Below are 288,358 nucleotides of genomic sequence, written 5' to 3' on the forward strand. Positions count from 1 at the left end.
CAGCCAGGGTAGCCCTCCTCAGGGACACTGCTACCTGTGTGCACAGAAGAACTAACTGCATGAAAATCTTCACGGCAACATTTTTTGAAATAGCAGAAAAACTGAGAAATTAAAGATCCAATGGTATGAGAATGGACAAGTAAATCATGATGTATTCCACTGAATTTATGCAGCAGTAAAAATAATGAGGAACAAATACTAACATGCAAAACTCTCATAAAAATAATATTAAGCAACAAAAGCAAATTGCAATATGATGCAAGTAGCACAACACCTCACTAATATGTAGAAGACCCGTAAAACAGTGGTGTACATTATTATGGTTATATGATGCCTAGAAATGGAACACACTGTAATCGGAATTGCTGTTACACCTGGGACAAGAGGGAAGGTTGGAGAGTCAGCTCATAGATAAAGGGGGTTTCAATACGATCTGTAAGATTTTATAAAACATATAAATCCAAAGTAAATATGGCAAAACAATATTTTCCAAAGCTGGGTGTAACATTTGTTATGTTGAATTATTTTAAAAATCGTTGAAACATTTAAAATAAAAAAAATCCTAATATATAAAAAGCCAGGTGCCGTCACAACTGAAACAACCGGATGGACAACCAAACAGTAGGCTGTGTGGGGCAACCAGGCCAGCAGGGGGGTTAGCAAGGGATGACCAAACGACTGAATAGCAGGCTGCATGGGGCAACCAGGCTGGCAGGGGGGGCAGTTGGGGGCGACCAGGCTGGCAGGGGAGCAGTTGAGGTCAACCAGGCCAGTGAGGGGGGCAGTTGGGGGCAACCAGGCCAGTGGGGAGGGGGGCAGTTGGGGGTGACCAGGCCGGCAGGCAGAGGCAGTTAGGGGTAATCAGGCTGGCCGCAGGGCAGTGGGGGGGGGGCAGTTAGGGGCGATCAGGCAGGCAGGCAAGTGAACAGTTAGGAGCCAGCGGTCCCGGATTGTGAGAGGGATGTCCCCAATTGGAGAGGGTGCAGGCTGGGCTGAGGGGACACCCCTCCCCCCGTGCACAAATTTCGTGCACTGGGCCTCTAGTTAGATATATATAAAAACATGAACTCCACCCCAGAGAACATTACAAAATAAGTTAGTGAAAAAGTTTTAAATGATATAAACAGCTTGACTTCAATATTGTGTTATAAATATACATGGAAATATGATAAAGTGGTAGTTGATCATAATGAGTCAATTTAATAACTGCCCTTTATTTTTCCAAATTGTCTACAATACACCCATATTATTTCAATAACCAGAAAGAACATTTCAAACTTGAATTTCCAACCCATGCTTTAAATTCTAAAAGGATTCCTATCATGAGCAGTCCCAAAGGCTCCAGATGACAGCTGGATTTCACTAGAATATTTTGTCGTTATTGTTTGCACATAGTATATGAAGCATAATAATGGCTGCCCCGTCTCAGGCTATCTCCCTAGACAACAAGGTTTCAAGCTGATTCTTTGGTGGTGGAGTCCCAGGCTGAGGGAAGTTAGGACTGGAAGGGGCAAGTCAATACAAAGCAGTTCATTAGAGAGCTGGTCATGTTCCACAAGAGCACAGGTAGCTGTTCAGAGCGGGGGATGTCTCTGGACAGACTCTCCACTCCACCACATGGGGAAAGTCCATCTATGCGGGATGGCCGAGGTCCATCTATTATTCTCTGGCCACATCCTTGATCAGAGTTTGTCCAGGAGACATGAACTTCCTGGAACCTCCAAGTTCTGTCACCGGAAGGAGCCACATTCCACAGCCCAGCGCTCCGTCAGAGTCCAGAAAGGATGGGAGGAACTGAAGCTTTGATGAGCCCAGTGCGATGGCTCTGAGTGCCAGGGTGCTTGTGGTGGCCTCCATGGTAGGCATGAGCTGGTGTGCAGGAGCCAACCCTCACCTTGGGGGAGGCAAGACAGAGGGGGCGATGGGAGATGAAGTAGCAGCCACGGTGGCTGGGCTGTCCACAAAGCAGCTGCACAGCGGGGAGGCCAAGGATGCTGAGCCAATCTGGGGACGTGCGTTCAGCGACTCAACACTGAGTCCCTGTGCCACTCAGATGCACTCACTCTCTGTGACATCCCATCCTCACACGCTGAGAACAGATGCCTCACCTTTTTACCCAAGAGGGGAAGGAAGCACAAGTCAATGTCCCTGCAAACTGCATTCTAGGGGAGAAAAAGCAGCCCTGATTTACATATGTATCCATTACATTTCCAACCGTCTGACTTCTTCAATACTAGGACAAGGGCGTTCTGGAATTCCCGCCTTGTTCACTGTAAGCCAACATCAGAGAACCATCCCAGGTAATCCGTAGACTGGCTCCAAGTTGTCCATACAAAAATATTGAATCCCAAGTCATGGGTAAATGCCCAACTTCTCGAATTTCCCACATCGTCTTATATACTGTCCGCTTGGTCTAACAGCCTCAGCTACTCCCATGTAAGTTCCCCAGCATCTGCAGGGGACATTAGCCACATCCTGTAATTCCCTCAGTGTGTGGACTGTCCTACCAAGATGGGGGTTTGTAATTCCCAGCCCAGGTGGTGCTGAGACCAGTCTGGATGTCGTGGAAGCAATGAGGGGTGGGGACACACCTTGAGAATAATGAATTTTGCAAAGCACCTGCATCTGGTGAAGTGGTTCTATGGTGTTCAGTCAAGGAAAGTTCTGGAAAAGTGTTTCACTGTTGTTATTTTGCTTTATTATACAGCCTTTTCAATTTCTTTGTTATCAAAGATCTTCATTACAAATAGAAATACAATAGTCATACGTACTCATGCATATAACCCTTGCCTGATTTGCTTCTAATATTTTTTGAGAAAATGAATATGCTTCCCATTTTTGTCTGTTCTCTGAGGCTTTCTTTTTATTATTAAGGTTTTACTAAGAGAAATAGCTTCCATGATTAAAAATGAAACAAAGATTTCTATATGCAGAACTTGTCAGCAGGGTCAAAGTATATTAAGAGGCTTGAGCATGTCTGCAGTCGGGAGGAGAAATTGTGCAGGATCCTGCTGCCTCCTTTCCCTAAATGCCTCCTGCCCCCGTTCACCTTCCCTCTGTCTCTAGGCAGTTACCTGAGTCAGTATGGCAGAGGGGGCAGAGGGGGCAGAGGGGGCAGAGGGGACAGGAGCACGATCGGCCTCTGAGGCCCCCGTGACAGGGCAATGACAAAGGGACCTCTTCCTCTTCCAAGGGAGACACCTGAGACTCACTCGTGACATCTAAGGGCAATGATCAGTACAAATGTGGCTACTATCGTTCTCACAGACATAAAGTAGTGCTTGTACTAATGCACCAGGTAATCACAGAGCAACTGCAATCACTGAAAATGGGGAAGCTAGAGGTGAGCATGCGAGGAGATAGGATAATGTTTCAATGAAAAGAGCACACACAGGCTCTTTGAGAAAAACGCTGCAGAGCGAGCACGTGACCCTGAGAGTTAACATAGGATTTTGAGAGCCACGGTTATTAAAACTCCGTAACGTCTGTTTTAGCACATGGCAAAACAAAGAATTCTAACACAAACCTTAAAAATAACTAATAACCTTCAACACAAAGACACAAACACCACCATAGAATTTATTTTTACTTTATTTAACAATGTGGCTTACATTTTTTCAAGTAAAAAGGGTTTTTGTCATTAAGAATAAAAATTAAAATATAACTCTGATATAGATTTTCATTTATTTACATGAAAACATATATACAGAATACAATCTTACAACAAACCCACAACATGCTCTTGTGTCCTGCAAATCTCAAAAGTAAAAACCCCAATTTTCCCTTTTATGCACTGAAACATACACAAGATAGATGACTCAAATTTCAACACAAACTCTTCAAACTGGAATGCAAAACAGGAAAAGGGCTTTCGACATTCACGACTAGGGACAGTTTACGCTTCCAGATATCATGCTAGCTTCCATTTTGAACAACAAATGAGATCATTATTTTTTTCTGTCATTTAAAAAATTTTGCCTCCAATTTCCCATCATAAGGTGGTTTTCAGCCTGCCCCAAACTTCACTTTCTCCTCTCTGCTGCTCTTTGGCGCATAGGAAGCACCACTCTGCTTGGTTATGTGACGAGATCTACGTATTCACTGGTACCAAATCCTGGCCATTTAAAACAAAAGCAGTAAGATGGAGAGTCTGCAGCTCAGGACACTGTTACTATTTATCATCTAAACTAGAGGTGCTTTTAACCAAACCCCAGGTGTCAGCAATTACAATTTTTATGTAAACGAAGTGGGAGAAAATAACCCAATTCGATTTTATCACATCATGTTTTGGATACTTGTAAATCAACTCTAGTGATAAAAGCTACAAAAATCAATCAACTTGAAGATTCAACCAAGTTAAAGGGAGTCTAGAAATCCCTTGAACAGAAAAGGACAGTGAATAAATAAGAGAATCATTAAATGGTAACAGTTGCTAGTTGGTTATTGCACCAAAGAGACATGGGCAGTATGCATCTCTCTCCAACAAGTTCATCCTTAAAAACAACAGATACCTTAAGTTACTATTTTTCCCTTCAAATCATTGCACACGCGATCACAGCTTTCTAAAGACAGAATAGAGTACTTGGAGCCTAGGTTTACCATCTTAACCAAAAAGCAACAACAATGTTCAAACCACAACAAAGATTTTACACTACTGTTTCTATAGTTCTATATACAGAAATAAATATAAACGGGTGTTCTACAAAAGAAGTATGAAAACACCTAGCACTTCCAAAACGAAGAGAGAACAGCTCTTAGAAAGGGGTGTTTGGTCTGAGATAAAAGGAAAAGCTCAGAACTTGCCCGATACAACACTCAAAATCCTATGAGACAAATTAGGAAACTGAGACCAGTCTTCAAAGGCTGATCAACATCAACCTTCTGGAGATTGTAGTAAGGGTCAGAGGTGGCAGTGTTCAACGTCTGAGTCGCTTTAATTTATCGAGAAACAAATCAAACACAGGAAATCATCTTTCAAATATGATCAAATAAGGTAAAGCAACCTAATAGCTGTACTGCTCAACCACCGTGAGTCAAACTTTGATCCAATGAACCTAATTTTAAAAGGAATGGATGAGTTCTTCATGCTACACAACTCCATGGTGAAGGAAATGGTCTTTGCCTGTTTTTTTGTGTGTTTTTTTTTAAAAGCACATTAAGTTCTGTTATGCCAGTCATACCCTGCTCTTCTTAGGTTTTTATGCTTATATTTTTGTGGAGAGTATTTTCCCAACACAGTACAAATAAAGTCAAGAAGTTAGAGGCTGAAACAAGCTCCATTCGATTTTGAGTGGGATCGAGTGATGATGGACCTTTATCATTAAAGATGAGGTGGCATTTCTGCTTCCCAAGGTATACACATGTCCAGATTGTCAGTGTCTGCTGGCCCAGGGGACGGAAAACATGTGTCCCAGCCATTCCAAGAGGTAATGAGCGGCATGGTGTGTGCGGGGTCCGGGTACACAAAGGACAGGACTTTGGTCCCAAGGTATTACCAGAGAGAGAGAGAGGCGAGATCACAGTATCTGGAATGGGAAAGGGAAGGGCATCGCTTGTAGGAGTGTTTCAACTTAGGGGCTGTGGTGGTTATTTGGGGGCGGGGGTGGTAACAGGTGTAACGTCAGTATTTCCTGCCCTAAGAGACACAGTAACAGCACAGTAGAATGTTCCTGGGAGTTGGCCCTATTTCTAAGACAGACGCTGGTGAGAGGTGGCTCGTACAGAGAAAGGAACACCACCGTACAGTTTTGTAGCCCAGTTGCTACCGACGTGAAGTTATACCCATGATCATGGAACTCCCCGAAGAATTCAAGTTCAGGAGGCCATAGGCAACCTTGGAGCAAAAGCATCTTCTTGATCCTAAAACATTAATTATCTTGGCTCCCAGAAGAGCCAGGAGATGGCATGAGATCACTTCAGGGTGACCACTCAGGCTGGCCTTCTGCCTGTGGTGACAGGTGTGTCCTCCTCACACACAAAGCAGAGCACAGAGAGAGACAGGAAGAGGAGAGTCTTGGGCACCTGGCCCTGCAGGGAGCAGGAAGCGTGCCCAGCAATGGTGACCAGCTCTTGTCCAGGCTGCCTGGCGGGAGCCTTCCAGCTCCTCTGGGTGGGCGGCTCCAGATACTCCCCCAGGAAATCTGCTTCAGTGCCGCGCCTCCTCCTGTGTGTCATCTTTGAGAGGGCATGAGGTGACGTTCGTGCTGCAAGCACATTGCTAGGTTTCGGCTGCCACATTCCTTCCTTCCTTCCAGTTTCAAATGCAACAGAAAGAGCTGAGCTTGAAAAGGCCACAGTGAGAGATCATAAATGAGTCAGCACAGGGAGAATGCCAAGATCTTGAAATGGATACCCTTTCCAATTGTTGGACAGAGTTTAACTCCACAAGACCGAGCATTTAAGGCCAAAAGCATGTGGCTGAGAAGGCAAGGGTGGGAAACCGAGAGGGGGTCGGAACTTTCGCTTAGAAGAGAGAATGGACTGCAAGTCAAGCAAAAATCACCGCAGACATTTCCATCCTCACAACGGTGCTTAAGACAAGGGTCCTTCCGTCAGTGGTCCCCAGGCAAATGCATTTGCCACAAGTTTAAAACTGGACTGTAGAAATCAGCTACAGGGAGATGAAAATGTCTCAACCGCAAAATATTTGTTTTCCATTTTCATCTGGAACAGTGACAGAATGTTAGTACAGTTTAGCATTAGTAATCAAACTTTTCCAAATCTGACAGTCCCGCCTTAAAATGTAGCAGAAGTATGAGCAGCTAATAAGCCCCCCACCCCCCTACCCCCATCCCCTGCCATGGTATTAGTGGAATTGTTGAGACTCTGATCAAAGCAAAAAGATCAAGGTGATTATAGTGAAAAAGTAACTGAAGGGTGTGCAGCTTCTGCCTTTGGTGTTCACTCCTGAACAACTTGACATTTAAAAAGGTATTTGGGCAACTACCATAACAGAATAGAATATAGTCCATTTGGGTTTGAATATATATATTGGATCACTCAGGGGCATACACACATGAAGTGTTTGGTACACACAACCAGCCCGTTCTCAGAGCTGTAGATCTTTCTTTACCAATTTAATAAAAATTGCCCAAGAAATGTCATAAGAACCTAAAGCCAGAGTGAGCTGAAGGACTCACAGAGTTAAAAGCTATGGGGACACCCCTTTTTCCCATTTACTCTTTTTCTCAATTTGGCCAATCTAGACTCTTCCCTTAGCAGGAACAGAATGGAGACAGGAAAACGTGTGCTCACTGCTCCAGTCATAAGTGTCCCAACCTGTCACTTGGCAGGAATGAGGTGCAGAGTGATCGCCACCCAAGATCACAGTTAGTAATTAGCCACGCCAGGTAAAGACCAGGCCCGACTCCAGGTCAGTGCTCGCTCCGCGGCAGGCGTTGGCCTACTGTAAACGAGTGGCCAGGGCCGAGCCATGAGAATGGCCTCCAAAGGGAATCTGCTAAGGGCATGTAGCTGGTATATAAGAAGCTTCTCTCAAATCTCTTCCCACTCCTGCGGTCTGAAATTAATCTCTACCTTCAATATACAACTGAGCATTTCCCAAGAGACTAAAGGAGTCCCTCCCAGATACAGTCACACTTCAATTAGAACGTGAGAGATATATGAGATCCCATAAAAGAACCTGCAAATAGAGGTGTCCATTACTCAAGGAAAATGGCCTCATCGCCACGACACACCGCCTTCCTTCACCCCCCGAACTTCCTAAAAGGCACCTCTGACGGGCGATGCAGGTTTAGCCCACCTCTTTATAGCTGTGTCCTGAAACATCGCCTACAGCTGTGTTTGAGAAATTAGTTGCCACCAAGATCACACTGCGGTGACAGTCACATGTGTATCGGTACGAAGAAGCATCTATGAATGCGCCTGAGAATGATCAGAGCAAAAACTACCAGCCAGGCAACCTCCTCGGTCACATTGAAAAGACATCACCTGCACCTTCAGGTGTTTTCAAAGAAACATGGGCCCCGGTTTAGGACCTTGTTCAAAGGAAGCCGCCTGGTTTTGGGTGGGAGAAAGGCGAGATGTGGCTATACAAAGAAGCTCCTCATGTCCCGCAGGGTCTGACACAGAACTTTAATGTACACCCTCCAGAGGCCACTGCTGTGGTCCTGGTGTGTGCTTTGAACACATGGAACTCTGAAACAGGCTGGGGGGTGAAGGAGGTCCTTCGTGCCTCGTGCTTTCCGGTGACTGAATGCACCATCTCACGTATCCAGGGGAAAATAAAAGTTCCAGTCCTGGACACCTTCCCCAGACACCGTATCGCCAAGACAGTGGGCCACCTCCCCAGAGGGTAGAGTCAGTTGGCATACTGGGCGTAGAAAGCCACTTTAACTCTCTCGATCTGATGGCACAGCTTGATGGCGGGCCCCAGCTTCAGCTCCATGCACTCCTGCACGGTCGGGAGAGTCAGCAGCAGGAGCGCCTGACCGTCAATGTCCTGTTGGGAAATAAAGCCAGGTTAGAGCCCAGACAGTGAGCACCGAGGGGACGCCTCGTTCCCAGCAGCCTTCGCCCCTGGGTCAAGGGCGCGAGGGGCTGCTCTCCTCTCCTCCCTTTCTGGAGAGCGAGGGCAGACAGCAACTTGGCTGGATGGCCGTCTCATCTCTTGGTTGACACATTCTTTTGGCTAAAAGATAATTTGGCTATTCTGAAATCCACATCTGGGCGGGTGGGGATGAGGGGCTGTAGCAGGTGAGCTGCTGCAGGAATTCTTCCTCCCAAGCTCACTGCCCCTTGCAGGGAGAGCACCCTGCGCCCCGAGGCCCCGTCCTTCCTAAGCTCCGCTGTGATGTAATCTGAGCACTGGAAAAGGGTTCTGTACTAAAAGAAAAGGTCTCCCATTTCACCCTCAGAATGGGTGAGAAGATGCTAGTTAGAAAAACACACCAGCTACACAGTACAATTTTCCATAGAGGAAAACACAGGTGTTCAGACACACAGGCACGCACACACCTACACCCACATACCTACATCACCCAGAAGGAAGGGCTACCTGTATTTTTATCTTAATTAGTCCTTCTCCGTCTACACACAGGGGCCCCACAGTGACGATATTCATTAAATGTCTGTGATACTGCACGGCTGCAGAAGGAAGGCTCACTACAAAGCTTTAGGATCACACCACTGGGTATTTCTGCCCCTTCACCCGATTGGTTCTATAGTAATGGGGTTCATTTATGTAGATGTTGTTTGACTGAGTAACTGAGTTTAACTATGATCCCTCTTTCCATTCACCAGGACACTCTTCATACTCCAGAGGGAATACCGAGGCTCCAGGAGACTGTGGGCCCAAGGTCACGACAAAGGTCAGGGAAGGAACAAGAGCATAAACCGACACTCAGCACACCAGACTTTCTGCCACAGGGGGAGCAGTGTGCCCAGGGCTGCCATAGCCACGGAGACTTAAGTGTCATGCAACTAACTGCATGCGTGATCTCAGACATCACCTGAATGGAAAAGTCCATTCCCTGTGGCCTGAATTTCAAAGGTAGGCAACCTGGGTGGGTGGAATCAAGTCCATGTCTTTGAACTTCCCTCTTCAGAGCAGTTAAACGCTTCTCGTGGGTCTCACGGTGCCCACATGGCAGCCCCTGCACATCTGGGACTAACAGAACTGGGAGAAATACAGCTGAATTTTGTCTGCAGAGACATTCCTATTTGCAGGAAGATGAAGATTACGGGGCAGGGGGTGGATTAAGGCTAAACTATCTGATTCATTACAGCGATCCTGCACACCAGCTTTTTATCTGGGCAAAACTGACAACAACTGGGACGATATTTCAAGTGGGAGCAGTGGTGAAAGTGCAGGCTGTCTGCACTGAGCCCCCTCAGGGCCTCTGCTGTCCTCTGGATTCTCACCTCATTCGCCATCTTCCATGATGATGTAAAACAGAACTCCAGAATGTTCTTATTTTGAGAAGAATACGCTACCAAGAATAAAATCGGACCTCTGATTTCCAACACCGAAGTGCCGTGCTGCCTGTTGAAAGCACTAGATTTAGCGGCCTGACCATCGGATTGTCATTGGTATGGGAGAGCAATGGTGGTGGCCACTGTTATCACATGTGGTTGACCAACATGTCTATCTCATGCTGCAGGCTGCGCATCACCAACAACCACTGCAGGGTCCCCACAGAGGAGGGGCGGGGGGAGGGGAATGGAGGAAAAACTGGGCAAAACACACATGTGATCCTGCAAGGAGTCAAGGAATGCCGGAGGAACCCCTCCTGGCAGTTCCTCTCATGAGCAGCTGTTGCTCTGGTTTGAAAAAAGGTTTTTTCTTTCCATTGATTTTGTAGTAACAGACCTCACAGTTAACTTAATTTTTACAAGTGTGCTTTCATATAATTCAGAACTGCTGGCAAATCACTTGTCATGTTCAACATAGAATTAGCACGAATGGACTACTAATTTTTAGAAAATGAAATGTAATAAAATACACAACGTGAAAGTTATGCTTAGCACATGGCAAAATTAACTTTATTTTTGTTTGATATAGAGGTCAGTATAAGAAGTGGCAGTTTCTCAATGGGAACATTCAAGTCTATTGAAGTAGAAAGAAGAGGGAATAGTCTAAAAGTAAACTTGTAAACTATCCTGAAAATTTTTTATTAAAATAAATCACTAGCCGAAACCGGTTTGGCTCAGTGGATAGAGCGTCGGCCTGCAGACTGAAGGGTCCCAGGTTCGATTCCGGTCAAGGGCATGTGCATTGGTTGCGGGCACATCCCCAGTGGGGGGTGTGCAGGAGGCAGCTGGTCGATGTCTCTCTCTCATCGATGTTTCTAGCTCTCTATTCCTCTCCCTTCCTCTCTGTAAAAAATCAATAAAATATATTTAAAAAAAATAAATAAATCACTAATCTGGTTCTTTGATTATTCTATGTCTCTCATTCATAAACGGTAAATGAATAGGCAAAATTTTTTTGAGAGTTTGGTGTTTGTTTAGTTATGGATGTATGGGGTTTTACTGGTTAATATGCATGTGTACAGCATAAAATTACAGAGTATAGATTTTTTAAGCAGTTGCCATAATGTTTAAGAATTATAAGGCATGTATTCCAGTAATGGGAAGTTTATAATTTCTACAAATACTCCTGGTGATTATGATAGTCTCTGAATTTACAACATCCAGAGGAGCTCTCTCACATAGCGATTACCATTCCACGCCCTGTGATTTTTTCACATGCTGGTGCATAAAGACCCTGGGCTCCTTCCAGTTCATCTAAAAATTCACACAGTGCCTGGGGTGTTCCACTGGAGACCTCACCAGTCACAGCCGTGGCCTTCGGGCTCAAAGATGATAGAACAAATTAGTAAAAATTAGTAATTAAAGGTCTGATTGAACAGGAAAGGACTCAAGTGCCCCTGTGCTTCAGATAGCACAGCGGGGTAACAGCCTTTTATTGCGACAGGCAAAATGGCCTATCGTGAAATTTAAAATTAATAGGAATGAGGCTATTATCAATTAAAGTCCACCTATTTTTCTCTTTACAGGAGAAATAAGTAGGTATGCAGGATCAAGCTTCTAACTGATGTGAGAAGAGCAACTGAAGGGAGGGCTCTGCCCATTGCATGGCTCTAGAAGTGGCAACCTGCCGGGAATACTTCACGTCTTAGAAGCCTTAGCCTGGGAAGGCATGGAGCTTTCTGAGATGCTGTTATAAACAGGCCTTAGAAGCATTAAAGTAAAAAAGACTCGGCATACGTAGTACTTGAGCCTTTTTCCCAAATCAGTTTTGTTTTCATTTGCTTATTTCTTTTAAAAAATATATTTTGTTGATTTTTTACAGAGAGGAAGGGAGAGGGATAGAGAGTAGAAACATCGATGAGAGAGAAACATCGATCAGCTGCCTCCTGCACACCCTCCTACTGGGGATGTGCCCACAACCAAGGTACATGCCCTTGACCGGAATCGAACCTGGGACCCTTGAGTCTGCAGGCCGATGCTCTATCCACTGAGCCAAACCGGTTAGGGCTTCACTTGCTTATTACTAGGAACTTGTAAAAGGAATCAACGCAGGAGCCTGTTAACCTTTCACAGTGCAAATGGTCTCGAGCTCCACGGATAACCTGGCATCCTGGTGGGAGGGGCTCTGCCCTCTGTCCTGTGTTAGGACCAATTGAAAAACATTTATCAGTTAAAGGCTGGAGAGACATACACTGAGTGACCAGATTATTATGATCTCTGAACGCATAATAATCTGGCCACTCAGTGTATATCCTATATAATAAAAGGCTAATATGCAAATTGTCCCCTCGACCAGAAGTTCGACCAGCAGGCGGGCCGGCCAACCACCCATGTCCCCTCCCCCTGGCCAGGCTGGCCGGACCCCACCCATGCACAAATTCATGCACCGGGCCTCTAATATATATACATATATACACACACACACACACATACACACACACACACACACACACACTGAGTGGAAAGATTACTATGCATTCAGAGATCATAATAATCTGGCCACTCAGTGTATTTTTCATTTATGAGTTACAGTCATCTCATCTGCTAGATTTGGGCCTAAAATAAAACAAAAAGAAAACTTTAGACTAATAGAGAATGCTACCTTCCCCATCTGCCTTTTGACTATGGAGGCTCCATCAGTGTATGTGGAGTGTACACATATGTATGAGTAGATACACATTACACCGTCATGTGTTATACCTGCACTTGTCATGTATTCAAATGCAATGCTTTTAGCAAGATTTCAAAATTCTGCTGTATTTTCATTCTCAAGACAGAGACATAGCTGATCAGCATGCTCCAAGTCATTAAAGTCCTCACATTTCTTGTAATTCTCTCTCTTTTCTGTGTGTTTTAATGAAGAGAGATGCTCATTACCCAGGTTCCTTGTGTCTAAGGAAGAAGCTTTTTCCTACCTGTCTGCTTTTAAGTGTCACCCAGAGAGGAAATGCAGTCAGACAGCTGGGAGGCAACCGTGCCCTCTCACCGCCATTCATTCATTCATTCATTCATTCAGGGTGCACTTATGGTTGTCTACACAAGATTCTTGTGGTCAATCGGAGACCTTTGAACATTAAGAACTCCTCTCCCCTGGGAGGAGCTGGGAAACACAGTTATTTGCTTTTCATAATTCATTACAGCATTATGGTGAACTTGGGAGAAAAGCTGAGAAATTCACTGGGAGCATGGGAAATCAGAGGCCTTTCTTTTTTCTCCCTGATTTATTGCTCGAATTGCCCCTTTTCTAGACTATTGGTTTGTGTGATCTAAAAAAAGACTGGATAGACATATTTTTAATTTATTTTATGGGAAACTTTAAGAAAAATAGACAGGGTCTTGAGAGACAGATATTTACATTGTGACACAATGCAAGAAATTTTAGCAAATTAAGCAAACCCAGCAGAGCATGTACCACAGGCTTAAACTTGAACTTTTTCTATGAGGCCAGTGAGAAGTCTGCAAGGAGGCATGGGTTTAGAGAGTACCAATTTGTTTACATATTAATTTGAGGGAAAATATAAATAAAAACCATCCTTTCCTATGGGTCATCTTACATTTTAGCGCGTTACAGTCATCTCATCTGCTAAATCTAAAATTCCTGTAAGGTATAGATTGCATCAATTGTTTTTGTGTTTATCCATCATTAGCAAATACCCACCTAACATACTATGGACTTTAAAATATTTTCCCAAGCCAAAGGGAAGCAAGAAAGAAAACAGTGTTGAAAGCAGCATGAAGAAAAACAAAATGTATAGAAAATGACTTCTGGGAAAACTGACTTGGCATACTTTTCCCTATTTCTCCCACTAAACATAAAGAAAAGCCCTGGATGTTATAAATACACAAACGTAAGAGGAATTTGAAGGTGGAGAGAGGCAGATCAGCTAGGACTGTGGGACCCAAGATATGACATGGTGGTGAGTGCTCTGGGTTTTCTTTGTTTGGCTCCTGAACCCAAGGCTTATTGCTAAAGAAGCTGGGAACCCAGAAATGCCAATGGGCATAGATGACCAGAGGCCCAGCAGAGACCTGCTCCCTCTAGCCAGAGGACTAGGGAAGGGGTAGCCTGGGGAGACAAAACCTTTCAGACAACGACTGCTCCCCTGCAGGACACAGCGGCCCAGCCACCATCACCAGCAGAGGTGGCACCAGGTCCCCACCCCCAGATGTGGGGTATCTAAGAAGGTCAAGTGGAGAGCCGAGACTCCCGTCTCCACTTGGCCACAAAGAGTCCTCCAAAGAGGTGTTGGTGAAGACCATACGTGGATCTCAGACTTCTGCCCCCCGACCCACAGAAGTAATGAAGAAGTGCCCATTCTCCTACCAAAGCTGTGTCTCAGGAAGCCAGTTAAAACAGAGAGTTAATTGAGAGCCAGAGTCTCATAATAAAAACAGCAAGTACTCCACAGAACCACCGTACCTGTTCCTGAAAAATTTTGGCCAAGGGGGCGCAGTCTGTCAGCTTAATGAACCTCACCACGTCAGTCACTGTCCACTCCAACGGGTTGCTCTCCAGAATGAGCCTCTCCTCCTCCTCTTGCTTTGTTTCCTGCAGAGATGAGGGAAGCAGGAGGTCATCGTATCACTGCATGGTGGGGGGGGTCCTCTTTAACCCTTCCTGGACCCTGAGGGGACTCCCCATAAAGTCTCTCATAACTCGCCAGGACAAGCCACAAAGACTTTCTAGGGACCTTCTTAGCAACTCATCTGGGTTATGACTGCCTCCAATGATGTGTGTGCCTTTAGAGGGCAAATATTTTTTGAAGGGAGTGATAATAGCTGTTGAATCTCACCTTCAGGAAAACTTGGGACAGCTGATTGAATAGGAGAAATGAATGACAAGGGGCATCTGCAAATGTACACAAGACAGTGAGCTATTCCCCCATTTGTGTGGGGGACAATGGTGTCAGTGACCTGTTGGCTGATCATCTGGCACCCGTGGGCTTAGGGGAGACCCCTCAGGCTGATTTACTATTTTATGGCATCACAGAGCACCCTGTAAAGGGAAAGTCTAGTGTTCAATGGGACCTTGAGGACTTCCGTCTGTTCTCCTGAAAGAATTCTTGGTGGTTTTAAAGCCTTCCTTCAGAACTCCAATCTGAGGTTCACTGACCCACTCGGTCAAGATATGAAATCACCAAGCCTCTTGCCCTTGACTTAGAATTAGGCTGGAGCAGTGCTAGTGTCTTTAGTATTTTAAACAGGTGTCCCAAAATCTAGGCCAGGAACTATAATGCATTTTCTTCTTCAACACTCTGCCCAGACAGTCCAGTTCCAGGGCCCATGTGCTTTACCTGTGCTGTGTCCTTGTCCTGGCCGGCTGCCGGGCCCTTGTCGCCGCCCTCGGCACAGGAGGGGGCCTGCACTCTTCGGCCCCGTCTCGTCCTTTCCACGGGCAGCCGGCGCTCGGGCTCGGAGCTGCTCCTCAGGGTGACGGCCCTCCGGGGCCTGGCAGAGGGGACCTCGGCCGACGAGGTGTCTGTCTGGTCATCCCGCATCTCAGAGCCGGTTTCCTCGCTCCCTGTGTCATCGTCCACGGCATCGGCATCCGCATCCTCCTCCTCGCTTTCCTGGGAAGGAGGGAAACATGGGAATGGTGTTACGTGAGAGGAGCCTTCGTGAACACGCAAGGCTGGGCTCTGACCCGAGATCTTCCCGCCCAGGCGGCCCTGTGAAAGGCACCTGGCGAAGCCTCTGAGGGCCGATCCGCTGGTCCCAGCCAGGGTCCCAGCGGCAGCCCTTCCCCAGCTGGAGCAGCTGACAATCTAAATCCACAAATGAGGAGGAGGGTGCTGGTATCTCACGTTTCCAACCGTTCAGATCAGACTTCACTGAGGCCATCGCACTTGCCCGCCAGGCCCTGCGTCCCGGTGCAGGGCGGGGAGGTGCTTCGGGGGAACGTACCTCCCCTGAGCCTGCCGCAAAGTCCACCGCAGAAGACCTCCGTTTTTTCTGCACAAAAATGGATTTTCGCCGTTTCCTACGCCGGGCTGGCTTAGGGCGTCCACTTTCAATGCTGCTTTCCCCAATTGGGGGCTTAATGATCTTCTTTCTCTTTCCGTAATAATAGGCTACAAGGAGAGAGGAAAGAGAGGGAATTTAAAGTTGTTTTTTTTAAAGGCTACACACACGTACATACATGGACATAAAGTGCAGGGGCAAGAGGGGGGTGGGGAGAGGATTCCTGCGATTCGTCCATGAGTGACCGTGTAGGCAGAATGAAATGGGGAGATATAGATCATATAGGAAATGCACACTCTGAATAGTGTTTCAAGCATGTTCAGGTTCCTGACACACAAGGTGACAAATCCCATCGGGGTGGGGCCCCCGGAGCACCGACAGTGCTTGTGGGTCCTGGAACATGGGCTGGCAGAACAAACTTCCAGGTCACTGCGACGAGGGTGTAGACACCCCTTGGATTAGACATAACTGAGGCAGACACAGAAAGAGCAGAAGCCAGGATCAGAGAGTCCTCAGAGCTCGCGCTGTCCGCGATGCAGAGGTGAGACCAGAGCAGAGGCAGGACAGGCCCAGGGAGGCCAACTCGAGAAGGCAGAGGTCACCAGTTGACGGGGAGATGGAAGAGGCAAGTGCCGAGGGAGGAAACATCCTGCCGGGAAGAGGTCAAAGCAAAGGCGTGGGCCTTGGTAGCAACTCTCCCAGGCCAGGTGGAGAAGCAGAGTCAGGAGCAAGGAAAGCGAAGAGCGCTCGGCACCCTCAAACTGCTCCACTCGAGAGTCTGAAGAAAGTAGTATCAACAGGGGAGAAACAGACTGTGACAAGGACGTTGCCCGTGTCAAAAAGGGCAACGAAAGACTCGTCATAATTGCTTAGTGTTAAAAACCAAGAAGTAATTCTGGTGACTAGCCATTACCAATAACCTGTTTTATTGTGCCCTTCTTTCAGCCATATAGTTTTCCAAATCAACCAAAGCCCTGACATGCATGACAGCGTATACACCCTCGACTCTTCATCGCCAATGTCAACCAGTGACATGCATCCTGATTTTAATCACCCACCCCCTCCTTAGACCAGGCTGGGAAACACAGAACCATTGGCCACAGCAGATCATAGAGAATTCTTCCACAGCCGTTCCTATGAAAAACAACTCAAAAGGTTATTTAAGCACGGCCGGTGTGACTCAATTGTTGAATGTTGACCTATGAACCAGGAAATCACGGTTCAATTCCAAGTCAGGACGCATGCCCGGGTTATGGGTTCGATCCCCAGTGTGGGGTGTGCAGGAGGCAGCTGATCAATGATTCTCTCTCATCGTTGATGTTTCTATCTCTCTCTCCCTCCCCCTTTCTCTCGGAAATCAATAAAAATATATGTTTTTTAAAAAGGTTAAAAAACCACAAACACCAACTACTTGACCCCGCAGTTCAGGCCCAGGGACCAATGTTCTGTTCATTATTTGTACTCACTGTATTTGGTTTTGGTATGAATGGAGCAGTTTTCTGGGCAGTTTTCAGAAACCAGCACAGGACTGAACAAATTTGGACAGCACTCCAGCTTGGCACAGACCCGTCTGCAGAAGTCCGCTACTTGGTCAGAAGTTCGTACAATCTTGGCCACGGCCCTGTATGTTTTGCCTCTGTACCTAGAAGGAAGGAAGGAAAAGTTTTGGCAAGACGCAGAATTACTCAGACCTAGTTTGTACAGCATCTCCTAAAGTACCCTTTTATTTTGTGACAATAAAGCGGGTTCTCTGTGATTTCCATGTCATTTGTTTTTATCATTCTTTATGTTCTCACACAAATATTTTTAAGAAATGCCAGTGCTGATAGTGCTAAGAGAACCACCGCAGTAAAGATTTCCACTTAGCATGTTCTCACTGGGGCATACGTAGTTCACACCAATTCCAGATGCTTCCAGAATCTAGATACTGCAATTTGTTGCTCATCAATTTTGAGAAGAAAACGTTCTCCTGCCCAAGAAAAACCATATGCAGTGAAATTACCAACATAAAATAGGAACCAGATCTTCTGGAAAGCAGGGTGGGTTCTGCTTTAAAATAAGTCCTGCAGGCCTCCTCCAAATATAGGGTGCCCCAAAAAATGTATACACACACTTTGAATAATTATAAAGGCAGTGTTTATTAAAATACATTTCATTTTCAAAATTGAGCTATCAGCTGTTTTGGGGGACACATTGTTTTTTATGGTTTATACATAATGCCTGCTTGAAAGGATGAGCATTTGGAAATAGGTCTGAATCAGCTTTCAATATATATATTTTAAACTATCATTGGTATAAAATAATTATAAACTCTTCAGTTGGTCCTTACTTTTAGTCCACATTCACTGAACTTGTAGTTCTTACTACTTTCTGGGTAGTAAGAACTACTAGTACAAAGCAATTCTTTGTAGACAAGATCGTGCTTTAAGACCACAGCCTTGTCTGACTGCTGACTTTTCTAGGACCTCTATGGACCCTAGATATAGAAGCAAGCGTGCCCCGCCCCGAGGAGGGGCTTCCTGACTCACTCTGGGTGGTTCTTGCTACTGCTTCCTTTGTGTTTCATTAACACAGCACAACTCTGAACACAGCATATCCTTAATGGTGGTGGAAACAAAGAATTAAAATACAGTTTTACTCTACATTTTCTCTTGTGATTTTTTTCCACCACAATTTTCGTGTTCCTGGGGCTCTCTCTTCTAAAGAGCTCAATATCAAGATTCTTTAAGTCCCTATAAAATAGTAAAATAACAGAAGGTAAAATAGCAGAGCTGTAAAAATCAGGTCAAAATTCAAACTGTGGAAGCAGGGGCCACAGACAGCTATTTCTGTCCCCAGACCTCAGATTCGCAAGCAGACACCTCCAAAAGCACAGGAGAGGGCGCAGGAGAAAGGGAACAAGCGCCGGAGACGTGCACAAAGGGTGGCCTTTTCTTCCTCCTGAAGGAGGAGGACTCAGTGGAAGAGTGCTTCAGTACAGCCCTTCACAATTAGGGAAAACCAATCTAAACTTATGAAAATAAAATTAGTCATTTTTAAACTATATTTTTATTTTTATTTTTGACACTATTGCAGATGTCCCCATTTGGCCCCCCTTTACCCACTTCCTTCCCCACCTTTCCCCTCACCCCCCTTCACTCTGGCCATCACCACACAGTTGTCTGTGTCTATGGGTTATACATATATGTTCTTTGGCTAATCCCTCCACCTTATGTCATCCTGTCCACCCCTCCCACTTCCCCTCTGACAGCTGTCAGTCTGTTCTATGTATCCATGCCTCGCTTTCTATTTTGCTCATCAGCTTATTTTGTCCATTAGATTCCACATATAAGTGAGATCATAAGGTATTTGTTTTTCACCTCCTAGCTTATTTCACTTAGTGTGGTTTAAAGGGAAGGGACTCTTCTCCTCTTTCCTGCCCTTTGGGAACAATTCTGTCTAAAAGCCATGGCAGTGGTGGTAAGGGTCGGCGGGGACTGGGCAAGGAAAGTGCCAGCTGGGGAAGGCAGGGTGGGCCCCGCAGCGTCCCGACTGGGGTGAGGACACTCGAGTGCTGCTGGGACCTCCCTTCCCTGAAGGATGTGCTGTCCTGGTTCGAGCAGTGCTGCTGGCCGGGAACCTCCAGATGTCACCCCTTTCAGTTTGCCCCAGGTGCAGAAGTTGCCTTGCCCTCCGCCTTCCCCCGGACAGCCCCATGCAATGACTAACTGTGGCAGGGGCAAAAAGGCCTGGCCACCTGGGCCAACTCTGGACAACCATGGAAGGCCATAACGCCACAGCTGCCCACAGGCTACAGATGGTCCCTCCCTCTGCCCAATCTGGTTTTTCTTCCTCTGTCTTCCACAGATGTCGGTCCCCAGGGTCCTCCTTAATTAAATCCCAGCTGGAAGGATCCACACCTGAGGCGGGTGAGAAGAGGGTATAAGGCAGCATTCTGTGCAGGCTGCCGTGTTCTGAGCAGGGTGAGGACATTTGCATCTGGGGGATAGCTGGCGTGGGTTGGTGTGAAGGCCTGGCATTGAGAGTTGGCCCCCGAGTGGGGTGAGGGAAGAACAAAGTGACAAGAGACTGGCACTACATTGGAGCCTGACCAAATAAACATACTGAAGGCGGTGTGAGCCAGGTTGCCCATGTATATTGGGGAGGTTGGGGCATCAGACCAACAATTTACTACCAAACCGATCTGGAGAGAGAATACTCCGTTTTTATTTTGTAGCTGCAATATTTCTGTAATTCTGCGGTTTTTCAAAATAAACATTAAAAAAATCATAAAAATAAAATTTATCTTATACAATGATTCAAACAACATTAAGCTTAATGCATATTTCCCACCAAATGCATATTTTCGAGCGCTATTTGTACTGGGATCATTTTCAGTTATTGTCACAAATGTGGAAGAAAAACTGTTTGAAACATCCGAATCCAGACTGAAGCAATGATCGGGTTTGTTTTGGAGTTGGTCAACAAATCAGGGCAACTGTTCAAACATCTGTTTTAACAAAGCCTGTGAAACTTAGAGAGGTGCTGGCCTACCAAGACACACAAGCATAAAGCAGCTCCAAGATTCTGCCCAGTGGTGGGGTTTAAGGAGACAACTGCGTTTTATGTAATACTATCATTTCTATTTTCTCAAGGACATTACACCACGTGATCATTATACAACCTTCCAGACAGAATGAATGGACAGGTGTCCGCAGCCCCACCTGAGGGACGCAGATATGGGAGGGCAGCTGGCACCTTCGGCAGCACCCAAGGCATCCAGGTGAAGCTGGAAGCCACAGTCCTCATCCCTGCACTGCCTTTACGTTACCACAGGTGAAAATCAGAATCTGTTTTGTAGCTTTCTGTTCCACTAAAGCAGTGGGCGACAAACTCATTAGTCAACAGAGCCAAATATCAACAGTACAACGATTGAAATTTCCTTTGAGAGGCAATTTTTTAAAACTTAAACTTCTTCTAACTCCACTTCTTCAAAATAGACTCGCCCAGGCCGTGGTATTTTGTGGAAGAGCCACACTCAAGGGGCCAAAGAGCCGCATGTGGCTCGCGAGCCGCAGTTTGCCTACCACTGCACTAAAGGTTTAAAAGCGGTATCCCAAAGACATACTCTTGTAGGCAGGAAATGTGAGAACAGCTCAAAAGCCTGGGATAATGCCTTTCCCTTTAGCCTCTCATTATGAACTTGGAGAGAAAAACACTGAGCCATGTAATTTATTAAATGGCCCAGCCAGGCTATTGTAAACAGGTGAAGGTAAGATTTTCTTCAAGTATTACAAGTTTGTTTTTTTTTTTTTAGGGGGGTGGTGGGATATTGAAAGAGACAAACAAGCTAGGACACAGCAGAAAACTCCCCGGCATTGTAAACAATCTCTGAGAGAAGGAGGGGAGGAAAGAAGTAACAGGCTGCTGGGCTGGAGCACAGAAGGAGATGCTGAGACGACACCCGTCTCAGACGCACACACTCTGAAACAGTCCAGGGAGCAGAGAACCACAGCCGGACAGAGGAGGGATAGCTTCCCTGGCTGCCAATGTGGGGACCCACTCAGAACCCCAGGGCTGATATAAAGATCATTGTAAGACAAAGGCATTTGAGATTCCACAGATGTAGAGAAGCTTTTTCAGAGCTTCCATTATCTGACTGAAAGCAGAAACTTTCGGGCAGTGAGGACTGCCATAAATTCCCTCTGTGAGGCAGCTTCTAATCGCAGGAGAGAGACCAAGAGTAAACGTACCATAAATCCCCTCGTGGGAGTTTCATGGCCAAGACAGAAAGAAGCCTCGCACTGCATAAACAAACATTATCACAAACTTCCTTATCTCCCATTTGTTCTCCTAAAAAACATTTGTCTTTGCTAAAGAAACCCACCTCTTCTTCCCCTAGAGGCCTCTTCTCCATCCTCCCTTCCCCAGACTAAGTTAGGTCCCATGCAAATATATGTTGTTCCAAATCCTAAGTGCCCCCTGGGTTACTCAGCAAGGGGCACTCCTGCCTGCATACACGCTGCACCTGTAAGTAAACTGTCTTTTCTCTTGCTAACCTGTCTTCTGTCAGTTTAATTTGCAAACTCCCAAGTACTGAACGTAAGAGGTAGAGAAAAGGTTTCTCCTCCATGGCATCAATAAGGAAGCGTGAGTGGCCTTCCAATACCTTCCCACCAACCAAAGTAGGGACTAATTTCCACGGGTGCATGCACATGGCAGGGTGGAGGAAGACAGTGAAGATGGAGGAACAAGAGTGCTGGAAAAAATGGTCTCTTCCCCTCCAGTGAAGAGCTGAGAAAAGCCACAATGGATTTTGAGCCAAAAGAAATAGAGCAAAAAGACTGACACTGGCCTGACAATCCCCAGAACCATCAGCATGGCCCTTGTGGGATGCCCTCAATTTGGCCAAAGTCACGTCATTCATCTTCAAATCACTCACATCAGGACCTTCTCACAAAATTTGGGTAGGCGGAGAGAGGGCGGAATCCACATCCTTGTTTATTAAAGGAAGAACTAAAGGGGGGTAAGGGGTAACCCCAATAACTCTGCAGAAATAAGGAAGCTTCACAAGCTGTCATCAACGAGATTGGGCTCTGATTTCCTTCCAAACTTCACGGGGCACACCACCCACACCAGGGTCAATACGCTGGCTCCCTCACTGGTTCTCAGACTTCTGATACTCAGCTCCTCAAAAACGTCTCTCTTCCTTCTTGATCCCTGCATTGCAAGTGCTGAGAGCTCTGCGCAATACATGGTGGGGGGTCGGGGGGGAGGGGTTTATTTTAGGAAGACCACATCTGTGTTTGAACCAGCAACACCACGCCCGTAATCTGATGAACTGAAGCCCACACACAGAAATTCAGTCTCCTTTCCACGTGCTAGTTCACCTGCCTGCTGCATGTAATGTGTACAGTATACATTTTTCAGGAGAGCAAGTTACTTACATCTAAGCAAGGTAAAAATTAAAAATTAGGAAACAAAATGTTTTTCAGCAAAAAGTCTCTGTTTGGGAATCCTTTTTCACATAATCTCCTTATAGCCAAATGTTACATTTTACTGGCTCATAAAATATGGGCATGAATAAAAGGCCCCGAAAAGTAAAATAAAAACACATACAAAATTAGTCACTGCTTATGAAAAACAAGAAACCAAAATCTTTTCCATGAATCCTAGAATGACTCACCTAAAAGTACAGATTTGACTAACTCCTCGCTTCTGCCTAGCTGATAATGAAGACTAATTCTCTTGAAATTATTTCAGGATATCGCCTCATTAAGTTCTGAATAACTGAAAGAAATAACTGGGGAAACCTACTAAGCCTCCACCTGGCTTTTGTAAAGATGATCACAAAAGCCATTCAAAGAAAAGCCCCCCGCCCCCAAGATTCTGTAACATATTGGAAAAAATATTTAAAAGTCTCTAGATGCATAGAGTTGGACTTTTTTTTATTCCCACTAAGGTAGAGCCTAAATTCCTCCTCCTGAAATTCAAAATAATGTAGGTCAATTTAGTACACTTCAATATCACCCGAAAGAATTTTCTCTGACAGAACAGCTGGAACAAACTGCATCAGAGTCCACTTTTCCCTTGGCACTACCGCATAATGTCATAGACTCCTTACACAGTGATCAAATATTACCTTGATTTGTTTTACCATAAGGGTGTGGTTATTGGACAAACAGAAAAATAAACACTGAGGAACAACCGCAGGTGACAGTGTTAGCTTTCCTTCTATGTACAAGTCAAACCTTTTCAATGGCACCTCCACCCTCTCAAGTAAATGGGTCTTTATTTACTCTTTAGAACAGGGGTGAGGGGTGTCCGGCCCACGGGCTGTAGAAGGCCTGAGAAGTCATTTGGTCTGGCCCTGCCAAGGCATTAGGTGAGCTAATTAAATGTTTGGCCAAATATAACAGGCTAATTTTTAGGTTGATAATTTGGTACGGCCCGAGAATGATGTTATAGATACCTAAATGGCACTGGCAGAACAAAGGTTCCCCACCCCTGCTTTAGAAGTAAAACCCATTAGAAGCCCAGATGCTCAGTGACAGCATGCAGAGAGTCCTGTGGAGGGTCTGATGCTCTTTCTTCCCCAAAACATTCTTAGTGATGTTATAGTTTCCCGGACCACAGCCAAGGTGGCTGGATGCCCTAAATGCAGGTCTCCGTGCTGGGTTAATTTATTCGTGACAGCAACCACATCAGCCTTTCAGCTCCCAGGGCAGAAGCCAGCTCTCTCTCTCTCTTCCCATTTGAGCCAAAGAAATAGCAAAGTTGTCAGGATCTAAAAAGTTGTCATTTTACATCAGGAGGAAAGAAGTGACTCAATACCCAGTGTGAGAAAAAAATGCTCCCGCTCACTGGAAGTCTGTCATCATTAGCAGCCGCTGGGAGAGGCCACTGTGATCCGCACACTCGAACCCAGTTCACAGCCCCATTCCCCAGCGCTGCTGTGTGCTATCTCGCTGAGGAACTCCCTGTCACATTTGATATAACAGGCACTTCGCCGCCTTTACAATATAGCTGTGCCGTGTCGGTATTGATTGAATCAGGCTGGATTTAATAAAGGCTCTGATAGACGTGGAGATGGGAAAATGAGTGCAAATACTGCAAAATGAGTGCTCCTTTGTCACTTTGGTATCTAGAGCAAGTTTCTGGCTTCTGTAGGAGCAGGGGGAGATTTTAATAGAATGTAAGGGGTTGGTGTGTTTTTTTACTTCTATTTCCATATCCATTAAGTGCATTTTGGATATATTGAATGTTATAGAAAATTTTTAAAATAAGAATTAACAAGGGTTTCTGTATAAATACTTACTCACTACTATAATGAACTGCCCTTGATTTTACTATTGCTGATGGGTCATCCCCTTAAGTAAATTAGGAATATATGGAATATTACATTGGGAAAAAAACTTGTTTTAGTTTTTCCTTGGTTACATGTGAAGCTCATTTAAATATTTCTTGGGAAAGAAATGAAGGAAGAGCTATGGTGCCACCTTCCATTCACATGCCACTTCATAGAAATAGTCTCCTATTTGCATATATTCCCTTTAACTTTTGTGACTTGGCAGAATATCTGTAGACCATAAGTGACTTTTACTGAATCTAAAATTACAGAGATTCAAAATAGACACTAGAAAGTACTGAGTGGGTAAATGACAAAAAGTGTTGAAGAATAACGCAGTATGTCAACATCTCTACTTAGTACCAGTGTAGGATAACTACAGGGTAAATAATTACTGCTCATACACGTTATTTAATATTCCTCAACTTTCACTTTGAATAAGGTATGTACTTTCTTTAAAGAAGGGCTTATATACATCCTGGCCTTTGAAAAGTGGTTCACTCTTTCAAACAGCATCATTTCCCAAATGTTACATCTAAACAATGTTAGTTCACTTAAACAAGAAGCTGACCAGAAGATCTATTCTATTTTAAAAGTATAACTGAATATTAAAAGGCATCCCAGGACACCAAAGCAATTACTAAACATAAGTGTATCTGGAGAAAGGGATCTAAACAATTGAGTTCAACCCTGTTGATCCAGTAGGTGCTCTCAGCTTCGGAACTCAAGAAACTGAAAGCAAAAACAGCACCTTTCCAATGAGCCTATTTCCAAATAAAGGAACAAACTGAGCAACTACATGTCAACCCGCAGCGCATTCACCAACACCAAACAGAGGTACTGTTTCATTTTATCCTTTAGAACTATCAACTCTCAGCGCAAAGAATGTTTGGATCTGGCTTAATTAAACTTTTTACAGTACCAAGTATTAAGAACTGCTAATGAATAATGCATATTGATAAGGGATATTCTCGCTTTTATAAAAGTTTCCCCTTTTGGTCAAGTGATCTATTCGATCTGAACACAGCATGTTTTAATTGTGATTGTTTAGCACACTACGTATTAGTTAAGCAACTCTCTAGTTCAGCGGTCGCCAACAGGTGGTCCATGAGGTCCGAAAGGTTGGTGATCACTGCTCTAGTTCACTCCAGGAATCCTAAGGCTCAAGACAACTCCGTGCAGCAAATGCCAACAATCAGTGTCCCGCACGCAGAACTGCAGAGCAACAGTCCTTCTGCGGCCATTTCCCTGGGCTGTGTCCAAAAGAGGGAAGACAAGTTTCTGGCCCTGGCTGGGTGGTTCCGTTGGTGAGAGAGTAGTCCCAATACACCACGTTGGCGGGTTTAATCGCTGGTCAGGGCACATACAAGAAGCAACCAATGAATGCATAAATAAGTGGAACAAAAAATCAATGTCTCTCTCTCCTTTCCTTTCCCTCTCTATAAATCAATAAATTTTTTTTAAAAAAATTTAAAGAGAGGAACAAGTTTCAAAGGAGAAGGCCAAGTATTATTACAAGAACCCTTGTTTCCCAGAATTAAAAACACTTACTTTGCCTTCAGCGTCTCCTCCTGAAAATTCCAGTGTGGATCTTCCACCAGTTGTAATTCCCTCAATACCCTCCCAGGCTTGTAAGCTGCATTGATTATCATGCTAAGAACCTGTTGGGGGGAAAATAAAACACAAAATGAACTTCAATTGTAGCCATTCTCGCTAACGCCAGGAGGCTCTGAAAAACCCCTGTTGACACAAGAAGCATTTGCTCTGCATCTCCATTCAGTGAAAGGCTGGGGAGAAGTTCCATAGGGCATTCTGCAGGCTCATCAGCGGGAGAAAAGGGTGGTACATTCTAATCTCTCTGCTGACCAGAGGGGGTGGCCCACTCTCACTAACATTCCTGATTGCAGAAAAATTGAACTATTTCTTCCAATGTGTGTGTGTTCATGGTGTTGAGGTGGCTCTGACTCCTGGTGGCCCTATGAATGAGTGATGGCCACAATGTCCTGTCTCAGCTCCTGCAGACCCACGCCTACAGCTTCCAAAGAGCCAATGGTTGTTCTTCAACAGTCACTCTTCGGTAGGACTGGCTACTGGCATTTCATTTTATTCTTAAAAGTAAATTTCAAAAGGCATCAATAAGAGGGAGACAACTGGTTCACGCCAACACTTCTGGATAGACTTCAGATACAACAATTATGTGAAACTCACCTGATGCTGCCCCAATTTATGGATAGTTCATACTAGGCTAATTCTCTCAGAGAGGGCAGTGTTTCAAAAGGAAGTTTGGAACACCCAACACCATCCAACATCTTATTTCCTCAAATGACCCCTTCACTTCCAAGTCCCAAGTCCAACAAAATGAGCATGTTCTCACTGCCTACTATGACACCCCAGACAGACCATGCCCATCCCTTCTAAAGTCTCAACTGCATGCTCTGGGGAGATGGCATATCCCTGTTCATCTTGATGTGTTTTTCAAATGAAAACACAAGGAATTTAGGTCCTGTGGGGCCCTCACCTTTCCATAAGCAAATCTTCATTAACAATGAACATTTATAAGTTCTGGCATGTTGCTGCTGTGTGGATAGAGAACTGAAAGAATGTGAAGGTGCAACGCTGCGTACAAAGAGACATGAGACCTATGGTTCAGTTCCATGCAGTGCCCACCGTCAGGATCTGCCACGGACCAGGCCTGGGAGCACACGCAGGAGCAGGCCACAGCTCCTGCCGCTCCTGGAGTCTCCCCGAGTCCAGAAGAGCATAAGCCAGGCACTGAGCTCATTCTTCATGTTTCAGAGCAAAACAACATCCAAAGAGTAATAAACATATCTTATCGAGATGGGACATTGGCATCACTGACGAAGCACCTACTATGTGTTGGAGGAGACCAGCACACTATCAACGGGAAGGAAGGAGATGCAAGTATGTTAAGAAGAATTTTCATGTTTCAGTTTTCATGTATCTGATGTGTTCCAGAATGTAACTGGCATGGTTTGTACCCTGATTTAATTCCAAAAGACAATAAAGCTTTCTCCTATTAAAACTGGGGATTTGACCTTAAAACATTTACACTGTGCAGTCAGCATGGCAACCGTCTTTTCTTTCCTGGAGTAGCATTTCCCAGGGCCCTGTGACTCCCCATAAAGAAAATGGGGTTCAGCCAAGGCACTCAGAGGCCAGGACAAGGCAGAACAAGCAGCTCTGGTGTATTTATGTTTTCTGTATTAGAATAATCATCTGGTTTTATTGTTTACTGTCAGTGCAATTTACAGAGACTTGGTTTAAAAATAAATCCAATTAGAACTGGCTGAAATAATGTGCAAAGTGTTTATCAACGGACAAGAAAATTTCAACTGATTCTTTTCATCGTGTTTTACTGAGGAACCCCCGCAGCTACATGTTATTTGTTGCATATCAAAATGCATTTTGTGGCTGTGAAAAAGAAAATGCCGTCCAGAGTTCAATTCAGCCTGGAGACAGGCAGCAATTAAATTGTAAAAAGCATCTGATATTGAATAATTTTCCCATGACTTTTCTCAAATGCCACATCATTCTTCTCCGAATTCAACCAGCTCCCTATAAAACTTTGGAATTATGAGCTGAGCAACTTCTGTGTATGTGGCATCTTGGTGTATTGTTGTTACATCCATGACAATGACCAAGTTGACAGCTGTTACCATTACCCATAGTTAGACTGCATGAGTGCACCTCGCAAGACGTCGGAATGCAGCTCATGATGAGGCACTTGACCAGAAAGGGGAGCATGGAGCCTGTCTCCAATGAACTAGCAGGACATAATTCATGCTGGAGCAATGCCTCGCTCGACTTCTTGGAGTCCACGAATTGTTTGTTGAGAACATACTTCTATGCAGAAGCCCCCACATTGTGTTATACAGCAGAAAGGCAATAACCTTCGTATTAGATAGATCCCAGATCAAATCCCAGTTCCATCCCTTAGAAGCTGTGAGTCTTTAGGCAAGATGCTTGGTTACATTTCCTCCTGTGTATAATGGGGGCACTGCCCTTTACCTGGTTCATAATGAAGGGGGTCAGAGTACGCCACCTCAAAATATGCCACTGGGACATTGCATTATTTTGCAGTGAAGGCAAGTGAGAAACAGCAGACGCTGCCCTCCGCTTTCAGCCAGGAGCAGGGCTTAAACTTCCCCTTGTGAAGGCGTCCGTCTCCTCTCTCCCATACCAGAACGAGAGCAACCCTCCTCACTGGGGAAAGAAAGATGGCACAGAGAGGACTCTGCACAAACAAACCTTAGGAAAAGAGCCCTTATCTTCCAATTGTTTACCCTGCAAACCTACCTCCCCGCAATACCACCCCTAGAAGTCCCCACCCTTTTCCTTTGCTTATCACCTCTCCATAATTTATTGCCGTTTGTTAAAATGGTATGGAAAAATCTTTCACTTCTTTTCTGTGAGGCCTGGGTGCATTCAAAATAAACCCATTCTCCAGTTAACCTGTCTTTTGCCAGTTTCATCTGCAGGCCCCAGCTACTGAATTTAAGAGGAAAATATTTTCCTTTTCTTCCAACAGGGGTTTTTTAAGAAATAAAGGAGGTAGCAATTTTGCATAGTAAAATATTTAAAGGTAGCCCTCTTCCTAATAGCAATGCAGCCCTCTCATCAACCCATAAAATAAACTATCCTGTGCTCTTGGCCTCTCTCCCCACATTGGCCCATACTGATATTTGTTTTGCATCTTTGCAAAATAACTTTCCTTAGAAGCTCCTTGACTTTATTACTGCTTCCTTTTCAGAACCAAACATCTCATAAAAATAATTTATACTTTCAAATTATTCATCTTCTATTCAATTCTCAACCTACCCAAATATAGTTTCCTCTTGAGCCACTAATGCTTTGCGAAAGGGCCCCATGACCTAATGTTAAATCCAGTGAGCGCTTCTGTCTTTCTGGAACCGGCAGCAGGCTGACAGTGCACCCCACTCTTGGTCCTGCAAGGCCACTTTGCTCTCCTCCCTCTGCTCCACTTTTTTGTTCAGAAAATAGTGAGTGGGTCAGGGTATGGGGAAGAGGCGAGGAATAACCGGAGGGAGGGAGGAACAGAGAAAAGAGCGTAAATGCTCTTAGCAGGGGAAGGAGCAAACTCTGCAGCTGTGTTTGGTACACAGGCCCTACTCAGTGAGTGTCAGCTTCCTTCTCCCACTCCTCCCCTTTCAAGTACAATGTCAGCGCTCAAAATATTGTGAAAATCGATGGGATTTTTTTTCCTGTTCACTCATGAAATTACGCTAAACCATGATTTCCTTTCATATTCGCTCTCGTGAAAACTTCTGCCCCAAAAAACAAAAATTACTTAGATAATTCCAAACCTCAACTGTATCCTGTGCTTAAATTATAACTATGTTGAAAGTGCAGGGAATCCCTTAATATAGACAAATTAAATCTTTAAGTGTCAAAATTAGAAAATACTTCAGAAAGCAAATATGGCTCCCACAACCTGGGTGCAGCTGGTTTAGTGGGAAGATGACAGATTGAAGGTTGCAATGTGTTGAATTCTAGTGGCCAGGGGGACAGGTGTACCTGGGGTAGGCTTTTGGAGACAGACGGTCCACAGGACACAGGAAGGAAACTATCTGCTCTGATGACAAGGAGCTCAGCCCCCCTCATGCGTTCACCGTTCCAACAGACCTTTCTGCTTTGCAGTCTGTCCGAGGACCCTGGTTATAATAGCTACCTGTTTACAAACTCAGGACCATCAAAAGCCCTCAAGGCCTAAAAGGTTTCTTCTTTTCAACCTCAAAATCAGATGGAATGGAGCTAACTTTATGAATATTTTTTTTAAAGTCAAATTATTATTGTCATTTTTTTTTTTTTACTTAATAAGCACTTTATCAATAGGGTTTCGCTCATGAATGGGATCTTATGTGGAAAATTCAAAAGGAGTAAAATGAGTTAAGATTCAGACTTCAACAGCTGGCCTTGTCCATACACTGGGAGGCCCAGTGAGTGCAGGGCAGACAGGCTGAGTTGTTAGTGTTGGGACCAGGATGTTATTTAAGACCTGCCTCCTTGGCTAAGGAGTTCGGGGTTCAGAATTCCAGCAGTTGTACTTCTTTTCACAGAATTCTGTCCAGCCTACCCTCCGTTCCAGAGATCTACACCGCATCCACCACGAGTAAAGGCCACCAAACTGGAAATCAGGAAGACGTGCTCTGAGAGAAGACAGGATCCAGACAGTCTTCTCTTTCCTTTAGTACAAACGTAACCGTCTAACGAAGCCAGAGAAAAGCAGGAAACCAGAGCTTCGGCAAGAAGACAAGGCAAGGAACTTTTTCAAGTTATTGACCCTTGGAAGTGGGTGTTTTCATTCTGTCTCCACTACATCTACTATACTCATAAAAAATTACGTAACGATAACTGTTATGTTCATCTCTCCTTTTGTTATTAGTTGCAAAAACTCTAATAATAACAGTAATAATCTGACATGTTACCAGGTGGAGAACTGCTTTGGCCAACACCAGCCTCCACCTTTATTTAGATGCTTACACACTTGTGCTTTGCCAGCCTTCCCAGACACTCTCTAGTGCCTGCTGGTGCCTGCTAGTGTCCGATGAGCTGGGTACGTGGTTTTTAATGGGTTAGTGTCCAGCATACACTTAAAACAGCAGCAACAAAAACACAGAATTCAAGAGGCACGCCCACATCTTTGATTTTGTTGACTGACTTAACCAGATGTCACCTGGGCGAGATGTTTCCTCCGTCCATCATGACCTGGAAAGTGTAAGTCCTTTCTCTGAGGCCGTATTTCCTGCTGCCTCAACACCACCTTCTCTCAGTTATACCAATAAATACACGGATGCTTTGAAAAATAAAAGCTATCTTCATTTTCAGGACATTATCATTTACACACAGTTAAGGTGACTTTGGATTTCTTACTTTCTGGGTTCCCACACAAAGCTCTAGTTTTTAAAAGCCGTGACAGGTAGCCCAGGACAAATGCTCACAGATACATAATAAAGGAGAAAGTCAAACAAGTCATGGCAAACTCCCAAATGTGGGAAATAAACACTTTAATCAAAACCAAGAGGTTGAGGGAAATAGCTTAATGAGCTGGAAAAGGTAGCTACTGAAGCCAAACTTCAAACTGCCAGGTCCCAGTGAAAACTTCCAAGTCCGGGGCTTTGGGGGTGGGCGGTGGTAACTTCCCCTCTCTGGGGCGCTCCCTCACTATGTGCAGCATCTCTGGCTGAGGGTCGGGAGGGAAGGGAGGCCATGAGTTCCAAGGGTTCTGGGCAAATAGGGCCCCAGGCTTGTGCAACCGCAGGGTTTCTTTGGAACCTCCTGCTCCAAACACCTGGTTCGCACGTCAGTAGAGCAGAGCAGTCAGTACAGGGCCTGGAACGCTCACTTAACGGTGGGTCTGTACCCTCACTTTCTGCTTCAGATTCGTTCAGTCTCTGTGATGAAATCATACTTCATCTGACTGGCTTCTATTTAGTCAGACTTCATGGAAGAATCCCAGAGTCAGAGATTAGCAGATGCCTGTGTTAGGTAAATTTCCTCCATCCCTGTGAGCCAGTAAAAAAAAAAAAAAAAAAAAGGCTCTGGGTCCTGAGCCATACAGAGCATATGAAACCCACTGACACAGCAACTGGAAATGAGACTGAGGGTACACAGAGAGGGGGACCCCTGTAAGAGTCATCTCTTCTATCTTCCATCTTATTGTCAAGGCAACAAATAGCACTGGGCTCCAGATTTAAAAGCCACCGCATCTACTGCTCCCACTGACCCGAGATAACACAGAACTGGGTGTTATTCTAATATAACTGGGTTAGGTTCTGCTGGTATATTGGTATTCATGTGGGCTTGTCACCAGGAGGCAGGCCTAGAGGCAAGGAGAGAAGACAAGGCCCCCTCCTGTCTGCAGGGGTTCTGTCCACTCTCTGAGGAAGGGCCCACACCTCTTGCTCACACAACCCCTCAGCTTCTAGCATAGTGCCTGCCTGGTACATGGTTGTGACTCACGAATTTCTCAGGACACAAAGGGATGGATGGATGGATGGAGGATGTTTGATTCACTGCTGTGTTCCCAAAGCTCAGGGAACCTGAGATGGCTGAGGCTGAACACCTTGGTATTCAAAAGATTCTACAAAGATTGCAGGTAGCCAAAAAGAAATATACATGGACCACAGTGGCACCGTACAATCCCCACCTCATTATTCCTGCACTTTCCGAAGCCACAGAAGCAGATTGAGGAGACCAGTGCTCATGGCTCTCATTATTTCTGCTGCCACTTTCTGCCAAGTTAGACTTATCACAACCTGTCCTCTTAATCAATCATGTCTAAACCATTGCATCCCTTAACTAGGCTGTGATGAAGAGTACCAAAGTGACTTCTAGATACAACAGCTAGATAGAAAGATAGAATAAATGATACCTAGATGATGGATGGATGGACATATGATAGAATAAAAGAACGATAGATAGATCAACAGATATGGATGGGTGGGTGGATGGATGGTAGAAAGATAGCTGGATGGATAGGGAGGCGGGTTAACTGAGTTGGGATTGTGTGGGTGCACATGTTACCTGCATTTTACTCATCAGGAACAACATTCCCACCTTGGCAGAGCAGAAGCTCTGTCTATCTCACTTACTTCATCGTGTCGCTCTATACCATCATATGCGGACTGACCCTGATGTTAGGTGGGGTGCACAGGTCTCCAGTCAGCGTCTCTGGCACTCTCAACCAGGGGGTGGAAGTTATATTGGAGGAAGAATAAGCCACGGAGGGTCAGCCCTTCAGAAGTTTCCCTGAGTGTTTGGGACTCGAGTCGCTTTCTCCGAGGCCTTCTTTTAAGCATCAGGTGCTCTATTTTTATCTTTTCATGGAGTGCACAACTTGTCGATTTTCCTACGATAAAAGTTCATGCCTTGCATGACCGACCCACGCTGCCAAAAAGCAGCGCGTAGAACACAGGCCATTTCTGCTGCTGAGCTAGCACGTCCCACAGCAACAGCCAGCTTCACACATCGAAGGGTGATGGGCAAAATGTGACAGAGGACCCTCAGAGATTCCCCTCTGGAAATGACAGGTTCCTTGTTTTTGCTAAAAACAGAGGTGACACACTGGCTTTAAATAACTTAAACCAAGTAACGTTTAAGAAAACCACGCACGTTCCCCAATCCCTGTAACCCACCAGGGACCTTTTCCGGCTGTGCCGCCTTTACATCCATGGCCTTTAGAGACCCTACAATCCTTCCCAAACGGGTGTTTTCAGTCATTTCTGCCAGTAGGACTGGGTCGCTGTTCTCCCGTTTCATCACGTGTCTACCAAAAGATGGCTTTTTCATGGCGGGACACAGTGACATGAGTAAACACATCACTACATGTTCCACTCTCCCCTGTCCTGCCGCACTCAGGCTGGCTCGCTCACATAATGCTCTTTCACACACGGACACGGCACCTGCCTCATCTCTCTGTACATGAAGTAAGGACCACAGACCTGGTGCCTGCATAGAAAGCAGAAAGCAAATTCCCTAACACCTTTGTGAATGGCCACAAGAATGAGGCTAATGATCTCTGAGTGGGGGCAGGCTTGGGACACTAAAACCTCGTGAGTCTGCCCAGGGCCGCATAGATCTGTAGTCTACGTGTATATTTGGGAGACCCTGGTATCCCTGGGGACAGGACAGTCCTGGCTGGTGATGATGAGGCTGAGCATACAGGTTTGATTTATGACAATGACCACCATTTACTGTCTGTACTCACAGGTCCCACCCTCCATGCAACAAGGTCCAGGGTCCCATAAAAACGCCCCAGCCTCTGAGGGGGCATCAACAGACTCATCCCCTGTCTCGGGCCCCAGGCCTGCTTGTTCCGAGTCTCCTCATGTGGGATGACCGAACGTGACGGGGCCACCTGCCGGCTCTGGCACCAGCTCCTTAGAGTCACCTTCCTGCCTGGGCAGCCCCCTTGCTGGAACTGAGCCAGACACAGCTCTTAGCCCCTCAAAACCTCATCAAGTAGAATGCTCTGCATGCTCACTGACCAGAGGTGAACAGAGACATGCATTAATAATCACTTTTGCCAGAAACATCCTCCTCTCTGGGATACTGCCCTCGGAGTTCAGGACCCCTCTTCACAGTTCTCCACAGGCCGGCTCTGCATCTAGACCCACAGACATTATCTGCTTCTCGCAGACCAGACGGAGGGAAGGCACTATCACTTCACGTTTGCAAAGATCTGAAAGAAGCCTGTAGCTGCTAATACCACCAATGACCTGAAAAAAGCAAATGTACTCTGTCTTTCTCCAATTACCTCATTCTCTGGAAGTAAAATGAAATTTGAAACCACACAGAGGTTCTGGTGCTGAAGGGAGAGCATTAGCATAAATATTGGCTTGGCGGAACTTACATTTTTCTTGCGCTCCCAGAACTGAAGTGCTGGCTTTTTTTGTTTTTTTTTTTCTTCCCTTCCTGCCTCATGCATTTTTCTGAACATCAGCAGAAAACTAGTTTTGTCATCAGAAAACTGCTCTGGCCTGGCTTTTAAATCTGGCTGCTGGCACCTATCAGAGAATTGATCAGGGATAACTACTTTTGACTTAAAAAATCATGTAGTAAAAGTAAAATAACCAACTGGTAAGGAGAGATGGAACCTGAGGTCATCTTGTTTGCTAACAGAGCCGGCAGGTGCCCCACGAGCTCATTTTAATACCTGGGATGTGTGGTGTAAAGGGTGTTGCACCTGTCAGTTCACTGCATCATCATCTGCTTCCGTGTTCCGTTCTGATCACTCACAATGGAAACAGGCACGAAGTCGGGCAGACAAAACCGCTGTAGCAAAATTGCACTCAGCCCCAAAGCATGGCAAACTGAAGAGTCAATTCTCGGTCCCGGGCTCTTACTTTATATCATGACAGAAATTCTTACAGGTAATCCTGGTTTGAGCTCTTTGATCGAATCTAACATCTGTAGGGATCTATCGTCTGGGCCAATTGGAGTAGACCAGTGGTCCTACCTACCATTTACCCACATACCTTTCAGAGGTATCCCTGAAAGATGAGATGTTTTTTTTTTCTTTTCTAAATATATCACTCTTTTAAACCTATGAATTATCCCCAGTCTAAAGACCTATCCTATTCTCCAGCAATACATGACCACCTTCATTACCCAGACACCGCCTTGAACTTCTACCTTGAACTTCTTCCATGCTGTGCGTTCAAGGTTCTATTTACTTCACCTAAGCCGGAGCAAGTGTCCCTTGGCAAGCATTTGTCACTTCCTCACTATGCTCCTGGAGTCTCTGTACTCTGTTGTGTACATCAAGCTCAGAGTCATGTCATCTCCTCAACGGGAGCTTGAGACCCAAACAGGCAGAGGGCAGATGATTTTCTGACCGACTACGTCATGCAGGGCCTGGCTCCTCAGAGTTGCCTAACCAACATTTGTTCAATGGATAAGGAATTGTTGTGCCCAAGGGATTAAAACACATTCATTATGGTATAGTAGCAATAAAGAAGATATATGTGGTGTCCTTTTTCTTCAGAGAAAGTACTGATGTGTGTGAAAAATGCAGACAGTGCAAGAGCAGTTTAGAAATGGTTCCCAACACCAGTCTGTGTCCAAACAGTGTCTGGGGCTAAGCTATAAAAATGTAACAGAGGGAAACCTCCATCGGCGTAATGAGGCTTCACCTCCACCTGCAGGTTGTTTCCCAGAGGCAGGAAGAGAAACGGGAAACAATACCATGTAACGTGATGCGCACCTGGGCTCTGTCTGGATGTAGCCACAGCACAAACCTGATGCAAGTGCCCGGAGCCCATGGAAGCTTTCTTCATGCACCTCCTCCTCCGTGTACTGTGAGGGAGGGGAAAAGCCGCCACTCCCGACCCGGCTGAGGAGGGTCCATTCTTTTTTTTTTTTTTAATATATTTTATTGATTTTTTACAGAGAGGAATAGAGAGTTAGAAACATCGATCAGCTGCCTCCTGCACACCCCACACTGGGGATGCGCCCGCAACCAAGGCACATGCCCTGACCGGAATCGAACCTGGTACCCTTGAATCTGCAGGCCAACGCTCTGTCCACTGAGCCAAGCCAGTTTCAGCAGAGGAGGGTCCATTCTTAACCATACCCTCCACCACCACAGGAAGCCCTTTCTTTCGCTCTTCCAGGCTACTTGCCTCTTCAGGGAAACCTTCACTCTCCTGCTCTGAACCCTCACTCCACACACAACTGATCTTTCCTCTGTCTTCCCGAAGCTCTATTCAGACCTAGTGCAATGTCCCCCTGACTCAGAGGATGGTATGTACACCCCGCCCCCTAGACTGTGGGTCTTTCATGGGCAGAAACACTGTTTTCCATCTTCGTATGACCAGCTTCCAGCCCGCAGGATTGAGAAAGGAGGTGCTTGGTAAAGGTCACCCGAATTGATCCACATTTCCATTATCTCCTTCAGAAACTGCACCTACACCTTAAACACCCTGTGGAAATAAGCCAAATGCAGCGTGAAAGCACTTTACCTCTTTCAGAACCAGCACGCATTTGCCTGGTCCCACCGACTGAGGTAGCTCTGCGATCCTCCCCTTGTTTAGGTAAGGGCCTGAGAAACACCTGTGATTGATGAAGAGCTGAGGACAGCAGTATTTCCCGTTGACAGGACCTATGGGAAGAGCAAGCCAGCTGAGACTTTAGGAAGCAACGAAAAGCTTGCTTAGTCAATTTGGTGGGCAAAATTATCCAGAGGCACAACGTGTCTTAATAACAGAACGTTTTATAGACACAATACTATCTTAGAAATCCTGATTATTTTTCTACCATGTAAAATAAATTTTATGTTTATTATGCAGTATTCAAAACACACACAAAATGCAAAAACAAAGACAATGATAACTAACGGGGGGGGGAGGGGGGGGCAGAAATCACATTGCACAGCTAAGTTGCCCTGTGTGTCCTACCCCAGAAACTCCTCCCAGAGGTAGCCACTACCCTGCATTGGTACTGATCATTCCCATTCAAGTCTATAAATTTGACCACACACATATATGTATGTGTGTAACAACAAGCAATATATATATTTAAAATATTCCATCAATGGTTTTCAGCAACATTTGGTGGTTCAACCTGAAGTTTCTGAGATCCACCCAAGTTGGTAAATAATTACCCAGAACATTTATTCATTTTTTCACTTCATTTTTCATTATTCCATTGTAAGAATATATTACAATTGAGTTTTCCATTCTTTGATTGATGGACACTGTGTTGCTTCTACTTTCTCAATGTTACCAACAGTGCTTTAATGAATACCACTATAAAAATCTACTTCTGTTATGGACCAGAGTCTTCCAAGTACACAACAAGGAGTGGAATTGCTCAGCCGTGGGATCTGTGTATCTTTAGTTTTACTAGATATGGCCAAACTGTTTTCCTAGTGACTACCCAGACGGATCCTCGAGTAAGCACTGTGTAGGAGTGTCTGGTTTTCCACCCAGGCCAACAGAGGTATTGTAGGGCTTCTTCATTTTGCCAATCTGATGGATGTGAAATGTTCCTTACAGGGGCTTAGATTTGCATTTCCCTCACTATTCTTTCAACTTAGAAAGTGAACCGAGCAAGTAGTTGGTCTAGTTGTATCTGGAGCTGCCACGGGGAAAAGGAGAATTACTACACAGTAAGGTGTCACTCCAAACTTCTTCATGCCTAAAAACACAGACTGAGACTTCACTTTCAGCCCAGGACTCAGGCTCTGCCACCACAGCTCCAAGCTAAGCTACACTCACGGTGGCATTTCTGTTGAACAACAGTTATAATTAAGATGGTAATTTAACAATCTGGAAAGTTTTGTTCTCATGGGACTTCAACTAAAAACCAACAGGTAACAAGAGGGAGTAAAATAACAATTACAGACTCTGAATGAGTAGCAGAAACGGTACTTTTAAAACCATTCTAAGTTTGAATTCTATAAAACAGGCTAAAAAATTTAGTCTACAACTGCATTTACATGGAAATTTTTGGTAGGATTACTCTTCCCAGACCTTTAGGAAAAAACCATTTTAATAAGTCTACTCATAAAACTGCTCTCTTTATGATAAAGATAACTTTAACTAATAGGGTTTTTCCACAGCATTAAGCTTTTAAACCTGGAATTCAGAGCAGATTTCACTTTGACTAGAAAATAGAATTCTTAATCAAATATATTACTGAATGTACCAACGTGTCTATAATCAGATTTGTGGTCAAAGGCTAATTCACATTTGTGTTTCCAAAGATCACTGTAAGATGTAGGACTTTACATATTAAAAAACATATTATTCACAACCAGTTATTCAAACACAGGGGGTTTTGAAGAATGATTCAAAAGCCTGCAGGGATTTAAGTATTAACCACTACTGTAAAAATGCAAGTGGAACTGACATAAAATGTAAAAAAGAATGTCCAATAATTATTACTTTCAACTTAATAATTGGGCTCATAGTTCCTAATTAGCACGTGGACCCTTTTCCTACAGACCAAGAGAACTGTCTAGAGCTACTGACCAAAAAGCAGAAAAGAAGAGACACAAAGAATTTAACTTAGAAAAAAAAACAAAACACGTTTTTAAAACGTTATCCGTTAATAAGTAGCAACAGAGTACAAGAGAATAGGCTCAAAGCTAAAATATTCATATATTGATCTAAAATATATATATTCATGTCTCCACTCCTAACAACAAATTGGGAAGTGACAGAGAGCCCTAAACGGGTTCATTTACCTGTGGTTTCCAGGTGAGGGAATAGACAATGGTCATGAGGTATTTTCTCAACAGGCACTGTGGATGTCAATCTGTTGATAAAGAAAACAAAACTCTCATGGGTCCACACTGTAGAAGAAACCATTGCACTCCAAAGTCTTTTTACAACTTAAAGCGACTATTAGAGAAATCCAAGCTAAGAGCCTAGTAAGATAGGATGTGTGCATCTAGAAGAAACCTCACTAAGAATATATAAAAAGATCATTTAGATTGTTCTCAAATTCTTATAATAACCCTAAGACACCTGACCCTTGAGCGGTCATCACTGATTAATGAGGTTCTTCTAGGTCACTCCTGGGCTGGTCTTTTGTTATAGAATTATAATAATGTTCTTAATGATATTTTAGACGTGAAGAAACATCAACTTACATTGACTTTAATTAAAGCCAGATTTCTCTCTAATGTCTAATTGAAAACCACTTTCTGCTGACCTTTGGTTTTGGGTGACTGTGCTTGTGTGGGTCATGGCCACACTGAGAACAAGACCTTCAAAGAAAACCTATCAATGATGGTTCTTAAAATGTGCAGCAGGCTTATTCTAAGACAAACGTATACATTCTGGTTCAGTAAAAAGTTGCTGAATAAGTATAAAGCGATGTGGCCTTAGGGAAAAAAAGAATGGGTTTCACAGGGCGTCTAGGCTGGCTGGGTAGAAAACACACTTGAAAAGCTACATAAAGTTGAAGTAAACCAATATGAGAGATACAAGTTGGGTCGTCCATGGCACTGGTTCTCAAAGTGGGGGCCTCTGCACTGGCAGATCAGTGTCACCTGGGAGCTTGTTAGACATGCGGAGTTGGGTGTTTTGGAGATGGCAGCCTAGCTGCCTGTGTTTGATGAACAGTCTGGTGACTGATGCAAAGAAAGGGTGAAACCTGCTGATCCACGGACTGCACATTTAGGAGTTAGGTATTCAAATATGGATTCAAGGATGAAACCATTATTTTATTATTTGTTCTCTATTTCAGTGTTGGAGTCACATTATTAACCTGATACACTGTTTAGAAATGAATGTGCAAGAAATTCTGTTATCCACATTTCAATAACAATGCAGTTATTATTCAATTTCATTTTATTTAAATTTAAACATGAAAAATGTGGTTTTTAATTTCATTTCCATCAGTATATTAAGAAAACAGAAAGGCTTGGCAAGGGATATGTATTTTAATATATTTTAGGTATTTTCCAGTATGTAAAAATGTTACCCCCAGTTACAAGTTTCTAAAAAAATACTGCTGGCATCTACACAGGATTCCCAAATACCCTTTTTCCTCATAAAATTACAACTGAAATGTGAGATAATCTATACTTATTCAATAATATAGGGCCTACAAATTTTACACACAGAATCTAATTTAACTGTCCTAAAAACCCCGAGGAATAGGTATTTTACAATTGAGATGCAAAAAAAATTAAAGCAACTTGCAAAAGTTCACCCAGCTGGGAGGTGGCCACGCTGGGCAGCAACCCTGAAGTGTCTCTCAGCAGGCCCAGCCATGACTAGTGGCAGGGAGCATGCTGGGTGGGGCTTCGCGGCCTCTAGGGCATTAAGAACCACTATCACAGAGAGCCATCACTAATAGTGAGTGAGACTGGGGTGTCCTTCCGGTATGCTGAGGTGGAATCAAAGTGGGGCGTTACAATTTGGAGTAGAAGTTCCTTTAGAAGCACGCCCTGTGCCCTGCACAAAATAGGTGCACAGTAAACCACAGATATATTTTACTGTCATCTTTACTACTGTGCTATGTGTTAGACTAACTCTAATAACACCAGCCATGCTTCCCAACCTCTATAAAGACACTCCATAGTTTATCAGTTCATTTTTGAAAACTAAACAAACAAACAAAAGAAAAAGAAAAACTTACTGTTTTTCTGGTTGCACAACTGCAATCTTCCTCTTCTGTTGTGCTGTAAAACAGGCCAATAAAAAAAAAAATCAGCTTGGTTAGCTAGTTGGGTAAAAGCATTTTAAAAAACGGCTTAGTGTAAAGCTGTTAGTTTTAAAGTAACAATTTAAATACTGAAAAGTTATTTCATTCATGCCACAATTTTATCTTAATTGCTTCAAGCATAAAATAGACTTTGACTTATCAGAAATGAGGTCTAAATAGAATTTAGTATATTTAATCTTATCACTACACACTGTCTACTTCATTTTAAAATGTGATTTAATAAGAAAGGAAAATAGCACACCTATCATACCTCACATGAACACACCTGGTAAGATGAATTGTTGCAAGTATGATTATCCAGATGAGTTTTTCCCCCAAAGAAAGTGTGATAAGTCAAATAATGTTACCATAACAGCTACTCCCAAATTAGGATTAGAGACATGTTCTTAAACTAAAACATTTTATTATTGAAAGGAGGATTGCTATCTACCAAATGTGTCTATGAAACAGTAACATAAAGCAGTCAATAACAATTTTTTTGAAAAGAACATTTACATTTCATATTTATAATTGATTAGAACCACCTTAATAAAGAAAGACCAGAGCTTCTGGCATCTATTTTGGTACAAATATTCCTGAAATTTCCAACACAAGCATAAATTGATCCCAACAAAACTTCTAAAGTTGTCGAGAGTTGGTGGGTTTAGACTTAGATGGAAAAATAAAAAAACAATGACTTGAGATTGAAATAATTATCCTGGGCTGAAAATTTTAGACATATTTTAAAGTGAAGGGAAGATATTACTCTCATTAGATCAGTCTCACTGAACAGTATGGTATCTGAGAGAGAAGAATCCTTTAAAATCCACTTTGCCTACAATCAGAGCTACCTTCTGTATTTCACACAGTGTCCTACCCTACTCTTGATGACTATCAAATAGGAGGACTCTAACTAAGTTCCCTTCGAAATCTGTTGACATCAGGAAACATCAGGAAATAAAAGGCCAACTGTGAGATGGAACTTTCTCTATAGCAATGCTTTGAGATTCTATATAAGTGATCCACATAGTACATTTAGTGTACATGTAATATACACTCAAGTATACTGCTAGAAAGTAAAGTTAGCATATAAATTACATTTAAAATATAAGAAATATAATTTGTGTCATAAAAATTAAAATCCCTTATCTTTAAGGAACCAAAATTTTAAATAATATTTTTATAAACCTATGGTAGAATATTTAATGCCAAGATTTATTAGGTTTGAAGATTTTCAAAAGGTATCTTTTCAAGATAATGACCTATTATTATAAAAATGTACCTTAAAACACACTGCTGTAATACAGGGTGTCCCCAAAGAAAGTAAACACACTTCAGCAGGTGATAGCTCAATTTTCAAAATGAAATGTATTTTAATAAACACTGCCTTTATAATTATTCAAAATGTGTATATACATTTTTTTGGACACCCTATATTTAAGTGTGTGTATTGTGGGATTGGTTAACCACTAATATTGTTTTTTCCCCACTAATATTGTTTTAAGTTGGTACTAGATGTGATGTAATGCTCTTTTCAAAGTACAGTTGACATTTCACTGGTCAATTAGTGCTAATAGTAATTTAGTGTTTATATCTATGTCACTAAATTATTGGGGCCAATTATGACTCCTTTAGGGTAAACCTCATGAGAAAAAGTAGTCTTTTTTCAGATATGATAATACAAAAATATAGTAGTCTAAATTTTTAATAAAAATAATGAGTTGTATACAAAACAGAGAGAAGATTCCACATATTTATTTTTGCCTCTCTGTGACTTTCAGTTGTCTCGTCATTGTGACTTTATTTGTCAGCCTGTGAAATGTTCATCTCATGAACTTAATGAATGAGATTTAAAAAGCTGGTGCACTGTGGGAAATTTAAAACCTTTTCTATGCTTACAACTTGGCTATACTATCTTAACGAAATTGCCTATTTATTCATGCCAACCCTGGAGGTTATCCATCTGGGCTCCAAACTAGGCGATACTTACGGACTATTTTGTGAGGTGTGGTCAAAGGGTAAGAATTCGCTTCACACCAGCCCACTGGGAAGATGTCCATGGATTCAACGTCAACAATAAACTCTGGAGCAGGAGTCTGCAGGCCTGCATTGAAAAGTTAAGACAATAGGTACAAACAGGTTTTACCAAAAAAGACACCGAGGAAGAAGGAAAATACCGAGCATCCCTGAGACTAAGGAAAACATACTCCTGGATATTAAACACAAAACTGACAATAGCCTTATCACAGGCACAAATGCCTGAAATATAAAACAGCAAGAGTACAAGGGGCTCAAATAGAGTGGGGGGTTTGGAAAGGAGAGATCTTCTGACTGAAAATGGGAGGAGGAAGTAACCCAGAAACAATGGCATTGCCAGAAAAGCTAGCAGAGGGAACGAGTCTCTTCCTTTCCTAAGAATAGCTTTGAAATTAAAGAAGTGTGGCTGAGCTTCGGGTGGGGACCACAGGGCTCACGTTTAAGCCACCAAGGCATTCTTCACCCAGCACCAAGCAAAGATCAGCCTTTAGCTAATGAAAGTTAAACATGACTTTCTCTACAACACCAATTACGAGCAGTGAAAACAGATGACACAATTTCTCTAGGGAACATGTTCCTTTATAAGTTTGATTGGAGTTGATTATTTTGAACTCAGTTTGTGGCTTGCAGACTTTGGCCATATCACACCAAAGTCATGTATGTAGTATTGTCTTTTTAGTGGGGATCTGCCTACTTTCTGTTTCATAATCGTAATAATGCCCTGTGATAAATCAGCATCGTAGCGGAGCCTCTGAAAAGGAGGAGAGATCTGGGTGCAATACCTGTATTAGCTAAAGTTTCAAGGAGCTCTAGCTACTGAGAGTATAAAATTAGAACCCAGAAAACTAGTAAAAAGAAGAAAATTCTACTCTGAATCAATAGTCCTTTAAAAAAAAAAAACACTCTGAGAGAAGATACTCTTGAACCAAGAATCGAAAGATAAGGGCTCTATTAACAGAGAGTGACTAATGGGCTCTGACCACTTAAATCTTACTTTGCTTTGGTTTCTTCACTGAGAACCAAGGTGAAAATAACACAGTAGAGCCTCGCACACATCCAGGTCATCACACGACATCTGATGAATTTTTAATCATATCACCTCAAAAAGTTAACTTCCTGAAGCTAAATACCAGCAAACACAAAATGTTAGCTACAGTTACATTGACTCCCAACTTCTTAAATCTCATTCTATAGTAGACATTGTGAAAACAGAGTATGTTATTTGATCAGTGGAGGTTCCTAATTTAGTGTCAAACCAAGATATTGGTGCATATAGTGCAATCTGAATGCAGATTCTGGTATATGTGAGCACTGAAAACAGATTCTTAGACACACATATCATCATCGCTATTAGTCACTTTAAACTTTTGTTCTCAAAGAAAGCATTACTGTTATTATCAATCTTAACTTACTTTTTGCTTAATTCTCCTATAATTTAAACGATATATGTTAAATAAATGCAACCATGTTTATAGGGATTGCTTTTGAATAGAAATCATTTGTCTCATACAACTCAACTGTGAAAATTAATAAACAGAAACCTCATTTAAATTTTGTAATTAATTTGAGAGAGAGAGAGAGAGAGAGAGAGAAAAGAGAGAGAGAAACATGGATTTGTTGTTCTACTTGTTTATGCGTTCGTTGGTTGATTCTCATACGTGCCCTGATCAGGACGAACCTGAAAACTTGGCATATCCAGATGATGCTCTAGCCAACTAAGCTACCCAGCGAGGGTAAACAGAAACCTCCTTTAGAATGGAGGTGAGAAGAGAGAACTCTCACCCAGCTGTCACTCAATATGCACTCACTGCTGATCCCAAGGGAAGAGAAGTACCTGCATCTGAGAGGAAGTGGTACTACTGCACCGCCTCACAGGAGGAAGAGTCTTCCTTGCCCAGTAACAGCTCAGCCCGTGAGAGACCACCACAACTCAGTCAGTGAGAAGTCACTGTACTTGAAATTTCAGTTGCCTCCAATGGACTCTTCTTTTACAACAACCCCTCCCAACTCCATAAAAGACTGCTTCTCTCCTTTGTTTCTGAACTTCCGTGGTGTGCCATTACACCACATACCCAGAATTATAATTCTTTGTTGTTCCCAAATAAGCTCACTTTGATGGAGAAATATCTGTCTATTTGTTTAAGGTCAACACAATCAATATGTAACCTATTTGTCAAATAAGTAAAAAGACATCCCAAACAAACAAAAGGTAAAGAAACTCTCCAAGTAGCTTCAAAGATGGAAGTAATTTTTCTTGTCCCCAAGGGCACATAATTCTCCAGAGGTTGCAATGAAGAGGGTTGTTGGGTTATTTCCCCATTACACAGGGGATGAAGATGTTCTTAGTCTTCAAACTCACAAAAATAGTGTGTTTCCCAGTTACTCAACAATTTTGCTCACAAATTGAATTCAGCTACTAGATATGTTCCTATTTCCATATTTATGTTTAGCTACAAGTAACATTTTCAAGGTCAAAGTAGCATAAACTGAACTTTATAGCTTATTCCTTCATGAATTATGACTTTTGTCTTCCAATGTTCTGCTAGTTCAAACATCACATCATATAAATGCTTTAATATATACACTCTGTAACAATGTATACATTAATACATTTCTAAGGCTGTCTTTACAGTACTTTAAAATTCTTTGATCATGTTTTCCATTCAATTAAGCAAATATTTATGAGCTGCAATGTGTCAGCTACCATATCCTCAAGAAAGTTATACTCCTGCCTTCCTTCCACCCCCAAATTTAGCCCATTAAGGCAAAAACTAATGGAAAAGTGGGTTCTTTGTCATCCAGGAAAGATTTCCAATCCTGTTCTGAATGAAGGTTCTAATTCTTTATTTATCTTTATCAACCTTATGAATCTGGATACATCTGGCTGGACTCGGAAGAGTTTTTTAGAACATAACCTCTTATAATTCATTAAAAATGTATACAATGCTCTTTTATTGATTATTCTAGGATTGCCAAAACCATGTATGCAAAGCTAGATGCTCCAATAAGGACTGCTGTAATATATTTATCATTTCACAGGAAAAACTCTTATAAATGACACAAGACCATGGCTTAATCTCTGACTTTATTTTTGCTGCATCAAGTCAATACGGACTCTACTTATTTGTTCTTATCCAGATCCTTCATTTAAAAAACCATCAGGAAGCCTAAACCTCCATCTATGGAGAAGAAATTAAATAACTATTACACATCCATAAGATGGAATATCCTGCTGCTATGAAAAAAGTATAAGAAACCTCTTTATATACTTATATGTAAAAACATGTATATGTAGTTGAATGCACAATGATCAGCAGGGTGCAGAATACTCTGTATATACAGTAGGCTACCATCTATTTAAAAAAGGAAAATAACATATTTTTATATGTGCATGAAATAAATCTGGAAGGAAAAGCAAAATACTAATCCAGTGGGTGTCTGCTCAGAAAAGAACTGAGTGGCTGTAGGCTGAGGAGACAGGAGAGGTAGGGAGAATCTGACTAAAAGATACTTTCATTTATTTTGGGCCTTTGTGAATGAATTACTGATTTTACAATGGCAACCTCACTATCATCACAATAACAGCAACACAACACAGGATATTCAGAGAAGGAGGAGTCTGGATACACACTATCGTGCATGAATACAGTATTGCCACAGGGGTCAGATTAATGAAGGACAAGTTACCTTAAAAGGGAGCAAAGCTAAACTAGGAATTATTTCACTGCTAAGAGAAGAAGGCCTTTCCATATTCACAAAGCAAATGTACAAGCACCTAAATTTGTAAGAATCACTTTGGAACCTTAAAATAATTGCAATTTGCTGTATCCAGAGATTGTGTCCTCAGACCAGCGGCTACCCTCCACTTCTACAAAATGCCACTTGCCCTTCTAATTACAGGGTTTAATCCAGCAGATGACTCAGGGCCCTGCCATTGAGTGTGACCTGTTCTACTCAGAACATCAGGATCAAAGAAAGAGAAGGCTTGTGATGATGCTGAAATCTTGGAAACACAGCCCTGTCACATTACATAATTGCTTCATTCCCAGCAAACCATGGGAGAGAACAAACATGGGCGAGCACAGGAGTAGTGGATGCTACTGGGGGACTGGAGACAAGAGGGATGTGAGGGAAGAGACTAAGAGCCAACTGTGAGAAAGATGATTTATTTTCATTGACTCCAGTATTAGAACTGGAACGACCCCTCCAACTCAGTTAAAAGCTGGAGTGGGAAGAAAGGCAAAGGTATTTAAGGAAACAGGTTAACCTTGTTCAGTGCCCTCATTAATAGTTACAGGTCGCACCAAATTGTGCTGGGCTCAGTATGTGACTAAGAGGTAAAGCACTAGAAGGATGAAGAGCTGGTTGATTATGGTGAGCAAGTAAGAACTGGGTGCTGGAAACCCCACGGGCCCTCTGTCATGCTTCTTCCATTGTCAGATGCCCATCCAGGAATAGGATTTTAGAGTATCCCTTTGTCAGCTACGGAACTAAATTCCCTAGGAATAAAGAGAGGAGCAAAGCTGTGACTGGCAAGATCCAGATATGACAGAATGCAGACAACCTAAAGGAAAACCGCAGAAACGGAATTCAATGTGTGTGTGGCAAGAGAGACATATACACTCACAGGATTGCAAATACTTACAGCGCTTTCCCAAGTGTTTAATCCTCACCACAACCCTAAAAGATAGGGACAGTTTTCATCCCCATTTTATAGATCAGTAAACCGAGGTACAGAAAAAAAATCAGACAGCCAGCAAGTGGCGCACCCAGGTTTCCAATCCAAGTAGCCTAGTCCAGAGCCTCAGACATCATATAAAGTAGGCAGCTTCCTCCCCCTCCCGTCCACCCCCCTTCCCTCCCTTCCTATCGCCTCTCCCCCACCCCTCCCTTGCTTGTTGTTTCTGGTCTATCTAGCATGTCTTATTCCTCTTAGGGACCCATATCCCTTCTGCAGAATTCCATTATGAGGTAGCCATTGCCGCCTACCACAAAGGGGAACAGCCAGATCTACCCTCTCTCTGCAGGCAGATGATGTCGGGCTCAGACCTTTTGAACCAAAATGTGGTCAGTCAGAAGTCACATTTATCACAACGGCAGCTTGAAAGCCCAAACTTTATTTTGGTTCCTGCTGCAAAGCCTCCTGGAGCCTCCATCGAAAGGCCTTCCTCCCAGATTCCCATTTTGCTGCGACAGCCAGAGCCAGTTCTGTCGCTGGCCACCAAGAACCTGTCTAACTGCACGACAGTCTGGGGGACAAAGCAGATTTGGAGTGATGAAGGCCTGCTCCCAGGGACAGCTCCCACTGTGGGGCCACCCTCTCTGATGCAGGAAATTCTGCTGCACACCCTGATCTGCTGAAGCAGCTTCCCCCAACAGTGCCTTCTGCAGGCCGTACCCCTTTAAAGGCTTTAACCCACACTGACTAGAAATGTAATTCTTTTCACATCTGCATTTCCCTTTGTTTCATTTTTGCAAGTCTAGCGAAATGCTTATGAACCACCTGACTTTTTCACAAATCATGGGGCAGTTTTCTGCCCCTGGTCTCCTAAAGGGAAGAGGTTGACTCACAAAGGTTTCTTTGAAACCTGCCGCACTCGCACTCTGCTTATCTGACCCTCTTAGAGTCCATTACAAACTCCAGTGTGCGTGTGAATCACCTGGGGAGGGGACTTTAAAAGGCAGACCCCCAGGAATCTACATTTTAGTAGGACTGCCGTTGATTGTTGATTATAATATGGAAGGTAGTTTCCTGGTACTGAATCAAGCATATGAAAAAACTGACCAGGTTTTTAGATTTTAGCTTATAAGTACAAAATGCCTCTCATCATTTCAAAATTTGGTTCGCAAAACAACAGTTCTTAAGGGGCTGCTGTATCCTAAATCACTTTCTCATTAGGGACTACAGATTCCATTTATTCCTCATGTCAATTCAGCAAACACTGAGTGAGCACATGAACTCCAGTACGAACACCGTGCTATGCGATAGGCCAGTGGTCGGCAAACCGCGGCTCGCGAGCCACATGCGGCTCTTTGGCCCCTTGAGTGTGGCTCTTCCACAAAATACCACGGCCTGGGCGAGTCTATTTTGAAGAACTGGCCTTAGAAGAAGTTTAAGTTTAAAAAATTTGGCTCTCAAAAGAAATTTCAATCGTTGCACTGTTGATATTTGGCTCTGTTGACTAATGAGTTTGCTGACCACTGAGCTAGGCTAGAGGCAAGGACGGGAGTACAGCTGTGTGCAGTGTTTTGCAGCACCAATCACAGTATCAGGATGTTAACAGACACCTGAGTGGTCTCTCCGGAAGGAGCACAGACTCTATGCAGGGAGGTAAAGCTGCAAGGAAGAACACTGCCTTTCTTTTCGCTCCTCACCACCTCCACTTACTGGGCTCTGACTATTAGGGGCCAAACACAACTCTGAGCACTTTATAGACACTAATTCTCACAGCCAATCTCCACAGCATCCTCCAAGGTAGAACCCGTTATTACGTACATTTTATAGTGATGTACAAATAAGAACAGGGATTTTAAACTAAATGTCCTCATAATCACACGTCTAGGAAGCAGGTGTGTATGTCAGGAGGCCTTGCTGAAAACCAGAATTTGAGTCTTAGCTCCGCGAGAAATACAGACTCCACATGTGTTAGAACAGTGGTTCACAACCTTCCTTCCTAATGCCGCGACCCTTTAACACAGTTCCTCATGTGGTGGTGACCCCCAACCATAACATTATTTTCGTTGCTACTTCATAACTGTAATTTTGCTACTGTTAATGAATCGTAATGTAAATATCTGTGTTTTCCGATGGTCTTAGGCGACCACTGCTGTAGAGCCTAAGACCATCGGAAAACACAGATATTTACATTATGATTCATAACAGTAGCAAAATTACAGTTATGAAGTAGCAACGAAAATAATTTTATGGTTGGGGGTCACCACCACATGAGGAACTGTGTTAAAGGGCCGCGGCATTAGGAAGGTTGAGGACCACTGTGTTAGAAGAAAGGCAATGACTGTATTTTACAAACCCAGCTCTGAGAGCCCACAAAGACGATAGGGAAGGCAGTTAGGGGACTACTGAAATCCTAAGAGGAAGGGATGAAGACCTAACCTGGGGCGTGGCAGCGAGAAGAGACAGAGCTGCCGAGGGGCACTGGGCTATCTAAGTGACTACCTGGTCACAGGAGCTGGGGGGATGCAAACAATGAGAGTTATCCTAGACTTTCTAAGTTGGATGACTGTGGTTTTTAACTTGGCTGAAATAAAGGTGCCACCAGGTCAGACTGAAAACTCCGAGAGAAGAGCAAACACAGGGGCAACACAGTGACGTCTGTACCAAGCTGATGTGCACACGGAGGTGCTCCGCAGGTGGGCGAAAATGGGGCCCTGCCTGTGACTGCTGAGAGTGGTGGGCACACCGGTTTGTCAGCACAGCACTGCTATTTGACGCAGAGAAAGATGAGATTGTATGGGCACCATCTGAAGAATTCTGACCTTTACATGTGAGGAAAGCAGAACAAAGGTGAGAACAAGAACCTCATCTAAGGAAACCTCAGTGGGGAAGAGAAAGCTGCCCAGCTGGTATTCCGGAAAAGATGGAAGGAAGACTTTGGAAAAAAAGATCAAGGTAGGTCAAATGCTGCAAAGGACATTTTTAAGGTCTCTGAAAGGTGAGGAATTGCACATGACTGCGGAGGAACTTACATAAAAAGAAAACATCTTCATTAAAACAAAAACAACCAAAGCAAGGGATGGAAATGTATATTACACTTCTTCGCAAGAGGAAGACTGAAGGTGAGGGGGAAATGGAGATAGGAAAGGAAATTACTAAGGGAAAGGGGCATGACACCTGCCATGTCAGGCGTGTGAGTCGTTACAGAAAATGCCTCCCGTTTATCCATTGACATGCCCAACACGTGAGCAGAGCTAACAACGCATGTCTTGCTTTGTTACTTAATGTTAAAAATGAAACTTGTTTATCGACTAACTTGCTGAAAAGAATAAGCCTCCAACATTTCATTATGTAACCTAAGATTTGTATGTTTCAAAATATTTATTGATGTCTACCCTGGTTTTGGCCTTCATCCCTATGTCTGACATAGAATCAAATTGTGTCACAAGGGACTCAGGCACAAAACTCCATTAACCATACTTAGTATATTACCTCATTTATTTATTCACCAAGTAGCTGAGAGTCTTCAAAGTACAGAGGACAAGGAGGGCAAGAAGCAAGCCAATTCAGGCTGCCAGCCCGCAGAAAGACAGCGGAGTGGAGGCAAGGGGTGGGTGGGGCTGAACTGAGAAAAGACCGGTTGAAAGTCTTCAAGAAGCAGTTAGACCTCTCAACACACTGACGACTCTGCACAGCAGGTCACACCTCCACCCAGGCTGGTGGCTAGAGGTTTACTCTCTAGAGTTGGAAGCACCAGGAGACGGCTGAGAATAGGAAAAAGACAAGGGCAAAAACAGGATTATGTGAAGGTCCATGCTCCAGAAGTAAAAGGCCTGCACCTGCCGCCATCATCCTAATAGCACAGATGTAAGCCGGGTTAGGACACTGCTAGTTGCAGGTGAAGAGGGCGAGGATATGGCCCTGCAAGCCTGGCCTGGTCAGGGAACTGTCCTGAAAAGTGCTGAGCTGCATTCCCATCTTAAATGACGCCTAAAACGTAAAGCAAGTGGACAAAAGGACACCAGCAGAACATCACGTGCCAAGGTCTATCTCACCGCAGCCAAGAAACTGAGAAAAAAAAATCAGATAAATAAAAAACTGGCACTGGACAATTCCACAGAGTATGCATTTCTTAAGAGGGAAAAAAGGAGAGAGCAAATCCTGTGTTTAAATACCTACACTGAAATTCTACATGAGGCACACAGGCTTAAAGAGTCCACACGCTGCTCACTTTGGCTGTCACCTGCGGAAACCCAGGGCAACATGTAAACTGGGCTCTGCATGTTCTGTGCTTGTCAATGTGGAATGTGAAGTTCACAAGGAAGGATGCAATCCCGGACTCTAAAAAGCTACTGTCCAAAACTATACATCACACAGATTCACAGATTGAAGTTTATATACTACTAGAGGCCCAGTGCATGAAATTCGTGCATAGGGGTGTGTGTCCCTCAGCCCAGCCTGCACCCTCTCCAATCTGGGACCCCTCAAGGGATGTCCGACTGCCCGTTTAGGCCCGATCCCAGTAGGGTTGGGCCTAAACAGGCAGTTGGATATCCCTCTCACAATCCAGGACTGCTGGCTCCCAATTGCTCACCTGCCTGCCTTCCTGATTGCCCCTAAATGCTTTTGCCTGCCAGCCTGATCACCACCTAACCACTCCCCTGCCAGCTTGATTGATGCCTAACTGCTCCCATGCCAACCTGATTGCCCCTAACTGCCCTCCCCTGCAGGCCTGGACACCCCTAACTGCCCTCCCCTGCAGGCTTGATCACCCCCAACTGCCCTCCCTTGTAGGCCTGGTCCCTCCCAACTGCCCTCCCCTGCTGGCCTGATTGCCCCCAACTGCCCTCTCCTGCTGGCCTGATCCCTCCCAACTGCCCTCTCCTGCTGGCCACCTTGTGGCGGCTATCTTGTGTCCACATGGGGGCAGCCATCTTGTGTGTTGGAATGATGATCAATTTGCATATTACTCTTTTATTAGATAGGATAGAGGCCTGGTGCACGGGTGGGGGCCAGCTGGTTTGCCCTGAAGGGTGTCCTGGATCAGGGTGGGGGTTCCCTTAGGGTGTGGGGCGGCCTGGGCGAGGGGCCTGTGGTGGTTTGCAGGCTGGCCACGCCCCCCAGTGACCCAAACGGAGGCCCTGGTATCTGGAATTTATTTATCTTCTTCTATAATTGAAACTTTGTAGCCTTGAGCGGAGGCCTGGGCTGGCAGGAAGCTTGGCTTCCTCCATCGCCGGGGAAACACAAGCCTCCTGTTTGCTCCGTGGCTGCAGCCATTTTTGTTGGGATTTATTTATCTTCTATAATTGAAATTTTGTAGCCTTGAGCAGAGGCCTGGGTCGGCCAGGGTGTGCAGGAAGCTTGGCTTCCTCCATTGCCAGGGAAACCCAAGCCTCCTGTTCGCTCCATGGCCGCAGCCATCTTGGTTGGGTTAATTTGCATACTCGCTCCTGATTGGCTGGTGGGCGTGGCTTGTGGGTGTAGCAGAGGTACAGTCAATTTGCATATTACTCTTTTATTAGATAGGATGTTTTACACATAGAACTGAAAGCCCTGGGTAACAAACCTTACAGGACACCATTCTCTCTCAATGTTCCCAGTGCACAAACACTCATCAGGAATACCCTGTCTGTTTTCATTCATAACAGTGCTCCAAATTTCAAAGCCAGGTTTTGGTGCTCATGTTCTAAAGCTCTCCACAAAAATTACTGTAGTGGCAACAAGTATAAGAGCTAAATAACTTAGCAAAAATGAAGCCTCTTAGTTGTCATACATTTTATGACATAAAAGGCATTTCTGCCTCAGCTAAAAATCTAAAATACTTCATATTCAGGAATGTGGAGCCCATTGCATCTCTTCTAAATGAGAATATATATATATATATAAATATATATATATATATATATATATATATATATATAAAGAGCCAGGGTCTGCAATGTTCAAATGACCAAATGGACCACCGAATACTGGAAGTCAGTCCTGCAGTCAGTGCTGGGTCACCGCAGCAACTCAGCACTGACTGCTACCACTGCAGGCGTGGCGACCCAGCACTGACTGCTGAGGTGGCTGCGGATAAGGCCCAAAGAGAGGCCCAGAGAGAGAAGCAGGGTCTGATCCACAGCCTCCATGGCAGCTGTTAATCAGCCCTTGCCTCTCTTTCTCTCTGGGTCTCGCCAGCAGCCGTGGGGGCTGCTGATCAGCTCTGCCTCTCTGATCAGGCCCAGAGATAGGCCCAGAGATGCTGACTGGCATAGAAACGGGCCAATCAGAACCAAATCTGGATGAACTGCAAGGAGCCAATGGCTGCCTAGGAGGTGGAGCTTTTGATGCTGACTGGCATAGAAACCAGCCAATCAGAACCTAATCTGGGTGAACTGCGAAGGCAGAACCTAAGGTAGGGGTTGAGGAGGGGTTTTAAGGGCAACAGTGTGTAAGAAAGCGGTTCAATTTTTTAATGACTGGTTTGGCAGTATAGTGCATATGGCTGGCTATCAGTCCAGATATTGGGATTATGTATTTTTGTCTGCCAAGAGCATATCCTCCTGCTGAAAAAGGCCCCCACCCAATTTAAGCAATCCTATCCTATAATTTATCTATACTAATAAAAGGGTAATATACTAATTAGACCAGGTCGACCAGACATCCGACTTCCTTCTGGACAAAGCCATGGTGGTGGGGGCCGAGGCAGAGGCAGTTAGGAGCGATCAGGCCGGCAGTGGAGGGCAGTTGGGGGCGAGATCAGGCCGGCAGGGAGTTAGGGGCAATCAGGCCGGTAGGGGAGGGCAGTTGGGGGTGTGATAAGGCCAGCAGGAGAGGGCAGTTGGGAGTGAGATCAGGCCGGCAGGGGAGGGCAGTTGGGGGTGATCAGGCAGACAGAGGCAGTTAAGGGCAATCAGGCTGGCAGGGGAGAGCAGTTAGGGGTGAGATCAGGCCAGCAGGGGAGGACAGTTGGGGGCAAGATCAGGCCAGCAGAGGAGGGCAGTTAGGGTTGATCAGGCAGGCAGGCAGAGGGGTTAGGGGCAATCAGGCAGGCAGACAGAGGCAGTTAGGGGCGATCAGGCAGGCATGTGAGTGGTTAGGAGCCAGTGGTCCCAGATTGTGAGAGGAATGTCCAATTGGAGAGTGTGCAGGCTGGGCTGAGGGAACCACCCCGACTCCCACCCGCCCCCCCTCCCCCCAGCCCTTCCACTAGAGGCCATTTTATTTGAAATTCATGCACGGGACCACTAGCATTAATAATAATGGGATAAGGGAAACCAAGAAAGCAATGCAAAGATGTAAACCCTCTTAGAGAGTGAACATGCTATGAGGATGAACAGAATGCCCACACCCTTTTGTCCCAGTAGAAAATGACCTGAACTGTATGTGAAGTGACTTGGATTTTGAGAACGCAGACAGAAAAACAAGTGTGTGAGGTAGTGTGTATAGCTGCAATACTAGATGTGTTAACATTTCTACTATATAGATAATGCTCAGGATGGTACGCATGGTTACCTAGAGCAGAGTATTACCATAGAGAAAGCACAACAATGTCCTTCCCAAAACACAAAGCCTCTTCATCAGAAACTGCCCTTGCTCACTATCAGTGGCTTTGTGAGAACTTGAGATTCTTTCTAAATATGCACCTAAAATAATATTACACAAATCTCATGTAATTTATTCACTGCTCCCCCTTCAACATCGGCTCCTTTATAGACACTTAAAGAACTATCTGACTTCAAGAGAAGTGAAATATTAAATAAAAATCACCCTTTTAATGACCTACAAGTGGTCAATTAGGCATGTGTTGAAATACTTCAAATCAATTTAATGCACAAATATAACTGATAAATTGTTATGAAGTACTTTATAAATTCAAAGTGTCGAATAAATGGTCTATAATCAGCATCCCCATCATAATAAAAGTACTCTAACAGGCACAAAGTGACCGTAGTGAATCTCTAACATTTTGTCCCCAGGACTGAGGAAAGAAAACACTATTACAAAAAACTGAAATAATGAGAAATAAGTACCAGCAAGCTTGCTATTATATGAAATGGCAAATGTTCAGTAAGGGCCCAAACCAAAACCAAATCAAAACACAAAATTTAAGACCGTTTAAGGAGATTGAGTGGAATTTACTTTATTTGATGAGACAAATGCATAATTTTGACCAATAATTCCAGGTAGATGACAGTCAACAGATTGTTTAAATTTTTTTCTTTAAATGTGCACGGCCTGCAAAAATGGATAATTTACTTTCTGACCTGCTTCAGAAGCCTAACTAACTCATTACTACAGAATGAAAGCACTCTGAAGAATAAGCAAAAGAGTTGCCAGGAACTGACTTGTATTTAGTTTGCTATAAATCCACAAATTTATATCCAAAGAAAAACAGCAATCTGGATATAAATAAATTATGACTGCCAAATAATTTTAACCACAATGTGCTAAATAATAATGGTAATACATGGGCTCTGCCATTTCCATTTTTGTTTTCAAATTAACAATGCAAACAAGACTCCAATCTCATGATATAGCTTAGCATAGTATTAGTTAGTAGCATGTTTGATTAAGGGATTCAAAATCATCCAAGAGCTCCTATTTTTCCAAGAGCAATTGAATCAACTTTACATGTAGTAATGCATGTAAGGTTGCACAATTACTGTGGCTGCAGAAATATCACTATTATGCCTGTGTCTACCTTTTGGCTACTTCCACTAGAGGCCATTTTATTTGAAAAACAAAGCAATCAACTTTTTGAGAATTTCCTCTTATTTCAAACTCGAGACCCGGTGCACGAATGCTTGTTAGACCTGATTACTGATGAAATAAGGATGAAGATATTAGCAGCAATTCTATGACCTTCCAAACTTTCTAGTCCAATGGTAATACAAGCATGTTAAAAGATCTAAAATATACTGCCGAAACCGGTTTGGCTCAGTGGACAGAGCGTTGGCCTGCGGACTGAGGGGTCCCGGGTTCGATTCCAGTCAAGGGCATGTACCTTGGTTGCGGGCACATCCCCAGTGGGGAGTGTGCAGAAGGCAGCTGAATCAGTGTTTCTCTCTCATCAATGTTTCTAACTATCCCTCTTCCTCTCCCTTCCTCTCTGTAAACAATCAATAAAATATATTTAAAAAAAAAAAAAGATCTAAAATATAGACCATCAAAGCTAACATAACTTTATTATTCATATCTAGTCTTACTGTTTTTTCATAAACACTTGAAATAACTATTGAGTGCTGTAAAACTGAAAAACAAACAATCAAAAAAACAAACAAAAAAAAACCACTCAGTATTTTAAATCACAGAAAGATGTGAAAACATTGGATATCAAATTCATTTCAATTCTTATTGAAAATACTAGAGGCCAAATGCACGAAGATTCGTGCAAGAACGAGCCTTCCTTCCCCTGGCTGCCAGCATCACCTTTGCTCCGGCCCAGAGCCACCTTTCGGCCTTCCCCCGCTGCCCAGAAGCCGGGAGCTGGGGCAGTGTGGAACGCCTGTGCTGTTGCCATGGCAATGATGCAAGTGTCCCGCCCCGCCCCCGGCTGCTAGGCGCCTGCATATGCAAATTAACCCACCAGCTTCGTTGGGTTAATTTGCATACTCACTCCTGATTGGCTGGTGGGCATCGCGAAGGTACGGTCAATTTACATCTTTCTCTTTTATTAGTGTAGATAACATCTAGAAAATATAGTCTTCTATCTAAATTCAAAATCTGATCAAGGTTTGTTTACAAAGTACATTATTCTGTGAATTATCTGTATAATTGTAAGTAAAATATAGCTATAAAGAACAGTTTAAACACCAACAAACAAGCCTAAATCCTGTTTATTATACAGGGGTGGGCAAAAGTAGGTTTATAGTTGTGAATATGCAAAACAGTTTATTCTTGTATTATTATTTATTAATAATTGTATTATTTATTTGTATTACAAGTATAAACCTATTTTTGCCCACGCCTGTATATTTGGGGAGAAAGTCGTCTTCATTTACTATTTTAAGGAAAAATTAAACAACTATGGAAGAAACCAAAGTAAGGGTATTATTCACATTAAAATATACAATTCTATCCTCATAATTACCAAGACTTCATAATACCCAAGACCTCAAATACCAGTTTTAGTGACTCATATTAATTTAATTGTGACATTAGCTTTTATAATCATAGATGTAAAAAACCCACTGTGTTCCAAACATAATTATCACTACAGCATCTCATTTCATGAAATTATTAAATTAAAATGAGAGCCTCTGTACAAATTTGTATTTGATTAATTTCACTTACTTGAGAACACTGAATAATTTAAGAGCTGTTTAAGTAAATGGAACACAAAAGGACACTTCTGAGACGTGCTGGATGGATCCTAAACTCTCCAGAATGGTTACAAAGCGGGCATACCTTCCAGGTGAAGCCACAGCAACCGCCCCTTCACCCTCACGACAGAGGCCACACAGAGCTCTCCTGGATTCCTGGGGTTTACGGCTTCAAGCTTCATGTTCTTTGTGAAACCCCGGCTGAATGATGTCTGAAAGAGAGAAATGATACTGGTACCACAGCAAGACAGCGTGCAGCAACAAAGCTGGCCAACTGAGGAAGCAGACATGCGCACACACGCACACGTGCACGCACAGCCCTTCTTTATAAGACGAGCAGGCTGTTCCCATGTTTGTCTTTCCCGCCACTTATGAAGAAAGAACCATGCCTTCTTCATTTGTATCCTAGAAACTGAGCTCCGCTTGGCCCATAGCAGGTGCCTAATAATATGTGTTGAATGAGTGAGAGGATGAATACATGAATACAACCACAATGGAGATACAGAGCAGTGGCTTCACCTCCAAAACCCCTTGCACTGGCCTTTCGGTAATCATCTCCTCCCAGGCTCCCGACTCCTGGAGCACTGATGTTTTCTGCTCCTATAATTCCACCTTTTCCATAATGTCATGTAAGTGAAATCATATACTATGTTGCCTTTGAGTCTGTCTTCTTTCACTAAGCAAACAGCATTTGAGCATCATTCACGCTATTGCACAATTCAGTAATTTATTCTGTGCTATGTAGATGTACCACAGTTTGTCCATCATTTACCAGTTGCGAGACATTTGAGTGGTTTACAATTTTTGGTGCTTGTGAGTAAAACCACTATAAACATTTAAGCACATGTTGTTGTGTGAACATTAATATATTAGTCAGCTCCAGCTGCCATAAAATACCACAGACCTGGTAGCTTAAATAACAGAAATCTATTTTCTCACAGTTCTGGAGACTGATAGTCTGAGAACAGAGTGTCAGTCGAGTCGTTTTTTTTCTGAGGTCCATCTCCTCGGCATGCAAATGGCAGTCTTCTCCCTGTGTCTCTACATGTTCCTTCCTCCAAGCTTGTGGTGTGTGCTCTTCTTATCAGGACACTGGTTGTATCGGATTAAGGCCCACCATATGACCTAATTTTACCTTAATTACCTCTTTAAAGACTCTAACTCCAAATACAGTCACATTCTGAGGTCCTGAGGTTAGGACTTTAAAGCATGTATTTTGGAGGAACATAATGCAGCCTATAACACTGTTTTCATTTCTCTAGAAACAGGATTGCTGGACCATATGGTAAATCTATAATAATAAAAGCATAATATGCTAATTAGATCGGACAGCCGGACAACCTTCCAGACGAAGCCAGGGCTGCGAGGGTCGAGCCCCTTGCACAAATTTCATGCATAGGGCCTCTAGTGTATATATATTTCTAAAAATCTGCCCAATTATTTTCTAACATATCATCTTGCATTCCTATCAGCAGTTTATACAGTTCCAGTTGTTAAACATCTTCTCAACTGATACTGCCAGTTTTTCAAATTTTAGCCATTCTTATAGTTAAGTCTAGTGGCATCTCACTATGGTTTTAACTTGTGTTTTCTCTATGACTAATGACATTGAGCAGTTTTCACTTTTGGCATTAGTATATCTTCTTTGTTGAAGTGTATTATTATTTTTTTAAATATATTTTTATTGACTTCAGAGAGGAAGGGAGAAGGAGAGAGAGAAACATCAATGATGAGAGAGAATCACCGATCAGCTGCACGCCCCCTACTGGGGATGAAGCCTGCAGCCCAGGCATGTGCCCTTAACCAGAATTGAACCCTTCAGTCAGCAGGCCAATGCTCTATCCACTGAGCCAAACTGGCTAGGGCAAAGTGTATTATTTTTACCTTTATTCTTGAAATATATTTTTACTGGATATAGAATTGTAATTTTTTTTTTTTCTTATAGCACTCTAAAGAAGTTGGTTCACACTCTTTTGGCCTCTGTTGTTTCTGATGAAAAGTTTGTTATTATTCAAACTGTATTCCTCTATTTTAAATGTATTATTTTTCTCTGGACACTTCCAAGAGTTTTCTCTCAATGTTTATTGGTTATCAGCAATTTGACTATGTAGAGTTTCTTTGTATTTATGCTGCTTGAGGCTCACTGAGATTCCTGAACCTGTAAATTTAGATCTTTTAGCTGCTTTGCTTAATTAGGAATCATTATTTCTTCATATATTTTTTCCTTCCACTTCTGTGTCCACTTCTGGGTCTCCAGTTACACATGAGATTGTCCCTCAGATCCTTGAGATTCTCTTCACCTTCCTCCCAACCCCATGCCATTTTTTTCCTGTTCTTCAGATAGAATAATTTGTCTTCAATATCATAAACTCTTTCCTTGCTCATATCTGTTCTGCTATTAAGCCCTTTCAATGAATTTGCTTATTTCAGATATTGTATTTATCAGTTTTAGAATTTCCCTTTTTTATACTTCTACTTCTGTTCTGGCAATTCCTATCTTTTCATTCATTAGAAGAATATTTTTCTTAACATCAATGCTTCAAAAACTTTAGAGGATATCAAAATGACTTGGAAAACCTTTAAAAACATAGGACTGCTGGGCCTCATCCCAAAGTTTTTGATTCAGTTTAAGTAAGATAATTTGTATTTCCAGCAAGGTGATGCTGAAGGAGCTGACCTACGGACCACACTTTGGGATCCAGTGCTTTCCACTACTGATCTTAGTTATAATAGGGACTTTAAAATACTTGAATGCTACCAACATCTGGGTCATTTTGGATTTGGTCTCTTTTCATTGTCTTTTCTACTGAGAATGAGTCAGATTTTCCTATTTCTTCATGTGTTGAGCAACTTTGGATTGAAATCTGGATGTTTTAAATGTTATGTCATAGAAACCCTGGATTGTGGCATATTCTCCCAAGAGTGCTGGTTTTTCAGTTATAGCAAGCAATTAACTTGGTTGGTCTCAAACTACACACTTGTCTCTTGAGAAGCAGCTCAGATCTTAATTCAGTTCTTTCATCCTTAACTACTAGGCTGCTTGGAGTTTTCCTGGCAAATACATGGTTGAAGAATCTGTGGTTCCTCCTCCTGGCTCTCCCCTGTTTGTTATTCCTCTTACTTTCCAGTAGCTTGTGGTTTCCTAAATTCTGTTATTGTGTTCATAAGGCCAGAAAGATTATAAATCTTACAATCACTGTTTTAGTCATCTCATATGTTGTCAACTGTGGCTGACCTCAGACCACTCATCTGAAAATTTGGGGATGATCACCCCACGGTCTTCTTTTTACAAAACACCTGCCTCCCCGCCCCCAGTATCTGCATGCTTTTGTTCATGTTCTACATCCTTCAGTAGCTGTTTTCATCCTGCCCAGTGTTTAGTTGCTCTCTGTAAGAGGATGGATTCGGTATGAGCTTAGCCATTACTGGAAGCAAAATTCACTATTAAATAAGTATGATACAAAAATTTCCAGTCACCCACTTCTATAAATTTTAACCAGATATTACAATATTACATAAATATATATGTTTTGAAATATACAAACTGAGATAAACAAGTTCCTGCCAGTAACAGATTACATCTCTTTGTTACTGATAGAAGGAAACCAAGGTAATTCACATTTACATGTCTTTTTATATATGTTAAGTTGAAGTGAAAGTCTATCTCTATGTAAACAGAACAAAATTATCCAATGTATGTTAAGAGACCAGTTTGTTCTTTTCCTTTATATTTCCTTGGAAATAGGAATCAAAGCTACTCTATGTGGGCTATTTTCCTACAAATCATCCTAACTTATCCACACATATTATGTATTGAGCTTCTTTCTGATAATACAATTTGATAGGCTGGCTGCCTGTAAAGTCTCTAAATAAGTTAAAATGCCATTTATTCTACTTAATAAGGGAAAGCTACAACCACATAACCTCGGTTTGAGGGTAATTTAAAAAGGATCAATGGCAAAACCGTTACCTGTGAGTTTATTTTACGAAGTATTTGGCTGTGTCAATCCATTTCAGAACTGCCTGTGATTGTTAAACATCCTCAGGGAAATGTCATCCATATATCCACTTTTAAACTACCTCTCCTCTGGTATACACTAGATGTATGATTAAAAAATAAACTCATAATAAGCATCCCACTAAAGAGCACTGCAAAGTGTCAGAAATGCAACCCATCCATCAACAGGCAGATAACAATCCTGTTGATTAAATAAACGAGGAGCCAGAAAAAAAGGGGACATACTTGTAACAAGTGCAGCCCTAATAAATACACCAATGTATTTACTAGAACAGATGTAATCTGGGTAGCTAAATCCTAAAAGCTCAGAGGCCACCTGGGGATGTGGCTACTTGCTCCACTATTAAAATGCATGTGGACAACAGCTGGCTGAATGGGAGCAGAGGACAGATAAAAAGAAGCTTTGGTGTCGCAGAAGAAACTCCTCCTTAAATACAGGACCAGGGGAGATGGGAGGATTTCTTTCCCAAAGCTGAAGAATCAGGGAAGGATTTTTATTCTTTTCAGGTAGAAAGCACAAAGTAAAGGGGTTTCAGGACATGATGAAGTGTTTCCAGGATCCTAAATGAAAGGCCAGAAGGCCAGTAGGTTTTGTCACAAGTGACGTCAACATGGTAAAAAGGTTAATAAAATTGCATTGGACTTCATAAGCCTTGCTAACTGGCTGCTATCCCCATGGTGGCATGATAACATAGCTGCCCCCTTCAAACCACCTAAACACTCACCATGCAGTTCTTTCAACTACAGAAGAACTGCCTTTGGGCAAAGGGTATGTCATCCAAGTAGAAAGTCGATTTAATCATTTGCAAAGCTTTGATTGCCACTCTGCCACTGATTTGTTTCTGTATTTAGGAGTACAAGTTGACCCAGTAATCAACCTACTTAATTCTCCCAAATCCGTTTTTGACTATGCTCAGTATTGAGTTTCTCTCTACTAGGTCAACCCTTTCCTCCTCTCAGTTCTCATATTCTGTTACCCTGCAGAACAAATTATAGGTGGGGCGGCAGTGAATCAGCAGCAATGGAAGCATATGTCTAGAAAACAAGTCTGTGATTCGGGAGCACTCTGCACTTAGTATCTGCAGTCCTCAGCTGGAGGACTGCATCTTTTCTCAGCACAAGGAATTAGCTTCATCATGAAATATGTGTTCAATGCACTAAGCTATATATTTATGCCTCATTCTTAAATCAGAGATACTAATCTACGTCTCTTTTCATAGTTCCCCAGGGTTGATGAAATATAAATGAATAATTTATAAACTACTCAATACAACCAGTTCAGATAACTAAGCAAATACATACATGTATGAGCGCGCGCGCGCACACACACACACACACACACACACACACACACACACACACACAGCTATTTTATTTGTCACAAAAATCCTATTACTATGTCAATAAGTTCTATTTGAACAAGGTAGGGGCTTAAAGTAAGCAAGCAAAGTACACAATTGTTGGACTAGGATCCTAGCAAAATAATCCAAGGCATAAAAAAATAATAAGATCATATTTTAAGAATATTCCTCAGGTACAGAGAATCTGTACCTATTGATGGGCTTATCAATATTATACCCCATCGTAACCAATAGCTATGCATGGCAAGTGCACAGCTATTGGCAGCACAGGTGGCTGGCTGTCCACCAGTTTGTCCTCCCTCTTCTACAGTATGGAGTCATGGTGGGGAACCAGCCAGGGCATCTCCTAGCCTCATTCATGGTGCAGATGAGGGACTGGTTCTCACGGAGAGAAAGGGAACAGAGCAGCGTGTGTCAATACCAGCTGCCCTGCTTAGAACTAGGGCTGTCTTCTCTCCCGATCTGCTCACCAGATTCAGGGACTGAGACCAAAACATATCTAGCTCAAGGCTCACCACAATGAGAAGAACCACCTAGAAACCCAGTACATCCTGGACCCTTCCCTCAGTGAGAACTAAATATATAGCATGTTTAAGCCACTACACATTCAGTAATCCATTTGTTACTATCTCCCAGAATTACTCTAATCGACAAGCTGAAAGGACGACTTTTCAAAAACTATGAAAGTTTTGGGATTCCATGGAACACAGCAGCACTCTACTCTTGCTCAATAAATAGAAAACAATTGATGGCATTTATGGTGAGCAACATCGATGGTGAAAGGAGTAGCAAGAAACAAGCGTCTTACATTTTTGAAGCAGAAAGGAGGTGCTTCTTCCGTTCCATGCTGCTTGTGATAATCGGCCCAGTCAAAGTCCTGGCCGGAGTAACCTGTGCGGGACAGAACGTGGGCAACATTAGTCAGGCTAAACACTGACAGTGAACAGCTTTACAGTGTCACTAATTAAAATAATGAGGGGTGCAAGGATAGGCTCCCCAAAGGTGAAGTCTTTTCTTAAGCCTGACAGCATATCAGATTTTAGGAGGGTCAAATGAAATATTTTGAAAAATGTGAAGTACTACATACAGGTAAGGTGCACCATTATTATCAGAATGCAGTGCCTGAAACCAGGTAAAGACAAGGTGGAATTGACCCACACCAGCACATGACAATGGGTAGATCTGTTCTGGAGAAGAATAAATGATATTGAGGGAGGGGTCTGAGAAACAACTATTCATATATGCTAAATTTAATGAGATTCAGATCTTACCAAAGTGGTTTTTTCTTTCTTTATTCATTTGATTTTGGGGGGAGGGTACACTTATAAAATATATATCCATCATGCCCACCACAACAAGACATGGGAGAAGGTGAGAGAGGAAAAACAGTTCTAAATTATAAAATAAGAATGACACTGAGTGTATGGCTTGACCTAGATGGGAAAATACATCATAATATGTGAGTATTTGCATTTCCTGTGAAAAAGGGACTGTGATAGAAATGAAAAATATAGTAGTAATTAGGATTCATTGAAACTGTACAAAATGTCACTACAGTCTTCATTTAGTGTTCTCCCTTTATTGGTTTAACTGTATGCAAAATACATTTAAGTATATTTTTGATGCAAAAGAAATTGGGAATATTTCTTTTCCTGCATATTGTCATAAATTCATACCTGAAAATTCACTTAACATGGGGACTTTAGTTTCTAAATCCCATAGTTGCAGAGTAATGACAGAAATTTTTTACTAAAGAAACTCAAGACACCGGTTGCCTCCTACCTCCATCTCTACTCACAAGTACAAAATAATGTTCTTTTCATTAAGTAAGCACAATTTGCCCAACGTTTCCTAAGATGGAGGGATTAACCAAGAAGGCAGCTGTCCTCCTCTGGCCCAGGGACTGACCTTTGACCCTCCCATGCGCTGCTCCCCATCAGTGGCAGAGGTACCCCCTTCCTTGTAAGCTATCCCTCTCATTCTATGAAGACTGACAAGTCCTCACTTCTTTCGAGAAGTCTCAGAGTTCTGAGGTGCTGTGTACTCTTTCTAGCTGGTTCTGAACAGGGCCAGCACATCTTCCAGCTGCCCTTCCCCCACCGCTTTCCAGAATCGCCCCTCCAGCCAGAGGCTCTCGCAGCAGAGGTTTCTGGAAGGGATCAAACCAATTTTCTTCCGAATATTCATAAGCAAAACAAAACGTGTGTTGAACAAGGCAATGCAAGTTCCTGTGCAATTACTATAACCCGCCACTTGAAGAGTAGTAGTCTGTCTGGAACTGTTTTGGGTCAAATACTCACATTAATGTATAAGAAAAGGAGAATTCCAACTGGTGAGAAGTTACCTAACAGTACGAAGGGTACTGAACCAGAAGGGAGACTGACTTTAGATCCAGTTCTTCCAAAAACTAGATGGACCAAGGTGAAAGTAAATTAAACCTTCTATGCAACAGACTTGATCTACTACTTCACAAAATAAAGAGACGATCTTATAAAGTCCCCTCTAGCTGCTGCATTCCATGACTCAGAACCACCACCACTAACAGTTCACTGTTGCTGCTTAGGATTTTTTTCCTTTCCTCTGTGCTTACTGTCCTTTTCTTCTCCCAGGAGAAACGTGTGGCAGGGCTGACAAACAGAGATTATGTGACAAGACATTCCCTAGATGAGCTCTCAATTGAACAGCTGAAGACAAGATGATCCCCTGCAACAGGACCCGATTTGTTCCATGGTGGGGCCAGCCGACTCTGTTACAAAGTCAAGATCTCTGTTCCATCTCTTCCCTACACTTCTGCTGCTTCCTTACTTAATTTTGTGAATGAGGAAGCCTCATCAAGATCATAGGGGAAGAGAAAAATTAGGGGGAAACGTATATAAATAGTAAATTATGTTCTGAGATAACATGAAATTTAGGTATTTTTTTAAATATATTTTTATTGATCTCAGAGAAGAAGGGAGAGGGAGAGATAGATAGAAACTTCAATGATGAGAGAGAATCACTGATCAGCTGCCTCCTGCATGCCACACACTGGGACTGAGCCCACAACCTGGGCATGTGCCCTGACTGGGAATCAAACCATGACCTATTGGTTCATAGGTCAATGCTCAACCACTGAGCCACACCAGTTGGGTGCAATGTAGGTATTCTTTATGGTCAATATCTGTTCAGATAAAATTTTCAGCTCAGAAATTGCCTCTACTTCTACAGACAAACATTTAGCAGGGTTCTCTAGAATTTGGTCCCCAATTGCCAACTCCAATGGACTTCAACCCCCTCCATAAAATGCTATGCTCCATTGTTTCTTGGACCAACATTCAATCGTCTACATCCAGTCTTCACGATTCTATGGGGAGCCATTTTTAATCTAATAATTTCAAGGGATAACCAAGTCTTGCTGAGTACGTAAGCAACGCTAAAACTCTCTCCTTTCCCTGAACATTTGAACAGCCAAGCCTTCTCCTCCTCCTCCTCCTCCTCCTCCTCCTCCTCCTCCTCCTTCTCTTAGGGACCTTTATTCCCTTCATCACTTAAAATTCTTTTCCTTCGGGTTGGTAATGAGCTCTCTTTGTAAGGCAGTTTTGTGATAGCTCAGAAAATAACTGCTACATAAAAACAAATTGCTGTGCCTTGTATAATAGAGACAACAAGGGTCAATTATACCCATTAATCAACAAAGACAGAACAAGAAGTACTAGGGCTTAACTGCAGCCAGGAAAACATGTTTTAAAGCCGGAGAGAGGGAAATAGCAGAGAAGAAAAGAAAATGAAGGCAAATCAAAACCCCTTAGGCTATTAAAATTTGCAGCTAGCTGCCATAGGAGACTGTTGAACCACAACCACTAGAGTTATTTCAGCTTTTATTAGTGTTTATTCTGAATGAAGTTCCAACTGTTACCAGTCCAAAAGGGAACAGGTCGATGACCCATTTCCATATGACACAAATTAATTGACATAAAGCAGCTCCACTTGCAAACATTGCTATTGGCAGTGCAAGTAGACAATTGTTTTAAAAAACAATTTGGCAGTAAAAATGTTCATGGACTTTGACACAATTTCATTTCTAGGAACTTATCCCAAAAAAACAAACCTAGAAATATAAAAAAATGCTATACATTGAGATATAATGGCATTATTATTGATAATACCAGCTGGGGGTGGGTGGAGGGGGGATGGGGACGGCTTTGTATCCAAATATAGAAAATGTTTTGAAGCTTATCCAAATCCATGGAAAGTGACGCAGACATGAAAATGCACAGTCTGTTTAAAAAAAGGTTATGATAAATGATTGCTATGGTTTTATTACATATATTTTTATTGATTTCAGAGAGGAAGGGAGAGGGAGAGAGAGATAGAAACATCAATGATGAGAGAGAATCATTGATCGGCTGCCTCTTACACACCTCCTACTGGAGATGGAGCCTGAAACCCAGGCAAGTGCCCTTGACCGGAATTGAACCTGGGACCCTTCAGTCCACAGGCCGACGCTCTATCCACTGAACCAAACTGGCTAGGGCGATTGCTATGATTTTAAATGAAAAGTTTGGTTTAAGCATATATAGAATTACCTAATTTATATTAAAATATGCAAAAAAGAAAATAAAAACCTATTGGTAAATATCAAAGTAACTAACTGGGTGGTGGGATTCCTGGATACTTTTTTCTTCACGATTGGCCAGGAGGTGAGGGGGGCGGGACTCGGGGTGGCCAATTGGGCCGGTGGGACACTTTCCAAGCTTTCACTAATGATCATGAGCTACTTCAATAATAAAAATTATTTGAAAGCATAACATCTTTGCTGTGTTTTCAAAGCTAATCAAGACACTGGTCAATCAATCAAGGGTTGATTCAGTATGTGACTGCCTCCCCACAGCTGTCCTCTCACTTCTGGTATGCTAACAGATTCCTGATGGTTTCCAGTTCCCACAGGAAGTCAGATCTCTCCTCAGTACCAGCACTCGAATTGGGACAATCCTGAGATAACCATGGTGGTCAGACCTGTAGCCAGTGATTTGGGATGGAGGAGAGGGAAGGGTTACAAAAATATTTCCCTTTAATAAAAGACAGGACAGGAATAAGGGCTGCTCTTCTATGCTGGTTGCATATGAAGAAAACTGTACAGTCTTAATAAAAAATAAAAACAGCAAACGAATATCATGTTTGCCATCTCCCTGATGGGAAAAATGAAAAAACAGTAATATGAATCCCACACTGTAATGACTGTTGGGAACAGATACTTTTATTCTGGTTGGTATCTAACTTGAATAATCATTGTAGGTGTCAATTTGGCAACATGTGCCAAATTTTTAAGAAGGTGTCTACTTTTCCACTCTAGCCATTTGTTCATTTACATACCCATTCATTTAGAAATATTTAGTAAGAGCATGCTATATGCTAGGCAGGGTTTTAATACTAGGAATACAGAAATGAACAAAACTGACAAAAACCCTTACTTCACAGAGCTTACATTTCAGTGAGAGGAAACAGATTACACACAAATATATAAAATGTCAAGTGATCACAAGTGCTAAGAGAAGAGAATGTGGACAAAAGGCGTAGGAAGGGCTGCATCAAGGGAGGCCTTAAAGAAAAGTTGAAACGTAGAGGAATGGTGGAAGCGAACCATGTGTCAGGCAGAGGGACTAGAAACTGCAAAAGCAAAATTCTAGCAAAACACTGCAAGTTATAAAAAGATCCTACCTAATAATAGACAAATATGCAAATTGACCGTACCTTAGCTATGCCCACGATTGGCCAGGAGGTGAGGGGGGCGGGACTCGGGGTGGCCAATTGGGCCGGTGGGACACTGAGCTTGCGTCGCCAGTGGCGGAGGCTTCTGAAAGGCCTGGTGCACCAGCGGACAGGCACCCAGCTCCCCCGTGATCGAAAGCGAAAGCGTGTAGGGGACCCTACATGTGCATGATTTAATCAAGCACTGGGCCTCTAGTAATATAATAAAATGTCAATTTTCCTAAGTTAATCTATAAATCCAATGCAATTGTGATTGATATTAAAAAGAGCAGCCAAACAGACCACCTCAAAATGCAGCACCTGAGGCAGGACTGAGGAAGGGAAGAGTGTGACCAGCAGAGGGCACAGCGAGTGCCAATGTCCTATGGAGGGTATGTGCATGCCCCAGGGTCCAGGAAGGGCAAGGTGGCTGGAGTGAGGGAGCCGACTGGGGAACGTCTTAGGAGAGGAGGCCTTGTAGGCTGTTGCCATGACCAGGACTCAGCCACTGAGTGAGGTCTGAGCAGACAGAGGAGGAACAAGTGTGATTTACAGTTGACTACTGTGTTGAGAATAAACTGAAGAAAGCAGAAGGCCACAGCAAGTAACCCAGGTGAGATTTAAAGGAGCCCAGAACCCTGGAGGTGGTGAGGAGGCGAGATCAGATCCCAAAAATGTCAGCAGGATTCACAATGGATTAGACATGGGGCGCCAGAAATAGAGAGGCCAGGATGCCTCGGTTCTCAGTTATATCTGTAATGTTTTATTTCACTTTTTAAAAATTGGAATCAAATATGGCAAAACGTTACAGCTCAGTCAGGGTGGCAGGTCCATGGGAGTGGGTTTATTTTCTGTCTTTTTGGTATGTAGGAAATATAACAGATTACCAAATGGACTGCGTTCATCAGTCAGTGTCCAGGAAAAGAGAATACCAGCAAGGGTTCACTACTCTGTGTCCCGATAATAATTAAAATACACCCTTACTTCCTAAATTGTGTCCACAGTTTAGGTGTCTAATAAGATGGCCAGCTAGGGGACATGAAGTGCTAAAATAAGTGATTTACTTCAGCCTTCGCTCAGACATTTTACAACAGAAATGAAAGGCTAAACATTTTCTACAGAGATCCCCAAGTGGGATGTTTTCTCCACTAATTCTACCACTAATCTTTGATATTCCATGCCATGGAGGTTAGTGAAATCATTTTGAAATAGCAAATCATGGTTGATACCCTATACGCATTTTTGCTTAGATGATTTATTATCTTGTTTGATCACTTTTAGTGCCTATAATATTGAATTGTTGTTCACTGGGCTTAAAGGAATGGGGTAAAACCTCCAGGCTCTGTCCCTGGCTCTCCAGGAAAGCATCTGCTCACACGCAGAGAGCACCGAAAAAGTCCTACCCACTCCAGCTTAAGACAGCTTGTCTCTAAAGCCTGGGAACAGACTTTAAAAAAAATAGGAATGAAGTTAAAACAATGTAAGTAAGGACCTATGTTTCTGCACATCTCCTAGACCACTGGATGTCTTTTATTTCATCATCAGCTGCTTCCCACTGACTGGGAAGTGAATGGGGTATCCTTTTGCTACTGGGCAACACGAAATTATAAGCAGTGTTTATGATTGGAAAGGAAACCAAAACAATATATTACACTTGTGGAAAACATACACACAACACATCTAAACACCTCTCAGCATGTAGAATAAATCAGACATATGCTCTTTATAAAGTTCAAAATTTAAGTTAAAAATAACAAACTTAGTTCAAAGACAGTGTATACTTTCATACATTAATAAAGCAAAGAACGGTGTTTTAAAGGAATTCTACAGCATAACTCCCAGCCCGGGTGTGACTACAAAAGACGTTAACAAATTACCTCAAAAGAAAACCATCAAATCACCATTAGGGAAATCACCACCACCTCCTCTAAACTGTATTTCATTTTAATGACAAAAATAAACATATTCCCCTCTCACAAAACGGGAAGGGAGCTCAAGAAATAAAGCTGTAATTTTGTTATATCTGCAAGCACTTGGAAAATTATACCTGAGAATTGAAATTCTCCAAATGCTCTGACATAGAGACAATTTCACAGTCACGGAAGAGTCATGGTCGACTGACATCAGTTAATCCCCTCTAAAGACACCCAATAGCCCTAAATTCCCAAGGACAGCTTTTATGAATACAACAGTGACAGACAATAGGAGTAAAGGGTGGATTTGGTGTATTTTTTAAAAAAACAACACACACACAAAATTTGGGATCTTAAGACTAGGGTTTTAAGCCAGTACTTCTGCCTCAGTACTTGAAAAATTTAACACCACTGGGCTTCAATTTACCCACAAGTAAAATGATTAGAGCTGATGAGATCATCTTTAAGATCCTTTTTAGTTATAAAAGACCCTCTACTCTTAATAATATGTTTATTTTTAATAGATAATACATTACGTTAGATCAAAAATAAAAATCTTTTTAAAGTATTCTGCTCAGAGTCTCACTCGTACCCTCACTTCCATCTGTCCTGCTCGCCACCTCCATACTCGGAACCTCCATTCAGAATTCTCATTTTTATTAGTTCCTTTTTGTGTTTAGCTTTATATACTATTTTTTAAATTTATCTTTATTGTTGAAAGTATTACAGATGTTCCTTCCCCCCCCCCTCCATTGACTCCCTCCTCTCTGCTCCCACCCCCTCCCCAGACCTTCATTGCACTATTGTCTGTCCATGGGTATTGCATATATACATATAAATTCTTTGGTTAACCTCTTCCTGCCCTCTCCCTTTCCTCTGAGATTCCTTAGTCTGTTAGATGTTTCCATGTCTCTGGATCTATTTTGTTTTGTCAGTTTATTTTGTTCTTTAGATTCCATAAGTGATCAAGCGGGATTTATTCCGGAGATGCAAGGCTGGTACAATATTCACAAATCAATAAATGTGATACATCACAAAAACAAATTGAAAGACAAAAATCACATCATATCAATAGACATAGAAAAGGCATTTCACAAAATCAAACACCCATTTTTGATAAAAACTTTCAGCAAAGTAGGGAGGGATCATGCCTCAACATAATGAAGGCCATATATGACAAACCTACAGCCAACATCATAATAAATGGGCAAAAACTAAAATCATTTCCCTAAGAAGAGGAATAAGACAGGGATGTCAGCTTTCACCATTCTTATTCAACATAGTACTAGAAGTCCTAGCCACAGCGATCAGACAAGAAGAAAATAAAAGGCATCCAAATTGGAAAGGAGGAAATAAAATTGTCATTACTAGTTTCTTATGTAACCTGACAGTTTCTTTACAGAAATATGAGCAAACAAATACATATTCTCCTTTACCTCTTTTCTAACAAAAAAAGTGTCATGCTATAATCTACTGATCTTTAGCACTTGCAGCATATCTTGGAGCACTTCTCAAATCAGTACACAGAGATTTCCTCATTCTTTTTAACAATTGCATAGTTTTCATTATATGGATATCTAAAATCTATTTAACCCATACAGACAAGCACTTGGACTTTTTCCAGTATTTGCTATTATATATCATGCTGCAAAGAACAAACTTTTATGCATATTATCTGCACAGTGTATCTTCAGGAGAGATTTCCAGGAATAAAACTGCTGAGTTAAAAGGTAAAATGCATTTATAATTTTAGTAAAATTTGACAAAATGCCTTGGACACAGTTTGCACCTACATGCACTATCACCAGCAAATCTGGGAATTCTTGTTCCTCCACACGCTCATCAAAACAAAATTTCTTTTCTTTCTCTTTTGATTTTCTACCTCATCTTATAAATGCATGCCATCTCAATATGACTTTCACTCACATTTCTCTTATTGTGGTATGTTTGAGTAAGAGTCCTTATGTTTCTTTTAACTGTGGACTATCTGTGGATATTCTGAAACCTTTTTCTGTAAATTGCTGGTCTTTTTCTTACTGGCTTATCAGTAAAATCTGTACTATTTCAAGATAACAGTCCAGTAGCCAAAACACAACCCCTATAGATTGCCAGTGAATCCTTGACTAATGATATTGATCACTTCTTAAGTGTTTTAAGTGGGGGTTTTTTAAGGCTTATCTCTGAGAGTTTTTTATTGGAAGATACTAACCACTATACTCAATATTCCACAGCAATATTCATGAAGAAATTTTCTTTTTTGTGTGTGATTTTTAAAAAGGCATCCTTCATTTTCAATAGGGGAAGAAATCATTTGGAAAACTACATGAAAACAGTTTCATTTCATGGATATCACAAATACTTGGGTGACAGAAGAAATAATAAATGTGGCTAAATGTTAGGTATAAAAAAGCTTAACATATTAAAACACTCAATATTCTAAATACATTTGTATAGTCATTTCATTACACATTAGTTCAGTACACTAATCTAAAACAACTTTCTTAATATCGTGAAATGCAATCATCCAAATAAACACATGCATTTTCCTAGTAAATATTTAAGCTATATGGCTACAATCACTTTCCTAAAAAACACTTTTTAAGAGTTACAATTCATAAGAAGCATATTTAAAAATTCTGGTAAACATTAAACCTCTGCCATAATGAAATAATCAAGCAGCCAAAATGCATGTATTAATACTTCCCTTTTTTTCATTATGTAAGGAAATACCCAACCAATGTTTTTAAAATTCTTAAATAGATCTTATTACTAACTAGACATTTGCAAAGTCCAACTAAGAAGCATTTTATAGATACCTAGAAAAAACTTCCTTCAATGGCATGAAACCCATCCGCACACATGGTTTGATTAGAGCGGTTAGAAGGAAGCAACAGTGGCCCCAGGGGCTTTCGAACTCCACAAGTGACCTAACGCTAACAGTTCACAGCAGGAAAGGCCTTGTCTTATCTACCACCAATACAGATTTTATCATAAACACCTGGATAGTCATTTTAAGGGACTATAAAAACACTTAGTCTTTTGTCATTTCTTTGATTCTGCGCGCCTGTGGAATACCAGGCGTGTCCCCCCTTTGACAGTCCTGGAAGCTGAGGCACTGGGATGTGGCCAGTCTTTGGTGAGTACCCAAATGCAAACAAGAACTTGGGCCTTGTGAACTGGAGGTCTCACCGCTATGGGGAGCGGGATCCGGAGCCAGACCTCCTGCCCTGTGACGGTCTATGTGTGACTAATTTTCCTCATCGGGAAATCCTCGTTTTGAGGACTAAATGAGTTAAGCACTTAAAATAGTATAAAGAGTATTACGCAGAAATTCATGGCACTCTATAATTAGACCACATCCCATTACTGCAGAACCTCAATGTGAAGAATCAACAGCTGACATGGAAATACTCAAAAGCAAGTCCTCCATGGGAATGAGCAGGGACGAACAATGAGGATAAAAGCTTAAAAATATCAAAGTATATTCACGCCAGTGGAGTACAGGCATGCCATGGATGAGCTGGGTGTACACAATGAAAGGTGGTACATGGCAGATGATGGACACCAGGAAAACTGGAACTCAACCTGTGGGCATTAATTACCTCCCAATATGGTCAACACCGCATGTAAACCAGTCCCTGGTGAGCTGGAAGGGTTAGCACAAAGCCCCGGTATTATTTGAAGTTATCCATTATAATCCCTCCATAAATTTACTTTTCTACTCTCTTCTGATTTTCTCTTCTATTATTCCATTTATTCCTCCCTATCTTTTCTCCTTTTGCCTTACTGCTTTGTTCCTTGAATAAACCTTAGACCTATAAGGGACGGCACATCAAGGTACCAAACTTACAGCGTGGTGCATGAATCCCAACGTAAAAATTATTTTAGTGCAACCTGGTTCCCCATTTAATTATTTTAATACTAGAGGCCCAGTGCGGTCCCTCGGCCTGGCCTGCACCCTTTCAAAATCCGGGACCCCCTCAGGGGATGTTGGAGGCCCGGTGCATGGATTCGGCCCAATCCCCACAGGCCAGGCCGAGGGACCCCAAGTATGTGCACCGGGCCTCTAGTATGCATATAAGATCTTCGGTTAATCTCTTCCCTCCCACCCCTTCCCAATTCCCTCTGAGATTCATCAGTCTGTTCCATGTTTCCATGCCTGTGAATTGAGAGCCTGTCCCCTGCTGGTCAGTGCATGCCATAGCTACTGGTTGAACAGTCAAACGGTCCCTTAGGCTTTTATATATAGAGATATTATAGCATCAAATTGTTGGATATCTGGGAGCAATTGGGCTCTAAGGAAAATCTGATTTATTGTAAATAAAGTGTAAAGAAATGCTTCAATAGCATTTTATTGTCTTTTCAAAGCCACTTCATAGACACTCTGCAGTTTTTAACCTCAAGCACTTAGCAACACTTACCCTCTATCAGTACAAAGAGCAGCAGAACCACCGAACATTCAATCACTAACCTGGAACTTTGCATTACAGAAGTGTCCTGAGAAGCTCAAGGTCACATTTCCCACCAGGGGAGGAATCTGTACAGACCCCTATGTCAAGCTAACCATGAAAGACATTCTTTTTCCACTACTTCTAAATTGTTTACAACATAAATTTCTCTAGATAAACAACGCCACCCTCCTGAATCACTCAAACCCTGCACATTTTCACAGAATACAAACCTTTGGGAGGTGTGAGATTGACTCCATTTTTAAGGCACCACTGTACTGGTAAAATCCCCAAAGAATCTGCATGGCACAGCATTGAGAGTTTACTAGGTTCTGGTCTTAGGTCGTCAATAGTCACTTGAAAAAAATGATTGCTAAAAACCTGAAAGAGAAAACCAATACAGCCAATGTTTAGCTCCTTGGGATTACATATAAGACTAGTAATGAAATATTGGCACAGCTTCCAAACGCAATCAATGCATTTCATCAAAATGGTTTGACCACAAACTGGCATGTTAATGTATATTACTAAATTGATCCAGTTGCTAAAAAGTTAGAGTTGATCACTGTGGTCATATTAATGAAAAATAAACGAGTAAGTAGAATGTGTTGGAGACAGAGAATAAAACGTAAACCAATAGTCATAGCTGAAAGATAAACAAACTGCTGAAGTAAAACAGACAAACCCTGGCCCAGGGGAAAGCCAGGCGGGCACTGAAAGGTCCAATTGGTTTCTCCATGTCCACAGCAGGGACACACGTTCTCATACCAGATCATTCAAGAATGCTACAAGGTCTGGCCTGAAGATTTCTAGTGGCATCTAAGTCTCATGGATCCCTCATCTTGTATTCGCCCAAATGCCCCACCCTCTAGCCCAAGAGGAAATCATTCACACCAGGCCTGTCCTTAGTATTCTCGCAGTCTAACAGCGCACTCCCTTGTCAGTCTATCAAATCACAGTGCATTTTTAAAGGTCCAACCTGAAAGTCAATGCAGCTGGGACATTTTCCCAAACACTCAGTTGGAATAAAGGGTCCCTGCTCTGTGCCCCCAAATCATCAGGCTTGTATCTCTATACTGAACATCCTCATCCCCCGTTTCCCCACCCCCACATCCCCGGGGACTGATATCACATCTGTCTACCCCAGCAGATCCCAAGTGCTTTGAGGACTGTGGCCTCTTCATTCCTCGTGAGGGTATTCTCACCATGCAGAGAAAACACTTTGTGCACAGAAACTGGCTAATCATCCACTGGATATAAGGGGAAAAAGAAGTCCATAAAAAAATAGGGACAAAGCATGATGATGAAAAAAGAAGGGAGCAAAAAGCAGGTGAGCCCCAACAGTCAAAAGCATGATGGATCTAAAGAACCAAGTATGTAAAACAGACCAGAGGGAAAAAAAGAGCACTTTCCCAACTCAACAGAAAATCTTAGGAAACCTTGACACTCTCCCTAAGCTATGATTCCTGGCTCCTTCATTTAAAAAATATTTTCTGGAAGCAACCTAGTTCAAAGATAAGCAGGAGAGGAAACTCACTTCATTTCTTCTTGATGTTAATTCCAGTAAATAATTAGAATTCTGCTGCCTGATTTTTGCAAAGGATCAAACATCACCTACATCACCTTCCCGGGGGCGGGGGACTTCCCTGACAACCCTACTTAAAATCACATCTTCCCTCCCTCCACCAACACTCCATTAGTCCCTTTCCCGATGCATCTTTCTCCTTTTCATTTAGCTTTTAACATACTACATTTGCTTACTTATTACTTAGAGAGAAGCTAAATGGTTCAGAAACACTGGGCCTTCTGGTCAACACACAGGTCTTAAACTAAAGCCTGGAGCAGTTAACCAACTTGCCCCAGACTGTGCAGCTCAGAGCTAGCAAACAGAAACAGAGCCCAAGACTTTAATTCCAGTATCTTTTGCTCTAAACAATGCAACATATTTCACATTATAGATGATATTATCATCACCATCATCATCTGTCACTATCTCACTGTTTTAGAAAACCAAAAATATAATCCCACTGTGCTGTTAAAGGTTGGGTATTTAATACTGGATTTGCTACATGCTTATCCATCTATTTGCTTTAACATTACTTATTTCTTCAACAGTTGTGTCATCAAGAAAAGCCTCAAGGAAAATAAAAATAAAAATTTCATTATGATGACTAATAACGGCACAATACATTATATTCTCAAAATTAATATTCCAAAACATCTTCCAGTGTCAATAGAAACGTATCCTATCTAATAATAGACAAATATGCAAATTGAACATACCTCCGACACACCCACAAGCCACGCCTACAAGCCACGCCCACCATCCAATCAGAACGAGCATGCAGATTATCCCAAACCAAGATGGCTACAGCCACAGAGAGAAAGGTTTCCTAGGTAACAGAGGAAGCCAAGCTTCCCACCTGCCCTGGCCAGACCTAAGCCTCCACTCAAGCTACAAAGTTTCAATTATAGAAGGTAAACAAATTCGAACAAATGGCGGCAGAATGGAGCTTGAGAGAGCAGGCCAGGGTTGCTGCCGGCAACAGGGTAAGCAAAACTTTCCACACACCCTGGCCGGGCCCACCCGCTTAAGGCAACAAAATTTCAATTATAACCCCAACACAAATGGCTGCCGGCCTCGAAGGGAGCCCTAGGCTTGGCTCCGCTCCAAGCTACAAAGTTTCAATTGTAGAAGGAAAATAAATTCCAGATACCAGGGCCTCTGCTTGGGTTGCCAGGGGGCGTGGCTGGCCTGCAAACCACCACAGGCCCCTCGCTCAGGCCGCCCCACGCCCCAAGGGAACCCCCACCTGATCCAGGACACCCTTCAGGGCAAACCAGCTGGCCCCCACCCCTGTACCAGGCCTCTATCCTATCTAATAAAAGAGTAATATGCAGATTGATCATCACTGCAACACACAATATCGCTGCCCCCATGTGGTCAAAGATCCTGCCCCCATGTGGACATAAGATGGCCACCACAAGATGGCCAGCAGGAGAGGGCAGTTGGGAGGCACCCAGCCTGCAAGGGAGGGCAGTTGAGAGGGACCAAGCCTGCAAGGGAGGGCAGTTGGAGGTGATCAACCCTGCAGGAGAGGGCAGTTAGGGGTGACCAGGCCGGCAGAGGAGGGAAGTTGAGGGCAAACAGGCTGGCAGGCAGAAGTGGTTTGGGGCAATCAGGAAGGCAGGCAGGCAAGCAGTTAGGAGCCAAGAGTCCTGGATTGTGAGAGAGATGTCCGACTGCCCGTTTAGGCCCGATCCCACCGGGATCGGGCCTAAACGGGCAGTCGGACATCCCTCAAGTGGTCCCATATTGGAGAGGGTACAGGCTGGGCTGAGGGACAACGCCCTTCTGTGCACAAATTTCGTGCACCGGGCCTCTAGTTTATTTATAAATACCTTCTGCATGGAGATTATTCTGATACTTTGTTACATGTACATGAATCTTGAACCTGGGGAGGTGGTCATCCAAGTCTATGCATTACACAACACATGGCCAATAGGGAAGGGGGGGTCTATAAGAATGAATGACTTAAGTATTTTATCTTTGGTACAAAAAGTAGGAAATATAAAAATGAAAATGTATCTTAAGAATCAGAGACAGTATCCTCCCACCCCCAAAACTCCAATAAGATTTGTTTAGGGAGTAAACTGTTTTCCTGTGGAAACCAAACTACTGCCCCTGGAAGTCCATGCAACAAGATACAGATACTCAGGCTGGAACTAATCATAATGAGTATGTCACATCCCAACATCACGTATACAACTATATAAAGGCATAAAAATGTGAATGTCTACCCCTGACAGGCTAAGCACATTTACATCTCTGTTTGGCTTAAAAAAAATTTTCCAAGTGAAGCTGACACCACAGCCTCTTAGAATGAGGACAAGGCGATATATATCCAGATAAATGAGCAGCTGGCATCACTAAATCACCCGCTGCTCAAACAAAGGGAAATTCTGGTCAGGTTTCCACAAGATATCACTCTTTAGTTTTCTACAAATGTACAACAACCAGAATACACAGTAAAGAACCCCGAAGGTCATTTCAAATAAAATGGTTTTTAATGGATGGTGTATAAACATGATAGCACGCATTTCAACCTCAAGATTATCACTCAAAGAGTAAGTCAATATTTTTCTCATATGTAGTTATTCTTTAAATAAATTACTTTAACAGTTATAAAAAATAATTTATAGTCATTAAAGAAAAATATTTTAAGGGGGGAAAAAAGACATTTCCTTATCATAACTATTTTCCACATTCTGTAATACACTGTCACCACTCTATTTCTCGAATTTTACCAAATCATAAATTTAAAAAAACACGACTCAAGTAACATTAAAACACTTGTCACTGCATTAAGAAATCCAGTCTCGTTCAGAAAAAAAGAAATTAAAATGGAATTAACCTTTTTTAGTGTCTTCAACTTTATAAAATTCAGAAATCAATCTGTGACACCAAAAGGATCGTTTCCTAGGACTATGCATCTGGGTGTCACACATTTCATATGTTTGTTCTCTGGTTGTAAAGTCCTGCTCCAACTTGCTTATGGGTCCTCAGGTGTGTGGCAATTACAGGAGCTATTGAGGACACATCTGATTGTACCTCAAATACAATTGAGACATTCTGCCAATGTGAAGTAACATCAAAGAAACTTCTTTGTTTTTATTTCCAAAGTCAAATATGTTCTTGTAATAAGGAGAGAAAGAATAAATAGACCCAATTAATTTCTTCATATTAATTATGAAACTATTTCTTTGGGAAAGTGCTGCATGGATCAAGACTCTCAGGAAAAAAAAATATGCACACAAAGCAATTCTTCTTTGCACTGCCTACAATAAAAATTACAAAAGCCCATAGTAGATAAACGATCAAGTTTTTCAAATACTTTGAAATCAAAATACAAATTTCTTCTCTCTTCCTCTTGGATCACAGATTTCAAGATAGACCATTTCTCCACAGGAACCAAAACAGTCTGATCAGCAGTTGGTTATGTTTCCAAAAAAGGAGCGCAAATGAAAGATGACAGTAAATGTAAAATTAGAGATATTCTGTTGGATCATGAAAGAGTTCATTTTATCTTAAGAATGACTGACATCCCAACCCACTGTGGTGACAATCAGCTGTGGTCTACCTTGATCATCTTCTTCACACAGTAGTCTTTTCATTTCAAAAGTTATGTATGCACAGTGGGCCGGTGGAAAACTCAGCAATATGCATGGCTTTAAAAGGAAAATGAAAGGCTTCAATTTCTCTTCAGTGGGTATGTTGGAAATAAAGTGTGCTGAGTGATCCACTGGACTTCTGACTCCAGTTGTAAGGTTGGCCCTTGCTAAAACTGGTGATGTGTATCTTACATTAACCACCACCGCATTTTTGTAATAAACAAACTTAAAATTCAGTTCTAAAACCACCAGGCTTATATTTCACCAGCTAACAAGGGTAAGATAACAAGGGTAAGATAGATCATTTCTCCACAGGAACCAAACACAGTCTGATCGGCAGTTAGATCCCCAGATGCCTGTGGCATGCTTTTTTCTTGGGAGATAACTGTGATAACATCCTATCTAATAAAAGAGTACTATGCAAATTGACCATCACTCCAACATACAAGATGGCTGCCCCTATGTGGTCAAAGATGGTTGCCCCTATGTGGACACAAGATGGCCGCCACAAGATGGCCAGCAAGGGAGGGCAGTTGGGAGGGACTAGGCCTGCAAGGGAGGGCAGTTGTGGGCGATCAGGCCAGCAGGGGAGGGCAATTAGGGGCAATCAGGCTGTCAGGGGAGTGGTTAGGGGGTGATCAGCCTGGCAGGCAGAAGCGGTTAGGGGCAATCAGGAAGGCAGGCAGGCAAGCAGTTGGGAGCCAGCAGTTCTGGATTGTAAGAGGTATCCCAGATTGGAGAGGGTGCAGACTGGGCTGAGGGACACCCCTCCCCCCATGCACGAATTTTGTGCACCGGGCCTCTAGTAGTGCCCATAAATGGAACCAAAGGTTTGGGTGAACATAGGTAATATTTTACTGAGCATTCACATGCACCAAGTACTGGGCCAGGCACTTCATGCATGATTCCTCACTTCTCTTAATGACATAAAGTGGACGGTATAATATCTATGGTATACTAGTAGATATAAAAACTAAGTTTTTTTAAAATATAAGTGACTTATTCAGCTAGTAATTAACAAAGCTGGTTGGGATTTATCTGCAGAGCCATTTGTTTAGACTAAAACATTATGCCCCCAAGGAATTAAAACATTAAATATTATGTTAGTGGGCACCATGAGACCTGGGTTTAAATCCATGAAATTGACTTTTGAACCATTAATTACCTTCCCTAGAAAATGCAGAAAAGGCCATTAACTAATAGACATTGGCTTAAGTTAGCCCAGCTGGTGTGGCTCACTGGTTGAATGTTGACCCATGAACCAGGAGGTCACAGTTTGATTCCTGGTCAGAGCACATGCCTGGGTTGCAGACTGGATCCCCAGTAGGGAACATGCAGGAGGCAACCAACTGATGATTCTCTCTCATCATTGATGTTTCTATCTTTCTCTCCCTCTTCCTTCCTCTCTCTGAAACCAGTAATAAATTTTTAAAAAGCTTAAAAAAAGTTCTAAATTTATTGGTTTCTTCCATCATTTATACGAGATACTTAAGGTAGAAACACATACTTTTTTTTCTTTTTTATATATATATATATATATATATATATATATATATATATATATATATTATTGATTTTTTACAGAGAGGAAGAGAGAGGGATAGAGAGTTAGAAACATCGATGATAGAGAAACATCGATTAGCTGCCTCTTGCACAACCCCTACTGGGGATGTGCCCGCAACCAAGGTACATGCCCTTGACCGGAATCGAACCTGGGACCTTTCAGTTCGCAGGCCGACGCTCTATCCACTGAGCCAAACCGGTTTCGGCAGAAACACATACTTTTGATGTTACCATAGCTGACTTCATTAAGATGTCTTTGATGGAGAAGGAAACTTATAATCTTAAAAGCCTATCAGACCATAATTAAAATGCCTTTACATGAAAAAGCAATTTCATTTAAAATTTGCACATCTCATAAGCATGACTTTGCCTTTATCAATGAAAGCAGGTGATTAAAAGGAAATATAAATGCAAATTGCTTTTCACTGTTTGCAAGTGTTTTCAAATATAAATAGATCAATCATATTAAATACTATCAGTTCAGGAGGAGCAAGTTCACAGTCTTGCATCTTTAACCTTCCGCCATGTCACTCACGGATGCAAGTGTCCACATACTGTACTATCAGAAGACAAGTGAAACTCACCCAACCATTACATGAGGGGAACCTCTGATCAGACTCGCTCTATGCCACCAGGGATAAAGAGAGAGCTTCAACTAGCACTGGATGGGAAAGAAGGCAGTTCGACTTAGGTTTCCTTGGAACTGTAGCATATCCTTGTGCAAACACATTTCATCTGGTTGGCTTTGAGTAGAAAGACTTATTTGATCCACTCTGGAGGCTGAGATGCAGAGCATGGAGGGAAACTCACCTTGGTCACTGATGCAGGACAGATATGAGAGGGCTCACTCATATCCACTGTTTCTAGCTTCATCCCAACTGTGAAGAAATGGCTTCGCAAATCTGCATGATCCTGCAGGGAAAAAGGGTACAAAAACTGAACGAGCTGGGATTGAAAATTAATTCGGCAACTGTCTGGATGCTATCCTTGAACATTTTATTGGGCAAATGAAATCAGATTGAAATAATTAACCCTCCCCGTTTCCAACGTCTTAATTATTGCAAGATACTGCAGATTTAATTATTTTCTGAAAGCTCAATTTGCTTTTCCAAGAGAGAGAAAACAAGCCTTTGTGGTCATGCTTAAATTTACACGAAGCAAAAAAATTCACATTGCACTGCTTTGATCTTCTTCGTCACCATAAATGGAGCACAGCAGAGTAGTAGAGGTGGTCAGTCGTCGAAAACACAGATGGAACATCATCTTCAGGAAATGTGGCCTCTTGCCACCGGGGTTACTTCATGGGGCTCCAGTGAGTACCTTGTGGGTGATACAGCTTGTCTCTATGTCCGTGTCTAAGAGCGCACACACAGCTTATCAGTTATTGGCGGCGAGCCGATCAGCTCGGAGATGTGTGCACACAAGGGCCCAAAACAGCCCTGCTGATCATCAGAACCTGACTCCTGCTCAATAAAGTTGAGCAACACCTCCAGTTTAATAGATGTCTGGCAGTTTTATAACTTGCTCACAGAAACCTCAGTGTGCGAGGTGGGGCTTCCCTGTCTTCTCAAGAAAACAAATTTCAATATCCACTTCAGCTGCACAGCCATAGATCGAGCTAGCTGGACTCTGGGTACCAGGATTTATCTTGCTGAGATGGAGGTCACCTCATCACTCAAAGTCTGTATAAAGAGTAGTGGCTAAATAAAAGTATTTGCAAACTACCCCTGAGGAAATTATACCTGCAAATAAATCCCTTTATTTCTAAATACGTCAACAGGGTGAGAAGTACAAAAACACCTGGGGACTCACTACTTTCTTTTATCTGCAAATCTAAAGTGGCTCTTTAATTCAATTATGCATTCTACATCCAATTCTGATGACCTTACAGAGTCCCACGGGGCCGGGCCTGCTCCCCTGGCAAAGTTGGTCAATGTGGTGATTGTACAACACAGACGAGAGAAAAAGAAGTGCTTATACAATTCTCTACCACTCCACTGCTTTACCAAAGAAGCTGCAGAAGGTACCCACCTACAGAACCACAAGGCCCCTCTCATTTCTCCTGTCACCACAGCAGCCTGCAGAGGTCTCCGTACCCAATAGATTCAAAGTAAGCATTGGGTGTGGCTGAAACAAATAGCTCGACCTCCAGAATGAGAAGGGATGTGGTCAATGTGCAATATGACAAAAACTCACTAAAATAACTAGCCCGTTCTAAACCTTTATCAATTCCTTAAGAATTTATAGTCATCACTTTATAAAAATTGTACTCATGTGGAAAAGCACACAGAAATACTCTTAGGTCAGGAGATTATTTTATACTAAAAATAGAGCATTTATTTTTACAGGTAGCTGGGGAAGCTGGGTCCAGAAGAGAAATTTAAATAGAAACAGTATAGAGAGTTTAATGCATATTAATACTCATCAACCATAATGCTAAGGCAAATCCAGAAAGCATAGATGTTGAGACAAAAGTAGTATATTGAAAATGACTAATTGACATCTGAATTAGACTGTTTCTATCAGACATCACGACTCCCAGTATCTCACTATCAACAGGAATTGAGGCACATTAGTGGATTTTACAGATAAATATTTTTCTCTTGAAACTTTTTGAAAAGAGAAATTATTCTAAAATTATAATGTCATAAAAGTTTGTCTGCATATACTCAACAAGTTTAAGCATTCATCATTATACTTTTTGACAAATCAGAAATGCACTCATGCACTAATGACCCGTTTCTAATTCTAATAAAATGCCCAGATGAATGTAATATTTTCACAGAAGTTCTTCTGTTTCCCTCTGCTACAGCAGAAGTTCCCTCTCATTCCTCACAGTTTTAAGGCTAAACATTCTTGAGATGTGGTCCACCAACAATAGAAAACTTGTAACTTCTTCCTGGCTGCCTCCACCACCAGAGAGTTGTCCTTGCAATTTCCATCTCTCGCCTGTTCTCTTGCTGGCTCCTCCTTTGCATTTCCCTTGTAAGGGTGTCCTGACAGCATTCTGGGCTTCTGGTCTACCTGCCTGCCATCTTAATCTTCTATTGATTTCAGCTTGTGTGCCCCTTTTTTTGTCCCATATACTTTGTTCTCTGAGTAGAGCAAGGTTTCTAAGAAGGGTTGACCCATGACCCCCAGACACTCTCTACATTCCAGGCTCTCAGGTTGACCCTGAACAATTTGATTTAAGCCAAATCTACACCTATCTTATATCTATGCTCCAAGCCCTACAGAAAGGTCTCTATCACAGTTTCCACCGCTGTGTTGAAAACTCTGTGGCCCCAGGAACCCCATTTAGCTGCTGCCTTGTTTTATTCAATGTTGTCTAGTGTGACCAGGTATTGGCTGCCTTTCCTTAGAAATAAAGCACAAAGGCTTAAGATGGCAATGTGCTCCTTAGGTAACCTTAACCTTTCAGGGCTGCAGACTATATTATAAATGTTTATTATTAATGATTATGGTGTATTGTGCATCAAGCAGTATCTCTAAGTTATGAGGGGATCACTTTGTGCAGATATTACACACTCTCTTCCTTCTTTCCTGGAGTCTGTGCACTTATTTTGTCAACCACTTATTGTCTCTCCCTCTCTGCTCATACAGAAAATACCATTAATGTCAAAATCATACATGGCCATATGTGGGATGAAAATAAAATATTAACATTATATTTTTAAACAGTGAAGATATTTTTGACAATATTTTATTCTGATGACATTAAGATATTTTTAAACAATTTCAAAATAATGCTTACTTAGCAAAGGTTTAGAACTTTCTCTGTGTCAATCATGGCTCAGATTTTCAACATCTTAAATTATTTCTACTAGATTTCAGCTGTAAGCACACACACTTCTTCCTTGTGGAAGTACATCTAAACTATGTGAAAACTCTTAAATCTGCTTGTTCAATATACGGGAAAAAGGAGCCAGATATTTTGAGAGGTAGCTGCATCCAAACATAGGAATTTATAGTCTGGTCACAAATATTCATATCTATCTATAATATCCTGTTAAATTTGAACTCCAAATTTTGGAAATTACTTTGGAAACTATAAAATACATTTCTGTATCCTCAGCCTTAACTTTCTCAAGGCCATTTTTAAAATCAACATTTGAAAAGAAAAAAAAGAAGAAGAAAAAAAAAAAGAAAAAAAAATCCTACAATTACCATGTAGAAATCCCACTAGTTTCAAAGGCAAGTCAACATAATGGAATTTTTTTTTTTTTAATTTAGGAGCAAAGACACATAATGATGAGTTTTACTGTATCTGCTACTTTCATTCTTATGTTTTTCCTGAACAATGATGTCAGAAATTATTTACTAGAGACACAAGATAATATTTTCTAAAAGGACTTGTAATTGAATCCTCTGGCCATTGAAGACTTTTAAAAAACATGACAGGTAGTACATGCAATACTGTCTAGTCAATGTTGAACTCTCTGATTTATATTGTGCAGTTAATCCAAGAAATATCCCAAGAAATATTTACTGAGTTGAGCTGAAGAAACATAAAGAACTGGATCATTGACATTCATTCCAGTTCTATCATTCAGTCAGTAAGCATTCATTAGAAACCACTGAGGTACCACACAGTAGGCTGCTAGATCCTGCACAGAACACGCACACGGAAAATACTACATTTATCAAAGAAAGAAGGAAAAGACAAAGAACAGTTATGAAAGATCCAGGGTTAGAAGAAATTTCAGAATATTTTTACTTGTTGCAAATAAAAATTATTATCACTCCGATGATGGTAGTCCAAGGGTTCATAGGAGTGTATCTTACTTTGAACTATGAAAAGCATGTGTAGAATGATAAAAACTCTGGGAAGATGGCACAGATAGTTTGGTTGGAGAGGCTGGGTCTTAAATACTGATTGAGGGATTTGAGCCTGATATAAAAGGCAAACGAAGTCCTTTAAACACTCATAAAAATATAGTTTTTTATGATAAGCAAATAATTCAAAACCAGTGAATTTCAACATAGGCCAATACACAGTCCTTCTGAGTTCTGTATGGGTATATATGTACATTCATATTAGTGTATGAGAGAAAAGGTACAGATATTCTCAATGAAACACAAATGCAATCACCCGTAGACCATTTACTTTGGGCTGTTAATGAAGTCAGAGTATATGCATTTATTTATACAAATACAACTAATCATTTTCTATGTTAAGCAGAGAGAGTTCCTGACCCCTGAAGATGATTCACAGAACCAATTATCTACTGAGAGATAATGGAAAACTCACTGTGGTTTGAAAGATACATTCTGGCCTTTGCAAAAGCTCTAGAGAATCATTCACACCTCACAATGACTGGATCAAGAATGATGTTATTCCTGAAATCAAGAGGGATTACTAAATCCTTAGTACATTTACAAATATGTCTGTCACATTCAAGAAATACCATTTATTTAAATATTCTGGAGTCCAGTTAAATTGCTTAAAGAAAAACTCCTTTCCTTTAAGAAATGTTGGCAATGTCATTCCCATCACTACACATTTTATTTTTTTCCTAAAGTAGTTTTATATTTATCAGAAGTAAACATACCATTTATTTTATAGAAGGATGGTCTTACCAGCCTACCTTAAAAATCACTCTTCAGGGAATCTTTTTTTCAGTGGAATGACAATGTAAAAGAGATTATGGGTACATCAACTTCTGTTTTCCACTAAGGTTTCATCAGCTTTATTATCTCCTGAACCCCAGTAATTCTAACAAGTAATTCTAACGCTCTCCTAACAAGATCCAGTGACTGCATTGAGAATAACTTGGTTGGGTATATGATATCAAGCAGGAAGAAACAATAACAATTAACATATTATAAAAACTTGTAAGGTCCATCCTTATAGTATTGTTTACCTCTCACAACAGACTATTGGGCAGTACCCATCTTACAGTGAAGAAGTTAAGACACAGAGAGATTAAGTTACCTAAGCAAGGACACAGCTAACAAGAGGAGCCAGAACTCAAATCCAAGTGGTCAGACTGTAAGTCCATGGTTAGCTAGCAGGTTAGAGAACACACTAGGAGGCAACGACCCAAAAGGATCTTTTATTTATTTTTTTATTACTAACTAGGAAAGCAAACAAATAAAACATTACAACCTACAGGATCCAAATATTTTATTTCAAAGACATGTATCACCAAGTTAAAAGTGATGGCTACTAATAGTGATCATTTACTAACACTTCCAATATTTGCTGTTAATTCATAACTTTTCAATAGCTATGAAAAAGATGTGTCAGAATTTCGACACTAAAAATTGCCCCCAAAATGTTTATATATGTCAGTCACTATTTTTATCAGCAATGGATAAATAATTGTTACTAACTGCTTTCATGTGTCCCTTAAGCAATGAAGACTGAAAACATGTGTGCAGCATTAAGCCTATGGTGCCTTTTCAATTATCCTTCATTGATATCTATGTTCTTATATTGTTATCAGTGTTAACCCAGATGGGTTAATCTGACCTAGTAAATGTTCCTAGCTGTATAGTACACACAAATCTCAATTTGTCTGTGGTATTGAAAATACTATAGTTTAAGCAATAATGTATGTGAATGAAGAGAAGAGTGGACAATGTGGTTCTTGACATGAAATTGAGTTAGAAAATGACTAAGGAGTGATAAATGCGAAGCACAATGCTAGGAAAGAAGTTTGGACAAACTGCAGTGTATTTGGTTGCTGGGGCTCACATCTCACGTTATTTCACGTGACACGGAGGTCAAGAAGATGAAACCACCTCAGAGCATTCCTGGGTACACACTGGTCACCCACTGCTCTAAACATTAGCCTCTGACGAAGTCTCTGCATTTGAAGGGATTACCATGCCTGGGATAAGGCTCTTGCTGGTTCTGGAAGAATCTAACATAGCTGTTAAAGAAACGCTACTGCACAGAACTGCCTTAATATTAAGTCATCGTGCGTAAGCACCAACCCAGACATCTCTGGCAGAGTGACAAAGCTTCGGGGTGAGCACTGAAGTTCTTATAAAAGAGATAAGGACTATGAGCATTGATCTACAGGAGATGAGGAGTATTGCTAATTGAAAAGACAGGAAAAATGAAAGAACATTCAGTCATTTTAGGTTCCACTGTCTCCCACTTGCCTTGAATGTAGCTCCTGTCTCCACATTCACTTTCAGGGCTTGCAGAACTGTAGGTTATGCTATTATAATGTGATGTGGCCATCAGAGACTCCAATTCCGGCTTCATTAGATGAATACACATCATACGATATAAAAATATGAAGAACGTGGCAGAGGGGAGAATGAGTGCAATCTAATTAACACCACACAATTAAAATGCACGTGGTGAGGATTTTAATGTTAGGAAGAGCAGGGAATCATTCACTGTGCAGAAACCAAAGTTTTAACCTGAGTTCCACAATCCACAGCTGCAGGAAATTGCCTTCAGTGCTGGCAAGCCAAGAGCAACTTCTCTGGTTCTTCCTTCCTGCTTATGTTGTTACAAAATAAGATGAACAACAAATAGATATGTAATTCAGCCCCCCTCCACATATTTTAAGTACCATATCCATATCATACTTACGAGAAAATACTGCACAGTATATAATTTGGTCTGTTCCAACATGCCAGTTTTCGGTCCACAGGGAACTCAAACACGGCATATGCATCTTTTAGGCCTCAATTAATTTGCATAATTTCTAAGAATAGGCTTCAGTGAAGTTAAAGGTTTTAATTAGTATTACATTCAAATTGATATATAATGAACTACGCTATAATTCCTTTACTTATATCAACATGTCATGCTAAAAATAGACCCAGTGCAATTCATCATATTGTTCCTTTTTATTTCACCAGTAATTTAGTACGCATATGTTCATTAGAAAATTACTCTCATATTCATTTCATCTAAAGCTGGACATTAGGGTGCCAGCATTTATTAAGTCAATAGCATTATTACATTTCAATTCTACTGCACTGAATTAAATTTAGCCAGTGAAATATTTATAACAAAAATGTTAATAAAAACCCTCTAAGCTGAATACTCATAAGCTTCCCATTTTTTACTTACAGCTGAAAATAGCAGCTTTATCTACTAGTCATACATTAAATCAAGTTAAAAAATAGTAATGAGGAAATGTAGCACTATATACTTCGACCTGAACCACAAGACGTATAATAGGCAATTATAGCAGGCCTACTTCACAGGAAGTCCAAAAACTGGTACACTAGGTTCTTTAAAAATAATAGGGGCAATGAGAATGCTTCTCATTGATTACCATTTAGCGCCATAAAAGCATTTGTAAGTGGCAAGAAATTCCACCTTGTTTACGGCACCGCTGTGAAAAAAACAAGGCTGATTTTGTATGTAGGTACACAGTGATTACACTGTCTTTTTTCACGCTTAGTTAACTTTCCCAATAAGTGAGGGCACCCTCTTACGTTTCCACAGTAATGCTCTCACCGGTCCGAGTGCTGCTGGCTGAAGAGAGTGCGGTGGGCACTGTGTGGGTCCATTTCCCTCCCAGCCTCACACCCACTGACAGGCTGTGGTTGACAGGTACATGCTGGGGGGCCCTTCTGCTGAGAGCCCTAAATGCAGCTAAACTGTTGTCATAGAAATATGACCAACAGCCCCGTATGGTCTCCACTCAGCTGGATACCACCCTTCAGAGAAAAGGAAGAGCTGGTGATGAGCACACTTCCCCACAAAGCAGACTGACTGTGTCTCCACCTTTCCAGACACAGACAGCAGCTACTGGAAGCTAGGGAGCTGACACCCCTCTCTACTGTGTTCTGTCGCAGGTGGGGAAGACGCCAACCTGGAAAGTGCCCAGTTGCCAGCCAGCCTGGCACAGATCAAAAAACTGGTAAGGTGAGGTCTCAGGTGCCTCCCTCAAAATTTGGCTGCCCTCACTCCCACTGGTCTATCTGTTTCTAGGTGAGAGAACTACTCATCCTCTAGACCATGGTTTCTCCATCTTGGCACTGTTGGCATTTGGAAGCCAGATCAGTCTATGCTGGGGGTTTGTCCTGTACACTGTAGCATGTTTAGCCAACAGATGCCAATAACGTTCTACCCACTAGATGCCAATAATGCTCTACCCATTAAATGCCAATAATGCTCTCAAGCTCTGACCATCAACATGCCTCCAGGCATTGCCCAATGTCTTCTAAAGGGCAAATTCAACCTCGTTGAGAACCACGAGCTCAAAACGTCAACAGAGCCTCTACCAAAGGCAACTGAACAATGAGTCACTCAACATCTTCCAGTTCACACTTGGTGGGCAACACAGCACTCTTAGGGTTCATTTTCTGGTTCTTTGTTACAATGATATTTGGCTTAAATATTCATTCAAGTTTACGTCTAAAAACAGTACAAAAGCGACACGGGAAAACACCTTAATCTTGGGCCCTGGTTCCACCTCAGGCTCTCTATGAGGTAGGGCAACAGGCTAATTCCTCTAAGCCTGGAGTTCTTCAAGTACACAGTAGGACTAACAATGCCCACTGTGCCAGGTTATTGCAAGGATAGTGAGGCTACGTATGGAGAGTGCCTACTACAACTTATCCTGCTGGCGCTCAAGAACTAGAAACTATTGTCAGTACAACTAAAAATTAGTCCACTGGAGATTGATGTGAGAGTTCACCTGAAGTATCCACAGCTTCATTTGCATTTTTTTACTCTGTGCTTCTGTCCACTATCTTGGAGGTTCTGCAAGGGTTAATCTAAATCCCATTACACGAGACCAAGGACTTATGCAATCAACCAGCCTTGCTCCTATCCCTCATGGATGAACCTACAGTCTCTCAGGATCAAGAGAAACTCAGAAACAATTGAAGGCGAATGGACTAAAATTTGTACAAAATCACAGGTGAAGTGACTAAGTTTCCCAAATTCATTTGCAAACTGGACACATGTGTGCCATGTATGCATGTGTTTGCTTTTAGGGAAATCAAGATGCTGGGCCGGGCCGGGGGTGGGGGGAGAGGATTAATCCTTTTGGGATCTGGATATCTCACCAGCAACTACAAGATTGATATCTTTTAAAATATTAACTAGCTTTAAGTCAGGGTTCTACTATTCTAAACTTATGCATTCCTCTTATAGTGTTAAACTCAGAACACTATCTAGTCATGTAAGAGTTTTTATGGTTTATGGATGTTGGTCCTCTTGGTTATAAATGGGGCTGGCAAATGGAGGCAGATTTTACTCACACCCTTGACTTTTATGCCATCAAGACAAGGAGACTGAGAGTAGGATGGTCGTCGGAACACATGAAGAAAGAAGACGTAGGACTGAAGGACTCCCACACTTTCATTTCCATCCACAACACACACATCCCCTCAGGGTGCCTTTCTCAGGGCAGGAGGGGGCGCCCTGAAGGTTGGGGTTCAGTAACACAGCCTTGGTGTGCTGGGCCCCTATCACATGTGGTCCTCATTTTCCATTAGATCTTTTTTTTTTTTTTTTTTTTTTTTAGATTTTATTGATTTTTTACAGAGAGGAAGAGAGAGGGATAGAGAATTAGAAACATCGATGAGAGAGATTCATCGATCAGCTGCCTCCTGCACACCCCCTACTGGGGATGTGCCCGCAACCAAGGTACATGCCCTTGACCGGAATCGAACCTGGGACCATTCAGTCCGTAGGCCAACGCTCTATCCACTGAGCCAAACCGGTTTCGGCTCCATTAGATCTTAAACCTCTGAAGACCTAAAGGACTTAAAGTTCTCTTTCCATCAGTTTCCCTACGTGAGACGCTGCAATGTGCAACTGCCAGTTCCTGAAAGGCACCGTGGAGATTAGAGTCTGACCTAACTCACAAGGGACCCGTGCATGTTCCTAGAGGGAAAAAAACTGCCTCCATACAATTTATGTTTATGATCACATGCTCCATAGAAGAATGAACTATAATCCATTTTAATTATTCTCATTAATAGACCGTAGTATGGAAAATCTGAAAAAAATTAAAACATGACACCACAATCACTTGAAATGTTTCTGTTTTATAAATAAGAGATTTATGGCCCCTCCCCATATCCCACCACCAATTACATTAAGTTCATGCTAGTATTATCTTGCCTTCCCTGAAACTGCAGGAACTGGCAAGAGCCAGAATAATCAGTGGCAAACAGAAGCCACTTGGGAATGATAACTCGCAGGGTAGATAACCAAAAGTTGACTACATTCTAACATGCTCAGTGTTTAGAATTACAAGCAAGTCACTATCTAGCAGACTGCAGGCGGCAGCGCTCCGGCTCCTGCGATCCAGCAACTGTGAGGGCGAACTCTGTGTGTCTGGGGTTTGTGATTTTTATAGTTACATTTATTGTTGGACCAAAGCTGCCCTCTTTATATGTCTCTTATAAGATTTTCTCCAATACTTGTAAAAACGAGATGGCCCCCGCGGTGCTTTTTCAGCTACGTAATTCGTGTGCTTCAATTCAAGAACCCGGAATAGAGAAGCATAACCACACACAAGCTCTCCCTCGGCTTGCTTTTAGCCGTGCAGGACGGACACTGCATAAACGCAACTTCTCTGTGATTTACCACCCCAGAGAGGCCGTTTCACAAACCTCTCCAAGTCTTTAAAGAAAGGACAGCAAAGGAGGAAATGTGGCACCAGCCTGGCACAGCTTGTGCTGAGGCGAGTACTGGCCACTGGGTCGAGAACTCAGATGTTCGGTCAACAACACCAACAGGTTCACAGGGGGCAAGCCAGCCGTCTGGTTACAAAATGACCCACACCCTAAGACAGCCTTTCTTTCAAGGAACCATTCGAGTCTAACTCGATGGGAAGAAAATAGCAACCACGTGCCACACAAGAATTTTTTGCTAAATTATTTGGTATTAGACACTCTGCCAGGTGGGACAGGGAATGTCAGGCCAAAAAATTAAGTTACGTTCCTCCATATCTGAGAGAATCTAAGTATCCTACCTGAAGGCCAAACTTAGCTACGAGTTTTTTTATTGTTGCTGTATTTAGCTGCTGAACAAGAGAATAAGAAATCAGTCACCATGGAAACCGCAACATCACAATCTATCCTGACAGAACAGCTCGTATCCTTTCTTACCCCTTTGGCTGCACCAGATGGAATAAGAAAGGAAAGCTTTTCTCTCCTTGCCACACTTGATATTCTCTCTCTGGCCTTTCACAGAGGCCTCAGATGTTAAAATACAGAAAAAACTGCCTCCTAAGAGTTAACTCTACAATCACACTGACAGGTACATAATTCAAAGCGGAAAAGAACTAAGGAAATAGCAAGAGGCAGAATCTTCAGTATTACCAACACTGCCTGACACTTAACAGAGAAGAAATACGTGCATGGAATGCCCTTCTTCCAATAAGTTTGTTTGCTTGTGTTAGTAATAACAATAACAATAGCGCACTCCTTTTTTTTTTTTTTAAGTCAATTAGCCTTCTCTCAGCTGCCCCTTCCCTTTGTTTATTTGAACATTCAGCTGTGGGAAATAAAGTATGAAAGCTTAGCTTGAGACCATACCAAACTTACTGTTTCGCTTACTATTTTGCCATTACTGAAAACCCTTTATTTACACATTTCAAGGGCACCTTTTAACTAGTATTTGGTGTGTATACATAATTCTGGATCCGTTTAACAATTACATATGCCAGAGACAACAGAATCTGAACGTGGATTAAACACAAAGAGCTGGGTGTTTAACCCAAGTTCTAGATCCAGAACACGTGTAATCCCCTATGAGTCCTAACGAAGTATAAAAACTCAGTTACCGTGACCTCGGCTCCCTTTTAACACCCACGGTGGCCACAGATATTGTTTTGGAATTGGTCAGAGAGACAATACAGAATGGATCAAAGCAAGCATCCTGGATGTACACATCCCACCAAAAACCACACCTCTCCTTAGCTTCCAATAAGATGGAAATAACCCAGAAAGGCAATGCAATAGAGTGGAAAACCAGACTGACCAGAGGAGAACCCGTCACTTAGTGCCAGCTCGATGGCTGAACTAAAGCATTCTCATTCCGCAAGCTCACTGCACCGACATCATATATGAGGAAATAATATGTAACATTGACACCGCAAGTTCATGAGCAATGGGATTTCAGAGAATGTGTGATGCTGAGATGTTCTTTGGTGTTTTTTTTTTATTTGTTGGTTTAAATATATTTGTATTGATTTCAGTGAGTAAGGGAGAGGGAGTGGGGGATAGAAACATCAATGATGAGAGAATTATTGATCGGTTGCCTCCTGCATGCCCCACACTGGGGATGGAGCCTGCAACCTGGGCAGGTGCCCTGATCAGGAATGGAACCGTGATCTCCTGGTTCATAGGTCGACATTCAACTGCTGAGCCACATTGGCTGAGCTGAGATGTTTGTTTGTGTTTGTTTGTTTTTGTGTTTTGTTTTTTGAATTTCAATTCATCCCTAATATTATTCTCAGTGATCTCAACTACTTCCTCTTCTTAGCCACAAACTGATCTGGGTGATTTTTCCCTGATCATGAAAATACCATCTTAGTGAATTCACAGCACTGGAACAATCGAGCTCTCTCTTTGCTGTCTATACGCAGTCATTCAACTATGCACAATGGAGGTTATACCGATGACCTCTCCAGAGTTTTTATTCTTCTGAGTTGATCTCTATAGTTATTTCTTCACTAATCTATTCAAGAATGTTTACTGAATGCTTACTGTGCACCAGGCACTGTGCAAGGCACTGTGGATGAAGCACTCATAGAAATAAACTATCTGCTCTTTTAGGACTTACACCCAAGCTAGGAAAAGATCACATGCCAAAAAAAAAAAAAAAAAAAAGCTAGTTAATACAAAACACACCTGGGGATAAATGTGATTAAGAAAAATACAGCAGGGATGACGATAGGGAGATGGTGGGAGAGCTCTATTTTTTATTTTAAGAAGAGACCTGAAGAAAGGGAGGGAAGAAGCCGTGGAGGAATCAGGGGGAATCACTGTCCAGGCCGACAGCATTACTGCAAGGCCTGAGGAGAGCACCTGAGTGTTGGTGGGATAACAGGAAGCCAGGATGAAGCATAGCATGTGGGCCGGGAGCAGCAGGTGGGCTCAGAGGGCAGGCAGCGAGCTGGGCCTTGCTGGACCCTGGATGACAAACCCTGAGTGGGTGAGATGCCACCAGAGAGATACATAAAAAAGAACGACATGATCTGAATTTTGTTTCGAAAGCATCACTCTGGCTGCTTTCTGAAGAACACACTGCAGGGAAGCAATTATTAGAAGCCAGGGGAAAAGTTCTAAAATGAATGTAACAGTACAGGACAGGGCAAGGGCAGCTTGGACGAGAGTCATCGTGATGGAGGAAGAAGAGAGTGACGTCTGGGATAGATGCGGAAGGTAGAGCCCGCAGGCTTTGTTGATGGATTGAATGAGGTGTGCACAAAAGATTTACAAAGCAGGTCTGCAACCAAAGTCCTCAGAAAGAGCCCACCGCAGGGTTGGCCCGGGGCTGACATCTGGGAATACGGCTGACTAACAGTACCCTACAGTGCTATGAAATTTTTCCTAAATGTGAGTGGCTCACTGTGCCGTGACTGTGTGCACAAACAATGTGGTTTACACTAACACCCCTAATTTTCTCTCTGGGAGTCTGGAATGTGGGTATATGCTGGGCAGAGGGTGCCTCCATGGCCAGCCCCCACTAGAAACCCTGGGTGCCGATTCTCTAGTGAGTCTCCCTGGCAGACAACAGTTAACATGTGTTGTCACAGGACATTAAGGAAAGAATTAAGAGTCTACAGTGGGGCACTCCAGGAGTCTGGGAAGCCTGTGCGTGGATTTCCAGGGACTTCCCAGGTGGCTTTCCCCTCTGCTGGTTTTGCTCTATGTCCTTTAGCTGTGATAAACTGTACCTGAGAGTTAACAACATCTGAACCCCATGAGTCTTGCTGAATTACCCAACCTGGGGCAAGTCTGGGGATCCCTGCGCTGGAGTCTTGTGCCAGAGAAAGAAAGAGGCTTCGAGGAGAAGGCCCAGGTTTCTGGCCTCCAGTCTCAGTTTTTATACTTCCCTTCACTCTACTGCAAATCTCTAATAGCTTATTTGGAATTTCAAACACACTGAGAGTTTAAACTTTTTAAAAAGGACAAATGAAAGTTCAAACAATAAGAGGGCCAGAAGATGAGTAGGTGATGCAGAGAGGTTGTATAGGGAGCAAAGCTACTCTATATGCTACTGTGATGGTAGATACATGTCATTCATTATACAGTTGTCCAAACCCATAGGATGAACACCACCGAGAGTGAGTTCATGTAAACTGTGGACCCTGGGTGAAAATGTGTCAGTGGAGACATCTATTCTAACAAAGGTTCAACTCTAGTGGGGGATGTTGATAGTGGGGGAGGCTGTGAATGTGTGGGGGCAGGGGGTATGTGGGAAATCTCCACCTTCCTCTCAGTTTTGCTGTGAACCTTCCTCTCAATTATTGCTCTAAAAAATAGTCTATTTTTTAAAAAAAAGTTTCAACAATGTCACCTCTTTAATGAACAATGGATTTTAGTGGCTTTTCAATTAATGTTCATTCCTTGAAATTCAAGGTGTGGTCATGAATGAAGTAAGCTGGTGAGCATGTTTTCTCCAGGTCTTATATCTGTGATCCTTTAAGGAAGATATGCTTTATTCTAATTAACTGGCAAACTGGGAACTGCTGTTTCATATTTGTAGATCTTTTAGATGTATATATGAGTTGTCAGTGAAACTTCTAAATGTGACATTTGCAAACAAGTGAGGTCACAAATGTGGATTACAATTTACAAGAACTGCAGAGAATGAAACAGAACAGTAATTACAGAAGGCTTAGGAATGTCTGTCTCATGAAATATTACATTAATTATAATTAGATTATTTTTAAAAAATATATAATTTATTGATTTTTTACAGAGAGGAAGAGAGAGGAATAGAGAGTTAGAAACATCGATGAGAGAGAAACATGGATCAGCTGCCTCTTGCACACCCCCTACTGGGGATGTGCCCGCAACCAAGGTACATGCCCTTGACCGGAATCGAACCTGGGACCCTTGAGTCCGCAGGCCGACGCTCTATCCACTGAGCCAAACTGGTTTTGGCTATAATTAGACTCTTAGTTGAGTCTCCCTTGACCCTATTTTAAAACTTAAACTAAATTCTTTAAACCCAGGCATTGCATCTCAGTGAATACTTAGTGAATTAGAAACCTGGAACAATACAGGAGTCGCTGGCCAAAAAACTGAATTAGCCCTATAATCACTTCACTTTTTAGTGATAGAAACAAACTTGGAGAGAAAACCATCCTAGTAGTTCTTTATGAAAACAAACATAAAAAGTTTTTATTGCCAAAACCGGTTTGGCTCAGTGGATAGAGCGTCGGCCTGCGGACTGAAGGGTCCCGGGTTCGATTCCGGTCAAGGGCATGTACCTTGGTTTCGGGCACATCCCCGGTGGGGGGTGTGCGGGAGGCAGCTGATCGATGTTTCTAACTCTCTATCTCTCTCTCTTCTTCTCTGTAAAAAATCAATAAAATATATTTAAAAAAAAAGTTTTATTGGCACTGGGGTATTTCACTTTGACAATGGGACATGTGTGTTATAAGTCAATCAAATGATGTCTTGCAAAGGTCACAAAGTAAGCAAAAAAGCCAGGGAGAGACCATGCTGACATGCAGTGTAGTCACCCCTATACATTTTTTTTTTCCTAGAGTTAATTAGTATTAATATATGAATTGTTTTAGCAATTTATTAGGTATCTTAATAATTAAGGAGGCTTTCAGGGGAAAAACTGATTTCATTATTTTTCAATAAAATGTATTTTTTTTATCTGCATCATTCTTTTTGGTACCCATTTCATCAATTACTTATCTTTCAACTAAATGTACATTGTAGAGATTATCTGCAATTTACTAATATGAGAAGTCAGAATCTCCCATAAAATATGGTATCCAAAGCCATTCAAAGTCATGAGTAAAAATAACAGAAATACTAATAATTATGGGTTTACTTTGACACCATTACTATTTGTGTTCATGACATGTTGCATGTACAGACATAGATACGCAGATCCCAATGCAGAAGTGAGCACATTCCACAAGATCACAAACACTGCAATATAATGAGATTCATTCCATCAAACACCATCTTATCTAAAGTGTCAAAATAATAAAAAAGAATTGCTTTAAAGTACTGCTCATCTCTATCCATTAAATGTGCTTATATTAGCTTTTACTTATGTTTCGGAACTGCTGAACACTGGCAATTCCCTATGACAACATGCATAGGATGTTTCATCACTGATGTTTCTATCTAGGACAGCAATTTTCAACCTTTTACATATCATGACACACATAAAGTAATTACTAAATTCTGCCATATGCCAAAAAATATATTTCTGGCTTATCGGACAAAAAAATAGGTATGGTTTTGATTCATTCACACCGAACAGATATTGTGTTGGCTGTTGTCATTTTTTTATTTGACAATCTAAGGAAAAAGAAGTCAGAGCCCCTGACTAAATAGTCAGGTATTGGGTGTTTTAAAAATTCTTTTGAGCCTGGCCAGTGTGGCTCCATGGTTAAGTGTCCACCCATGAACCAGGAGGTCAAGGTTTGATTCTTGGTCAGGACACATGCCCAGGTTTCTGGGCTCTGTTCCTAGTAGGGGGCATGAAGGAAGCAGCCGACTGGTGATTCTCTTTCATCACTGATGTTTCTATCTTCCTCTCCCTTTCTCTTCCTCTCTAAAAATCAGTAAACTATTTAAAAAATTAAATGTGTAAATATTTGGTCCATACCAAGTAAGGTTAAGAAAGTAAAACTACCCATTTCTTTTGCATCAAATGAAAAGTAAGAGAAAACATTTATGAAAGTACTGAACAAGCTATAAAAACACAATTTTCAATGCAACCAATTTTTATCTATTAGGTGACTATTCCATATGTCCTTCTTGTAATAGGTTCTGTGAAAAATAAAAAATACATTTAACATCTACTCTTATAGCAACTATCAATTATGAACAAAATATTGATTATGATGATAATTCTCAGATACGCCATCAAAATAATAGTCTAAATTCTAATAAAAAGACATCAAAGTAAGGAAAAAAAGTAATTGTATTTTGGAATATGTAAACAAATTATTAAACTGTGGAATCCAGTCACAGTCCTTTACAGAGAGTAGCTGCTCAATAAATGTTTAATGAATAAGTACATTTTTAATTAAAAATATTAGATTATTAATTTTTATATCTTTTGAGTCTTATTATTCATAGTTCTAAATAAGTCTGTACAGCCAATTAATCTACATTAGCTCAAAATTTTAATTCAAGGAGTTAAATACCTATGTCCATTCAGGACTTAGTTCACTTACTTGACAAATATTTGTTGAATACTACTTCAGCCAAGCAGTTATGTTTGGTTGAATGATTCAACAATAAACAAAAAAGACATGGTCTTTGCCTTCTTGGAACTTTAAAGTTGGGCAGAGGAGATGGATATCACACAAAGGATTACGCACAACTGTGACCTGGTGATGAGGCAGAGCAGAGGGCACCCAATGGAGCCAATCTCATCTGACATAGGGACTGAGGCCTGGGGTCTCTTAGAGAATTTATATTCGTGGTTGCAGGATGAATAGGATTTTAATAGGAAGAACAAAACAGGTACAAAGGGCATCCGAAGAACAGAGAAAAGGCCAGTGTGTGGGCAGCCCAGCCCACCAAGGAGGGCACCGAACAACCTAACAGCAGAAGACTGCGGAGGGCAGCCGGGCGAGGCCATACCAGTCTCAGTGCGCCTTGGGAGGATGTGGGAGCTTTACCCTCAGTCCGAACTACAAGATATTGTAAATGGGAGTGCCAGATTAAGATGGCCAACTGCAATTCCACACTAATTTTACCTTTTCCTAAACTCTAACCAAAACTACAGTAAAGAGATTTTTAAAAAAAATTTTAAAAAGACACAAACCCACCCAACATTGAGAAAGCTATGGAAGCTAAAATGCAAATGAACAAGAACTAACTAACTTAAGGTGTTCAACAGAGCCAAATCCCGAGCCATCAGCAGGAAAACTGAGAACTGGCCCAGCAAAGACTGCAGAATCCTCAGAAGCCGTAATACCAAATATGTCTGTAACTGGGAATGGCTGGGAGTAAATAAAATAAGTCTGGGGAGCTCTTTGGCAAGCAGTTTGGCTCCTGGGTACCCCCCGCCTGCCCCCGCCGGTCTCCTCTGAGGAGATGAAACAGAAGGTCGCTGGCCTGTGGTTGGGCACCATGCACTCAGTGGAGAAACCCCGGGCCCTCTTCTCACCACTCAGGATGCTGGCAGCTGGACCTTGAACCTCAGGCAGGAAGTTGAAAACTCCCCCTGGAAAACCAGCTAAAGAAGAAAAACCACCAAACAAAAAAGCAGTCCTCCAAGGTGACCTTCAGTGACCAGCCTGCCCACAGCTCCCTAATGCCCGCTCTTACCCAAGAGCAGACAGTCAAGGATTTCCAGGTGATTAAGGAAAGCCTCTATCCAGAACAACAGAAATCCAAAGCAAGGTGGAGGAAACACATCATTCGGGGAGGGGAAAAAAAAACTAACCCAATCATTCCAACAACATACCCTCATGTTTCTGTGTCATGGGAACAGGGGGCTATAGCAGAGCAATCAGAGAAAAAACCCAAACAAACATGTGCTCGTGAAACATACCAGCACAAATAAGTTGAGAAAACTTCTGACAGTGGAGCAAACAGACAAAGAAATAAAATATAGATCTGAGGACAAAGAGATTAAAGCCGGTTTAGAAGTACCAATATCCACAGAGTCACAGATCAAGAAAGTAAAAGAGCAAAAAGAGGTGGAAGACATTATTTTAAAAGAAATATCCCAAAATTAAAGGCATGAGTTGCAAATGGCAGAACCAACCAGTGTTATGGAGGAAAATAGATGCCCACCAAAGCATGCCACTGTGAAATCACAGAACAGTGGAGAAAAAAGAATGTAAGTTCCCAGAAAAGGAGAGGGAAAAAAATGGGAGGAACGCCTCCAAACTCTGAGAATTCTGTTCCCAAACAGACCATCAGTGAAGCAGGAGGGTGGAACAAAGATGTTTTCACTCACTTGAAGTAAGAAGAAATGCTGTGAGCCGACGTCACTAATGGCTTGTCACGTTTTATCGACTGTGTAATCTGAGGACCGAATGCCAGACCCAGTCTGTTAACAGCTGGCTCATTCTGACCACATGCTAAACAGGTTCCCGGCCCCTGCTCTAGGCCCAGCTTCCTGGAGCAGAGGAGAATGACCCATTCCCGGCACAGACATGCTGGGCTCGGGCCTGTTCCTGAGCTGGGGTAAGACAGAAGCAGAAAATATAAACCCACTGATTCCTGTCCACATTCCCATCCACTACCTGGAGTTCATGCTACAAATCTGGCAGATGCCCAGACTAGGATACCTACTTTTCTTAAGATCAGCTCATGACGTTACCTACTCAGTTCTCTTGTCAACTGAGGAAAGGGAAAGCCAGCTGATGACCCAGACACAGTCCAGCCATCTTCTCTGAAACAATTAGGATTGTGCTTGCTTCCTATGTTGTCTAAAGTAAATAATACCACACTTAGGAGAACATACACAGGTGGTAACACTACAAGAGAAGCGAGGAAATGATTAACACAAAAGTAGGATGCCTGAGACCTGGCAGAGCCAGCAGAGAGGGGCGAGGGGTGAGGGAGGGGAGAGGGAGGCTTCTATGGTTGTGCACCTCTGGTGCCTACACTGGAGGGTGGGTATTTGTATTTTCTTTCTATTACTCTTTAAACTCCTCACATGTGTACAGTACGTTACAAAATAAAATTTATTTCTCCAGGATGAAGGACAGGACCAGCTCTGTACATTTAAAATATCCCTAAGGCCATTTGACAAAGGAGGCATGAACATACAATGGAGTCAAGACAGTCTCTTCAATAAATGGTGTTGGGAAAATTGGACAGATACATGCAAAAAAATGAAACTTGATCACCAACTTACGCCATACACAAAAATAAACTCAAAATGGATACAGGACTTAAACATAAGACGGGAAACCATAAAAATACTAGAGCAATCCACAGGTAGCAAAATCTCAGACATATGCCAAAAGAAATTCTTCACTGACACTGCCCCTAGGGCAATGGAAGCTAAAGAGAAAATTAACAAATGGACTACATCAAAATAAAAAGCTTTTTCACAGCAAAAGAAACCATTAACAAAACAACAAGAAGGCCTACTGCATGGGAGAACATATTTGCAAATGGCATCACTGATAAAGGTTTGATCTCCAACATCTACATGCAGCTTATACAACTTAATAAAAGGAAGATAAATGATCCAATAAAGAAATGGGCAACAGACCTAAATAGAAGCTTTTCAAAAGAAGACAGAAGGAAGGCCAAGAGACACATGAAAACATGCTCAACGTCACTAATTATCCGAGAGATGCAAATCAAAACAACAATGCGGTACCATCTCACACCTGTCAGAATGGCTATCATCAACAAATCAACAAATGACAAGTGTTGGCGAGGATGCGGAGAAAAAGGAACCCTCGTGCACTGCTGGTGGGAATGCAGACTGGTGCAGCCACTGTGGAGAACAGTATGGAGCTTCCTCAAAAAACTGAAAATGGAACTCCCATTTGACCCAGTAATCCCACTCCTGGGAATATATCCGAAGAATCTAGAAACACCAATCAGAAAGGATATATGCACCCCTATGTTCATAGCAGCACAATTCACCATAGCTAAGATTTGGAAACAGCCTAGGTGCCCGTCAGCAGATGACTGGATCAGAAAACTGTGGTACATCTACACAATGGAATACTATGCTGCCATAAAAAAGAAGGAATTCTCATCATTTGCAGCAACCTGGATGGAGTTGGAGAACATTATGTTAAGTGAAATAAGTCAGTCAATGAAAGAAAAATATCACATGATCTCACTCATTTATGGGTAATAAAGAACATTATAAACTTGAACAAAAAGATAGATACAGAGACAGTAAAGCATCAAACAGACTGTCAAATTATAGGGGGAAAGTTAGGGAGAGGGGGGGAGATAAGAGATCAATCAAAGGACTTGTATGCATGCATATAAGCATAACCAATGGATGCAAAACTCTGGGGGGTGAGGGCATATATGGGAGTGGGGTGGGGGGTGGCAATGATAAAATATGTACACATATAATACCTTAATAAAAAAAATTGGAAAAAAGAATAAAATATCCCTAAGGCCGCTGTAAAGGAAGTGAATGTGAGCTGTGGAGGTCACGGGAGTCCTGAGGGTCAGCGGGATTGAGAAGAGGCAGTGGAGCCAGACAGGTTACAAATGAGTAAAATGCTATTTTTCTTTATTATTATTATTTCTGCAGGGGAGGATACTATCAGAAGAGAGAGGGAGGGAGGGAGGAAGGGGAGAGAGAAATAAGAGGTATTTGGTCAATTAGCAAAAAAAAACAAAACAAAACCAGAAGCCCAAGATAATGATGTTCATTGTCAGTGATCACTATTGCTAACAACATATTATCTTTATACTGTTCCTCCAGTCTAGTAGGCTCAAAATACTGTAAAGGTTGTCATTCAATTAAACTTCAGAACACAATTCTATGGCTAGTTTCAAAAGAGGTCGTTACAAGTCCAATGATACAAACATGAAAGTGCTGAGCAAGAAGGCTGAGGATTTGCTGTGATGGGTTAAAATGCTGGGTGAAGACTTCAGTGTAAGTAACATTCAGGATGCCAATGGCCCAGCCTTAAACTCTTACTGCATGTGGTACCTCCACACCACTTCAATTTCCAGATGAAACTTCTACGGCACTACAGAAATGTGCCCTCGGAACGGAAAGTCTTCTGCAACCACACTGAGTGCTCCAGGGAAGAACGGGGGATACAGCTTCCCCACATGTTCAAGTTCCGAATGAGAAGAGGTTTTTTTTTTGTTTGTTTTTTTTTTAAATATATTTTATTGATTTTTTACAGAGAGGAAGAGAGAGGGATAGAGAGTTAGAAACATCGATGAGAGAGAAACATCGATCAGCTGCCTCTTGCACACCCCCTACTGGGGATGTTCCCGCAACCAAGGTACATGCCCTTGACCAGAATCGAATCTGGGACCCTTGAGTCCGCAGACCGACGCTCTATCCACTGAGCCAAACCGGTTTCGGCGAGAAGAGGTTGTTTTATGGCTTCCTCTGACCTGAGTAGATCATTCCAGCCCAGAACTTAATATTCTACTTCATATCAGTTTTAGGCATGATTTTGAAAGTGTTGAGAACCTGACTATGCATTTCTGTTGGGGTATCTTCCTTTCATATTCTATCGCTCCTGGAAGTAGGCCTAACATCCAATAGGTACTCACACACTGTTTCCTGAGCCATCGAGGAAATTGAACCATCAAGACGAGCATTAGTTTCTATTATTTTTACTAAACAAATACCAAAAAAAGACTTGCTCTATTTTCTTCGTTTCTTTGGTAAGAAGAAGTGAAAATGAGATACATTACGGAGAAAAACAGTAAACCTAACAAAAATGTCAAATCCTATCTTGTAATATGAGTCTTTGTGACGATTACAAAACACAGCAAAACATTTAAAATGGAAACTGGCCAAGAAGGTAGCTTTTTAAACAGTGGGAAATGATTTGATACAGGAAACCCCCCCCCCACCCCCCTGTTCATTCTTGAATAAGAGTAGATAAATTGCAATGAATTCCCATCTTACCTTAAATACTTCCATTGGAAGAGGAAACTTTGCAGCATCAATAAGGGATTTTTCCAGAGCATATTTCCATTCAGAGGCCATCTTCAAAGGATAGATTTCTGTATCAACAGCAAACCACATAAGAGTTAAAGGACTAAAATGTTCTGCTGGGTGGTTCTTTCTTGAATTTAATCTTCCCAGGATTTCATAATAAGCCAGTACGCTCAGCAACCACAAGTATTCACACCCTGTCCGCCATAAAAGGCCACCTGCTAAAGGGATTTTCTGAAGTTAAACAGCAACTTGGGATTCTGCTTTCAGAAATGAAGAATAAACTTAATAGGGCTCTTCTTCAGGAAACATTTGTATGCATTCTGTAAGTAATTTAATGGTATAAATCACATTAGCCACATCTTCAGTCATCCACTGCCCCAAATTCCGTATATTACCTGGGAAGTAATATCCACTGATGAAGAACTTATTATCTGATAAATGGCTAAACTAGAAATGACTCTTGCCTGGCATTTTCAGTTATTACAGCATATTTTTCACTAAGTCTCTAAGCTCTCATATGCTAAAAATAGTCCATGTAAGTCAGAAAATTATTAAAAGGTAAATTAAAATTTACCAACCAAGTTTAATATTTATACTTGAAATGATGTAAATGCACCACATGTCGCCCAGAGTTTTCCCCAGGCAGTAGGGGGAGAGCGATTTACAAATGGAGGTTACACTGTCTGAATGCAAAATTAAAAGAAAAAATTGGTTGAGCACTGTTTGTTGTTCACCGATTGCTGAAACTGCAGGGGAATTTTATGATCTGATCTCAACAGATTTAAGACCTTATCAAAACAAGATTTGCAGAAGCACTCACTTGAAGTAGATATGTTTATATCTTCCCTATATCAAACCCGGCTACCTCAGACAGACAGTTAGGATGTGAATATGAATCTAAGTACAGTTAAAAGGCAACATTAAACCTTTGGGGCTGTATTTTTAATTTCTTGCATGTCTGCTTTAGAGCATGGTGCTATATATTTTGATTCTCACTGCTTCTGAACTCACCTTGAGCTTGAAGCCCGTGTGTTTTAGCAGTTTATTTAGTCTTTTCAGACCACCCTAATTATGGTAGGCAAAGGATGCTGCCAGAACTAGCCAAGTCATCAAAGCTCTGCCCACATCATTCACTGACAGTTACACCAAGGCACAGAAAACTGTATTAATGACTAAATAGGTTCCATTGTATATATTGTCTAGAATCCTTTCTAGCATTTCATTTATAGTCTTCTACCTCTGGGAATTTTCCCCCCCAATTTGGCATTTCTATATCAGAACAACAATAGAATGTGACTCTCCTTAGGAGTACCTAGCATATTTGGGGGAACACAGTGGGGCCCCAATGATACCTCTGCAGAGATACCCAGGTGAGAAGGGGGTACTGTGTGAGAAATGGCTTATCACAGGGCCCCACAAAGGAGAAAGAGAGGAATTCACAGAAACCCATAAATAGTCCCATGATAGCTGGAAGGATTGCTTGGAGTGCCCCAGTGGTTTGGCTCAGGGGCCTGGCATCAAAATCTCAGTGAAGGGGATGGCAATTCTGCAGTCTCCAGAGGACAAAGCCCAGAGGACACCAACTGCAGCCATTCAACAGGGCATGGAGGTGAACAACAAGCAAGAGCCTGCACCTCCTGAGGAGACCACAAATTCACTTTTCCAGGGATCTGGAAGAAAGTTGATCGGGAGTCCCGCCTTAGCAAAGTAGTAAAAGGAGAACCGAGTCACAAGAAAGGATGGCGATTTCCAAAGACAAGACCAAAGGCAAGGTCTGCAGGCATAAAGGGTGGGAAAAAGAGAGAGAAAAGTCAACCGTGTAGATGCCCTGAGCTTTAAAGGGGGTGGGGAAGAGATAAGAGGGTAAAAGAAGAGTGATAAAAAAAATTACTCATGTTGGGAACAATGAAAACCCAAATGGCCAGGGTTAGATCCAAACTACCAGAGCTAAGGGAAGTGATGTGCAGACCCCAAGTCATCCCAGATGCTCACCACGTCACCCAGAAAGCTGAGCCCTCAGTCACCAGATGCCATCTCTCTCCCACCAAACCAAAGACCAATGTAACAAGAAGCCCAGTGTAACGAACTGAATGTTTGCATCCCTGTTCTCAGATACCTATGTTGAAATCCTGACTCCCAATGTGGTATTCAGAGGTGGAGCCTTTGGGAGGTATCAGGTCATGAGGGTGGAGCCCTCAGGTTGGGATTAGTGCCCTTATAAACACACACACACTCCTTAACCACCCCTTGTACCATGAGAGGACCCATAAGACAGTCATCTATGAACCAGGGAACAGGGCCTCACCAGACACCAAATCTGCCCTTTTTGATCTTAGACTTCCAGCCTCCAGGACTGGGAGGAGTGTTGTTTATAAGCCACCTCGTCTGTGGTATTCTGTTATAGCACACAAAATGGACTGAGAAATCCAGGTTCCACATGACTTTTGCCTATGTCCTACAATCTTATTCTTTGTCTTCTGAGGATAGTAAATCCTAACATGGAATTTAACCCCATGGCAAGGCACACTTCTTCTCTTAAAAGATGAAAATCAACTTCAGTTTGTCAGTATGCTCAACACCTGCAAAAGCTAAACACCTAGTGGTTTCAATAAGCAGAAAACTATATTCCATGTGTGCGTTTCATTAGACGAGAGGCACATGGTTATATTGGCCAGTTTATGGACAATAAATAGTACCATTAAAAGAACATAAAACATTTTATTAAAATGATCGTGTTGCAGATAATTTAATAGAGTGTATCATGTCAATTTCTATTGGTGGGGAAGTCATAAAGCAATTAAAATCTGTCCTGATTCATCTTTAACTAGAAGCCTAAGTGAAAATGAGGCGATTTCCCTTTGTGCAAGTGTATGGCAGGCTGACTCGCAGTAAGTGCAGGAAGCAAAGTGCACAAAATCACCTCAGGGATAGATGCCTTTCTTCCACACACCCCGAAACCTCCACTCCTTCCTTCTCCACCAGGTTCTGACCAGTGAGGCAAGACTAATCTAGGGTTGTTAACGACACTGGAAAGTGTTATGGACTGAATGTTTGTGTCCTCTTAAAATTAATGTGTTGAAATCCTAACCCCCCATGTGACAGTGTTTGGAGATGGGGTCTTTGGGAGGAAATTGAGTTAGGTGAGGTCATGAGGGTGGAGTCCCATGATGGGATTAGAGCCCTTTAAAAGAGGAGACCAATAGCATTTTCTCTTTCTCTCCCACCTCCTACACACCACACACACACACAGGAAGCCATGTGAGGAAAGAGCAAGAAGGAGGCCGTCTGCAAACCAGAAAGAGAGTCCTCACCAGACCCAACCATGCTGACACCCTAATCTTTGACTTCCATTCTCCAGAACTGGGAGAAAATAATTTGTGTTGTTTAAGCCACCAGTTTATGGCACTTTGTTTTGGCAGCCTGAGCCGTCTAATACTGAAAGTAATAGTTCCTTTGGGACTAAGAAGAGGTTCAGACAAGAAGGAGTTAAGTTAGATGCAAAAACTTGCTGACTCCAGGATCTATCTAAAATAATTAAGAAAAAAATTGTAAAGGTTCACATAAAGATTTTGAAGGGAAAAATTTTAGAAATAGAGATTTAAAGAAAACTAAATATTTTATCTTCTTAGCTTCTGCAAGAACACATATAACTCTACCTTGCTTTTTAAATATTGAGAAATATGAAAGCAGGTGGGGCCTCCAAATGACCCAATCTCAATGACTTAAATTTCTTAGAGAACCAAATATAACCATAATACCCTGACCACAGATTGAATACCAATAGAAAATGACAATCACCTGGGATACCTATAACACTCAGCAGGCAGTAGACATATAATTATCCCCATTATACAGATGAGGAAACTGAGGTTCAAAAGGTAGAGTCACTTGCCCAGGGGCACTGTAGCTAGTGACAGAAGCAAAAGGAAAAGCTAACAAATCCTGACTCCAAGTCCATGTTCTTTCTATTTTGCCAGGTTTTTCCATCTGAGTCATACATGGGCCCTGTTAAAAGAACAAAAACTTTCATGGACTTCACAGACCATATTCCTGCACATATCATATGTTCTAGAGCACCAGTACTTGCTCTGACCCTGTTTTCAAAGCTCTCCTAACATATCAGGAGCAAAGAGGACACTGCAGTCATCATGATTTTGGGGGTGTCTTTACCCTGAGCCCTTCCCTCCAAATTCCTTTCCAAAACCCTGCCAATTATTCTGGCCCCTAGAAGGTGGACTTGGCTAATTCCTTTCTTCTCTATAGACATATCTGACATTTTATTCAGTCAATTCATATCACCCAAATATTTCCTGAGCACCTACTATGTGCCAGGCACTGAGCCAGATACTGGGGAGTTAGCAGTTTACAAAAGGCACCAACTTGCAGTTAAAGTGGGTGGTAAAACCCTCTCATGATCGGAATGAAGTGAAGAAGCAGGCCACACCAACAGCATTCTCAAAGGGGACGTGCTTGTAAGCCCAAGGAAGAGAGGACCAATTGCTGGAAAATAAATGAGTGGAGTGTGCTGGGGATATGAGGCTGGAGAAGCTCTACAGTTTCCCTTCCATTCAGCACAGAAGTAAAGGCCCTGCCCGGACTGCCAGTCCTCTCATCATAAAGGCTGACTCACTGCGGACCTTAGGAAGCCTCTGCCCCTTCCATGAATATTTGCATCTTACCATTTTCTCTTCCTTTACCCTTTGTCCACTGAGGCCGGATTCAGCCTACTCTGTTCACACCTGCGTGACACCTTGACAGTGTGTGTGAGTGACAGCTGTGTGTGTGAGTGAAGTGGGGTGGCTTCATTCCCTCTTTCTATCCTCCCTACCCCAAACTATTGCCTCTGATTCTCGGCAGAAAGAAAGGTGCAAAGGCTATGGGTTTCTCCCGAGGGACAGTATGAAACCCAGCACCTCTTCCTTCAGTTTTGAGGGCCACCTTCCTAGCTACCTCTATTACCTATTTCTCTTACCTCTGTTTGCACTGAACAGTTGAGAAATATTGTGCCATTTAAAGAGTAGAAAGCAAAGTAAAACTAAAAGAAGAACTATGATTACTTTTAGCAATGGTGGTGGGGTTAGTGGGGCGCACAGCACAGAGGGCACTGAGAGCAGGGAGAACTCACCAGGGCTTATCTCAAAATATACCTTCTCCCCTACCCCTCCCAATTCTGCTTCTCACCCCCAGTTAATGCAGAACACTTTTCATTTATTTAAGGGTACTTGGAATAAAAATTTAAAAAGCCTAATATTTCCTATGCAAGTCTGGAATTTTATTCCCACCTATATTTCAGTTAAGGAAATAACACTACTATATTAAGTTTTACAAGTCACACTGGGACTTGAAATCAATTTCCACAAACCCAGAGTACTGGGTTCTGATCCCATGTGTAAGACACGGGGAATAACTGCCTCCCTGGGATACTGTTCTGATGAATAAGGTAACGGAATCCAGTTTTCATCTTGCAACCCCTGCATTTGAAAAACTAAAAGTCACAACTTTGAGTGTCCTTTTGGCTTTTATTTTTGTCTTCTCATACATAACCTTTCTTGTTGACAATTTAAATGTTGGGAAAATAACTTCTTGCTGAGGAATGCCTTTCCCAAAGTCTTTAAAGACTCACACAAATTCTTCAATGAAATGGACAACTCCTGTCCAGAAAATTACTAAGACAAATACCGTATTTTCCGGCATATAAGACGACTGGGCGTATAGAAGATTTTCCTGGGTTAAAAAGTCGTCTTATATGCCAGAAAATACGGTAAACACACTTTATTCTTATAAAAACATCAAATTATGTAAAAGAGAAGAGATCTCATGTGCAAATGTTTCCTAAGTTTCTACCTTGACACTTTCCATTCTTGCTTTGAGTCCCACGATTTCACAGGAAAGGGACATTTCAGAGAACCTAAGAAGCTACTAGTAATCCTTTGCTTTGCTATAAATTTTTACACTGGCAAATCTATGTTTCCCCTAAAATTTATAAAGCAATTAGATACTAAGCTAAGATTTATACACCCTGCTCTCCACACAAAGTAAGTTTCTCCTACAGCATTATGACTCCGGAGGCAAACAGGAGCTTAGATCTCTCCTCAGAAGCCGGCAAGCCCTTTGTTTGTCATCAAAGTCCAAAATTACTCAGGGTATAAATGGATTTCTTGGCTGCTTCTCAAAACGTTGACAACAATAACACTCATAAAATACCGTGTTACATGTCTATATGCCTGTCAAATTCAACACAAATGCAAACTCATGAGATACAGAACCAGGAAGATTTTTTTTGTTTTTTTTGTTTTTTTTTTTCAATTAAAGCCCCCGAGTGTCAGAAATAGGAACTGTAATGCCTCAACTTCACTTACTCATGACCAACAGTGACAACTAATACAAGAGGAAAATCTCTGGCAATTTTAATAAAGCAAAGAGCCAAGTCTTTCTTCCTGTATGCTTTCAAAATTCCCCAGAATAAAGATCGGCATTTCTAGAAGAAATACATATTTCTTCCTTGGCATCCTTAATTCCGTAAGAACCCAACAATTTGTTCTGAGGCACCCATCCAAAGTTTGGCGGGGCCAGTAAGGGGCAGCATGGGGGAATGGAATGGGCAAGGGACCTGGGATTTAATTACGATGCATCCCCCTACAAGTAGCTTGGACAAGTAGCTTAAACCCAGTCTGAATTTTTTCTTCTGTAAAAGGAAATACTCACAACAAGCATGCAGCATTTTTTTGGAATAAAAATAAAAAGCATAGCAGATGTAAAATCACCTGGCACACAATAAATATTCAAGAATTATTATTTGTAAACACTAAGATTACTGCCCAGTTAGGTATGTCAAAAAGCATAATGCACTATTCTATCCAATTAAGTCTAGAGAAAGTCACTTGGCAGTGCATTTGAAGCTAATTAAAATATTTGATATGTCAAGAGGAAAAGCATGGTGACTTTTTTTTTTCTCTTTGCTATTTCCAGGTCAGAACAGATTAGATAATGATAAGCATTTGTTTTGGATATTCTGATGGATGAATAGATGGATGGATGCATGGATAGATGGAGAACATATGGATGGATGGATGGATGGATGGATGGTCAGACACATGCATGAATGGATGGATGGATGGATGGATGGATGGATGGATGGATGGGTGGATGGGTGGATGGACAGATGGAGATTTGGGAACCTCCTTGCATGACTTTTCCTCTACCCCCATCCTTTCCACAGCCCTCGCCCCCTCCCCTTCCCTTTCATCCCACACACACTTCAAGACCCCCAAAGAAAGAGGGAGAATATAACAAATCCTAATCTATTGTCTTTCATTTTTGAACCAGTGATTCCAAAGGAACTAGATGAACTTCTCCACAGCCTCCAACACAACTTTCTCCTTTTGAACACTATTACTTGAGGTCTTGGGTTTAATTCTCTATAGAAAATACTCTCTTGAGTTAAAATGCTTAACCTTCACATACTCATATATACAAGATACCAAAGAGCTCAAAAATTTCCAGAGACACATCCAAAAAAATAGCACATCTTTTTCTCATATAATTCACAACAGCAAAAGTTTTGGCCCTTACCTGAAGGTGGGTCCATTCTGTATTTATTCTCTTGACACCAACCAACTGGTCGAAGTCTGTAATCCAAGTAAAACAACCACTGGTCATAGGATTCAGTGTCCTCCAATCCCACATAGCGAAGGCGTAATCTTCCTCCAACATTTTCAATCACACTAACTATCCAGTACTGAAAAGGGTTCTGAGAATCCTGAAGTTCTATTAAGGAATCAACTGTAATGAGGTCTATAGGGCCTTTCCCTCGCAGAGGCTGTTTAAACAGAAGCAAAACTCCTTATTTTAAACTTTATTTTAAGGTTCTCATGGAAACAGATGACAGCAGAAGATAATATTTTTTCACACCATCATCCAAGCTATTGGCAAACAGTCTGGTGTTTCCCTCCACCCCCATCCTTTCCACAGCCCTCGCCCCCTCCCCTTCCCTCTCCTCCCACACACACTTCCATTTACCCAACTCTGTCCAACAACAAAAATCACAAGTCAATAGGAAATAACAGTTTGTGCTATGTTCTCACCAAACAAATACCCTTCCCAGATAAAATTGCATTTGTTAGAAATGAGTACACTTTTAAGAAGAGTTATACCGAAATTTGCCTTGAGCTAGAAAACGTGTGGTGTAGCAGAATGTCTACTTTTCTAATAGACAGATATATCCAACATGAGACTATAAGTTTATATTGGGACTCAACAGACATGTATCTTACAATGGCCACTGTTATAGTAATCAAGACCCTCTCATACTTTGATTATGTGCATAAAGCATGAACATGTGTAGATAACATGTTTGATACATAATGATATATACTAAATTAGAATATTATGTAAAGGTATGTCTACATTTAACCTGATAGTTGGTTTAGAGAATAAATGCACTCACTGCCCTATCTAAGCAATCTTCTTAGCATATGTTAGCATAAGAAAAGGGTGTTTGTTCAGTCAGGCTTGAAGGTAAATGTGTTTTAAAAAAACACCTAAAAGAGTAACACCATGTGTCCTTTCTAAAGGGTCAACAACCATCATTTTGATTTGTTAACCAAACAATTAAATTAGTAGCCATTAAGATAAACAAATACACTAGGCAAAATCTTCACAGAACCAAACCCAATAACCCAATATATCAGACAATGGTGTTCCAAAGTATCAATATCTTTTATGACAGGAGGGAAACTTATAGTTAAGGTTAAGAGAATAATGATATTGTCAACATCCATACTGTATTCCTTGTTTTTCATTGTGTTTCCTCCTTTTTCAAGGGCACTCTTCAAACAGATATGGTAACACAATAATTATCTACAACATATCTTTTACTATATATAATAGAACAGGAAAATAAAAATAAAATGTTTCATCATAAAATTATTTACAAATGAACCATCAAGATTTCAGATTTAACTATTTTTTCAGTACCATAAATTACCTTAATCAAATTTAAATATGGTTAGTCATTTATCCTCTTGTTTTTATAAGAGAGGAGGTTAATTCAATTATTACTTATCATGTGCATATAAATTTTTGGGTTATGCATCCGGAATGAAATAGTTAGTGAAACCATTTATCAATATGCTTCCAGACTATACTAGTTTCACCTGTACAAAACAATTATTCTGCAGGATTTTATTTACATTCACTAATAAAGGATAGAGGCTTAAACATATAAGATAGACATAGTATTAGTTAAAAATGTGTTCACATAGAAGCAAATTCCCCATTTATTGACTGTAGCACAGATGAAGATTTTTCAATGCCATTAGAATCAGTAACCTAAGTAACTTAAGAAAAAACAAGAAGTTAGGCTCTTTGGATATAGATACCTGTGTGTACGCATGTACCTGCGGAAGGATATATGCAAAGGTGCTGTTAGGTTTGAGCTCATGTAACTGATGCTTCACACATAGAATAGCTGTAAACAATAATACATACACCTTCCAGAAGGTTAGCAGGTGCTGTCCGGGAACCAGTCAAATCACGAATGAGAAATTCTGTCCAGTCTGTGTACTTTTCTTTGATTGCTGGTGAGACAAAGGAGAGAAAACACTTCAACACCACTCAATTATCAAATAAACTTAAAAGGACAGCACTTTGCTGTATATGAGTGTTACTTCAGTATTTCTCTTAATTTTAAGCACCAATCTTAAGTACTAAAATCACAACAGCAAGTCTATCAACCATGGGTGAATTCATACGCACCAGGTGCCTAGATTTTGCTGGGCCTAAGGAGATTAAATAGGAGGTTCTGAAGTCTTGCAACCTATTTAGAAACTTCTGCGAACAACGAAGATATTATAAAGTATGTAATTCAATTGGTTTCAAGAAGAAAGAGATCAATGAGAGCTGGCAGAATCAGAGCAAGTTTCCCAGGTGAGAAAATAAATCCAGGCTCTGAATTACTCAAAAGGTTTATAGAGGCAGAGAAGAGGAAGAAGGGACCTTTGTATTGACAGGAACAGCACAGGCTAAGGAGAGTGATGAAGTGAGGGAGGAAATGGAGAAAGACAGTAGAGTCCCCAGCCGGACCCAGCACAGTGTGAGCACAAAACACTGGGAAATAATGTTAAGTGGTAGAGTAAAATATGGACGGCCAAGAATGTCAACAGAGATGTTCAATAAACAGGAAATCTCTGCATAAAATTAATCTGGCCAATTAAAAAAAAAAGTTTTGAATGGAAATAAGAGACTAATGGCAGGAAAACCAAGGGTAGAAGCTACTGCCATTAAGAACAAGTGACAGGGCCCTAAACAGGGGTGCTAGCTGTGAAAAAGGAGAACTACATCAGAGACATCTTCTGAAAACAGAAACATCAGACCTTCAAGGCCAATACTCTACAAGTGCTTAGAACCCAAGACCTGAGAAAAATGTAATTTCTTGGCGTATCTACCAAGCTGTAGATTTCCAAAGCCTTCCTGAGGTAACATTCACACCCAGGAAGGCTCTGAGCCTCCCAGAGCACCACAGGGTTCACAAAATCAGCAACAGGCAATCAGCACGCCCCGGATTCCCATCCACCCACACGCTGATTCTGACCTTCACATCACATGAAGGGTACTGCCTGTGTACATCCAACACTTAGCCTTGCTGAAAGGTTCAAGACTCAAGTGGTGTTTAGATTGTTTAGGTGCTCAAAACTAAAGGAACAGATCTATACATATAAAAGGTTAATATGCAAAGTGTCCCCTCGGAAGTTCGACTGGGAGACCCAGAGTTCGATCACTCGCTATGATATGCACTGACCACCAGGGGGTGGTGCGGAACAAAGGAAGGCCCTGGCCGGCTGCTGCAAGACCCCGGTAGGACCTGATTGCTGGCCAGGCCTAGCAACCCAACCCTACCCATGCATGGATTTCATGCACTGGGCCTCTAGTATATTATAATGGTGAGGTGGGAGCAAAGTCACGCTGTGGACAGGATCTGGGCTCCAGGGTGAGCTTTGCTCGACTTGTTCAATTTCTCTTTTACTATATCAGCAACATTTTGCTGATAGGATGCTATAAGGGTTTTAAAAATACACATATGTTCATAAAATATAACCATATATAAATATGAACTGTACCAATGGGGTGAAGGGAGCTAGATCCAGGAAGTGTTTGGACTACAGGCACCTGGTTAAATTCTGTGACTTTCAGCACCACATGGGACTCCCACCTTCCTGCCATTCAAAGTCTGGGGCCTTTGAGGGACCCCTCAGCGCAGCCCCACAATGTCGTAGGAGTCACCAAGACTTCCACAGGTTCCAGGCTGACAGAAACATTTTAAAATTTCTTTTCTGTGCTGGACCTTCCTCAATTCTTTCTTCTTGTTGGTCTATGTATTTTTTATTCCATTATGATCACTTTAATGGGACCACTGGAGGAAGAAGAGATAAATAAGAGTGTTCAGCCCACTGAATCTCCTTGCTTACAAGAGAACTGGGCCTTTACAACAAGATGTGAGACAGCAGCCTTTGACTTATCAGGGTAATGTTTTTAACACTGACTTTGCTAAAGAAAAGAAGAAGAAACAAAGAAACAGTGAATCTTAAATTATAAATGGAAGCACTTACTATTAAGAATAAAAGACTAGTGTTCCTCCCTTGGAGATTTTTAAAAGACAACCTACATTAATTTTTCAGAGGGTTTGAATTAAATTGTTCCCATAAACAAAAGGATATATCCTGAAAGGATTCAACTGGATTGATAAGCTCCTACTATGTGCAATGGATCCCGTAACATACTACTAGGGCTCAAGCACATAGATATAAGTATTCCTGTTCTTAATAATAAATACAGCCCAGATAAACATGAAACGTGAAGAATTTTATAAAAATTACACATACACAGAGACACACACATTCCTTAGTACTTGGGAAAGTTCTATTTCAACTTTAGCACTCTTTCCATTGTACAAATATCCTATCTAATAAAAGAGTAATATGCAAATTGACCATACCTCCACTATACCCACAAGCCATGCCCACCAGCCAATCAAGAGCAAGTATGCAAATTAACCCAACCAAGATGGCTGTGGCCACAGAGAGAGCAGGAGGCTTGGGTTGCCCCTGGCAATGGAGAAAGCCAAGCTTTCTGCCTGTCCTGGCGGGCCCAGGCCTCCGCTCAAGGCTACAAAGTTTCAATTATAGAAGATAAATAAATCCCAACAAAAATGGTGGTAGCCACGGAGCTGGAGAGAGCAGGAGGCTTGGGTTGCCCCCGGCAATGGAGGAAGCCAAGCTTTCCACCTGCCCTGGCAGGCCCAGGCCTCTGCTCAAGGCTACAAAGTTTCAATTATAGAGGATAAATAAATCCCAACAAAAATGGCTGCGGCCACAGCGCGAGCAGGAGACTTGGCTCCACTCAAGTCTACAAAGTTTCAATTATAGAGGATAAATAAATCCCCAACAAAAATGGCTGTGGCCACAGCGTGAGCAGGAGGCTTGGCTCCGCTCAAGGCTACAAAGTTTCAATTATAGAAGATAAATAAATCCCAGATACCAGGGCCTCCACTTGGGTCGCTGGGGGGCATGGCCAGCCTGCAAACCACCACAGGCCCCTCGCCCAGGCTGCCCCACGCCCCAAGGGAACCCCCACCCTGATCCGGGACACCCTTCAGGGAAAACCAGCTGGCCCCCACCCATGCACCAGACCTCCATCCTATCTAATAAAAGAGTAATATGCAGATTGACCACCACTCCAACACACAATAGAGCTGCCCCCATGTGGTCAAAGATGGCTTCCCCCATGTGGACACAAGATGGCCGCCACAAGATGGCCAGCAAGGGAGGGCAGTTGGGAGGGACCAGATCTTCAAGGGAGGACAGTTGTGGGCAATCAGGCCAGCAGGGGAGGGCAGTTGGGAGGGACCAGGCCTGCAAGGGAGGGCAGTTGGGGGTGATCAAGCCTGCAGGGAAGGGCAGTTGGAGGGGGGGGGGGACCCAGGCCTGCAGGGGAGAGCAGTTGGGGGTGACCAGGCCTGCAGGGGAGGGAAGTTAGGTGCAAACAGGCTGTCAGGGGAGTGGTTAGGGGGTGAACAGGCTGGCAGGCAGAAGCGGTTAGGGGCAATCAGGAAGGCAGTCAGGCGAGCAGTTGGGAGCCAGCAGTCCTGGATTGTGAGAGGGATCCCAGATTGGAGAGGGTGCAGGCTGGGCTGAGGGACACACACCCCCCATGCACGAATTTTGTGCACCGGGCCTCTAGTACTTGTATAATTACAAAAGGCAGTATCATTACTTTGCTCTGAAGAACAGCTTTAACAAAGACATTACCTAAGAATTGGTGGAAGCAAAGGACAGACTTTTCACAGTGGTAACATTAGGTTAAAATAGGAAAGATAAGAACCTCAGAATATTCTCCATAATTAGACCACTTAATATTTATGTCATTAAAACCTTGGACAGTATTTATGCAAACCCTTACAGAGAAAGGCCTTTGCTCTTTAATGTTCTACACCTTGTTATGGCATCATATGTGACTTTTAATGGAGATTCCATCATTGGGCAGTTGTAAGGATTAAATGAGAAAATAAATATAAATTCCCCAGTAATTATCACACATTTACAGTGTCAAACAAGCCTTGTAAAAAAAGTGTTCTTTGAATCCAGAGACATATAAGCACAGAACAACAGACTGTGGAATCTCAGAGGAAAGGGTCGGGGGGAAGAGATCAACCAAAGAACTTGTATGCATATATGCATAACTCATGGACACAGACAATAGGGAGGTGAAGGCCTGGGCTGGGCTCTAAGGGGTCAATGGGAGAAAAAAGGGGACATACGTAATACTTTCAACAATAAAGATTTTTTAAAAGGGTTCTTTGATAATGCAACTAACCATTCCTTCTTTAATGCACTCAAATACTTAATAACAGGCTAGATTTTCTTTAAAATATCTCAAACTGATGTAATTGAGCTAATAATTTCTTTCAATCAAAATTAAACTTTTAATAAACTTGTACATCAGATCATGAATACAAAATGATGACCATGGGTATAAAAATCACAGTACTTTATTAATTTGAATCATTATAATTAGAATAAAAATTCCTTCCAGCATATGATGGAACTTTTTAGCCTTCTAATCATTTAATTTCCCTTCCCTAGTTTGGGTATTAATGCTAATTTTGCCATTATGATCACAGCATGAAACACTGACAAACTGGAAGCCCACACACACAAAAATCTACCTTATGGAAAAGAAGTCCTAATGTAAACTGTTATGGGAATCCAATTCATTTTTAGCTTCTATTCCTGTTTCTTCATATTATTATAAAATTGATTACCCATTACATAGTAGTAAAATGCCATCTCTCTGTCTAAGCTTAGCAATATCTTAACACAACAGGATACATGGTACACAAAGATCATTATTCCACAGTCACTTATTCACGTTTTTATGAGAACAAGATCAATAGTGAATAGATGATACACAATGCTTACATCAATATGAATGTTTACGCATACAGTTATTTATACTTATTTTTTAATTGACGCTACAGAGCATAGTATAGTTCCTGCAGTCTACATTTCTTCCTCATCCAAATCAAACTTCTGTGCTTGATGTTACACACAAAGCACACAGAAACAAGAAATACAGCACTGTTGAGACAGTAATCATAAAGCTCAGAATTCAAACCAGATTTCTTCACACTTATATTCCAATCTGGCTTAAGCAGTTACTTTATAACTTTACTTTCATCAGTAAGTTATTCCTACAATTCACACAAGTCACATCTTACTGAAAAATGAATTAATTCTAATAAGCTCTTATTGTATTTTATTATGCCTGTTTAAATAAGGCAAATACCTCAGTAAATATCAGTTTGCAGTTCTGTATTGCTGAGGGGATTTTTGGAAATTGCATAATATTTTTTGCCAGCTCCTCAGAATGCACCCAGTGCCATCTAGGGGAAGAGCAGTAAGGAGTGCCCCAATCTGGGACACACAAGAGGTGCAGTGGCGCTTGCCTGAAGGTGCCATCCTGCCTCCATGTCTGTTCTCCATCCTTAAAAACCACCACTCCCAATCTTGTCGCCCAGGTCCAGCGACTTTCCCATCCTCTGCTATCCACCATCCCCATTTTTGCCTTATTCTGCCTCCCCATCTGTGCCCCCGGGAAACTACAGTAACTTATAACTGCAGCATAAAGGAAAAAACCTGAGCCAAGCCACCACCTACAAGTTCTAGAACCACCCTTCCTTTTTAACGAATCGCTTTGAATATTCTTTTCTGACAAGTTAATACCCCATTTCTTTGCTCCCCTCCAAAACCAAACTTAAGCAAAGAAGATTTCTCTCCACCCACCATTCAACCCAGTCAACTGCCTCCCCCACAAACTACCAAACTACTGAACTACATTTTTCCCCAAGACCTGCACATCCCCACACTAATGTCTTCTCAAGCCTTACTTTGATATTTGACACAAATGACCACTTCCTCCTTCACAGTGTCCTCTGTGGGCCTCCTCTACTCAACTTCCGATGGTTCGGCGTTACTTAGAAATTGGTCCTGGGCTGGCTCTCCTTTCTTCTCGCTGTGTGCTCTTCCACGGACAATCTTATACATTCGCCTGACTTCAATCACATCAATACCACCAACTGCCAATTTCTCTCTGCAAACCAGGCCTCTTTTCTGAGCCTCAGAATCACAGATTCAATTGCCTGATTATCAGTGAGGTGATGATAATTCAGATTTCTTTTCTGGGAACTTACTATTTACATCCCTTGATCATTTTTCTATATACATACCCTTTTTAAAAAATGTTGATTTTTATGAGCTCCTTCTATATTAGATATTAATTCTTTGTTAAAAATAGCAAAGCTCTAACTTGGCATATGATATTCAGCATGAGCCTTTAAAAAGAAGACATGAGATCATTTTGCTCAGCCCCTGAATCTTAGAATAGATTTCGAGCTCTTCAGTCTGGCTCGATGTCCTGCACGACTGGGTCCCTCTGCACTAATCTTCCTGTGCTGTCCACACTGGATTTCTCTAAACTCTTCTTCTACTGGGCCACATAGGGTTTTGCACATGCCCTTGCTTCTGCAAAGAAACACTTTCTTCCAGTCTCCTCATCATCTCACCCATCACTTCCTCCCTGACCTCCGCTAACTTCTAAAATCAACTGTATTCTCTCCTGGAGCCTCAAATACTTTACCTTCATAAATTTAATAGACTTTATGATTATATGTTTGTACATTTGTCTGATGACAGTTCCCACCTGACTGTTCTCTCCAGGAGGCTAGGAACCATCCACGTCCATTGTGTTACTTCTGTATACCCAATATCTATAACAATTGCACATAGTAGGTGTTTAATAAAATTTTGGCACTGGCAGGAAGGACTAACAGATTAGATGGTTCTATAAATTGTATCTGCTTCACTAATATTTTGTTTAAACAGAACTTATTGAATTCAGATGAAGAACCACTGTTACCATGGATATTACACAGTCCTCTCAATAAAATACAATTTAACTCAATAGCACACTACCAGCATTCACAAATTAACTGCCATTTCTTTTTCTTTTTTTCCCCTCTTATTTGTCTTGTTTCATTTGTTTATGTGATATTAGTTATCATTTAAGACTTTAGTTTCAGCATACATAACCCAGAAAGCCAGAGACCTGCCCATTTAATTGAGATGACAATAATGTCTTATGTGCTAGGGCAGACAGATAATACTTATCTAGAGTTCTCCTTATGAGTTAGTACACAATATGAGTCCATTAGGCAACACGGACACTGTTCATTTCAGACAAAGGCATCATCCAGAAATTAAAGAAATACAAGGTACTACATAAACCTCCATACTTTATCCTCAAGGGACCATCTGCTTTCTCTGAAGCTCCCCAGAACTCCTTAGCACTAGAAACACCCAAGACTTACACAACAAAAGCCATACAAATATCAACTATATATGACATTCTGTAGACACAACTCACATTACTCTACATCCTATCTCTAAAAGCCCAGAAGATAAAAAGCCTATAAAACTACTGGAAGAAATTTAAAACCTTATCATTGTTCTCTGGTAAAAGATTTTTGTCCAATAGAGTATGGAATTTCTCTCATTCTTGCAAATTTTTTCTAATTCTTTTCTAGCTACTAATGTATCACTTTATAGACATTTCTGCTATTGCTTTAAGTATTTTCCTGCTTTTAAAAAATAACCTTCCAAAGAGTCTGCCACTTTTTATTCTCCACTAGAAAAAACTTGTTACAGGTCTTTTATTGGCTCACACTACGGCAAAACTGTCAAGACTGAATTGACATATCACAAAGGTCCAGGGCTGTAGTTCAATGGAATAACACACACACACACACACACACACACACACACACACACACACACACACACATGCTTGACTTACTTCTTTTTGTAAAACTACTTTCATTGCTGCTGCAAAATGACTTCCATTCAAATTTTCCCCAATGCTCCCCTTAGGTGTATGTCTTAAAAAGACAGAAATAAGTTTGCATAAAATTAATGTTAACACGCCCTTTGTATATGTCTAATTACATGAATCAGCTTATTTTTCAAATTTTTTCACATTATTATCTATGATGGTTTATTTTATGTGTCAACTTCACTAGGCACAGTGCCCATATATTTAGTCAAACATTATCCTGGATGAGGATGTTTTGGGATGAGATTTACATTTACATTGGTAGACTGTGATAAAGCAGATTGCCAGCAGACTGTCCTCCCAATGTGGGTGGGCCTTATCCAATCAGTTGAAAGACACAAAAACAAAAGACTCAGAGCAAGAGGTAATTATGACAACATCAAAGAAAAATTAAATAAATAGATATTCCATGCTCATGGATAGGAAGACTCAATATTGTCAACATGTCATTTCTTTCTATCTTGATCTATAGCTTCAGTGCAATCCCAGTCAAAATCCCAGCAAGTTATTTGGTGGATACTGACAAGCTGAGTCTAAAGTTTATGTGGAGAAGCTGAAGATCCAGAATAGCCAATACAATACTGAAGGAGAAGAACAAAGTAGGAGAACGGACACTACCTGACTTCAAGATTTACCATAAAGCTACAGTAGTCAAGGCAGTGTGGTGTTGGCAAAGGAACAGACAAACAGATCAGCGGAACAGAACAGATACCGCAGAGACAGCCTACGTGGATACTGTCAACTGATCTTTGACAAAGGAGCACAGGCAACATAATGACGCAAAGACAGTCTCTTCAACAAGTGGTCCCGGGAAATGGACATCAACGTACAAAAAAATGAACCTACATGCAGATTTTACACAAAAATTAGCCTTCTGGAAAATAACTAAAAATAGATCACAGACTTAAATGTAAAGCCTAGAAGATAACACAGCAAAAAAAACAGATGACTTTGTGTATGGTGATGCCTTTTAAACTACAACGCCAAAGGCATGATCTATGAAAAAGAATTGATAAGTTGAACTTCATTAAAATTAAACACTTCTGCTCCGTGAAAGATGATGTAAAAAGAATGAGAAAAAAAAATATTTGCAAAAGACACATCTGATATAGGACTGTTTTTCAAAATATACAAAAAAAACTTAAAACTCAACAAAAAGAAGAAAAAAACTAATGTGATTTTAAAGAGGGCCAAACACCTTAATAGACTGCTCACACACACAAAAAAAAGGTATACAGTTGGCAAATACGACATGACAAAATGCTTCACATCATGTCAACAAAGAAAAGCAAAATAAAATAATGAGATACCTATTAGACTGTCCTAAATCCAGAACACCGACACCACCAAATTTTGGCAGGGATGCGGAGCAATAGGAACTCTCATTCACAGCTGGTGAGAATGAAAAACGGTATAGCCACTTTGTGGAAGACAGTTTGGTAGTTTCTTACAAAACTAAACATACTCTTACCATACAATCAGCAATTGTATTCTTTGGTTTCACACAAAGGAGTTGAAAATTTATGTCTACACAAAAACCTGCACACGTGTTTAGAGCACGACTTGACTCATAATTGGCAAATCTTGAAGCATGCAAGATGTCCTTCAGTAGAATGGATAAACAAACTGTGGCGCATCCAGACAGTGAAAGATTCAGCACTAAAAACAAATGAGCTATCAAAGCACAAAAAGATATAGAAGGACATTAAGTGCATGTTACAAGTAAGAGAAGTCAATCTGAAAAAGGCTACATACTGTATGATTCCACCTATATGATGTTCTAGAAAAGCCAAAACTATGGAACAGTAAAAAGTGGTTGCCAGGGGTTAGTTGGGAAGGAGGGATGAATAGCGGGAACACAGAGCATTTTTAGGGCTATGAAACTACTCTGTATGATACTATAATGCTGAATACATGTCATTATACATTTGTCCAAGCCCACAGAATGTACTACACCAAGAGTGAAACCAAATATATAAACTATGGACTCTATGTGATGACCATGCATCAATGGAGGTTCATCAATTGTAACAAATGTACCATTCTGTGGGGGATGTTGATAATGTGGGAGGCTTGACTGTGTTAGGGCAGGGTGTGTACAGGAACTCTCTGTACCTTCCTCTTAATCTTGCTGTGAACCTAAACCCTAGACTGTAAATTCCTTAAGGACAACACGCTCTATCTTATCATCATTGTTTATCTTAGTGCCTAGCACAGAGGACCCAACAAATGTTCCCACATAGCTTTCAAAAGTGAAGCAATTTATCATCCTCCCCCTAACCCAACATATATTAGACACCACAATTCTGGTTAGAAAAAAAAACCTGAGTGTTTTTATGTACCAAACAGAGCCAAGCACTTCCACACACAGCATCTCAGTTAGTGCTTCCCCCAAACCAAGGAACTATTTATTCTCATCCTCATTCAACAAATAAGACTCAAAGACTCTGAGACAGGCAGTTGGTAACAGATATATTAAAGAGTATATTTGCAATCATGTTTAACTAAGGGAATAAAACAGACACAAAACATAAATTATTTCATAAATCTATGACATAAACACAATTACTCAACAAAACCTTAGACTCCATGTCAGATTTCTCAAATCTACTTCTTGTCTACTTTTAAAGATTTATATGGCTAGGCAAGCAAATTTTGAAAAATTTAAAATAAAAACTCCTGTTGGTCCCAAGAGCTAGCTACACCTCATGAAATGTTACTTCCTTTAGAATGAAACTGTAAGAGTAATACTTTGCAAAAACACATAACTGATGGGTACTTTCTTAATAGATACAAATCTGATTAACAGGCTAATCACAATAATTAAAGGTATCTTTAAATACACCTCATTGAAGAGGGTTCACACTAAATATAAACCATAACATGAGAAAAGAAATGGAATGATTCTCTGTAAACATCCCACTTGAGATTTGACATATTTATGATATGCAATGAAATCCTTCTTATTAAAGTTAAGTTCAAGAAAATTCGAAGCATGTTCTTCGAGATAATCAGCCAGGTCCAACTGCAAGCACCAGTATCTTGCAGTCATGATGGACAAACTCACTGACCTAACAGTTATGCCTGAACACAACAGATGGCCCCGGCTGTGGTTAAATACTTTAAACCTGCCATGTTGGTAAGTACTAATGAAACACAAGCTCTCTTGCAGTCTTTTATAAGATTGTACCAAACAATCATAAAAACACTGAGATCCTGTTTCTGAATTACCCAAAAACAGAACTTCTTGGCAAAATGGAGACCCCAGAAAATATTCTCCTGACAATAGGATTTATTATCCAGTTATTGTGGATTTAAATCTTTTCCAACACTATACTCCATTAGGACCCTTTTATTGACCTTTAATTTTTTTAAACATTTTAGTGAAACTTTGTTAATGACTTGTGAGTTTTTTTAAAAAAAGGATCAAAACACATTTTGCATATCTAAATTACAATGGTCACTAGCAACTCAAAATTACAGGGAGCAGGAGGATGATATCTAAATTATAGTTCTGCAAACTGAAGAATAATTCGAACCTATAACCTCACTCCTTCACACATGTCTTCACTTAAGAACTTTCCGCTCTGAGAACTCCGTAAGGCAAAATGCACAGATCAATTTTTCTGCCAAATCCAAGGGCAAGAGCTACAACAGATGTCATGGTACAATTATTTGGAAGCAAGCTGGGCAAGCACCATGAACCAGGTGGGGCCAGACTTGCAGAGTACAAGACAGAGTAGAAAAGATCACTAATGACTTCTACATCGCCAAATCCAATAGTCAATTCCCAATGGTATACCTATTTGACATAAACAGCGTTTGATATGTTGGATCACTCTCTCCTTCTTCAAACATTCTTCACTTAGTGTTAAGGATTAAATGTTTGCCTCCCTAAAATCCTTATGTTGAAATCCTACCCCCAATGTGATGGTATATAGAGGTGGGTCTCTTGGGAGGTGCTTAGGTCATGAAGGAGGTGCCCTCATGATGGGACTAGTGCCCTTAGAAAAGAGGGCCCAAGGAGCTGTCTCACTCTTTCTGACCTGTGAGGACACAACAGGAAGTCGGTAGTCGGCAAGCCAGACGAGGGCCTTCACCAGAACCCAACCATGCTGGCAGCCTGATCTCGAACTTCTAGCCTCCAGAACTGTGAGGAATGAATTTCTGCTGTTTATAAGCCACCCAGTCTGTGATATGGTTATAGCAGCCCGAGCTGGCTCAGACAGCTTCTGGGCCATCAAACCCTCTTAGCTTATCCCACTGGGCGTCACTTACCTCAATGGGCAGCACCTCTCAGTCTCCTTTGCTGTTCCTTCTCTTCTTTTCAACTTCTAAACATTGGAGGGCCCCAGAACACAGTCCTTGAGTCCTCTCTATCTACACTCATCCCCTAATTGACTGCATCCAGTCTCATGGCTTCAAATACTGTATGCTAACAATTTCTAATCATGTCTCTAGTCAGGAAAGTCTTTCTGAACTCTAAACTCATATAGATGACTTCCACCTTGACATTTCCACCACCATCTCAACTTACCATGTCCACACACAAACTTAATCCCACCCCGACGTGCTCCTCCCACAGAACTCCCCAACTCCGTTAATAACTGTGCCTCTTCAGTTGCTCAGGCTGTGGTCAATCCTGGCTCTGACTTGCTCTATCCTATCCACCCCACAACACACATTCTCTCTCTCTCTCTCTCTCTCTCTCTCTCTCTTTCTCTCTCTCTCAGCAAACCCTGTCAACTCTACCTTTAAATATATCCAGAATCCAACCACAGGTTTTTTTTTTTAAACCAAATCCACAACCACCACCCAGATCCACGCCACCATTATTTCTTTCCTGGATTACTGCTACAACCTTCTCATACACTTTGCAGCCAGAATGATCCATTTAGATCACAGGTCGTGACTGAATTACTCTGCTGCTCAAAACTCTCTGATGAGAAAAAGTCAAAGTCTTCACCAGGGCCTACAGGGTCCTATTGGCCACAGCCCTGACCTCCTCTACTCTTCCCCTCAGCACTCAATCCTGGACAGCTCTGGTAGCCTACATGGTGTCCCTCTAACACATCAAGCGTGCTCCGACCTAAGGACATATGCACTGATTATTTCCTCTGCTCAGAACACTCTGCCCCCAGTTATATCTGAGGCCTGGCTCTTCCCTTCATTCAGGCCTCTGCTCAGATGTCACTTACTCAAGGCAATCCCTACCTCGCCACACACACCACATAAAATAATATATCTTGTGCAGCCAACCAATGTCACTCCCTAGACCATTTATCTAGCCTTCTTTTTCTCCAGAACATTTACTTCCTTGGTCAACTAAATACTTACATGTTTACTGTCTATCTCCCCTTCCTTCTAGCAGAACTTCAGGCACAGGAGAGCAGGGACTCTGTTTCTTCCACTGTTATATCTCAAACACCTAGCATTACTATATGGTATTTCTTGAACTAGTCTCCCCAAAAGTTAACTAGCATCTCAGCCATGCCTCCCTCTTTCCCATTAAGAATCCTCACCCGTCTTCCTTCTGAGGCTGCCTAATGAGAGGGGAATATAACTAAGAGGCACTGTAGTATCAAATGGAAAAAATGTAGTGGGTTAGAATTATTTCAAAAATCGGGCCAAGAGTAAGGGACTTCAAGAGTCAACCTAGCAGAGATATGTGAACTAGAACCTCCACTAACCACAAAAAACTGGGGAGAGAAGAGGTGAGGGAGCACTAGAGATTTTCATGGGCCTCAACAGGGTCCCAGGGAGAGAGCACCAGGTAGGAAAATATATGATCTTTCCAAAAACAAAATAAGACTGCTGGCAAGGTAATCTCATGCTTACCTTTGTGACTTACTTCCATTTCTCCGTGTCAGAAAGTACCTTCTTATTTCTAACCTAAATAATCTTGACTGCAGCTTCAGCCTATCTCCTTCTTCTCCAAAGCTCTATACCTCTGTCCACTAATAAGGACTCCAAACACCCTCCCCCTTCTCCTCATGCAGTTGAAATATTTCAGTAATTAACTCGGCTCAGATAGTTTGAATCTATCTTCAATGTTTAATATGACCCCAGTCACAGTATTCCCATTGGCAAGAATGCTGTGGGAATTAAATTATGGTTCATTAGTTAACCGCAGGCTAAGTAGCTGAGTAGGAGCTCACAGCTCTGAAGTTGACCAGGACACTGACCCTTGATGTAACCCAGGTGAAGTTCCTAAACAAAACAAACTGTAGTTTCAATGACTATTCCAAATACAGAGATATACAGGCAATTAGCTGGCTTGATTCTTGTTGATATGTGCAAGTCTAAGGAGAGCGATTAATTATAAGGAACATTCCAAAGTGCAGGAATCATGATTCAAAGCCATAACTCAGTTTGTGATTAAAGGAAGACTGTTCAGAAAGAACAAAAATCAGCCATGCCTTTCCCTCCCCAGTGAAGGAAAAAAGCTGAGCAGTCACAGTGCCTACAACAATAGAGGCATTTGGTTTGCAGGCAACAGTAGTAAAGAAAGAAGGTATATTTTAGTGTTATCTGACTCCCTCTCTCCCTCCCTTCCTATCTTATGATCCTTAGTAACTGAACAGAAAATTTCAAATAAGTGAAGTCCTTATGGTTTTGTCTTCTGTGATTCTTACAACAAACCAACCAACTAAAAATGCTTCAACAGTACATCACAAAATATATCAAGAAAATTTTTCATAAGGGTCAGAATATGTAAAAGAATATGCTGCTTCGGTAGCCGTAATTCATTTTGAGTTCTTACTATAAATTCTGCCTGCTTTGTTACATAAACAGATTTCATTTGGATTATTGCACGTGGCAGTTGTTTTTTAAGAACTCCTCTGTAAACCCAGCCTGAATTTTCTCCTGTCAATTACAGGAGATCAAATTATGTTTGGAAAAATGGAACTTTGCTAGTAGCAATTATTTCTAAGCAATGTAATGTAATAGATATTAACTTACAGTTTTCTTCCTATTATCACTATGATCATATTAAATGAGATTTATAGTTGTTCAATAAAACAACAACTATTATATTGCCTTAGAAGCAGCAATTCATCAACTAATGTGGGGCAAACAATTTATGCCAGGTGAGCAGAAAGGAATAAATATCCTGCTCATTTTGAAACCAGTTTTTCTTCCAACAGCGGAAGATATGATAATTTGAGATTTTAAAAGAGGGGAGTGTATAATAAAACAGTAACTTATTTAGATATTAACTCTCACCACAGCCTAGGATTGATTTGTCAAAAAATCATAATCTCTTGGTGATTTTTGTCACTTTATCTAATATTTCAATTACCTCAACACAACACAATAAACTACTGAGATTTAAAACTAGCCCCAAATGGGATTAATCTGGAAATGACTCTCTGTGCAATCATCCTGAGTTAATAATTCTTAATTTAAGAATTTTTCTACATGGCCCTGACCTGTGTGTTCAGTGGTTAGAGTGTCAGCCTGCCCCAGAAGGGTCTCGGATTCAATTCCCAGTCAAGGATAGCTGGGTTACAGGTTTGATCCCCGGCCTCTGGGATCAAAGTGTATATAACAGGTACTCATCTGGATAACTCTCACAATAATATTAAAAGCAGCACCAACACTGCCTCAACTGACGGATCAGCAAAGAAGCAAAATATACAAGAAAGACACAAGCTATACAAGGACCATTAGCAAAAGACAGGACAGACAGAAAAAAATCAAACCTTAAAGGTTTCAGTTATTGGTATGATAAAATATACTTAATATGTTCCTTAAATTCTGTAAGGAACACCAGCAACAACAAAATAATCATGAAAAGAAGAAAAAAATAGAAGTTTTGTAAGTTAAAATATAATAATTTTATTACAATATCCAATCTCCCTTAACAGCAGATAAGAAGCTGAAGAGAAAACATGCACTAGAAGATGGATGCAAAGAAATTACACAAAAGGCAGGGTAGACAAAAAGATGAAAATAGGAAAAAAATTAAGAAATATGGTGGAGAGAACCAAGATGGCAGCATAGGTAAACACTGGTACTTGCTGTCTCCCACAACCACATCAAAACTACAACTAAAATACAGAACAACTGTAAGTGACACACTCAAGGGGCAGACTCAGTGAGCACCAAAGCCTCACTGAAGCAAGTCCTGCTTCATAAGGGTGTCTCCTGCACAGCAGCTCTCTTAACTGTAATCGCAGCTGGTCCCCACAGCCAATTGGCCTGGAGGTCAATTCCTCCCAGTGATACCAACAGCAATCAAGGCTCAACTACAACAAAACTGTGCACACAGCCCACAAAGGAGTGCACCAAGAATGTCCACCTCAGGTGATTGGGGTGGCTGAGCCACTGGGTCCTATAGGACATCTACTACACAAGGCTATTCTATTTACTCAAGGAGACTTAGCAGCTATCCAATACATAGAAACAAACAAAGGGAAGCAGTCAAAATGTGGAGACAAAGAAACATGTCACAAATGAAAGAAATAGAAGAAAGCAAACTACTGGATATAGAGTTCAAAACCACAGTTATAAGGTTACTCAAAAATCTTCTAGAAACATCTGAGGAACTTAGAGAGACTTTCAAGGATCTTAGTGAGAATGCCAAAAAAAAAAAAGGAAAAGGACCAGTCAGAAATTAAGCATACACTGACTGAAATATAGAATAATATACAGGGATTCAACAGTAGACTAGAGGATCCTGAGAATCATATCAATGATTTGAAATACTAGGAAGCAAAAAACACCCAACCTGAAGAGCAAAAAGAAAAAAGAATCCAAAAATATGAAGATAGTGTAAGGAGCCTCTGTGACAACTTCAAGTGTACCAACATCAGAATTATGGGGGTGCCAGAAGAGAGAGAGAGAGAGCAAGATACTGAAAACCTATTTGAAGAAATAATGGCAGAAAACTCCCCCTACCAGGTGAAAGAAATAGACTTACAAATCCAGGAAGCACAGAGAACCCCAAACAAGAGGAATCCAAAGAGGACCACACCAAGATACATCATAATTATAATGCCAAGGGCAAACAACAAAGAGAGAATCTTAAAAGCAGCAAGAGAAAAACAGTTAGTTAGCTACAAGGGAGTGCCCATACCACTATCAGCTGATTTCTCAACAGAAACTATTTAGGCCAGAAGGGAGTGGCAAGAAATATTCAAAGTGATGAATAGCAAGAACCTACAACCAAGATTACTCTTCCCAGCAAAGCTATCATTTAGAATTCAAGGTCAGATGAAGAGCTTTACAGACAAGAACAAGATAAAGGAGTTCATCACCACCAAACAAGTATTATATGAAATGCTGAAGAGTATTCTTTAAGAAGAGGAAGAAGAATAAAAAGGTGAAGATAAAAAATATGAACAACGAAGTGACAATAAATACATATATATCAACAAGTAAATCTAAATATCAAATGAGTAAAAAATCTGATGAACAGAATAAACTGGTGAATGGAACAGAATCAGGGGCATAGAAATGGAACAGATTGATGATTCTCAGAGGGAAGAACGTGTGGTGGGGCGGGGGGAAGAGATTAGACAAAGATCTTATATTCATATAATGCAGTACCTATGGACACAGACAATAGGGTGGCGTGGGCCTGGGGTGGGTTGGGAACCGGGTGGAGGGGAGCTATGGGAGGAAAAAAGAGGGAATCTGTAATAATCTCAACAATAAAGATTAATTTTTTAAAAAAAGAAACACGGTGGATAAGGTCTCTGGTAAGTCTGCCTGGAATGCTAAAAAGAGAAGAAAGAACAGGGAAGAGGTGATATCAGAGGGTAAGATAACAAAAATGTTCAGAACTGATAATAGTCAACAACCCACAATAACCTCAATAAGCCCAAAAGAACTCAATCAGAATAAATATGTTGCCCTAACCAGTTTAGCTCAGTGGATAAAGTGTCGGCCTGTGGACTCCAGGGTCCCAGGTTCAATTCTGATCAAGGGCATGTACCTTGGTTGCAGGCACATCCCCTGTAGGGGGTGTGCAAGAGGCAGCTGATTGATGTTTCTCTCTCATCTATGTTTCTAACTCTCTATCCCTCTCCCTTCCTCGCTGTAAAAAGTCAACAAAAATAAAATATATTTTTTAAAAAAAGAATAAATATGTTTAGAAACATTATAGTGAAATCACAGAACAACCAAAGCAAAGAGAATCTGATGAGAAACCAGAGGGAAAAAAGACTAAAGACTAACAATCTTTCAAAGGAATAACAATTGTCTGACAAGTGATTTTCAGCAACAATTAAAGCCAATGAGAATGGATTATATTGTCAGTATGCTGCTACAAAATACCTGTCCATCCAGCATTATGCACACAGCAGAAACACTTTTCAATCCTATGAAAGAAATGAAGACATTTGAGACAAAGAAAAACTGAGTTTATTCACAATAGTCCCCCACTATAGGAAATTCCGAAGGATATACTTCATGAAAGGAAAGTAATCCCGGAAGGAAAATATAAGATGTAAGAATGACTTACAAGAAAATAAAGTGGTAAGTATAAGAAAAAATATAAATGAACACTGGCAGGGCCTTAGGAAGCTGGCAGAGTTTCCCGAGTTGTGGGGGGGGGGGGGGGGGGGGGGGGGGACACACACAATATTCCACTCTAATAAAAAAAAAATCCCATGACACTATCTATGTAATTATACATGGATGAAGCTCTTCCTCCTAATCTATCAAATACCTGAATTACTAAAAACATAATTGCCTTATTTGCATTTCACTCAATGAATCTTGCAGTAACACTTCTAGTGGCTATTTCTTGGTAGTTTATCTTTTACTGTGACATCCAGTTGGCTGCACTCTACTTTGCAAACTAACAGATTCTTCCATTGATGGCAACCCATAATTTTTCTATTTACAAATCCACCTGCTAAGAATGTAAAGTGATTTTTAAAAGAGAATTTGGCTAATAAATCTATCACATCATCCTAGAGTGACTAACCCACCTGGGTTTATCTTGATTGACGCACAGCTCTACCAGCAGTCACTCAGCTACACAGAGCAATAAACCTTCTCCCTGCAAGCTGTGATGATTAATCACCACCCTTCAGTTAAAGTCAATATCCCACTCACATCATGTTGACAACAAGAAAAATCTGGTAAGAAGAAATGGCTTTGCTTTATCTAGGCTGAAGATATATAAATTACAATCAGATTATGTAGATAAAATACATGAGCTAAATTTGTCCATGGTAACTACACTTGTCACAGCACTTTTTAATGCCTCTAAAAAAGGATTTATGTAGGTGCTAGAGTGAGCGGACAGTTGAAAAAAAGCTGTACAACAACTTCTGAAGGGCTCATTTGTAACTCATTCCAATTACTTCTTTTTCATTGTAGAAATCATTAGCTAGAATCTTTTCATTTCCCTGGCCCAGAGTTTGTTTATTAAAACCACTTACAAAAGTTGGCTACCCTTACGGCATAAACTATAAGCAAATTACACTATTTCTTTCAGTCCACTGAAGTCTAAACCACAAAAGAGGGGCTCCAATGGTTAAAAGGAGCCCCAGCCACTGTCAAAAACAGCTGACCTACCCCAGGAGAAGGGTACAAAAGTCCTTGAGGAAACCAGGAGACCACCATTATGAGTATTTTCATCTATACTAATAATAGAGGAATGTGCAACTTGTCTGGGACGCCATCACAGTAACAGTAATGACCAAACAGCAGGCTGCATGGGGCAACCAGGCCTGCAGGGGGGTTAGTGAGGGACAACCAAATGACTTAACAGCAGGCTGTGTGGGGCAACCAGGCCAGCCGGGGGGAGGAGACAGTTGGGACAACCAGGCTGGGAGAGGGACAGTTGGGGGTGACCAGGCTGGCAGGGGGGCAGTTGGGGATGACCAGGCCAGAAGGGGGGGGGTAGTTGGGGGTGACAGGCAGGCGTGGGGGGAAGTTAGGGGTGACCAGACCAGGGAGGGCAGTTAGGGGCAATCAGGCCAGCAGGCAGAGGCGGTTAGGGGTGATCAGGCTGGCGTGGGGGGGGGAGGGGAGGCAGTTAGGGGTGATCAGGTAGCCAGGCAGGTGAGCAGTTAGAACTGCCAGCGGCCCCGGATTATGAGAGGGATGTGTGATTGTCGGCATTTGGACATCTCCCAAAGGGTCTTGGATTGGAGAGGGTGCAGGCTGGGCTGAGGGGACCCCCACCTCCCATGCACGAATTTCATGCACCGGGCCTCTAGTAAGGTATAAAAGACAATGGAGCAGAAAAGATTATGATGAATAGAATTGTTGACACTGAAAGTAAAATAGATTAATTGAAGGAAAGAAGAATACAGGAACCCAAAAATTTTGTCCTGAGATCCTACATATCCTGGACAACAAGCCAAAAATAGCCTCATATGCCTGGCCAGTGTGACTCAGTGGTTGAGTCTGAACCAGGAGATTGTGGTTAGATTCCTGGTCAGGGCACATGCCCAGAGTTGTGGGCTCAATCCCCAGTAACAGGTGTTCAGGAGGCAGCAGATCGATGATTCTCTCTCATCAAAGATGTTTCTATCTCTCTTCCTCTACCTTTCTCTCTGAAATCAATAAAAATATTTTTTAAAAACAGCCTCATGTTTCACAGACTCAGGGGCTTTAGCTATATATACATGAACCCACTGGTAATTAGTGAATGAGTGGACTGGAACTGCTTTGATGCTCCTGTTCTCAGCTTAATGGTCTGTTGAGTTTATAGCTGGTAACTGTCTCCGTAAGGGGCTGTCAACATATCAAAGTGATACTTACTGAACCTCACAGAGTAGAAAGTGAGGCTAGGGTTATTTTTTCCCCATGGTTAATTATAAAGCCCTGAGATGGGGATTTTAATTACTTGCCAGGTAAGCATGCTATATAACCTAACTTCAGAAAAAGAGAGACAGCATTAACATGACAGGATGGAAAGCTGCCTAGAGTTTCCGAAATTTGGGGGATGTTCCTGAGTTTGGCCATGTCCAGTGGCTAAAATGGGAGAACGTAGAGTGCTCTGCCCACCTTCGGAGAAATAAACTAAATATAAACACTGAATTCTGTTCCCAAACAAAAGTGAAGCCAATCCGCCCAAAAGAAGTATCCTCATAGGAACCATCCACACCACCTCCCTGCAAGGCGCGGAACTGCCAGTGCAGAAGTCATTAAGATGGGAGGGGTGGGGTGCAGGACGAAGAGGGTCCGTGGGAGAAAATTTTCAACGATAAAGATACATTTTTTAATTTGCAGCAACCTGGATGGAATTGGAGAACATTATGTTAAGTGAAATAAGCCAGTCAATGAAAGAAAAATACCACATGATCTCACTCATTTATGGGTAATAAAGAACATTATAAACTTGAACAAAAAAGATAGATACAGAGACAGTAAAGCATCAAACAGACTGTCAAATTACAGGGGGAAAGTTAGGGAGAGGTGGGGGAGATAAGAGATCAATCAAAGGACTTGTATGCATGCATATAAGCATAACCAACGGATGCAAAACTCTGGGGGGTGAGGGCATATATGGGAGTGGGGTGGGGGGTGGCAATGGTAAGATATGTACACATATAATACCTTAATTAAAAAAATTGAAAAAAAAAGATACATTTTTTAAAAAGAAAATGAATTTTAAATGCAGTGAGTTTGATACAACTATTCTCATTTCAACATCATGGAAAATAGAGAAAAACAGCAAATATTAACGTTGGCTAAATAAAGGATGCGACCCACCCATCCTGCCCAAGGAACTCAGTCTGGTGTGTGGTGCTAAGATGGCCATGGTTCGCTTGAGTGAAACGAAGTCTCAGGAAGGCCAATCATATAGGTCTAATCAAAATATAGTAACACTGAACACTTTTACCAGTTTCCACTTCCTCGGTTGCAAATTAACTTCATCTACTAACCTATTTACTTATGGTGAAAGAAAATACACAAATATTAACAGCAACTAGCCTGCAGTTGCATTATTGTTACTTAATGATAAACCCATAATGCTGACCCTTCAGGCAATTATACAAACCACATAAGATAACCTTAAGAATGAACAAAAGCTGCCCGCTCCAGCCTTCAAGGACACTAATGTGGATTAAGACATTGCTTCTCCTGATGAACTCTGTTAAACTAGATCCAGCTCACCTATTAGTGCTCATTAAGTTGCAGTTTCCCATTGGAATCAATAGCAATGATGGAAACATATGAGATAGCTTATTAGAGGCTTCTTTTCCTATGATCAATGTATTTCTTTATTTTAAGATATATTTTTAAAAAGTTACAACATCAAACTTTTTATTTCAATGCATGATCTGAGATTAAAGTATTTACATTAAAAAAAGAAGAATGAACAAATACTGCCCCTAATGATGACTTCGTCTCTAGGATTTATATCTCAAGCACTCTTGGTGTAAACTGTGAGTCTATTATCCTAGCCTGTCTATGACCAGAGCTCTTTGAAAAGGGAAGGGCCTTTTACCTAAACAATGCATAAGAATCAGACCCAGCCCTGGCTGGTTGTTGCCCAATGGTTAGACTATCGTCCTATGCACTGAAGGGTCGCTGGTTGAATTCCCAGTCAAGGGCAGGTACCTGGGTTGCAGGTTTGACCCGCAGCCCCAGTCGGGGCACGTCTGCCAACACAGAGAGGTAAAATGTCATGATGCACTGTGATGGTTCATTGTATATGCCAACTGAACTGGGACCCAGGGTGTTTGTCAAACATGTGTCTGTGTGAGGGTCTGGACTTCGATATAGGAATTTTGAGGAGACACAAATCAGCTCATAGCAGAATGTAAGGATCCTTCTCTGGATAAATACTGTTTTGTAAAATATTTGTGTTGTGTGTGTGTGTGTGTGTGTGTGTGTGTGTGTGTGTGTGTGTACTGAGTCACATTAAAAAAAAAAAAAAGTCTACAAGTCAATCTACCAGATTGACTGATCATTTCATGTTTACATCTGATGATCCAACCTCCACTTCAACAAGCAGAGTTAACTGGAAATTACGTTTTTTAAAAATTCCTATTAACCACTAAAAAGTTCTTCCTTATATTACCCACAAATTTGATTCCCAGTAACTTCTACCTATTAGTCCAAACCCTAACCTTTGATGTCAAACAGAACTTTTCCTTTTCCTTTGAAAAGAAAAAAGACAATTATGCCCGCCCTAATGTTACCCATTTTCATATTATTAAACATCTATATTCTAAGGATTATGACATAGTTATATGTATTTGTATGTGGAATATTTGTTTGTTGTTTTGGGTCCCTTTGAAGGGCTGGCTGTCTGGAAAGAAGTAAATCTCATACATGATCCTAAAACCCTCCCAGTCATTCCTTGAAAACTACAGCTCTAAAAGATATCATTCTTAATGCTAAGAATATACAATTTTCAAATCTTCATCCTAATATATAGCCATTTGGTAGAATACTGCCAATTCTTATGAATAAAGATGTTGCTTTTTCAAAAAAGTTAACCATTTCAAAATCAAAGCAGATGAGAAACTGATGCAAAGAAACAGCTCTTACGGGAATTTGGAAACGAGAAATTCCACAGCCTCCTTACTGTGACTGTGCTGAGCTGTTGAGCTGTTGCTGATGGAGCCAGGCAGTCTCAGAGCAGGGCTGCCGCACGCACACACGATTGGGAAGTTTAAACCAACAAGAGTTTATGGGTATAGTCAGGATCCCCCATCGCTAACAACCAAATAAAAAATGTACATTATAAGCAGCATCAGATTTTAATGGTCACGCTGATGCTCTCCATAGAGGAGAATATAAAAGACAGAGTCAGATCCTTGTGGAAAAGAACCAGTATAAGAAAAATACTCAAGAACCTGTGTATATCAAAAGTTTATCAAATATTCGGTTTCAAGTTCTATTAAATTAACAAGAAAAAGCATGAAGGGCGATGTTCAAAATGAGGTAACAGATAAAATGCATCTCTAGATGAAAAAGACACTTGGTTTTGGTATAAATTCCTAAGGCTCCACAAGTAAGTCCAAGAACAGCACAAAGCGGTACTGGCTTAACCACACTGGGAGAAAATCCAAAAGATTAGCATAACATTACAAAAACATGCACCATTTTCAAAAAAAGAGGTTTTTTATGAGACTTACAATGATTATAGAACAGGTAAGAATTAGTTCAACATAAGTGTATATTGGTCCTTTGACAGGTAGGTCTGTGCATCAAATTCTGGGAATTTTAGCAAGTTCTGTCAGAAGATCTGGCCAGTTCTCAATGATGAATCTACTCTGCCTGGAGAAGTTTCTCAACCTCTTTTCTTCATTATTATCCCCTAAAAAAGCCCTTTTAGACATTTTTTTGTTTCCAAATCACCCCCTCATGTATTTCAAAATCACAGGTATAGTATATATCTCTTTATGTATTGTATGTGTATCTGTACTTTACACATTTAAAAAATACGATTTTTTTCACCCACTTAGAAATGCCTAAATTCCCAGGACATCCAATGGCCAAGTTCTCAGGTTTTAAGCAGACATTCTGGCTCAGTCATGAATTTTATGACTCGAACAGCTCCTTCATTAGCAGAGGTTTAACACCATAACTCTGTTAAATATGTATTGAGCCATAATATGACATATCGATCCAAGAATATCTAGTCCATCTTTCCTTAAATACACAGCCTAGACGCTGAGGGAACTGCGGTGGCCAAAACTATGAACGTTCTTGTATTCGTGCTCTTACATTTTAGGTAGGGGGAGAGGAACAGTCAGTTGGCAAATACACTGAATGTCAGACAATGGTAAATACTAAAAGAATAAACCTGCCAGGGGGGGCCAGATTATACCTATACACTAGGAGGGAGAGCTCATTGAAAAGATGACATTTTACAGAGACCTAAAGGAAGTGAGAGTAAATTTTGCAATTATCTGGGAGAAGGGTGTTCCAGGCAAAAAGTACAACCTGTACAAAGGCCCTGGCATGTAAATAACTCAGCATGTCTTCAGAATGGTGAAGCTGAACTTACTGGAGCAGAGTCAGAAAGATGAATCTCACAAGACAAATCAGAGGGGAGGCTAGAGGCAGAGTACCCATGGTGGATTCCTTTGATAACGTGCACAGAAAAACATTTTTACACTATGTGTTTCATTTAATCTAGAGATGGCTTTGGGTAACATGAACATTTAAAAATAGCAATTCTTCCAATCCGTGAACCTGTGATATCTTTCCATTTGTGTCTTCTTCAATTTCTTTCATCCAAGTCTAATAGTATTCAGTGTACGGCTCACCTCCTTGGTTAAATTTATTCCCAAGTATTTTATTGTTTTTGATGCTACTGTGAATGGGATTTTTTTCTCAGATGTTTTGCTGTTGTATAGACACATATCTGATTTCTGTATGTTGAATTTGTATATTGTAACTTTACTGAATGTGTTGATTAGTTCTAACAGATTTTTGGTGGAGTTTTTAGGATTTTCTCTACACAAGATCATGTAATCTACAAAGACAATTTAACTCCTTTCTTTCCTACTTCGATGCTTTTTATTTCTTTTTCTTGCCTGCTTGCTCTAGCTAGGATTTCCAGTACTAGGTTGAATAGGAGTGGTGAAGAGCAGGTACCCTTGTCTTATTCTGGATCTTAGAGAAAAAGCTTTCAGCTTTTTACCATTGAGTATGATGCTGGCTGTGGGTTTGTCATGTGGCCTTTAATAAGGTGAGGTAGGTTGCTTCTATACCCAATTTGTTGGGCATTTTTTTTATCATGAAAGGATGTTATATTTTGCCAAATTCTTTTTCTGAATCTATTGAGATGAGCATATGATTTTTATCTTTAGCTCTATTAATGTGGCATATCACACTTGTTGATTTCTCTATGTTGAACCATCCAAGAAACTATGTGCCACAGAATCTTGAGGCAAAGAAATCAACATGTGAATAAAAAACTTAAGTCTGCTTATAAAGATCTTACTAAACCCAAGTCATCAAGGTCACCCACAGTAGTTCTAGGGTAAGAATGCAGAGCTAGGAACTGTACAAAATCTAGCAGCCAATATTTCTTCTGTGTCTGCAAAAGCATTATTTTTTTCTCGTTCAGGTGAGATAAATACGAAGTATAAAAATTGAAGACTGTTACACAACGCTGTCAACCAGGCCTTGGAGTGAACTCAAACCATACAAGAGCAAATCTGATCTGTAGTTGACCTTGACTTAGGAAAAACATTCTTCATGAAGGGAAACTTGTTTTGGGGTATCTTTAAAAATCCCAAGAGTCACAAGTATTTGATTATAATACGCCCTAAAGTTTTGGTTTTGTTTACTGTTGTTGTTGTTGTTTTATTTTTTGTAATATATAAACTATAGGAATTAAACTAGGTGCTGAGAGAGAAGGAGAGAGAAATCAAAGCTTGACAACTCCAAGTTGGCAAGATGAATTGCCCTCATTACTTTAATACGCTGTCATACATGCCAGGCAATTTAAATTCACTGAACTTGTTTTCCTTTCCTATCAAACTAGATGCCTAAGTGTGCAGCTGCTGGCTCTTAACAATTAATTAATGACTCATTTTTTTCTTTAGTTCTTCCTCAAAAGACTTCAAATAGTTTTTGTAAATATTCTGGAACATCTTGCCCCGTGGTATCAATGAAACAGGCTGATGAGCCAGAGAGTTGCAGCCACTTCTTCCTCAGTTCAGACAATAAGATAGCAAGATTCTGTAAATGAGAACTGCCTTATTATTAAAGTCAGCAACTCCCACTGCCAGCATAGAAGACCTGCCAAGCACCTAGTTCATCTGTTTATCAACAACAACAAAAACTAAACAAATTGTATAAAAGATACTCATATTCAAAATTTCACTGAATGCTCGTCTCCATAACTGATTTCCCTGAGGACTCAGCATGTGTTCTTTTTAATTAATAATATGACAAGTTCTATTACAGGATTGCTCATATATAAAACAAATGAACACTCTTTCTGGGAGGGAAGAGAAGGGAAGCTCTCATTTAAATAACATGTGTATCTCTCTTTTTAAGAGAAGGGAGTTACCCAAAGTTTCACTGAAGCATTTGTGAGCATCGTAATAGTGATGAGAGTATAACAATGTCAGGGATAAAACGTCCAATCTGAAGGTGCACAATGGAGGAGTTATTTGAGAAATCTTTAAGTTAACTGGTGCATAGTATATGATCTTTTCCCTCTGGGTCCTCTGTTTAACATGAGAATCTGTAGATTTCTTAGGGTAATCACAATATTCTTCTTTCAAGACTTTGTGACCTGACTTGTCCATTTCCAGAGATGTGAAGTACTACTCAGGGTAGGACTTGATGACTTATCTGGATATTTGTAACACTTGAGATTGTATTTTGGACAATTAACACAGAAATTATTACATTTGCAAGACATTTTTAAATGCAAACTGAATTCAATATCACAATAATTTCAACTCCCCAATTAATAATAAATTCTATGCAACCCCAATCAAAATTCCAGGGGGTATTTCAGGAAATTTGACAAACCTGGCCTCTAAATTTCTGTGGAATGTCAAAGGATCATGACTAGCTAGGACTAGTACTTTCCAAACTTTTTCATACTATAGCTCACATGGAAAATGATCATGTTTGGACTCACACTGTACTACAGGAGGAAGCTTCCAGCTGAAAGCCATCAGCCCAGAACACTAACTGCCCTCTATGAAGCCTCAGCAGACCCAAAATCTGACCAACTCATCAGAAAGCCTGGCAAGCCTGTAGCCCAGGGTGACACATCGCTGAGAATATGCTCTGAGACAACTGTGACTGACGGGGGGAAGGACAGGAGCCTGAGATGAAGGACGCCGTATATAAAGCAGCAGCGGTACTTAAGACACGTGATCGTGAAGAGACACGGAAATAGACCACTGGAACAGAAGAGGCAGCCTGAAGCCAACCCAGCCATAGAGAAAAACTATGTATGACAGAGAAGGCACTGCCTGTCATTGGGGAAAGGAAGAAATACTCAATGCATAGTCACTTAGGAAACTGGTTATCCCCACAAAGATGACAGAACAACCTCCCACCCTACACAGGCATCATTCCAGATGGATTAAAGACCTTACTACTTTAGAAATTCTAGAAGAAATATACAAGAACACTTTGGAATAAGGATACCGAAAGCACGAACAACAAAGGAATGATCTTATAAGCAGGCTATGTTAAAATGGCGGAGAGGAAAATGCTCTACAGAAACCCTAATCGCCAATAAACATATAAAGAGAAACCATATATATAGTAATCAGGAAAATACAGATAAAAAACACAAAAAGATAGCATTTCACATCTACTTCAGGGGCAAAAGTTCAGTGTTGACAAGGACACATGCTACCGGTTACAGTGTAACAAACAAAACAGCAGCTTTCCCCCAGTTTACCAGGTAGTTACATTCCTGAAAATTTCAACTATTTTTAAAACTACACAAACTATACAAAAATGACTTATGGTTGAAATTAGGTTTCAGGCTCTATTAATTACATACAGATGTCTCACCTTCCTGTCCAGGAGGACATTCCAAGATCATGGGCACAAATCTTCATTGTACGGGACTGTCCTGTGCGCTGCAGGGCATGTGGCATCCTTGCTCCCACCCATGAAATGCCAGAGGCACTTCCCCATCAGTAACGCCCACTAATTGCCAAATGCTCCCAAGCTGCACCAAGCACCCTTCCGAAGCACTGACAGAACTCTTGTTCAACAGCTCTGGCTCTGAATTCCTATCTGCGACTAGTTCAGGCCGCTACATTTTGGAAGACCCAGAATACTTCTGACATCCCATGTAAATGTTATTAGATAGGATGGGTACCAATGATAACCAACTGCATTGTTGCAAAATAAATATTTCTTCAAATCATACAGACTATCGAGTTTACCCTTTAGTTTTCTAAGCAGTGCATGATAATTTAATTGTATGACACTAATTAGCCTCAATTTCAAATCGTGCACTTAAATCTCTACCAAGTGCGCTGAAAAATAAAAATTTCAAATCTCTGGTTCTTCAGAATCACTTGAAGTCAAGCTTTGGCTTCCTGATGCCAAAGCAATCTCTCTTTCTCTTCCAATTTTGCCCTTAAAACCAAATCAAATTCACTTTTTTGTGTGTATGGAGGTAGAAGGGGAGGACATTCTAATTTCTCCATGCATTTCTTTGGGCAATAGTTCAGGAAATCAACATTAAAAAGAAGACAGGCTTGGAGATGTCACTATGCCCTGGTAACTCCCATGAAGAGAAGCATCATTTCCCTGCAATCCTTCCATCGAAGAGTTTTGCCAACCAGTGCTCTCCTTCACCTCCCATTTATCTGCCAGCTGCCAGGGAGAAACCAGGTTGCCTTGCAAAGAACTGTACTTATGCCTCTCTTAAATCAATAAAATAAGTTTTGAGGATTGCTTCTTTAATATTTTTCCTATTATAATATTGACCTTTTTAGGGTACACAGTTGTATGAGTTTTAACACAGGTACAGATTCACATTACTGCCACCACAATCAGGATACAGAACAATTACATCATCCCCTAAAAAGTTCTTTCCTTTACCCCTACCTTCTACCTGGACCCCTGGAATATAGTGATTTCTCCACCACTACAGTTTTATCTTATAAATAACATCACATAAATGCAACCAATCAGTACATAACTTTTGAGACTAGTATTTTTTCACCAAGCCCCATGCCTCTGAGGTTCTTCCAGGTGACTGCATGTGTCATTCAACAGTCTATTCTATTGTATCTCTGAACAACATTCTATTATGTGGATGGAGCAGTTCGTTTATCCATTCACTTCTTGAAAGACAACTGGGTTGTTTCCAGTTTGGGGCTATTATGAGATATTAACATTTGTACACCGATTTAACGTGAGCAGAGTTTTCATTTCTCTAGGAGTATGATTGCTAGGTCATAGGAAGTATTTGTTTAAATTTATAAGAAACTGCTATACTACAGCTGTGCGTCACTGCAGGTTGCCCAGGACCAAACCAGAGAGAGTCAGACCTGCATTACCACCATTTGTCCACCATCCAGAACTGAAATATCATTGCTGATATGTACACATAAGGAACTGTTTGACATTGAAATTGGGATTCAAAAGAACTGTTGGCCCAGAAAGAAACTCACTACAGACTGATTCATTTGCCTCTCAGCATAACCATTATTGTTTGTCTCATTTTTGGTTCTTATAAGTGTATTTCTTGTATCACATGATCTCACTCATCTAGGGGAAATAATGAACAACATAAACTGATGAACAAAAACAGACCTGGAGACAGGGAAGCATTGATCAGACTGTCAAACCTCAGAGGGAAGGTAGGGGAGGGTGGGGGAAAGAGGGAGAGATCAACCAAAGGATTTGTGTGCATGCATATAAGCCTAACCAGTGGTCACAGACAACAGGGGGGTGGGGGCATACCTGGGGAGGGGTTTGGGATGGGAATGGGGGAATGAGGACAAATATGTGATACCTTAATCAATAAAGAAATTTTTTAAAAAAAGAAACTGCCATACTGTTTTCCACAATGGCTTTCCCATTTTGCATTCCCACCAGCAATGTATGAGAGTTCCAGTTGCTCCACATCCTTGCCAACACTTTGTATTGTGAGTATTTTTTATTTTATTTAGTAATTCTAAATGAATGTAGGACTATCTCACTGTGGCTTTAATTTGCATTTCTCTAATGGCTAATTTGATACTGACCAGCTTCTCAGATGCTTACCTGCCATCTAATGGCCCATTTTCTAGTTGGATTATTTGTTTTCTCCCTGTTGAATTTTGAGTCTTTTTGATTCTGGATACAAGTTCTTTGTCAGAAATGTAATTTTAAATATTTTGTACAAGTCTGTAGCTTGTCTTTTTATTCTTTTAACAGTGTCATTCTCACAATAAGTTTTTAACTTTGTTCAATCTGTTTTTGGTTTTCTGTCTACAAACTGCAGGTCATGAATATGTTCGCTTGTGTTCTCTTCTAAAAGTTTTATACTTGCACTGTTTACATTTAGGCTTTTGCTTTGAGTCAATTCTTGTATAATTTTGTGTGTGGTTTACACTAAAATTTACATTTCAATTTGATGTATGTGGCTCTTCTATTGGAGGATTCTGAACAAAACAATTTCCACTTCGATGGAGTAAATGCTGAAGTCCTAATTGTCACAGGCAGAACTCACATTCTCAGGTTGTCCCTTCTTTTAAACTTAAAAGACAAAAGCTTTTGTGTATACAAAGACATTTGTATCTAAACAAAAACAAAAATAAAAACATTTCATTGATAAGAACAAGGTAACTACAAAGAGCTCACACTTGCTGTCCTCAAAGCTCCTATCCATTTCTCCCAAACAAGAAAACAGGGCTGCCTTCTCTCATGATTTGAACCCAGTTTAACCATGTCTACAGTCATGTACTTTTACCATGAAAGATCCAAATGGTCAGAGGCCTTGGAAAACTTGACAGCTTGCCTCATCTTTCATTTCTCCCCAAACTCACCCTTCTCCTGAATGTACATTAGGCTCCCAGGCATCTACCCTTCACCGGTATTATTCCAGGTGAAGGCACAGGCACAGAGGGCTGCTTGTCTCTGCTCCACAATAACTGGGGCCCTGGCTGGGAGACTCTAAGGCCGGGGCTGACTTCATGGCCAGCTGGGGCTGGAGTCATCCGAAGGTTCATTCGTTCTCATTCTAGTGCTCGACCAAGAAAAATGGAAGATTAGGAATGCAGACTAGAGCACATAGGTGTGGCCTCTAGGTGTGGCCGGGCGTCCTCACAGCATGGGAGTCACACTTACTCCGTGGTGGCATGAGGTCCCCAGGATTGATGCTCTAGCAAATGTGGTGGTAGCTGCATTGCCTTTCATCACTCAGCCTTAGAAGTCCCGTGTTGTCCTTGTGGCTGTACTTTATTGGTCCAGATTCCAGGAAAGGGGACACAGACACCCCTTCTCAGGAGAAATATCTACAAAATCTAGAGTCATAATTTCGAACTAGTGTAGCTGCCAGCCTGTTAAGAGTACGAGAACCCCCTAAAGACGTGCCTCTCAGGGTTTCAGGGAAGTGACTCTCTATGGCCCCAAGGACTGCCCACAGCATCTAGAATCTCTTCTTTTTCTACCTTAAGAAAGCTTTGTGAAGGCTTTTTAGCCAGGTGCACTCTCTCTGTTATCACTCTTACAACTGTGCAGCAGCCTATTTCTCAAGATTCTGCTTTTGAACAACCTGAAAGATAAATCAATGCCTTCAGCTAACTTTATAACATTTCTCATTATTTTTAAAAAATAACTAGCCCAGCGATTTCCAAGACTGCTATTTGGAGACTCCTTTTGAAAGGTATACTCTCTCTTTAGCACAACCCCACCATTAATTTGCATCAAATCACTTCACATCTTATGATCAAACATTAATTAATCCCTTTCGTCCCACATGGAGAGAACCTGTAAGCAGAATACATCAGCACCCAGTGGTCTTACTGAACACACATCACACATCTTTTCATCCATTAGTCACGCAAACAAAACCCAGGGTCACCCCAGGAGGTGCTTCACTCTGTAAATAGGACCAGTTAATTGCTAATCACCATAATTACCTAATCAAGAAAAACTGCAGACCCATGCTTCAATGGGCCAATAGCAATCAAGACTCAATTACAATAGGAGGGCCCATTTAACCGACCCGAGGAACATTCCTGGAGCACCAAGTTCAGGTGATAAAGGAGACTGTGCTACTGGGTCCCACAGGACATTGACTACATGTGGCCAGTTACCAAGACTGGGAGTCATAGCAGATCTACCTAATACAGTGGTCGGCAAACCGCGGCTCGCGAGCCACATGCGGCTCTTTGGCCCCTTGAGTGTTCTAACGCCACTTCTTCGAAATAGACTCGCCCAGGCCGAAAACCACGAAGTTTCAATCACACTGTACGTGCGCGCCCGCACGTGGTATTTTGTGGAAGAGCCACACTCCAGGGGCCAAAGAGGCGCATGTGGCTCGCAAGCCGTGGTTTGCCGACCACTGACCTAATACATAAAACAAAAACAAAGAGACAGAAAAAATGGGGAGACAAAGAACATGCCCAGAATAAAAGAATTGGAGAAATCTCTAGAAAAAGAGCTAAATGAAATAGAGGTAAGCAATTTATCAGACATAGAGTTCAAAAAATTGATTAAAAGGATGCTCAAAGAACTTAGAGAAAATGACAACAGCATAAAAAGGACATAGAAACCATAACAAAGAATCAGTCAGAAATGAAAAATACAATATCTAACCTCAAGAATAATACACTGTTAGAAATAAAAAATAGGTTGGATGAAGCCGAAGACTGAAGCAGCAATTTGGAAGACAAAGTAGCAGAAAACACCCAATCACACCAGCAAAAACAAAATAGGATTTTAAAACAATTTGGATAGTTTAAGACACCTGTGAGAAACATGAAGCATGAAATCATCCACATGATAGGAGTAAGCAGGACAAAAAAGAGAGCAAGAGATTGAGAACCTATTTGAAGAAATAATAACAGAAAAAATTCCTTTACCTGGAGGAAAAATAAACACAAATCCAGGAAGCACAGACAATCCCAAATAAGATAAACCCAAAGAGGCACACACCAAGACACATCATAACTAAAATGGCAAAGGTTATAGACAAAGAGAGAATCTTAAAAGTAGCAAGAGAAAAACATTTAGTTACCTTCAAGGGAGCTCCCATAAGACTGTCTGCTGATTTCTCAACCAAAACATTTCAGGCCAGAAGGAATTTGAATGAAACATCCCAAGTGATGAAAAGGAAGAACTTACAAGCAAGACTACTTTACCCAGCAAGGCTACAATTTAAAATTGAAGGAGAAATAAAGAGCTTCCCAGACAGGAAAAAGCTAAAGAAGTTTGTTACCACCAAATGAATATTACAAGAAATGTTAAAGGGTCTTCTTGAAGAAGAAGGAGGAGGAGTAGAGATGTACATACTTGCAAGAATAAAATGACAATAAAAATGTACCTACCAATAATCACTTTAAATGTAAATGGATTAAATGCTCCAATCAAAAGATAGGGTAACCCAATGGATAAGAAAGCAATACCCACCTCAGAACAAAAGACACAAACAGGCTTAAAGTAAATGGAATGGAAAAAAATATTTTATGCAAATGGCAATTTTTAAAAAAAGCTGTGGTAGCAATACTTATATTTCACAAAATAGACTTTAAAACAAAGGCTATAATAAGGGACAAAGAAGGTCACGATATAGTGATAATGGGATCAATCCAACAAGGGGATGTAATCCTTGTAAACATGTATGCACCCAACATAGGAGCACCTAAATATAAAAAGCAAATCTTGATGGATATAAACAGAGAGATTGCCAGTAAAAATAGTTATAATAGGGGATTGTAACACATCATTGACATTAATGGATAGATATTCCAGAGAGAAACCAACAAGGAAACACTGGCCTTAAATGACATAATAAATAAGATAAATTTAATTGATATCATCAGAGTATTTCACACCAGACTGGCAGAATATACATTCTTTTCAAGTGCACATGGAACATTCTCAAAGATAGACCATATGTTAGGCAACAAATCAAGTCTCAATAAATTTAAGAAGATTGAAATCATATCAAACATCTCTGACCATAACGGCATGAAACTAGAAATCAATCATAAGGAAAAAACTGAAAAACATACAAAGACCTGGAGAGTAAATAACCTGATGAAGGGTAAACAAAAACAAGTCCAGGAAGCACAGACAGTCCCAAACAAGACAGCACCCATTTATGATATATTATTAAACAATATATAGGTTAACAATGAGATCAAAGAAGAGATCAAAAGACACCTTGAAACCAACAAATAAAAACAAGAATGCAACAACCCAAAATCTATGGGACACAGTAAAAGCTGTCAGAAAAGGGAAACTCATAGCATTACAGGCCTACCTCAAGAAACAAAATAAATCTCAAATAAACAATTAAAACTTTAAACTTTAAAGGAACTACCCATTTGGACAGGAAAACCAGATGAAAACTGTGACCATTATGTTCATCTCAAAAAACAACCTTTAAATGTGTATTTCCAAAGTGAGTTGTTTAGAAGATCCCTGGGATTAAAATGTATTTAGAGGGTTGCTGTATCATGTTCTGCACATCTCTGCCAAGAGGAACATGGCAAACTAGACGCTGTTTGAGTATCACATACAGCCCCTTCCACTTCTAGAAACTTCTCTTTCTCTAAGACTTTCTTTGCCAGTCTGAAGCCCTGGTGCTGGGTAAACACCTGAAGGAGAGATATGAGGTGTGGAACAAATAATTAAATATAACCTGGGAACAGCACTGATCTAAATGATTCTTTACACTTCATGGCTTATTTAGGGAAACCTCATATTCAGAAATGTACTTTGTTTAGAGCAGGGGTCCTCAAACTTTTTAAACAGGGGGCCAGTTCACTGTCCCTCAGACCGTTGGAGGGCCGGACTATAGTTTAAAAAAAACTATGAACAAATTCCTATGCACACTGCACATATCTTATTTTGAAGTAAAAAAACCAAAACGTCAAAAACACCCGCATGTGGCCCGTGGGCCGTAGTTTGAGGACTCCTGGTTTAGAGGTCCCGACAAAGGGGAGAGTAGAAACTTTTGGTGTATTATATTACTATTTTACCCACAGATCCTGAAAGCATATGGTTTACTTCAGGCAACAAAACCTTTAATTGGTGACTATGGGATCAACATAATGATGTATAATGAGAAAAAAAAACAAGTGTATTTCACAGCTGGCCCTGGTACACGCTGTCACATACACCTGGCAAGGATAACCAGGATCAGACATTCACCTAAAAAACTCAGGGGGCTCCCCTCTTCCCACTCACCCCGCCCTCAATAACAAAATCAAACCACAGCCAGAAACCTGACCCTTAAGACACACAATAAGTCTTGCGCTGTGCTGCCTCACATTTTCAAAGTAGCTGCATTTTTCATTAGCTCCCTCTCACAGCTAATAAAACTTCTGTTTGGAATTACTTTCCTGCTTTTACTGTACCAAAATGAAATCGTAGAGTAACGCGGAAGCACCGCTGAAATCCCATAACTAGGACTAGACCAGCATCTTCCTAAGGGTTCCCAGTCATTCGAAGGCCATAAAATGGAGCTGCTAATGAAAAGCATGCCCCGTAACCAGTAACGACTTTAAGTTAAAGTATCATTCTATCAGTGGCAGGATAAGAGGGTTTCCAGGGCTCTTCATAAATGCAATTACACCGATTCAACTTAGCTTAAAAAGTGCTGTCCTCTTTTTTTTTTTTATTGATTTTTTACAGAGAGGAAGGGAGAGGGATAGAGAGTTAGAAACATCCATGAGAGAAAAACATTGATCAGCTGCCTCTTGCACACCCCCTACTGGGGATGTGCCCGCAACCAAGGTACATGCCCTTGACCGGAATCGAACCTGGGACCCTTCAGTCCGTAGGCCGATGCTCTATCCACTGAGCCAAACCAGTCAGGGCAAAAGTGCTGTCCTCTTTTCTCCCCATTTTCCATCGTCTGAAATTGTAACTCAAGTGCTTCTGGGTCGCCTTGTGGAGTTCAGATCGATCTGTTCACCACCCTCCTGGGCCCTGCACCACATCACAGACACTCTGTGAAGTGTCAGGAATACAAGAAGCAAAACCTAGAACCCGCTGTCAGGAGGTTTACCAGGAAAATAAACACACAGATAAAAACCTGGACTAGAATGGGTATTTCTCTCACCAGACCAAAGCGATTAATTCACCGAATTATTTTACTATGTTCAAAAAAAAAAGGAAAAGAGAATCTATTTGGGGATTTAGGCAAAGTTTTGGAGAAAGTGATTCTTACCTGGAGTCATCAAATTCATAGAGACAGAAAGTAGAGTGGTGGCTGCAGGGTTGGGGAGAATGAGGCGTCAGTGTTTAATGGGGGCAGAACTCCAGTGCAGAAAGGTGTAAAAGTTCTGGTGATACACAGTGGTTGTTAATGCCAACGAACTGTGCACTTAAAAATGAGTAAAATGGTAAATTTTATGTTATGTATGTTTTACATTTTTTTTAAGTCAGTAAATAAAACCGAGACCCAACTTGCAATCCAGCTATGTCGCACTGCCTTAAGAGGCACAGAGCATATGCACAGGTCAGAGATAAAATCTGGAGAACATCATTACTGGTGACCCCAGCTGCCACCAGCTTTTGGAGTAAGCACACATTCCCTGGATGCTGTGAAGACTCAGCAGCCCACCACAATTAGAACTTCAAATATGTCTCTTCTTTGTCTCAAAACAGCCATGAAAGCTTATTCAGGAATACACACACACACTGTATAGAACATTTCACATTAACTTGGAAAAGGAATCCATCCAGCTTCTATTGTGCAGAACTTTTGCTTATAAATGAGCTAAAATCTGATCCAAATTGGAAATGACACTTTTGTTTTGTATATCATGCAAAAGACACAACATTCTTTGTACTATATAAAGCAGTGATGGGCAACCTTTTGAGCTTGGTGTGTCAAACTTTGCCAAAAAACTGAGCATAACTCGGGTAGTGTGTTACTTTGAGGAAAAAACATTATTTTGCAAATGTTTCATCCTCGGCATGCGGCCGCCTCAGCGGCCGCGTGTCATCAGAAATGGCTACACGTGTTAGTGCTGACACACGTGTCATAGGTTCGCCATCACTGATATGAAACATCAAAGGATTAAACCTGAAAGCAACTAGCAGGTGATTCTATGCCATAACCCTCTAACCGGATTGCATGAGTCACTCCATCTGTACTCAAAACATTTTTGGTTATAATGCCTTATGGCGTGGTGCAAAACCAAGGCTTTTCCAATAGACTGACTCTCAGTCACTGAAAAGAAAAAAAGAAAATACATAAAAGGAAGGACAAACACTTCTTAAAGAGTTTCCCCTGATAGTATAAAGTATCAAGCAAACATTTATGTACAAAGTGAAGTACTTGATAATTCAACCCATCTTAGCTCACTCAGTTCCAACAGCTGTAAAAAAATCCTAAATCACTTGTAAATGAAATATTGCCTCAAAATCATAAAACAGTATAAAACACATTCACGGAGTCATAAAAGCCTGCATATAATTATGTTCTACTTTTCTCGTCACTAATTTCTTTATACTACAATTGGCTAGAATTCTATTTAAATACAATACTAATTCTTGGCTCATTACAAGAGTTTTACAAATTAGGAGAAGCACCAGCCTGGATGATATAAGATTGTGCCCGGGGAAAAGAATAAATGCCAGTGGTCAGAGTGGAAGGGCCATATGCCCACACTTCAGAGCTACTTTGGGGACTATTATAATTTATTTTGCCTTGTGTTATATTAGCAAATTAAAATGGTGGTGTCACTAGGCTGGAAGGGGAGGGACAGCTGAAAACCTGATGTCAAGAACTGCCAGGAGGGTAAGGATCAGGGAACTGGAAAAGTTAAGTGGGAGAAGGAAGTAGCAACCAAATGACAAAGGCAGTCGATTTATGAGAAGGTTCACAGAAAAGACCGTAAGTAAGGGAGTTGCTGGTGACCTGCAAGTGCGATTTTAGCAAATGATGGACAGAAACTTGAGCTCTAAGGATAAAGTGGGTAAAGAGGAAATGGAGACAGAGGCCGTTAGATAAGAAAAATTCAAGGAACCAAGACAGACAACACTGTTACATCCAACTGTTTACAATATTAATTTCTAGAGTATTTCCATTTCCGGTATCTAATTGGGTTTAACCCAATGAAAAAGATAAAACAGTCCCTTTTTTTTTTTTTTTTTAATGATAACGTGTGCCACGACTTCTCATGGACATTGACATAATATGTGCACTGGTTTAGAGATTAAGCTTTTCTATTTCTCATTAAAATTCTAGTTCATAGCAAAGCTTGTAAATACGCAAATTGACATGTTTACTCAAGTGTCCTCCCAACTGGATGGATATCTGTTTACAGCTGCCTTGCAGAGTAGGCTGTTCCCTTTCATGAGAAGGTGTTTCTCTGCCAAGGCATCACTTCATTCTATTTCAAGGCCCAGCGGCCCCTTCAGCCCAGCGTTGGGTCCCTCTGTGTGCCTATCCTGAGAACACTCGAGGACAAAAGATGGCAGGTTTCAGTCAAGGATCACAATCACTCCTGTTTTCAATTCATTTCAAGTTCCACCTTACAAACCTTTCTGGAATACAAACTCTTGCCAGCCTGGACCTCGAACATCTCACAGGTTTAAGACCACGGCAAACTCCAATGCACTGTCCATTGACTCAAGAGTTTTCCACTCAAGTTTTTCATACTTTCATGATTCCTTATGCGTGCTAACCCGAGTCCTCCACACATACGCTGTCCTAAACCAATTTCTCCCATTGCCTCCCAAGGTCAGCAATGACAATAGCTCATAAACAATAATGGTAATGAAAATAAAATATATCAAAATAACTTAAAACCTGGCTTATCCTGTTCTGGGCTAACCAGGGAGGAAATCTACCAAGTGGGAAAAATACTTCCTCTCAAAGATGGCATTTATCCCAAGAGAATCATTTTCACAATACTTCCAAAAGTAATAGTGCTAACGTGAGTGGACATTTGAAAATACAAAACATCTCTTCAGTAACACAAAGCCACTTTCATCACAACAGTTCAACTCAACTATTTCAATTGAGGTGTGCAGGAACTTGAATGGAATTACTAATTTTTAAATGTTAACATCTAACTTTCCGCTCTATTTGACTGCCCAACCAACACATCCTGCCTGAAACCCTCTTACAGGACTTCTTCACCAATTATTTTCACCCTCAGTCACACAAGCAACAGGATATTCAAGGTATTGTTTGATTTATGCTGTTCAAGTTTAGGGACATTTGCATAATTTTAAATTTTCTGTAAAGACTGAATTGACTTTTTCCGTCAATTCATACTTATTCGAATAAATTCCACACAAAGAAATTTGATCCTTTGTTAAATCTCTTCAGGATAAAGAAAGAAATTACCATGTTCTTAACTTCAGAAAAATATCTAAGAGTTCAGTAAGATACTTATTTTCTATTTCAAAACAACCACAATTTGAGTTTGGTATAAAATTTCTTCCAACCAAAAATTTCACTTTTTGGTAGGCACAAAGGGTAGTAGGATCCTCCCTATAGCTCTAAAACCTGCTTTAATTTCAATTTGTTGGGCTCATTATCCTTACCCCTTTTCTCTTACTCTCCACCAATTAGGCCAAATCCTTACCAGATATCAGAGATTTTACAGAAACAGATGTTGGTTAGGGAATTGCATGCCAAGGTACCCAAGTTGCCCTGAAGCAGGAAAAACTTCAGCATTCAGAATGAGCACTGAATAATTCTCCAATTTACATTAATGTAAAAGGCTTCGTGGTGGCTGTCTGCAGCCAGAAATGAGCCTTTGAGGTGAACCCTCTGTACTTGCAGAGATCCTTTCATAATTGTGTCTGGGTTCGTTTCCCCCGTTCCCATAGCAGGGCCTCCGGGTACAAGTGCTCCGCATGGACCCAGGAAGGCCCCGTGGCTGATGAGTAGTGTGCCTAAGGGAAGGCTCCCATTACTCAGGTGACTTGGATATCAACAATAACGGCAGTCGTGTCCGTAACTTACCACACATCCAGACAGGACACGGAGTTTACAGGTTAAAGTAAAGTGAGTTCCTTGCAGACGCAGGGTAGCTGGTATGAGACATAGTGCAGGCCCAAAAGTTATTTAAAAGTAATAACAAAAATAATATTTTTAACAAAGTGACTGGAACCGAACCACAAGGATTCTTTGACAATTGTTCTAGCAGAAAAATAAAACTCATGCAGATAATTGGGGGCCCTCTATGTTTCAAGGCCTGTGTGATGACATAAATTCATCTTCTTCAAAGCTAACTTCTAAGCACAACAGGCATCTCCATGCTTTCCACTCCTACTAGTTCTCTAAAGAAAAACCAACTAAAATAGTAACCCCAATACTAACCATAATCAATTCACTCTGGGGTTTAGAAGCTCATCCCAAGGCAATGAATGGATATCAGGGCTCACTGATACCCAAGCTCTCTCCATCATCAGAGCTAAGATGTTCCCACTGTGTATACTATAGGTTAGTGCTAACGTGAGTGGACATTTGAAAATACAAAACATCTCTTCAGTAACACAAAGCCACTTTCATCACAACAGTTCAACTCAACTATTTCAATCTAATATTTATTCTAGGTCCAACAAGAACAGAAAAAAAAAAATGCAAATTCTCATAATGAAAACAGCATTTGTGTGTGTGTGTGTAGTTTTTTTTTTTTTGGAGGGGGAGTGCTGATATTTTAGTTTTTATACACTGAAATTTTGGGTGAGGTAGACGATATGCTGCATTTTACAGCTACTAGAAAAGTATTTTTAAAATAAAAATTTGGTTCTACTTTTTAAACACCAACAAACACAAAATCTTCCCTTTAACTACCACAGCTTCTCAATTATTCTATATAAGTATGTGCAGAATTGTCCTTTAGACACCCATTGAAATATTTACAGATGAAGTTATATGATGTCTAGGATCTTCTACAAAACAATACAGGCCAAGAAAATGGGTGAGAATATTGATTAAATACAGCCTCCCTTGAATTGATCATGATTGAAGTTGGGTAATGAGCAGATGAAGGTTCTCTCTATATCCTATCTTCTTTTGGGATATACTAGTAATTGAATTTCCTCTAATAAGAGAGTTTTAGAAGCAGAATGGGAGGGGCATTTTTAAAAGGGGAGCTGCAAACCACAGCAAATAACTACTAGATCTCCAGGGTAGTGTTGAGAAATGGAAGAGTTTGGGCATTAATTCTGTTTTTGTTCTTAAACCTATCTTCCTAAACAGCTCACTGCCTCATTAAAACGGATTCACCACGTGTTCACTGTGGAGGTGCCAAGGTCTCCAAGTGAAAGAACTTCAACCACTAACAAATTGGTACTAACCTAAAGGGAACTGCCATACACATCAGCTTATGACAAGGTCGCTGTGATATCTGGTGTTTAGACCACATGTATCAGACTACTACCAATATGTCAGGCACATGTGTGTGCTCAGCAAGTTTCACTTGTGTATAGAATGGAATGGGGAAACCAGAATCTCCTTCGAGAGTATCCTAAAATGGGAGTAGGAGACTACAAGATTAACTTAGCATATAGAAATGAGTGTCTAAATAATATATATATATATATATATGTTTATTTATATAACTCCAATTTTTAAAAAGTAATCACTAAGGTAAGGCTCCCATTACTCAGATGACTTGGATATCAACAATAATGGCAGTCGTGTCCGTAATTTACCACACATCCAAAATTGTCCCTATTTCCTTTGTTTTATCCATAACTATCATGAAACAATTGCTTAAAAGACCCAAAACATAAGTTACTGTGACACAAATGAAAAACAAAAGCAATAGTACTAACAATAAAATGTCTTTTGAAGAATTGTACTAGCCTTTTTCAGGGGCAGGGGGCGGGAAAGAGACATATACATCAGGAGTCAGAAGGGTAAAAAACAAAACATTGTGCCAGGAACTTTTCTCTACAAGAAAACCAGTATCGATTTTAGGTAGAATGAGCTCATAAATCTAACTCAGAAACATACCATTAAGGTCATGGGGACTTTTAGGTGAAGGGGCCAGAAAATAGGACTCTATCACCACAACTTCTACAATTCTTGGCAGGTTTGTTGGGGAATGTGTCCTGAGAGGTCAGTGAGGTGAGAGGAGAAAATGTGCATCCTTTAGATTATTCTCATCCACTGACCCAAATATCCACCAATTCTCGATTATTCATATGATTCTGATGTGTGTTTCAATGTGACTAAGTTAGTCAAGGGCTCCTTCATGCCTTGTTGGTGTAACCCCTTGTAGTGTTTGTGTGTACACTGATCTGCCTGCACCAATACTACATTTTACAGCCCTAATACGCATGTCCTGGGAATTTTTGCATTTCGTGGATCATGCACATGAGTTCAATATGTGAATGTGCCATCGTGAAAGAAAAGAGAGAACAAAATGTTTTCCTTGCAGTGTTGTATCTGTAATTCATAATTAATTTTAGGAGATATGGTACATAAAGACAATTTTTAAAAGTTGTGAAGTGATGTCAGGCAATTCGTAGGAAAATGGGATCCACAGAGAAAGTGAAGGAACACAGGAGAGGGCTGGACAGACAGGCGGAGCCAGGAGGCTGAGAGGGGACAGAAACTGCCAAGGTGAGAACCGAAAGCTGAGACTCCCACTGCCCTTCCATGAAGACTGGTGAACTCGTAACAGACAAATTCCAGATTCCAGAGCTTGCAGGTTCAAAAGACCTTTCTAAAAGTCATCCAGCCCCTTTAAGACCACTCTCAATAGATAATTATCTCCTACAAAAATAAGAAAAAGGTAACATAAATTAGTAATTCCAAAAATCTTTTGCCATCCTTTATTCCAGGGCCAAGCATACAACTACAAAGCAGTCTAAGTACCAACAAGGAACCAAAGGCATGGACGTGCCCGGGCTTCCCCCACTCCCCTCGCTTATCACATTTACCATCTAAACATGGGGTTCGATCATTTGCATAAACGGCATACATCCTTCATCAGTGTCTCATGGGAACACATAATAACCGGGACATAAATCTTATGGGAGTGGAGAAATCATTCAGTAGTTCACCATTCTACTTCTAGTGCCAGGAAACGGCCCTGATACTGTTTAATACTGAATGATTCTCCGCGGCACTAAACTCCTACCAGGTTTCAGTAAAAAATAAAGGCACCGAACACCTGACCTTGGTTGTCTTCGCATCCCCAGCTTCCCTCATTCTGCCCGACTTCAAGACTACAGTCCAAAATGGTAGGAGCTGCTGGCCTCAATTTGAGCCTAACATTTGACTGCACGCACCATAGAAAACACATCCTAAACCTTTTGCTTTAATCCCTTTGTGCAAAGTAACTGAATAAAAATATTTTAAACAACAGCCTTGGGTGTGGTCTGTCTTATTTTCTTTCCGGACACCTGTGGGCTCTTTCTGTCCCCGGCATTCTGAAACTGTACAATGCTGCGTCTTGGGGAGGGGCTCTTTTGGTCCCACATACTGATCTTACACAGTTAAAAACATTTACCTTCAGAAGGGGGTATTTTACAAATGTGACCAAAACACTGCTTATTTTTAAAACAAGCCATTTAGACTATTTGTCTCTTGAAAATAGTGCATGCATATTAACTTGTAAACTTGTGGGGTTTTTAAAAAAATTACCCGAGGCCCAATATGATATGTTTACACACACAAAAACCCAGAAGTAATAAATGACCTCAGATATACTGTTTTCCATAGGCATAGGTGCTGCAACTCAAAGCACAGTGAAAAGTGTGGCTGGTGAATCCCAACTATTAGAAGGTAATCATACTGGGGGCCATTAAACTCTTTGAAAGTTAATAGAAGGGAAAGTATATATCCTATTAAATCAATAGCAAGTACTGCAAGTTAGAAATCTAAGGTATGCTATCGACTATAGAAAATACAAAAAAAAATCATTTGTTTCTTTTTATATTTCAAGCATTTTCACATTTTCCTTGGTATGTTTTCCAAGATGAAATAGCTATTCTAAAAATGTTTTTCTTCGCTGAGTGAAGGTAGACCCTGCTAAGTGTTCCCAAGGACCTGTTCCCCCTTATTTCTTTGAGTAAAAGAAGCCTCTGCACCCTGGGAGTTTTGGATGAAGTTGGGACATGTTGCTACAGTGTGCATTTCCCATCCCCACACTGCTGCAAGGTATGGCCAGGTGCTAAGCTCTGGCCAGGAGCGAGGGAAGGTGAGCAGCTGGCCCTGCTCTCTCTCTCTCTCTCTCTCTCTCTCTCTCTCTCTCTCTCTCTCTCTCTCTCTCTCTTTCTGAGCATGAAAAGGAAAATCAAGGTTGTACCATTATGTGGAAAACACCCAATGGTACTGAGCAAAATGGAGAGAACTCAGTGCAGCTAAAGGACCTAACAGAATAGAGGTACCACCATCCCTGAACCACAAATATCTGGCCTGTTGCAGGAATGAGCAATAAACTTCTAATTTAATGTCAGCCATAATCTCTTAGGATTTTTTTTTTTTTTTTGTAATAGCAGCTTACATTGGATCCTAATACATAAACCATGCAATCAAGGCCCTCAGATGAGCTATAAGCTACAAACCCTCAGGAAAGAAAATGTTGAAAAAGAGAAATAGAAAGAGGGTCCAGGAAGAAAGAAGAAAAGGTACCATGAAATTTAAAAATAAAAACTCAAAAAATGACCAAATCTTTTTGTTTCTAAAAACCACTTAAAAATCTTTATAATAATTTATCACACAATATTTCTAGGTAGTCAGAGGAGAGCTATACTCTAAATGTAAGATTTCTTTTGATAGGAGAAAGATAAGTTGAATTGGGAAACTAAGCAGACAGGCATTTCAAAAACATTAATTTAATATGAACATACTGTACTTAAATATTTGTTAAAGGACTACTGCCAGCTATGTTAATAGAATTTGTAATTGACATTTATTTCCTGTTTGGTTATTTATGTGAACATCCTCCCTACAGAAATCCAGCCCAGAAGGGCATATCCATAAATACATATGCTTAACTGAAAGAACCATTAACCAGACGTATAAATCTAAAGCTCTGTGTATATTAGGGATCTAAAATTAATTTTGATGGGCTGACAAATTATGCATTAGATGTACAGATGAAGGATGTAAAAAGAGTGTTGCTTTCTTCATTTCACAAAACAAATCTGTGATTAAATATTACTCCAAATAACACTAAATAAGGCCTACAATTCATCATCCCTTGATTGCTACAGGACAATAAAACATTTAAACCAAAGAGTAAGACTTAAATAAATTTTATTTTCTTTGTTGATTATTGAAGAGTTTGTTGTGTTCATGTTTAAGGTATAGGGTGGGAACTAGTTAGGGCTGGAAATTGTTTTGGTTTATGATGGTCTCAAAAGATATTCATCAGATCCTTTTCTAAGAAATAAGCTGAACAGATGCTAATGACTTGACATAACTGCCTAGTGTAAAAAAATAATTACAAATTATTTCAGTGGATATAACTTGTTTTCCTAATCCACAATGGGCTTTGGGGAGTTATTAGTCACCATTGTGTAAATATGCCATTATGAGCTTTTTAAAATTTTTGCATTGTTTAACCAACTATGCCTAACATCTCTGTCAATTGGTAAGAGATAGTTAGAAAAATAATTACGAAAACACTTAAAATTATATTTCCATAGTGCTTCCCTCTGATAAAACCTCTTTAGAAATATAAAGTTTAGGAATATAAAGTTGGTTACTGTAATTTCTCATGGCATAGCCTAAGAACATCCTAAAGAGCTAATATGCTAATTAGACCTGATGGTGAAATGACCTTCCAGAACGACCTTCCGGACGACCTTCCGGAATGGCCAGTGGGTGGGGCCGTGAGGTAGCTGGAGCCGCAAGGCAGCTGAGGCTGCGATGGGCCGAGCCCCGTGCACGAATTTCGTGCATTGGGCCTCTAGTTTAAAAATAAAAACAGTTGGGCCTCATTTTGCATAATCATTCAATCTTCAAAACTTTTGTAACAAGATCGGTGCTAACCTTTGGAAAGTAGGCAACTTTTTTAAATGCTTGACATAAATTTTTTTCAAAGGAAAGGCAACTTGTACAATCTACAAGCTATTTTGGCCGTTCTGCATGTTAGCTCCATGGTACATTCAAGTTCTCATGCATGGCAGTACAGAATAGCTAGTTATTTCTCCAGCATCTCTAAGTGTGTGAAGCGATAAGCACCATGATAAAGATGAGATACCCACAAAGATCACCGAAGTGAAGTGAAGTGGAAAAAGCACTGGATGGCCATGAAAAGAAATGGAGGAAACTTAAATGCATTTTACTAAGTGAAAGAAGCCAGTCTGTAAAGGCAGCATACTGTATGATTCCAACTACGTGACACTCTGGAAAAGACAAAACTTTGGAGACAATAAACAGATCCGCGGTTCCCATCTATCTTAGGTGATTATGTGTCAATGCAGGCTCATCGCTGTAACAAACGTACCACTCTGGGAAGGGATGTTGATAGTGGGGTAAGCTATGCATGTGTGGGGGCAGGGAGTATATGGGCAGGGAGTCTCTGTACTTTTCTCTCACTTTTGCTTTGAATCTAAAACTGCTCTAAAAATAAAATACACTTTTTTAAAAGCACTGGACACTTGAGATACCTGGTCCAGGGTGCTCACTCGCCCATTCCCTACCTTTCTGATCTCTCCCCACACTCATCCATCTCTAAATCACCTGCATGAAATCAACAGAATCACAGACCTCCTCCCTAACACATCATCTAAAACAAGGGGACACTGGTCTATAAATGCTGTTGCTACTCAATTTCCAAATGTTATGGGATGGCATGTGTGATGGAGACCCCTACCCCCTAAACCAGGGGTCCTCAAACTAAGGCCCACGGGCCACATGCGGCCCGCCGAGGACATTTATCCGGCCCGCCGGGTGTTTTTGCCGCCACTGCCTGTCCTGCTTAGCAGCCAACTTAGCAGTGTGCATAGGAATTTGTTCATAGTTTTTTTTTTAAGCTATAGTCCGGCCTTCCAACAGTCTGAGGGACAGTGAACTGGCTCCCTGTTTAAAAAGTTTGAGGACCCCTGCCCTAAACTGACCATGTAACACTATGACCCCCAGAGTTAAATCCCAGAAATCAGCGCAGGTTTGGTTCCAGGACCATCACCCAGGGTCCAAAGGAGGCAGAACAACTTGCTGGCCCCACAGAGTGCTGCTGGGAATGTCATGACTTTCAGTCTCTTCCTCTTTTACTGGCCTTCTGCTTTCCTCAGACCCTCAAGCTGATCCACTGATTCCCATCCCCTGCCAATTGTCAATCTGGAACAGCTATATCCCAAGGACTGCTGCGGCCAAAGCAGAAATCACCCAGTTTCTAGGATGCCCCTGTGTGGAAGTCACTTCACAAGGAGGTAAAAAGACTGTGTCATCAGCTCAGAAGCCACCCAGCCCCGGGACCCAGGGAGCCCACCCGTAACCCATGGAACACATGCACCTGCTCCTATCCAAACTTGTTTCACTCAGGTCATCTGTTCAAGGTCCCAGAGGCATCACGTGGCCTCATTTCACAGCTTCCTCTTCCTGCCTCAGTCTACCTTGTTGGGGAGGTCAGGTCATACCCTGATCCATAATGCTAGATTTTCCAACCCAGTGCTCAATCCTGCTATAGGGCCCGTCCCACTGATGGGGTCTTGCTTTGTTCTGGCCAGTCCCATAGAACCCCCATGCCTGGGACATGAGACCTGGATTTCCCATCTGGATACATTCACCACCAGACAGGACCTCAATACATCATCGTAGAAAATCTATCTTAACAGTCAGCTAAACTAACTACCACAGAGTTTTCCTCAACTTTGGACCTATTCAGCTACATTCCTGGTCAGGCCGATTCTCAGCCATGACCATTACCCCAGCATGGGTCCCCACCACAGGCTCCATCTCGGCACTGTCCTGGTTCCTCACCAAGTACATGCCCATCCCAAGTGACTATCAGCTGACCAACCTAGCACAGTTCATCTCGAAATACAAAAATCATTAAAATCTATTATTTGTGTACCAGGTCAATACCTCAAAGCTGTGTTGGCTTAGGGTTTAAGGAGCCAGAATAAGAACTGTTTGATACTCGAAGTCTGGGTATAAAAGAGTTCTACCATAGTTATAGTAATAGTTCATTGCACTGACCAGTGTGGCTCAGTTGGTTGAATATCATCCATGCACCAGGAGGTTGCCCGTTCCATTCCCAGTCAGGGCACATACCAGGGTTTGCAGGAGGCAGCCAATCAATATTTCTCTTTCACATTGCTGTTTCTCTCTCTCCCTTTCTTCCTCCCTCTCACTAAAATCAATAAAACCATATTTTTAAAAAGAAATGCTTTGAATTTAAAAAATATATAAAATAAAATAAAAATAATAGTTCATTACTACATTCGACTCGTAGAGCACCTGTCTGTCAGAGTCCCAGTTCTTTACAGTCTGTATTTCTCCACACCACATCCCTCCGAGCTTAACCCTTTCTATTGCCACCTACTTAGTAGATATAAAATAAATGTGAAACCTTTTTGAGGATTGAGAATGGTATAAATCAATTATTCAGCACTCTTATATCAAAGCTGACACCTCACTGTGTAATAACCCCACACCCTCCTGACCTACTGACAGGATCATTTGCTCCTACAGTAAAAGACATTATGCCCTAACTGGTTTGGCTCAGTGGATAGAGCATCGGCCTGCAGACTGAAGGGCCCCAGGTTCAATTCCGGTCAAGGGCATGTACCTTGGTTGCGGGCACAACCCCAGAAGGGGGTGTGCAGGAGGCAGCTGACCGATGTTTCTCTCTCATTGATGTTTCTAACTCTCTATCCCTCTCCCTTCCTCTCTGTAAAAAAAAAAATCAATAAATATATATATTTTTAAAAAGACATTAGATTGCTCTTGCATTGCTATCAACTTTTCCCAGTTGTTCCATCCCCTCCCTTGCAGTTGGGCTGTCAGCGATCATTTATCTGTGAAACAAGTGTGTATGACTAACAGCCCTCTTCCCCTGCTTCTAACCGCTGCTTCCAACATGCAGCAAAGCCTCAGAATCCAAGTGTGGTTGTTGTGCATGAGTGCAGTCAGATTTAAAAGGAACTTGAGTAAATAATACACATGCACTACAACTACCAATTAGTCTTTGCTTGCCATTATTTTTTAACTAGGGGCCCGGTGCATGAAATTCATGCACTGGGGAGGGGGGTCTCCTCCCCCCAGCCTGCCCCCTCTCACATACTGGGAGCCCTCAGGGGATGTTCTACTGATGGCTTAGGCCCGCTCCCCATAAGGAGTCTGGCCTCCCTCTGTGAGAGACAACCAGGCTGATCAGGGAAAGGCACCAGCCCCATCACCCCACTGCTGGAGCCACTGCAAGTCACCACAGCCACCAAGGTGTTTTCATCAACACGGACTCCAGTCCCTTCACCAAGAAAAAATGACAACTTTCTTTAGGCATTTTCAAGATGTGTCTTTCATAGGATATGACATTTCTTTCTTTCTTTCTTTTTTTTTTTTTTATCCTCACCTGAGTATATGCTTCCATTGACTTTTAGAGAATGTGAAAGAGAAAGAGAAAGACAGAGAGAAACATCCAAGTGAGAGGAATACTTAGATTGCTTGCCTCCTTCATGAGCCCTGACCTGGGCCCCATCCAGGGAGGAGCCTGCAACTTAGGCACATGCCCTTGATCAGAATCTAACCTGGACTCTGCAGTTGGCAAACCTAGGTATTATCCACTGAGCCAAACCGTGTAGGGCAGGTTATGACATTTCTTAGCCCTCCAGCAGCGGACCTTCGTTTTTTTCTCCAGGAGTGTGTTGGAAAAACCCTAGATCACCTTTTTGGATTCTTCTACCCAGGTTACTAAGAATATTACCAGTGACATACAGGGAGCTTAGCCAATGAGCGGTCAGAAAAGGTGTTTCCTCTATAGTTCACACCTATCTCCTGTGATCTCTGACTCCGCCCCTGCTAAGGCCTAAAGCCTCCAGCCCTTGGCAGGGGACCCCCAGCTGGCTTGATCGCCAGGCCCCGCCCCTGGCCAAGGCCTCAAGCCTCTGTTTGAGGCTCGGACCCTGGGCAGGGACCCCCAGCTGGTTCCGATCGCCCGAAGACACCCACAGCTGGCTCTATCGCCCGGCTCCACCCACGGCCAAGGCTGCAAGCCACTAGGCTTGGGCTCTGGGCAGGGACCCCCAGCTGGCTCCGATCACCCGCAAGGGACCCCAGCTGGCTCAATCGCCCGGCTCCATCCCCAGCCAAGCCTGCATGCCTCTGGCTGAGGCTTGGGCCCTGGGCAGGGACCCCCCCAGCTGGCTCCAATCGCCTGCAGGGACCCCCAGCTGGCTCCACTCGCAGGCTCCACCCCCAGCCAAGGCCTAAAGCCTCTGGCAGAGGCTTGGGCTCTGGGCAGGGACCCCCAGCTGGCTCCACTCGAGGGCTCCACCCCCAGCCAAGGCCTAAAGCCTCTGGCAGAGGCTTGGGCTCTGGGCAGGGACCCCCAGCTGGCTCCGCCCCAACGGCCAAGGCTGCAAGCCTCTGGCCAAGGCTTGGGCTCTTGGCAGGACCCCCAGCTGGCTCTGATCGCCCCGCTCCGCCCCCAGCCAATGCTGCAAGCCTCTGTTTGAGGCTCGGGCCCTGGACAGGGACCCCCAGCTGTCTCCCATCTCGGGGCTCCACCCCCAGCCAAGGCTGCAAGCCTCTGGCTGAGGCTTGGGCCCTGGTCAGGGACCCCCAGCTGGCTCCAATCACCGCAGGGGACCCCAGCTGGTTCCAATGGCCCAGCTCCACCCCCAGCCAATGCCGAAAGCCTCTGGCTGAGGCTTGGGCCCTGTGCAGGGACCCCCAGCTGGCTCCGATCGCCTGTGGGGGACCCCCGCTGGCTCCGATCTTCCCCTCTGATCTTCGGCTCCAATATCCCAGTTCCAACAAGGGCAGCTCTCCAAGGCTGGAGCCATCTTGGTTAGGTGTATTTGCATATTCGCTTTCTGATTGGCTGGTGGGCGTGGCTTGTGAGTGTAGCGGAGTGATGATTTGCATATTACTGTTTTATTAGATAGGATTATCTTAGAAGCTTTGTTCTTAACCACTTAACAACTACTGAGCTTAACTAAATACAAGACATAAAAAAAGGGGGTGTTATGATTGCAACTATCATCCCACAAAAAAAAGGCAAAACTATGGAGACAGTGAAAAGATCAGTGGGCCCCAGGGGGTGGGGGGAGGGGAGGTGAAAGGTGAATCAGAGAGCTTTTAGGGCAGGGAAACTACACTGTATGGCACTGTAACGGTGGGTACACGTCCAAACCCACAGATTGCGCACCACCAAGAGCGAGTCCTCATGTAAACTGTGGACTCTGGGTGCTGATGACCTGTCAGTGTAGGTTCATAAGTTGTAACAAATGCACTGTCTATGGGGCATGTTGATAGTGTGGGAGGCTGTGCATGTGCCGAGGCAGGGGTATATGGGAAACCTCTGCCCCTTCCCCTCAATTTTGCTGTGAGCCTGAAATTGCTCTAAACCAAAATAAAAGTTTTTGCCCTGGCCGGTGTGACTCAGTTGGTTGGAGCATCCTCCTGTGCACTGAAGGGTCGAGGGTTCTATTCCCGGTCAGGGAACATACCTAGGTTGCAGGTTCAGTCCCTGCATACAGAAGGCAACCAACCGATCAATGTTTCTTTCTCTACTCACCCCTCTTCTCCCTTTCTCTCTCTCTCTAAAATCAATAAAAACATCCTTAGGTGAGGATTTAAAAATGAAAGGAAGGAAGAAAAAAAGGAAGAGGAAGGAAGGAAGGAAGGAAGGAAGGAAGGAAGGAAGGAAGGAAGGAAGGAAGTTTAAAAAAAAATAAATAAGTAAAATTAACCCTTTGCACTCGCTTGCTTTTTTCTCGATTCCTTTATTCTACTCGGGATTTAATTTTTTAAATACCCCAGATTTTACAAAGCACGGCAGTAGAATAAAAAACTGGAGTTTCTTTTCATACAAACTTATTTATTTGGATTTTTTAATATTTCAAATTATTGATACATTCAAAGAGTATAAAAAGAGCTGCTACTGATGCTAACCATGTCGAGTCACACTCGACATCCAAGTGCAAAAGGTTAAAAAGTGAGTAAAAGCCATTCTTAGCCAGAAAAAAAATAGGAAAAAAACAGCATTTCTCCATTTCCTCCTATATTTTAATATATTTTATTGATTTTTTTTTACACAGAGGAAGAGAGAGGGATAGAGAGTTAGAAACATCAATGATAGAGAAACATCAATCAGCTGCCTCCTGCACACCCCCTACTGGGGATATGCCTGCAACCAAGGTACATGCCCTTGACCGGAATCGAACCTGGGACCTTTCAGTCCGCAGGCCGACGCTCTATCCACTGAGCCAAACCGGTTTCGGCAATTTCCTCCTATATTTTAAACATTGCTCTGAGGAGTTGATACAGATCACATTTAATTCATAAAACAGCCCTATCAGGGAGCTGTCATTATCCCAGGTCGCAGATGGGAATATCGAAGGTCACAAAGTTTAAAAATGAGGTACCTAATCCAAGTTCACACATGTAATTAAATTGTATTAAGATCGAAAATACGTATTTCTGATTACACATGTTCACAAAGCCTTACTTTTTTAATCAATGGGTGTAATTATGTATCCATAAACAATGATAACACAAGGCAAAAATAACTGCAAAAGGGTGTAAGCAAAATTCTCTGAGATCACGGGAGGTGGCAGGGGGGCAGGGGTAATTGGAAGTGCCTGGGCACTGACCACAGCGGGTAAGGGGCTTGCAGCTGAGCCAGCCTCTGCTGCACCTCTGAGCTGCATTCCTGGGCTTCCTGTCCTAGATGCAGGCACTTCCGCACTCACACCTCCCTTGTCCCTGCCTAGGGAGCAAGCACCAATAGGGCCTCTTACAGTTAAAAAAAGAGAATGAGAGAAAGCAATGCTGAGCTTTCTCCCCCCTTGCAGTGCTCCACAGGTTCCAGAGAGCTTTGGCATCTGCCATCAAAGTTGGTGCTGACAATACCGCAGAGAGACAGCAAGGTCAGGTGATAATTAGCCATTTTAAAGATGCAGAGAGTGTGAAATGCAAAGAGGTTAAGTGACTTTTTCCCAAGGTCACACTAAGCGAGAGGTACTGATGAGCTACTAGCCAAGCCACCTGACACAGGTCAATGCCCTCCACTCCTCTGTTAGGGCCTAAAGAGCACGCCTACCACACAGGAGCCAGCTGTGGATGCTCCAATTTACTTTACTTAAATACCAGCAGAATACAGACCAGAGGGACCTTTCCATTTAGCCGCCAGCAGATCACCACGGAAGTTAGGGGTCAGCCTCCAGCTCTTGTAAATTTCCACCCTTGAAAAATGCTTAGCATAAAAAAAGACAAATTTCAAAGTACACCAAAAAAGTGCTATCTCAGAGCAGTTTCCATCTGGACAAGAAAAAGGTATTACCCATTCCAGAGATCAGAGTTTCAAATTAACTTCTGATACTTCTTAGCAAGACAAGAGTGAGATGAGATCTTCAGGAGTGAACAACCAAAGCAGAAATGACCAACAAATAAGAAAGTACATTGGCAGCTGCCACATAAAACACCCATTTCCAAAATATAGGTCTTCATCTGAGTGCCATGGGCCAAAAGCTGATTGCATTACAAATGTGCTTCATATAAATGCTTAGTAATAACCATTTAGGGTATCCCCAAAAATGTACACTGAGTGGCCAGATTATTATGATCTTTGAACGCATAATAATCTGGCCACTCAGTGTATATCCTATATAATAAAAAGCTAATATGCAAATTGTCCCCTCGACCAGCAGGCAGGCCGGCCTACCGCCCATGTCCCCTCCCCCTGGCCAGGCTGGCCAGACCCCACCCATGTACAAATCCATACACCGGGCCTCTCTCTCTCTATATATATGTATATATATACTTAGTGGCCAGATTATTATGTGTTCAGAGATCATAATAATCTGGCCACTCAGTGTATACACACACTTTGAGTAATTATAAAGGCAGCGTTTATTAAAATACATTTCACTTTCAGAATTGAGCTATCAGCTATTAAAGTGTATATACATTTTTTGGGACACCCTATATTGTATAATCCCACTAAAAGAAATCAGACACATTGTAAAACCTCAATAAATAATCCTTCATAGATTGACATAAAAAATTTTTTCCATCTCTATGGCAACAACTGCTGATATCCATGAGGTTCTTCCCCATCATCCCCAAATCTCCCTTCTTCTGGCTCTAGGTTTCCTGTCAGCAAGAACCTAGAGAAAGACTCTCACATTTATTACCAAGGGAATCCAATAGCTAAATATAAACTTTGTAAAAGCCCAATCGTGATAAATCCTGTCGAAGCCCTGAGAACCTCTAAACACCTACACTGTAAGCAACAGTCTTACTGAGTGAACAAGAAGGGCTGAGGGAAAGCACCATCCTTAAATCCAGTCCGGGAGAGCTAGGGACCCAAGATGGATTCAGGGCGGGTCACAGCTCATCCCATCCTGTCTCCAGGATGGACATGGGGCATATTCAAAATATTTACAGACCCACAAGGTTCAGGTAACAACGGCTCTGGACAAATGTACACCTTCACGGCCAAATATTTGCCCAGGGAAGGAGGGATCATCAGGTTTTCAGAATGTCCTTTCATCTAACATAGCTGTCTACACCACCATTCTTCACATTTTCCTGCTCACGTACCCCCTTCAAACAATTCTGAAAATCTGTTTCTTCCTCACGTGTTTTCAATTTGGCATTCTAAAAGTTTTCATTCATTCAAATAGTTGCAAAGGATGTCACACTTCCTATGGACTGTACATATGACATTTTGAACGAAACTGCTATATTGCTCCCATAGCCAAAACCGGTTTGGCTCAGTGGATAGAGCGTCGGCCTTCGGACTGAAAGGTCCTAGGTTCGATTCCGGTCAAGGGCATGTAACCTGGTTGCGGGCACATCCCTGGTAAGGGGTGTGCAAGAGGCAGCTGATTGATGATTCTCTCTCATCGATGTTTCTAACTCTCTATCCCTCTCTCTTCCTCTCTGTAAAGAATCAATAAAATAAAAATAAAATAAAATAAAAAGTATATTGCTCCCATAAATATATTCAATAGAATGATCTGATCTCTTCCACCATGCATTTTTATTATTTCTTTAATTTATTTTTATTGTTAAAAGTATTACACATACCCCTCTTTCCCCCACTGACCCCCTTCACTCCACTCCCTCCTCCACCCCAGGCCTATTGTCTATCCATGAGCTATGCATATCTGCATATAAGTTCATTGGTTAATCTCTTTCCCTCTGAAATACATCAGTCTATTGTATGCTTCAATGTCTCTGGATCTTTTTTGTTCATCAGTTTATTTTGTTCATTAGATTCCACATATAAGTGAGATCATGTGATACTTGTCTTTCTCTGGCTGACTTATTCGCTCAGCATAATACTCTCCAGGTCCTTCTGTTCTGTCTCAAAGGGTAAGAGATCCTTCTTTTTTACAGCTGCATAATATTCAATTGTATAAATGTACCACAGTTTCTTAATCCATTCATCTACTGATGGGCACTTGGGCTGTATTTTTAAATAGGCATGAACAAGCACTGCTTTACAGTCAGCTGGTGTACTGTTCCTTTTTCTCCTTGAAATCAGAGATCCATTCCACATGCCTCAGACTTGTATCCTGAGATTAGCATCTTTCTGTTCCCAACAGTCTTTGATTGCTCATCCATACTACTTATCTGTAGCAACAAGGCTGCACAGTGACAGATGATTACTAAAGAGTATGCTATGGTATATACATGTCAAGTCACTGTGGTGTACAGCTCAAACTTACATAATATTGTACAACAACTACATGCAAATAAAAATGTAATATATAGTCAAATTTTAAAAATGTCTCTGACTATTAAATAAAAATGTTCTTTTGGCTTAGATTATTAAAATCATTTTTAGTCCTGACCAAAACAGCTAAAATAACATGATAAGGTCTGAGGAGTAAACATAAAAGGTACAGTAGTCCCCCTGTCTGAGGGGGATGCGTCCCAAGAACACCACAGACAGGACTGAACCCTATATATATTTACACTATGTTTTTTCCTATGCATACATTCCTATGATAAAGTTTAATTTATAAACTAAGCATAGTAGGAGATTAACAATAATAACTAATAGTAAAACAGAACAACTGTAACAATATACTGTAATAAAAGTTCTGTGAAATGCTGTCTGTCTCTGATAACTGAACTGATCACTGAGACGGCTACTGAGTGACTAAGAGGCAGGGAGTGTATTCAGCACGGAGACGCTGGACGCAGGGGTGATTCAAGCGAGACAGCTGGGGGCAGGGGGCAGATTTCATCACAATACTCAGAGCAGCGCACAATTTAAAACTTATACATTGTTTATTTCTGCAATTTTCCGTCTAATATTTTCAGGCCCTGGTTGGTTGTGGATAACTGAAACCGTAGAACGTGAAACTGTGGATAAGGGAGGACCACGGTAAACTGTGGTTTCATGGTTACGTTTGGAAGGTTGGTGTGATGCCCTGAGTGAATGAGGCTTCACTTAGGACCCAGATATCCCGTGTGCACCACAGTGACATTCTTCTCTCACGTGGAGAAGGAGGCCGGGGTGGGTGAGGCAGGAAAGAACACCAATGGCCGGTTTCAGGGTGGATCTGGAAACTAACGCCTTACACAGACCCGGGCCACTAACCCTTGGAAAGATGTCCAGTTCGTGGGAACATGAGAAATCCACTGTGGAAACCTTGAACAGGCCCACCCATAACATGGACAGGCAAGAATATAAATGTAGGTGCACACAGCACAGGTGGGAATATTTTAAAGTTACTTATCAAGTGAACAGGTTGTGGAGTAAAGTATGGCCTAGCCTCCTATATTATACTGACAAATGTAGCTTCATAATTACAGAATCAAAAAGTCTGTAAAGGGCTCTAGTTTATATATATATATATATATGACTGCAAGTTGGCAAAATGCCAAAGATTACTAAATTTAATTATGATGACATGTGTCTGGGTATTTTGTTGATGGGTTAGCAATCTTTGGATAAGTAATAAAATAAAAACTTACATAAACCATAAATCTTTAAACCTTTATTCCATAACATTTCTTTTCCTTGCTCTCATTTCAGAGAAATTATTAACTATCTAGTTTTAAGAAATTAAAATTTTTCACATTATTTGTATTTTATTCACAGAAATCATCTAAGGGATTAAAACATAAAATATAATTCTAGCCAGTCTATATAATTTTAATATTTTTATTCACAAAATGTGAAGTGCAAAAATCAAACTTTTAAATGTTTTATGTCTTCAAAAAAGCTACTTTCCATTTAAATGTTCTAATTCATCTACTAAAATTAATAAGAAAATTACAAAGTATAACTAGTAAATATCAAACTTTCTATCTAAAAATGTTTAAATAAAGTTAAACACTTCATTTAGTTTTTTGATATGTTAATTTTACTACATATGTTTATAATAATAAAACTATCCACAGTTCTAGCATTTAACATCTGTCTATCCAGGGCCAATGTGAAAAGTCAATGTCACACTTCCTGTGTGATGTCATGTCTAAAGCTATGTATTATGTGTCAGAGTATGAATTTATATGGTAAAATGTTTTAATTTTGTAAAACAAACTAAATTTTGTTTAATATTGTAAAATATTCCTCAGCCACTACATATAAACTGTTGAAAATTCTGCAGAGAACAGAAGCACAACCCTAGAAGGTCCGTATGACTTTAGAAAGAAGGTATGAGCCTGGACAGTCAACATGGCCTTGACAGAAGGGATAGCCCTGGATGGGGGCACAGCCCTGGAGCAGAGGCATGGCCTGAAGGAAAGCCTGGGCCTGAAGGTCAGCATGGCCCTGAAACCTGGAGCCATGTTGGGAGACTTAATAAGAAGCAGCAGGAAATCAGAGGCTTGTTCAAGAGCCCAGAGAAGAAAGAGAAGTGGGAGAAGCTCACCAGCCCAGCAGGCTAGAGGACAGTCAGAGGCACGATGGAGAGTGGACAGACAGCACCAAGGGCTCCTGACTCGGGGAGGGGAAACAAGAGAGTTCCATGGGGCCGGGGCAGGGTTGGAAGCAGCAGAGGTCCAAGAGGGCCAGCAGTGCCAAGGAAGACCAGTCTGTGCAAAAGTGAGTCCAGGCTTCTCTCACAGGGTCTACACGAGTCATCCATTCAGGGTATGAAAGGAACTGAGATGGATGGGAGCTGACCCCTGTGCATGGAAACCTTCCTTTGAGCCGCATCGGGGGCAGCCCAGGCCAGGATCTCTAGCCGGGAAGGTGGGGGCCGAAGGGAGGAGAGCAAACCGATGATACTAGGGCTCTGACAGTTAAGGAAATGAAGAATTAACAGAGTTAGACAAGAGGCCAAGAACCCACAGAACTGACTAACCCCCACATTTCACACAGAATTAAACACATGCTTCATTTAAAGTACACATGCTGCTGGATTAAGAAGCAAAAGAAAATAAATTCATTTATGACTAACACCAAAAAGGAAAATCTTCTAGTGCCGCTTTGTGCTCACAGTTTTCATGTAGTGCAAAAAACCCAAATAGCATCTGATACAATTTACATAACTTTACATAATCTCATGATTACCATTTGTCAAGGAAGTTGCAGCCCAAATCTCTTCCATTTATTTGCCTCCAAAACTGACAAAACATTCTGGACAAGAAGCTTCCCACTCTCTTCCTAAAAATCGCAAGGAGCCAATTCTACAAATTTCCTTAATAATATGTTTCCAATACTTCAAGTCTGAACATTCTAAAGTCATATTGACACATGAAATCAATAAGCAAATGTTTACTGACCCCTGCTATTTTCAAAGCATTGATTTCAAAACTGGGAGGAAAATTCTACCCTTAGTTTAAAATCTACTTCAAGCTGTCTGGCTGGAGACAAGTTATTTACCCTTCCCAAGACACATTTTTTCAAATGTAATACAAGAATAATACCAGCCAATTTACATGGTTTTTCTAGGGTTAAATTTAGTTACTTGGTGCACAGTAGGCACACAATAAAATGATTTGGCAGATGAGAAAAACTGTTTTTAATTGGAGATCCAGGATACAAACATCTAAAATTCATAACTCATTCATACACTGGGCAAGAAAATGGTAAAGGGATATGAAATATATCTTAAATTTCAAAAGACAAATACAAATACCAATCAGGGATTCATAGGAGAAAAGATTATAATTTTTACTCATAAACAGTTGTACCTCACCACCTGTACAAAGGTTTCTGATTTATATGAGGACCATTTAGTCTGCCTTCACTTTTTTGGTCTTTGTATTCTTTCTTTCCACAAACTAAAAAACCCCTCACATTTTCTTAGGGTCCTGTTCATAAGGAATCTTATTTCAGTCCTTTCATAAGTTTCATTCATTGCTCTTTGAATTCTTACATTCAGAACATTTTTGAGCTGAACTTAACAATATCTGGTCCAACTGATGTTGTAAGACTGAGCCTCGGAAACTTGAGGTCACACCCTCAGAGGCTGCAGGAGGCCCTGTGTGGCTCTCCTGTTTCTAGGTGTTAGCCCAGACGCCCTTAGGGCCCGAGCAGATTAGAAGCCCATGCAGGGAACAGAAGGTGTGGAGAGCAAACAAATGGCCACCTGCAGAGGCAGGCGCTCCAGTGAGGGATGCCTTGTGGAATGCAGGTCCAACAGGTCTGCATCATCTAAGTTTTCAAGAGATGACCATAACCCAGACTTTTAAGTGAAGGGACTTGTAAATGGTAAAAACCAAAATTATTTCAAAATACTGCTTAGATCAACACACACACACACACACACACACACACACACACACACACACACAGTCTATGCATACACAAACACACTCACATCCTCATCTATGTATACAAATGCACACACATGTTCACAGATACAAATGCACACACTCATGCATGTATGCAAACACATGTAAGCTCACACATGCAAACAAACACACATGACATGAACACATAAACACATACTAGCATATGGTCATCACACATAAAACACACCCACACATTGGCAAACCAAGTCCCCTCTGGTCTACACCATGATGAATCTGTACACAGGCTCTTCACCTGATCAGATAGGACTCAAAACCATGTTTTGTTTTTAAAAGGCCATTAAGTACCTAGAGAGAAAGGATCACTCTTTTCCTACCTGAATATTCCTTCTTTCACACAACACTGTCAAAAATGGCTTTTTCACAATAGGATACTAACTCGCTTTTTAAAATATATACCTATGACTTTTAGCTTACTTACTATAATACTTAGCAAATACAGCCTACCTTTTCTTATATAACAATGTGTTTTTCTCTTTATATTAAATGATCTAATGATTAATGAGTTTAATCCCTGTGCCTCCCTCAACTCTGCTTAAGATTTATTTTGCCCTTTAAGATTTTAGCATATATACTTAATTTTCTTATTAATACACAAATGAAACCAATGTGACTGAGTAGGTTTCATTAGTATTACTAAAATGTCACTTAAATAATAAAATATGAATAGTAAACACTGATAATTTTGCATAACAATCAAATGCTACTTCTCAGTCCTCCGTTAGACAATGGTTATGGATTGGTAAGTCCTGTCATCTGATCACTTTACAGTCCTGTGTACCCCTGCCAGCATCTCTTACTTTGCAATCAACTGCAGTAAAAACAGCAGTCCCTAAAACAGCCCTCGGACCAGGCTTCAGAACCTGGCGGAATCTACCCCCATAACATAAGGCCATATTCACACTTTCTCCTAATGCTTCATGAATAAACATCCCTTTATTCAAATAAGTTATATAATAACTAACTCGAGTAATTTTGATTCAAGTTTGAATGGTAAATAGAGTCATTCTGGCAAGACTGCGGAGTTTGCAATTCAAATTATAGGAATTTTCATAATGGGGAAAATAAAAACTAGTGATATGATTCCTAAGGCACCTAATGCCAATCTTTTCCTGCAACAGTAGAAAGCATACATAAATACTTCTCAGTGTAGAAGCGGAGGAGTGTTCTGTGGACGGGCATCATCACATGCATTAACCTGCAATTTGACAGCATTCCTTTCAGGGCCTCAGGGGGTACCTACCTGCTAGAACTCCAGAGCTCCCCCACTCCAGGCATCAAAAGGTATTGCTGCTCCTTCTCAATAAATAGCAGTGCAACGATCACTGGATTAAATGACTTCCTTACATTATCACTGTAAACAATAATTATTTGTCAGCTGCCCTATGCGAGCTTTGCATGTGCTTATGAATAAATCAAGCCTTATTGATTTACTAAGCCAAACGTTTTACATTTTGCAGCTCTAATAAGAGCTAATCCTCCACTGCACTTAGTGGTGTGCTTTTAATGTAGCAGTTTCTTAATACTTTTAATATGAAAGATTAATATTAAAAGGATTAGCTCAGGAGCAAACACTGCTCTTTGAACAGCCAATTGGCCACTAAACCAGTCTCTTTAAACATGTCCTTCCTAGTGGCATTCTGTCTGCTGCTGTGCTGTTTCCTTCCTCATAACATCTATATTAATAAAAGGGTAATATGCAAATTGGTCAGGACGCCGTCACAGTAACGACCGAACAGCAGGCTGCATGGGGCAACCAGGCTGGCGGAGGGAGGGGGGCGGGGGTGCAGTTGGAGGCGACCAGGCCGGCAGGGCAGCAGTTGGGGGTGACCAGGCCGGCAGGGGGGCAGTTAGGGGCAACCAGGCTGGCAGGCAGAGGCGGTTAGGGGTAATCAGGCTGGCAGGCAGGTGAGCAGTTAGGAGCCAGCAGTCCCAGATTGTGAGCAGGATGTCCGACTGCAGGAAAATATGGGACTGTAAGGAAGATTACATGTTTGTTAAAACTATCGTCAAAAATAATAAAATGAGTCTCTTTCAATGCAATGATTTCAGAAGCGTAGGACAACTTTGAACAATCCCAAACATCTTGAAAGATCTCAAGCACTGCAACCTCAGTCTGACCATGCAAGGCAACCCCCTCCCTTCACCACAAATCACCCCAAGTTCCCATCATCTTTTCTGGTCCAACCATATTTTGAAGCTGTCCTCCATATACTGAATGACTCAACTCCACTTGTGCTGATCTTTCTCAGTCTACAATCGTCAGTGAGCAAAATGCTATCCATTGCCAGTGACGTTGGACCCAGGCACTCACAGTAATTTCCCAACCTAGTTTGGCCCTCAATCCACTGAAACTTCATCATCCCCAACAGTAACCCAGAAGCTGTACTTCCGTGCTTCGTACAGATGCCTGGGCTAGATTTCCATAGACCCTAATTCCAAAACAAATTCCACTGCTCATGCATACAGTAGGAAAAGTAGCACCTTCTCCCTCCTCCTTTCTTTGACAAGGATCACAAACCAGGGCATGTTAGACTAGAAAGCTCTTGTGAGATTATAGTATACTCTAACCTCATTTTAAAGATACAAAAATTAAGAGGGGACTCACCCATGTAGCTAAGCTAATGGCAGAGGCAAGATGAGCATCCCAGGTCCTGGCTCCAGCTGCAATGTTCCTCTCTTTATACAACCCACTCTCCCGCCCTGATTCCTGGGATCAATAAGAAACCTATCACCATAGAACATTCCTAACAAGACTATTATGTGTCATGGACTGCTTGCACTCGTGTTAATATTCTGAGATGCCTTTCAAGTTTAACCACCAGAAAGATCAACCAGGTACAATTGCGGAATTCACAATGATATTAGCTCTCTAAGACAGAAAACCACAGAAACAAGAATCCTTCTTCAAAAATAGTCTACAATTCCCAGTGGAACAAGTGCCATCTACCCACAAAGCAATAATTATCCTGTACTGCAGCAATCAATAAAACCTTTTGCCCCGTGAACCTTCTATTTCCTGACTTTGTTCTCTGCACTAAAGATTTCCAAGGCATATTGATTACCTACTAAATTTTTTTAAGTTCTTTAAAACGAGCAATAGAGAAATTCTCAAAATTAGCATAACTTGTTACCGTGTGAAAAGCCCTCCTACCTTCCAGTCACATTAGTGGTTTCTCTTTTTACAGGGTTTTCCCCATTTTTTATTTTCAATTTGTCATGTTAAGTGTGTATGTGTGTCTATTTATTCCTAATAGTAGGAAGTCAGCAGGATTCAAATTTGACAGTGTTTCTGAAACTGTGGCTGCTGCCACATTTTTCATCCCAGTGAGAAAGAAGAATCGATTAATAAGCTACACCGTCTTTCTCAAGCAACAGCATGGATGTTTACCAAGTGAACCCATTAGCTCTTAGAGTGTTAAAATTCAGTACCCTGGAACTTCTCTCTAAAACTACTCACTGAATAATCTATAACGTGAAGCCATCTCATATCCTTTCCAAGGACGTTTAGCTACTACAGTGTCAAACTTCAAGAGTGAGTCATGAATGAATGACACAAGCAAGGACAGAGAAAGGTAAGGCTGCAGCTAGGAATGGGGACTTGCCTCCTGGTTCCCTCCTGCATTCCCCTCTGCCAGTGCCCCCATATGTGTATCGGCTGCCTGGAATTAATGCATGTCTGACTGTACTCTCCTGAGAGTGTAGGGGCATATCTATGTGGCCTTTGCGTGTAGAGCTGGGCAAATGAGAATTAGTCTAATTTTCTAACTACAACTGCTGTTTTCCCAATATTCCATCCATACAATTCACCCATCAAGACTGGTTTACTCTATGACAAATCATAAATCATAGGTAAGTTAAGTTATTGCACGTTATATCTTCTCACCTTAGTGGCTGTTTGCATTCAAAGCCAAATGGAATATTATTCAGCCTTTAAAAAGGAAATCCTGTCACATGCTACATGGATGAACCTTGAGGACACTATGTTAAGTGAAATACACCAGTCACAAAAGGACAAACACTGCATGATTATGCTTATTTGAGGCATCTAAAGCCTTCAAACTCACACACAGAGTAGAATGGTGGTGACCCAAGGCTAGGAAATGGGAAATGGGGAGTTACTGTTCAATGGGGATAAAGTTTCAGTCAGGCAGGATGAAAAAGTTCTAGCAATCTGCTGTCAGCATTCTGCTTATAGTTACCAATAATGTACTGTACACTTAACATTTTGTAAAAAGGGTAAAAATAACTTAATTGTCCCACTAATGGCACAATTTAGGCTGAGCCAGGGACTAAGAGTAGCAATCATTACCAAAGGCATTACAGATAGTGTTCAGCCAACTATTTGCTCTTGCAGAACTAGAACAAGAGTGAAAAATAAAGTCTCATGCATTAACACCATTCTCCAGCACTCACCTGAGAAGTAACCCTCAACAGAGGTGAGAAATAAAGACTCACACTTCTGTATACAAAGACACTACCAGTACGGAAAGGGGTGGAGGGGCTGGGAGAGGGAGTCTTCTATTTAGAGAACCACACAATTCAAAGAACAGTTGCACCCAGATGCACATCAATTGACAAATGGTTAAACAAAATGTGGTCTATCCATATGATGGAATATGATTCAGCTATAAAAAGGAATGAAGTCCTGATACGTGCTAAGCATGGATGAGCTCTGAATACGAAATGCTGAGTAAAAGAAGCTGAACACAGAAGGCCACACACTATACGATTCTGTATATGGGAAATGTCCAGGATAGACAAGTCTACAGAAACAGAAAGTAGTTTAGGGCCAGGGCCGGGGTGGATGGGAGTGAGAGTGACTATAAATGGATACAGGGCTTATTTGTGGGATGATGGAAATACTCTGGAATTAGACAGTGATAATGGCTGCATGCCCTGGTGACTATATTAAAAATCACTGAGCTTCATAGAGATGAACTTATAGTATGTGAATTATATATCACTAGCATTCCCATTGCAGGAAAAATCCTGCAATAGGATTTCCTGCTGCACTCTACCCCGCCTCCGTTCCTCCCTTGTCGCCCGCCCCGCCTTCTCCACCAGCCCGCCTGCGTTTCCCTTCGCCCCCGGCCCTGACTTCGCTCCTCCCTTCTCCTCCCCGCCCCCCGGCTTGCTTGCTTCTTGGAAGCTTTACTCCCTTCTGCAGCTCTTGGCTTCTTTCGACACTGTCTTGATATGCAAATTAGCCGCCATCTTTGTTGGAGTAATTTGCATACTCGTCCTGAATGGTTGGTGGGCGTGGCTTGGCTGGTGGGCGTGGCTTAGGTGTAGCGAAGGTGTGGTCAATTTGCATATTTGTCTATTATTAGATTAGATTTTTTTAAAAATCAATGGGAGGCACAGTTGCTAATATGATCAACATTAAGGGCACACGAGTCCTTGACCACAGTTGCCTGAGGGAGTGATAAGATAAGCTGCCAGCTGGAGGAGGAAGAGGGTGTAGGCACAGGAGAGAGCAGGTGCAAAGACCCAAAGCAAGAAGGGCCTTTCTCTCTTTCTCCTGAGACAACGAAGGGTCATGGTATTAGCTACGGCCAAGGCAACAATTTCAATCCTGACATATACCCATTAATGCAACTCAAACTCCTTGCATTTATTATGACCCCACTATTTATCAGGCTCTCGGTTATGCATAAAAAGGGGAAGTAAAAAACCACTGACCATTCCCACCTATCAGAGAAACAATATATCAGAACTTTAAAAAGAAGATAAAATTCAAATGCTCTGAAAGGTGAAAGCAACTAAATATGGTGGTCACAATAAACTTGGAATTCAGCTCTAAAACTTTACATGTCACTTTGAAATAAAGATACCATTCAAAGCTAAAAGTGGCAGACAAGTACTAAGAAGACATTACACTTGAGAATTAGCATCAGAAGTCTTCAAATATAACTGCTGCCGTCATCATACAATGAAACATTGAGGATAGGTTGTTGAGATTCAAATATTGGGTGACTCAGTTTTTCTCACTGACAGGATCATATGAGCTCCTTTAATGCATTTGTAATATGCTGCCCACTCTTTTAACCAGGGTTTCTCAACTATTGGAGTTTGAACTCAATAATTCTTTGTTGGGGTGCCGTCCGCTACATTGTAGGATATTTAACAGCACCCTAGCCTCCTCCCACCAGATGCCAAGAGCTCCTTCTTCCTCCCCCTCTCACAGACAAAAGTGCTTCCAGACATTGCCACATGTCCACTGGGGGTAAAAATTGCCACTATTTTATATCATGTATCTTCTTTGGTTTCTGCATGCATCACACCCTGAGTGCCTCCCCACAACAAGAAAGACTAAAACTTGGAGAGATCCTACAGATGCTCTATAGCACTGTTCAAAATGTGAAATGTGTAAAGCAAAAGAAATGCAACATAATCCATCGGCGATGGAAAACAGAACCTCAGTCTCGGCCTTCTCTCCTACCTCCAAAATCAGGCTCCAGAGCTTTTGTCTCCTAAAGGCCATGACTGGCTCAGCTGTCAGGAAGAGCTCTGACATCCAAGAATGCACCCAAGTTCCCTCTCACTCCGGCACCCTCAAACTAATGAAACCCAGGAGGCAATCTTTAAAGTGCTAGGCCTTCCCGCCGAATCCACTATGGAATCTCTGCAAGGTTATACCTGCAAACACCATGAGTAAGGATGGCCTGTAAACCCAAAGGCTCTGAATCGTGGGCCAGCTGGGAGCTTACCGTCCGGGGGCATCAGGGCCTTGTTGTTCTGCGTGCACCACCCCACGGGGTGCAGATCTGCTATCACCACGTCACACCAGAAGTCAGCCCGCCGGTCCTCCCCATAGCCACAGTAGCGCAGAAGCAGCAGCTGCCCGCAGGTGGTGATGACAGTGGCCACCCAGTACGTGTCCGGGTTGTTCTTATTGGCCACTTCCAATTTCATCCCAGGCTGGAAGTTGCTCTGAATGCTGATTTCAACCTTAAGGAACCAAAAACACAGGAAACCTGTTACTATACTAGACACATACACCCACAACATTACGAGAACTGTTAAAATCACAGCACTTAGAAATGGCATTTCTGTTGCCCTAGGACAGCACTCTCTAAGAGAAATACAACGTGAGCCTGAATTTCCTAGCAGCCACATTAAAAAAAGATAAAACAGGTGAGATTAATTTTAGTCATGTATTTTATTTAACCCAACATATCTCAAATGTCATCATTTCAAGATGTCATCAATATAAAATAGATTAATGAGATATTTTTACATTTGTCTTTTCCAATGAAGCCTCCAAAGCCCCGTGTACATTCTACACTTACAGCACATCCCAATTCGGACGACACCCTTTCCAGGTGGCTGCTAACCACTTTGTGAGCTGTACAGCCGTGGATACATTTTCATTTTTATTAATGAGGGATTATAGTCTATTAATATTTATCAGCCCTCCTCCCCAAAAGAAAGCTTCCCAGCCTTGTGGGCATTCCAGTGCTAAAGCATCTGATGTCTATGAGTAGCAGCTGCTTAGGAGACGATGGAATTACAAACGACTCGTTCCTGAGGTCCTCGATGCTTTTCCTTAACAACAGGCCTGGGGACACTCTGCTTCCTGAACTGTTGTGATTAAAAGGGAGGTGGGAAAACTGACTGGATTAAAGGGAACAGGAGTTACTCCATATGGAGAGGCACTGATAACTTACCAGTAAAGAAGAAAAGGAAAGTTGTATCTCTCACCTAAACTGCCTCAAGCAACCTAATCAAGTCATCCCAGAATCATAAGAAGCTATGCAGGATCATACAAAAACTGTAAGTCAGGTGAGTTGAAGCTCTGTTATATTTTAATATTTACTTACCTCTTGGTTTCACTGGATAGCTACAACTACATTTATAATAAACTAGTAATTATAACATTATGAGTGTCAGTATAAAAGAGAATTAGGAATGTAATCTACTTTTATAAGTTCATGCAAATTTAATAAGGTCTTAAATTCCTTTTCAAAAGAACATTTCACCTCCAAAAAGGATAAAATGCTGCAGTAAAATAATGAATCCAAGTCTGGCTTCTAATTCAGCATGAGAGCCAAAGGCAAGAGCAGGTTGAGAAAATGCCCCAATTTGCTAATGTTACTCAGGCTGAATCTTTGCTCTGGGTAGGCCAGTGAAAAAAATGTTTCTCAGAATTAAATTTTCCTTTCCAGTAAAGCAACAGCAATGCCAAAAAAACATAGGTCCTGGAAATTGAGTATTTTCCTTGCTCACAATATATTGCTAAATTCTTCTGTAGAAGCAAAAACCTGATAAAAGCTCACTTTTTTATTTCCTGGGACTTTTACTCTGCTGGGAAAGCTATTTGCATTGTTCAAAGAAATCATTGTTAAGAATGATTTGTTTTTTGGCTTGATCTAAATGTTTTCTGAATATTTATGATATTTTCTCTCATTTGACTAATCTGCCTACAGAAGACTATAAAACTTTTATGTGTCCTTTCAAAATAAAAACATCAATTCGGCCCTGGCCAGTGTGGCTCAGTTGGTTGAGCATCATCCCATACACCAAAAGGTTGCCGGTAAGGTCTTAGGTCTCCAGTCCAGTCCCAGGTCAGGGCACATGCTTGGGTTGTGGGCTTGAGCCCCAGTAGGGAACATGCAGGAGGCAGCTGACTGATGTTTCTCTCCCTCTATCCCTCTCCCTTCTCTCTATAATCAATAGGTTTTTTAAAAATTTAAATTATTTATTGTTTAAAGTATTACATAAGTCTCCTTTTTCCCCCAGTGACCTCTCCCTGGCCGCCCCCACCACCCACCATATGCCCTCACCCCACCCCCCCACGACCCCATCTGTGTCCATTGGTTATGCTCATATGCATGCATACAAGTCCGTTAGTTTATCTCTTACCCTCCCCCCCCCCCCCACCTTCCCTCATAGGTTGGACAGTCTGTTCGATGCTTCTATGACTCTGGTTCAATTTTTCTTCATCAGTTTATGTTGTTCATTATATTCCACAAATGAGTGTGATCATGTGATATTTATCTTTCTCTGGCTGGCTTAATTAAAAGATTTTAAAATTAGATCCTGGAAGATGGCCGCTGACAGGAAGGCAGACTGCAAGATAGTGTGTGAGTGAGAAAACAAAGGGAGAGTGTGTGGTCGCACGGGGAGTGTTTGTTGGTGAGTTGAGGGACAGCTATACTCCAGGAGACTTTGGGGAACTGCTGGACGGGGCTCCCCTGACCGGGCAGCCCCCACTGCTGCTGGGTTCCTTCCCAGAGTGACCCGCTCGGACACGGAGACCGGGTCATCTCGAAAGGGAAAGTGGATGTTATCAGGAGCCTGAAAAGCCCAGGGAATCTACAACTATGGCACCCAGAGAACAGCTGCGAACCTGGGAACACCGGTCCCCAAGTGGCACAAGCACGGGGATTCAGAGGAGCTCTACACCCCCTCACGGAAAGGTCAGATTTCGCCTGGGATAAGGTGAGGTCTGTGGTCCCGGCAGGAGAGAGAAACGCGCACGTGGGAACTGGAGACCTGGGGAAGTCTGCACCTAGAAAAATCCATGGCTGTTGGGGCTGGCGTGATCCGTGAATGTGGAAGGGGGTCCACAGAGCTGCTAACAGAAGGGAACTCTAAAAAGCAACCCATTTTGATCTGGGCGCAAAAGGACAGCCTAAAAATTTCAAAAGTGTGCCGGCTGCTTAGACCCAAGGGGGAATAAAAGACTGCACAGACTTGTGTGCAGCCCCGGAGTTCGCACACTTACACTGGCTCTTTTTTTTTTATTTTATTTTATTTTTTATTTTTTTTCCCTCTTTAAATCCTTGCATCTGATTACTAAGCCCAATACATAGGATCACCCAATTGGGGACACTCTAAGAGACTGCAGGGGAAAGTTGTTTTTCTGGAACCTGGGGATCAGAGCCGGGAATAACCATCAGAGAACCAGCTCTGGAGCAACCCACTCCCCCAAACCCGTATTAAGTGCCACGAGGAAAGCAAAACCTAAACACTAGCTAGAGAGGACCTATAGACCCGGAGGTCAATCCAGAAACACTGCCACCCAGGGGTTGAACCACAAATTGACTCTTGTGTAAACACAAATAAAGGAATAGAATAAATGAAGACATACTGCCTGCTTAAAAATCAGGACTGGCTTACAGCACTGAGGAGCAGTGGAACGCAGGGAACTGCAATACTGTCCTGACTAGGAAACAGGCGTGCCAAACAGAACAGTAGAGGAAGTGAACGACCTTCACTACTGCACATTGTTTTTTTCATCTTTTACTTAAGAAACTAATTTTTTTTTCTTTTTTCTTCACTTGATTTTACCTTTTTAATTATTACATTTTTATTTTCAATCAGTATTATTACTATTGCTATTTTATCTTTTTTTTTAAAAAGTGTCATTTTATTTTCTCTTTATTTTACACTTTGGGATTAGTGTTCTACAATCTATTTTCATCTTTCTTTTAGCATCATTTTACTCTATCTCAACTTTACCTTTATGCCATCACTCTCTTCCTCACTTTTACCCTTTTGTTGTCCTGTTTCTCTTACCCTATTCCTGCTTTAGATTTTCCCTATTCCTTCTTTTTACCCCATTAAAATTTCACCCTACTTATATATCTAATTTCCAATCCCCTGCTCCAAGTCCATACACAACTCTCTCTTCTCTTTCATGACTATTAAAAAATTTATTTTTATTTATTTTTATTTTTTTATTTTTGTCTCTCTGTCGTTTTGTTGTTGTTTGCTTGATTGTTGAGTATATCGATTTTTTATGCTTGTATGTGAGATTGTTTTGCTTTTGCTTTTTGTTTTGTTTTTGTTTGTTTGTTGCTTCTGTTTTCCCTCACCTCACTTGATATTAGTTGTTGTTGGTAGTTTGCATTCATCTCCAGGTACTTGTTGCTGGCATGTGTTGGGATTAGTGACTGTTCTATTGGAGTTTTCTCCCCATATATATATTTTTTCCCCTCTTCTTTCTTATTCTCTCTCTTTTCTCTCTTACTTTTTTTTCCCAATTTCATTTTTCCACTCCGTTTTTTTTTTTTTTTCTCTTCTCCTTTCTCTCCTATCCTCTAATTCACCTTTCTCTGGTGGTCACCTTTACTTGAGGTTATTAATACCATGAATACATTTGTGTTCAGTGCCTTGTGCATTGTACCTTGTTGTGTTGTATTTTGTGCCTTTAAATCAACACAGGAGAGAGAGAACTACATAACCAGACACCCAGAGAAGAGAGATCATGGGGAGAAAAAGAAAGAGCCTACATATGAAAGAAAAGCAGGCATCACCAGAAAAGGAAGTAAATGAAATGGAGGCAAGCAACCTGTCAGAGAAAGAATTCAGAGAAATGATCATAAGGTGGATGAAAAGAATGGAAGACAAATTTGAGAATATGTGTAAGAACCAAGAGGAAAGGAAGAAGAACCAAGAAGAAATGAAAAATGACATCGCTGCTATAAAGAACTCAATAGAAAGCATCAAGAGTAGACTAGAAGAAACAGAGGACCACATCAGTGAGCTAGAAGACAGGTAGGAAAAAAAAACCAAGTAGAGCAGCTTCTAGAAAAAAAAAAATTAAAAAGCAGGAGGAGAGCCTAAGGGAACTTTGGGACAACACGAAACAAAACAACATCTGCATAATAAGGATGCCAGAGGAAAGGAAACTGAGCAAGGAATTGAAAACCTGTTTGAAGAAATAATGACAAAAAAAACCTTCCGTGATATAGGGAAGAAAAAATCCACACAAATCCAAGAAGCTCACAGAGTCCCAATCAAAATGAACCCCAAATGACTGATGCCAAGGCACATTATAATTAAATTGGCAAACACCAACAACAAAGTAAAAATCTTAAAAGCGGCCAGAGAGAGACAGAAAGTTACCTACAAAGGATCCCCCATCAGACTAGCGACTGATTTCTCAACAGAAACACATCAGGCCAGAAGGGAATGGAATGAAATATACAAAGTCATGCAAAGGAAGGGTCTGAATCCAAGAATACTGTACCCAGCAAGGCTATCAATCAAAATTGAGGGTGAAATCAGGAGCTTCACAGACAAAAAAGGACTAAGGGAATTTATTACCACCAAACCAGCAATGGAAGAAATGCTAAAGGGTCTGCTGTAAAAAAAGATATATATAGGAAGTGAAGGAACACAGGGGTAAAGAATAAAAATGGCAACAAACAAGTACCTATGAATAATAACTTTAAATTTAAATGGATTAAATGCCCCAATCAAAAGACATAGGGTAACAGATTGGATAAGAAAACATGACCCATATATCTGCTATCTACAAGAAACTCACCTCAGAAAAAAAGACGCACACAGACTGAGGGTAAAGGAATGGAAAAAGGTTTTTCAGGAGAATGGAAATGAAAAAAAAACCTGGGTAGCAATACATATATCTGACAAATTAGATCTCAAAGTGAAGGACATAAAAAGAGATAAGGAAGGCCACTTCATAATACTAAAGGGAGCAATCCAACAAGAAGAAATAACTCTGGTAAACATATACGCACCCAATACAGGAGCACCCAAATACATAAAAAAACTCCTCGAAGATATCAAGGGAGAGATTAACACTAATACAATCATAGTAGGGGACTTTAATACCCCACTATCACCATTGGACAAATCCTCTATACAAAAAATCAGCAAAGAAACATCAATGCTAAATGACTCACTAGACCAGATGGAATTTATTGACCTCTTCAGAACATTTCACCCCAAAGCCACAGAATATACATTCTTCTCAAGTGCACATGGGTCATTTTCAAAGATAGACCATATATTGGGTCACAGGCAAAGTCTCTTCAAATTCAAGAAAATAGAAATCATATCAAGCATCTTCTCAGATCACAGTGGCATAAAACTAAAAATCAACTACAATAAAAACAATCCAAAAAAATCAAACACATGGAGACTAAATAGCATGCCATTAAACAATGACTGGGTTACCAGCGAGATCAAAAAAGAAATGAAAAACATCATGGCAACAAACAACAATGAAAACACAACAATCCAAAATCTATGGGACATAGCTAAAGCAGTCTTGAGAGGGAAGTTCATAGCTCTACAAGCCTACTGCAAAAAACAAGAAACAATGGTAATAAATTACCTAACCCAGTGGTCAGCAAACTCATTAGTCAACAGAGCCAAATATCAACAGTACAACGATTGAAATTTCTTTTAAGAGCCAAATTTTTTAAACTTAAACTATATAGGTAGGTACATTGTTATGAACTTAATTAGGGTATGTGGTATTTTGTGGAGGAGCCACACTCAAGGACCCAAAGAGCCGCATATGGCTCATGAGCCATGGTTTGCCAACCACTGACCTAACCCTACAACTCAAAGAGTTAGAAAGAGAGCAACAAGAAAAGCCCAGTGTAAGCAGAAGGAAGGAAATAATAAAGATCAGAGCAGAGATAAACGACATAGAGACCAAAGAAACAATACAAAAGATCAACAAAACCAAGAGCTGGTTCTTTGAAAGGATAAACAAGATTGATGAACCTCTAGCCAGGCTCACCAAGAAGCAAAGAGAGAGGACCCAAATAAACAAAATCAGAAATGAAAGAGGAGAAAAAACAACAGACACAACCGAAATACAAAAGACTGTTTAAAAAAATACTATGAACAACTCTATTCCAAAAAACTGGACAATCTGAAGGAAATGGACATATTCCTAGAAAAATGCAACCTTCCAAAACTCAATCAGGAAGAATCTAAACATCTCAATAGGCCAATAACTATGGAAGAAATTGAAGCAGTCATCAAAAAGCTTTCAGCAAACAAAAGCCCAGGGCCAGACGGCTTCACAGGGGAGTTTTACCAAACATTCAAAGAAGAACTAAAACCCATCCTCCTCAGATTCCAAAAAATTCAAGAGGAAGGAACACTTCCAAGCTCATTTTATGAAGCCAGCATCACCCTAATACCAAAACCAGATAAAGACAACACAACGAAAGAGAATTACAGGCCAATATCCCTAATGAAAATAGATGCCAAAATCCTCAACAAAATTCTAGCAAATCGGGTCCAGCAGTACATCAGAAAGATCATACACCGTGACCAAGTAGGATTTATCCCAGGGATGCAAGGATGGTACAATATTTGCAAATCAATAAACGTGATACATCACATAAACAAATTGAGAGATAAAAACCACATAGTCAGATCAATTGATGCAGAAAAAGCATTTGACAAAATCCAACACCCTTTCTTGATAAAAACTTTCAGCAAGGTGGGAATAGAAGGATCATACCTCATCATAATAAAAGCCATATATGACAAACCCACAGCCAACCTCATACTCAATGGGCAAAAACTAAAACCATTTCCCTAAGAACAGGAACAAGACAGGGATGCCCACTCTCACCACTCCTGTTCGACATAGTACTGGAAGTATTAGCCATTGCTATCAGACAAAAAGAAGAAATAAAAGGCATCAAAATTGGAAAAGAAGAAGTAAAGCTGTCCTTATTTGCAGATGACATGATATTGTACATAAAAAACCCGAAAGACTCCATCAAAAAACTACTAGACTTAATAAAAGAATTCAGCAATGTAGCAGGATACAAAATTAATGCCAAGAAATCTATGGCATTTCTATACACCAATAGTGAACTTACAGAAAGAGAGACTAAAAAAGCAATCCCATTTAACATTGCACCAAAAAATTTAAGATACCTAGGAATAAACTTAACTAAAGAGGTAAAAGACCTATATGCAGAAAACTACAGGACACTGAAAAAAGAGATAGAGAAAGACAAACAGATGGAAGAACATACCATGTTCATGGATTGGTAGAATCAACATTATTAAAATGTCCATACTACCCAAAGCAATCTATAGATTCAATGCACTCCCCATTAAAATACCAACAGCATATTTCACAGACCTAGAAAGAACTCTCCAAAAATTCATCTGGAATAAAAACAGACCCCGAATAGCCACAGCAATCCTGAGAAAAAAGAACAAAGTAGGTGGGATCTCAATACCAGATTTCAAGCTGTATTACAAGGCCACTGTTCTCAAAACAGCTTGGTACTGGCACAAGAACAGACATATAGACCAATGGAACAGAATAGAGAACCCAGATATCGACCCAAACCACTATGCTCAATTAATATTTGACAAAGGAGGCATGAACATACAATGGAGTCAAGACAGTCTCTTCAATAAATGGTGTTGAGAAAGTTGGACAGATACATGCAATAAAATGAAACTAGATCACCAACTTATACCATACACAAAAATAAACTCAAAATGGATACAGGACTTAAACATAAGATGGGAAACCATAAAAATACTAGACGAATCCACAGGCAGAGAAATCTCAGACATATGCCAAAGCAATTTCTTCACCGATACCGCTCCTAGGGCAATGGAAGCTAAAGAGAAAATAAACAAATGGGACTACATCAAAATAAAAAGCTTTTGCACAGCAAACGAAACCATCAACAAAACAACAAGAAAGCACACTGTATGGGAGAACATATTTGCAAATGTTATCACTGATAAAGGCTTAATCTCCAACATCTACAAGGAACTTATACAACTTAATAAAAGGAAGATAAATGATCCAATAAAAAAAATGGGCAATGGACCTAAATAGAATCTTTTTGAAAGAAGACAGAAGGAAGGCCAAGAGACATATGAAAACATGCTCAGAGTCACTAATTATCCAAGAGATGCAAATCAAAACGACAATGCGGTACCATCTCACACCTGTCAGAATGGCAATCATCAACAAATCAACTAACGACAAGTGCTGGCAAGGATGCAGAGAAAAAGTAACCTTCGTGCACTGCTGGTGGGAATGCAGATTGGTGCAGCCACTGTGGAGAACAGTATAGAGTTTCCTCAGAAAACTAAAAATGGAACTCCCATTTGACCCAGTGATCCCACTTCTAGGAATATATCCCAAGAAACTAGAAACACCAATCAGAAAGGATATATGCACCCCTATATTCATAGCAGCACAATTCACCATAGCTAAGATTTGGAAACAGCCTAAATGCCCATCAGCAGATGAGTGGATTAGAAAACTATGGTACATCTACACAATGGAGTACTATGCTGCTATAAAAAGAAGGAATTCTTACCATTTGCAGCAGCATGGATGGACGTGGAGAGCATTATGTTAAGTGAAATAAGCCAGGCAATGAAAGAAAAATGCCACATGATCTCACTCATTAATGGAAAATAAAGAACACTATAACCTGATGAACAAAAATATAGATACAGAGGCAGTAAAGCACCGAACAGACTGTCAAATTACAGCAGGAAGGCTGTTGGGGAGGTGGGGAAAGAGATCAACCAAAGGACTTGTATGCATGCATATAAGCACAACCAATGGACACAAGACACTGGATGAGTGGGATGAGGGCATGTGACAGGGGGTAGGGGAGGCTGGGGGAAGGTCAATGGAGGGGGGGGAAAGGAGATATATGTACTACTATATGTAATACTTTAAACAATAAAAGAAAAAAAAGATTTTAAAATTAAATTTAAAAAACCATCAATCCAAAATAAAAATATACAGCCATTACACCTCCTAAGAAGATATTATACTTGCCTAGTTTGCTGGCTTTTATTTATTCTAACCAATCTTACCTGTCTCAGGCCCTGTGCAAGGGCCACGTCTGTCAAATTTGGCATTTTGAGGTGCAGACGAGGTTAAAATTACACATCGTTTCTCACCTGCCCTGAGCCCAGCCCTGTGTTAGATGAGATAAGCCGCAAGAGCCAGGCCAACCCACCTGCAGCTAAGCAAACAAACTTCCGCATTTCTTCTTTATTTCTAAGGAATCTTGGCTGAATTTCCCTTCTTTTCTCATCCCCTATCTTCCAATCGGTTTGGCACCTTCCTGCAGGTTCCCCTCCCACCCTCCAAATGCCGACCAGAAGGAGAAGGAAGGATACGTACGTGTTTGAATGATGTGTGAGGAGCTGCGCTGGCACCCGTTTCTTCCAAGTACTCGCCCCAGTTAAAGCCAATTTCCTCCAAGCTTGAACCTTCTTCTATGGAAAAGACGAAAACCAAACCAAACAAAAAAACACAAAATCATCAATAGCAGAGTGAAGAATGGAAAGGTACTGGCCCCCAATGAAGACTAGAAAATCCCTTAATTCAGTCGTTTTGGAACATATTATCAAATTATTTTCATAGCTTCAGTTTGCCGACGTTATAAACTGAGGACACCCTGAAGAAATTCTGCTTGGATACCCTGACAAAATCTAAGATAATATTAAGTGCTCTTAGGCAAATGAGATGAGATTTGTTTCACGGCATACTTGCTGCATATTAGCATATCGTTCTGGAACTGGCCACTGTGCACACTCCATTCTTGGGGGAGACTGGATGGCAAGGTGAAGAAGGCCGTGGGGTGCTGAGGAAGTACCACGATGTACTTACAGCACTGGCACCCTTGTCCCTGGCTACATACTACAGCTGGGGATCGTGGGATAATAGCATCGACTGTTAGTGCCATATGGGACTCTAGAAAGCATTGATGTCACTTCCAGGGGAAAACAATTGAGGCCCAGAAGGATTGTTCAAGTGTGGGAGGCCACTGGATAAGTTACGGACAGAAACAGACCAACTGTGAGACCCAGTCCAGGGTCCGCTGTCCTGCCAGCTGCTGTGACAGAGCTTTCAGGGCAAGGTACGACATGGATTTCCCATTTACAAGGATCAAGGAGAAATACAATCAAATGCACATGACTCTTAAAGCAATCCCTATTTTGGCTCTGAAGGAAATCAAGTAATTCTCCAAACATTCAAGACTCTATATGTAAGATATAATCTGTATAGCTGAAAAACACCAAATAATTCATTTTAAAGTACAGTATAGGCCCTGGCCGGGTATCTCAGTTGGTTAGAGTGTCATCCCAATATGCCAAGGTTGCAGGCTCAATCCCCCATCAGGGCACATGCAAGAAATCAACCAATGAATGCATAAATAAGTGGAATGACAAACTGATGTTTCTCTCTCTCTCTCTCTCTCTCTCTCTCTCTCTCTCTCTCAAATGAATCAAAATTTTAAAAGTGAAATACAGATAACATAAATGTCATGTCACAATTTCAAATGGAAAGAACTAATCAGCTGTCACCATTAACTTAACCGATTTGGAAGACAATCCTAAGGAAAGAACATACAGCAGCAAGGGCTGTCCATACATGCAGCTAAGTAAGAGCTTCAAATGTTTAGATTCTCTCTTCTTGCAATAATGTTCAACAGTGTATCTTCTACTAGCAGGAGGCTACCGCACTGGACCAAGAACAAATACTGGCAGGTGGGCCAGGGGGGTGAGGCAAAGGGAGAGTCTAAGAAAGAAAGCCTTGTTCTTGAGGCTATCTATCACTACTTATTCCTACTGAAGACTTTTAAATTAAAAGTTGGAAAAGTAATTTTCTTGTGATACAGTGCATAATCTCAGAAAATGATAGAAGAGGATAATTTTTGTAAAGTCAGAACATGCTAAGTTGAAAGGCCGTTACCTTCAATTTTGTCTTCTGAATCAAAGTTGCTTAAAACTATCTTCTCAAAGTTCACTCCCATCAAGTGGTTTATAATCAAATGTCCAAGAAAATAAAAAGCCATCTGAAAAGAAAACCCTCCCCTTGTATCTCTCCCAAAATGCTGCTTCACCCAGGGACTCGCTGTCTTTTTATCAGAAATGTGTTCCCTGAAAAAAGCCAGAGGGTCCTGCAGCCACCAGCCAACAAGGACACCAGGTGGTTTCCGGCTACTTCGACACAGTAGGGCAAACCCAAAGGGAAAGCAGTCACATTCAGAAAACACATGTGGGTGTCACCCAACAGCTCTCCCCACAACTATTTTGCCCCAAGCAGCATTGGACATTGATTATCAAGATTGCTTTTTGACCCACTAGCCAGAGCATCACAGCAGCACAATTTATCTGTCCAGGTGATCTGGTGCAGGACCTGATGATAGCTAACTTGTCCTACTTTATTCTTTGCACCCTGTCCAGCCTCAGCTCAACCTTCCAGCTCCACAAAGTGACTACACAGCAACACGGCAAGGTCAAAAGAGCCATGCCGTATTGGGACATCAGCTCTCTGCTGATTGCTTTACATCTTAAGAACCCTGACAGATGGATACTACAGCCTCATTTCACAGAAGGGATGATGGGGGCCCTGACGGGGGCCCAGAAAGGCTGGAGCCACCACTGTCACACAACTGTCCATCCAAGGAGGCATGAGTCCAAGGCAGGCTATCTGATTTCGAGGATGGAACTCTTACGAGGCACCTTCCTGTGTCATTCTTCTGTCCATATCACAAATCAGACACCTCCATTCACCACCACCACCCGCTTCTCCACATGGAGACTCAGGCTGACTTCTCTCTGTCTTCCTGCGCTGATGAGCCTTTGAACACTCCAGAGCCAAATCAGACAACAGAGAGACACAGGGCTAGAGGCAGCAGCCACCTCGGAGAGGCGAACCATATGGGCACAGCCCCTGAGACCTGCTTGTAAAGAAGGAGAGAACCAGGGCGCAGACATGGGCATAAAACTCGGTCCTGGGCGGGAGCATTCTCTCCTTGGTTGCCTAAGAGACGCTTTTTGTCATATTGAGGTATTAGCATGTAAGGGTTGTCAGGTCGAAAACCGAAGTTTGAGACATTTTTTTCTGTGAACAACTTGGTCGAGAATCGAATTGTTCCAGATGGGAGATGTTCGAGAACCAAGGTTTGACTGTAGATGTTTTTCCAACATCTGCAACTGAGTTTTACTTCAGTCCCTAGTTTACCTGTGCCCCTAAATGTGCAGACAAATCGCGATTGCTTAAAGTATAACACACATCCTTCTTGCTCCTACATCCCAAAACTCTGGGCATAAAGAGGCCAGCATTAGGTGATTTTTAAAGTACAGTAAAAAAAAAAAAAAAAAAAAAGTATAAAATTATTCATGCAAAAAGAACTTCAATAAGCACCCCAAAAGTCAGACCTAGAATGGAATTAAAAATATTTTTCAAAACCTTTATGCCCAGCACTGGTAACTTTAAGTGTGTTGTTTTAACAATAAAACCTGATACAAAATGCAGGGCTCCTCACAATACAGCCTTTTCAAATCTGTCATTTAGTAACACGTCCTCCCCGGCATGTGCCTAAGTGGCTGATTCTCTAAAGACATTTCAATGAGCAATAGATAAACATACACGATGTTTATGAGTGGAGGTCTCATAAACCCAGAGCAAATATTTACCGCTGATTCATGAACTTCTTAAACCCATAAACATTTTATCAAGGAAACTGACAATCTCCCTCCGTGGCAAATGATCCAGTCGGAGGCAAAGCCCCATGATGTAATGAAAACAGACTATGAAAAGCTACTAAGAAAATGTCACAATTTAAAAGAAAACAGCCTCGTTCATTAGTGGCACTCCAGCTTTAGAAAACAGAAAGCTATTTATGTGACCAGAATATTTCATAATAAACAGAAAAAGAATACCTTACTAAAAGCTGGACTGCAAGCTGCTTTATAGTGAAAAATGGAATGGGCAAACGGCTCAAACACCTTTAAGTAATCAAACCTTGGGTTGTACAATTTTACAATATGAAATAAGGCTAACTTTGCAAAGTTGGATATGAAAGCCCATAACCACTACCTCGTAAAAAAAAAAAAAATTTGAGAATTGACACATTTGAAATGAACAAAATCTTACAGAGCACCTTCTTGTGTGCTAGGTATTTTTTTAATGTGGAAAGAGAAAGAAAGACATTAAATCTTTGTTATTTTAACTGCTGATAGTCCATTCAGACCATCAGAACATCTAGAAAAGAGGTGCATTGTGAATATATTAAGCAGACACTGCATTCGAATGAAAGTCAGATAGGACTGGTCAACGTAAAACTAGATTGGAGTTCTCAGCTACAGGACTAAACCAGGGAGGAGGGGACTGTCACCTGAGCACAGAGGTCCTGGTGCTAGCTCAGCTACCCAGACTTCCAGAGAGACTTTCCAGAAAAAAGAAAACATGTAAAACTGACCCAACCTCCTGGCTAGGGGAGGCAACAACTATATAAAAGAGAGTTGTTAGTTTTTTAAAGGGAATATAACAGAGTTACATGAAACTAGTTCCTCTCTAGCATGAAGAGTCAGAGATCTGAATTTCTCTCATAGGAAAGTTGATTCATTTCCTCCCTGAATGCAGAGCCTGTGGGACTCCAGTTGATATAACCTAACACCCTCCCCTCAAAAAATCGAGCCCACATTTCCAGAGTAATGCTTTTGACTCAGACTTGCCCAGTGTAAATGCACACCACCACTTTATCTGTAGACTTATCAGGAAATTACATTTAGCCATCCTGGAAAAATTATGCCCAGGAATCTATTTATCACTGTGTCAGCGAGTGTTTTGTTTGTTTTTATCACAGCCATTGTAGAAACCTAGAGTTCTAGAAATCCAGTTCTGGTCTTCGTTCCTCTGTGTGTTTCTGTCCATTCTGTCCTCTGTCCCTGCTTATCCCAGTGGCGTCCCAGAAGGGGGAGTCATTTTACATTAAGCTATTTCATCCCTGGAACTCAAGTGTCAGTTATTGACCCCAACTATTTGAGCTTTCCTTAGGAAAAGAGGCAAAACTATACATGAGAAAACTGCCAGTGAAACTCAGAGTCCTATGTTAAGCTGATGGTTTTCATTTCAGAGGAACGTAGCATCAGTGTAAGGATCACAGCAGCTGGGTGTGGGGACAGAGGAACCGAAGACACAGGATCAAAGCATGGGAAGCAACCAGGTTGGACTCCAATCCTTTGGCCCCGTAATTTGGTCCAAGAAGAGCTGTAGGCACCTACATGTGGTCAGTTGTCAGGGAGGTGCAGTCAGGTGTCATACAACACATGGGAAGAGGGGATGGGAGACAACTGGTGGAGAGGACAAGAAAGAATCTGAGCGTTGGCAGATCTGGCTCAGTTGATTGAGTGTTGCCCCATGCACCAAAAGGTTGCCAGTCTGATTCCTGGTCAGGTCACATGCCTAGGTTGTGGGTTCGATCCCTGGTCAGGGTGGTGCAGGAGGCAACTGCTCGATGTTTCTCTCTCACATTGATGTTTCCTTCTCTCTCTCTCCCTCCCCCACTTCTTTCCTCTCTCTCTCAAAGATCAATAAAAACATGTGTTGGTTTTTTTAAAGAAAGAATCTGAATAGTTGCTGTGTCCCATAAAGTGTGTGTGCAAGTGTGTGTGTGTGTGTGTGTGTGTGTGTGTGTGTGTTTATGCACATTTACATGTCCAGGCTGAAGGGCAGGCACAGCTCAGTGTTTCAGAGCACAAGGTTCCAAGCCCTCAGGATGAAATCTCAGGCTTGAACACAACAGCCAAGTGACTCTGCCTGGCTGTCCAACTTCATCTGCTGTTTCACTGGATTGTGCAAGACTTAAACAACGCAACATGCATAAAGCACTTAAGGGAGCGCTGCCATGAACACAGGGTCATGCACCTGTTGTACCTCATTTGAGAGTCAGTTTACAGGCAGGTGAAGAGAGCTCAGTTTGCCTTCTGCTCATCTGACATGGAAATCTCATCTGAAACACTTCCAGGAAGAAGATCAAGACACCATCCAACCCTAAGCACATCACAGTGAGTCCCAGAACCAAACATCCGCACAACTGATGGCAGACAGCAAGATATTTTACGTAGTAACAAGTGAAAAGGTAACTACTTGGGAAAATAAATTACTTGACGGCTCCTACTTGGGTATGTTCTTAAGAGTCTAAATGTTCAAAACTACATCCGAGTTCCTGAAAGTTAGCCTCTGCTCTCTACAAAGGTTTAGATCCTGCTTTAAATTGGTTTCCTCTTTAGGAAAGTCTGTCTTTGGGGCACCATCTAAAAGTCTCCTCACCACACAAATATAAATGGAAATTCCAAGGAGAAAGGACAGATTAGCCATATTAGGAGGGGAAGAAGGGAGTCAGGGCCAATATCTGGAAAATGTTAAGATCATTTAGAGCTATTTAGGACTATTACTTCTAACAAAGATCTTAACCTCTTAGATGATTCAGGCATCCCACCACACAATAGCAAGGAACTAACCAAGAAGGGGGCGTTTGATGTGGCGTAACCCAGCCAATGACAGGATTCTGGTGCTCACACCTCCCCATTAATGGGATCACCCACAAGAAAATTCAGTACACCTAATTTTCCTGACACCATATTATTAATAAGTTTCAGAATCTATTGCAGGTGCCCAATAATGAAAAGTCAACACACAGTTGCCGTTTAGACAGTTTTGAAAACACACCAGTAAAAATGATGCAGTCATAGGTGTCAGATGTGTGTACAACAAAAATATGGTGAAAATCAGGGACTCTAAAAGTGGAAAAATAACCTCACTCAGCAAGCATAACAAAGACTTTTTTAAAGGCATATTTATACTTAAATAAAAGTAGAATAACTAGGCTGAACATTCAGTCTATGGGACTATGCTCTCTCAGAAAAAGAATTTGCATGTTTCCACAGGGAGAAAAAGATTCGACTCTGCTTTTAGACTTTTCCCGCTCCTGCTTTATGTAGAAAGAAACTGAAAGGGGAACAATGAGCTAATTCTGAAACAGATACTCACATCTTTCATGCAATGATTTTAGGGATTTCCATATTTTCTCCAATATAGATATAATTTGAGAAACATAATCTAGTAAATTCAATGGGACCTGTCTCTTCTGAACTAGAGCATTTAATCACTTATTCCAGACCCTGCCTTTCTGCTTCCCATTAACATCACACAGTCTGTAATTACATCATTGACTGGTCTCATCAAAATGTGAAAACAAATTTCACACCATTTTGGGACAATGGTCAAATCTCCCACTGAATTAATGATCAACATTTTTGCCCACGAATTCACTACAGCATTGTCTATGATTCTGAGAGCTAAGTTGTCCTTATCTAATTTGCTGTTATGTAACACTGAAGTCCTTTTAAAAAAAATTTTTTTAATAAACTCTTTTATTATGTCAATATTTAGAAAAAGATACATTTACAAATTCATTGGGTAAATATCAAAATTCAACCAAAAACTGGTTTCGTTTTGTTTGTTTTGTGATTTCTTTACCACAAATTCATATCTCCTAAATTTCTTTCACATTATGCTCTTTGCTGAAAGCTGTGCTGGGGGTTTTTGAGAGGGTCATGGGAAGTGGCATCTAGTGCTTGGGCAGATCCTGCTGTCCTCTCTTTCTGGGCACATGCAAGAGAATTCGATTTCCTTTTTTTTTAATTTAATAAATCTTTATTGTTCAGATTAAAGTTGTTCCTCTTTTTCTCCCCCCTAGCTTCCCTCCACCTGGTTCCCACCCCACCCTCTACCTTTACCCCCCTCCACTGTCCTCATCCATAGATGTACAATTTTTGTCCAATCTTTTCCTGCACCCCCCACACTCCCTTCCCCCCAAGAATTGTCAGTCCACTCCCTCTCTATGCCCCTGATTCTATTATATTCACCAGTTTATTCTGTTCATATTTTTATTCATGTGATTTTTAGATTCATTTGTTGATAGATATGTATTTGTTGTCACTTTGTTGTTCATAATTTTTATCTTTACCTTTTTCTTCTTCTTCCTCTTCTTAAAGAATACCCTTCAGCATTTCATATAATACTGGTTTAGTGGTGATGAACTCCTTTAGCTTTTTCTTATCTGTGAAGCTCTTTATCTGACCTTCAATTCTGAATGATAACTTTGCTGGGTAGAGTAATCTTGGTCGTAGCTTCTTGCTATTCATCACTTTGAATATTTCTTGCCACTCGCATCTGGCCTGCATAGTTTCTGTTGAGAAATCAGCTGACAATCTTATGGGTACTACCTTGTAGGTAATTAACTGTTTTTCTCTTGATGCTTTTAATATTCTCTTTGTTGTTTGCCCTTGGCATTTTAATTACGTGTCTTGGTGTGGTCCTCTTTGGATTCCACTTGCTTGGGGTTCTCTGCACTTCCTGGACTTGTAAGTCTATTTCTTTCACCAGGTAGGGGAAGTTTTCTGTCATTATTTCTTCAAAACGGTTTTCAGTATCTTGCTCTCTCTCTCTCTCTCTCTTCTTCTGGCACCACCATAATTCAGATGCTGGTACGCTTGAAATTGTCCCAGAGGCTCCTTACACTATCTTCATATTTTTTTATTCTTTTTTCTCTTTGCTTTTCTGGTTGGGTGTTTTTTGCTTCTTCGAATTTCAAATCTTTGACTTGATTCTTGGGATCCTCTAGTCTACTGTTGAATCTCTGTATATTATTCTTTATTTCAGTCAGTGTATGCTTAATTTCTAGTTGGTCCTTTTTCATATTTTGAGGGTCTCACTAAATTACTCGGAGGTTTCTAGAAGATTCTTGAGTAACCTTATAACTATGGTTTTGAACTCTATATCCAGTAGTTTGCTTTCCTCCATTTCTTTCATTTGTGACTTGTTTCTTTGTCTCCACATTTTGGCTGTTTCCCTGTGTTACAAGTGTGGCTTTGTGTGCTAGGTGTCCTATAGGGCCCAGTGGCTCAGCCTCCCTAATTACCTGAGGTGGACACTCTTGGTTCACCCCTTTGTGTATGTGCACAGTCTTGTTGTAGTTAAGCCCTGATTGCTGTTGGTATCACTGGGAGGAACTGACCTCCAGGCCAATTGGCTGTGAGGATCAGTTGTGTTTATGATGGGAGAACTTCTGTGCTGGAGACACCCTTATGGGGCAAGACTTGCTTTAGTGGGACTTTGGCGCTCACTGAGTCTGCCCTCTGAGTGTGTCTCTTATGGATGTGAAGAGTTGTAATCTGTATGGTCTCACTCTGACCACTGGGTACACTGGCTCTTGGATCTCCAAAGAGGTGCAAAGTCAGCCACTGCCTGAGGCCACCCAGCAGAAGCTACAGAGATATCTGCAGATTCCTCCTCTTTGTTTGGGGTTTGGAGGTGCCCAGATGAGGCCCAGCTGTGAAGCAATGCAAACTGCTGTTGAGCCTTGGGTCTTCCTTTGGAGGCTCTGGGTCTCTCTGACCCAGCTGCAGTATGTTAGGTTTCAAATTGCAAAGGGCCAGGCCATTCATATGCAAAAGCCTCTGTGCACAGCTTGGGTGGGGTTGTAAATTGGGTGGGTGGGGTCTCAGGGAATCACCAGGGTGGAGCAAACAGCAATGGCTGACCCTCAGCCCTGCCCTGAAGAGGTTCCGTGTCTTTGTGTCCCGCAGCACCATGCAGGAACAATGATCACTGCAAGCACCTCTGAGAGAAAGCCACCCTCTTGTTCTGGCCCGATACCAGACAGTCCAGTTTCCCCCATATGAGTCTGGGTTCCCAGAGTCTCACTCAGAACTGGAGTTCAGAGCAGTTGGAGCTTGTATCTCCCTCCCGATTGAAAAAGACAACAGCATACTCAGTTGCCAGTCCCTTTCCGCGCTTCACTTCTGCACCTCTGCACCTCCTCCAAGTCTCAGTGTGCTTTTCTCTTTCCTTCTAGTTGTATAATTTCCACTCATCCAGCCTTCCCATGGTTCTGGATGATATCCGTTTTGTCTTTTAGTTGTAGTTTTGAAGTGGTTGTGCGAGGCAGCAAGTTCAGGTGTTTACCTATGTCGCCACCTTGGTTTCTCCCAAGAATTCTATTTCCACACCTCCCTAGACCTGTTCTGTCAAGAAGTTCTGAGCATGGGGGTAAGGGGGGTGGGTATAAAGGTGAAGGGATTAAGAACTACAAAGTGGTAGTTATAAAATAGTCATGGGGATATAAACTGTAGCATTAGAATACAGTCCATCATACTTAAGTATGTATGTGCCAGGTGGGTAAAAATATTGTGGGGAACACTTTGTAAAGCATATGAATGTCGAACTGATATGCTGTACACCTGAAACTAATCTAGACTAATAAAAGAGTAATATGCTAATTAGACCAGACATCTTCCTGACGTTTTTCTGGACAAAGCCATGGTGGCAGGGACCGAGGCAGAGGTGGTTAGGGGCAATCAGGCCGGCAGGGGAGGGCAGTTAGGGGTGATCAGGCCAGTAGGGAAGGGCAGTTAGGGGCGATCAGGCCGGCAGGGGAGTGAAGTTAGGGGTGATCAGGCCAGCAAGGGCAGTTAGGGGGGCGATCAGGCCAGCAGGGGAGCAGTGAAGGGCATCAGGCCAGCAGGCAGAGGCTGTTAGGGGGATCAGGCAGGCAGGCAGGTGAGTGGTTATGAGCCAGTGGTCCCAGATTGCGAGAGAGATGTCCAACTGCCAGTTTAGGCCCAATCCCTGCGGGCATCCCCCGAGGGGTCCTGGATTGGAGAGGGTGCAGGCCGGGCTAAGGGACCCCCCCCATGCACAAATTTTGTGCACTGGGCCTCTAGTACAAAATAATATTAAATGTGAAATGTGATTGAAAAATAAAAATTTTAAAAAGAGGTTCTGAGCAAACCTGTCTCTTCTGAGCTAGAGCATTTAATCACTGGTTCAAGACCTGGCAGCTCTGCTTCCCGTTAGGACCAAGCCCGAGGCAGCAGCAGAGATGGCACTGCCAGGCACTGTGCAGAGACTCCGTGCAACGGAGCACCACCAACTGTCTGACCTACAGAGTGCGAGTAATTGTGAACATTTATTTGCTAAGCCATTGAGATTTTGAAGCGATTTGGCATCTCACTATCACCTAGCCTGCCCTGTCTAGTATATAGCTAATATTAATTTTGAAGCAAATTTTGCCTGACTTTCAAGCTGCTATATGCTTATTAATATGACAGCAGAGCCTAGGAACAGGCCACATGTGAGATCTAGAAACCCTGCCTCACTGTTTCCTGAACATTTTCAGAAAGATACTGGTCAATACATCAAAAGGCCAAATGGCTCTAGAAAACAGAATCGTACCTGAATCAAAATCTCCATTACCATTGGCTGAGCTGGGATGTTTCTCCAAGGGAGAAGATGAAGGGGCTGGCATATTGGTAGCTGGCAAACTGCTCTCCATTCCTAAGGAAGAAGGATCTTCTCTTAAATCATCCTGCAGAAAGAATTACCTAAGGGCAACCGACAAAGAAAAAAAGAGTCAGATTCACATATTTTTAAACTCTCCAAAACTAACAGCATCCTGTCAGAGCTGCTACTATTTCATTATAACGTGCAGGATGCAATGTAGTAATAATAGAAGATACCAAGAGTCAAGACTAATGGGTACACATCTACACAAGGTCAACATCAAAGGTCACAGCTGAGCAAAACCATCAATTTTCTACAAGTTCTTATCACCTCACCACTAAAATGGACACATTTTTCATCAACAAACAGAATCTACATTTCAACCCCCAGTCTACCCTGGAAATGTTGGCAAAACACTTCTCCACCCAACTGTTTCCTCCTCCCTCACCCAATGTTGTGAAGTGCCAAGCTCGCCTCAGCCTCAGTACACACACACACACACACACACACACGCACGCACGCACACACGCATGCACACACATGCATATGTGCACAAGAGGTCTGGTGTCTCCCAGGCACTGGTTACCAAAGCCAGTCAAAGTGTCAACACTTGTAAATGTGAGCTTTGTGGCCAACTGGAATTTTTCTATAACAGTATGATATTCCACACTTGCCTGGGAGTTCTGACAAGACTGGTAGTAAAATAGGTGAAATTACGGTCCATACGTACAGAATCCTGCAGTCTAACTCACTTATGTCACATCCCATAAAACACCCAGGTGCAGTCATTACTAAGGGTCACCCATTCACAGTTCTGGTGGTTAGACAAAGCCAGATGTGGGGTTTTTAATCTTTCATTTATTCAGTGTTCACTTTTATTTCACATGTAGACAAAAGTTCAAATCAGCAAAGGGACAAAAATAGATGAAGGAAAAGAATAATACATCGATAGCTACATAAACAGGATATTTTGTCACACACATATTGGTAAAGTATCTTTTAAGAATACCATGCCTGATACACCTTATAAACGGTTAATTTCCAAAATATATAAAGAACTTATATAACTCAACAAAAGGAAGACAAACAATCAAATAAAAAAAAAAAATGGCTAAAGGACCTAAATAGACACTTCTCCAAAGAAAACATACAGATGGCCAATAGACATATGAAAGAACTAGCAGCCCATTTGCACGAAGATTCGTGCAATAGACCTTCATTCACCTGGCTGCCTGCACCAGTTTTCTGCCAGCACCAGGGACCCAGGCCTTGGCTGTGGCCACCGCATTCTGCCTTCTTTCAGGGTCGGGGATTGGCCCTGGGTGGCGGTCTTGGGCTCTGCTGCACCCCAGTGTCCCTGCTACGGATCTTAGGAGCCGACCCCCTGGTAGTTGCCTGCGATCCGTGCAGGCTCCCCGCTGGTGCCCAAGGCCGGGAAAGCCTCCTCCTGAGGAGGCCCAATCGTGAGCGTAGCAGAGTGATGGTTATTTGCATAGCCCATGGACACCGACAGTAGTGTAGTGAAGGCCTAGGGGAGAGGCGGGAGGGGCTGGATGGATTGGGGGTGGGGGGGAATGGGAGACATCTACAATACTGTCAACAATAAAAATATATCTATATATGTAAAAGGCTAAGTGACCAACCATACGTCTGTCTGATCATCTGACCGACCAACCGGCAGGTACATATGACATGCACTGGCAATTTAAAAATAAAGGTTGAATGAATTAATGAATGAATGAATGAATGAATAAAATAAATAAATAAATAAAAATAAACGCTGACTCGCACATGTGAACTACATATAAAGCTCTCGCTGGCGCCAATTGCATGCGACGCCAGACTGTATCTGAAGTCCAACTATTGGCACTTTGTTGTTATATCATGTTGTTGTTGTTTATTTATTAATCAATTTATCAATCATTGCTTTATCAATGTTGTTTTTATGTCATGTTTTTGTTATTTTTTTTAAATATATTTTATTGATTTCTTACAGGAAGGAAGGGAGAGGGATAGAGAGTTAGAAACATCGATGAGAGAGAAACATTGATCAGCTGCCTCCTGCACACCTCATACTGGGGATGTGCCCGCAACCAAGGTACATGCCCTTGACCGGAATCGAATCCGGGACCTTTTCAGTCCACAGGCCGACGTTCTATCTACTGAGCCAAACCGGTTAGGGCTATTTTTGTTATTTTTATGACATGTCTTTGTTGTTTTTATATCATGTTATTGTTCATTTATTAATCAATTTACATATTATTTTCATATACATTTTACTAATTTTCTTTCATCTCTGACACTTCTATTATAGAGAAAGGGCAAATAGTGATATTAAAATATTTTGTATTTTAATTTTATAATACTATATTATATATGCTATTTTGACATGTAATTTTTTGCAGTAATGTAATTACTGCACGAATCTTTCTTCTAATTAATTTCCTTTCAATATGCACGAATCTGTGCACCGGGCCACTCATATATACTACTATGTATTTAAAAAAAATTTTAAAGGTAAAAGTAAATACACCATATTGCATTTTCTGCAAAAAATCTACCAGGCCCTTCTTAAAACACACACACACACACACACACTCACACACACCCCACATTTTGGTGCTCTTCAGATTACTTCCCTGAAAAATATTTTGAGGTTTTGGCAAAATTAAAAGAATGATGTAAGCCTAAATAGAAACTGGGTGGGGTTGTTGTTTTTTTTAATAATTCAAAGTTATCTCATATCACTAGTGAATTATTTGATAAGCTTAGTTTCTGAAACCCCCAGTCTACCCATTTAATGAACAGATGGGTTCTAAAACTATTTACAATGGAGGACAGTGGCAGACCAGCACTAGAATATTGTGGCTGGTTAATTTTACCCCACGGACATCAGTTTGCTAAAACAACCCATAGGATAATGGGCAGAACTGCAGACTCCTAAGAGCATTTCTTCACCATTCCTATTACGATACAGGCACACATAAATCTGCTTTTGGAGATTTATAGACAGCTCTGCTTTTGGAGATTTCCTCCCCAAGGGACTGCACACAGTGGCAGGAGAGGCTGCCAGGTGACTGGATAGTGTCCCATCCCACCCTGGGATTTCGCCCGTTTATCACTACGGCCCCTGGTACCTGAGGAGCATCGCCGTTGCGCTCTGCAGAGAAACCACTTGGTGATGAGCAAGTGGCCATCCAACCAAATACCCAGCAACGCACAAGCATCCACTGAGAGAATGCTCACAGGGAGCACTGAGATGTCATTAAAACCCACACCCCACCCAATGACACCAACTGTGACTGTGAGTTTCCGGATCACTCCATCGCTAGGCAGGGATACCACCTCCGCTGACCCCCGGGGCTAACTAGATGGCCTGGACAAAGAAGGAGATAGAGGGTGGCACGCTCAGGAAAACTGCCTTCCACCGCTGTCCATGGGGTAATGCAGGAATCACCAAGAACTTGGGAGGGAGAAAGACAGGTCGCTGAAGAGAAAGGGCAGCAAGTGGAACACTCGGCACAAACAAAACACCATACACTGCCCTGATGGAGAGTACATCCTACTTGGGGAAAGCTCCAATACATCAGAAAATTGGTAAAGTATACAGTATGTTAGAAGGTGTTAAGTGCTGGAGGGAAAACTAAAAATGGAGAGAAGGTACAGGTGAGCAAGGAGTTATGACCATTTAGCTGGTGGCCAGGTAAGACCTGAGAGAGTGATATTTGAACAAAGACTTGAGGGAGAGTAGGGAGGTAGGAGGAACCCAGATGAGAGGGGACAGTTCGCCAAAACAAGGGCCCGACCCCGCATTTCACTCTGCAGACCGGACTAGACACTGCAGGATTTCATTCCAGGAATGAAATGATCAGATTTGTTCTAGAAATACCACTCTGGCAGCTGCATGCCAGACAGGTGACAGACAGGGGCAAGACCAAATGGAAACAGAGACTAAAAACAACATGCAGATGAAGGTCTAGACTAAGACAGTAAAAGAGAAAAGAAGGAAACAAGGTTGGTATGTATTTGAAAGGTAAAATCCACAGGACATGGCAGAAACAACCCAAGAGTCTCCCAATATTAACAAAATGCAATCTTTTCACAGCATGCAGTCAGGTTCCCAGAATAAATTACTTCACTTGCCACAGTTAGCACTCAGCCGCTAATAGACGCTATGCAGTGCCTGTGGAAATAAACAATTCTGGACGAAAATATATTAAATATAAGAATGACAAACTACTTCACAGAAATTTACTTTTGATGGAATTGCAGGGGGAGGGGGACAAATCTTATTAGTGACAACTAATCTATAAGCTTTGCAAAATAAAAACAGGATTTTAAAAAGCAAATCCTTTTCCTAACTACAGTATCCTAATCCCCCAAAAAAGGGGCTATTTTTAAAAGGAAGCAAATTTCCTTCTGATTCTTAAAATACATGTAATTTCAAGTAATTTAAAGACTGAAGGTAAAAATGGCTATTCTTGAAAGCAGCACTTCCTGAAGACATGAAAAGAAGGCTGAGAGGGCTGGATTTTTAAAGGGTCATTTCCTGTTTGTACAATACACTTTGTGACCCTGTGTAAAGTTAATTCTACTATAATTGACTCCTCTTGTCTCTAAAGTTGTTGAACCACAGAATTATAGGTCTGAACCGCCTTTCAAAAAGTGGTCTTGGCCCAGTGACAAGAACAGTGTACTTGGAGAATAAGGAGTAACAAGGCCACTAGCTGTGTGACTTAGGCAAATTACTTAACCTCTCTGTTCCTCAAACTTCTCATCAGTTAAATAAGAAAGCTTAATTAGATGCAATCAATGGCCCTTTCAAATCTAAAATTCTATGAATTTACCAGGGCTTTTAGTATTAATTGCATATTTTCTGGATTCGGATTATCTGTTTATCTGAACCAAATACGATAAGCACCTGCCTCCTATCATTTGCGTATTCAAAGAAGAAAACTATTTTAGCGTAGGCTAGACAAAGCCTCGTTAAGAATATTCTAAAGTGAATCAGAAATTATTGGGAGCTTAGTTTCTATTTTGAATTGTCTCTAGACCAACAAGGTCCAAAAGAACTTTCTATACCTGCACAGTCTAATTTGATAACCATGAGCCACACATGGGCCCTTGGAATGTAGACAGTGTGAATGGGATCTCAATTTTAATTTTAATTAATTTTAATTTAAAAGCCCTATGAGGCCGGTGGCTGCCTATTGAACAGCACAGCTAGGCCACTGCATAGGAAAACCAGAATTTACTGTATTTGAATTTGGAGCACGTCCTAAATAACCATCAATTCTTGGCTCTCTTAAAAGATTTAATTTAATAACAGCAAGCTAATTAAAAAGAACACAGGAATTTTTAAACCTAAGGAATTTCAGTTTCCCCATAATACCCTACAAATCTTCCATAGCAAACTTCCTAAGTAGTAGGTTTTTATTGAATGTGTGCTGCCTTTCTGTATCAATACAATTTCAAAGAGGAACTCTCGGAAAAGTTAAATTATGTGTGTCATATATGATAATTTCCTTTTTCATTCATCTGTAAAGTCAAGAAAATCGTTCCACCTCAAAAATGTAATCATGCAGCCCAGCCGGTGTGGCTCAGTGGTTGAACGTTGACCCATGAACCAGGAGATCACGGTTCAATTCCAGATCAGGGCACATGCCTGTGTTACAGGCTCAATCAATGGTAAGGGGCGTGCAATAGGCAGCCGATTAATGATTCTCTCTCATCATTGATGTTTCTATCTCTCCTTCCTCTCTCTGAAATCAATAAAAAACATTTTAAAAATGTAATCAGGCATTATATTTTTCTATGAAGGAAAAAAAAAAACCTCCATGAATTTTATTAACCTCAAGTATCAATGGCTTATCTGACATATTAAAGGGAAAAGTTTGCTAAAATGTTTATGATTCCTCCATGATTCAACTCTCTCCATTTGCCTCTAACCAGACACTATAAAAAGGTAACCGGGGACTGTAAAATAAGACATCAATTTAAATGCACCAAATCAATCATTTTAAGTAGAACTCAGGGATAATATAAAAAAGAAAAAAGAAAACACCTGAATGAGTGTCAGAGTTAAACCTCACATTATTTTATACAAGGACAAGTGACAAGGCACCATCCCAGGTGGCTACAGAATTTATTTTGGCAAATGACGGTTCACATTTTCACTTTTTAAACAGTGTTTACTTTTTCCCTCTCCATAAAAGGTATATACACTCTCTGAAGAATTCTTAAGGAATAAAATTATAGAGAAACAAATTTAAATCACTAGTAATTCTAACACCCAGAGAAAATCACTTTTATGTCTATAGTAACTCCTCCTAATAGCTTCCCTGTAGGTTTTTTAGAGTTCATATTGAATTTAGAATTTTAATTCTTTTTTCATTTAACATTATATAGAAAGCATTTCCCCACATCATTAAAATTCTTTGAAAACATGACTTGAAATGGTTGGGTAATTTTTATTACAATATAAATAAGGTAGCTTATTTAGCATTCTGCTACTGCTGACCGTTAAGTTGGTATGTGTGTTTTTCATCACCGTAAACAGTACTGTAGTGATAATCTTCAGTCATAAATTCTATTACATCTGGAATGTTTCCTTTGTGTAGAATCCCAGAAGTTAGAATATGGGTCCAAATGCAGGAACATGTTTAGGCCTCATAATACATATTGCTAAAATGCTATCCAGCCTGCTCTCCTCACCGAGTGAGTGACCAGCAGTGGACGACATAACCTGTCTGAACCCAATCTCCTGCTGGGCCATAAATAGTGTGTATTTTCACCCTTTTCAATATGATATTTAAAAAATAGTATCCTGCCCTGGCCCGTGTGGCTTAGCTGGCCGGAGAGTTGTCCTGTACACCCAAAGGTGGGGAGTTTAATTCCCGGTCAGGACACATGCATGTGGCAACCAATCAATGTTTCTCTATTCCTCTCTCTCTTTCTCTCTCTAAAACCAATTTTTTAAAATATTAATAATAATGAATTTTAAAACAATAGTATCGTGCCACTGCAATACACAATATTCGTGTGATACTATCTCTGTTTACATCCTTCCCACATTTTAACTCTGTTGGTATTTTGTATCATTTTTAAGAGCTCTGATATTTTACCTCATAGAACTATTGAAAGGTATTTACCCCAGTTTGCCCTTCAGTGGTTCCTTTTCATATATGGAATGTTACGTTGTTTTCCTTTATTTAACTTAGTCTAAACTATCAATTTTCTTTATTTCTTCTAAAACGTATATTCCTAAAATGTCCTCCCTCACCCTAGGATACCAGAAGTCTAACTTCCCTGGGGTTTCAAGTTTTACATTTAACACACAGGGGATTTATGCACAAATACTTTGTGAGGTGCAACTCTGAGCTGATCCCCACTCCCACAGTTAATAATTCAGTCTTGACTATTGGGTTTACATCCAGCCTTTATCATATATTAAATTCTTACGCATACAAGACTATGTTTCAGTGCACCCAACTTTAATGGTAAGAAGAGAGTGAAATTGGAACTAGGACCAATGTTCACATATCCCTCTTAGTTGGGCGATCATTAAACTTGAGGTCATTTAAGGAAGGTTTATAAAAGGACTAGAGGCCCCATGCACAGGATTCGTGCACTGGTGCGGGGCGTGGCCTGTGGGGATCAGCCCACTGTGGGAGCTCTGCTCATCTCGGTCAGCTGAGCAGCTGTGGACCTGCCCTCTGAGCAGCGCTCCCACTATGGGAGCGCACTGACCACCAGGGGACAGCTCCTGTGTGGAGCGTCTGTGCCCTGGTGGTCAGTGTGTGTCATAGCGACTGGTCAATCGGTTGGTCTGGTTGTTCCGCCATCCGGTCACTGGGCTTTTATTATATAGGATGGCCATGGTTTTGCATGGCTTGACATGATCATCACAAGAAATTCTACTGTAAACAGAATATATCCGAAAGTGAACACAGGCAGAAATTACTATGCATCAGAAACTGTTAAATGTCCCTAGCCACCCCCAATATCCATTTTCTCCTTCAGGGAGGAGCAACTGGTTAACCAAAATAAACATAAACACTGCTTGGCTGTCCTTGTGGTTGGATGTGGCTGCACCACTACATTCTGTCCAGTGGGAAGTCTGCGGAATGAATGTGTTCAACTACAAGGTCACCCTTTAGTGGAAGGAACATGCCTTTGCATTTACCCCCAGAGCCACCACCGGGGATCACATAAGCCCTCCGAATATTGAAACAAAAGAGAAGGGAGTTAGGTTCTTCGGTCAGCTCCAGACTAGGACACATAAGAGAGAAATCAGCTTCAATCCTGTTTACAGTGTAAACTTTACACCATCCTACATAGGGTCCCTGATACCCAATCCCAAATCCCCAAAGATACACCCTGGCCTAGAAGGACTGTGCTCTTTTTTAATAAGTGTGTAGTTATGGTGCTTCAGATTGTTACTGTTCAACTCAGTTTTTATCCAGAAGACTACCAATATGCCAAATGCTGTCTTTGGTTTGTTTAAAAAAAAAAAAAATCACAGTTCACATTAATGCTGACCAATGTGCTTAAACCTGGAGAATGAAGCCCACAGGAAAATGAAAGAGGTCCCCTTCTCTGTGGGGAGTCCAGACTGAGCTTAACCCCTAAAGAACTGAGGGGGAAGCATCTACTATTTTGGCAGTTCCCCAGCTTTAAGGTACAGCAGAATTACCTGCAGGACTTGTCAAAACTCAGCCTGCTGGGCTCCAGCCCCGAGTTTCTGATTTAGAAGATCTGGGGTGATGCCTATTCTGGGGTAATCATTTTTATTTCTAACAAGTTTCCAGGTGATGTGGATGCTGCTGATCCAAGCACTGCACTCTGAGACCAACTGCTTTACAAAAAAGAGGTTTTTGTCTGCGTTGCTTAGAAAGATAAAAGTTGTTCTTTATCAAAAGAAATCTATTATAGGTATACTAGAAAACATAGTATTTCTGCAAAATCACTTAAGTGTGGAGAAAGGTTGGTCTTTCTAGAAATAGTTTTGCATTAAATAGTATTTATTAAATAGCTTTACATTCTAGCTTTCCTTATAAAATGCCAGTTATCTCAATTCCATTGTTTTACCAAGTCAAACTTTACTATACACCATCTGCCTGAAGTCAGGCCTGCTTGCTCTCCATAAAAGTATGAGTTACGGTACCAAGAGTGTTTCATGTTGTTTTTCATGGTGGAGCCATGCGCTCAGTGGACCTAAGCACCTGTAGGAATTATTTTTTCTGGGCCTTGGTGTTCTCAAACATCAAGAGGAGAATGGATTACCTAATCTCTAGGAATTAGGCTCCTCATTCCTAGCGGATAGTATTTCCTTAGCTTCACTGAGATAAGAGACTAGCAGATGATTTTTTATCTGCTTATAATTTTAAAGCTTTAATTTTTTATCTGCTTATAATTTGTATCTGCTTAAAATTTTAAAAGCCAAATATTCTCTAAGGCAGTGGTCGGCAAACTGCAGCTCGGGAGCCACATGCGGCTCTTTGGCCCCTTGAGCGTGGCTCTTCCACAAAATACCACGTGCGGGAGCGCGCGTACAGTGCGATTGAAACTTCGCGGCCCATGCGCAGAAGTCGGTTTTCGGCTCTCAAAAGAAATTTCAATCGTTGTACCGTTGATATTTGGCTCTGTTGACTAATGAGTTTGCCAACCACTGCTCTAAGGCTCGTAGAGCCTCCACCCACCCACCCCCATCCCCCCCAAAAAAAGAAAGAAACAACAACACAATCTCCTGCTCTTTTCCTCTTTCTCCATGTCCTGCTCCCCAGGCAATCAATTTCATCTATTTTAGCTGACTGTTTTGGCATTCATCTCCATATCTCTAAACAATACCTTACTTCTTAATTTTTCAGTTTGTGTCATTATGAGGTAATGCCCTACTAGTCACACCACCACCTACCTATCTCTCTCTCTCTCTCTCTCTCTCTCTCTCTCTCTCTCCGCCCTCTCTCTTTCCCTCCTCCCTCCCTCTTATACCCTTATCCCTCTAATGGATATGATTGCAAGATTATGTCACAGCAGAACCATACAGCATGCTATGATTACTTTTCGTTTTCTCACACAACTTTTCCCTGGTGTTAATGATGGTCTCCTTTTCCCCACAGCTTTACTTTTCTATATAATTATCACCCATTCAAATCCAATTTTTCCATCAACTGCCTGACTCTTCTCTAGATAAACTGAGATATATAGGCATTTTGTTAATGTCATCTTGAAGTAATTTCTACCAGGGCCTTCTGTTCTGCTCTAGTCTAGACTAACTGCCTCTGAGCCTGGTACGCAGATGCTATCCCAAGACCTCGCTTCACCTCTTTCTGTGTAAGAGCGCCCCTTTCCTGTGTCCCAGGCCTGCCTAGATCTTGATTTCTCCCTCCTTTTGATGGAGTACATTCCCCAATAGATTCCTAAGAGAATATTTAGGTGGAAAACGTGTGAAACCTTATATGGTTAAAAAAAAGTCTTTAACCTACTCTCACATTTTAACTAATAATTTAGGTAGGTTAAAAACAAATTCTAAGTTAGAAAAACATCCTCTCTCAGAATTTTGACGGTTTTGCTCCACTGTCTTCTGGCTTCCACTGTGGAGAAGTCTTTTGATATTCTGCCACAATGATGTGTCCCGTGGCAATCTACTTGGGGCTTGGGAGCCCTGAGTGACTTCTTTCAAGATTAAAATTCTTTTGACACTGAAAACTGTGCTTCAGTTCTAGGATATTTTCTTGAATTATTGCTAACATTTCCTCATCCCCATTTTCTCTGTTGTCCTGTTCTAATATTCACTCAATAGTTGGACTTCCTTAATCTCCTTAATTTTCCCTTTTGTTTTCTACCATTTTTTTAAATCTACTATCTAGGATATTGCTCAACTTCTTCTAACTCTTTCACAGAGTTTTACAATTTAATTTCAAAAACCTCTTTCTAAGGACTTCAAAGATGGCAAAGTAGGTAAATGCTGTGCTCCCTTCCTGCCACAACTACGTCAAAATTACAGCTAAACTAGAGAACAACCATCACTCAGAACCACCTGAAATGTAGCTGAACAGAACTCCTGTAACTAAGGAAATACAGAAGAAGCCATCTAGAGACTGGTAGGAGCGGCAGAGATGGGAAACAGGGTTCTCCCACACCCACCGGTGGCTGTTAAGAGTCGGGAGAGATGATCTCGGTGCAGAGGTTCCTCGGAGGAACCAGAGGTCCCTGCCCCACACCAGGTTCCCAGCCAGGAGCATGAGATCCCAGAAGAGGATCCCTCCAAACAACTGGCTGTGAAAATCAGCAGGGACTCAATCCAGGTGAGAATGAGGGCTGCTGGCATCCCAGGCATCCTCTTAAGGAGCCAAGGCACAGACTCACTCGCTCACAAACACTTAACTCTAAGCTCCGGAGAAGGGGCAGTAGCTCAAAGAGCGACTGGAACATACTGGGAGGAACTGAATTGTCTGGCTTCAGAGTGAGGGCTGGAGGGACAGCTCTCTCCCAGACATAAGCGCAAAATTGTTCCTTTGTTGAGCCCACCCCCCACCACAGCCAGGAAGTGCTGGTGGGCAGAAGTGCCAGGCCCCGAGGCCATTGTTCCTTTGTTGAGCCTGCCTCCCTCCCAAGTCTCCACCGCGCTCACACCACCCTGAGACACTGCCCCACCCAACTTAGGAACCAGCCAGATCCTCTTTCAGCAGCTATTCCACTCAAGCTGCCAGCCCCCACCTGCACTAGACTTTCCTAAAACCTCTCAAAGGTGTACAAATGCCAAACAAGCAATGCCTGGCCTTGGCACGGCCTATACCTCTTTCTAAGCAGCCTCAAGCCTGGCACTAGTGTCAACTCACTTGGCAGCATAGCCTACCCCAGTTGCCTCCAAACCTGGCACAGGCAGCTACCAACTGCATCCTCTTAAAGAGCCAAGGCACAAACTTTGTAGCTCCTACCAGGTGGCCCCAGGACACAAAAAGGCAATAACTGGCCTAGGTCTGCACCAGAGCCCCCTAAGAAATCCCATAACCAATACACCTGGTGGCTGACTTCAGACCACATCAGAGCACCACTCAACTAGCTCCACAAACAACACACCCAAAGGGTGGACTTGGCAGGCAGTAGAGCCCTACTAAAGCAAATCCCTCTCAGTGGGGTCAGGCCCACACAACAGCTGTCTACTGTAGTCATGACCAGTCTTCACAGCTACTCAGCCGGAGGGTCAATCCCAAAAACTTGCTAACAGCAATCAAGGCTCAACTACAACAGGAATGCACATACAACCCCGGGATACCTTGGCGCACTGGCTCAGGTAACAGGGAGACTACACAACTGAGCCCCTCAGAACACATACTACACAAGGCCACCCTGCCCAGACTGGGAGACACTGCAGATCTACAGAGAAACAAACACAGGGAGGCAGCCAAAATGAGGAGACAAAGAAACATGTCTCAAATGAAAGAGTAGGACAAAACATCACCAAAAGAACTAAATGGCCCAGCCGGTGTGGCTCAGTGGTTGAGTACTGACCTAGGAACCAGGAGCTCATGGTTCAATTCCCAGTCAGAGCACATGCCCAGGTTGTGGGTCGATCCCCAGTAGGAGGCAGCCAATTGATGATTCTCTCTCATCATTGATGGTTCTACCTCTCTCTCCCTCTCCCTTCCTCCCTGAAATCAATTTTAAAAAAATTTTTTAAAGAACTAAATGAAATGAAGGAAGAAAGCTACCAGATACAGAATTCAAGACACTGGTGATAAGGATACTCAATGAACTTAGGGGAAGAATAGATGAAATCAGTGAGAACTTACATAAAAAGATAGAAACCATTAAAAAGAACCAGTGAGAAATAAGAATACAAGAACTGGACTGAAGAATACATTAGATAAATCAACATTAGATGAGATCAACATCAGATAAGATGAAGCAGAGTATTGAATCTGTAACCTGAAATACAAAGTAATGAAAAACATCCAATCGGAACAGCAAAAAGAAAAAAGACATTTTAAAAAATGAAGGTAGTTTAAGGGACCTCTGGGACAACATCAAGTATAAAATTCCCATCAGAGGGGTACAAGAAAGAGAAGTGAGAGAGCAAAGGATTGAAACCCTATTTGAAGAAATAATGACAGAAAACTTCCCTAACCTGGTGAAAGAAACAGATATATAAGACCAGGAAGCACAAAGACTCCCAACACATCATAATTAAAATGCCCAATATTAATGACAAAGAAAGAATCTTAGCAGCAAGAGTAAAGCAGTTAGTTACTGACAAGGGAGCTCCCATTAGACTGTCAGCTGATTTCTCAACAGAAACTTTGTAGGCCAAAAGAGACTGGCACGAAATATTCAAAGTGATGGAAAGCAAGGAAGTACAACCACGATTACGTACTCTACCCACCAAGGCTATCATTTAGAATTGAAGGACAGATAAAGAGCTCCCCCAACCAGAAAAAGCTAAAGGAGTTCATCACCACTAAACTAGTATTATAAGAAATGTCAAAGGAATTTTTTAATGTTGAAGAATAGAAAAGATCAAGACTATAATTAAGCCCTAGCTCGTTTGGTTCAGTGGATAGAGCATCCACCTGGGAACTGAAGGGTCCCACCTGGAAACTGAAGGGTCCCAGGTTCAATTCCAGTCAAGGGCACACGCCCAGGATGCGGGCTCGTACAGGAGGCAGCCAATCAATGATTCTCTCTCATCACTGATGTTTATATCTCTCTCCCTTTCCCTTCCTCTCTGAAATCAATAAAAAGATATTTTTTAAAAAGACTATAAATAAAATGGCAATAACTACATGCCTATAATAATTACTTTAAATGTAAATGGATTAAATGCTCCAAGAGATAGAGTGGCTGAATAGACAAAAAAAAACAAGATCCAGACATATGCTTTCAGATTAAAAAAAAATAGACCAAAAGTAAGGAGATGGAAAAGATAGTTTATGCAAATGCAAACAAAAAATAAGCTGGGGTACCAATAGTTATATCAGGCAAAATGAACTTTAAAACAAATGCTATATAGCAAGAGGCAAAAATGAGTATTTCGCAATGATGAAGGGATTAATCCAATAATGGGATATAATCCTTGTACACACACACTCAACATAAGAGCACCTAAATATATAAAGCAAACATTAATAGCACTATTTACAATAGCCAAAATACAGAAATAACTTAAGTGTCCATCAATAGAGGACTGCATAAAGAGCATTTGGTACATACATAAAATGGAATATTACTCAGCCATAAAAAATAATAAATATTACCATTTGCAATAACATGGATGGACCTACAGGCTATTATGCTGAGTAAAGTAAGTCAGACAGAGAAAGACAAATACCATGTAAAGTGATTTCACTTACATGTGGACTCTAAAGAATAAAATAAATGAACAAACAAACAGAAACATACTCACTCATAGATGCAGAGAACTGATGTTTGCCAGACAGGAGGAGGGTTTGGAAGGTGGGTGGAAAAGGTAAAGTGATTAAGAAGTACAAATAAGCAGACAGAGAATAGTCAGGGGATGTAAGGAAAGCATTTGGAATATAGTCAATAATATGTATGGTGCCAGGTGGGTACTTAAAAGTATCAGGGGGATCACTTCGTACGTTATTTAAATTTCTAACCATGATGCTGTACACCTGAAACTAATATAATATTGTCAACCGTAGTTGAAAAAAATGTTTAATTTTTTTAAAAAGCTCTTTCTAATTCTCATAATATTCCCTTTCCTGTTCTATTCTATTCCTGTCACATGAATGCAAAATCTTCTATTATATCCTAGAGACAACTGACTTTTTCTTTTTTTAGATTTTTTTTCTCTCCCTTGTAAGAAAAGTTATTTTTCTCTCTTTATAATTTTGGTCTCTACTTTTTATATTAGCTGCCTTCCTCATAAGTCTGATTTTTTGTATTTAAGAGTGGGGAATTAAAAGGCTGATTGGCAGCTCTGAGCACAGGGGTGGAGACTGTTGATCTTGGAGATCAGTGTACCGAAGACCTGCTGGATCAATCCGAGGGAAGCCCCAATATGAGTGTCTTTTAAGTCTTTGCTCTAAGGTTGCTAAAAGTGCACGAAAAGGATTTTCCAATATTCCAACATATAAGGGCTGGAGATATCTGCCTCCTGTTCACTGGATTAGGATTGAGCATCCTAAATAGACATAGTCAGTTTCTTCCCTGAGATTAGGCAAGGACAGACTAAAAGAGAGAAACTCTCCCCCCGCCCCTTAAACCCAAAGCAATAAAGATGTGTCCAGCTCCAACTTCAGATTTCCACTTAAGAATCAATGAATACTCTTCCTCCCTTCAGCCAGTACTTACTAATATACCATGTTTTCATCTTGATTGTTTACTAGACATAATAAATGTTAAACTCTCACTGTGCAACCGGAGTTTGAAACAAATCATCCAAACTCAGGAGAAAAAGCAAAACTTCAAACTATAATAAAAAGCTACCTTAGCATTAGAAATCATGCCTATCTCCAAATGTTTACTACTTAGAAGGTCTCACTCTAGTAAGCCTTATATATTAGTGATAAAAGAAATGCTGCATTTATTTTAAAGTTACCCAATTATCTAGACCTTTCCAACTAATCTGCCTTAAAGGACCTTAAGAACTCATAATTTTACTAACCAGTAACATACTTGCTACTCTGAAATAGGGAAAGGTTTGCTGTTGCTTTTTGTTTGTTTGTGGTGTTTTTTGTTTTGTTTTGGTTTTTTTTAATATGACTCAAAAAAAGTGAATATTCTCCAACAGAAAATAAAATGTCATGGTCGAAACTAAAAGCTTATGAAATTCCAGACCTGCTCTAGCTGCCCTTGGAAATCTAGCCTGTCTAAACCACAGAGAAAACTGCCTCATTTCACACTCCAGGAATTTCAAAATGAGCACAGGACACATAATCTAAGCTAACACCGTTCACAATATTTCACTCAAAATGGAAAATCGCAGAGCATCCTGAAGGATGCACAACCAAATTTTTTTTTTTTTTTACCAAAACCTGATCTCTGACAAATAATTTCTTCCTTCTTCCTAAAAAGCAGCATGCAAATGACAGCCTCTGATCACAAGAGTATCTGTAAGAACCATATTTGTAAATGGCTTTGAAGATGAAACTGCAGTGTTAACTGCCAGCCTCTATTATCAAGGAGAGCTTCCTTCTATTTCTATTCACCCTGTCAGCCAGATCACTCTGCTAATGATGCCTGACTAAGTCATCTCCTCCCCACTCTCACCAGCCAACTCAGCCTGTCTAAGAGACAGGCCCTGCCTGATTCCATCATCAAGAAGAGGAACTGATTTCTTCGGGGCAACAAGTTCATGGAATTTTGCCATCCTCCATATGCTCGGAGCTTGATTTACCTTGATTAGGACAGCAATTTACGGGCCATTTTTCAACCAGGCTTCATTGGTTTTCACTCTAAATAGATTGAAATCTGACACAAATTGCCACCCCAGCGTAAAAAAAATGCTACCTTTTTACAATCAGGTTCATACCTCAGTACTGGGAAATAAGATATGTTGTGGATAATAACCAGTCAAGGAGTACATTCCAGGGCTGGTGGCAGCCTACTGTTCGCACAATAACAAACTGTGTCTTCTAATTCATGGCCTTCACTGTCATCTCTTAACCTCCCAATCAAATGGCATGTATTTCTCCAGAATAGAAGGTGAGCTAAATAAGTCTTTCAAATGGGCATGGGAAAAATAAGAGCTTTCCATGTTCCGTGCCCAAGACAGAAAACCCAATCCACGTGTAGATTAGCTGTGCACCATCTTGGAAGTTCATTTATGTATTTACTATTTACTTACACATTATTTATGTATTTATTAACTACTTATTTACTATAAAGTAGGATGAAGCCTTGAAATTCCCAACTGAATCCTTTTAGGTGTTTAAATGATAGATATACCCATAAAATTAGGCATAAGTCAAATTTTATAAATTATATCATTTAACTGCATGAAAGAAATTTACTCTGGTGGAATCTAACTGACAATCATGCAAAATCAATTAAAAACACCCTAATTTACTATGGTTAGTAAAGAGCATGGGACATGTAACAAACCCAGCAGGGGGTGGCAGAAGACCTGCATTTATATTATAATATAAATAGCACTTACAGAATATGCTCTTGGCCTTTTAGCCACCGAAAGCAACATTGTTCTCATCTGAAAACCACATCAACTTCTCTGGAAGCCTTGTGAAGTCTCACCTCCCACTCAAACATTGCTGGGAATCTGGGTTTTCACTGACTTTCTTTGTTAAAACTAAGTGTGTCTAGTAGGGAGGAATAATATGGCATCCACTCAAATGGTAGGGACTTGAGAAAGGAAATAGTCACATGGTCTGAGCTGAATCCCAAAAGCTTTCATGAAGGAGGTGAGTTGGGCCCAAAATGCCTGGCTGGCTACTCAAAAGACTTAATCAAATCAAGTGCAGAGAGCCACTCTGGTTCATAGCAGCAGAGGACTGAAAGGGGGAAGAGGGTGCCCTGGACTTAACAGCTAGCTGGGAGGAAGAAGGCATATTTAAGTTAGTTTTAAAGACAATGAATGACAAGGGCCAAAACTCCAGGCTCCAAGTATCCCGTTACACCCCCTAGAGCCATTCTCCTGCCTGCAAACAGAACATCAGCCTGGAGAACCGTGACTGGTATGTTTGATTCAGTATGTTTGAATAGTGCCATAAAGAATGGACCAGAGAAGAGACCAGCAGAGAAATACTGAAGTTGCTCCACATCCATCAGTTTTTATTTAAACGACAGCATCCAACTGTTGACATCTCCTTACCGAAAATCAGAGGAGCACATTCGGCAGGGATTGGCTAGGCCAGTTGTGAGGCCCTGAATCATCTCAGAAACATCGGCTTCACAATGCACCATCCCCAGCTGCATTCTGCCTAGCTTTGTTTCTATTTAAGTAGCACATGATTGTTACTGCTTCTCAGAACACTCTGGGCCTGACTTACAGCCTCCTCTCTCCCCGCTACTCATCTAGAAAGCTCTCCCTTATGAAATGCCCGAATAAAGCATCAATTCCTGCAGAATCTTACCTGCCATCAAATAAGTATCTGAAAAATCACCCACAAATAAACAAGAATCAAAAAACCTGGGAGGGAAGTTTCTCACACACACATCTTTTACATACTCAGAACTTTAAAATCCTCTTAATTAGATCAAGTAGAAAATGAAAGCTGTGAATTGCAAAGGAAATGAACCAAGACAAAATGTGCAAGGATGAGGGCTGTAGAGTTCAATGATGCATATCAGGTTGACATGTTGGTGGAAATCTTAGCAAATCAACCTTTGGCCAAAGGAGCTACGTGGGATACAGCCTATAACCTTCAACAATGTACAGCTAGAAGTTAGAGTAGTGATTTTACATCTGTTGCTTGCTCGTCTATATATATAAAAAGCCAGCAACCGGAACGCTATAACAACCGGAAAAACCGGTCGCTATGACGCCCAGTGCGGTCAGCAAACCTGCCCAATGGGGGGGTGGGGCCAGCCAGCCAACCTCCTGCGGCCCCTCCCCCCAGCCAACCCCACCCCAGATCAGGGATGGGGGGGTGGGGCTGGCAGCCAACCTCCCACAGCCCCTCACCCTGGCCAGACTCACCCCCAATCGGCCCCCCGACCCCAATCAGGGGTGGGGCCCACGGGCCAATCACCTGCAGCCCCTCCCCCCAGCCAGCTCCACTCCCAATCACCCCACACAAACCAATCATGGGTGGGGCTGGCCGGCCAACCACCCATGGCCCCTCCCCTGGCCGCTGACCCCCAATCAGCCCCCCCCATCCCATTCGGGGACGGGGACAGACAGCCCACCATCCACAGCCCCTCCCCACTGTTGGCCCAGCCCCAATCAGGCCCCAATCAGGGCAGTCTAGCCAGCCTCCCACCAGACCCCACCCATGCATAAATTTGTGCACTGGGCCTCTAGTCCTATATAATAAAAGGCTAATATGCAAATTGACCTAACGGCAGAATGACCGGTCATTATGATGCGCACTGACCACCAGGGAGCAGATGCTCAATGCAGGAGCTGCCCCCTGGTGGTCAGAGTGCTCCCACAGGGGGAGCACCACTCAGCCAGAAGCCAGGCTCACAGCGCTAAGGATGTGCAACTGCCCACTCCCAGGGGGGAAGCGGGCCTAAGCTGTCAGTCGGACATCCCCCGAGAGCTCTTGGACTGTGGGAGGGCACAGGCCAGGCTGAGGGACCCCCCTCCCCCCCGAGTGCACAAATTTCATGCACCAGGCCTCTAGTTGACAAATAAGACTATGTATTACAGAAGAATAAGTATGATTAAAAGCAGATGAAGTTTAACTAAGCGAGATAATATCAGCAATGATATTAATGCCCAGGCAGCATGGCTCAGTGGTTGAGCGTCGACCATGAACTAGGAGGTCAGGCTTCGATTCCAGGTCAGGGCACATGTCCAGGTTGTAGACTCAATCCTTAGTGTGGGGCATGCAGGAGGCAGCCGGATCAATGACTCCCTCTCATCATTGATGTTTCTATCTCTCTATCCCTCTCCATTCCTCTCTGAAACCAATAAAAATACTTTTAAAAGAACACAATGATATTAATTAATAAAACAAGTAGACTATCTGGAAAAGTGAACATTTGCCCTCAGGAGTTATCATTGTTCTCATGATCTCTGGCCTCCTGTTCACATGTGTGCAGGTAAACTATTATTTCCAGGTAAGTCTCTTCTTCCTCTCAGGCATCTCCATTCCAAGGTGCCTCTTTCCTACTTCTCTGCCCTCAGAGAGGCAAATCCAGTTTCTTGCCTACAGAAATGCATGCAAACCCTTCAGTAATCCAACCTAAGTTTTGTTAGTATGCTTTTCCTCCATCCCCCTTGACATTTCCTGTCCCTACCTCCATTCATTTTATGAACATTCTCCAAGCTCTCCACAAGCAATGCATCTCTTTCAGAGAGAGCTCCAACTGGAGGCTGTTTTGCACATTCTTTTATGAATCTCTGTCTTTTTTAATTGAAGAACTGCAACCTATGCTATGCACCAAGAGGTTTCCATTTATATCAAATGACAGATCCCCTTTTCTGAAGCATGCCCGGTGAGTATTTTTGCTTAGTACATAGACAAAATGACTATTACTGAGTATGTAATATTAAAAAAAGAAAACACCCAGAGGGAAACATCCTTTCCAACGTGGAGATGGGGGAAAAGAAAAATGACTGCAAGTGCAAATGCTTCTCTGCAACCGTCCGTTAAGCATGTACCTTATACAAGTCAGAGAGACTTTTTTCTCTAACAAAAAGATAGCGTATTTGTCACAAAGCTGCATGTCTTTTACCTTTTAAAGCAGGTTTTTAAGATACATTTGTACCCAGCAAGAATGCTATCCTGCCAGATTCATCACAGGAAAAATGGAAACGGGAGGTTGAAGACTGAAGGAAAGTGACTCAGCCAAGGTCAGAGGAAACGGAAGAGCCACTGGTTCACTCTAACCATCAGACTATAGTTAGTGCACTCTAACCATCTACCCCATACTTCGTGCACTTTCTAAAATAGTGCCAAAGCCAATTTCTATAAAACGTCAGTACTTCGATTTGGCAAAACTTTACTTTTTCTCCTGTGCTTTAAAGGAAGTGAAATTAATTTTTCTGCTTAAAGACTGAAGATCTGACTTGCCAGCTTCAAACTTAACCGGGGGAAGAGTCTACAAGCAGCTGATGAGCCCAAAAGGGGCTTAGTTAGGTCACCCACAGAGGGCAGCTTCGAGGGTCTGTCTGCAGTTTTCTACAAGAGAATAAAATCTATACTAATAAAAGAGTAATATGCTAATTAGACTGGGAGACCTTCCAGGAGACCTTCTGGACATCCTCTGGACAAAGCCATGGTGGCAGGGCTGAGGCAGAGGCAGTTAGGGGCAATCGGGCCAGGAGGTGAGGGCTGTTGGGGGTGATCAGGCTGGCAGTTGGGGGCAGTTGAGAGCGATCAGGCCGGCGGGGGGCGGGGGGGGCAGTTGGGGGCAAGTAGGCCAGCGGGGGGGGGGGGCAGTTGGGAACTAGCAGGCTGGCAAGGGGGCAGTTGTGGGTGAGCAGGTCAGCAGGGGGAACAGTTGAGGCGAGCAGTCCGGCAGGCAGAGTGGTTGGGGCAATCAGGCAGGCAGGTGAGCGGTTAGGAGCCAGGGGTCCCAGGCTGGGCTGAGGGACACTCTCCATCCCCCCTACCCCCCAGCGAACAATTTTCATGCACCGGGCCACTAGTAATCTAATAAAAGCCAAAAATCTTAAGGTGAATCTAAAAGACTATACTCATCAGTGGCCAAAACTATTTAGAAGGGGAAATCCTAGCTCTCCCCCCCAGCTGTCTATAGTATCTCTTTGTTTTTTTCACTCTCCACTTCTTCCACACCTGAGAACATTTAAAACTTATTCTCACCTACATTAGTGTGGTAGCCTCTCTCACAGAGGAGGAAAGAAAAGGTAACTGATTTATATGAAAACGAATTATTCTTTTTAATTAAGATGAAATTTCAGAAATTCAACCTTTTCCAAATTTTTAATGGTCAATTTGCATGACAGTGAACAGCTTTCTATACCAACACTGAATATTTCCACTTCTCCATTTAAAAACAGTGATTTAAGCTTCCTTTAAAAGCTCTGCTCTCCCATGGCCATCTGAACTAAATGCAAAAAGAAAATGCTCTAGTCTTACTTAATTTCAAATTATAAAGAAAAAAAAAACAACTTTTTGTATGATCCAGTATAACCTCTCCGAAGACTCAATCTCCTTATCAATAAAATAAAGATAATGGCACTCAACTGCAAAGTGTAAATAAGAGAATGCAGTTACAGCAGCAGGCACAGTGACCACTACATGACCACTACACCGTAGCTACGGTTTCATGACAGTGTAAGGCTAGGAGTTACTCAGGCCCTCTAAAGTCCCATTCTCCTCATCAGTGAAATGGGGGTGATAACAACCTCATCAAGTAATGAAATACAAAGCAATAAGAGTGACTGGCAAACAGTAGATATTTAAATAAGCAATTTATTTTTCTTTAACATTATTCGAAGTAAATAGGTAATTCCAAAATCCAATTAATACCACAATCCCTTTACCCTTAATCCCTAGGCCTACAGATCCAAGCATCCAGTTTTTAAATGAGCACGTATTTAAATTATATTGAAAATAAGACTTTGTAGAAACTTGCACTTAGAATTTCAGACTCTTGTATTACACCTTAAAGTGCTGCCATTCACACTTCAGTTTTTACCAAAGTGGAAAACAACAGCAGCAACTTGCCAAATGTAGGAGAAGGTAGAGAGGGTATACTTTAGTAAGTCTTTGTAAGATCTTTGCTTAGCCAATAAAACTTCAGAGGAGGGGAAAAAATCACAGAATAAAAATCTGTCCCATCTTTCCGTGTCCCACCGGCTCCAAATCCCTCTTCCATAGTCACAACTGATGACATCGGTTGCCCTACTTTGCAGAATTCACCAAATGCTTTAACAAGCACTGTGTCTACCAAAACGTGTCCTTTTTGTTTTTAGTTAAGTAAAAAAGAATGAAACCAAAAAGCACAATGGATTCTTTCTTTCATCACTGTCACAGACATCTATCTTATCACAAGAATGGAAAGCTAAGTGACAAGAAAATAAAACTTTTTTATCAGTGAGTGTCATCTTAGCAACACAAGGGACCCTAACTTCAACACAGCCAATACTTGTGTTAGCCAGCAAGATCATTTTTCTTACGAACTGTCCCAGGACATTTCCAGTCTTACAAAGAGAGGAAATACCGCTTAGTGGCCCAACATAACGAGGGGAAATGGAAAATGGAAGGTCAGCCCCGATTCATTCACTCACTGGGTAACCAGGAGGCTATAGTCATCCACCCACACTACAAATATGAGTGAATGAGGTCCACTTATTCACGCTGTTGGGGAGGCTGGGGTACAGAGAGCTATATGGAAAGGTCCTTCTAGTCCTAGCAAAGAATAGAGCAAACTCAATCAGGTATTCTTTACGGCTTGTATTCAAAGACATGCTGACCTAACCGGGTCCATGCCATTACTGGGGTTATTTGTGAAGTTCACATTTGTATATGCCTCAATCTTCTCTAAGCCTCTCCCTTTCCAGAGCAGGAAAGAAAACATAACCCCAACATGGAGCTTAAGTCATTTAACAACAACAGCACTTCTGCATAGTGAACTACAACCCGCTATTTCACAAATATCATCCCCAGCCACTGTCAACCAACATCATAGTGTTTTCACTATACTTTGCAGACAGGAGCCCAAAAGATGAGTCATTTTCCAGGCCTGCATAGATGCTGAATCACAGAATTTTCCCCCAAGAGAAGCACGAAGATCTTTGAATGAGATTCCAGTCCAATGCACTCCTTTTGTAGATAAGGAAATGAGGCTCAGAAAGCTGACATATTGGTCCTATGTCACACAGCTAGACAGAAACATCTCTGAAGCCAGAAGCCACGCCTGCTGATTCTGTCTTCTCTCTTCCTCTGTGAGGAATCTTCCTTACAAAATAGAGTTGTTAGATCCTGGATCACCACACTGAATGCACAGGTTGACTTTCTGGTTTATTGTGACAAGCATAATTTTCTTAATTTTTTTTATTTGTAAAATGGGGACAATTAAGTTGTTTGGACCCTCAGAAACAAGATACCTACTAAGAATGGCTCCTGGTGGCTAACGGTACTTAAATTTTAAAAAAGAGAGCCCAGTAGCCATTTCTACACAGGAGCCCCTCACACAAACTGCAGTTCAAGGAGAAGCCTGCATTGAACTACCTGCCTACAGTTTCTGCCTTCTGAGCCAGCCCTTCTAAAGGAGTTCCTGGAATCCTATTTCAACCAGTAGGACTGAAGCTTTTCCCATCCAATCTTAGCTCCACAGCTATATTCCCCATCTGCTTTGATACGGACCAATCAGAGCAGTTCTGTTCCAACCAATCAAGACAGTGTTTTTTGTACCAATCAAACTTTATTTGGAGCCCTCATTTGCATTAGGATGGACCAGGGGCCTGGGGAATTTTTTTTTTTTTCCATGTTTAAGTCAACTCTCCTTTGGCTCTGGGAGTGCAAGTTTCCTTTCCACATAAGACTGTTTTCCTGCTGAGTTGAAACACCAGAGATGGTTTGCTGACCTCAGCAAAGCAGACCAGATCAGCAAGGAGCAGGGCAGAGCAGAGCTGTCTAACAGAAGGGGCCTAGCCCCAGGATTGCCTCCTACCCCTGATGTTTTCACAGCCAGCTGTATCATAATTGAACTGTTTGGCATGGAATAAAGTTTCCTTCTTCACTGAACCTCAGTTTGGGGATTCCTATTGTCACCAATGACATGACATCAGTTGACATTGACAGTTGCTACCAGAGTGATGTAGATGTACTGGTAAGAACAGTTACAAAAAACACACACAAAATATATCTTGAATTATGGATTCTAATTTCATTTTGGTACAAGAAACTCTTACAAATTCTTTATGATCACTACACTGCTAAGTGAACTCCAAACATTCCAAATGTTGAAATACTAAGAAAGAGATGTCCAAATTTATAATACTTTAACTGGAAGTAATTCAAATCCCACTATGGGCCATTTTTGTTTAAATTACTGAAGAAAAGAATTATTTCACTTTGATATCCTGACAAAAACTTTAAGGCTTAAGAACAAACCCTACAGAGTCTGCATTTTCATTACACATGCTTCTTAAATCCCAAAAGCACTGTATCAATGAAATGGAACCTTCATTCACTTCCTGCTCAGCGACAGCATCACCCAGCATTCCTTCTCAGGTGGGGCAAGTCCTTAGGGGACACTGGCATAGAGAGAAAGGTGGGAAATGCCACTTCAGCTAGAGTGGCAGAAATGGGATTCGATGAAATGGTTCAATACTCCCAGGGCAGCAAAGGAAGGTCAGTGATAAAAGAGAATAGAGAGGATAGGCCAATCCTGAGATCACTAAGGCTTTTTCTACTTTCTTCAGGAACTTAGGCTGACTTCTTTTTATTAAGTCAAGAATCATGAAGCTAGTTGTTGATACCTAAAACATTTAAAAAAAAATTCGTCCATAATTTCTGCAAGAAAACATGAAGAGGAAAAGCTCTCTCACCAATGACCCATCATTATTGAAATTCATGTCCCAACAGGGATAGCCTGTTTGAGGTTCGTGGTGCAGGTATACTAATGAGAAATGAGAAATTCATCAGTTCTCATCCCAGCAGGTCTCAGCCGTCACTTCTAGAACAGCAGGCTTCAAAACTGGGTGGTTGGTGGCACTCTTCTCTAGAGTGGGGGCCACTGAATCGCCCTGCCACTGGCAAGTAAGTGGTTTACACTGGCCCAGGAAGTTCTGCCCACAGTACAAACTTCGGCATGGGACTACAGGGTTTCTGGTGTGCATGGGGGGGGGGGGTGCCCCTGTGTCTCCTCAGCTCTTTCAGGCAGGCAGCTTGGTCCCAGGACTAGCTAAGGAAAGAAGACCTGAGACAGCACTAGTATTTGTGGAAGAGAGGAAGTAACGTGTGCAAATACAATGCTTAGCAGGCAAAAAGTGGCAGATCTCCTATCTCAAAGGATAGCCTGGCCAACAATTCCTTCTGACTATCCAGGCTTCTTTCCTCCCCCGACTTAACCCGCTCAATCTCTCTCCACCCCTGACTGCCTCCCCCAAGAAATGAGGCCGAATTTAAGCCTGCTTTTGCGTGTTCTCCAACCTGGTAAAACATGGATCCATTTGCTCTGTGTCGTCACGCCAATTGATCCCCCAGGTCCCTTGGCTATGGCGCAAGATCCGAGAGGTGAGAGAAAGTGGAGGGCAGTGGCGATGGACCCGGATTCAGAGGAGGTTTCCCTGCCTTGAATGCTGTTTCCCACCGGATCCGCCGCAAGAGCGCCGCTGGAGCCGACAAAACGTAGCGCAGGACGCCGGTCTCCGGGGCCTGGGCCGGGAGCCCAAGACCCTGCAACGCGCCCGCGGGGTCCGGGGAGGCAAAGCAGAGGACGCTCTGGGTGAGGAGTCTGACTGCTGCACCGAAAGGGGAACGAGCCTCCGCACGGCCAGTCCCGGGCGCCCTGCCTTTCCCGGAATCCCACCCAACTCCAGAAACCCACAGATCTCGAAAATTCCGAAAGCGAAACTGCAAAGCAGGTCTCCATAAGTTTGGGAACCGTCCCCCAGGCTTCTTGGCATTCCCTCTGCACTCCCCACACCACAAATGCCATCAAAGACAGGCGACCCTGGGGGTGGCGACCGCTCCCGCAAGGCCACCCTCCATGTCCCCGTGGCACCTCCCTCGGCTTTTTACTGTAAAGGTCTCCCAGCCCCAGGCCGACTGTGTCCCCAGTCTCCCTGCCCGCCACGGGGTCCAGGGCGGCGGTCAGCCAGGCTCCTCCTGCTCCTCCCCCACAAGAAAGGGAAACTTGGGCTCTTCGAAATCCTGTGGAATGTTCTTCGTAATCGGTTGTACATTCGCTTCCAAGGCAGAGCTAGGTGCAAAAATCGCAGGTTTCCAGGCGCTGGGGGGGGGATTGTGCGCTTGTCAGCGGCGACGTCAGGAGGAGGAGGGGAAGGGTTCCCGACTGAAACTGCGGTTTCCAGGCACAGAGCCATCTTCCACTTCATCGAAGCCCACGGGAGAGCTGTCCTCGAGAGGACGCACGGCCGGCGCAGGCTGGAAGCCCCGGGGACGCGCCGCGCGCTCGGCCCCAGGAGGCGGAAGGCGTCTTTGCTCAAGTGTTGCCCGTCGCGTATCCTAGCTTCCCACGCGAGAGGGAAAATCTGCCACAGGGTCTCCAAACCTAGTGACGCTTAACCCTGACCTTCCCACACACACACACACACACACACACACACACACACGGGACACCGCGAGAGACTGGACTCGGCTCGGTATCTAAGTGGAGAGGACGAGATGATCCTATGGATTCCCCCCGCCCGCCCCCCCCCCATAGGCCCCTGCAAATGCCCAAAGACCCCGTTACTGCGTTAACTACAAACCTAGACAACGCTATGATTTAAAAACGTCTCAGTGCACTTGGCAGGTGTGCCATCAGGTTCACAGGTGCAGAGAACATGGGCATGCCATCGCCAGGCTCCGGGGACCGTGCGCGGCAGCCGCGTGGCCCGGGTCCCCCCGGGTCCCTCTCGCAGCCGCTGCCGCGAAACCTCCGCTCGGCGGCTGCGTCCAGGCCACTGGCGACCCCTGTTGGGGACCTCTGTTTACAGCCAAGCGAGCTCGGGTTTGCTTGCTTTCCCTCGGGCTCCCCTGACAGGCTCCGACTTCGACCCCAAACTCCAGTTCCAGACCCTCCCCGGCCCCCGAGGCCAGCCTTTCTCAGGCACCTCGCCGCCTCCTCAAACCCCAAGGCGACAGCCCCGCCCGCTAGCTGGGAGGACGCCTCTCTCCAATCGAGCCCTCCAGGAGCCGGACCCCGGGCTAGAGACACTTTCTTCAGAGATTTTTCCCCATCCCCCCACCTTCCTTAGAGCGCAAGACCAGAGCAACTCCTTGCCACGACCGCCTCGACCCTACACGCTTTCTTGGCGGAGGTCCCAGTGCCCCGGCTTTTCTGCCGCTTCACTTCCACCCTCCCCCACGCCGCGGGCGCGGGCCCCTCACCTCCCCACCCCACCGCGGCGCGAAGCGTAGCAGGAGCCACTGCGAAGTGCAGCGCGCCCCCAGGCCTGCACACACAAAACCCCACAGGCTTCCGCAGCCCAGATGCACCCAATACCCTGGGCCTTTTAGTAAGTGCTCCTAAGTAGCACCTTCTCGCTCCACCTACTCCGAAGCTTTTCCGCACAAGATCCAGCAGACAGAGAGAAAGCGAGCGCGAGAGCTCGTCTCATAAAAAGCCGAAATAAATCATTCCTTCTCCCCTCCTGTATTTTGCACCACGTGTCAGCAGTTTGTCACGTCAAATCATGGCAGGATCTGGTTCCAAGATGCACGCGCACACACACATTCGGGGCGGGTCTCTTTGACATCACCACCACCACCCCCCACCCCCTCCCCCAGCCCCCCACCTCCGCAACTGCACACACAGGTGTGCACACGGATCCAGAAGCACACAGCCCGTGTGCTCGAAGGCCCCAGTGCCGGCCAGCGACGCCCCTTTCCCCTCGAGCAATGGACTAGACACGCAGACTTTGACCACGGAAAAAAACGAAGGCAGCTCATCTCCTCTCCTTTTCCCCACTTAATTCGCTAAAGCAGCTCCTGGAGTAGCCAACGAAAGTAGAAACTAAGGGAAGGCAACTCCAGGGGCGTTTTTTCCCACTTCAAAAACCTTTATTTTCAGTTTTTAAAAGCCACCTTAGCCCGCCATATTGGAACTGGCACGGTTTCTAAATACTCCTTCCCCGCAGTTGCAGCGCTTCCAAGAAAACACCAAGTACCGATCGGGCTCCGGACGCGAGTCCGGCCGCTGCGAACCGACCACTTCCCACTCCCAAGCCTCTCCCTCCCGCGTCTTAATCCCCTCCTGCCACCCGGGGTCAACATCAATAAATATGTCTAGCAGTTCCTGCAGTTGTTGTTTTTGGCGGATTTTACACACACACACACACACACACACACACACACACACACACACTAACTCCAAGGCCAGATCAGGTTAGTAATTTTGAAAGGAGGTCATATGAAAGTAGACAACAGGAAAGCCCCAAGTGGCAGGATATTACTTTAAAGAGAAGAAAAAAAAAAAAGAACAAAAAGATCATCCACGCCGGAACGCGCTCCAAAACTACTACTGACAATTTCATTTCAGCTGCACGGGCAAATGTTTCCAAGGGGGCGATTCCGAATGTGTACCGATTTTTCACCCCCTGGATGGTTGGTCTCCAATCCTCACCCCACCATCCCTCCCCCCAACACACCAACACACACACACACACACCGAGAGAGAGAGAGAGAGAGAGAGAGAGAGAGAGAGAGAGAGAGAGAGAGAGAGAGAGAGAGACCCCAGCGAGGAGCTCCGGGGAACAAGGGCGGCTGCGTCGCTAAAAGGAGCGCAAATGAGGAAGGTGGGCGGCGGAAGGGGACAGCCAGCACCCGGGGAGGAGGGTACTTTGCAACTACGGACAGACTCCCGGAAGGCCGGGGTTTTCCGAGCCGAGGGGCGATGGAAAAGAGCACAGAGGAAGCAGAAATGACAACCCGGAGCGCAGAGCGGAGTTTGGGGCTCTGCTCAAGTGCTGTCGCTTTCTCCGCCAGCCTTTCTCTTTCGCTCCTCTCCCTCAGCCCCCCGCGCCCCCCACCTCCTCCACCCGCCTACCCCAGGCTGGATGGAGCTTCCCTTTTTTTCTAAGCTTTAAAAAAAAAAAAAAAACTGACCGGCGCACTCAACCTGCGGGCCGGAGGTCGGCCGGCGGGGCGCGCTGGGCGCGGGGACAGCGGCCGGCGCAGGGTCCTACCTGGTGAAGTTCGTCCTCCCTTCGGCGTGGACCCAGGCCCCGGGCGCCGCCGGCGAGGACACCGGCCTCGCTCGCAGGCTCTCTGCCTGGCTCCCGCTCGCTCAGCCCCGCTTGCTCCCAGCCCGCCGCCTCCCTCGCGCGCCCGCTTCGGTCCTCCGACTCCCACTACAGCCTCATTCCAATATGGCATCCTCTCTGTGCGCATGCCCGGCACTCTTTTTTAAGATTATTATTTTGTGTGTACGCAGCGAACTCCTTCCACGACCTCTTCCAGCGCTTGCTGGTGGTCTCAAACCAATTCGCCTGCGGGACATTCTCCACTCCTGCCTCGGCCCCCGCGCCTGGCACACCACACACAGCACCCTGGCACACTTCACGCTCACGCGGCCCCCTCTCAGCCCGCTCCCCTTCCTCCTTCCCTTGAGCTCCCTCCATACACAATCTGCAGAAAGTTCACGTTACAGGCTTTTCCGCAAACCCATCTGCAGGGAAATCTGGGCACACCCCGCGTCTCGCTGGACACTTGGTTTTCGCGGTTTGCAATCCCTCTGCCGACCAAAGGCTCGCGCCAACTTGCGCTTTATCCGCCGACGACTCGTCAGGACCGGAGTGAAATTCAATGCTCTAAGCCACCTTTGCCCCGCCCACTGCGCCCCACCCAGCAATTAAACTGAGCCTTTCCTATGGAAATTAAAATATTTCCTCTAGACCCAAAGGGTTGGCTGGAGGGGGCCCGGGAGAGGTTTTCCAGTTGGGGCTGCTCGGGGGAGCTTGCTGCTGCGATCTACCGGGGCTGGGCAGGGCGCAGGTAACAAGGGTCGCCACGGCGTCTCCTGGGGCAGTGCCCAGGCCTGGGTGCCCGGAGAGAGCACCTGGCCTGGGGTGGCTGTTGTGGGGCGGAAAGGAGTCCTGCCAGAGTTCTCGTGGCCCTTGGCGACTCTTGGAGTGAATGGGAGGCAGCGCAGCCGGGAGCAAGGCAGGCTGTCCAGCCGCCGTGTGCGGGTCCGCGGGCTCCTTGCCCGGGGCTTGGGAAGAGGACAAAGAGGATCTTCCAGGACCTAAGGCGCAATGGCTGGGCAAAGAATGAACGAAATATTCCCAAATTCGGGGAAGCTGGTGACGCCGAGTGGGCAAGAAAGAGAACTTCCGAAGGTGGGCTTCGCTGTACTGAAGAGTGAGACCATGCTGGCTGGGGGCTGTAATTTATTTCCCTGAGAAATAGAAAACGGATGCGTTTCTTGGAGGGAGGGAGGGGGGAGTTGCTCTATTGCCCCAGGGGATAAAGTTACCCCAGTCTCCCAATCCTGTGTCGCCCTCTTTCCTACGAGCCCCGAACCCCTCGTGCAGGCCCCAGAGGTTCAAGAGGACCCCACGGCCCCGGCTCCTGGGTGTTCACAGCTCCTCCCACCCTCCAGCGCCCCGCCACCCTAGCAAGTCCTCGAAGACCAGGAAGCTGCAGCAGGTGAGATCTTTGGAGGAGAGAATGCTCGGAAGGGCGAGGGGCAGGGGCGGGACCCTGAAATGGACTCAGCGAGGCAGTCTGACCGTGCACAGGACCCGCGGGAGTCCTGCCACGTGGGTTCTTTCCCCGACATCGCGGCCCCAGATGATCTAGGAGAGCCACGGGAGGAACATGCCTGGAAGCGGCTCTCGTCCAGCCACAAAGTCTGGGGATCTTCTGCTCAGACAAGGACCTCCAAGCGACGGAGATCCTGGGCGGGAGTCCGAGGCAGGGAGACCCCCGCGCACTTAGGTCTCGGAGAGCGCGTCACGATGTATAAAACGCCTTCCTGTAACACGCACATCTGAGGTGGCACCTTGAGTCAAGCAACTCACACAGTCCAAACTCTAGCCCAAGTCTGCATCTCCTCTGGCTTCCCGGTCCCCTTCTCTTGGAGACACCAGGCAGGTGCCCCGAGATCTTTAAAGGTCAGTGAAGGCAAACTCCTCAAACCAACTGCATCCGGGCGCGGCACCCCCAGCCCGGAATTGCCTCCCTCTAGGTCGTGGGGCCGCTCCAAAGTGAGTCCCACGGAGGAAGCCAGAATGTTGACTCCAGCGTCTCCTTGTCTCTACCCTCGGGTCTCACACATCCGTGCCATCTCTTCTCGCTCCTTCAGCGTGCAGTCTGGCCAGGAGGGAGAGCAGGGAGGGGACAGTCGCTTCCCAAGAGAACTTACCCAGGCTGAGACCCAATCTGTGCACTCTTACCCTCCAAGGGGTCACCAGCGCAAACACTGCCGAGCGCGAGGCGGCCAGAGGGCTCTGAGTGCGGATCCTCCTCCAGCCAGGCTCCCCGCCCACGCTGCGCACCCGGCGGTGGTGGTGGTGACGCTGCGGGCGGCGGTCTGCACTCCTCCCACGTGCGATCCAGACCTCGAGGCCGCTCCCAATATCCCTTGAAGGGACCGAGGATCGCTCCTAGCTCCTGGAATCCCCGAATCCCGTGGTTCTTTTTTAGAGAAAGAACCTATATTCCCTCTCCACCAGCTGTGGCTATGAGAGAGGCAGCCAGCCACTGCTCCGACTCCAGGCTTGTTTACGGGTTTTAAGTCATTATTATGCACGGAATGTTATTTCATCAAAATAAAAAACAAATGCAAAGGAACACTAATCCCTAACTTGAGGATGGTGCACACATTCTGTTCCGATTTCTCCAAGGTAATTGAGTCTCTATGTTTTTGGTACTCAGGCCCCTATATTACTTTGTCTATAGTCTACAAAAGTGTGGAGGAGTTGGAATTTTTTTGTACTACGATAAAGAAAGAAAACCATGAAGCCAGAGCACACAATTATTGCATTGTTATCACAAAGAATCTCAACGTTGTCTATGGTGAAACTTCTCAAAGGTTCTCAACCTTCTGCTTTTGTATTGCTTTTTCCACGTGACTTCTTAAAAGTTTCTTAGCTTTTTTGTATTCTCCCTCCATCCTCCTTTATTCAAGGACACCAAAGAGGCAAATGAAAATTGGTTAGAAGACTCCCGAGGCAATTAAAGCAGCCCCTTCATCCCACTCCAATACCTTCCAACTTTCATTTTTACTTCAGAACCAGACACTTTAGGGAGATGGGTATCCAGATGTAGAATCCACACTAAATCAATTAAACATAAAGAAAAAAAAATCCAGTATTGTTAGTCAAGGATAAAGCCTTGGTAAAAACTGAATGTTTCAAAGAAAAGAAGGCATAATACATTCCAACTCAGAAAAATTTAACCATGTACATCTCATGACTTTACAAGATTTCTCTATATATTGTTAACATTTACTAAAAATCTTGGTAAAAATAAATCTTTGATCACACCAACTGACTGTAACTTATGTTGTTTCTAAACGATGGTTAAGCCACGAATTTCATCACTTTAAAATGTACCTACACACCTAAGTTATGCATTCAAAGGGTCTTTGGAATTCTTTCAAATGACTGAGACTAAATTCTATAAAACATTAAAATTATATTTCTCAATTGGAAAATATTTAGATGCTTATTTCTATTTGCCTGATGATACAGCACACATTAGGAATCTTTTTAAAACTTGAAAAGTTTTTCCCCTCATATTCTGTGTGTTTCTAAGTATTACTTCACAAAAATTATTACAAGATGAGTCAAAAATTATATGCACATTACTTATTTTATTTATTTTAAATATATATGTTTACTTAAATTTTGGTACAACCATCTTCAACCAACTTGCTCATGATTAACCCATGTTTAACCTGTTATTTCCCACCAAGAAGAGGAAACATCCTAAAGAAGAGCGTTTTGTTTTTTTTTCATACAGGAAATCTCCAATGAGATATTAGACATAACTTGCTTAACACAAAAGCAGAAGGGGGGAGAGCCTCCCCAAAAGCCCCTCAAAATAACGAAGTATTTGAAGAATTTTTGCAGTCTTCTTTTTACCAGAGCAGCAATTTTCAACTGGCGTGCCACAAGAATTTTTAAATTGTGCAATACCAGGGACACTTAACTCTTTTCTCTTAGATTGTCAAATAAAAAAATGACAACAACCAACACAACAATGGCCATCTGGTGTGAATGCTTTATCTTGAACCAAGAATATATAGGTCAACCTTATTATGCCAAATGACCAGTAAGAGGTCATTTGGCATAATAAGGTTGCATATGATTGGTTAATTCTTGGTACCAGAAATCCTTATATATAATTATAGGCATTGGGTTTTTAATTATTTAATTTTTATTTGTTATTATTTTTTCATCCTCACCTGAGAATATACTTATTGATTTGAGAGAGAGGAGAAGGGAGAGGGAGAGAGAAACATCAATGGGAGAGAGAACATCACTTGGTTGCCTGCTGTACGTGCCACCACCAAGGATTGAACCCACAACCTAGGTATGTGCCCTGACAGGGAATCCAACCCACAACCTTTTGGTATATGGGACAATGCTCCAACCAACTGAGCCAAATGGGCCAGGAAAACACCTGATTTTTTTTTTAAAGTCATTTGGGAGCAAAAAGTATAGAATCACTATTTTTTAAAATCAATCAAAATTATACCTATTTTTGTCAGCCTGGAAAAAAATACAATATATTTTTTGGTGTGCCACAGAATTTTAGGAATCAGTTTATGTGTTCCAGGAGATGAAAAACTGAAAATGTTGTACTAGAGCAGAGATGGCAAACCTATGACACGCGTGTCAGCACTGACACGCGTAGCCATTTCTGATGACACGCGGCCACTGAGGCTGCTCCTGAGGATGAAACATTTGTGAAATAATGTTTTTTCCTCAAAGTGACACACTACCAGAGTTATGCTCAGTTTTTTGGCGAAGTTTGACACACCAAGCTCAAAAGGTTGCCCATCATTGTAGTAGAGGCTTGAAACCTAAAGGTGTTGTCTCTTAGGCTATGAAAGATAGTGTTTTCACTTTGTAAGGTCATTAAGAGTAAAATCTAAAGACCCTACCTTATTTTTTTCACCCTTTCCCCTATTGCCAGTTCAAGCACTTGGCCTGTATATTGGGAGTCAAACGACCTCATCATTGCTTCATCACTAATTTCTGTGTGACTTGTGTAAGTCAACTGACCTCTCTGAGCCAGTCTTTTCTCTTGGATAAAACGTGGGGACTGGACTAGATGTTGTGTAAGGTCCTTTCAAACACTAAAGAGTGCTTATCAATCTACCTCATCCCAAAGGCACAAGTTGCTTTCCATAATATTCTAGTGCATCTCTGCCAATTTGAAACGGCGAGGGTGTAAACTCTGGGGTCGCAAAGAGAGGAAAATGAAGTGAACAGATGTGCAGGAGAAGAGCAAAAGGACCTTCTCTGTCCTACCATTCAAGTCATGTTTCCGCCTCACTTAGATGACTGTTGTGTTTTTGCGTTTACTGTATGGATTTGAGTTGTCCATAAAAGTGTCTGGGGCTGAGGTGAGAGTACCTATGACAGTCAATCTGAGAAAAGCCTGGGGTAATCGAAATCGATGTTTAAACAGGTCAAGAGTACTAAGTGTAGTGATGAGTAGTGGTGTACAAAGATGTCACCTATCAGAGCACGTCCTCCTGCATTTCTAGACATTTCAGGAACCCACTATTGCTTCTTGTACATTTGGAGTTTCAGGCTTCCTTGACAACAGGAGAGAAAAATAACTGTGCCCAGGCAGGGTATGTAAAAAAAATTCATGATGCTTGGACTCCATGACATTTATTTAAAGAATGGAGATGAGTTACTTATGGAAGAGCCAGTTTTGACTGATGGGTTTTTTTTTCCTGCACGAGGAAGATAAATACCCTGACTAGTCACACCAGCCTCAGAGGGTGCCTAGAATAACATATGTCACTTGTGAATCTTATTTTATATTAGGCAGAGTCTTTTAGATCTTTCAGCGTCACTTCCAGCCCTTTTGAGAGGCAAGGAAGTTAGAGTCCAGGAGGTGAAATGACAGACATCTCAAGTAACTTCGCACAGGGAGCGAGGCCTGGCTCTCAAGAACTGGCCCCTTATCTGGCCACTCTGTTAGAGAGAGGAGAAAGGGGGTTGGGGTTACTTAGTACCTTTTTTGTGCCAGAGGCTCTTTTAGGTGTTTTTACATTTAATATGTTCTAGTCTATAGCATGTGTAACATCTCTTTTAAATTATTTTAAAATACATTTTAAACAAAAATTCCTTTATGTACAAAGCTGGATCCAGATCTGCTGTCTCTAGAAAATATGAATGTATCATGTTTATTGTGGAGCTGAAGTTGTCTGGAATCATTACTATTCTCTATGACCAAGATTATTTATTGACCAACACACACATACACACACACACACACACACACACACACACACACACACAGAGCACAGGTCAAGGATGTGCTTTATGACCTTTTATGACCTGGAACAGTTTTGCCGCTGTACATTAATGGGCCTAAATGAGAACGAATTTGGCACTGTGCATAGATGTAGAGAGTCCCATTGGACTTATAAAATAGACTAAACAAATTAAAACTGGCAACCCCAATCCAATATCAAAAAGTGGGTTTCATGTAGAAGGGAGCAAACAATTTTGCTGTACCCATCCAGTCTCTTCATAAATATGCAACTATGATATGTAGAGAAGAAAAATCAGTACTGGGATGTTGTACAATCCAACTTTATTGTAGCTTCAAAACCCCAATCTTTTTGTTTCTACTGTGTAAGTTGTTTTAGATGGTATTACTACAGAACAAATAAATTACTGTGATCAAAGAAGTTAGTAGACTTATAAAGACTTGATTTGCAGTGCCATCTGCTGGAAACAAATATTGACTTGTTTTCAGATTTTGTACATAGAGTTTTGGGGTTGTTTTGTTTTGTTTTGTTTTGTTTTGAGAGAGAAAGTGCTGGGAATACAGATATCAGAGGTAAGGAAAGAATTAGGTCCTTGCTTTATTTGATTACAGATAATGACTTAAAACCTCTAGTTTTAAATAAGCTGAAATATATTCCTATCATCCTTCGAATAACATAGAGGACTTGCATGTGTCTTTGAAAAATTAAATCTTTTCTATTTTTTAAAATAGGTCATTACAACTAGCTTTTTAATGGAGCACTATGATTTTTTTTTCTTATACCTTTAAAGATTGACTTTTACACTCATATGTGCCTCTGAAATAGATCCAGTTGATAAATTCTTGGAGGATTTCATTTTAATTTCATGCCTTGTAGGGAAGGGACTCAAGGATTTTTCAAGGTTTCCCAAACCAATTTCTTTAAGACATAAATGCTTTAAGTTAGATTTAGAAAATGAATTAACCAATGATAAATAAAACAAACCTCTGCTTACATTTATTCATTCAACAAATATTTATTGATTACTTACTATATGCTCTGTTCAAGGATCTCAAAATACAGTGAACCAAACAAAGCTTTGCTCCATTCTACTTATTTTCGAGAGCTCAAAAATAAACACATGGAAATGTCACATGTCTTGTGGAGGTTGGTAAGATGGAAAAGAGCACAGCAGGGGAAGGTGCAAAAAGTAACAACAAGAAGGTCAAGGGAGGGTGACATTTTACATGGGGGGGTCAAGGAAAACCTCTCAGATAAGGTGACATTTGAGCACAATCTTAAATGAGGCGAGTGGAGTACCCGAGGCTTAGGGAACAGTAAGTACAAAGGTCCTGAGGTTGTCTTGGCTCCATTTCAAAGGAAGAATAAATTATGCAAAAGTTTGATGATATTTAATAGCATAAGCATAAGCTTTTAATTTGTAATCTATAAACTAAGCCAGGAGTACTAGTGGTCCCAGATGAGAAACTCTCTTACTCACTATCTTCTCTTACCTTTATCCTTGCTCCATTACTCGATAGTTTCATATTCCTGAAAACGTGAATAAAATATTTCAAAACAAGAATGTGGCTAGTAACTGATTCATATGATAGTAAAAAACTTTAATTATATTATTCTCGTTGGAAACAAAGCCTTCATACATGACAATGCTATATTACTTTCGTGAACTTTGTCACTCTCTAAAAGTCTAACAACTATTAATGCCCAATTTGAAAAGCAGACAATGGTACTGACAAATTGTTTTAAATTGGCATGAGATGGGTAGTCACAGAATAATACTGCAGCTCAAAGTAGTGAAAAAAGGGTATAAGGAATGAAGAGACTTGGATTCAAATCCCAGTGGTGTCCCTTAACAGTTTCTTTATAAGTCAATGAGTTTATCTGAGCCTCAGCTTTATCACCTGTGAAATGGACATCTTATCTCATAGGACTGAGAGAATTTAGGGAGATATAATATACCTGGTGACTGGTAGAGAGCTTTGACTTGGGTGGGGAAAAAAATATATATATATTTCCTTCAATCGATTTTTTTTTTCTTAATAACAAACTGTTTTCTAGCCCAAACCATGAGGCAAAGGAAACCACAGAAGCAGGCATATTGTAAAGCAATGCTATAATCCAAGTCATTGTGAGTTATTGTCTGTTTTATGCCAGGCATTGCAGTAGGCACTATTTTCTTTCACATTTGTATTCTTATTCCAAACTGCTTTGAGCTCTTAGAAATAATAAAGGTACAAAAATTTTATGTATGGCTGGTATTTCTTGGGAGTCTTGTTGGTGTGCCTTTAGCTGCTAAAAAATAAAGGAAATGTGTAAAACCAGGAAACTCTTCAAGATAGAAATATATCCATCTTTTTCTCTTGACTTAAGCATAAATCACGTTGAAAGAGCCATTATTCCCTAGTTTTAAAAAATACCAGTGTTTTTTGTTTTTTTGTCTTCATTCCACTTGTCAACTAAAAGAAAGCTTTTGACCAAATTTTAGTAGTGAAAAATACATATTTGAAGATCAGAACCTGAATCTGACACTTACCAGGGCAATTTATACACAGAAGAAAGTGAGTGTTTGTGGAATTTGGTCTTGGCTTTGGCATTGAACTGAATGTAAACCATGGAGTGAAGGGCCTCCCTTCCCCCTTCTTTAAAATGAGTGTCATAGTGTCATGCATACCCTTTTGGAAAGTTTGGAAGTCATTATAGGTCTCTCTGTTTTTTAGCTTCTTAGAGGAAAGGGGACAATAAGAATTTTGTGTGTGTTTTTTTAAAGCAAAGGTCGTTTACACAGCTTCTGAGGGACTGACATGCTCTACAAACTCACTGTTTGCTTTCTGTGGGTTTATTTACTTGGTGTTTTGTCATTCTGGAACAGGAGGAGACATCCTGCTGGGGAGAAGCCCCAGAAATGGGCTGTGGGTGTTTTTTGTGAGAAAGCTATTTTTCTAAACTGAATGTTAGTGACATAACAATTTGGGGATGCTGGGGCCTGCAGTGTAGACTGTGCTTTTTAAAGAGTCAATAACATGACTCTCAAACTAGAGAAACTAAGTGGGACTAAGCACCTTCAAATATTTCTCAGAGCCAAGCTGCTGAAGCACTTGGCCTGCTTCAAAGAATGATGCAAATTTGAACCATTAATAACGTTGGTGTTCTATCTTGGTCTCAGTCCTGGGCTCTTGGGAGAGGACTTGCTAGTACACTGGCTGCTTCACCTCAACACAGCCCTAACTGCTCAGCTTTTAAAAGCAAGGGGCCCACCTTGACCGGTGCTCTTAACAGCAGCAAATAATTCAGAGGTCTGGGCCTTCCTACCGACCAAACATATAAAAATTGATTTCTGTCTTTTCCCCAGAGGAGGCAATGAGAAGTAAATTTTCATTTACCTGTTTATGCTTTTTCTGGTGTCATTCTTTAACTTTCACTGGACATTCAGTGTAATGGCCGTAGGCTAGGAATTGTAAAGGTAAAAGGGTCATATGTATTCATGGTGGGGAGAAGGAGGAGAGTTGAATTTTACAGTTTATCATGGGAGAAGTACACTGGGTCATTTATTCACTTAGAGAAAAAAAAAATGTATATTGTTCCACTACCAGCTTGGGGGTACAATCAGGGGCCAACCAAATGGCACCAGCATTGTTATCCCTACACCCCTAACTTTTTTCCCCTTTGTTGCAAAAGTGTGAGTGTGTGGAGGTTGGGCATGGGAGCTATGACGATTAATTTTAAGTGTTAACTTGGCTGGGCCATGGTGCCCAGATATTTGATCAAACATTATTCTGAATTTTTTTGTGAATGTGTGTGTTCAATGAGATTAACATTTAAATTGTGGATTTTGAGTAAAATTATCTTCCAGAATGTGGATGGGCCTCATCTAATCAGCTGAGGGCCTTAACAGAACAAAAACTTGACCTCCCCCAAGCAAGAGGGGATTCTGCAAGGGAAAGCCTTTGGACTTGAACTGCAACTCTGCCCAGGGAATCCAATCTGCCAGCCAGTCGATTAAGCACAAAATCTTCGAGTAGATTTTGGACTTACTTCCACAATTGTGTGAGCCAATTCCTTAAAATACACACACACACACACACACACACACACACACACACACTGTTGATTCTGTTTCTCTGGAGAACTCTGACTAATACAGGTGGTTATAAGGGTTGTTTTACAATGTCACTTTCCTCTAATTCTTTTGAGGCTATATTTACCGTCCACTGCCCCAATTTCTGTGCACCTGTTCAGAGCTCACACTACCCTATGCATTGGCTTCCTTTACCATAGAAGGTGCACCAGGAGCCAGGCCGGAATCAGGAGAAGAAGCTGAAGTAACCCAGCTTCAGTGACATGGGCCTGGCGGAGTTGTCACTGCCGTGACATGGCCATCCCTTGACCCATCTGCTTCCAATTTCTGCTCTATTTATTCATATCATTTTATCATACCATATGGTTTATTTTTCATCACTAAAAACAGATGGGTTTTTTAAAAATCAATCAGAATATACATAAACTGTCATGTCTCTGACAACTAGAGTTTAGTTACAATTTCTGACACTTTCATACTTTGCCTAATGCATTTTACTTTTGTTTCAGTAAACATACAGCAGCGTCCTAGATGCTGCAGAATGCTTTGGCCCCACCTTCAAGATGTGTTGTGTATTTGACCACCTTCTCCCTCCCTCTCTGGTCCCATCACTGGGCTCACCTACCTCCAGGTGAGCTCTTAAAGAGCAAATCAAGTTGTACCATTCCCTGATTGAGACTGTCCAGTGGTGTCCCATCTAAAGTCCTCACACAGCCCTAGCTGGTTTGGCTCAGTGGATAGAGCATTGGCCTGTGGACTGAAGGGTCCCGGGTACGATTCTGGTCAAGGGCACATGCCTGGGTTGCGGGTTCGGTCCCCAGTGGGGGGGCATGCAAGAGGCAGCCGATCAATGATTCTCTCTCATCATTGATATTTCCAGCTCTCTCTCCCTCTCCCTTCTTCTCTGAAATCAATAAAAATATATTTTTAAAATAAAAATATAATAAAAATGAAGTCCTCACACAGTATATTTACCTCCCACTTCTCTCTCTGTTTTGTCCACTCAGTTCCCTTCCCTTGCTTTATGTGGGGCTCCATCAGCTGTTCCTTTGACAGACTGAGAGTGCATCCCTTTCTGAGAGCCTTTGATGCTGGAGGTAAACAGACCCTACCCTTTCCAGTTCTGGGGAAGCCACAGGGATTCCATCTCTTTTGCTCCATATGAACCACAAAGCACTTCTCTACCATTGTGGGAGAGCTGAAAGAAATGGATCATTTCTGTATTCATATTCAGTTTCTTTTAAATCTCGATTTTACATGCAAATCTTTTACCCAGAAACTGAACTTCTAAAGGTACATTCTAAGAAGAAAATTGCACAAATATATATGTACAAAGATATTCATTACAAAACTGTTGAAAATACTATTCTATAGAGGGTTGATTAAATCAACATCTAAGGTAAAACATAACACAGACATTAAAAGTTATGTTGTAAAGATTTATATTTATTGGCACAGAAAATATTTTACAAGGATCTTATGTATCATGATCTCATTTTTTTTCAATTTTTTTTATTGATTAAGGTATTACATGTGCCCATAATGATCTTATTTTTGTACCAAAAAAAATTTATGTATGCCTGAAGGAATCTGGAAACATGGATATCAAAATGTTAAGTTCATGGTGGCATTCTGAGAAATTTTATTTTCTATTTTATAACTTTATATATCATATGATGTATATTTCAATATACATCTACTAATTTAAAAGATATTTATTTTTAATAGATAATACTTGCACATGCTATAAAATTTAAAGAATACATAAGGATAAACAGGGGGGAAGGGGGAGAGATCAACCAAAGGACTTGTGTGCAAGCATATGAGCCTAACCTAAGGTTAGGGACAACAGGGGGGTAGGGGCATGTGTGGGGAGGGGTGTGGGATGGGAATGGGGGGATGAGGACAAATATGTGATACCTTAATCAATAAAGAAATTTTAAAAAAAGGATAAACAACAAAAATTAAGGCTCCCTCCCTTGTATGTTCCCTTCCAAATAACAGTTAACATTTCCTCTGTTTTCCCTAATCTTCCTAAGAGTCTGTGCTTTTCTATATATTGCTTTTATGTTCAGAAAAAAATAATGTTACCTCTATTTGGAGAAAATAATTTCATGAAGATTAAAATTAAGTCTTTGGGAGTTAAGTGAAATGGAGGAACTGAAGCAGTAATATAACTACTTGTATTTTGTTTGTTTTGCAATATTGAAATATTGAATGTTATTTCCCAACTCAATGATAAGTAATAGGCCTTCTTTGTTTTATTATATTTATTTAAGTACATGTCTTTCTCGCCCATAAGACTGTTTTTGAGGACAGAATATGTGTCACGCAATTTTTATGTCTTCCTACAGTGTCTACACACAATAAAATTAATTAAAATAATATTTAATTACAATATTTATAATTTACCAAGATTTTTATAAGTTATAAGGCTTTATTAATACTAGGGATTACCATGACTGCTAAATAATAATTTGTATACAGCAAGCAGGAAATGTGTATTTACTTAAGAGATATATGAATGCAAATGTTTTGAAATAAGATTTAACAGTTTGATCTTGAGGGGTAATGTTGGCAAATATGTATGTTGTAGTTATGATGTGCCAAGTATACATCTAAATATTTGACAGGCATCAACTCATTTAATCTTAACAGTCTTATAAAATTTTCCCCCTATTTTACAGATAAGGGAAGCAAGGCCTGGAAAGAATAAGTAACTCACCCAAGCTTGCCATATGGGCTTGGGGTGGGGATGGGGAGTCACTTATGTGAGTAAGCCAGTACTTTACAACTAAGCCTCTTAAAGTACTTTATAGCAGACAACTAGAAATAAACCCAGTGCTTTAATAAGGCACTTAAAAGTTGTTGCTTGCTGTTATGCCTAAGGATAAACATCTCAATTTCAATGACGGAGCCGAGAACTCTGAATCTCAGCCTCTTGCTCTGGCATCTACACCACACTTCCTCACCTGAGCACTGTCTAAGAGTTGCCTCATTTGCAGGTGATGACCACAGTCCAGGAAAATGAAAGGAAGCATAGTGAATATCTGTCATTTGATGGAGTGTTAATTGAGTATTCAAAGGACATTAAAAGGTATTAAAGGAGAGGTGACTGGAGAATGAGGTCATGGTATCAATGGACCTCAAAGGGTCTGTGGTCTTAAACCTAGGGGAGTGAGTTTAGTCTTTCCCAGCCTGTAGTTTTTTATTAAAACTTGACTACGTCCAGCGTCTGAGACAGACTTCAAAGAGACACTATAAATAATTAGAAGTAAAACCTATGCTGGACTTTTTTCAGGGTACTGAGAGAAGGCAAGAAAACAAGTATCCAAAACTTGACAGGCAATTCAAGCAATGTAACAATGAAAACATGAATTCTTGAGGTACGTAAAGAATATCTTACAGAGATGAAAGAAAACTTGAAATTATCATCCTTACCCAAAACATTGTTCTTGGACCAGCATCACTTTGGATGTGGGTAGAAGCAAAGACTCTCAGGCTCATCCCCAGAAACCTTCTGAATTTAAATAAGACCTTCAGATGGTTCAAATGGTCATTAAGGTTTGAGAAACACTGATCTAGTTTCGTTCCATTATTTTATAGATGAAAAAACTGTGTGCTACAAAAGAGCCTAACTCACATGGTTGATTCTTGATAGAGACAAGAATAAAATCCAAATGGGAAAATATAAAGGGACAACTACAAACTTGTTCTACACGTTGAGTTGCAAACCGACCACTAAATGTATTAATCACTTCTGAGGTTATAAGTCGGAGTTATAGATGATCTTGAAATGGGAAATAACTTCAGTTTTTATTTTGGACTCCATAATCATTATACCCCCTAGCCACTCTTTTCTGTACAAATTCTCAACATGTCTTTGGCAAAATGTATTTCCTTAGTGAGGGTGATTTTCCTAACATCAGTTTTTGTTCCCCCAGTTCTCAGGTGCAACTGCAAAAAAAAATTTTTTTAAGAATATCTCCTCCATGATATGATAATTACTGCCATATTTAAAATGTAATTTTCTAAAAATATAACTGTTAAATGCAACCTCTTAGCTGTATACTATGATTATCCATCATTTCAATTCTCAATTGATTTTCAAATTGTATCAAATCAGCTAGGTATTTTTTAGATTTTTTTTCTCTTTTCCTTTTGGAGGAAAGGAGCATTTATATTTCCATCCATGGGAGAGATAAAGCAAAGATCAATCACTTAAATATGCTTGGTCTCAATTCTAACTTCTTGGGAGGGGTTAATGGTTAATGTTTAGAAGCAGATGGAAAATTGAAATAGCTCCCAAATGCTTAGAGATAGTAACAGGATACAATAGTTGGTCTGAAAGAATGTGGCATGTTACTTTTCAGCATGCCTAAATAAAATATTGTGGTTCACATCTTAGTTCATACCAAAAACACCATAGACTGGGTGGCTTAAACATTTATTTCTCATAGTTCTGGTCGCTGAAGGTCTAAGATAAAGGTGCCAGAAGATGCAGTGTCTGATGAGAACTCACTCTGTGGCTTGTGGACAGTCTCTTTCTCCTGATGTCCTCACATGGCCCAGGGAGAGCAGCGTGAGAGTGAACTAGTCCCATCTTTAGGGGCTCCACCCTCATGACCTAATCACTTCCCAAGGGCCTCCACTCTGTTCCAAATGCTATCACTTTGGAGGGTAGGATTGCAACATGTGAATTTGGGAGGCCAACAAACACTCAATCCATAACAACATCCAACTCTAGTAGCCTGGATTCATATTCAGATTGTATAAGAGAATCTTGTTGAATTTGTCCATATTACATAGTAGTGATATCCATTTCTTTCATCTCTTTTTTCAACACATTTTCTCTGTGCAAAATATTCAACTGGGATGTTTTAAGCTCTTACTATGTATCCATCACTGCAGTGGGCAATTCCACATACATTATCACACTCACTCTTCAGTCTGAGCTTGCCTCTTAAATTACCATGAGATTCAACTTTATAAAATGACTAGAGGCCCGTTGCAGGAAGATTCCTGCAATAGGGCTTCCTGTGGCGGTCTCCGCCGCCCCGCCTGCTTCCCTCCCTTCTCCGCCACCCAGCTTGCTTCTCTGCAGCTTCGCTCCCTTCTGCAGCATTTGGCTTCCTTCTACACTGTCTTCAGTCTTCGCTCTGCACCTGGATATGCAAATTAACTGCCATCTTGTTGGGTTAATTTGCATACTTGCTCCTGATTGGCTGGTGGGCGTGGCTTGTGGGCCATAGAGGCGGTATGGTCAATTTGCATGTTTCTCTTTTATTAGATAGGATGATTTTCATCTGGGATTTATTTCAGAGAAACTCTTTTCTTCTCATTCAAGTGACTTATGATTTGAGAATTCCTAATATCCTATGGTGAAAAAATGATCAGTGCTACTGGAAAATAATGCAAGACCTGAGGTACTTCTAGGACCACCTAGTCCCATGAGCCAGTCTCCCTGTTGGCTTACTATGCAATTCCCTATGCAGAGGATGGTGGTCATCATGGAGAAAATTACCATCAGAGCTGGAATTTTCATCCATGAGCCAAACTCTCAAGGTCTTCTTCAGAACTAACCTTTGGCTTCAATTATTTTTCCCTTGATAAAATGAAACATTTTCTTTCCCAATACTTTGTGAACATTTTTTAAAATATATTTTTATTCATTTCAGAGAGGAATGGAGAGGGAGAGAGAGATAGAAACATCAATGATGAGAGAGAATCATTGATCGGCTGCCTCCTGCATGCCCCCAACTGGGGATCGAGCCTGCAACCCGGGCATATGCCCTTGACAGGAATCGAACCCTGGACCCTTCAGTCTGAAGGCCAGTGCTCTATCCACTGAGCAAAACTGGCCAGGGCCTTTGTGAACATTTGATGCTTTCTGTGCAAAATAGAATGTGTATTAATAAAAATGTATTAATAAAAATGCCAAGCTTTATTTGCAAGTGAGAACTCTCAAGGACAAAGTGAACTTCTATTCAAACTGAAGTTATGTAGACAACCATATATGTGCAATGTTTCTCTTACCTGTCTACAGCCCTGTACCCTTCTTCCCCCAAACCAAAGGCAAGAAGTGAGAGAGGAAGGGACAGATGTATTCCTCAATTACCCGGCTCTTCAGGTATATAAGGAAGGAGGGAAAGGGTTATCTGAATCAATAATGAAGCATCAATAGTAGTATGTAGAAGAAGTATTAGAGGCTCAAAGTGAACAAGAGTCATGAAAAGGGTTGGGAGGATTAATAGAAGCCTTTCCTTTAGGTTTCAATTGAACTGATCACATTTCATTCAACCTTCTAGGTCATATTTGATTTAGAGTTTTTATAACATGAATCTTAGTCATTGTGCCAATGACATGGTACCTAATTCCCCAAAGGTTTCATCAAACTCCCTTTTAATATATCTTTCATCAGTGTATTATAGTCTGTCTGATGATATATGTCTTTCTGAAGAAAATTATATTCCTCTGGTATTTTTTTAGTCTTTAATAACTTACACAGTGTTTGAAATCTACCGTCTTTGCTCTTTTATTTAATAAGACATAAGATTTTCCTTCATGAAGAGTTCTTTCATTGAGAGATCTTAAAATTCTTTACAAATATTGATTCATTCTCTCACCAGGAAATGACTCTTCCTACTTGGCATCTTTGGGAAACTGAGGCAGAAAGTGAAGTAATATACTAGAAGTCACATAAAAACTTGACACTAGAGCTTAAATTTCTGTCAAGCAGATAAAGACTCAGTGTTCTCTTCAGAAAGAAATTTTGTTTTGAACTTGAGATAAATAGCAACGTTCAGAAAATCAAATCATAAATTAGAAGTGGCCTGCGTAATTTCACCTCACTGACATACAAACCTGAAGAACAACTTACTCTTAATGAAGATTTAGCCACTAAGACTGACTTAGAGTGAAACTCATATTACAAGATTTTATTACCACATGCACATACACACACAGCAGGACTTTTAGTGTCCTACCATGAAGTGTTATTTGAAATCATTAAAACTAAACTGCACCTGTCAAAATAAATCAACCAATATATTTAGTAACTCGGAATCCATGACTCTTTATCTTTCCCATACACTCATTAATTCTTAATATTCTTCCCCATCTTTAGTGTTTAATTTCTAGGTGTTCCTGTCTTATAAAAATAGTGTATTAAAATGAAATTGGGTATTTAATGCATGATTCTGTCTGTGGATTCACCTGGGTTCAGCTTTGTCACACAGTATGTGCTTACAGTGCTGCTATATGGTTTTTCCTCCTATAAATGTTTTTACAGCTTTACGTTGTAAAAGCCAATCCAGCTGACAAATCTTGGCTGTCGCCTTTATGTATGTCTTTTTGATTTAACATGCTGCTGATTAACAATGGAGCTTCCTGATGCTGTCAAAATAGGAAGGTACAAATGCCTTTCCAGAAATGACTGTTTTTAAATGAGAGATTAAGTAAACAAGCCATTCCTGCTGGTAAAATAATGGATTATGTTGCTGACTATTTAATATTATGTTTAGCCAGAACTCCCCAGGGACACTTTATTACATTAGCGCAAACAAAGAGAGGACTGAGGAACCAGAGGCAGCGCTCCTCCATGGGGGAAGCAAATGAAGAGGCCACGAGACTCGTGTCCTAAAAGAAGAGAACCAACGCTTTCCTTGTTGAAGTAACCCATGTGTTCATGTTTGCATGACAACATACACACGGACTTGAGTGTCCCAAGCATATCCGTGTCACATTTTAACAAGGACCTAAATGTTTTATAAATCACTCTGAACAGTTCTATAATAAAGTATGTAACTAATAAAATGATTCGGTTAATAAAGTTGGAACTGTTGTATTTAGCAGGTAAGACTCTGGGTGGTTTTAGTCTTTCGCTTCAGAACAGTCCAGTTTTATTTCCACATTCTGGTTATACTCAGGAAAATCTATTAACCTATTTTCCTTCCGTAGGAGTGTCAGAAAGAGAAATTGATCCACTCTCCAAGGTTCCCTTGCTGACTTAGGCATAAAATATATTATTAAAAGATACTGGGCTAGCCCTTATATGGTATTCCACTTATATCTGCATGATCTGAGATGGCTTTGTGATTTTTCTAGCATGTGTTTTCATTTTGGGATTAAGAAACATTTGTTTTTCCTGCTATGTTGGATTTTGAAAGAAGGAAATAAGAAAGCAAACACGTGTTTAAAATCTACCATGTCTTCCTTTTCTGTTTGTGAAAGCTGGAAGTTTTCACAAGCATTCCTTTCCTTCATTCTCCTCCGAACCATGTGAGGTAGTTATTGTCCAGATTTGTGCAGTGGGAGAAACCAAGACTGAGTGAATTTTAGTAATTCGCTCAAGGCCACACAGCTAGCAAAAGGCATTTCCGGAAGAACTTGAATTTTCTTGATGGCAAAGCCCTCGGTATTTCCAACCTTCCATGCCCACATATGTCCTTCCTTGGCACCTGGGTGGGAAGGAGGTGGGAGAAAAGACTGATGATGGCATGCCCAACAATGGCTGGAGCCACCTGCTGAGCAATCCCCCCACCTCCCCTCATACCATTCCTCCCACAGGCTGTTCAGATCGTTATCTAATATTTATTAGCAGCACTACAACCACCCGGATTCCTCCCATTTTCAGGGGAATAGCTGGCTGAATGAAAGTGTCAGGAGAACTGTCTCAATTAAGGGTCTAAATTGATTGGCTTAAAATAGAAATGTAGGTTTAAGGGTTGGAATATTAATAATAGTGAATAAAAAGCTTGATACTAAATATTATCTTTTCAGATATTCTAGCTGTACCTTTTAATTTAAACATAAGACATTTCCCCCTATTCTTTATTGCTAGTACTAGAGGCCCGGTGCACGAAATTCGTGCACAGCGGGGACGGGGGGTAGCGGGGGGTATTGTCCCTCAGCCCAGCCTGCAGTCTCTGCAATCTGGGACCCCTCAAGGGACCTTCATTTTTTCCTTCAAGGGTGTGGTGGAAAAACCCTAGATTACCTTCTTGGATTCTTATAACCCAAATTACCAAGAACACTGCAATTGGTGGCCTACAGGGAGCTTAGCCAATGAGTTGTCAGAAAAGGTATTTACTCTCAAAATGGTTTGGCTCAGTGTATAGACCGTGGGCCTGCAGACTGAAGGGTCCCTGGTTTGATTCCTGTTAAGGGCATGTACTTTGGTTGGAGGTATATCCCCAGTGGGGAATGTGCATGAGGCAGCTAATGGATGTTTCTCTCTCATTGATATTTCCGACTGTCTATCCCTCTCCCCTCTTCTCTGTAAAAAAAAAAAATCAATAAAAAATTTTTTTAAAAAGGTGTATCCTCTGCAGCTCATGCAGCCCCTGGCTTGTGTCCACTGGCCTAGGGGCGTGTCCCTGCCACCCGGTGGTGGCTGCCGGGGTCTTCGCACACCCCAGAGGCCAGCAGCCATCCCCCTGTGGAGGGCGCTAGGCTGGGGGCATGGACACGAACCGCCACTTGGTGCTGGAGCTTGGAAAGCCTCTGGGGCGGGGCGGGAACATCCTTGTCTCCAAACGCCCCAAGGCCAGCAGCCAGCCCCACCATGGGCCTCAGGCTCGGGGCTTGCAGGGACCCCGGACAGCACACAGCAGTGGCCGCCAGGGTCTCGGCACACCCCAGAGGCCAGCGGCAGCCCCCGGTCCTGGGCACCTGGCTGGGGGAATGGCCCCAAACCGCCGCTTTGTCCAGGAGCCTTTGCAAGCGGCTTGGGGAGGCCAGCAGCCAGCCTGACCATGGGCCTCAGGCTCAGGGCTTGCAGGGACCCCTGGGCAGCATGCAGCAGTGGCCGCCAGGGTCTCAGCACACGCCAGAGGCCAGCGGCCAGCCCCTGGTCCTGGGCACCTGGCTGGGGGCGTGGCCTCAAACCGCAGCTTTGTGCAGGAGCCTTTGCAAGCCGCTGGTGGTGGGGCGGAACCCGCCCGCCAGGTTGCTTGGCGCCTACACCCATTGGCTCTGAGTGGCCAGGGGGTGTTCTGGGACCCCTGCCGCTCAGGACCTAAGCACGGGCCTACAGGCTAGGAGTGGCCTGGGTCTGGAGGATGTTTCCTGGACCCAGGCTGCTCAGCGCTGGCATATGCAAATTAACCACCATCTTGTTTGCTCTGATTGGCTGTGGGCATAGCAGAGGTGCGATCAATTTGCATGTTTCTCTATTATAAGGTAGGATATTTTGATCCATTATATATTTGCTGATAGAAGCATTTTCTCCCTTAAACTGCTTATAAGGTACTATTCTTCTCACCTGCCATGGTATATAGGAAGTATATAGGAAGAGTTGATGAGGTGGAGACCCTGGGTCAGAATTATCATGGAGGATTCAACCATTATATCTTATTTTCTGTGCTCTGTGGGATATAGTTTTAACAGCATGAATTGGGGAATCAGAAAGACTTGTATTTATATGTCAATTAAGTCATTAGTCAAATACATGAGTTCAAAATTCAGATTCTAGCTCCAAGACTAGCTACCTTGCCTTGAGCTTCAGTTTTTAAAAACAAAACAAAACAAAAAAAAAACTCCTCATCTTTAAAACAGGGAGAGTATTTCCCATCCTGCTGAGTTGTGGAGGTGTCTTCCAGACCATGATTTCAAGGCTAAGAAAGAGTAGGCACAGTGGGACCCGCAGGACAGCTCCTGGTTAGGAGAGGTAGATTGGAATGGAGTGTGGGGGATGGGGAGGGAGGCAGATAAATCAGGAATAGAATTTTGGATGAGGGAAGTGTGGGGTAGACAATCTGAGAAGAGCGAAGTTTGTAGCTGGGAAGACAACAGCGATATGTCAAATTCATGTGGGCAAGGCATTTTCCAAAAGATGAGCTTACGGTAGAGAAACAATAGGGTATGATATTTCTGGGACACATGCAGTAGTCTAAAGGGATGTCAGCAGACTCTAGGCAGTTGGGAGAATTAAATGAATTAATGTGAAGGAAGCCAGCCTGGAGCTTTATAGTAGACTCCTAATTCTTTCTTCCCCTTTGTCTTCCTTTCCCACTTACTATGCAATAGAGATCAACTGCTCCTAAAGCTGCTAAAAATCCATCTGACCCAACTACAATGCTTTCAAACAACGAGTCAGTGATCATTCTAAAGGGGATGTTCTAAATCCTAATGCCGCCAGATTTCCTTTCTATTTGAAATGACTTGATGTTTATTTGTGCACATTTTAAAGTTTTTTAAAGAGATTTCACTTGTAATGATTTATTCAAGGATAGAAATCAAAGTTCAGTTAATTTTTTAACTCAGGATACCTATCATTTAAGACGATGGATGTTTAAGTGATTTTAAATCCAGACCACATTTTCTGAAGCTCAGCTTGTATCATGAAAAACAACAACAACAGAATTAAGTTGTACAATTGAAGTTAACCCGAACAGTATTTTTTGCTCTATTTTCAACTTACATGCGATCATTTCTATCAACATTATACTACAGGCCTTTTGCGAATTAATCCATTCCTTCCTTCCTCAAGTACTATAAATTACCCAAGACCTGAGACTATTTTTTCTGAGAAGGTGGCACCAAGTTTCTTCAACGTAATCACCCATAAACAGCTTTCATGTGGATGAGCCTCTTCTGTTGCTCTAGGCAAGAGGACAGCCATGGGGTAGCTCTGCTGCATCCCTGGGCAGGGCGCAGGGACACCTTTAGGCTGCCACAAGAGGAGCCTGAGACAGGAAAGGTGGAAAATGACCAGATGTTTATGGCCGAACTCGATTCCTTCCAAACTCACACACCTCTGCTGCATTGGAGATGGACAGCCCTGGGTTCCATAGTCAGTTTTGAAACATATCAGCAACTTGCTTTATTAAGCTAGTTTTTTTTTTTCCATTGGTAACAGAGGGGTAATAATGATAAATGTACAGAATTTTGTAAGAATTAATTAAGATAGGACATAAAAGCGCCCATCACATAATAGTTACCTAATAACTAGTGAGTGCAGACATAATAGCTAATATTTATGAAGCATTTAATATACTCCAGGCACGGCAATAAGTATTTTATGGGCACTATCCTTTCTGTTGCTCTTAACAACCTTAAGAACTAAGTATTACTATACTCATTTTACTGACATGAAGACGGAAGTATTGAGCTTATGGGACTTACTCAGGGTCCCACAGGTGGTAAGTGGTAAATGAAGGATGCAAATTCCTGTTTGTATAAGCCCATTGTAGTTAAATGTATCAAAAGTGAGCCCATGGGAACCATGAGATGTGTAAATGGTTTAGAGCTTCACAGAGAAAGCTGCCATGTGATTATTATGAATAAAAGAGTAAACATTTTTAGATATAAACAAAGTAACAATAACGTGAATTATAAAAGCCAGTGGGATTTATCCGAATCTATCTTTCTGAAATGTATCAATTCCAATTTTAGTAAGGTCTATCCAAGTAAGGTCTATCCAAAACAAGGTGTGGCAGTTAGAGTGGAATTGATCCAGGAGAAGGCAGAAGTGGCTTGGAGAGAAGGTGATAATGCATGGCATAAGTGCCAGGACATAGTTGGGGCTGCAATTTTTATTTGGATTATTAACCGATGACTATCATTCAAAAACACTTACTAATTGCACGTAGCACTTGAATTCAATCTCCGACTAGATTTTGAGTGGTTGTTGTCAGGTTGTTTCTAGAGAAATTATACTTAATTATAAGAGTAATGTGGTGGGGAGGAGGAACCAAGATGGCGGCATAGTTCAGCAGCTAATCTGCTGCCTCACGCAACAATTTCGAGGGTACAACTAAGGGACAGAGCGTCTACCACCCAGAACCACGGGAAAGCTGGCTGAGTGGAAGATTTACAACTAGGAAGAGAAAGGAGCACAAACGCTGGGGAGCTGAGGTACGGAGGCACGCGAATCGGGCTGGCAGCAAGCGACTGGGTGCGCGGTTTTTCTTCAACCCGCAGGGAGACAAGCTCCTGATCACTGTGAAATCCAGTTTCTGGGGACATTCGGGGGACCCAGACACCTACAGGGAGAGGCTGGACTGTCGGCCATCGGGTCGGAAAGTGAGAGTGACTTTTTTGCAGAGGTGCGCCCAGCAATCATTGTTTACTGCGCTGGAGCGCGGGGCGCAGGGACTTGGAAACGTGGAAAGGCAGAGACGGCTGACGCCAGCCATCGCCGTTGGCCACGCCCCAGCCTAGTGACGCCCTGAGACCCCGCCCTGCCCTGAGGCCCCGCCCCGCACATTCTACAAACCCGCCCAGGCTCCACACAGCGGCTTTTGCATATAAATGGCCTTTTCTGTGGCAGCTCAACCAAATTAACTGCAGCTCCAGTCAGACTGCTCCAAAACCGCCCAAGCAAAGGAGGAGAAAACTAGTTCTTGCTATAGCTCCTGCTGGGGGACACACAGTACACAAGGGTACACCAAGAGTGTCCACCTCAGGTAACTGGGAGGCTGACCCGTTGAACCAATAGGACACCTAGTACACAAAGCTACCCTACCAACTCAGGGAAGCAGAGAATATGAGAAGGCAAGGAAACAGATCACAAACCAAAGAAATGGAGGAGAAAAAGCGACTGGACATAGAGTTCAAAACCACAGTTATAAGGTTTTTCAAGAATTTCATGGAAAAGGCCGATAAATTCAATGAGACCCTCGAGGATATGAAAAAGGACCAACTAGAAATTAAACATACACTGACTGAGATAAAAAATATTATACAGAGACCCAAAAGCAGACTAGAGGATTGCAAGAATCAACTCAAAGATCTGGAATACAAAGAGGCCAAGGACACTCCTCCAGAGAAGCATGAAGAGAAGAGAATTCAGAAAGTTGAAGATAGTGTAAGAAGCCTCTGGGACAACTTCAAGCGAACCAACATCAGAATTATGGGGGTACCAGAAGAAGAGAGAGAGCAAGATGCTGAAAACCTATTTGAAGAAATAATGAACGAAAACTTCCCCCACCTGATGAAAGAAATAGACTTACAAGTCCAGGAAGCGCACAGAACCCCAAACAAAAGGAATCCAAAGAGGACCACACCACTACACATCATAATTAAAATGCCAAGAGCAAAAGACAAAGAGAGAATCTTACAAGCAGCAAGAGAAAAACAGTTCGTTACCTACAAGGGAGATCCCATACGATTATCAGCTAATTTCTCAACAGAAACCATGCAGGCCAGACGGGAGTGGCAAGAAATATTCAAAGTGATGAATAGCAGGAACCTACAACCAAGACTACTCTACCCAGCAAAGTTATCATTCAGAATTGAAGGGCAGATAAAGAGCTTCACAGATAAGAAAAAGCTAAAGGAGTTCATCGCCACCAAAGCAGTATTATATGAAATGCTGAAAGGTATTCTTTAAAAAGAGGAAAAAGAAGAAAGATAAAAATTATGAACAGCAAATACATATCTATCAACAAGTGAATCTAAAAGTCAAGTGAATTAAAAATCTGAGGAACAGAATAAACTGGTGAACTTAATAGAATCAGAGGCATAGAATGGGAGTGGATTGATAATTCTCAGGGGGAAAGGGGTGTCTGTGTGGAGAATATGGGAAGAGACTGGACAAAAATCATACACCTATGGATAAGGACAGTGGGGGGGAGGTAGGGGCAGAGGGGGGTGGGAACTGGGTGGTGGGGAGATATGTGGGGAAAAAGGAGAAACAATTGTAATCTGAACAATAAAGATTCATTAAAAAAAAAAAAAGAGTAATGTGGTGGGTGTTTTTGTGTGTATTTTTTAAAGAAAAAATAGCCTAAGCTAACTGAATGAGGTCTGTGACTATTGCAGATAAAGAAGGAGTCATCATATCGAATTGAAGAGGGAGAGCTTCCTGTGAAAAATGTGAAGTTTAATGAGATGAAAGGAATAACTGTGATGCAACGCTGCCCGGACTAAGGGGTTGGGAAAGAGCGTTACCCTTGTCTGGGTGTTTGAAGGTGTCAAGTAGTATTATCATTAATTGCGTTCCTGTAATGTACTGTCAATGGGGACCTAATGTCCACTCTAAACACTATCTCAAGCTAGAGCAATTGAAAGATAATAAGAGAAAAATGAGTAACGAATCCTTTTTATTGTGTTCTGTAAGTGGCCTCCATTGAAACAGACTGCGTTTAGACTGCTAATAAAATGAGTGATGAAGGCAGACATTTAACATGAGAATTGGTTCCAATGAGGAACATATTTTCTTTTTTTTTTTAAGAAACTCACAAATAATTTAGGTTATGAAGAAATTCCTCGCTTGGACACTTTCTACAATTTCTGTGCAGTTTTTTTTTTTTTTTTTATCAACCTTGGAAAGTTGTGTGAGGCTTTTTTGTTTTTACTTTTTGTGGCTTGAAACATTGGCAAGGACTATACCAGTAGCTGAGGACACAGGACTTTATTTGTTGATTTGTCAGTATGTAGACCTTTCTGTCTCCAATGGGCAAACACAGGAACAGAGGAAGAATGACCTTCATAAAATATGTGGCACTTCTTTGGTTTCATGGACTCTGCTAAGGTACAGATCTGTTATTCAAATATTTGCACTATAGCCTTACCTCGACCCTGAAATCATTAATCCAAAGTTTATCAGCTCTTCCTTCTCATTTGCACTCTCCCTAAAAAGAAAAAAAAAAGGATAAATCTGATTCACTATAGTCTTACCCATCATAGTGGGAGCCTCTGAACATTGGAAAAGCTCATTTTTTGAGAACTTACGTGCCTGTACCCTGAACACAATCCTTATAGCAGCCCAGCAAGGTAGGGACTTTTACTCTCATTTTGGGAATCAGAACATTAATGCCCAGCCCTAGCCAGTTTGGCTTAGTGGATAGAGCATCGACCTGTGGGTCAAAGGGTCCCAGGTTCAATTCTGGTCAAGGGCACGTACCTCGGTTGCAGACTCCTCCCTGGTACATATAAGAGGCAACCAATTGATGTGTTTCTCTCACATCAATATTTATCTCTGTCTTTCCCTCTCTCTAAAAATCAATGAAAAAATATCCTTGGGTGAGGATTTAAAAAAAATAAATAAATTAAGGCCCAGTGAAGCCCAATGACTTATCCACTGATAAGTAACAGAGTCTGGAACTCCAGGCCAACTTGGATAGACTAGGAGGCCCCGTTCTTCCCTGCACTGCACTCCTCTCAGAGCGGCCTGCTGCCCACATTAGGATAGTACACTGCAGGCACCTACATAGAAACACTCATGAGGACAATAAGTAATCGCCTCTAGGCCTCTGAACAGTGTTGCTATCTAAGCAACAGCTGGGAGTGGAGATGCCTGTACTTACATATGTACACGGTCCTTGGTCTTATTCTTTTCAGCTGTGCAGACCTTTGCTCCATTCTCTAAAGCAAGTTCCCTGGCTGCTTTTGCAAGTAGAAAAGCATCCTCAGCAATTGTAGAGGAAACTGTGATTAGGAAGATAGGGAAGCATTAGTAAAATGAAATTAGGATAGAGACCGGGAAAAGGAAATTGTAGGGTGCCTCTGTCCATGCCCCCATCACTGTTTTGGGCATCTGAGCATGTTAGTGTGGTAGAGTCCAAAGGATCCTAAAGTCACTCAAACATCTCTTACAATTGAGTGTGGGTTCCTTGTATTCTGAAAATGGCACTCTGTCCAGGAATCCCTGTAACAGGTAAAATATTAATACTCCATAGACTGGAAATGAAATATAACAGCATCTGTGGACCATCAAACTGTTGTACCCAAACAGCAAACCTGCAGGGAGATTTATAAAGGATTATAGTAGGACTTTAAGAAACAGCAGCATGAAAACAGCGCACTTGATCTGTTCCCTGGCTGAATAACAGTCAAAAGGAAAGGCTAGGGGATTAAAAATGGCAGCAGAGTAGGAGGATGCTGCACGGACATGCTCCCAGAAACAAGCTGGAACTACAACTGAAATACGGAAAGGCTTCCTGAATAACAATGGAAAACTCACAAGGAGAGAACCCTGATATTCAAGAACTGAAGGTGGAAACTGCATAGAGACTGGTAGGAGGGGCAGAGGCTCAAAAGGGCTAGCCAGGCACCCACAGATGGCAACTGAAGTCCCAGAGAGATATCTCAGCTGGGGGGGTGGGGGAGGGTGCCACTGAGAACTCTGGGATCTAATCCCGAGTTCTGGGCTCCCCAGCAGAGAGCACCAAACTGAGGAGGGTACCCTCATAACATCTAGCTGTGAAAAGTAGCGGGGTGCTGTGTGCCAGGGAGTGGCAGCTGAGAGTTCAGGCACCTTCTTAAAGGGCCAATGCACAAAAATTCCCTGTGGATCCACCCGCCTTGTGCTCTGGCACAGGGAGAGGGAAGTGGACTGGAGCTGGGAGAGCAGAACACAGGACTGGGGTCTCGGGGATAGAGCTCAGAAGGCAGACAGCCCAAGTTTCCTGGCCTGAGTCATTCCCTCATGCAGCAGAGGACATCTTTCCCACATAGACATCTGCCTTGCCTGGGGCAGGGGGGGTGGGGCGGGAGGAGACAGTCAACACACCATATTGGAAAACACCTTGCAATGAGACCACTTAAGAGATTAAAAGTAACAATTAGCCTCCAGGCAGAAGCAACTGCCCCACCCTGTTGAAAACACTCTTGCCACACCTGAGGACAATTGCCTGGGGGCAATTCAAGTCAGAACCCTATTAGTCGGTAGACAGAGGTGGTCTCTGGAGGCTTTGAGTCTTTGCCTGATCCAATTAGTCAGAAACAGCCTTTAACACTGTCCTGCACTAGAGATTGAGAGGTATAGAGGATCTACCTAAAATATAGTCACAAACCCAAACAGACAACCAAAATGAGGAAACAAAGGAAAAAAACCCAAATGAAAGAAACTAGTGAATTCTCCAGAAGAAGAGATAAATGAAGCAGAGATAAGAAATTTATCTGAAACAGAATTCAGAGTACTGATGTTAAAAATGCTCAACAGTATGAAAAAAGATATAGTAACTATGAAAAAAGAACAGTCTGAGATGAAGAATGACAACACAAATAATGAATACATTGGAAGGAATACACAGCAGATTAGGGAAAGCTTAGGATTGAATCAGTGAATTAGAAGACAGAGTTGAAAATATTACTCAATCAGAGAAACAAAAAGAAAAAACAATTAAAAAAAACAGGAGGACAGCTTAAGGGAGCTCTGGGACAATGTGAAATATAACAATATTAGAATAGTAGGTGTGCTAGAAGCGGCAGAAAGAAGAAAGGAATGGAGATGGTGTTTGAAGAAATAATGGTAGAAAACTTCCCTAACCTGGAAAAGGAAAAAGCCACACAAGTTCAGGAGGCACAGATAAACCCAAACAAGAAGAACCCAAACAGACCCACACCCAGACACATCTTAATTAAAATGCCAAAAAGTAAAGACAAAGAGAGAATCTTAAAGTCAGCAAGAGAAAACTATTACCTACAAAGGAGTTCCCATAAGGCTGACACCTTATTTCTCATCAGAAACTCTACAGGCCAGAAGGGAATGACATGAGGTACTCAAGGTAATGGAAAGCAAGGATCTGAGACCAAGATTACTATATCCAGCAAGGCTATCATTCAAAATAAACTGCCAAATAAAGAGCTTCCCAGCCAAAAAAAAAAAAGGCTAAAGGAGTTCATCACCACCAAGTCAGCATTACAAGAAATGCTAAAGGGATTGCTGAGAAGAAGAAACAGAGAGAGAAACCTAGCCATATGGAATTAAAATGGCAATAAATAAGTACATCTCAATAATAACCCTAAATATAAATGGATTAAATGCCCCAATCTAAAGGTATAGGGTAGCTGAATGGATACAAAAATATGACCCAACTATGTACTGTCTACAAGAGACCCACCTCAAAACAAAAGACACACACAGGATGAAAGTGAAGGGATGGAAAAAAATTGTCCATGCAAATGGAAAAAGAAAAAAAAAAAAAGCTGGAGTAGCAATACTCATATCTGACAAAATATACTTTAAAAGCATCATGCTAAGAAAATAACCCAGTCTGAGAAAGATAAATAACATGATCTCACTCATTTGTGAAATATAATAAACAACATAAACTGATGAACAAAAATAGAGCCAGAGGGGAAAAAATATATACTAGAATATAATAGGAGTAATCCTGTTAATTCCAGATTTTTAATATTTCCTACAACTTTTGTGATATCATACTATGTTAGTACAGTTTTGGTAATATTATTATACTTAAAATCCTTTCATTCTTGAAATATTAATGTTTATTGCATGTAATATTATTATATGTAAGATCATTTTTCTTGAATAATTGGTGTTTATTGCATGTAACATTATCATATTTATAATAGTTTTTCTTGAGATATTAATGTTTATTGCATGTAACATTATATTTTTAAGATCATTTTTCTTGAAATATTAAGGTTTATTGCATGTAACATTATATTTAAAATAATTTTTCTTGAAATTAAAAAAAAACTGTAAAAAAAATAAAAAGGAAAGCCTAGGGACACTTTTTACCAAGTGTTGTGGGCGCCACACATCTGGGTTCCCCCACATTGGAGCTGGTTGAATCCGTGCCTGGCTTCAAGTGCGTTTTGTGATTGTGTTCCCATCCAGCTCTGCTCCCCGGTCTCCACGCCCAGGGAGCAGCAGGCACTCCATTTACTCAAATTCTCTAAAAGAAACATATGTTGGTTTTGCACGCATATGTTTTGCTTTCTTATGGGATGTGAAGCTTTCCTTGAACTAGTCGGTTTGCAGCTCCAGGCCACAGCTGGACTTAGGAGGTGACGGAGGAGAGGCTGTGGGGAGCAGGCAGGTAACAGCTGAGGGTATCGAGTGATGGGGAGCCCAGCCAGAGAGTCAGAACTTGTCCTGGGAAATTCACCAAGTCAAAATAATGAGGATCAGACTGGAGAGGAGTTCAGTGCCTCGACACAAAGTGTCGAGGAAATATTCAGGGTCTTACTGCTCTTACAGTAGAGCATAAATCATGCCCTGCAGACAGCCTACTCGGCTGTGCGGCCTTCCACACGCTGTGCGTGTTCCAGGGCTACACAGTTCATCATTTATTTTCCCTCCATAGCCCGAGGGAGAATTCAGTATTAAAACACCCTGTTCAACAAACAAGTCAAATGATTTCTAAGTAAGATAAATGAAGGCCCAGGCATACCGGTGGGTTGGACAAACTATTTGCAAACTCAACAGTCCATAGAACTATTCCTCCACAGGCTTTCGAGCCTTCAGCTGGCCCTACTCCACAGTGGTAGAAAGAAGGGGGCAGGAATTCAAGACCACAATTGGAGACCTCTCCAATCCAGAAAGAGGATAATTTTTTTTAAAAAAATGTTTATAAGTGATTACACAGTTATGAGACCTAGAATGTGAAATTGTATCATTCTCATTCTTCCTCTTTAAATGTTAATACTCATAACTTGCATTGAATCTCTCTTTTTACACCTTTTGGAGTCCTACTTTCCTTGTGTTTCCTTGTTCTGTTCCTCAATAAAAACATTTCACAGCATTGGAGTAGGTTATGGGGATACCGGCATCATCACAGTAGCCAGCAACTCAATGTCACTTCAAGTAAGCATGAGCAAGTTGCAGAAGCCACGGTTTAGGATTAAAGAAAGATAAACTTAATTAGAAGTTCTCCATTTTCTTTCTACACACCATTAGATTGTCTCCAATTCCCCATTTTGGGAAATCATTGATCTAAGGAAGAGGAAGGATGACTTAGTAAAAACATTTGTGATGAATGGAGTGGCTTTTTCAATGGTACTTACTACAAGCAAATGAAGAACAAAGCAAACAAACCAGAACTGCTCCCTAAGAAACCAGCCGCAGCATTTCTGTCCTAACATACCTTTAACCCTGCAATGTTGCTACAAGTTCATGTTCTCTGGCAGAGAAAACTGCCTTGGTTTGCACAGGTTTTGTCCTCGGTGTCTTCTCTCTAGAATGGGGTGAGGGACACAGGCTCAGCCCTGCACCAGCTGCAGTGGATTTGCACCCCCGGTTTGTAAGGAGATTCTGCCTGTGCTTAAAGGCAGATGCCATCCTCCCTTTTCCCCGATTTGTCTCTGCTTAATTGAACTGCCATTGACTCTGTTCCAGCACAGTCTGTTTCAGCTACTGATAAATCATAGTCTTTCGTTTTCTAGTTTTTAGAGCTAAACGAACCCCTGGAATGAACCACTGTTCATCTTAACTGTGTCCCCACGCAGAGACCAGTGCATCAGGCAAGCGGATCGATGTGGTTTCGCAGCAAATCGGCAGAGCCCAGCAGTTATTTGCTGGAACATCAGAAACCCAAGTATGTAATGGCTTTCCCCTGAATCACTTGAGTACCTTGTTTGAAGGTTTAAGAAAAAGAACTTGGGCTTTATTCTAGCTTCTTGTTAAAGTTCAGGTTCTAAATGATGAGTGAACTCATCGGATAAATACTCCTTCTGAGAGAAAACTTCTATGTATCCATAGTTAACATGGGAAACCAGAAACGTATTTAAAACATGTCTCTGAGCTCAAATACCCCAGAAATCAAATTGAGAAGAGTTTAGAGAGCCAAGATTTCCATGGATAATCAAAACCCAGACTCAGATTTACAGGAGCAAAGTCTACAGAATGGGTTGGGTCTCTTAGGGAAAATGAATTAGCATGAGGTTTGTTACACAAAAATAGAAATTTTAGAAAGCATAAATGTGGAATGTGCTGCTCACACTTTATTTTGGATTGTCCTTTTTTTAAAATTACATCATTTTATTTTTTAAAATATATTTTTATTGATTTCAGAAAGGAAGGAAGAGGGAGAGAGAGATAGAAACATCCATGATGAGAGAGAATCATGGATCGGCCTTGCCTCCTGCAAGTCCCCCACTGGGGATCAAGCCCACAACCTGGGCATGTGCCCTTGACCGGAATCAAACCTGGGACCTTTCAGTTCGCAGGCTGATGCTCTATCCACTGAGCCAAACCGACTAGGGCTAAATACATCATTTTAAATGGATAAACAGCCTGAGCCATCAGCCAACATTTCACAAAGGAAGCCCAGATAGGAAAATAACTCCTGTCAGGTTAGAAACTATCTGGGAGTAAAGCAAAGGCAGCACCACCCTGACTCCGGATTGTCAGACCAATGTTCCTCGCTTTCCAAAATGCTGTTATAGTTGATACAAGACAAGAGACCCTTTTTTCTACTGGGATGATAGCCCAGCCCAACCCAAGAACAAAAGTTCACTTACGTTTTTTTCTAAGTCTTTATAGCTAGTAGCTCTTACTTCAGGTCATCAAAAGTCATATGTGGATAACTGAAGAAGGAAGTTTGCCAAATTTATCAGGACTTTGAGGTTATTGGTAGATTCTGCAAACTTACATATCTCACACAAACTGTTAATAAGTTCATAGTTTCATTTGCTCATCCATTTACACATTGCCTCTCCTTTGTGAAAGGCCCTGGAATGGACTCGAAGAATATTCAAAAGAGAATATGACATGGTCTGTGATACAACACCAACATAAGTTAGTCAGTACTAACCATGGCAAAGTTAGGCTATTTCAAAGCACAAGGATAACTTCTTTTATTCATAAAAAATAACATGGCCCTTGATTTTAAGAAATTCACATAGTAATATGATTTAAAATAAACACCAACCCCCGCCCCCCATCACCTGAGACTCCTACTTCCACTGAATAGCTCTGTAAACACACATCCATATGTCTCTTTATTTACAAATAAGGATGTGATTTATATTATTCTGTATCTTGATTTTTACACCTGGCAATATGCCGTGGTAATCTTCCTATATAAGCACACAGCTCTGTTAATTTCCTTCTAGCTATGGAGTATTTCATTGAAATGACACATTGTAAATTTTTAACCAGCCCTTATTATAGATATTAAAATTATTTTCAGTTTTTACTCTTGCAAGCAATGCAACAATGATTACACTTTTGCATACATCCTCATGTGCATTTTCAGTATATTTGCAGAATAAATTCCTATAACTGAAATTACTGGGTCAAAGGGTAAATTAATTTTCTATTTTTGTTAGATATAACCAAATAACACTCCAAGATAACATGAAACAAACACATCTAAGGATGCTGTGCTAATTTACACCCCAGCCACAGTGTGTGAGAATGCTGGTTTCCCAGACCCATGCTAGCACCTAGCTTTATCAAGGTGATAGGCAAAAAGAGTGTCTCAATCCAATTTGTAGTTTTTCATTTTCAGTGAGTGTAAGCATCTTTCATGTTGATATTCTATTTACGATGCTTTTTATGTTATGTTACCTGCCTTTACCACTTTTTATTATTTATTTATAAAATAATTTTAATATATTTTTTGAAATAATTGTATTATGTGTTGCAAATATTTCTCACTTTCTTACCTGTCTTTGGTATACAAAAGTTGAAGAAATATGTAGATCTATATATCTCTATCTATGTATATATAACATATATTTAAGAGAGAGAGAGAGATTAAGTCATTTTCCTTATGACTTCTGAGATTCTGAGGTTTGGATCTTGTTCTGAAAGGACTTTCTTACCTTTAAATTATAAAGTAAATTATCCTTTGTTTTCTCCTGGTGATTTTATGGTTTTATTTTTAAAAATTCAAATGTTTGATTCTGACTTCCACTTCAGGTTAGAATGTAGAAGGACATGAAAGATCTTTGTTTGCATGGTAACACCAAAAAACCCCAGACATATAAAAAATCACACTTTCCTGAGGGGCTAACAAAGATAGGGACAGAGGAAGTCTTACTGAACTGAATGGCAGAGAAATGAGCCCTTCACTGGCAAAGGGAGAGCGAGGACAGCCTCTACTCCTGGGAAGAGCTCCTGGTCTAGGTATGGCAAGGCTGTCCTAGAGACACTTTGCCTGGAGAAGCAGAAATCAGCTGAGCTTCAGGTGGTAGTGGAGGCTATAGAGGTAAAGTGGAACATGGAAATGTCCCCATTGCAAAAATAAATTGACCCAACAATTCTCACAGCCCCATCCCTAACTTCAGATTTTCACAAAAAAATAATCAGTGAAAAAAAGGCTAAAATGCAGGGCAAAAATCTCAAAGACCCCTGCATTCCCACAGTGCTTGAATTATAGGGCTCTGTGGAGTTAAATTCAAAGCAAATAAAAAATATTTAAAACAAAATCCCATCAGCTCAAATGTTTATAATGTCAAAAAGACAGCAGTATTGTGGGGTTTCAGGATTGATCTAAGCACAGGTCATCTTAATCTAATTAGAACTTCAGCCCAAACCCTGTTCAATTTGACTCTAGAAATAGTCTGAATAATCATCTCTTCACCCTGTCAGACAGAAGAAAAGGGCCTGAATTTTCTGAAAAATACAATCTAAACATTATTATACTATATTTCAATCTTCACTGTCTTTGTATACACATTCCCTAGGTACAATGAAAAAAATATGAAGCATATAAACAAAGGAGTCACTGACCAATAATCAAGAGAAAACACAGTCAATAGATGCAAAGCTGCAGTAGTCCATTATTGGAAATAGCATCAAGAATTTTAAAACAACTATTATAAATATTTTTTTAAAAATTATGAAAGATGAATATATGGGTAAGAGAGAGGGGTATTTCAGTAATGAAAAGAGAACTTTACAAAAGGACAAAATGGAAATTCTAAGACTATAAAACACAATGCCTAAAATAAAAAATTCACTGCATGATATTAACAGCCATTTGAATCTTCAAAAGAAAGAATTAGTGAACTTGAACACAGGTTGATTAAAATTATAAAGTTGAGTAAAAGATTAAAAATAGATTTTTTAAAAATGAAGTGACAACAATAAAAATGACTAACTTCTCATCAGAAACAATGCAAGTTGGAAGACAATGAAATAACATTAAAATGCTGAAAGAAAATACACCATCAACCTAGAATTTTGTATATATAGTGAAACTATCTTTCAGAAGCAGTATATAGACAAACCAGATTTAAAAGAAATAAATTCACAAGTGTGACAGTCATGAGTAGAGAGTAACAAATGTCCAATTCTGAGGGCATAAAAAGATATCTGGTCCCAAGAGCTCTTGTTGTTAATGCTGGTACTGTATCCTCATTGACAAAAAGCCTTGGTGGTTTTCTCTTGAGTAGTGGCTGTCCAGTCACTGACATAATTTCCTGATTGATTCATTCATTCATTCATTCATTCATTTCTACGATAAGTCATCATCTGAAGTAAGAGAAAGTCTCTATCCCTTGCAACCTGATAAAGGCAAATTAATATAATTCCTCAAGACAAGATGGTTTCTCATCTAAGTTTTGTGGTGTGGTTTTTTTTTTGGTACATTTTATAAACATTTTATATTAACGTACAGAGAAGAAGCTGACATGTCAGAGGAAAAGGGCACAAGACAGATTTGCAGGGTCCCACACTCTCTCTAGGCAGCCGTTACCTTATTACACATAAGGACTAAATATCTTTCAATTAAAATTATATAAGTTTTCACAAACTCTCTTCAGAGAAAATGAAATGCTAACCATTGATTTACAAAAAATCAAAGAGAACAGATTGCTGACTTTGATGAGACAGTCCAAAATTTTAATGAAGAATGTAGACACGTGTCTGGGGGAATGTCTACATATAGCTCCCAGGAGAGGAACAGCAAAGAATGTCTCACTGGTTTGTGCAGTCTAAGCCAAAAAGATTTATGGGAGCCTTTTCTAAATTACCATAATTATAATAAACTATCCCCTGGCAGTGTCATTTAGCAGTGTGTTTTATCTACAGCTTGTATTCAACAGGTAGCAATTTAGCTATTACTGGGAGTACTTATATTTTAGGAAACATTACCCACCATCCTTCCACCGTGGTGGTATATCACCAGTCATTTGCAGGGCAGTGCTTTTTAAAATGATGTTTGGATTCGACCCCATGCAAAGAGCTGGTCCAAAAATGGACATTCTTCTTTGGCTCTCAAGCCTTCATTGTACAGACACTTGGAAGGGCTCCTTGGTAGGAACTTAATAAAGGAGTTGGCAGGATTAATAAAATGTGGTCTTCACCAACTACCATCAGCAGTTTCTAAGGTTTTATTAGAGTCTAGTTCAGAATTTTTCTGAAAAGCCTGACAGCTCTTTTAGTTCTTGTTCATGTGGAAAAGCCCCCCTCAGGGGGTTTTGTTGTCAGTGTGTGATCACTCTAGATGTCATTGCATCAGGAAATTTTTGGCAACAAATAACAGACACCTGACTCAAATGGCTTCAACAATAAGGGCATTTGTTACTCTACATAACAAGATGTTTGAGTCATAGCTCGGCTCCTTTGGGTCTGCCTCGGCTCTTCCCTCTCTCTGCATCAGTGTCGGCCCCAGGCTAGCACCTCTCAAGGTTGCAGTTAGAGGAAGCATTTCCAGGCATTGCTTTCTGACACAGCAGTGCTCAGAAAAAGAGCTTTTGTCACCTGCCCCTTGATCACCAGCAAGGACAACTGGACTTATGTAGACAATCTGGAATCTACCAGCTAGAGGCAGGGATGAGCCAGCCTCTCCCAACACTCTTGGCTGTTTAGAGGAGAGTACACTACTTAACAAATTTCAGGCTCTCTTAGGAAGGAGGAATGATTGTTAGGTGATACTAGATTCTGCCCAAGTTATAGTCTGCCTTGTTATTGTGGTTTTGAACCACAGATTACAATTTCTTTAGTTTCATTATTATTAATTTAGTTTGTCAGGAATTGTTTTTGCTAAGCTGGCAATGGGTAGTGAGGCATATCTTCATCAACAATGTTTTGGACTGCAATTTTTCCCATAACTAAATTTAAAAATATGTGAACTCAAGGAACCAAGAATAAACTATTCACATCCCATTGCCAAAGTAGATAATTCCATAGCTCCTAACAGCACCACTGATAGCTCCAACTTGCTTCTCCAGTGACCACTGTTACTAGAATTTTTCCTATAAAATGAGGCAAACGTGCCCTGGCCAGTGTTTCTCAGTGGATGGAGCATCAGCCTGCATACCAAGGGTTGCAGGTTTGATCCCCAGCCCAGTTGGGGTGTATGTGGGAGGCAATAAATCCATGTCTCTCTCACATTAATGTCTCTCTCTCCCTTGCACGTGCACACTCTCTTCTCCCCACTTCTTCCTCTCTCTTCCACTGTCTCTAAAACATCAATGGAAAAAATATTCTCCCATGAAGATATTTTTAAAAAGAGGAAAAGGTGAATTGTGTGTGCTTAGGGGTTATGCTATTCTGCCTAAGTGGGCTCTGCTCAGAAAGATTTGAGAATCTTTGCTTTGGGTAGGAATTTCCTGTCAGCTTTTTCTTATTTTTCTTTGCCACATGAAGAAAGGAGATAGAGCCTTTCTTTTAGCATCAGATGTGCTTACTTTCGTCTCAGGGCGTGGAGATCCAGCTTCTCCTCATTAGTCTCCCCTGTCTGGAACTGGCAGAAATAAGATTGCTTTATTCAGATGACCCTCTCTCCTTCTTTTATAAAGTAGAAAGATCAAGGCTCAGGAACTAAAAATACTACTATTCTGGCTGGAGTAATTCCAAGTTAATTACTATTATCATTAAGCATTAAATTAAAATATTGGCACTTAAACTGTACATGCTACAAAGTTCAGGCCCTCATCACATCTCAGTTAGATTATTCTAATTGCCTCCTTTTTGATCTCTCTGACTCATCCAATTTATCTTGCACACTGTTCTAGATGGATCTTTAGAAATCTCCAAACTGGTCATGTCATTTTCCTGCCCCAAAATCCTTAAAATGATTTCCACATGTGTCTTAGTCCATTTGGGTTGCTATAACAGAATACCATAGGCTGGGTGGCTTATGACAAAACATTTATTTCTCACAGTTCTGGAAGGTGGATGTCTAAGATCAAGGCACCAGTGGATTCGGTGTCTGGGGAAGCCCTGCTACCTGGTTCATAAATGGCTGTCTTCTCTCTGTGTGTGTCCTCACATGGTGGAAGGGACCAGGAGCTCTCTGGGGTGTCTTTTAAAAGGACACTAATCCCGCCAAAACCGGTTTGGCTCAGTGGATAGAGCGACGGCCTGCAGACTCAAGGGTCCCAGGTTCGATTCCGGTCAAGGGCATGTACCTTTGTTGCGGGCACATCCCCAGTAGGGGGTGTACAGGAGGCAGCTGATCGATGTTTCTCTCTCACCGATGTTTCTAACTCTCTATCCCTCTCTCTCTTCCTCTCTGTAAAAAATCAATAAAATATATTTAAAAAAAAAAAGGACACTTAATCCCATCATGAGGGCTTGACTCTTACGGCTCAATTGCCCCCAAAGAGCCCTCTCCTAATACGTATAATCGCATTGTGGTTTAGGATTCAACATAAGAATGTGATGGGAGATGGAGGAGAAATAGAAAGCACAAACATTCAGTCCATAAGACAAGATAAATTGGTACCCGAGACCATTCATGCTCTGGCCTCTGCCTTTCTTTTCAACCTCATCTCTTGCCCCATTCCCCAGCAAAACTCCACTGGGCACTGCAGTCTGACAACAGCACCCGTGCAGTGTCTGGAACATACCATGTGCTCCACTCCCTGCACACTTTGCTCCCTCTGCCCGGGTTGTTTTTTCTCCCCTAACTTCTGTTACTTTCCCGTTTCCCCTTCAAAATTCAATCCAAACACCACATCTTCTTTAAAAATCCTTTTTCTACTAGGAAAAGTAAGTTACCTATTTTTGATGCAGTGTTGGTAGTGCTTAAGACTGTGGACTTGAGAGCCAAACTACCTAGGTTCAAATTCAAGTTTCACCACTTATTGGCTGTGAGATCTTGTTGAAAACTATGTGGGATTTGAGATTTTATCCTACTTACATGCTAGCAAGCTTGCCCGTTAGTGCACCATAGATGCTGGTAGAAGACATGATATTCCTGGGTCAGAGACGAGGGACTCTGTTACAACAAAAGCCCTAGACTGAGCTTCATGTTAGTTTATGTTGGTTCCCCATGACCCCCAAGTCCCACGGTGGTAATGCAAAGGGCCTGTTATGGATGCTTACACAGGCACTATGTTGCATTGCAGGAGAGGAATAGTGAGCTTGGGAGGATCACCACTTTTAAAATACTAGTAAGTTGAATAAAAAGGTTTCTCCCTGTCCAGGGGGAGATGTTAACCGCATCTGCCAAGGCTTCTTGCTGCAACATTGCCCTGGGAAACAGCCCAGGTAAAGAGCACCCCAGGCCTTGGATTCCTGGCACACTAGCAAGATCATCCAGGAATGCTCATGGTCCACAGTGGATTGCCTCTCCCAAAGCCTTGGAAACATTAGTTACCTCACTTTCTTTGCCTCTTAAGTTGGGAAAACAATGGGACCTGCATCATAGACACATTGTAGGAGTTAAAAGAACTAAACATTCTGTTCTTAGACCAGCTCCTAGCCTAGAATAAATGATTCGTAAGTGTTAGTTGTTATCATTATTAATAACTGTCTAATTTATCCCATCCTACTCTTTACATATTTTATTTATAGTGTTCATCACATCTCATGATAAGTATTTGTTTACACATTTTTCTTCTCTACTGGCCTAAGTGCTCCTTAAGGCTTATTCATCTTTGGATTCCAGATGCCAGTCCAGGGTGGGCAATTATATTTGTTTAATGGAGGATAAATGAATAGTCTTCCTGTTTACCAAACAATGTGATCTCTGTCGAGTCCTCTCTATATACTTTTATCAAATTGGAAGACTCCAAACTCTTCAATCCTTTGGAGGGGGATGGGGGAAGATGGTTCTTTTTTATGTAATATTTTTTCTAACAGAATTCATGTTATGGCAATAGTGCCACACAGACAAGAAGATGAAGTAGCTCCTCCAATAGATGAAAAATCATCTATTCTTATCCGCTTCCATTTCCATACAATGAGAATGATAATAGTGTCTACCTCGTGTTGTTGTTGTGGGTATTAAATCAGTGAATGTATCAGTAAAATGCTTAGGACAGCAATTAGCATACACCAAATGTATGTTACCTACTTATTCCTCATTAACTTCTGTATCCTATTATACCCTGTTAGAGGAAATCATGGCTAGAGGTGTTTCAATCACTTGTGATGCAGAAAAGACAAATCTAGTTTTCACTGTTATTGCTTTATTGACACAGTATCTCTCGAGACAGGAGTCAGACGGGTCATTGCTCCATCAACTGCTGCTCAGGAAATAATCCAGGTCAACCCTTGGAATGTGTTCTGTGGCACTGGCTGGGCCCAATGGGCTTCTCTGATCAGACAGAAGTAACCAAAAGCAGTGACCCGGCACCACAATAGATTCTGGTCCATGACTGGAGGAAGAATAAAGAAAAGAATGAAGAATGAAAAAGTCACTGAAACTGTTTAATATGGCCATTGCTTCACATACTTGATAAGAAAATCATCACCCAGTGTTTTGCTTTTGTTTTTGGTTTGTTTGTTTTTCTGAAATAAACTGGACTCTAGAAATAATGTCAAATTCTTTTAGCTGAGTTTCCTGAAGTTAAGGTCCTTCATCTGACTGCTCTGATGGTACAAACTTTGCTAAAGAAAAAATGAAAAGGCTTCCCTGCCCTTTGGCACCATGCACTATTTTGTTAGGTAGAAAATGCAGCCTTTTAATCGGTATGTGGATTACTGGTCCCTGGTGGACAGTAAGCAGCCAAAGCCCCTCTCACCCTAGAAACATTAGAACTGAGAAATGCGTATGGCTCTGCGGGTGAGACCAGATTGACTCCAGGTCTGTGCTTTCCTTGGGTTTCACAAGAGGACCTGTGTTTCTTCTCCCACAGTCTCCGCAGAACGGGGGTTTAATCCACAGCTGCTGCCCGCACTCGCTCACCTCTGACGACGCACACCTGCCTGGCTGGCCTATGAGCCACAGAATGAACATACTTCTTCTCTGAGGAAAGAGCAAGATCATAAAAAGATGTGATGGACAGAAAGGGGAGTTCAGCAAGTATACAACATTCGGGAGTGGACATGCTCGTCTCGGTGCTAACCCCACGTGGCCTTGTATTGATCAGGGTTCTCCAGAGAAATAGGACCGATAGGATCCATATATATGAAGATATTTATTTTGAGGAACTGGCTTGCGTGATTGTGGGAGCTGATAAGTCTCACCATCTGCCGTCTGCAAGTTGGAGGCCTAGTGAAGTCAATGGGGTAGTTCCAGTCTGAGTCCAAAGGCCTGAGAATCATTGACTCCTAGTCCCAAGGCAGGAGTCAATGTCCCAGCTCAGCTGATAGGTAGGAAGCAAAAGGAGCAAATACCCTTCTACTTTTTTGGTTGGATGATGGATTGGATGAGGCCAATCCACCATGGGAAAGGCAATTTTTTTTACTCAGCCCACTGATTCAAATGCTAATCTCATCCAGAAACCCAAAAACACCCTGCAGACATGCCCAGAAATAATGTTTATTCTTGGCACACTGTGGCTCACTCAAGTTAACATGTGAAATTCACCATCAGAGATATGTATAGTTTTGTGTGTGTATATATCATATATGTGTGTATATATCATATATGTGTGTATATACAAATATGTACATACTAGTATATACATAGAAAAATGCTTTAAACAGTATATAACCAGTGGCTTAGCTTAAGCAATCATATAATACTGCAACTACTTTAATATTTTTGAAATCAGGAGGCTAATGTGTCCAAAATCACATGCTTACTCAAGAGTAGGCCCATACTTAGCTCTCAGATGTTCTGACTCCCAGTCTAAAGCACTTGCCACACTGGACCATGGTTTCTGTTCTGTGCTCCTCAATATGAACTATTCTACAGAATCTGAAATATCCTACCTAATAATAGACACATATGCAAATTGACCATACCTCCGACACACCCACAAGCCACACTCACCACCCAATCAGAGCGAGTATGCAAATTAACCCAAACCAAGATGGCTACAGCCACAGAGAGCAAGGTTTCCTAGGTAACAGAGGAAGCCAAGCTTTCCGCCTGCCCTTGCCAGGCCTAAGCCTCCACTCAAGCTACAAAGTTTCAATTATAGAAGGTAAACAAATTCAAACAGAAATGGCGGCAGAACGGAGCTTGAGAGAGCAGGCCAGGGTTGTTCCCTGCAACAGGGGAAGCAAAGCTTTCCGCACACCCTGGCTGGGCCCACCCACTTAAGGCAACAAAGTTTCAATTATAACAGAAATGGCTGCCGGCCGTGGTGGGAGCCCCAGGCTTGGCTCCGCTCCAGGCTACAAAGTTTCAATTGTAGAAGGAAAATAAATTCCAGATACCAGGGCCTCTGCTTGGGTTGCCAGGGGCCGTGGCCGGCCTGCAAACCACCACAGGCCCCTCGCTCAGGCCGCCCCACACCCCAAGGGAGCCCCACCCTGATCAGGGACACCCTTCAGGGCAAACCAGCTGGCCCCCACCCATGCACCAGGCCTCTATCATATCTAATAAAAGAGTACTATGCAGATTGATCATCACTGCAACACACAATATAGCTGCCCCCATGTGGTCAAAGATCCTGCCCCCATTTGGACACAAGATGGCCACCACAAGATGGCCAGCAGGAGAGGGCAGTTGGGAGGCACCCGGCCTGCAAGGAAAGGCAGTTGAGAAGGACCAGGCTGCAAGGGAGGGCAGTTGAGAGGGACCAGGCCTGCAAGGGAGGGCAGTTGGAGGTGATCAACCCTGCAAGAGAGGGCAGTTAGGGGTGACCAGGCCGGCAGAGGAGGGAAGTTAGGGGCAAACAGGCTGGCAGCAGAGTGGTTAGGGGGTGATCAGGCTGGCAGGCAGAAGCGGTTAGGGGCAATCAGGAAGGCAGGCAGGCAAGCAGTTGGGAGCCAGCAGTCCTGGATTGTGAGAGGGATGTCCGACTGCCCGTTTAGGCCCGATCCCGGACATCCAGTCGGACATCCCTTGAGGGGTCCCAGATTGGAGAGGGTACAGGCTGGGCTGAGGGACAACCCGCCCCCCCTCCGTGCATGAATTTCATGCACCGGGCCTCTAGTCCTATATAAAGAACTCAAGCTCACATTCAAAAGGAAAAGTAGAGTGTCCAATAAGTACCAGATGGAGAACTCTCATAAATTCAGACAAGCAGATGAGAAGATGCTCACCCCCTCCCTTACCTTCTTGGGCACTTAGGAAGCCTACATTCCCAAACTTCCTGGGCAGTTCGGTGTGGGCCACGTGACTGGGTTTGGGGAGATGGAGTATGTGCAGATCTGACATCCTCCACTGCCAGGCTAAGCCATCCAACATCCTGTGTCATGTACACAGCCTCCCTCTTCCCTGTCTGTGTGGCTGTGAGCAGAAGCTCTGAGATGGGGGGACTGCACAATGGATGGAGATAAGATTTGAGGGAAAGCTGCCTGACCTGCAAAGGAATATACATGAGCAAAAAGGAAAGTTAAACTGTATTAAGCCACTTCGATTTTAGAGCTGATTGTTATAGAAGTGTACCAACCGGTCAGTGCCTCACCCCCATTCCCCGAGTCCTCCCAGAGGTCCTCTGAAGCTTCAGTCTGGGGCGTCCTGACTGAGGGACTCGGGTCTCTCTCTACTTTAGAGCTTTCTTTGGCCATATGGGATTGCTGGTCCTCCATATGGGATAGGGAAGAAGTGCTAGAAAGTGAATGCCTTCAGAAGCAACCCTCAACCAATAAAGGTGGTGGGTAGATCTCTCAGCTTTCTTGTCTCTTGGGGAGACAATTGCCAGGAAAGCTCTCCATCTTCTCTCAGCAGTTTCACGCAGGACTGAGCCCTCGATGTCCACAGTGGCATCCCTCTCGCCATTGCAGACTTGATTGGCTTCCCTTTCTTGCCATCTCACTTCCCTACTCCCTCACCAAGCTTCTGGGATCTCTTCCCAAATGAACTCCTTGCACCCAAATCGGAGCCCTGCTTTGGGTGGAGCCAAACTAATACAAGGCAGCTAGCATCATTTCCCTCATAAGGAGCATAGAGTTGACTGAATAAAATATGTGGTCTAATAATTTTAGGATTGAGTTCTATTTTTGCCGATGATTCCAGTGCATGAACCAGCAAATGAGGATAGTCTTACTTATCTGATACTTAAGGGAAATGATAAGGAATAATTAACAATCCTAAAGTTACTTGCAGATATTAAATGTTACTTCTAAAGTAATTAGCAAAATATACAGTTTGTGAAGTGTTTTCTGGTTATAAAAGCGAAAATATATTCCAGTATATAAAATTTGAAAATACAGAGAAGCCTAAAGAGGAAAATAAAATGCCTACATTGTTCCCTAGTGACTTTTAAAATTTGGGTGTACAACCTTTTGTTCCTATTTACTATGCATATTTTAACAAAATGGGATTACATTGCATAAATAATTTTGTAAGTTGCTTTTCTCATGTACTGAAAACCAGATGTGTAGCCTTCCATGGTACCCCAGGTATTTCAGGAAGTGGATAAACACCATCAGTCTGTGGATACAAACTGATAAATTGTGCCAGTATTACATTTTAGTCCATCCCAGGCCCACTCGATACACTAAAGTAAAAATGTGCAAAGACCAGGAAGAATTCCAGTTTACTTAGCACTCTCCAGGAGATCAGAGATTTCCCTTTTTCCATTGTCTTATCTCTGGAGTCTAGAATAATAGTTGGCACAAGAAGCTCTCTATAAATACCTATTAAATAAAGAAGTGAATACGCACAGCGTCTGACACCACCTTCCTGATCGGATTAAACCCACTGTAGTCAGTATGAGGCAGCAGTCAGCATAGAAGAACAAATACTTTATCATTGTCAGCTTTCTGGGATGGTTGCTTATTTCATTTCATCTGCTTTATTCTTTTATTCACATGTCAGTCTCTCCTTGTGTCAACACCCTGTTTTTTCCATAGCCACCTAACACCCCAGAGGTTGAGCAGGACACAACTCATTCCTGTTGTGAGAACTTTCCCTTTTCCACATTATCACCTCCTCGTAAATCATTCACACGAAGTTCCATTTGTCAAGAAAATGACTGAGAGCATTTTACCTTGCTGTAAACTAGATTTGATTTCTGTTGCCAATTTGCAATCTTCAGTAATGTGGCCGCATGCCTACTGTTCAACAGGGACCATGGACCCTTTGTCAAGGAGCTTATGGCCCAAAGTGTGGACATGCTCGTCCACACTTTACTGACATTTAATAACCTGAGATCCTCAGAAGCCCTGAGCACAGCCTCCGGCAGGCTCTGAGCTCGCTCCCTGTCCAGACAAGATCTTCATAATTTACACCACCACTCCTGCCCCTCAGGGCTTTCAGAGCCTTGAGAGGTGTTGAAGTAGCCTTAGAGACCAATCTCCATGACCAGTTCAGTGTCTTTGTCACCATACCAGTTTTTGGTGATTTCAGAGGTCACCTGGTTGAGTCACATAGAAATGCTACTCTGAAAGGTACCTCATTTGTGTTTGAATTTTGAGCACATGTGGGTAAACATCTTTGGGAACTGGCTCCCAGTGTGGTATGCCACACTAATGATGCATTTCAAACCCTCCCCACTCCTCCGGGCCCAGGAAGATACAGAGCCAGAGGTTTCCTCAGCCCTCATTGCAGCATTCCTGTGCTACAGTGTGCTGTCCCACTTTTAGATGATATCCTCTATGTCCTTCCCTGAAAAATTAGCTTCGTGGCATACACTCTCCAGCGGTAATCTATAGGGAACAGCAAAGGAGGACCATTTAGAAGGAAAATACATCAGTGGCCTTGTCAACAATAGCTTCCCTATTACATCCACCTTCCCATTTCCAAAAGCCTTGAACACAGTGGATATCATTCAAAGTGAATTAAATTGAACTGAGGAGAATAAGCCATCGATTGATGTATCTTCATAGTTGGCTTTTTACTGTTTTTGAGTAAATTTAGTTCACTACTACAGCCCTTGAAGAAACAGAAGGAAATAGTGATTAATCTCCTATCTAGCCTACTCAGAAAATGAGATGTGTTTAGTTGTTAAGCACATGAGCTGATATAGTTAGGTAGAATGTTCTAGGTGGATCATGCATTGGCAGTAATTAGCATACAGAGAATTCCTCGTTTAAATGAACACAGCCAACAGTGTAAGTGGGAGAGAGGGTGTAGAAAAAGGATGAACAGAACAGAGAGGAAGTTCAGTGGGCTGAGAAGCTTCCTGTGCTCATTGAGAAATGATTGCCCTCATTCATATAGTAACATTTAAAGATTAGGAAAGATAGAGAAAAAATCAATCTTTAATACCACATTTCATCAAAAATATTTTACATCACAATTTGGGGTAAATAGCTGACATAAATTAAATGACAGAAAATTACAAACTATCTCTAGTATAGTAAAAAGTGGAATAACATTTTTATATTATTTACTAGAGGTCCGGTGCACAAAATTTGTGCACTGGGCGGGGTCCCTCAGCCCGGCCTGCACCCTCTTGCAGGGTGGGACCCCTCAGGGGATGTCTGCCTGCTGGCTTAGGCCCACTCCCTGCAGGGACCCCTCACTTCTTACCGCCTGTCTGCTCGCTGCTCCTTAGCACTGCTGCGGAGGTGAGAGAGGCTCCCACCACTGCCACTGCAATTACCAGCTGTGATCCTGGCTTCTGGCTGAGTGCACTGACCACCAGGGGCAGCTCCTGCATTGTCTGTCCCCTGATGGTCATTACGCATCATAGTGACCAGTCGTTCTGCCGTAACAGTCGCTTAGGCTTTTATATATATAGATGGTCTGCTCCTTCACAAAGAGTAATGGAGAAAGTTCTATCTTAATATCTCAGTGAGAGAGTTTTAGGTGACAGTGACTGTCAGTGGTAGCATGTAACTTATAGTATTTGAACACAGAGCAGCATGGAAATGCCCCTGAATTCTTCCAGATATCTCAACATCTGGGCTAGTTCTCCCAGGTAAAGGTCAGTAGAATCACAGTGGAGATTTTATTTTTACAAAGGGAAGGCTAGAACTTTAAAACGGGTAGTCAAGCACTTTGCCTGAAACTTACCCAGGGGAAAGAAAACACTGTCTTTTTAAAAAAATTTATATTTTTGTTGTTTTTTTGTTTGTTGTTGTTTTGTGTGTGGGGGGGGGGTTGTTTTGTTTTGTTTTTTGTTTTAGAGAGAGAGGATGGGAGAGAGAAACATCAATGTAAGAATGAAACATTCATTGACTGCCTCCTGCACACCCCCTACCTGGGGTCCAACACAAAACCCAGGCATGTGCCCTGACCAGGAATGGAACCATCAACCTTTCTGTGCACAGGACACTGCCCAAACAACTTAGCCACACTGGCCAGGGCCAGAAGTACTCTCTAAGTTTGGAAGATTCTGGTCTAGGAGAGCAGAAGACTTGGATGGATCCTGCAATAAATGTTTATTCAGCAACCATTGGGTGCCAGGAGCTATAGGAAACTCTGTATCATAGAACTAAGCTAAGTGGTTACAGTTCAGAGTGAGACTGACAAGTACACAACCCAAAAGTTCCACATTGTGGTAAGTGGCGGAAATAGGTAAGTACAAAGTGCTCTGGTAGCTTATGAGTTTGGGGGGGGGGGGGTTTTCACAAAAATTAATCCAGAAGTGACACCACACTGAGGAAAAATAGAGTGTGAGGTGGGCTGGGGATGAGTGTTGGCCACTTCAAATTATTTCCAGGTAGAGAGTGCTATCTATCTATATATATATATATATATATATATATATATATATATATATATATATAAAAAGTCTAATATGCTAAGTGTCCAACCATCCAACCAGTTGCTATGATATGCACTGATCACCAGGAGGCAGATGCTCAACGCAGGAGCTGCTGTGACGCGCATTGGACATTTACAGAGAAATGGCACTGTGGACCTGGCACCCACAAAAACAACATTTGACTTTCCCCAAGTGGGACACAGGCCCCACCACCACCCCAGAGCGACACCCCACCAAATCGCAGCCAATGCTGCTGAGACCCCATGGCACAAAATGCGACCCACAGTCTAGCCTAGCCTGGAAACTGTCGGTCACTGTGGGTGCCAGGTAATGACGTCACATAGCAACTCCTGGCTTCCTCTCCCTAGCGACTAGCCTCTTTGGGGTTTCTTCAGTCCAGGAACACGACTTGCTTTATAGCCAGGTGGAAACATTTCACACTGTAACCAAAAGTCTGTGAAGCATTTTCTTGTGCCTCATCTCATTTGATCCTCACAGAAGTCCTAGAGTAAGTAGATAGAAGACTCCGTGGAATCCTATTTTCTTTTCATTAGCCAGAAAACAGAGATGTAGAAAGCTTAGAAACTTGACCTGACTGAAAAGGAGTAAGAAATGGTGGACCTTAAAAATGACTTCAGGTTTTCTCACTGCACAGAATATAGTCAAACACTGCTGCAGTTAAATATTTTACCCTTTGTTCTCCCTGCGTGATCTATAATAATAATCTGCTTCTTGTTGATATTTACTGCTGTGTTGCTGACAATTACCTGAAACAGAAGTTGGAGTGCTTCACTGGGCTGGAAAAAGTTTAGCTAAATCAGAAAGCAGGTCTAATTAAGCAAGTTTATCTATGCTTAATTATCTATATATAAAGCTTTCGCTGGCGCCAATCGTGTGTGTTTAGATCTATCATTGTTGATCGTGAATTTGGTTGACACTTCTATTATAGAGAAAGGGGGAATAGCAATATTAAAATATTCCTGGAGCGCCAAAGCTTTGCTGCACCAAGACCCGGCCCATAAACGTGTCTCCTGCACAGCAACTCTTCCTTTATAGACAAAGAGAGCCCCCCCAGTGACACCAACAACAATCAAGACTTAACTATACAAAGGAGGACCAAGATGGAGGCATAGGGCGGAAGCCTGATTGTTGCCTACCACAACAACTTTGAGACTACGACAAGAGAGCAGAGCAGACACCATCCAAGACCACCATAGGGGTGGCTGAGTAGATGCTCTACAACTAGAATAAAAGAGGGGGATGTGGGATGATGCTGATGCCGGTGACCCAAAGACCACACTTTAAGAACTACAGCTCAGGCGACACAAAAGAACTATGGCTCAGGCGATACAACAGCGGCCTGGAACGTGCTCGGCGCAGTTCCCCCGGCGGTCTCCGGCTGAGGGGACGGCTCCACTGGCAGCCAAGCACAGACAGACGAGCCCCTATGAGACATGGGGTGGGAGACTCCGCGCTTGCTGACCTCTGAGTCCGTCAAGAATCTCAACGCCCCGGAAGCGGCCAGGTGCGCATGCTCGGCGACTGGCCACCGATGCAGACCCAAGGGCCGACACAGCGACTCCAGACTGGCCCACCGCCATGCACCGGGTGCACCGGAGCTTCGCCGAGCCGCCGCCCGACGAGTTCTGCAGCAGCCATACTGGAGCTCCGGAAGGATGGCCAGGGGAATTGCTGAGGGGGGATTGACCGGCAGGAATTGGGATCGGGAAGACGGGGCCCCGCTGAGACCCGGGTGCGGGCGGGGTTGCGCGCCTCTGGGCTCGGGTGTGGTCACACGCCTCTGGGTATAAGTGAGGCCTCACGTCCCTGGGTCTAGGTGAGGCCACATGCCCCTGGGTCCAGGTGAGGCCGGACTCCGGGTCCGGGTGAGGCCAAGTGCCCCTGGACCCGGATGACGCTGGATCCCGTGCCCGGGTGAGGCCAAGCGCCCCTGGGTGTGGGAGAGCCCACACACCCCTGGGTCCAGGCGAGACCATGTGTCCCTGAATCCGGGTGAGGCCGCGTGCACCTAGGCCCGGGTGAGCCCAAGTGGCCCTGGGTCTGGGAGAGGCCAAGCGTCCCTGGATCCGGGTAAGACCATGTGTCCCTGGATCCGGGTGAGGCCTCGGGCACCTAGGCCCGGGTGAGGCCACGTGCCCCTGGGTCTGGGAGAGGCCAAGCGTCCCTGGGTCCGGGCGAGACCATGCGTCCCTGGATCCGGATGAGGCCTCGTGCACCTAGGCCCGGGTGAGCCCAAGTGGCCCTGGGTCTGGGAGAGGCCAAGCGTCCCTGGGTCCGGATGAGACCATGTGTCCCTGGATCCGGGTGAGGCCTTGTGCAACTAAGCCCGGGTGAGGCCACGTGCCCCTGGGTCTGGGAGAGGCCAAGCGTCCCTGGGTCCGGGTGAGACCATGTGTCCCTGGATCCGGGTGAGGCCTCGTGCACCTAGGCCCGGGTGAGCCCAAGTGGCCCTGGGTCTGGGAGAGGCCAAGCGTCCCTGGGTCCGGGTGAGACCATGTGTCCCTGGATCCGGGTGAGGCCTCGTGCACCTAGGCCCGGGTGAGCCCAAGTGGCCCTGGGTCGGGGAGAGGCCAAGCGTCCCTGGGTCCGGGTGAGACCATGTGTCCCTGGATCCGGGTGAGGCCTCGTGCACCTAGGCCCGGGTGAGCCCAAGTGGCCCTGGGTCGGGGAGAGGCCAAGCGTCCCTGGGTCCGGGTGAGACCATGTGTCCCTGGATCCGGGTGAGGCCTCGTGCAACTAGGCCCGGGTGAGCCCAAGTGGCCCTGGGTCGGGGAGAGGCCAAGCGTCCCTGGGTCCGGGTGAGACCATGTGTCCCTGGATCCGGGTGAGGCCTCGTGCACCTAGGCCCGGGTGAGCCCAAGTGGCCCTGGGTCGGGGAGAGGCCAAGCGTCCCTGGGTCCGGGTGAGACCATGTGTCCCAGGATCCGGGTGAGGCCTCGTGCACCTAGGCCCGGGTGAGCCCAAGTGGCCCTGGGTCTGGGAGAGGCCAAGCGTCCCTGGGTCAGGGTGAGACCATGTGTCCCTGGATCCGGGTGAGGCCTCGTGCACCTAGGCCCGGGTGAGCCCAAGTGGCCCTGGGTCTGGGAGAGGCCAAGCGTCCCTGGGTCCGGGTGAGACCATGTGTCCCTGGATCCGGGTGAGGCCTCGTGCACCTAGGCCCGGGTGAGCCCAAGTGGCCCTGGGTCTGGGAGAGGCCAAGCGTCCCTGGGTCCGGGTGAGACCATGTGTCCCTGGATCCGGGTGAGGCCTCGTGCACCTAGGCCCGGGTGAGCCCAAGTGGCCCTGGGTCTGGGAGAGGCCAAGCGTCCCTGGGTCCGGGTGAGACCATGTGTCCCTGGATCCGGTTGAGGCCTCGTGCACCTAGGCCCGGGTGAGCCCAAGTGGCCCTGGGTCGGGGAGAGGCCAAGCGTCCCTGGGTCCGGGTGAGACCATGTGTCCCTGGATCCGGGTGAGGCCTCGTGCACCTAGGCCCGGGTGAGCCCAAGTGGCCCTGGGTCTGGGAGAGGCCAAGCGTCCCTGGGTCCGGGTGAGACCATGTGTCCCTGGATCCGGGTGAGGCCTCGTGCACCTAGGCCCGGGTGAGCCCAAGTGGCCCTGGGTCTGGGAGAGGCCAAGCGTCCCTGGGTCCGGGTGAGACCATGTGTCCCAGGATCCGGGTGAGGCCTCGTGCACCTAGGCCCGGGTGAGCCCAAGTGGCCCTGGGTCTGGGAGAGGCCAAGCGTCCCTGGGTCCGGGTGAGACCATGAGTCCCTGGATCCGGATGAGGCCTCGTGCACCTAGGCCCGGGTGAGCCCAAGTGGCCCTGGGTCTGGGAGTGGCCAAACGTTCCTGGGTCTGGGTTAGACCATGTGTCCCTGGATCCGGGTGAGGCCTTGTGCAACTAAGCCCGGGTGAGGCCACGTGCCCCTGGGTCTGGGAGAGGCCAAGCGTCCCTGGGTACGGGTGAAGCCAGATCCTGGGTCCGGGTGAGGCCGTGCGCCCCTGGATCCATCCGGGTGAGGCTGGGTCCCAGGCCCGGGTGAGACCACGCGCCCCTTGGGTATGGGTGAGGCCACGTGCCCCTTAGTCCGGGTGACGCCGTGCCCCTGGGTTCGGCCGAGACCAAACCAGAGGGAGTCGGACCTCCATTACCACCATTTGTCCACCATCCAGAGCTGAGGGGTCAGTGCTGACATGTACACATAAGGAACTACTGGACATCGAAATTGGGTCTCAAAAGAACTGTTGGTCCAGGGGGAAGCTCGCTACAGATTGATTCATTTGCCTGTCAGCATAAATATTATTGCTCGTCTCACATTCAGTTCTTATTAGTATATATCTAGTGACATTTGATCTCATTCATCTAGAGGAAATGATGAACAACATAGACTGAGGAACAAGAACAGAACCAGAATCAAGGAGGCATCGATCGGACTATCGGGCCTCAGAGGGAGGATAGGGGAGGGTAGGGGGAGGGTGGGGGGAGGGGGAGAGTTCAACCAAAGGACCTGTATGCATGCATATAAGCCTATCCAACGGTTAAGTTCAACAGGGGATTGGGGCATGCGTGGGGAGAGGGGTGGGATGGGAATGGGGGGATGAGGACAAATATGTGACACCTTAATCAATAAAGAAATTAAAAAAAAATAATAAAATAAAATATTCCTTCTAATTAATTTTCTTTCAATGTGCACAAATTCATGCAACAGGACTGGACACCCCCACCCCCACCCCCGCTCAAACTCATGTGCAACTTTGGGCAAATTTTACCACACCCCTAGATAAAATGAGTTGGATAAATAAAATGATCACTTTTAGATGTGAATTTATGAGCAATTCTAACATATTCCTTATGTCCCTCCTTTTAATAACTAATTCATTAGACTGGTGGTCTTGCCCTCTGGCATTGAATGTGAGATCATTTGCAGGGTTTCCTTTAAACATTAAAGTTACAATTGATATAAGGGAAGGCTTAGTGAGAGAGATTGGGAATTAAGTGCCAATATAAAACATTATACAATTCTGAAGTTATTTATCAGAGTACAGAACATGTTGTTTAGGTAAGGACATTACATTTAAAAAGCCTCGTTTAACTTTATATGATCAGGGCATCTTGCCCTAATCAGCCAAAATGTTGGTAAAATGACTCTGGGGAAAATGCATTACACAAATTTCAAGGACATTCTGATATAAATTAGAGGAGTGGATTGTTTTGTGCTTCAATACTTTGGAAGATTCAGCCTTGACTTGATAAAATCGCCTTGAAAAATGTATCAAAGATGCAGCAAAAAGAGGTGAAAGTTGCTGAAGTTGAGACTGTGTTGTGAAGCTTGAGGCTGGGGAGAGAGGGGCTAATATGTGCCACTTTTTTCCATTATTCCTCAGTGTCTCATTTTCACTTTAAAATCTCCTCTTTCCATTCCTCATCTCAAACTTTTTCAGAAGTAGAGGCAACCAAAGAAAAAGAGTGCGAAATGTAGAAAAAGAGAATAGGGAGAAAGGGTGGATGGCAAAATGGAGGTGTGTGGAAGAGAATTGAGGAAAGGGGACAATTTAGAAAAGGAAGAAGTGGATTAGGGCTGTCATTGGGATACCAAAATACTGAAAACAAGACTACAAATTATTTGTGCTTTTTAATACATGATTTTGCTTAAAAATAAAGCAAAAGCACCAATATGAGTGCCAGGGATAGAGTCAATATATTTCCAAAGCTGAGTTGTACCAGTTGGCATTTGTATTCTTGGACCTCAAAGTGTCTTTACAGGAAGGATGCATGTTGGTCTCCAAGGTACAACCACAATTAAGAATCCTAAGGCTTCACTCAGCTCCAGTCCCTTGCAAGGCACACAGTTCTTCATTCCTTCCCGTATATGAGCACGACACCTCTTCCACCCGAGCTCCCTGGAGCAGAGAGGGCAGAGGGGATTTGCTGAACCTAGAACATCTTTTCAGTGTACAATGTACTTCATTTTCCTGCTTCCGTTAACCAACAGTCTGAAGTCTTTATCAGAATCCTTCCCCTTTTCAATGGGAGTTAAACATTTTTTCTTTTCGTCATTTAACCTTGACCCACTGCAAGCTTGTTCAGCAAAAGTGTTAAGTTTCAGTAAGTGAATAGAAAAAAAAACACTTGAAAGTCCTGAACATATACCCAAGTGCTCTGTATGGCTCCCTGATCTTTATTTTGAAGGAGTTTCCTTGCCCGGAGCTCTTTATTGAATATCCCAAGGAGATAAGAAATACTATAAATTTAGAGCACATTATTCCCAGAAGGTCAAATTCTTACGCTTGATCCCCTGCAAAGAAATTGCATAGATACGAATAATTCTTATCATTATCCCATGTGGCAAAAAGGTGTTCCAGAACAAATTTAGTGCAATTAAGTAACCTATTTAGTGCAAATTTTAAAATGTGATTATTTATCACATTAATATATTTAGTTTTAGACTTTTTTTTATCCAAGTCATTTTTATCACTTACCTCATCAATGACTCCTATTTTCTTATCCAATTTTGGTATAGATTTTAACAAAATAATTCAGACATTCAAAAAATATAGAGAAAGTAATATAACGAACACTTGTTAACTCCCCACTGAATTTAAGAACGAAAACATTTTACAAATGCAGTGGGAGCATCCTACATGCCCCTTATAGATCCATCTTTGCCCAAATACCACTCTCCTCAGTTTGGCGTTTATCATTCCCTTCACATTTTTTGTATTTATAGATATGGATATTTGTCAGGGTAAAGGTGAAACTTCTATAGCCCCCAAACCTCAAAATATAACAGGTTAAATAAAATAGACATGTATTTCCACTGCAAAAGTCTTTCTTCTTTTTTTTTCCAAGGTACCCACCATTGCATTATTCTTGTCTGTATGG

At 42.0% G+C, this 288,358-nt stretch overlaps 1 protein-coding gene across 3 annotated transcripts; it reads right to left on the reverse strand.

The window, feature by feature from the left end:
- Nucleotides 1–8,085: 8,085 nt before the first annotated feature.
- SFMBT2 (Scm like with four mbt domains 2) lies at nucleotides 8,086–204,219 on the reverse strand. 3 transcript variants are annotated; one of them, XM_054726331.1, is made up of 21 exons: nucleotides 204,120–204,219; nucleotides 193,209–193,303; nucleotides 183,010–183,250; nucleotides 115,924–116,012; nucleotides 115,815–115,832; nucleotides 114,007–114,253; nucleotides 106,402–106,499; nucleotides 83,517–83,618; nucleotides 76,205–76,352; nucleotides 64,692–64,774; nucleotides 58,590–58,716; nucleotides 43,473–43,586; nucleotides 41,417–41,459; nucleotides 39,513–39,583; nucleotides 37,285–37,424; nucleotides 26,333–26,442; nucleotides 17,421–17,596; nucleotides 15,898–16,064; nucleotides 15,288–15,563; nucleotides 14,414–14,542; nucleotides 8,086–8,461 (listed from the first exon to the last, which is right to left on the reverse strand). In XM_054726331.1, the coding sequence occupies exons 1-21, from the start codon at nucleotides 204,217–204,219 to the stop codon at nucleotides 8,321–8,323; spliced, it is 2,715 nt and encodes a 904-aa protein (XP_054582306.1). In that variant the 3' UTR covers nucleotides 8,086–8,320. The 3 variants fall into 3 exon arrangements, with proteins under 3 accessions (XP_054582306.1, XP_054582308.1, XP_027986736.2); XM_054726333.1 differs by lacking the exon at nucleotides 115,815–115,832 and having other exon boundaries at nucleotides 15,294–15,563; XM_028130935.2 differs by lacking the exon at nucleotides 115,815–115,832.
- Nucleotides 204,220–288,358: the final 84,139 nt, after the last annotated feature.

This window comes from Eptesicus fuscus, chromosome 2, assembly GCF_027574615.1.
Source record: "Eptesicus fuscus isolate TK198812 chromosome 2, DD_ASM_mEF_20220401, whole genome shotgun sequence".
NCBI classification, from domain to species: Eukaryota; Metazoa; Chordata; class Mammalia; order Chiroptera; family Vespertilionidae; genus Eptesicus; species Eptesicus fuscus.

Coding starts and splice junctions, on each gene's coding strand:
- SFMBT2 (XM_054726331.1), bottom strand. CDS start 204,219: ATGGAGAGCAGTTTGCCAGCTACCAATATGCCAGCCCCTTCATCTTCT. Junction 116,013..183,009: donor GGCCCTGATGCCCCCGGACG/GTAAGCTCCCAG, acceptor TTGTCTCACCAG/CAATCAAAGAAAAGTACACA. Junction 106,500..114,006: donor CAGAATGGACCCACCTTCAG/GTAAGGGCCAAA, acceptor CTGTTGATACAG/AAATCTATCCTTTGAAGATG.